Here is a 243793-nt window from a genome sequence, read left to right as displayed (position 1 = left end):
ACAAGAATAAAAAAAAGACTTACAGATGACGCCCTCTACGCCCTCCTGTTACAGAAGATAAGAAGATACCAGATGACTAAGTGCACTGAATGTGATTTTTGTTTTTTGCAAACTCAACAGAAAATATTGTAACTATTATGTAAATGATCAGTTTAAGGCCCCATGCCCACTTCAGTTATATTCTTCAGGGTGCTATCTGTTTTTTTAATGGATAGCATACTGACACATTAATTTATATGGGGCCTGCACACTTCCGTTGTTTTAATGGAACCAGGTGTCCGTTCCGACAAAAATAGGACAGGTCCTACTCCTGTCCGTTTTTGAAAAAACAGTCTCGGCCATTTCAATCATTTGATCCGTTGAAACAACGGACTGCACACGGAAGCCATCCGTGTGCGGTCCGTGTTTCACGGATCCACCATTAGCGGCCGTACGACGACCAACGGAAGTGTGCCTAAGTGCTATAAAAACTCCTCCTATTTTAAAGAGAGAAGTATTGCCGTTTTACTTACATGCAAAGTGACACATAGGTCAACCCCCTGCTTAAGCAAATAAATATACATGAATCTGAAGCAACTGTTTCACCTTTGATTTATCCCCAACAACAGCAACAATAATAATAATAATAATAATTACTATTATTATTATTATTATTATTATTATTATTAATAATAATAATAATTCAATGTAGTAAATTCTGACATCATGCAAAGTGTGAGAATATGACTGCACAGTTCATTCCAATATCACAGTGAGGACATTAAAATACAATATGAATCAGATGCAAATGACAAAAATAAAATAACCTGTTACTTATAACACATAGAGCTTATTTTTAATGTGTAGAATTGCACTTTGATGTGTTTTGCATTTCAGTACACTTTTAAGATCTATTTAGAATGTTCACATCTTATAGTTTTTTCTACCTGAACATCAAAGAGCCATTGTCTGGTTTCTTAGTTATTAGATGACCTGCTTCTGATGCTCAACCTGCTGTCCGTGAGTAGAAGAAACCTTAGAATGAAACTATATACCGCAACATTCCTGAAGTAATTCACCGGGATCAATTCAGCTTGATGGTGGTACTTAAGACAGAGGACTCTCTGTATACACAGGCTAAAGAAATTTAGCAATAGAGAACAAAAAGAAAAGAAAAAAGCTTGAGGGCTGGAGCACTGCACTGAAAAGCAAATAGTCTAAATAGCTACAAGAGATAGCATGGATACTTTAAAACAGGAGAATTATGCTCTTTTACATGATGAATCTGATTTGGAAGAATATGATAAAAGCAAAGCTTCAATAGTCAAGTGTCATGGGTGAGTAATAATAGGTACATATGTTGTAGAGATCAGTTTTCGCTGTAAAAGAGCTGAATCTGTCATTTTGTACAATATGATAGGATATCATGGTGTGTTATTTCTGGAGGATAGATGATAGATAGATAGATAGATAGATAGATAGATAGATAGATAGATAGATAGATAGATAGATAGATAGATAGATAGATAGATAGATAGATAGATAGATAGATAGATAGATAGATAGATAGATAGATAGATAATTATACACATTTTTATGGAAATGTTCTCTATAAACATTGATTCTCCGGAGCTTTATGCAGTTTGAACATGTTGAGCATTGTTGTTTTGCTTTCGACATTAGGTTTTCATTGACATTTTAAATTATGCTAATTATAATTAATATGCTGCATAATAATTATAGAAATCTTTGGTTTATTGAGTAAACAACAATTTACTCTTATTTAATACTCTAAAGTGAATAATCATTTTTATTATGATAGAATATTAAAATATAGCTGAAAAAAGTAATAGATAATTTGAGTGTTTGTGCTTTAACAATGAAAGTAATGTTATTTGTTATTAGTACATAATTGTCATTCATTTCTTTGTAATGTTTACTATTTTATTTGTTTATTTTGCCTGAAAACCCAAACAAGTTCTTTATTTATGTTATGGTTTTAGAACTATAAACTAAATGGTAATGTACTATGTACTACCTACGTCTTTTAAGCAAGATTATGGCAAACTTACCAGCTAAAGTTATATTCACATGTGCGGTTTTTGTAACGGTTTTGCCACATTTCTTATGGTTTGTTTGTTTGTTTGTTTGTTTGTTTGTTTGCTTTAGTTAAAATAAATACATAAAATATGTGGCAAAAATAGTACATTTGAATACAGTCGTGGCCATCTTGAAGTTAAGACTAGAGTCCATCATAAACAGCAACAACCGGGTCTGGTGAAGAAAGTCTGCTACATATTTTAAATACCCTACAGCTTATGATAAATGTATCTAATATTACAGATCATTAAATAATAGGAGCAAGATCTAGGCTAGGTCATACATGAGCTACTAGGCTGGAAGGGTATGTGCAAAGGGGGTGCCAACAAACCACTCTGCTATGGACAGAGTATTTAGATCAAGACTAGGACAATGAACTAAGTATTTGACCCGGGTGAATAAATGCTTATCTATGACTATTGAATGACAAAAAACATTAAGAAAAAATGTGGAGTTAGTTGTTTTAAAACAGCCTGTTTGCCAAACATTAGACTTGTAAACATAATGGATTTCACTTTACAGAACTTCTTATGCAGTTTTAAAGCCACAGTACATTTGCTAATTTCTCGATTCGCTATTAAACATCCCTAAAGAACAACTCGTAAAATAGCTTCTCATAAAGCTCTCATGGTCCTAATGCCTACTGGAGAGGGGAGTGTCTATTTTCTTATAGCAAAACTTGAATCAGTACTTGAATATTTTTTAGCCAACTGTGTAAACACTAAACAGCCATAATATTAAAACCATTGACAGATGAAGTGAATAACATTATATACTTCATTACTACAGGACCTGTCAAGAGGTGGGATATATTAGGCAGCAAGTTAACAGTCAGTTCTCGACGTTGATGTGTTAGAAGCAGGAAAAATGGGCAAGTGTAAGGATCTGAGTGACTTTAAAAAGGGCCAAGTTATAATGGCTAGACGACTGGGTCAGAGCATCTCCAAAACAGCTTGTCTTGTGGGGTATGCAGTTTTTAGAACCTACAAAAAGTGTTCCACGAAAGGATAGCTGGTAAACCGGCGACAGGGTCACGGGCACCTAAGGCTCATTGATGCTCATGGGGAGCGAAGGCTATCCTTTCTGGTTTGATTCCACAGAAGAGTTACTGCAGCAAAAGCTGCTCAAAAGTTAATGCTGACTATGCTAAAAAGTTGTCAGAACACAATGCATCGCAGCTCGCTGTGTAGCCGCAGACTGGTCATTGTGCCCATGCTGAATTCTGTCCACTACCAAAGCTCCTACAAAAGCATGTGAGCATTAGAACTGGACCATGGAGCAATGGATAAAGTGGCAGGTCTGATAAATTTTCTTTTCTTTTACATCATGTGGTCGGCAGGGTAGGTGTGCGTCACTTACTTGGAGAAAAGATGGCACCAGGATGAACTATGGGAAGAAAGCAAGCCAGCATAGGCAGTGTGATACAGTGGACACCTGGTTCTGCTGGGAAACCTGGCAATCATGTGGATGTTACTTTGACACATTCCACCTACTGAAACATTTTTGCCGACCAAGTACACCCCTTCATGGCATTGATAATCCCTAATGTCAGTGGCCTCTTTCAGCAGAATAATGTGCACTGCCGCACTGCAAAAATTGTTCAGGAATGGTTTGTGGAGCATGACAATAAGTTCAAAGTGTAGACTTGGCCTCCAAATTCCCCAGACCTCAATCCAATCAAATATCTGTGAGATGTGCTGAAAAAAATATTCCAATCTATGGAGGCTCCACCTCGCAACTTACAGGACTGTTGCTACATCTTGCTGCATACAAATAACAGAGGACAACTTCAGAGGCCTTATGGAGTCCATGCTTCAATGGAGCAAAACTGCTTTGGGACCCACACAATATAAGGCAGGTAGTTTTAAAGAGTAACTAAACGTTCAACAAACTTCTGATGTGATAGTGACATGACAGAAGTCATGATTGGTGTGGGTCCGAGCACTGAGACCCCCACCAATAGTGTGAGTGCTCAGCCTCTTCGTTTCTGTTAAGCTTTTTTCCTGAAAGCAGATGTAGCAGAGCACGGGCTCATAGACTTTCTATTGAGCGCGTACTCCGATACATTGATTTCCAGAAAAAGCCAAAGAGAAACTAAGCGGCTCAGCGCTCACACAAGCACTTCTGCCGCTTCGTTTTAGCGATTGGTGGGGGTCTCAGTGCTCGGATCCCCACCAATCAAAACTTCTGACATGTCACTCTTTAATGTTATGGCTTATCTGTGTACATCCATTAATTAAATGAGATTTTAGTTGTAAGGTTTGGTTAGCCCTGGAAAAACTTTATTAGTAGTCTCTCCAAAAGTCTTTACTTCGGACACTATTGCCTTAGTATCGCGTGAGCTTATAATTGAATAAAAGAACCAGAATTGAACATTAAACCATTTAGTAATTGTGTCACCAAATAACATATATCAAGCCTTAATGTTACAACGTCTTACACTGGCATCATAATTACAAGCACCAGATGAAGTATTTTAGGGATGAGTGCATTTGCCTTGTGATAAACCTTTCTAACTTGTAGTGCCTGCAGGTTCTCAATGTAATTTCAGAAAAAGTGCTTGATCATTAATCTCCATGCAGGTGGCACTCAATAAACTAAGAGCCATGGAGTGCAACTTTTTAATATCGATTCTCAAGATTATTTTGCTTTGTTTTTCATGGATGCTGAATTTAGAAATGCATAGGAAAAATCAAAAGCAGTTTCTGAAAGAAATTGATTTGAAAAAAGTCTTGTACAATATATATATCAAGTTACCATTCATTTGTCGTTGTCACAAAGCACATGTTAATAAACATTCCAGGAGAGGAAATCATTTAACTATTAATGTTGTAATTTCTATGGATAGTTGTTTAAGGCATTATCCTTTTCAAGCTGAAATGGGTTATTACGTTTTCAGATAATCCCTTCCCAATATGCTTTTTAGCTTATCTAATGGGAGAGGAAGGAAGGGGGGGGGGATAAAATATGGAATAATGACCGTCTTTAGTAAGCATCAGAAGGTATTTTTGCTTTATACAGTACATATCTGAACGTATTGTACATTTTTTAATTTGCATAGGTAAACATTTGACAAAAACCTTAGAATTCCATTATCTTTATAGACGTATTGAGGCCATGTAAATGATATCAGGCATATTTGAGGCAATTTAACAAAGATTTTGCAAATGTTTTTGTCAATTTCAACTTTACAAAACATTCATAACATAGCAGAATTAAGAATTCATAGTGACCAAAGAAAAGAATGGGCACACCCAAATATAATATATTAAAAGCAACAATAAGTCTGTTTAATAAAAAGAAAGCTCATATAAATTAAAACTTCTAAGCACATCATAATAAGATGGCCTCACCCCATGACCTATCAAAAAAATAGGTGTAGGGGAAAAAATATCCTAAAATAATAATATCTGCATTCAAAATTAAATAGCTTTAGTTCATATGCCAAATCCTTCTATGCAAAAGTGTACACATCCCAAATATAAAGTGCACAGTGCTTTACCAATAAATAATTAGTATTAAAAACTATTAGAAATTTATTCAAAAAGAAAAACTGCAAAAACCTACAAAGTAAATGAAAACAATGGGGCAGATTTGTTAATACTGGGGCAGATTTGTTAATACTGGGGCAGATTTACTAATAAACATGTGAAAATAAAAGTCTTTTATTTAGACAGCTTAGAATTAGACTAAATGCGCCAAATTTATCACAGTGGCTCCTGCCGGATGATACATTTTGTACATCTTTAAACACTTCTGTTTAACTTTACCTCTTGGTTTACTTAGTTTAGATATTTTTCCCCAAAATTAGCGCAATTTGGTGCATATTATGTCACACCCATTTTCAACTAAGTCACGCTCTTTGCAGTGTGATTCGCAAAAAGTGTGACTTTTTAAATGTGGAGGACATCACGAGCGCCAGAATTCTTTCTCAATTTGAGCTAGATTTCTGGCACATTTTGATTAGTAAATCTGCCGCAATATAGCATAAAATCAATAAAATTGAATCAGGTAAAATCCTTATATAAGAAATAAGTATGTCTGAGTATGAAAATTGCCTGAAGGATTAAGTGGGAAGCTCAAAGACCAAATGGGGAAAGGAACCCCCCCCCAACAAAAAAGGTTAACCCCTTAAGGCCCGAGCCACTTATTGATGTTTCCTTTTCGTTTTTCACTTCCCGCCTTCTAAGAGCCATAACGTCTTTATTTTTCCATCAATAGGGTGGTGTGAGGGCTTATATTTTGCGGGAGGAGTTGTAGTTTCTACACCGCATTCCAAATTATTATGTAAATGTTATTTTTCGCTGATTTTCCTAAATAGTCGATGCAAATGACAGTCAGTATAATCTTCAAGCCATCAACCGTTGGAGTATAATGCAAATTTTATTGAACAAATCTCCTAATGATAACAGATTTTTTTTTAGAAGTAAAAAACTCAAAATGCACTGTTTCAAATTATTATGCACAACAGAGATCAAAATATTTTAAAGGTTGTAAAGAGAACTAAAATGGTAATTTGTTGAATTTGCAGCATCAGGAGGTCATATTTACAGAAATCAAAAGCTCTTTCAATCAAAAAAAACTTAGCAGGCCAAGTTACATTTTAGCATAGGACCCCTTCTTTGATATCACCTTCACAATTCTTGCATCCATTGAATTTGTGAGTATTTGGACAGTTTCTGCTTGAATATCTTTGCAGGATGTCAGAATAACCTCCCAGAGCTTCTGTTTTGATGTGAACTGCCTCCCACCCTCATAGATATTTTGCTTGAGGATGCTCCAAAGGTTCTCAATAGGGTTGAGGTCAGGGGAACATGGGGACCACACCATGAGTTTCGCTCCTTTTATGCCCATAGCAGCCAATGACACAGAGGTATTCTTTGCAGCATGAGATGGTGCATTACCATGCATGAAGATAATTTTGCTACGGAAGGCACGGTTCTTCTTTTTGCACCACGGAAGAAAGTGGTCAGTCATAAACTCTACGTACTTTGCAGAGGTCATTTTCACACTGTCAGGGACCCTAAAGGGGCCTACCAGCTCTCTCCCTATGATTCCAGCCCAAAACATGGCTCCGCCACCTCCTTGCTGACGTCGCAGCCTTGTTGGGACATGGTGGCCATTCACCAACCATCCACTACTCCATCCATCTGGACCATCCAGGGTTGCACGGCACTCATCAGTAAACAACACAGTTTGAAAATTAGTCTTCATGTATTTCTGAGCCCACTGCAACCGTTTCTGCTTGTGGGCATTGTTTAGGGGTGGCCGAATAATAGCTTTATGCACACTTGCAAATCTCTGGAGGATCCTACACCTTGAGTTTCGCGGGACTCCAGAAGCACCAGCGGCTTCAAATACCTGTTTGCTGCTTTGCAATGGCATTTTAGCAGCTGCTCTCCTAATCTTATTAATTTGTCTGGAGAAACCTTCCTCATTATGCCTTTATCTGAACGAACCCGTCTGTGCTCTGAATCAGCCACAAATCTTTTCACAGTACGATGATCACGCTTACGTTTTCTTGAAATATCCAATGTTTTCATACCTTGTCCAAGATATTGCACTATTTCACGCTTTTCGGCAGCAGAGAGATCATTTTTCTTTCCCATATTGCTTTAAACCTGTGGCCTGCTTAATAATGTGGAACATAGTTTTCCTTTGATTGGGCACACCTGGCAAACTAATTATCACAGGTGTCTGAGATTGATTACAATGATCCAAAGAGCCCTAAGACACAATACCATCCATGAGTTTAATTGAAAAACGAATACTTAAATATTTATGACACTTAAATCCATTGTGCATAATAATTTGGAACACAGTGTATTGGTAGCATTTAAAGTACCATATAATGTACTCGGAAGCTGAAAAAAAACTTATTTGCGGGCTGAAATTGGAAAGAACTGTGATTCCTCCATTATTTTTTGGGTTCCGTTTCTACGTCTTTCACCGTGTGGTAAACACAACAACTTAACTTTATTTTGTGTCTCAATACAATTACAGTGATATCAAATCTATATAGATTTTTTTATGTTTTACTACATTAAAAAAACAAAACTTTTTGTTAAAAAAAAAATTTTTTGTTTCAACATATTCTGAGAGCCATAACTTTTTAATTTTTTTGTGCATTGAGCGGTGTGATAGCTTATTTTTTGCGGGACGAGCTGTCGTTTTATTGGCACCATTTGTTGGTACATATGACTTTTTGATCACTTTTTATGACATTTTTTTTGGGAGCTAATTTGACCAAAAAACTGATTTCCAACTTTTATTATTCACGGCGTTCACCATACTCGTTAAATAACGCTGTATTGTAATGTTTCAGACTCTTACGGATGCAGCAATACCAATTTTGTTAACTTTGTTTATTTTTTACATTACTTTAGAGGAAAAATAGGAAAAGGAGTGTTTTTTGAACTTTTTTTTTTTTTTGCACTACTAAAAACTTTATATCACTTTTTTTACACATTTTATTAGTTCCCCTAGGGGACTTGCACCACCGATCGTTAGATACTAATGTATTGCAGTATATTGTCATTTTTACAGGCATCTGTTAAGCCCTGTCACAGGCAGGGCTTACTAGATGCAGCGTGAAGGCAGCCGACAACCACAGCATATGGAGCGCGCTCAGCGCGTGAACGCGCTCCGAACATCATCCCCCGCAACATGACGTACCTGTGTGTACTGGTGCGTCAAGTGGTTTATGTACCTTGGCATGGTGTAATATGGCAAAGGACAAGACTTTGACCTCAGTGGCTGCAGATTTCCTGCACTATCAAGGTAGGCCTTCGGGTTTTGGACCTTGGGAAGATACAAACAAATATAAATAAGAGGTGGGGATCTCACTGTAACCCTGTTAAGATGCAAGTCGCGATGGATTTATCAATTGTTTTTTAGTTTTGTTTAGATAGATTTTGTATATATGTATTATAGCTATTTGACTTTATATGCTGATATTAATATTTTGGGGTGTAAACTCCTTTGTTCTACTACATGTATTTTTAGGATGCACCATAGGGGGAGACCATCTTATTGTGATAGATTTATGTTCTATTGTTTTTAGCCATTTTTAAATTATGTTGTTATACTAGCTTATTAATCCCTTTAGGACACAGCCTGTCTTGGCCTTGTAGCACAGCCGATTTTTTCAAATCCGACATGTGTCAATTTATGTGGTAATAACTTGGGAATGCTTTTACCTATCGAAGCGATTCTGAGATTGTTTTCTAGTGACATATTGTACTTTATGTTAGTGGAAAAATTTGATCGATAAATTCAATATTTATTAGCGAAAAACACTCAAATTTAGAGGACATTTGCAAAAATGTGCATCTTTCTAAATTTAAATGCATCTGCTTGTAAAACAGATAGTATTACCAAACAAAATAGTCACTAGTTAACATTTCCCATATGTCTACTTTATGTTTGCATCATTTTTTGAACATACTTTTATTTTTCTAGGACATTACAAGGCTTAGAACTTTAACAGCGATTTCTCACATTTTCAAGAAAATTTCAAAAGGCTATTTTTACAGGTACCAGTTTAGTTCTGAAGTAGTTTTGAGGGCCTTATATATTAGAATCCCCCGATAAATCACCCCATTTTAAAAACTGCACCCCTCAAAGTATTCAAAAAAACATTCAAAAAGTTTCTTAACACATTAGGCGTTTCACAAGAAATAAAGCAAAGTAGAGGGGAAATTTACAAATTTCATTATTTTTTTTGCCGTTTTTAGAAATATCCTACACGTGGCCCTAGTGTCCAAATGGACCAAAACACCGGCCTAAGAAGCAAAAGAGCACAGGATTTTGGGGCCTCCTTTTTTTTAGATTATATTTTAGGCACCATATCAGGTTTGAAGAGGTCTTGTGGTGTCTAAACAGTGGAAACTCCTCAAAAGTGACCCCACTTTGGAAACTACACCCCTCAAGGAATTTATCTAGGGGTATAGTTAGCATTTTGACCCCAAAGGTACTTTGCTATATTTATTAGAGTTAGTCTGTGAAAATGAAAATCTACTTTTTTTTCTGAAAAAACATAGAAATTTGTGATATTTACAAGGAATAAAGAATAAAATGCACCCCAACATTTGTAAAGCATCTTCTCCCGATTACGGAAATACCCCATATGTGGTAATAAACTGATGTTTGGACCCAGGTTTTTTGTAGACATTAGTGGAATTAGGCCGTGAAAATGAATATCAACATTTTTGTCCACTAAAATGTTTTCATTTTCACAAGGGATAAAGGAAAAAATTCCGCCCAAAATTTCTAACTCAATCTCTCCCGAGTATGACAATACCCCACATATGGTAATAATTGTTTTTTTATTAGAAATTAATTAACCTTTGCAGAAACTGATCCGTTTCTGCTTTTCCATTTTAGTTTTTCTCGCCCTGCCTTTCAAATGCCATTATTTTTCCATTAAAAGAGCAGTGTGAGGGCTTATTTTTTGCGGGAAGTGTTGTAGTGTCTACTCACACCATTTAAAGTACCATATAATGTACTGGGAAACTGAAAATAAAATTCTTTATTCAACTTTAAATAACTTAACTTTATTCTGCGGGTCAAAACGATTAAGGTGATACCAAATGTTTATAGTTTTTTAATATTTTACTACTTTTACAAAGAAAAAACAATTTGTTAAAAAAAAAATTATGTTGTATTAACACATTCTGAGAGCCATAACCTTTTTATTTTTTGGTGGATTGAGCAGTGTGAGGGCTTATATTTGGCAGGACGAGCTGTAGTTTTTATTGGTACAATTTTTTGGTACATACAACTTTTTGATCACTTTTTATTACATTCTATTTAGAGCTAAGGTGACCAAAAAACTGTGATTTTGGCATTTTAAACTCTTTATTTCTTACGGTGTTCATTATGCGCTATAAATGACAGTTTTACTTTATTCTGTGGGTCGATACAATTACGGCGATACCATATGTACACTACTGTTCAAAAGTTTAGGGTCACTTAGAAATTTCCTTATTTTTGCAAGAAAAGCACAGTTTTTTTCAATGATGATAACATTAAATTAATCAGAAATACACTCTATACATTAATGTGCTAAATGACTATTCTAGCTACAAACGTCTGGTTTTTAATGCAATATTTACATAGGTGTATAGAGACCCATTTCCAGCAACCATCACTCCAGTGTTCTAATGGTACATTGTGTTTGCTAACTGTGTTAGAAGGCTAATGGATGATTAGAAAACACTTGAAAACCCTTGTGCAGTTATGTTAGCACCGCTGTAAACAGTTTTGCTGTTTAGAGGAGCTATAAAACTGACCTTTCTTTGAGCTAGTTGAGAATCTGGAGCATTACATTTGTGGGTTCGATTAAACTCTCAAAATGCCTAGAAAAAGAGAGCTTTCATGTGAAACTCGACAGTCTAATCTTGTCCTTAGAAATTAAGGCTATTCCCTGCGAGAAATTGCCAAGAAACTGAAGATTTCCTACAACGGTGTGTACTACTCCCTTCAGAGGACTGCACACACAGGCTCTAACCAGAGTAGAAAGAGAAGTGGGAGGCCCCGCTGCACAACTGAGCAACAAGACAAGTACATTAGAGTCTCTAGTTTGAGAAATAGACGCCTCTCAGGTCCTCAACTGGCAGCTTCATTAAATAGTACCCGCAAAACACCAGTGTCAACGTCTACAGTGAAGAGGCGACTCCGGGATGCTGGCCTTCAGGGTAGAGTGGCAAAGAAAAAGCCATATCTGAGACTGGCTAATAAAAGGAAAATATTTATATGGGCAAAAGTACACAGACATTGGACAGAGGAAGATTGGAAAAAAGTGTTATGGACAGACGAATCGAAGTTTGAGGTGTTTGGATCACACAGAAGAACATTTGTGAGACGCAGAACAACTGAAAAGATGCTGGAAGAGTGCCTGACGCCATCTGTCAAGCATGGTGGAAGTAATGTGATGATCTGGGGTTGCTTTGGTGCTGGTAAAGTGGCAGATTTGTACAAGGTAAAAGGGATTTTGAATAAGGAAGGCTATCACTCCATTTTGCAACGCCATGCCATACCCTGTGGACAGCGCTTGATTGGAGCCAATTTCATCCTACAACAGGACAATGACCCAAAGCACACCTCCAAATTATGCAAGAACTATTTAGGGAAGAAGCAGGCAGCTGGTATTCTATCTGTAATGGAGTGGCCAGCGCAGTCACCAGATCTCAACCCCATAGAGCTGTTGTGGGAGCCGCTTGACCGTATGGTACGCAAGAAGTGCCCATCAAGCCAATCCAACTTGTGGGAGGGCCTTCTGGAAGCATGGGGTGAAATTTCTCCCAATTACCTCAGCAAATTAACAGCTAGAATGCCAAAGGCCTGCAATGCTGTAATTGCTGCAAATGGAGCATTCTTTGACGAAAGCAAAGTTTGAAGGAGAAAATTATTATTTCAAATAAAAATCATTATTTCTAACCTTGTCAATGTCTTGACTATATTTTCTAGTCATTTTGCAGCTCATTTGATAAATATAAGTGTGAGTTTTCATGGAAAACACAAAATTGTCTGGGTGACCCCAAACTTTTGAACGGTAGTGTATATAGTTTTTTTATGTTTGCAGCGTTTGCACAATAAAATCACTTGTTTATAAAATAATTTATTTTCTGTGTCACCATATTCTGAGAGCCGTAACTTTTTTATTTTTCAATCAGAAAAGCTGTGTAAGGGCTTGTTTTTTGAGGGACGGGTTTTCGTTTTTATTGGTACTATTTTGGGGTACATGTGACTTTTTTTTATCACTTTTTATTCTATATTTTGTGAGGGGTGGTGACCAAAAATAGTGATTCTGGCATTATTTTTAGTTTTATTTTTTTTCAGTGTTCACCGTGCGGGAAAAATAACATTATAGTTTTATATTTTATATATTATATAGTTTGGGTCATTATGAACGCGGTGATACCAAATATGTGTACTGTTTTTTAATGTTTTCATTTTGTTCCTATAATAAAAGACTTATAGGAAAAAAAACTTTTATTTTTACACTTTTGTAAAACATTTTTATTAACTTTTTTAAACTTTTTTTTTTACTTGTACACTTTTTTTTTTTACCTGCAGCTCTGATTGCTGCTAGAATACATTACCTGGTAGTGTAATGTATTACAACTGTCAGTGGGACATCACAGTCACTCTGACAGTAAGTCTACGAGGACCAGCCAGAGGCTGGTCCTCATAGGCTTCCATGCTTTGCAGACCTGGAGGGCGTTGTCTGGCCTCCGGATGCCATCACAAGCATCAGCAACACCCACAATTGCATGGGGCTGCTGATGTGCTACAAACCCCCTAAATGCGGCGATCGCAATCGAGCGCCACATTTAAGGTGTTAATTGCCGAAATCTGCGGCGATCAGCCGCTGATCGGCAACAGTCGGCAACAGTGGAATGTCAGCTGTCCACGACAGCTGACCTCCCGGTTCCCGATGCATACTGTCACCGACAGTGTGCATCGGGAACAACACAGTGACTTCCTGTCGCCGACAGTGTGCACCGGGAACGGCGCAGTAACTGTATGTCCTCGTGCGCTAAGACACTGGCCACCAGGACGTACAGTTGCATTGTATTGTGCGCCTAGGGGTTAAAAAAGATACTTATTTTTATAGCCTTGATTAAAAAGCTCCTACCATTTTGGATGTACAGCATGCAGCACATAATGTTTCCATGGTTACAGACTATAAGCAAACCCTGTGTAGTCTGATTCTGCAGTCATACTCCCTTCAATCTGTTCACTACTTCTTGCTAAAATACATTGGGTTGGTTATCAAGATGTAAGGAGCCGGATAACAATGTGACTGAAGGATCAGACTACAAAGAGTTTGTTTAAAGTCTGTAACCATGGATATACATAGATCTGCCCAGGAGTTGTATACACCAAATATTAGAATATTTTTAATCAACACAATTTGGACATTTGCTTCATTCCTTATATAAAAAAAACATTGGTTTAAGAAAATGTACCTAACTTTTGACCTGGAGTTGTAGAGAAGAAGATTATAATCATATGGCCATCCCTTGTGGGGAGAATCACAACATATAATGCAAAAAATGTGTAAATAGTGGGGGAAAAAAGGTTGTTTATCATCACCTAGCAGTAGCAGCAGCAACATACGTTCTAGGTTAAGCCATCCTGCACACGGACGTAGCCGTAATCACCATCCATGATTATTTAAGGGCATGACCGGCCGTGGATGGCAACAGTCACCTGCTTTTGCGGGCCGTGATCACATTATAAAGTATGGGAGAACGGTCCGTAAAATAAAAAAAATAGGACATGTGCTATTTTTTGCGGATCATTTCTACGGCCCTGACACTTTCCCGTAAATATACGTCCGTGAGCCATAGAAATGAATGGATCGCAGGGGGGTGTGGCTCTCAGTGCGTGAGGTCGACATGTGAGGTCTGAGCTCCTGCTGAACGGCATACTAAGCAGCACCACCCGGCTCGTTAGCCTTTCAGATCTTGCAGATCTCTGCATTGCTTTAGCCCTTTTCCTGCTATCAGACGACCAGAGGGGGAGAGAGACAGCATGGTGAGAGGACGGAAAAGAAAGAGCCCTCTGAAGCTCACAAGCTTCTTTCCAGCTTCAGATTCACTCCAAGATGACGCTGAGACCCGAGGACAGGAAGATAAATCACCTTTTCAAAGGTACCGGAGGACTGTACAAGCAGAGGGGAATCCCCTCTTACCTGAAGCCTTATTGGACCCGGCTCGGAGTCTGACTTTGGGCCCCCCTGCACGTCCAGGATTGTTGGCTGAGAAGAAGTGTGGGACTGCTGCTGCTACTGCTGTCGCACATGGTCGCTCATGTGCTCAGGTATCCTCTGTCTCTGTCTCTGCTTTGCCTATAACTATGGGGGATGATAGTTCAAGCTCTCCTTCCTCCCCATTACAGTATAATCCAGACCCTGGTTCAGATGATCTTGTCACTGTAGCCACTATGAAAAATTTATTGGCAGATCTGCATAAATCACTGCACACTGATCTATTTAAAGCTATGGGGAAACTTCAAACTGAGGTCACTTCAAAAGGAGAACGGACTTCCCATATAGAGTATAAAATGTCTGAGCTTACTACAGCCCATAATAATCTTGTGGATGCATCTACTGCTATGGAAAAGGAACTTGAATTTGTTAAAGCAAAACTTGCTGATATCGAGGTTCGTTCCAGGAGGAACAACCTGAGGTTCAGAGGTATTTCTGAGCAAATTAAGGCAGATCAGTTGGTAGAATTTATGGTGGATTTCTTTAAAAATTTACTACCGCTTGTCTCTCCCACTGATTTAACCATTGATAGAGCTCATCGCTTACCAAAGCCTAAAAGCTTGCCTGCCACAGTTCCGAGGGACGTCATAGTACGTATTCAATTTTTCCATATTAAAGAAAAGTTGGTGGAAGCATCACGCTCTGAACCTACCCTGCCTGCAAAATTCCATCCGATTTCTATATTTGCAGATCTATCTGCAGCTACCTTGGCTAAGAGGAGAGCGTTTGTTCACAGTACTAAGATTCTACGAGATCAAGGTATATCGTACAAATGGGGATTTCTGGTTAAACTTGTCATTTCAAAAAATGGAACAAAAATTGTGGCTACATCTCCAAGGGATGCCGAGCGTCTATGTCAAGAATGGGGGTTAATGAGCAGCCCCGGAACTTCTCCTAAAAGAACTGGGTCGGCTCTTCTTACTTTACCTAAGGAGTGGGACACTGTAGATCGTAATGTCAAGATGACTTCTTGAACCAATGTTGCTTATTCTGAATCATTCTGAATCATATTTGTAGATGTCTGTACGGAAAAGGGTGTTTCAGCTCATCTATTTTTTTTTATTTTTTTTAGATCTGTATAAATCTGTATAAAGGCACGAAGCTAAAAGCCGTGAATGCCATATTATATATTTTTTCTTTCCAGGTATGTTATACTTGGACCCCGCTTTAGAACATAACTCTATATGTAGGGACTCTTGGTGTGGGAACGCCAAGAACCCCGTTTATTATTTATTTATTTTTTCTCTTATTTTGTTATTATTTTTTTATTTATTTTTTCTCTGTTGTTATGTTGTAGTATGTGGTCCTTCTGTTCATGGATAATATTCTATCTTATTTTTGGGAAATGTGTAAACATTGTATATGAAATTAGAACTGGGTCTGCTGTGGAGATTTCTCCTTCTTTAAGAGCTAGGTGCTTAATAAGGGGTAAACAACCCTTCTTTGTTAGGAATGGTTTTCAAAATTGTTTCACATAATGTTAAGGGGTTAAATTCCCCATTTAAACGTTCAAAATTATGGTCTGAGGCCTCACTTTCTCAAGCGGATGTGTTATGTATTCAAGAAACACACCTTAATAAAAAAGACGCCTGCAGCCTTAAACATAAAAAATTTCCACATATATTTTCAGCACCAGCGGTAGGCAAGAAATGTGGGGTCTCTATAGCAATAAGGGACTTGGTTGCATTTCATTTGCAAAATGAAATTGTGGATGAAAATGGTCGTTACGTTTTGTTAAATTGTCTTCTGAACAATATTCAGTACACTATCCTATCGGTATATGCCCCTAATTGTAAACAAGACAGGTTTCTGCGAAAGATGATTAAATTAGCAAATCAATACAAAAAGGGCTCAATGATACTAGTGGGTGACTTTAATTTGACATTATGGCCTACTATGGATTCAACATCTACTATAAAATGTAAGGAACCTACGTCGGCTTTTTCTTTATTACACAAACATGGCCTTTTTGACATTTGGAGAGTGCATCACTATAGTGACCGTGACTACACCTTTTTTTCGAATCCTCATAAAATATACACGAGGATTTACTTTTTTCTTATAAATAGGGATCTTTTAGACCATATCCACTCTGTCTCGATAGGATGTTTAGATTGGTCCGACCATGCCCCAATATCACTGTCTATACAAGAGCAGTTTACTTGGCCGCAGGACTCTGTATGGAGACTAAATAATTTTGTCCTCATCCTAAATATGCCTCTCAATCTAGATCACAGTTAGAAGAATACTTCCTTTATAATGATAATGGTCAAGTCAAAGATACTACTGTGTGGTGTGCCCATAAGGCAACTATTAGAGGCCACTTTATCAAAATAGCCTCACATATTAAAAAATCAACAAAAAATACCGAAAGTCAGCTACTTCTTAGGCTAAGCACTTTACATAGATTAAATAAAAATTCTTACTCAGTAGCACAGGCAGCCGAAATTTCAGAGCTTACTCATCAATTACATGAGCTGAATATTTATAAATATGACTTGCCCTTACGAAAATTAAAAATGACATTCTATTGGAGTGGTAATAAAGCTGGGGCATTATTGGCTAGGCAACTTAAAACAAGGGATGTAAAATCTCGAATCCCCTTTATGTATAATGCGGGAAAAAAACGTATAATGGATCCCAAGGGGATAGCTAACACTTTGGCAGAATATTATGAATCACTTTAGAATTTAAGAAATGACCCTCTTACTGTGCAGCCTCAACTAGATAATATTAAGAGTTTTTTTAGCTCAAATAGATCTCCCTTATATTTCTCAGACCCAATTACAAAGCCTCTCTATACCTATAACGGAGGGAGAGATTCTTAAAGCTATAATGTCACTTAAAGCCCATAAATCCCCTGGGCCTGATGGGCTAACTGGTGAATATTTTAAACTTTATAAAACGATCTTAGCCCCCTATATGGTTAAAACTTTTAATGAGGCAATTAAAAATGAAGCATTTCCCTCTGAAATGTTAAAGACCTGGTGGTCCCCATACCTAAGCCGGGTACACCCTCGGACGTCCCCTCTAATTTTCGACCTATTTCTTTGCTAAATACAGATCTAAAAATGTATGCAAAGATTTTGTCCTGTAGACTGGCAGATATTCTTCCCCAGCTGATCAGTCCTGATCAAGTGGGATTTGTAAAAGGGAGACAAACAGTGGATAGTACCAGACGGTTTATAGATATTATTTCTGAGGTTGAGGTTAGGCGGATGCCTTCTCTGCTTCTTACCTTGGATGCGGAGTAGGCATTCGATCGGGTTCATTGGGGGTACTTAAGGGAGGTATTGGGGAAGTTTGGGATCCGAAATTCTTTTTTATCTGCCATTATGGCCATGTATACCTCTCCCTCGGCTCAGGTTTATAGCACAGGCGCGTTATCAAGTCCCTTTTTTTATAACCAATGGTACAAGACAGGGATGCCCTTTATCGCCCATGATATTTACATTGGCGATGGAGCCCTTTGCTGCGGCGGTCAAAATATCATCCCGTATTAGAGGAGTCTCCATAGGACACACTGAACATCGTATAGGTCTCTTTGCGGATGACGTTATATTGTGTTTGTCCTCTCCTGGAGACACTTTGCCTTATATACTCTGACTCATCCAGGAATTTGGGGAGATCAGTTATTATAAAATCAATACATCAAAATCTTTAATTTTAAACATCGGCATTCCAAAATATACACAGTTGCAATTACAAAAGGAATTTCCCTTTAAATGGGTTGAAGGAACAATTACTTATTTAGGGATTTCTCTTACCTACCCATGTGGTAAGTTGATGTCGGTTAACTATAACACTTTACTGCAGGTTTTGAATAAGGACATCATATCCTACTCTAGATTTCCTTTATCCTGGATGGGCCGTATTGCAGCCTCTAAAATGCTACTTCTCCCAAAAGTGTTGTATTACTTTCGAAACCTCCCAATCCCAATATCTATTCTAAGACGTATTCAAATGGTGTTTACAAGATTCATTTGGAATGGGAAGAAGCCAAGGGTTGCAGCAAAAATACTGCATTTGTCTGTAGCTAAAGGAGGTCTGGGATATCCGAATATTGTTGCTTACTACAATGCGGCTATTCTGGACCAATTAAAACATTGGTGGTTATATGATAAAAATAAGCGCTGGGTGGATTTAGAAGCGCATATATTACACAGTTCAGACTTAAAGGATGTGTTGGGCTCGGTGAGGATGGGGGAACACATATTGGGTAAATCATCCCCTACAATTAAAGCATCTATTCAGATTTGGAAGGGTGTGTCTGAAAATGTCTCTATTCTTCCTCTTAGACGTAGTATGGTTTCCTTAGCTATGGTGCAACGTTGCATACTAATTCAAATTTTTCAGAATGGACTACTAAAGGTATTAGTTCATTGGAATTATTATACGATAACAATTTATTGTTACCCTATTCTATAATCTCTTCTAAATATGATCTAAACCCTAAGGATTTTTATAAATATTTTCAGTTGAGACATTTTCTTTCCACTGTTAAGTTTAAGTCAATGCCCCCACTTCTAATTATGAAAAATATTTTTATAACCCCAAGTTGATAACTAAAGGAATATCTAAAGCCTATGAGGCAATTCATCAGGATGAATCTTCTTTGCCTACCCTTAATTTTATACAAAAATGGGAATTGGAGTTGGGAGGTACATATAGTATTGAACAGTGGGAAGCGGCATTTAAAATCTGTTCTAAGTCTTCCCACAGTGTAAATCATCTAGAAGCCTCTCGAAAATTGCTTTATAGATGGTACATGACTCCATACCGCCTATCCAAAATGTTTCCTATGGTGTCCTATATCTGTTGGCGATGCAACGCTTCTGTTGGCTCATTATTACATATTTGGGGGAGTTGTGATGTCATCGCTCCGTTTTGGGTAGAGATACAACGAATGTTAACCAGCATAATCAGTTTTCCGGTTCCTTGGGGACCAGAAGTAGCACTGCTTTCTTTGAAATTAGAGGATATAGGCATTGAGAATAGTACGGTTATGGTACATATGCTAACTGTAGCGAGAACAAATATTGCTCAGAGATGGAAAAGCGCTTCTATTCCGTCTAAGGTAGAAATCTTGCACAAGGTTCAGTACAATTGTATTATGGAACATTTAATTTCCACAAGATTACATAAGACACAGGAATTTGTTTACAAATGGTCTAAATGGCTTGCTTTTAATGGCTCACAGCTTCGTTTATAGAAAGACCTCATATAAGTGTATTAGGGTTCTTATGTATATTCTAAATCCTAGAGCAGGGACTTTATGTTTGTCTGTATGTTTTTTTTTGTTTTTTTTTTAAATTTTTTTTTGGAAAGGTGTAAAATAGTAAAAATTAAACTTATGGAAGTTCAACTCTGGTTACATTATTAATTAACGACACTATGATTATCTTATTATGTACCCAGTATGTTTCTAATACATGTATGTGTAATCTGACTATTAGATTAACTTTAAATCTTTATGCGTTTTGCTATCTCATAAATTTGTAAAAAAAACATTTCAATATTTCCAATGTTAATGACTTGTTTATTTTTGTATAACTTTGAAAAACCTTTAATAAAAATTGTGTTAAAGAAATGAATGGATCAGTATTTTGATCCGCAATCAGGGTCCGTAATAGCGGATAAAAATTATGGTTGTGTGCATGGGGCCTAAATGTTTGCCTAATGAAAAATGCAAATGTACACACAGTCTAAAGCAGAATGTTTCCTGTCTGACTATTTTAATATAGTTTATTATTTTACTGGACACTTTTTATTAAAGGTCCACACATGACAAGATATCGTTGGGAATAATTTTCCACAGTTAATATTTTTTATCATGTATATTGGTTCACAAGTATTTTCTCATTAGACAGTTGATTAAATGCCACAATCCAGGATGAAACATAGGCCATATTCACACAAACGTGTTATACGTCCGTGTGACAACCGTTAAAACAATGGCCGTCACACGGACCCACGGATGTAGCCATCCTTATCTTGACTCTGATAACTTGCTGCAGCGTGACATCACACAACAAAAGTCATTGAAAAAGAAATATAAAAGATCTTGCCACTGTGTATTTAATGCGTTAAAAGTCAAGAAAATACGGCTACATCTGTATCTAATTCAATGGGGCCGTTCATTGTTTCAACGGACTGTGTGAAGGATCCATGAGAAAATAGATGTCCTATTTTTTCACGCTTCATGCATCCCCCCATAGACTCTAGTCTAAGGGGGATGCGTGGTAACGTGTCCCGCAACGCAGAACACGAATGCACCACGGACGTGAAAAATGAGCATCGCTCGTGTATATCCGGCCTAAATCAACAATGACTGAGAATATTATGTCACACCCGTTTTCAATGAAAATGATTACATGGTTAATGGTTCGGATTCTTAACTTTAATCGTTACACCTATAGCCAGATGAAGTCTTAAATATACATATATATGACATGCACTTCTTTTTCGCGGCCGGTTTTTTACGCGGTCATTTTTCAAAACAGCCCGTCGGAACAAAACGCAGTTTTTCCCATTGAAATCAATGGGCAGATGTTTGGAGGCGTTCTGCTTCCGATTTTTCGTCCATTTTTCATCCGTTTACGGCCCAAAAAAAGGTCGAAAATAAGCCGTGTGAACATACCCTTACAGGTGATTGATCTGCTGCAGAGTGAAAACTATTTCTAATTCACAGGACTGTTCAAATTGGCAAAATCTAGCATCAGACTCAAACAAATAGTTTTGCTGATCCCCTTTCTAACATTCTATACAATGTCTAAAAATCCTGAAACTCATCTAAATAATTCCTACTGCAAAACATGGCAAAAATGAAACTGGGACAACTTTATGCAATCTCAGATATGTACTGTATATCAACAGACGTCGCAGGCGCCAATGACTGAAGTCCAATTCTACATAATCCTCTATAACCATTTCCACTACTTGTGAATGCATTTTATCTGTATTTTATATCATTTTCATTTCCAACTGACTAGCCAAACCAAACATCTAAATGATATTTTATTCATTTTTTATCTGTTTTACCACAGTATATTTTTCATCTCCTGCCAAGGTCAGACATGTAACCCCCATATTGCATTAGATATTTTATTATTGCCATTTTCTATACACTTGTGACCTCTCATTGCATAATGTATGAAATCCAAAAATATTTTCTTTGATGTTCTACCAATTAGATTTTACAGATGCTATACAACAAAAAGGCTTCCTGTAACAGGAAATAGTTATGGTATCTAATTATTTGTAGAATGGACTTCTTCAATAAAATAGGCTTCTGCTTTATAATATTAAGAACAATGTAGGACAATTATGAAGATTTTATTACCTTTTCTTTTTTTTTTTTGTATTTTCTTTCTCTTGTTAAGTTTTAAACAAAAGAATTATTCCAAATTCTCACATGCATTTTATTCTGGAAACAGAACTTTTTTAGGCTGAATGTCTGATCTAAAAGTACCTTTAAATGTCAATATCACAACAGACCTTAAACCATCTAAATATCACATAATGCATTACGCTTTTTGCCATGTTCATTAGGATTTATACATGCATTACTTAATTTAGTCAAGGGAGATTTTATTGATAATGTTCTTTTCCACAATCTGCTGATCTCCCTGAGGCTGATGATTGTGTGATTTGCAAGAATGAAGAGTGAAAAAAGAAGAAGGATTGTAAGAATGTATCAATCCATTACAATAATCTCCTTTTCACTAAGTACACCCCTAGGAATAAATAAATCCATTGAATACTTGAAGAGATATATGCATCTAGCATACACATCAGGAATGGCACAAACAAATAAATGTTGCACAATGTTTTTTAGTAGTAGAAGTCAAAACACTATCAAAATACTAACTTTAGAGTATTTCTCTTTTGGGCTTTTTTTAATTTTATCAAGAAAAATGTGTTCCTGTTTTTCAAATAGTTGGTTAATGCCTTACTATGGGCTTTTTGGGAGAGAAGGCAGAATAGTAACATCCCCCAGCCAGGAGTGTGCTGAGAAGTGGAACATAAGAATAAGTGGCTGATAACCAAGACCATATTACAGAAAATGTAAATGTAGACAAGCCAGTAAGAAAATGTGCCATATTTATCACAGTGGTGCACTCCAGACATGCTAGTCACTTTTCTCTTCCTTATAACACCAATTAGTTGGCTTGGTTTTAACAGTTTTTTTGCAACAATTTTGGTGCATTTTTGGCCCTCAGTTTTGTATTGCCATGCCCCCTTTTCCAGAATATCAGAAAAAAGTGTCTAAAACAGTTAATAAATGTGTCGCACGGCATGTATGCCAGAATTCTGGTGCATTTTAAATAGTAAATCTGCCCCAATATTTTTAAGCATTTTTTAGAATAAATACGTTGGATTAAATATAAGTTCAAAGTCCTGGTATCCCCATAACCATTAAAATCTGTACAATAAATATATAACATTATTCATGTTATGAATCAGTAATGTATTATTAAGCCCAAAATGGTGCCTAAATTACGGATGAAATTGCGGACCCATTAATTTCTATTGGCCAAGGACAAATGTGTGTCCGGGCCGTAGAAATGATCCGTAAATTATAGAATATGTCCTATTCTTGTCCACAATTGTGGATTGGCTACAGATGTGTATCCGTAGCCGTTGGACCCGTATTTGCAGAAGGTAAAGACCCTAAGGCCTCATGCACACGACCGTAGCCATGTGCACGGCCGTGATTTTCGGGTCGGATGGCCGCAGAGTGTCACCCGCGGGCCACCCGCTAATCACGGGCCGTGCACATGGCCGCGTGCATTAATTTCTTTGAGCCTGGACTGCAAAACACGTATTAAGACATGTCCGTTCTTTTTGTGGCCTTAGGCCCCATGCACACAAACGTATTTTTGCGGCCACAATTCACCCGCAAATCTGCGGGTGAATTGCGGCCCCATTCATTTAAATGGGCCCATGCACACGACCGTGGTTTCCACGGTCCGTACATGGCCCAGGAGCCTGGACCGCAAAAAGAACGGACATGTCTTATTACGGCCGTGTTTTGCGATCCAGGCTCATAGAAATTAATGTATGCGGCCAAGTGCACGGCCCGTGATTTGCGGGTGGCCCGCGGGTGACACTCCGCGGCCGTCCGACCTGAAAATCACGGCCATGCACATGGCTACGGTCGTGTGCATGAGGCCTAACAGCCGTGTGCATAAAGCCCTAGAGTGATTTGTCTTGATTTAATATTTGATGCCACCACTGAGATGGAGTACACTTGTCAAAGGGCTATTATTGTTGATGCCCCAGGAGAACAAATGGTTAACATATCTCCACTTGTAATCAGATACACCCACTTTATAGCTTTCAACAATAGACTGGAGGCTATTATATTATCCACTTCTAAAATATCAATGGAAACTATCGTTTCTAAATTCCAATACCATTAAAATAAACCTTTACAGATGTACCTGTTCTCAGTGAGTTCTAAAATACTAAATATTCACAGAAAAAAGTAAGTTACCAATTCTAAAAGTTTTTGTTTCACCTCATATCTTTCCAACATAATCTTCAGTACATTCACTCATTTAGTCAGCTTTCCTACAACTCTCCCTCGACTAGCTCGCCATCCCCAGGAGACTTAGTGCTTTTATTGATAAGTGCTAGAGGTCAAATAATCCAATATTCTATGTTTCTGATAATGCAGCTTTCTTGAGAAATGAAAAATGTTATCCACCAAACTTTCTGTTCCCAATTACTTTTCATCTGAGTTTATCTTTCAGATGAGCAGCTGCTTCTTAAGATAAGTGCTCAAAGCAAATGCTCCTGACGGTGAATGAAAAGATAAAGGAACTATTTGCATCGGGTGATGTGTCTCATTGTTTAATTTACTAGTGTGAAGATATAGGTCCAGATTGTTGATGCACCTTTCATTTCATAACTGATAGAACGGGAAGAAGGATATTCATTCACCTTATCCTAATGGATTACTGTAAATTGCTGTTAATAAAATTATTTTAGAGTTTTATTATCATCTCCCTCCTCGGTCCAGTACAGGTAAACTAATCCTTAAACCAAACCATCATTTGATCTTTGCCCAAGTCAGTCTCGGGTTAATGGCTGGGCAGTTTAGATGATCGATCTGTATGCTTTATCCTTTATGATCATGGAAATGTTATTTCACCTTTGACATATATAAGGTGAATGTTGCTGCAAGAATATCAATGCTCTTGCCCAGAACACAAAAGCGTAGACATATTGCATATAGCATACGTTTACAAGATAAAGACATTGAGCTCATTTACATTTTCAAGTTGAAACTGTAAACAAATATGCAAATCATTTTACCTCCATGTGCAATAATTACTGCACGGTGGGGGCATTTTAACCATATTATACAGGAAAAGTGCCCCATTAAATGTGCAGTCTCTATCATATTAAGCATATTGGTACAAATATCAAGTCCCTATATATTTGTCCTGTGATTTGTCCTTGCACTAAACTACATGAATTTGTTCAGATACTATGGGGGAATTTATTAATTATTTTATGCTGCTCACAGAACTGGGGTGGGGCTTAGTGGAAGAAGCGGAGTCACCCCTATTTGTTAAAATAAAAATCATAAAATAGGACACAATAAAACAATGTAGTCTAAAATCCCAGGTGCAGCAGAAACTTAGAAAAAAATGATCCGGAGTTCCAAATATAAAATATAACTTTTACTATATTTCTTTTAAAATTCAAAATACAAACATACAATTTTTTTTTTCATTTATAGCATCATCAATCATATTCCTGGTGCACCTTATGAATATGTTATTCCTTTCTACACTCTCATATGCCTAGTAAAGCTCAGAGGTGTAAGGGGGAGTTCACACAGAGTTTTTTGACAAGTTTTTTGATCCGGAAACCGCATCAGAAAACAAGCCAAAAAACGGCCGAAAATGCCTCCCATTGATTTCATTGATTTCAATGGGAGGCGGAGGCGTTTTTTTCCAGCGAGCGAAAAACCGGCTCGCGGAAAAAAGAAGGGACATGCTCTATCTTCAGGCATTTACGCCTCTGACCTCCCATTGACATCAATGGGAGGCAGAGAAAGCGTATTTTGCTGCATTTTTTGCCCGCGGCACTCAATGTCCGCGGGCGAAAAACGCCGCAAAAAACGGCATGCACGCAGAGGAAAATCTGCCTCAAAATTCCAAATGGAATTTTGAGGCAGATTTTCCTCCTGCATAAAACTCTGTGTCAACCCAGCCTAATACTACTTTGCTTAAAAAGTAGACAGCATGTTATTCACCCAGTTGTGGGTTGTATAAATATTTTCAATCATTTCAGAGAGAGGGATTCACATACAAGATCCTCATATTATTGCCTATTTTTGCCCATAGATTTTTGAGGGTCCTACCCGTTCAGATGCACGGTACTCTATGGGGGATCAAGGGGCATCTCTCCGTCATTGATTCCTCCCGACGCGTTTCCTCGTGACCGAGCGATTCTCCAGGGAAGATTAGTCAAAGCCAGCTTTGTTCAAATTTCATCTGTGCTGGCAAAGGTTACTTGTTGCTGTCGTTTTCAATGAGAAAAAAGGAAACTTGCAATGGCAAGTAATCGATAGCCCATGCTGTTGCTCTGGCTGGCGCCTATTTCCGGCATCTGACGTCAGTGACAGGGGAAATCCCTGTCCTTTTAAGCCCAGTTACTCCGCCCATCCTTCCTACTGAAATACATCCATGACGTAATTGGTGTGTACAGCTAGGATGGCGGTGATTCACTAACCTCCCGGTGTAACATCCACCGATATAAATACAACGGTGCTGTACACACCCACCTTACCTGCAAACATCTCCTTCATACATCGCCCAGAGATGCACTCGAGACCTCCCCCTCTCAAAAACAGAGACATGTGTGGAAGATGGATCCACAACCGACGACAAACATGTAATAAAACAAAGCAGGATAGACTCAGTCCACATGTAGTAACCCGACTCGAGTTTCGCCCTTACCGCTTGACCTCTGCTTCATCCCTTGATGTACGTATTTACACCACTAAATTCAAAGGTTACTTAAAGGAACAGTGTCATCACAAATTATTTTTTTATATGTTAAAGATGTTAGTGCTTTATTAAAAACGTTTATATTCATTTGTGTGTTTGTGTTTTACTTTTTCTTATTTTTACACTTTTTCTTCTCTATGGGGGCTGCCATTTTTTGTTCCATTTCTGTCTGTGTCGATTAACGACACATACAGACATGGAATACGGCAGCCACAGTCCCATAGGGACTGCGAACGGCTCCCGTCCCATTGACTTCAGTGTACGGCGTCCGTGTGGGAACTGCGCATGCGCCGCTCCCACACAGTCCAATTCGAAATTGGCGCCGTCCGGCGCCATTTTCCTGTGGACCGGAAGTCGCGGCCGGACAGTAATATTACTACTTCCGGTCGCGGCTTCCGGATTTGTGCACTTGGACCAGCGGCAGCAAACGGAGCGGACGGGCCGGAGGGAGCCGCGGCGGCAGGAGCAGGTAAGAGATTTCAATGTATGTTCGTGTTTGTGTGTGTTTACTACTGTATGTAAACCTACTACACTGTGTGTTAGCTCAAAAAATGGCGACACACAGTGTAGGAGGTTACACCGTTCAAACCCCTCGTTTATCCCGGCACTAGCCAGGATAAAGGAGGGGGGGATGCTGAGAGCTCACTAGAGCGAGGGCTTTTAACCCAATGTTGCAATGCTGCAATTTTGGGAATAGCTCCATCTAGTGACCAAAAATGGGTAGTATTATAAATTAGAATTAATTTATAATATTTCCTGACTCTTGAAAAAAATAAAAAAAATTTGAACGATGTTTAATCACCCACACACTAAATGTTTAATTTAAAAAAAAAAAACATGTTTTTCTGGAAACACATTCCCTTTAAAGGTTATAAAATTTGGCCATCAGGACATCTGGAGGACATGTGAATCCTGTCAACCCATCGAGACATGCTATTATCCTGTCATAAAAATAGGATCTTAAGTCACATAATCCTAAAAAAACAATCAGAGACCTGATCGACTTCTCTTCAACTGTTGAAGAACTACAAGATCCATTATAAATATGGAACGCTAGATACAGTCTGTAAAAATATTTTGTTAAATTATTATTGGTAACAACAAAATATGTTTGATATGACAAAACATAATAATCCTTCAATCTTTCATAATAGAACACGATATGTATAATATATACATCAGCTCATGGCCGGTCTTTGCACAGGGCCCATCACTCCAGCATGTGGAAGGGGGCACTGCGCTGGCTCCCTTCCCCTGCTTGTTTCAGAAACGCCCGGGCGCGGCGACTAAGCAATCGGCTTTCCGCCCGGACACTTCTTCACTCAGTGGTGTCACTACCACTGTATCAGCCATAGGAGCTGCTAGCAGCGACACATGAGGGCGGCGGCGCTGCTAGTAGCTGCTGCAGCTGCTTCAGAGGTAGCGACGACACTATAGCAGAACAGGGAGGTATCTCCCTGCTCTGCTATTTACTAGCGCCACTGTAGCTTCCTGAAGGAGCAGAATCCTGTGTAGCTGGGGATTCCGCTCCTGGAGCGCTCCGCTTGATTTCTCTGTCCATATCAGGGGAAACTCCTGAAGCGGAATCCCCGTCCACAGCGTTGCAGACGCTGTGACCGGGGATTCCACTCATTGAGAAGCCAATAATGTCACTGTCCATAAATGGACACAGACGACAGGACGGGATCCCTCTTCAGGAGTTTCCCCTGATGTCGCTGTCCATATATGGACAGAGACATGAAGCGGAGTGCTCCAGGAGCAGAATCCCCGGCCACAGGGGGGATTCCACTCCTTCAGGTAGCTACAGCAGCGCTATCTACATGACTGGGGGGGCTACCTACAAAGGGCTGTGGGCTTTGTGGCCTTACCTACAAGGGGCTGTGGGCTTTGTGGCACTACCAACAAGGGGGCTGTGGACTGTGTGGCACTACCAACAAGTGGGCTGTGTCGCACTACCTACAAGGGGGCTGTGTGGCACTACCTACCAGGGGATTGTGTGGCACTACCTACCAGGAGGCTGTGTGGCACTACCTACCAGGGTGCTGTGTGGCACTACCTACAGGGGGCTGTGTGGCACTATCTACAGGGGGCTGTGTGGCAATATCTAAAAGGGGGCTGTGTGGCACTATCTACAAGGGGGCTGTGTGGCAGTATCTGCAAGGGGGCTGAGTGGCACTATCTACAAGGGGGCTTTGTGGCACTATCTACAAGGGGGCTGTGTGTCTCTATCTACAAGGGGGCTATGTGGCGCTATCTACAAGAGGGCTGTGTGACACTACCTACAAGGGTCTGTGTGCCAATACCTACAAGGGACTGTGAGGCACTAGCTACAAGGGGCTGTGTGGCGTTACCTACAATGGTCTGTGTGGCACTATCTACAGGGGGAATCTGTGAGTGGTGGGCTGATGGACATTTTACTGAGAGTGGGGGCTGATGGTCTTCAAGTGGTTTCCACCTCTGAGCTCCAATTGAAATTAATTGTAGACAGTAAATACCTGCGGCGCTCGTTTGGCGTATGTTTGCCTGCATCTTTTGCATTGGCTTTAAGCTGCCTCGAGTCCAAAAAGGTTGGGAAACTCTATGCTAGGCTATAGGATCACGCCGGCCTATGCAAGGATCCCATCGTGGAGCAGCTCAGTTCATCATGGGAATGGGACCTAGGTAAGTACAATTTTAGTTTTTGTTTTGGGGCACTGTTTACAAGGGGGAGTTGGGGGGGGCTGTACGGCACGATCTACAAGGAGGAGGTGGGGGATTTTGGCACTGTCTACAGGGAGGCTGTATGGCAAAATCTACAGGGGGGCACTATACAGTGAGGGGGCCACTAAGGGGACATTATACTGTGTAGGGGTACTACAGTGGGCATACTACTGTTGGCACAATTAGAGGACAAAATACTTTGTCCTTGAAGGGGTTGTAATAACTTATATTATAAAATATTATTATTATACTGTATGGGAGCACTAAAGGGGCATTATAATTTTTTTATGGGGCATTTTTTTTAATGATGGGAGTGGGGCGCCGAAAGATCATTTCGCACAGGGCGCCATCTATCCTAAGGCTGGCCCTGCATCAGCAAATCAAAGACATATCTCCCCAACAATAGTAGAAAACAAGAGGAGAAGTTCTCCAGCTCACCTGACACGAGAAATTGGTGTCGCTGTCAGCGCCTGGATTTTTTTCGTGTCGGCACATGATGCAGGAACAAATGTAGCAAAAAGGAGGTTGGATCCAGCGCTTTGGTAGAGGTAAAATAGAAAAAGATTTTTCCAAGTTTAATTGAGTTGTATTAAAAAGTCCATTTGTAGTATGGTCCCGGTGTGTGAATAGAGGGAAGGAATGATCCTGTTAGCCTACGCGTTTCGGACGAAGCGACGTCCTTAGACTTGGCTGAAACTCTAAAAAATGTATTACCTAATTTAGACAGTATTTCATTACGATTTAAAGGGAAGCCTTAAAACTGATGACCGCGCTAAATAGGGGAGGGGCATTGTAATGATACCTATTGTCTCAGTCATGAACGATAAATCGCTGTTTAGTTCACCTGGCGCCAAAGTCGCAAGTTACATAGTTACATAGTTAGTACGGTTGAAAAAAGACACGTCCATGAAGTTCAACCAAGGGATGGGCAAAGGGAAGGTAAATATTTCTACACATAGGAGCTAATATATTTTTGTTCTAGGAAATTATATAAGCCTTTTTTAAAGCCATCTACTGTCCCTGCTGTGACCAGCTCCTGCGGTAGACTATTCCATAGATTCACAGTTCTCACAGTAAACAAGGCTTGTCACCTCTGCAGGTTCAACCTTTTTTTCTCCAGACGAAGGGAGTGCCCCTTGTTTTTTGAGGGGGTTTTACATGGACATGGAACAGGATTTCACCATATTTTTTGTATGTGCCATTAATATATTTCTATAAATTAATCATGTCCCCCTTAGTCGTCTTTTTTCAAGGCTAAATAGGTTTAATTCTTTTAATCTTTCCTCATAACTTAGATTCTCCATGCCCCTTATTAGCTTCGTTGTTCTTTTTTGTATTTTTTCCAACTCCAGGGCATCCTTTCTATGAACTGGAGCCCAGAACTGAACTGCATATTCTAGATGAGGCCTCACTAATGCTTTGTAAAGTGGTAATATTCCATCCCTGTCCCGCGAGTCCATGCCTCTTTTAATACACAACATTATCTTGCTGGCCTTTGAAGCAGCTGATTGACATTGCATGGTGTTATTTCATTTATGATTTACAAGTACACCCAGATCCTTCTCAACAAGTGAATCCCCCAGTGTAGCTCCCCCTACGACATATGATGCATGCAGGTTGTTGGTACCCAGATGCATAACTTTACATTTATCTACATTAAACTTAATTTGCCAACTGGATGCCCAAACACTTAGTTTGTTTAAATCCGCTTGCAATTCACGAACATCTTCCATAGACTGTACTATATTACATAGCTTGGTGTCATCTGCAAAAATAGAAATAGTGCTATTAATCCCATCCTCTATATCATTAATAAATAAGTTGAATAATAGTGGTCCCAGCACTGAACCCTGGGGTACACTACTTATAACCGGGGACCATTCAGAGTAGGAATCATTGACCACAACTCTCTGGATATGGTCCTTGAGCCAATTCTCAATCCAATTACAAACTATACTATCTAAACCTATAGTCCTTAATTGACCCATTAGACGTCTATGAGGGACAGTGTCAAATGCCTTTGCAAAGTCCAAAAACACTATATCCACAGCGGCCCCTCTGTCTAGGCTTCTGCTCACCTCTTCATAAAAACATATCAGGTCAGTTTGACAACTTCTGTCCTTAGTAAAACCGTGCTGGCTGTCACTTTTAATACTATTTTTTGTCACATAATCCTGTATATAGTCCCTCAACCCCTCAAACATTTTCCCCACCATGGATGTTAAGCTTACTAGTCTATAATTACCCGGGGAAGACCTAGAGCCCTTTTTGTAAATAGGCACCACATTTGCCCTGCGCCAGTCCCTTGGCACTATACCAGTCACTAGAGAATCTCTGAATATTATGAAGATGGGGACTGAAATAACTGAACTAAGCTCTTTAAGACCTCAAGGGTGTACTCTCTGCTCTGAGCAATGATGTGAAAGTAGAGACTTTCAGTTCTGTCCCTTCCCTTCTATAATGCCTGCATCCTGGGCAAAAATAACACAAATAAGTTTTTTTTAATCTTTTGAGTTATTAGCTCTGAAACAACTTCCCAAAATTTTGGCCTTCATGTTAACAGACTTTTTATAAATAAGCTCTGGATGGTCTGGTAATAGAATAAATAACCAATAAACAAATGGTATTTAACCCCTTAATGAACGGGCCTGTGAAGGTCTTAATGACCAGCTACATTTTTCTGTTTTTACCTCTCTGCATTCCAGCAGCCATAACTTTTTAATTTTTTCATTAACGTGGTCGTATGAGGCCTTGTTTTATGTGGGAGAAATTGTATGTGGTTTTTTTTCATACTTTGGAGGTAGAAAAAAAATATTTTTATGGCGTGAATATAAGAAAAAGCGATACTCAGCGTAGTTTTTCTTGTTTCTTTTTTTTATCCCGTTCACGTTTCACGCTAAATAACCCATTAGAATAATTCTTAAGGTTATTATGGTCGTTTAGATGCCTAATATGTGTAGGTTTTTTGTTTTTATTTTGTGTAGGGGCAATAAAATATATTTTATGCAAAATAATTTTTTTATTGTTACTTGTTTTTAAAATCCCATTAAGGGATAACTTTATTTATCGCTTTATTTTTTACTTGTAATGTATTAGCATACTCTTGTATGCTAATACATTATACTGTGTCACTATGACACAGGCTGCTGTTAGGGCAGCACGTAGTGTGTCCGAACAGCAGGCATACTGAACAGACAGCCCTGGGGTCCTTTGTGGATTCCCCGGTGTTTGATCACGTCACCGGGTTTTCGATGACAAGATCAAAGCGGGGAGTACCCTTTGATCTTGCCGTGGTCACGGTCCGCGGCGATCAAAGGGTTAAACAGCTGGAGTCCGAATGTTTTCCTACCCCAACTGTATTCAGCAGGCTGCTCTGAGATCAGGAGCTGTAAGTTACAGCTCCTGCTTAGAGGATGAGCGCTCACAGGAGCGCTCATCAGCCTCTTCTACAGTGGCACCAAAAGACGTCGCTATAGACTTAGGACATGCACCGCCTGCCGTCAAAAGACGGGTGGCGGGCATTAGGAAGTTAAGAATATCGCATCTAAATGGACATTTTTACTTACTGTATCTCATCGTGAAAGCATACTAGAAGTTTTGATTTTGATCTTCTTCATCTTTTATTACCTTTTTCGTTTTTTGAGTATCCATCCGATTGCTTTGTGCACAAAATTCCCCAAAAACCTCCTTAATCGCTACACTATTGTCATTTTTTTCCATAATCCTACTTTGTGTTATGAAATCTTGCATCCGAGAACAGTTCCTATGCATTCTTTGGAGTTGTCCCCTTGGTACATTCTTAATCCATAATGAATGATGACAGCTAGGTGTATCAAGATTATTGATAGAAATGGTGGACACAGCAATGAATTGTAAATTTGGTTGCTCAGTGCCACACACCGTACATAACATATGCAAGATAATTCCTAAGTGAAGGTAAAGACCGTGTGTATAAAGGGCACAGGCATACCAATATAGATTCAAAAGAAACATACAAAGTTTATTTAGACAATAAGTACAAAGAACACACACATATGAGCTCAAGGCATAAAAACACTTGTCCCTCATGAGGTAATTCAATATGTGGACAACCCCTCTATTCACGAAATACAAGGGATATGTGTAATCTATATACTAACTGCCCAAAGAAATTGATACTAATTAATGGCAGCCTGCATGGGTAAAGATAAATACATCCCTGTTTCAGAAGCGTCCATCTGGTACCCCACGCATATTGCCGCCTCTGCAGCTTTGTCTGGGATCAAAATAGTACTTATGGTCTAAATTTACTTTGTATGTTACTTTTGCATCTATATCAGCTAGTTGTATCAATGTAATTCACTGTATTTTAACGATATATATTGTGCTCCCACAAATATGAACAATTGGAATTTCACTGAAGTGATAAATGAGTAAAATATATAACTTTTATTTCATAGCTATCTAAAAACAAGGGTACAATCACCACTGTGTAAGCCCAACCGTGTATTAAAACCGTATTAAACAAAATACTCCAGTCCTAATTCGTTTGCAAACCCTTTATGACTGGGTATATAAACATAGATATCAAAATTATGGAATCAGTGTTTGAACATTGGTGTAGCAGTGGTTTAGACCCTCGTACACACAGGAGCCTGCGTTAACCGCACCTGAATCTCCAAATGTACAGATGCACAACAATGCCACTGCCCCCTACACAAAATTCCCTCACTTCGCCCGACCCTACGCATTTCTATACTTATCATCAGGGGTCTGTCAGTCTGGCCAGGATGCCAGCGATATCTCTTCAGCAGCAGATATTCTACTGCACAACACGGAAGCATGCACGCATAGATGTCAGCGGCATGCTTCACTCAGGGACTCTGAGTCACTATGAACTGAATACTCCTCCCCCTGGCCTCGGCGGCATACTTCGAACCAGCCAATCACAACAGCCCACCGCATCCGTGACGCTCAACCATGTGTCTCCCGGCCGTCAGCTGACATACCCGGAAGCAACACTGTAAACACCACAGAGCGTGCAGACTAAAGGGGAGGCTGTAGAAGTATCTGTTTACCGCACTGAGCCTATTCCTATTCAAAGATGGAGTATAACAATGTTAGGTTTGCTACATATTGCGGATCAGCTCAAGACCGCAATTGGACTACCACGATAGGAGCACCTACCCTGGAAATACACATTGTATGAATGAAAAAACGATATTAATGTCCACCACACTTAAAACATTAGAACTACTCCTGGACTGAATACAGTTAAATGATATACTGCAAGTAACTGTGCTTGGACTAGAATTAAATTGCCATACCTCTACCTTAGAGGACCGACAAAACCCTGTGAATAGTTTACATTTTATACTAAATAAAACATGTATAGTTGGTTTGTTCGTTTAAACCTTCAGGATGTATGCAGGCCAGTCTATAGATCCATTGGGCCTCTTTATGCTAAATGAGGTTATCCCAATCCCCTCCCCGTTTTGGAGGACATACCAATTCAATTGCCTGAAATTGTAAACATTCTGCCCTGCCTTGATGTTTAGCATGTACATGTTTTGATATGGAAGTATCTCTTAAGTTTGTAACGTCTCCAACATGTTCCCTAATCCGACGCCGAAACTGTCGTATCGTTTTGCCCACATAATTCAGTGGGCACGGACATGTGATTAAATAGACTACACCAGCCGTTTTGCAGTTCACAAAATCTCGGATATCATACTCAACTTTGGTGGTAACACTTTTGAATTTTTTCCCTTTTTGGATAAAATCACAGGCTCTACAGCTACCACATCTGTGTGTGCCCGGTATCTGCCTGTCTAACCAAGTACTCTTTTGGATTAGAGGATCAAAACAACTCTGCATCACCCTGTCCCTGATGTTTTTGCCTCTACGGAACGTGACTGAAGGCCATTGCGTTATCTGATCCACCAGGTCCGCATCAGCACCTAGGATACGCCAGTACCTCTTGAGTATTTCCATGATCTCAGATTGTTTGGAGTCAAAAGTACCTATGAGCCTAGTGACCCTTTCCTCTTTGCGTTGTCTAGGGAATAAAAGACTCTGCCTATCTGCATCCCTTGCCCCCTCATAGGCCTTTCTAATTACCCCCTTGAGGAAGCCTCTCTCCTTCAATCTGTTTGCGAGGTCATGTGCCTGTGACTCAAAGTCGTCCATTGAACTACTACTCTCATAAATTGGCCTCTGGGAATCCCTCGTTTGAGGGGATAAGGGTGACAACTGTTCCATTGAAGGAAACTATTGGTTGCTGTCTCCTTACGGTGTACTTTGGTACGTATTGTGCCTTCCTTAGTTTTGATTATCTTGAGATCTAAAAACGATAATTCTTGATCACTGATTTCACATGTGAACCTAAGCCCCAGGTCGTTTATATTAAGGGCTGCCACAAAGTCATTGAATTCTTCCACTGTGGAATTCCAGAGCAACAACACGTCATCAATATATCTAATCCATATGCCTATTGATGAAGTCCATTTGACAAATTTATCCCCAAAGACAACTGTCTCTTCCCACCAACCAAGAAACAAGTTTGCATAAGTGGGAGCAGTGGGACTCCCCATCGCTGTGCCACGTTGCTGATGGAAAATGCGGTCTTCAAAGATAAAAACATTCTTTTCCAACACAAAGTGTAATAATTGCAAAACAAGCTGATTATGAGCCACATATTGAGTGCCCCTAGATTTTAGAAAATATTCCACTGCTTCACAGCCAAGTCTATGTGGAATGGAGGAGTATAAAGCCTCTACATCCAAACTCGCCAAAAATGTATTTTGTTCCAATGTGATACCCTCAATCTGTTTTAAAACGTCCATAGTATCACGTACATATGATGTGAGACCTAGTACAAACGGAGGCAGTATCTGGTCTATATATGTACTCACATTCTGGGTTAGATTATTTATACCTGATACAATGGGTCTACCACGTAGGGGAGGATAGCCTTTGTGGATTTTTGGCAGGCTGTAAAAACATGCCATAACAGGAAATTGTGGAAATAGAAAGTTGAATTCGCTAGCACTAATCAAAGACCTGCTCTTTGCATCCCGTAGGATACCTAAAAGCTCCTTCTTGAATGCTGCTGTAGGGTTATCTTTTAGAATGGTGTAGCAGTCAGGATTGAGCAAAATGTCCTCACACAATTTCTTGTAGTCTACTCGACTCATAACCACAATGTTCCCACCCTTATCAGATGCTTTTAAAATGATATTTTGTCTTTTTTCCAAAGTGGTAAGAGCTACACGTTCAGACCAAGTTAGATTGTTATCAATGCCCCTCATATCCTGACTCAAAGCTTTGATCTCTTCACCCACCAAATCTACGAACAGATCTACATTAGTAAAATCTCCCAATGGCGGCAACTTCCTACTTCTAGTTTTTAAATTAGTAAAAGGACCCTGTCCTGGGGCTCTACTTGATTCTTCAAGTAACCCTTCCAGGGCTTCTAGAAGCTTCATCAATAGGCATCTGGATTAGATATATTGATGACGTGTTGTTGCTCTGGAATTCCACAGTGGAAGAATTCAATGACTTTGTGGCAGCTCTTAATATAAACGACCTGGGGCTTAGGTTCACATGTGAAATCAGTGATCAAGAATTATCGTTTTTAGATCTCAAGATAATCAAAACTAAGGAAGGCACAATACGTACCAAAGTACACCGTAAGGAGACAGCAACCAATAGTTTCCTTCAATGGAACAGTTGTCACCCTTATCCCCTCAAACGAGGGATTCCCAGAGGCCAATTTATGAGAGTACGTCGAAACTGTAGTTCAATGGACGACTTTGAGTCACAGGCACATGACCTCGCAAACAGATTGAAGGAGAGAGGCTTCCCCAAGGGGGTAATTAGAAAGGCCTATGAGGGGGCAAGGGATGCAGATAGGCAGAGTCTTTTAGTCCCTAGACAACGCAAAGAGGAAAGGGTCACTAGGCTCATAGGTACTTTTGACTCCAAACAATTTGAGATCATGGAAATACTCAAGAGGTACTGGCGTATCCTAGGTGCTGATGCGGACCTGGCGGATCAGATAACGCAATGGCCTTCAGTCACGTTCCGTAGAGGCAAAAACATCAGGGACAGGGTGATGCAGAGTTGTTTTGATCCTCTAATCCAAAAGAGTACTTGGTTAGACAGGCAGATACCGGGCACACACAGATGTGGTAGCTGTAGAGCCTGTGATTTTATCCAAAAAGGGAAAAAATTCAAAAGTGTTACCACCAAAGTTGAGTATGATATCCGAGATTTTGTGAACTGCAAAACGGCTGGTGTAGTCTATTTAATCACATGTCCGTGCCCACTGAATTATGTGGGCAAAACGATACGACAGTTTCGGCGTCGGATTAGGGAACATGTTGGAGACGTTACAAACTTAAGAGATACTTCCATATCAAAACATGTACATGCTAAACATCAAGGCAGGGCAGAATGTTTACAATTTCAGGCAATTGAATTGGTATGTCCTCCAAAACGGGGAGGGGATTGGGATAACCTCATTTTGCATAAAGAGGCCCAATGGATCTATAGACTGGCCTGCGTACATCCTGAAGGTTTAAACGAACAAACCAACTATACATGTTTTATTTAGTATAAAATGTAAACTATTCACAGGGTTTTGTCGGTCCTCTAAGGTAGAGGTATGGCAATTTAATTCTAGTCCAAGCACAGTTACTTGCAGTATATCATTTAACTGTATTCAGTCCAGGAGTGGTTCTAATGTTTTAAGTGTGGTGGACATTAATATCGTTTTTTCATTCATACAATGTGTATTTCCAGGGTAGGTGCTCCTATCGTGGTAGTCCAATTGCGGTCTTGAGCTGATCCGCAATATGTAGCAAACCTAACATTGTTATACTCCATCTTTGAATAGGAATAGGCTCAGTGCGGTAAACAGATACTTCTACAGCCTCCCCTTTAGTCTGCACGCTCTGTGGTGTTTACAGTGTTGCTTCCGGGTATGTCAGCTGACGGCCGGGAGTCACATGGTTGAGCGTCACGGATGCGGTGGGCTGTTGTGATTGGCTCGTTCGAAGTATGCCGCCGAGGCCAGGGGGAGGAGTATTCAGTTCATAGTGACTCAGAGTCCCTGAGTGAAGCATGCCGCTGACATCTATGCGTGCATGCTTCCGTGTTGTGCAGTAGAATATCTGCTGCTGAAGAGATATTGCTGGCATCCTGGCCAGACTGACATACCCCTGATGATAAGTATAGAAACGCGTAGGGTCGGGCGAAGTGAGGGAATTTTGTGTAGGGGGCAGTGGCATTGTTGTGCATCTGTACATTTGGAGATTCAGGTGCGGTTAACGCAGGCTCCTGTGTGTACGATGGTCTAAACCACTGCTACACCAATGTTCAAACACTGATTCCATTATTTTGATATCTATGTTTATATACCCAGTCATAAAGGGTTCGCAAACGAATTAGGACTGGAGTATTTTCTTTAATACGGTTTTAATACACGGTTGGGCTTACACAGTGGTGATTGTACCCCTGTTTTTAGATAGCTATGAAATAAAAGTTATATATTTTACTCATTTATCACTTCAGTGAAATTCTAGTTGTATCAATGTACAAGTTTTTATCTGTGGTCTTGGAAAACATTTTTGTGCAAATTACGCCTCTATCTACAAAATAAATCTAAGAAATGGACCCCCTCAGGGCTAATCTCATTAAAAACAATAATCCAATCGTTTGTATGTAACTAAAAAAATTAACAATTTGCTCTTTAGTGCCCCTCCAAAAAACAAACAGTTGTATATGTAACATCTCTAATATAATAGACCCTTATCTGTCCCTTTATCTTACAGGAATTAAACATTAATGCAGTATACTCTCAATTTGTCATAAATAAATTCACAAAACTGGGGGCGATTTTGTCCCCATCACCTTCCCCTTCAAATGTTAATAAAAACAATCACCAAATTAAAAGTAATTTTGTGTAAACCAAAAATATCTTCTGTGTCATGTTCATTAGTGTGTCACTTTCAAGAAAGATCCTTTGTATTTTTGTGCACTTTAGGTAAACAATACCTTGTTGATATAAGTGGGATTTTTACATTTAAATATTTAAAAATTAAATATATAATTTAAATAATACATGAATAAAGAACATCACAAATTTAAACTTGCACCCAGAAACTGTACTTATTTACTTTTGAGTGACCTATCATTTCAGAGTGACCCATAAGTTTTGTGTAATGCTTTTTTTAAATATATTTATCTGCCTATCTGCCTGTCAAAGGATTAAAACGTGTTCCAAAGAGAACCTATTTATGTATAACAGAAAATATTCTCTGACATTTTATATCATAATAGTGCTAGACTGCAACACAAGACACAACCCATTGACGGGGTGGCAGTTTTTCTAATCTTATATAACCCCTTTACTCCTAATGACAAGGCATTTAAGAAATGTTAGTATTGTATACTACAGTTTATCAAAAATAATAATGTCAACTTTACTAATACAAAACCAAACATTCATTTTTACTGTCTAAAAATCATTTCTGTTTGATGATGATCATTGCCATCTTTATTGAAGTTAAACTGTAATGTTAAACAGGTGTGCCAGACATCAGGCAAACCAAATTGTCACATGTAAAATTGAGTTATTAAAGGGATTATTTGTGCAGAATCGCCAGGTGAAAACCCAGTCACATGATGCAGGAAGCTATGTAGTTTCCTCCTACTTGATGATGCCCAGACACAGCGCCATGTGAATTAAGGCTGCCTCCTCTCTTGTTCAGGTTGGTATGTCATCAATCAGTTGACTGCAAGGGGCTGGCACTGAGACCGCTCCATTCCTATGCCAGCCCCCTGCTTGTTCCTAGCTCTCAGCAAGTTACATACAGAGGTAAGGATTGGGTGGAGAATAGCATGAAGAGAAGAAAGAAAAGTGTGCCAGGATTGGAATGAAGGACTTCCTAATGGCAAACGGTAATTAATATTATAAAAAAAATCAGCCGCAACAGATCAAATTAAATCAGGGATTCTCAAAATTGTATTGTATAAGCCTAGCCTAAAGGTATTCTTGTGGATTTATATAACAGGATTCTATTAATGTCATCTTTCGTCCACTGTTGCAGGAATTCAAGCTTAAGAAGACTGACTACAAATGTGACCTGGGCGCATCCGCAATGGCTGTGTCATACTACATTTATTGCGGTTCTGGTGTTGTCACAAGTGGCGCTGTGTATCTTTGTTCTGACAGAACACATGGATGTAAAAATGTCTAATACAGAACATTCTACAGTACAGAACAATGCCTTAGGGAAGAACAGTAAGCACTCTAATTTATACTATCTAGAATGATATTATGTACCAAGCGCAAAACTAGAATTCATAAGGTCCTATAGCAAAGTCAGCAATGAGCCCTCTGCCTTGTTGACAGCAAATTATACTGTAGTAAAGTACAACATGTCCGTGTGGGCTCCTTTAGCTTCTTGGCCCCATAACAACTGCTATGGCTGCTCTGCTACGGCTGTAGTTAAACCCATGTACTAAATAGAAAAGCTAGGAGAGACAGAAATAATCCAATTCGCCAATTACAAAAAGTAGAAATATGCTAACATTAATAATAATCTTTATTTATATAGCGCCAACATATTACGCAGCACTTTACAATTTAGAATCAGAGACATCTTTTGTTTTTGTTTGTTTTCTTCATACAAAGTTTATATTTTGTTATAATTATTTTTATTGATGTTTTTTTTTATCATGGGGAAGATGTCTCTTCGTCTATTTTAATTAATATTTTACATTTTTGAATTCTTTCACAGTTTTCTTTTATACAGAAAATATATTGATTGATTTTTAATATTTATGAGATTTTTATTTTTTAATTGTATTTATTGGCCACAATCATGTTATCATGTGTACTGAGTAAATCATCCTATAGCATATAGCTTGGTCAACCCATTATTACCTGAATCATTATTACTCACAGTGATCTGTGAATAAATCCTTTCAGTAGACCAATAAATAAGTGAAATAGTGTCTCAGTTGGCTTCCCATAATGATGGATAGCTTCAGGAGAGGCCCTCGCTGATTATAAGCCAATATAAATAACATGATATGTTGTACACAATCAAGCATAAATACAGTATATGAGCTAATCATGAAGTATGTGGGGAGAGTATCAGCCATAATACAGTCATTTCTAAGTTTCGAAGTGTATGAACTATCACTCTAAAATTACATGAATGCTGTAAATGCAACAGTGCTAAGGACCACTAAAACATAAGTTCAAATGATGCTAATATACATTATATATATATATATATATATATATATATATATATACACATGTATTATATGCCACAACTCCTTCATTCTTAATAATTAGAGATGATCGAATTTCCCAAAATTCAATTCAGCTGTAAAATTCAGTCTGAATAAAGTCCCTCAATTGCCCGTAAAATCATGTCTATCTCTCTGATAACTTCTAGGACTGTATCCAATGCCCTCCAAGCTCTTTAACCCCTTAAGGATACGGCCAATTTTGGACTTGAGGACAGAACAATTTTTTTATATTTCCCTCTTTGTATCCCAACACTCATAACTTTTTTATTTTTTGTGCAACGTAGTTGTAATGTCAGGATAGGGAGACAGACAGGTGAGCCCTAATCTACCTGCCACTCAGTTCCTGCCTACTTGCACAGCCCGTCCTAGGCGACGGCGTACAACTGGGCGATGGGCCCTACGCTCAATATGTGCACGACAGACAAACAAGACAAGAGTACACAGAAGCAAGGGAAGTGGGGCAGTTGCCCACGGCAACACCGTGAGCAACAGAGTAGTGGACGAGCCGAGTCAAACCAGGAGTGTACATGGTAACAAATGCAGAGCAGGAGAATAGTCAGTCAAGCCAGGGGTCAATGGTAACAGCAGGAACGGCAGAGCCAGGAAACAAGAGAATCACAGGCAAAGGACAAGAGCAAATGAAGGTATAAGTAGACCAAGGGTGGGAGCTAGAACCATCTGGCCAGGCTGCGATAGGCTCTCCCACTCCTCAGCCTACCAGCCTGAGTGGTAGCAGATCGAGTCACTCTAGCAGACCTAGGAACAGATGAAGACTGATTAACCACGGGCATCGACACAGAAGCTGTGTCAGGCAAATCCTTTACAGTACCCCCCCATTTATGAGGGGCCACTGGACCCTTCCTAGGTGGACCTGGCTTGTTGGGGAATCGAAGATGGAACCTCCTGAGCAATAACCCGGCGTGAAAATCCAGGGCGGGTACCCAAGTCCTCTCCTCAGGCCCGTATCCTCTCCAATGAACCAGGTACTGGAGGGAACCTTGGACCATCCTGCTGTCCACAATCTTGGCCACCTCGAATTCTACCCCTTCAGAGGTGAGAAAAGGAACCGGAGGTTTCCTCGAGGTAGCCAAGGACGGGGAACAGCATTTCAGGAGGGAGGCATGGAACACGTTGTGTATTTGAAGGAGACAGGGTTAAGGACCTCAATGACCTTGTACGGCCCTATATACCGGGGAGCAAATTTTTTTGACGGAACTTTAAGGCGCAAATTTTTTGAAGACAGCCACACCAGATCCACGACCACAAACAAGGGGTTAGCAGAACGTCTTTTTTCTGCCTGAGTCTTTTGTATGATCTGGGACACCTCCAGGTTCCTCTGAACCTGGGCCCAGACTGTGCACAGTTCCAGATGAACGACATCTACCTCGGGATTGTTGGAACCACCAGGTGAAACGGAGGAGAACAGTGGATTAAATCCAAAATTACAGAAAAAGGGGGAGACCCCTGATGAGTTACTGACCCGGTTATTGAGGGAAAATTCGGCGAGGGGAATGAAGGAAACCCAATCATATTGGCAGTCAGAGATAAAACACGTTAAATATTGTTCTAGAGACTGATTAGTCCTCTCAGTTTGGCCATTAGTTTCAGGATGGAAGGCCGAGGAGAAGGACAGATCAATCTCCAACTTCTTACAGAAAGCTCTCCAAAACAATGAAACAAATTGTATCCCTCTGTCAGAAACAATATTGACAGAAACCCCATGGAGATGCAGGATGTGTTTGACAAACAAGGTAGCTAACGTCTTGGCATTGGGTAGTTTCTTGAGGGGCACAAAGTGGCACATCTTACTGAAGCGGTCTACTACAACCCACACCACAGACTTGCCTTGAGATGGAGGCAGATCGGTGATAAAATCCATGGAGATATGGGTCCAAGGTCTCTGGGGAATGGGCAAAGAACATAGTAATTATAACCAATAGTTTCCAGAGGCTAACAAGGTTATTGGGCTAGGTATTGTTCCAAGAAACATCCTCCCATTTTTAGTGTTAAGGCAACTCTATAGTATATATATAGAAGAAAGAGAAAACAGAGTCTTAGAGCCAATATATATCAAAGAGTATCAAAAAAAGTTTCTTTATTCAATATATATAACAACAAACATTTAAAACTGTATATGACAGGAGAAACTCAATGTAATGTCAACACAACGATATATCAGGGAAACCCAGATTATAGGTAGTAAACCATTAACCAATATAAATCTACAGGCAAGAGTATCATTAGTTAGAAAGTGCAGTGCAAGTATTTTGGCTGCTACAGGGCCAAATGATCCTGACAAGAAGCATGAATGTACTAAGAAGATAAAGGTGAGCCATCCCCTGAAACTCCAGGAGTAGGGATGATAATCTTACCCATATAAAGTCTTGATGAGTTCCCTGACGATCGGTGTGTGCGCCCCGACGCGCGTTTCGCGACTATTCGCTTCCCCTTGAGGAAGCGAATAGTCGCGAAACGCGCGTCGGGGCGCACACACACTGTTTGTTGTTATATATATTGAATAAATAAACTTTTTTTGATACTCTTTGATATATATTGGCTCTAAGACTCTGTTTTCTCTTTCTTCCATAAAAGAACATAGTAAGCCCGCTGGTCGGGAACTGGGAGACTTGGACCTAGCACAAATTTCACAAGTGGCGACGTAGGCCTTAACGTCTTTAAGCAACCCAGGCCACCAATAGTTTCTAGAAATTAGGTGCTTGGTACCCAGGATGCCTGGATGGCCAGATAGTGCAGAGTCATGATTCTCCCTGAGTACCCTTAGCAGGAATTGCAGGGGAACAAACAGCTTGTTCTCAGGCAGGTTCTCTGGAGCTGAACCTTGATCAGCCGCAATTTCGGAGACTAAGTCAGAATCAACAGAGGATATGATTATACCTGGGGGCAGAACACAAGCAGGATCCTCCTGGGGAGGAGGGCTGGCCATGAAGCTACGCGACAGTGCATCAGCTTTAATTTTTTTAGACCCAGCCCTATAGGTGACCACAAAGTTGAATCTAGTAAAAAACAACGCCCATCGAGCTTGTCTCGTGTTTAGCCTCTGGGCAGATTCTAGGAAAACCAGATTCTTATGGTTACCTGGTGCCTAGCTCCCTCCAGGAAGTGGCGCCACTCTTCAAATCCCCATTTAATGGCTAAGAGTTTGCGTTTGCCAATGTCATAGTTACTCTCAGTGGGGGAGAACTTCCTGGAGAAGTAGGCACAGGGACGGAGATGGGTGAGAGACCTAGTACCCAGGGACAAGACAGCACCCACTCCCACCTCGGAGGCGTCAACCTCCACGATGAATGGCTCCATCTGGTTAGGGTGAATCAGCACAGGGGCAGAGATAAAGTACCTCTTAAGGACCTCAAAAGCCTGGACCGCCTCCAGAGGCCAGTGGAGGAGATCGGCACCTTTGCGAGTAAGGTCCGTAAGAGGCTTAGCATATTCACTTAGAATTCATTAGGAGTGAGGATTTGACCCAAAAATGGTATCTCCTGCACCCGAAAGACACAGTTTTCGGTTTTAGCAAAGAGTTTGTTTTCCCGAAGGGCCTGGAGCACCTTCCTGACATGCTCAATGTGGGAGGACCAGTCCTTGGAAAACACAAGTATATCATCAAGGAACACTACAAGAAATACCCCCAGGTAGTCTCTTAAAATCTCATTTATGAAATTCTGGAAGACCGTGGGAGCATTACACAACCCAAAGGGCATGGCGACGTATTCGAAATGACCTTCGGGCGTGTTAAACGCAGTCTTCCACTCATCCCCTTCTCTGATTCGGATAAGGTTGTAAGCCCCCCGAAGGTCAAACTTAGAGAACCATTGGGCCCCCTGAACCTGATTGAAGAGATCAGGAATCAGAGGAAGGGGATATTGGTTCCTTACAGTGACCTTATTTAAGTTTTGATAATCTATGCACGGCCTAAGACAACCACCCTTCTTCCCTACGAAGAAGAAGCCAGCACCTACCGGAGAAGTAGAGGGACGAATGTAACCCTTGGCCAGGCTTTCCTGGATATTGTAAAGGATCTGCCAGGCACAGCGGGGTTAACGCCCATAGGTAATCAGTCGGCACCTGAGAGTATGTCTCTGAGACTGACTCCAGCTTCCACCACTCAGGCTGGCAGGCTTAGGAGTGGGAGAGCCTATCGCAGTCTGGCCAGACTCAGCTAGCTCCCGCCCTCTGTCTATTTATACCTGCCTTTCCTGTTCCTCCAGTGCTTGTGATTCTTCTCGTGTGGTTTCCTGGCCCAGCTACAGCTCCTGACTATTTGATCCTGCTCCATTCTGACCCTGGCTTACTGACTCCTCTCCTGCTCTGCGTTTGGTACCTCGTACACTCCTGGTTTGACTCGGCTCGTTCACCTCTCTTGTTGCTCACGGTGTTGCCGTGGGCAACTGCCCCATTTCCCTTAGCTTTGTGTACCCTTGTCTGTTTGTCTCGTGCACTTACTGAGCGTAGGGACCGCCGCCCAGTTGTACCCCGTCGCCTAGGGCGCGTCGTTGCAAGTAGGCAGGGACAGAGTGGCTGGTAGATTAGGGCTCACTTGTCCTTTTCCCTACCCCTATCATTACATAATCACAAGCCCGTTACCTAGTCTACCCTGGTCCCTGTCTCTACTATGGACCCCCTTGAGACCCTGGCTCAGCAAATGCAGGGTCTCTCCCTACAGGTCCAGGCCCTGGCTCAGAGGGTCAACCAGCCTGACACTACCATGGTAGTGCCCCTCACCTCACCCCTTGAACCCCACCTCAAGTTGCCTGACCGGTTCTCAGGGGACCGGAGGACTTTTCTCTCCTTTCGGGAGAGTTGTAGGCTTTACTTTCACTTAAAGCCTCACTCCTCAGGTTCTGAGAGCCAGCAAGTGGGTATAATTATGTCCCGGCTCCAGGAAGGGCCCCAAGAGTGGGCCTTCTCCTTGGCTCCTGACGGCCCTGAACTTTCCTCCGTTGATCGTTTCTTTTCTGCTCTCGGACTCATTTATGACGAGACTGACAGGACTGCCTTTGCCGAGAGTCAGCTAGTGACCTTACGTCAGGGTAAGAGACCTGTTGAGGAGTATTGTTCTGACTTTAGGAAGAGGTGCGTAGCTTCTCGGTGGAATGACCCTGCCTTAAGGTGCCAGTTTAGGTTGGGTCTGTCGAACGCCCTGAAAGACCTGCTAGTTAGCTATCCCTCTTCTGACTCCCTAGACCAGGTTATGGCTATAGCGGTACGACTTGACCGACGTCTCAGGGAACGACAACATGAACGTTTTTGTGTTTTCCCCTCTGACTCCCCCATGATGCCTCCCGAGGTCCCGTTGCTTCGCTCTTCCACGGAAGACTCGGAGGTACCTATGCAACTCGGGGCCTCCGTGTCCCCCCGACAACGTAGAGAGTTCCGCAGGAAGAATGGTCTCTGCTTCTATTGTGGGGATGACAAGCATCAAGTGAACACCTGTCCTAGGCGTAAGAATAAGCAGCCGGAAAACTTCCGCGCCTAAGTGATCATCGGGGAGGTCACTTGGGCGCACAGGTATTTCCCGTAAATATGAAACGTAATAAGATCTTGCTTCCCTTTCAGGTCTCTTTTGGTGGTAGGTCTGCTACCGGCAGTGCCTTCGTGGATTCAGGGTCTTCTACTAATATCATGTCTGTGGAATTTGCTATGTCTCTAGCTATGCCTTTGATTGATTTGCCTAAACCTGTTCCGGTAGTGGGTATCGACTCCACTCCTCTTGCTAATGGTTATTTTACACAGCATACCCCTGTTTTTGAACTCCTTGTTGGCTCCATGCATTTGGAGCAGTGCTCTGTTCTGTTGATGCAGGGATTATTGTCCGATTTGGTTTTAGGCCTTCCCTGGTTGCAGTTGCATAATCCCACGTTTGACTGGAATACTGGGGAGCTTACCAAATGGGGTAATGAATGCTTCACGTCATGTTTTTCTGTTAATTCTATTTCTCCCCCTGAGGTGGTGAACACGCTACCTGAGTTTGTGCAGGACTTCGCTGATGTTTTCTCTAAGGAGGCCTCCGAAGTGTTACCTCCTCATAGAGAATACGATTGCGCTATTGAATTGGTACCAGGAGCTAAGCTCCCTAAGGGTAGGATATATAATCTTTCTTGTCCCGAACGTGAAGCCATGAGAGAGTATATCCAGGAATGCCTGGCCAAGGGTTACATTCGCCCCTCTACTTCTCCGGTAGGTGCTGGCTTCTTCTTCGTAGGGAAGAAGGATGGTGGTCTTAGGCCATGCATTGACTACCATAACTTGAATAAGGTCACTGTAAGGAACCAGTATCCCCTTCCTTTGATTCCTGATGTCTTTAATCAGGTTCAGGGGGCCCAATGGTTCTCTAAGTTTGATCTACGGGGGGCGTATAACCTTATCCGCATCAAAGAGGGGGATGAGTGGAAGACTGCGTTTAACACGCCCGAAGGGCATTTCGAATACCTCGTCATGCCCTTTGGGTTGTGTAATGCTCCTGCGGTCTTCCAGAATTTCATAAATGAAATTTTAAGGGATTACCTGGGGGTTTTTCTTGTAGTGTACCTTGATGACATACTGGTGTTTTCCAAGGACCTGTCCTCCCACATTGAGCATGTCAGGAAGGTGCTCCAGGTCCTTCGGGAAAACAAACTGTTTGCGAAAACCGAAAAATGTGTGTTTGGGGTACAGGAGATACCATTTTTGGGTCAAATCCTCACTCCTCATGAATTCCGCATGGACCCCGCCAAGGTCCAGGCTGTGGCGGAATGCGTCCAACCTGCCTCCCTAAAGGCGTTACAGTGTTTCTTGGGGTTCGCTAATTATTACAGGAGATTTATTGCTAACTTCTCGGTCATCGCTAAGCCTCTTACGGACCTCACTCGCAAAGGTGCTGATCTCCTCCACTAGCCTCCTGAGGCTGTCCAGGCTTTTGAGGTCCTTAAGAAGTGCTTTAACTCGGCCCCGGTGCTGGTTCAGCTCAACCAAATAGAGCCATTTATCGTGGAAGTTGACGCATCCGAGGTGTGAGTGGGGGCTGTCTTGTCCCAGAGTACCAGGTCCCTCACCCATCTCCGTCCCTGTGCCTACTTCTCCAGGAAGTTTTCGCCCACTGAGAGTAACTATGATATTGGCAACCGCGAACTCTTAGCCATTAAATGGGCATTTGAAGAGTGGCGCCACTTCCTGGAGGGGGCTAGGCACCAGGTAACGGTCCTTACCGACCACAAGAATCTGGTTTTCCTAGAATCTGCCCAGAGGCTAAACCCGAGACAAGCTCGATGGGCGCTATTTTTTACCAGATTAAACTTTTTGGTTACCTATAGGGCTGGGTCTAAAAATATTAAGGCCGATGCACTGTCGCGTAGCTTCATGGCCAGCCCCCCTTCGGAGGAAGATCCTGCTTGTATTCTGCCTCCTGGCATAATCATTTCTTCTATTGATTCTGATTTAATCTCAGAAATCGCTGCTGATCAAGGTTCAGCTCCCAGGAACCTTCCTGAGGACAAGCTGTTTGTTCCCCTGCAATTCCGGCTAAGGGTACTTAGGGAAAACCATGACTCCGCACTATCTGGTCATCCAGGCGTCCTGGGTACCAAACACCTCATTGCCAGAAACTATTGGTGGCCTGGGTTGCCTAAAGACGTTAAGGCCTACGTCGCCGCTTGTGAGGTTTGTGCTAGGTCCAAGACTCCCAGGTCCCGACCAGCGGGCTTACTACGTTCTTTGCCCCTTCCCCAGAGACCTTGGACCCATATCTCCATGGATTTTATCACCGATTTGCCTCCATCTCAAGGCAAGTCGGTGGTGTGGGTTGTAGTAGACCGCTTCAGTAAGATGTGCCACTTTGTGCCCCTCAAGAAACTACCCAATGCCAAGACGTTAGCTACCTTGTTTGTAAAACACATCCTGCGTCTCCATGGGGTCCCTGTCAATATTGTTTCTGACAGAGGGGTACAATTTGTTTCATTGTTTTGGAGAGCCTTCTATAAAAAGTTGGAGATTGATCTGTCCTTCTCCTCTGCCTTCCATCCTGAAACTAATGGCCAAACTGAGAGGACTAATCAATCTCTAGAACAATATTTAAGGTGTTTTATCTCTGACTGTCAATATGATTGGGTCTCATTCATTCCCCTCGCCGAATTTTCCCTCAATAACCGGGTCAGTAACTCGTCAGGGGTCTCCCCCTTTTTCTGTAATTTTGGGTTTAATCCACGGTTCTCCTCCGTTTAACCTGGTAGTTCCAACAATCCCGAGGTAGAGGTCGTTCATCGGGAACTGTGCACAGTCTGGGCCCAGGTTCAGAAGAACCTAGAGGCGTCCCAGAGCGTACAAAAAACTCAGGCTGATAGAAGACGTTCTGCTAACCCCTTGTTTATGGTCGGGGATCTGGTGTGGTTATCGTCTAGGAACTTGCGTCTTAAGGTCCCGTCCAAGAAGTTTGCTCCCCGGTTTATTGGACCGTATAAGGTCATTGAAGTCCTCAATCCTGTCTCCTTCCGGCTGGAGTTGCCCCCATCTTTTCGAATACACGACGTGTTTCATGCCTCCCTCCTTAAACGCTGCTCCCCGTCCTTGGCTCCCTCGAGGAGACCTCCTGTTCCCGTTCTCACCCCTGAGGGGGTGGAATTCGAGGTGGCCAAGATTGTGGACAGCAAGATGGTCCAAGGCTCCCTCCAGTACCTGGTCCATTGGAGAGGATACGGGCCTGAGGAGAGGACTTGGGTACCCGCCCGGGACGTTCACGCTGGGGTATTGGTCAGGAAGTTCCACCTTCGTTTCCCCAATAAACCAGGTCCACTTAGAAAGGGTCCGGTGGCCCCTCATAAAAGGGGGGGTACTGTAAAGGATCTGCCAGGCACAGCGGGGTTAACGCCCATAGGTAATCAGTCGGCACCTGAGAGTATGTCTCTGAGACTGACTCCAGCTTCCACCACTCAGGCAGGCAGGCTTACGAGTGGGAGAGCCTATCACAGTCTGGCCAGACTCAGCTAGCTCCCGCCCTCTGTCTATTTATACCTGCCTTTCCTGTTCCTCCAGTGCTTGTGATTCTTCTCGTGTGGTTTCCTGGCCCAGCTACAGCTCCTGACTATTTGATCCTGCTCCATTCTGACCCTGGCTTACTGACTCCTCTCCTGCTCTGCGTTTGGTACCTTGTACACTCCTGGTTTGACTCGGCTCGTTCACCTCTCTTGTTGCTCACGGTGTTGCCGTGGGCAACTGCCCCATTTCCCTTAGCTTTGTGTACCCTTGTCTGTTTGTCTCGTGCACTTACTGAGCGTAGGGACTGCCGCCCAATTGTACCCCGTCGCCTAGGGCGGGTCGTTGCAAGTAGGCAGGGACAAAGTGGCGGGTAGATTAGGGCTCACTTGTCCTTTTCCCTACCCCTATCATTACAGATATATTCTCTCATGGCTTCACGTTCGGGACAAGAGAGATTAAATATCCTATCCTATCCAATCTTGTCAGTCTCGTCATAGGTGAGTCCGAGAGCCGAAAAAAAAAAGGTCAACAGAAGAGAGTTCAGGGGCGTCAGGGGCCAAGAAGAAGGCCCATTCCTGGGGGCTGTCCTGGCGCTGGGACTTAATTATACCCACTTGCTGGCTCTCAGAACCTGAGTAGTGGGGCCTTAAACGGAAATAGAGCCTATAATTTTCCCGAAAGGAGAAAAACGTCTTCCGGTCCCCTGAGAACCGGTCAGGCAACTTGAGGTGGGGTTCAAGAGGTGGGGTGGGGGGACACTACCTGGATCACATCATGCTGTTTGCACCTCTGAGCCAGGTCTTGGACATGTAGGGAGAGAACCTGCATTTGCTGAGCCAGGGCCTCAAGGGGGTCCATAGTGTGTCAGGGACCATTGTAGAAAAGGCATATGGGCCTGTGATTATGTAATGTCAGGATAGGGAGACAGACAGGTGAGCCCTAATCTACCCGCCACTCAGTCCCTGCCTACTTGCACAGCCCGTCCTATGCGACGGCGTACAACTGGGCGACAGTCCCTACGCTCAATATGTGCACGACAGACAAACAAGACAAGGGTACACAAAAGCAAGGGAAGTGGGTCAGTTGCCCACGGCAACACCATGAGCAACAGAATAGTGGACGAGCCGAGTCAAACCAGGAGTGTACGTGGTAACAAATGCAGAGCAGGAGAATAGTCAGCCAAGCCAGGGTCAATATGAAGCAGAGGTCAATGGTAACAGATGGAACAGCAGAGCCAGGAAACAAGAGAATCACAGGCAAAGGACAAGAGCAAATGAAGGTATAAGTAGACCAAGGGAGGGAGCTAGAACCGTCTGGCCAGGCTGCGATAGGCTCTCCCACTCCTCAGCCTACCAGCCTGAGTGGTAGCAGATCGAGTCACTCTAACAGACCTAGGAACAGATGCAGACTGATTAACCACGGGCGTCGAGACAGAAGCTGTGTCAGGCAAATCCTTTACAGTAGTTGTATGAGACTTTGTTTTTTGCATGACGAGTTGTACTTTAAGTAGGCACCATTTTTTGGTACAAATACATTATCGTCTATATACATTTTTATTGTGGCAAAAATGCAGAAAAAAGCAGTTCCGCTGAAGTTTTAATATTTTTTTTTTTTTACTCCATACACCGATCATCATAAATAATGTTATACATTTGGTGTTCAGGTTCTTACGGTCGTGGCGATACCAAATATGTCTATATTATTTCATGTTTTGGGACCTATATTTTAAAAAGTTTATTTATTGTAAAAAATTTGTATTTCTGTGTATTTTTTTTACTTTTTTTATTTAACATGAATTTTTTTTTACATTCATTTAACTTTTTTTTTTTTTAATCCCATAAAGGGATTTTTCATTTTGATTATGATTTTTTAACTGTAATGTACTGGCATATATCTATATGCCAGTACATTAGCCTGTGTGCTGATTGTACACAGGCAGTTGTTAGGGCATACCTCAGTATGCCCTAACAACAGGAAATATGTTCAGACAGCCCTGGGGTCCTTCAATGGACCATGGGCTGTCTGGCCATACAAGTTATGGGCTTTGATCGCATCACAGGGATTTTCTGTGACGCGATCAAAGGGCAGTCCATCCTCCTCTGAACGCTGCGGTCAGCTTTGATCGCGGCATTCAAGGGGTTAATGGCGGGGAGAAGAGACTTCTCTTCTCTCCACCGTTAGAGCGGGGCTACGGCTGTGTATTACAGCCGTTGCCCCGCTCCTGATCACACACGGACACTGGCTGTCACATAGGACGAGAATTTAATGCGCGAAGTACTCGCCCCTCAGGACGAGTATTCTCTTCCCTTGTCGGCAACCAGTCAAGGGGTACCTGTCACATCAGTTTTTTCACCTTACCTGCACAATATGCCATGTACAGTGTAAAGATCATTGTTCCCTATTACTAGTATTCTGAAAGGATGTCCGATACCTTCATTAGTTGATTAAAAAGTTTGTAAATTAAATGTAAGGAATCCGCTGGGCATTTCAGCCTTCAGAGGGGTCCAGCGTATTCACGGGATCTGGCTGCAACGCTGCCACCCTGGAGTTGCCATCAGGATGTACTTATTGAAATGATGCACATGTGTAGTAAAAATGTGTAGAGATGAGAGAATATGCCAAAATTTGTTTTTGGTCCGATTTGGTCGAAACGGCCATCTAATTCAGTCCGAATAAATTTGACGCAAATCAAAAGTGCCCCGACTGCCGTGAAAGCTTGTGTCTAACTCTCTGATGTCTTCTAGAACTGTATCCAAGTAAAATCCAACACATTTCAAGCTCTATTACGCCAAGCCAGCATGTAATGTCAAAGTGACAGCAAGATTAATGGATAGAGGGAGGAACAACCGTAGTACATTTTGGGAAGGCTGCGTGTAAGGCATCATGGGGAAGCCCTCTTGACACAATGTGATCCTTTTTCTAATTTGTAAAATTCTGCAATTTGTTGTCCCCAAACCTCAAAAGTTTTTAAAGTTGCAGAATTTGAAGCTTTTGGGAAAAAATGGACCGAATTCGATTTGTATAGAATCGATTCGCTCATCTCTAGAAATGTGTGCTCCAGCCTGGCTCTAAACACTTACTGTGCTTGATCCTGCTCCGTGCTGCAGGTAGATATATAAGATATTGTGATGAGGGAGGAGTGGTGCTGCATGGGGAGAGGGGAGATCATAATGTCCGGGTGATGAGTCATTCTGTGAGCGGATAGAAAATAGAGTGGGGTTGCCGACACCTGTACTGTCAGGCTATGATCTGCACACATTGGCCAATGTAAGTCACAGTGGAAAATCTGGGTTAAAGCTGAGGTCTCAGACTGAGCTCGATTGTAACATGGCTTTCCAACTGATTGGCAGCATTGACTCATGAGTTGCTATGACTTACATTATAACCACAAAGCTAAGCAGTGGGAAAGGAGTAGCTTGGTGAAGCCATGAAGGCAGCACATATGATTTAATTTCACAGGCGTGGGATTTGTGATTTGTGCGCCACAAATACCAAAAGTTTCGGACTTCGACAGATCCGAAACATTGGGGAAATTCTGACCGAATTAAATTAGTGTAGAATCTATTAGTTCATCTCTATTAATAACTTGGCACCAGAATCTAAGTAATATTTATTATTATAAAGTGAATGTCTACCTTGAAAACTATTTTATATGATCATTTAATTATTCATTTCATATATTTTCTGATACAGAGTTCCAAATCCTTGTATAAATCTAAAAAATAAAACTCTAGCTGCCTGGAGCCACTACTAGGGGGAACTTACTACATACTATTTTACATTAAACTTAAAAAAGCACCCTAGTTAAAACTTTTAACTCACACCAGTTTTAAAATGTGATTAAGTGAAGGCTCGTGAGGTGTATTGGCTTAGCAAACACTTTATAGATTTGCATTGATATACTGACCTCTGGTCCCTAAAGCAGACGCTATAGGATTTGGTTGGTCAGAGTGAGGATCATGTGACCCAAAGGCAGCCCAAAACAAATGGGCTCAAAATGCTGGTAAGCCAATAAACCTCACTACCTTTTACTTAATCACATTTTCAAGCAGAAAGAAGGAAAACATTTTTGCCAGAGTGCTTCTTTAATAATAATACACTGTACAGGAAGCTCCCCTAGTGGTGACTGTGGGACGCCAGAATTTAATGTTTTAACTCTATGATTATTGGAAGAGAAGCAGGGGATTTGGAGATCTGCAACAGAAAAATGGTGTCCCAACCGCTACAAAGATATATTAAATAGAATATTAGAGCTAAAAACAACATTGTGTTATAAGGTGGACATACATTTTAAGTTTTCAACTGTGTATAACTGTGTATATCAGAATTACGTTTTATTCGATTTTGCAGAGAAGAGAGCAATTTCTCCTTGGTTATATGTAAGGTAAACTGCATAGGATTAAACATCCATCTCTCGTGCCTGAACCCAAGATGCTTCATCTGTACAGTTTTGCAACATGTAAGGCTGAACTGGCCAGTGTGAAGAAAAAAAAAAAAGCATAACTGACAATTATGTATGATGTTCTCTTTGAAATGTTTTAGTGGACTGATTTCCATAATTAAAAGATTTAAAATTTGTGGTCCTTGTGTTTTTGTTGGTTTCCTCCGGGTACTCCATATTTCTCCCAAGCCTCAAGAACATACAGATAAGTTAATTGGAATCTTAAGAAATTGGCCACAGTGTGCATATTTGTCTGAGTCTTATTGGGGGTAAGCACTGGTGTATATGTTTACAACTGGGAAAATATTGGCACTGTAAAAGCAAAAGGACATAAATAATTCATACCTGTATATTTTAATATCTTAGGTCTTTACGATACTGACAATGGAAGCAGTCTGAATGGAATTCACATGGTAAGAACAAGGGTTTTCATTAGGGTCAGTGCTTTCAGCCGAGTGTTTTCAGGATTTCTGTTCTTCTACAAATAAAGTAAAGTGAAGGAAGTAGGAGTAGGTGAAATAAGTATATAAAAGTGAATAATGGAGAGAAAGGAAAGGAATGGACCATATAAGAATGAAGGAATGAAATATAACTTTAAAGGAAAGGGAGGGAAGTAGATAAAGGTGACAAAAAGAAGTGAATGATAGAGAGAAAGGGAAGGAATGGCCCATATAGACATGAAGGAATGAAATATAACATTAAAGGAAAGGGAGGGTAATAGGTGAAGATGAAAAAGTTATAGAAGTTAATGATGGGGAGAACGGGAAGGAATGGGCCATAAAGGAATAAAGAGAATGTGAAGGTGGAAAAAAGGATATAGAAGTGAATGATGGGGAGAACGGGAAGGAATGGGCAATAAAGGAATGAAGGGAATATAAAGGTGTTAAAAAAGATATAAAAGTAAATGATAGGGAGAACAGGAAGGAATGGGCCATGGAGGAATGAAAAGAATGTGAAGGTGGGAAAAAAAGATATAGAAGTGTATGATGGCAAGAACAGGAAGGAATGGGACATAAAGGAATAAAGAAAATGTGCAGGTGGAAAAAAGATAAAGAAGTGAATCATGGGGAAAACAGGAAGGAATTATCCATAAAGGATAGAAGGTGAAGGTGAAAAAAAGATATAGAAGTGAATCATGGGGAGAAAGGGAAGGAATGGGCCATAAAAGAATGAAGAGAAGGTGAAAGTTAAAAGAAGATAAGGAAGTTAATCATAGGGCGAAAGGAAAGGAAAGGGCCATAAAGGAGTGAAGAGAATAAAAATGCATGTGGGTGTGAAAGCATTTTGAGAGAAATAAAGAGTTAAATAAGCGAAAACAAGTGACGAAAAAAAGAAAGCATGAGACTAAAGAAAATGAGTGGGTAAATATAAAGATTGTTACAGAGGCTCTGTCACCACATTATAAGTGCCCTATCTTGTACATAATGTGATCTGCGCTGTAATGTAGATTACAGCAGTGTTTTTTATTTAGAAAAACAATCTGTTTTCGCCAAGTTATGACCTATTTTAGCTTTATGCTAATGAGTTTCTCAATGGACAACTGGGCGTGTTTTTACTTTTGACCAAGTGGGCGTTGTGGAGAGTAGTGTATGACGCTGACCAATCAGTAAATAGACATCGCGTCCAACCAGGACGGGATGTCTATTCACAATCCCAACACTTCGGTAACGTTTGTGTGGGACTTACAGCACAGCAAGCGTAATCTCGCGAGATCTCGCTGTAAATGACAGCACAGCGTGATCTCGATGTGCTGTGTGAGTAAGTCACACACAAACGTTACCGAAGTGTCGGGATTGTGAATAGACATCCCGTTCTGGTTGGACGCGATGTCTATCTACTGTCAAGACACTTCAGTAACATTAATGTGTGAGTATGTGACTACACATAGTGAACAACACAGGATCACTATGTGCAGAGTAAATGAATGGAGAGAATTGTATGACGCTGATTGGTCAGCGTCATACACTTCTCTCCACAACGCCCACTTGGTCAAAAGTAAAAACACGCCCAGTTGTCTATTAAGAAAGTCATTAGCATAAATCTAAAATAGGTCATAACTTGGTGAAAATAGATAGTTCTAAATAAAAAACACTGCTGTAATCTACATTACGGCGCCGATCACATTATGTACAATATAGGCCACCTATAATGTGGTGACAGAGCCTCTTTAACAATCACCTTGGATTATTTTTAACATCTAAGATCATAAGTGGGTTACACCATTTTCAACTCAATTATTTTATAGCTCCTTTCTACCTTGATTTGTTTTATTATATGTACATAGAATGATGATCAGAAAATAGAACAGTTACAACCACAATCTCACACCAAGGATGGAAATCTTCTGAAAAGAGTCCATACATTAGAAGTTGTAAGTGTAATATTTCTTGTTCTAACATCCAGCTGTTACATGAAGCTTTGTAGCTTTTTAGTTTTTTTTTGCTTGTATATCATTGTCAGCTCCTGAAGAGGTTGTGTTGGAGGGATTTTTGGGAATTTGTAATTTCCTAAAAAAATTATTTAGGGATGTATCCTTGAAGTCTTTCTATGAACTAAAAGGTAGATGTTATTTTGGCATAAGCTTTTGTGCATTACATCAAGGACACCTGTTTTTTACCGTAGGGAATAGCATAGATGTTTACATTACAGTTTATGCTAAAATATGTATATGCCACATATACTTTTTGATTTAATGACGCTCAGTTGGATGACTTGTGCCAACAAACGCCATATTCTGGCCTTTGCATATGTTTTTGGGCATACTTGTGTACAATTAACTGTATACAATTATTAATTAATGATTAAACGAATAACCAAAACATATACTTTTTTGTGTCAAACATAAACAAACAAATCCCAAAGTTTTGCTATTTCTTTCACATTTAACTTTTTTTTTTCGCATAAAAAAGTATATGTTGCCAAACATGGTATGAACGCGGCATAATACAGGGAGAAATTAACATTTCTACCCATCTCCAGGATCCTTCATGTAGATGGATGATTTTTGTGAAGCCAAACATTTCAAAATGTTGCCATAAAAAAAATAATCTCTGAAAAAATATGAACCTTTCTTTTAGAGTATAAAATCATTGACAAAGACAGTTTCCAGCCAAGGAGAAGACATAAAAGCTCTACTGGCCCAGCAAAAGGCTGATGGAATAAAGGTATATACCGTCCTCCCTCGAATAAAATATGTACATATAAGATAGTTATTGTTTGTACTAGATTTAAATCAAATAGTGAAATCAAATCATTGTTAAAGGGGTTTTCTAACAGTGCGAGTCCGGCTTCTCTAGCAACAGCTATTAGCTGTTATCGCGAGGTGAAGCTGTTTCTGGTCATAAATTTGCCATACAGCAGCTGCTACAGGGGGAATGTAGCAATACATGCTGGCCATTCAAGTAAAGACTGACCTTGTAATGCATGGACGGGAGAGGTCTGCATGTGCAGTTCTCCATTCTGCCTCATAGGGGGGATCCCCAGCTGTAGATTAAAAGTAGTTCAGATAGGTTAGGTCTAACCTGTATATTTTGGGTCTGTTTGCTTACTTCTGCTGGTTTCTGTAAATGTATATCTTCTCTATCCGTGTTTCCTAAGGCCCCATGCACACAAACGTAAAAACGCCCGTGATTACGGGCCGTAATTACGGCCCGTAATTACGGGCTCATAGACTTCTATTGGCCACTGGTACCTTCCCGTTTGCTTACGGGAAGGTGCCCGGGCCGTTGAAAAATATGGAACATGTCCTATTTCAGGCCATAATTACGGCACGGGTAGGCCCATAGAAGTCTATAGGGCTCCCGTAATTACGGGTGGCCACGTGTGTGCCCCCGTAATTATGGGAGCGTTGCTAGGCGACGTCAGGGGATAGTCACTGTCCAGGGTGCTGAAAGAATTAACTGATCGGCAGTAACTCTTTCAGCACCTGGGACAGTGACTACCGCTGGAGTTAATAGTATTAAAAGTTAACTTACCCAGAACTCCCTGCTTCTTCCTCCAGTCTGACCTCCCGGGGTGACGTTTCATCCCATATGACCGCTGCAGCCAATCACAGGCCAATCACAGGCTGCAGCAGTCACATGGACTGCCGCATCATCCAGGGAGGTCGGACTGGATGTCAAAAGAGGGACGCGTCAGCAAGACAACAGCCGGGGTACGTATGAACTTCTTTCACTTTCAATCGCTGAGGAAACTCTGCCCGAACGGGCTGCCCCTTCTCTCTATCCAGCACTGATAGAGAGAAGAGGCTGCCGATTAGTGCAGAGAAAACGAGTCCGTAAATACTGGTGGAATACGGGTCGAAGGACCCGTATTTACGCCAATATTTATGGAAAAAAAAAAATACATTTGTGTGCATGGGGCCTAAGGGGATGTGCTCTTCCTGGTGTATAAGCTGTGCGGGATGAATCCACCTCTTGCTATACTTCCCCTCATGCTATTTCATTGAGTTGGGCCCCATGCACACGACCGTATTTTTTCCCTCCTGTAAACACTGGCCGTGAATACGGGTCCGTTGTCACACATTTGGAACCCGTATTTAACCTGTATTTACGGACCCGTGCCCATAAATACGGGTCCGTTGTCATCCGTATTCCACCCGTATTTACGGACCCGCAAGAAAAGAGGGCTGGAAATGCTGTCACATGATCGCTCAGACGCCATTTTCTCTGCTTCTTTTTTTTCAAAAATTGAAATCCCCTGACTTTTTGAAATCCCCCTTGATTTTTTGAAGATTGAGGATTTTTTCTGAGCATTTACAGAGAACCTGCAGGCAGTGAAAGGGGAACTACAGGCTGCTGAGAAACTTCTCCTTGATAAGATATATTACAAAGTTTCATGTATTCACCTGTACTACTAATTTTTGCCAAACGATAATTATTCGATCAGTTTATTTTCAGATTAACCATCTTAAAAACAATGAAATCTTCAATATATTTTAACTTCTAGGTAAACAATAATTCTGTCTCTAAATGTACTCATGGGGGGATTATGAAGCAGCAGAATTGGGTGATTTGGGTATCAGATTCCCAGCTCTCTATGCATATGCTTTTCGGTTAAAGGCTAATGTAAGCAAATCATCAGTTTATCTTTATAGATGACAATAAACAAAGTTAGTTTCTATTTAGCAGAATTGTGGAAATATAGCATAAAATAGAATTATATAACAACATCCATAATGTGAAACTGCTGCATTTCATTCTCAGCTTTCAAAGGGTCAACTTCATTTGCAGATGAGCATTGTAATTTATACAGTAATTTGTATTTTATTACCTTTTATTACATTTTTCACAGTATGAGAAAGCACTGGAACGACAGTTCAACAATATGACCACAGCACTGAACAGCCTTCAAAATCGCCTGGAGGAGGTCAGTACAATTTTCCGTGCATTTTCAATTAATTTAATGGAAATTACATGCTTTTTACTGAAATTGTAATACAGTCTACAATGGGTCTACAAAAGCAGAAAATAGCTAGTGTCTTGTAATAAATACTTCCCATTAGAATTCCAATTGTTAGAAGACGTTCTATTCTAGCAATGGTACATAATGGAACTAATTCAACCCTCCATGATCTTTTTTTCTAAATGAGAGGTGGTCTCAAAGTGTAAGATTATGACTTAAAATTATTAAAACTTTTTGAAGTTTAAACCTTATCACCCATGATGAAGTAACAATACCTTCCTTTGTAGAACAGAAATGATCTAACAATGTAAGAGTATAAGGACATTGTTGAACATTCTCCTTGGCTACATTATTGGTTAACCTAGGCAAAACCTGTGATGTCGGATATTCAAGTTGATATAAGGCTATGGATTTTTTTTCTGTGTCTTTTTTTTTAGTCAGGGATGACTATGATCGACCTGTAATCTTCATGTATGTTTCCCAACGGACAGCGTATACATTATATCTCCACTTTTCTCTACTTATTGTGCTACATTATGTTTTCTTTACTATTCGATACATTATCTTATTACAATAAAAATAATTTTAACCATTAGAAATGCTTTCAAATACCATTATTATTGTAATTGTTCAACGTTCCACACATCTTTATAACAATGTGCCCACATAGCAACCTGTTCCCATATAGTATTGCTGCATAAAATTGAAGGCACACAATATAATGCCCATACATTAGTGCATGGTCAGTTATTCATACCCTGAAAATAGAGCCCACTTTGTAATGAAACTTTCACAGAAGTGCCCACAGTTATGCCCACACAGGAACAGTGTCCACAAAGTACTGATGTTCACACAATTCTACCCAAATATTGTATAAATGATGCCCATAGAGTAGAATTAGATTTTTGTGTGGTGCTCACATAGCATTAAAATCCAAACTGTGTAGCCCACATACATGTATTTCATGAATAGCAATGATCCCATACAGCAGTAATTGCACACCCGGGTAATCGATGCAGAGCAATGATGCCTATACAGTAGTGCCTCCACAGCAATGACTGCAATACAGCAATGCCTACATAAGTCGCCAGAATAGAGGGAGAGCAAAAGAGGAAAATTCCCCAGGGCCTTCAACATCTGGAGGCCTTGTGGTCTTCTCAATGTGTTGGTCTTTTGAAGAGCTTTCACTGTATGTCTTTACAAATTCTATTTTTTATTGAATCTTCAATATGAAATCCACAAATCAATTCTTCCATCTCTAGTTATCACATTTAGAGAGAAGATTGAGTCGTGTTTTCTTTGGCTGGTTAGACAGCAATGCACAGCTGGGTGAAATGGACTAGCCAACTGTGCACAAATTCAAAGTCCGCAGTCCATATAAAATAGTATACTTTTGGCCAGTGTCCATGAAGTATGGAATAAAAATGATGTGCACATGATTTTTTTTTTTTTTTTTTTTTTAGAAGCTTGTTTTGGGGAAAACGAAGTCAACTTTGTAGTACCCTGTCATTTTCTTTTCAAAATAGGGGGGGAGAAAAGGGCACTATGCTATAATTTAATAGGAACTATACTTGGTATTATATCTGGTACTACATTTTATGGGCACTATTAATAGCAATACATCAGTCAAGCAAAAATGCATATGGAGTTGACTTTACCCTGTTAGGGTATGTTCACATGCAGTAACCAAAAACGTCTGAAAATACGGAGCTGTTTTTAAGGGAAAACAGCTCCTGATTTTCCGGCCTTTTTTTAGCAACTTTGGTTTTTCGCTGCATATTTTACGGACGTTATTGGAGCTGTTTTTCAATGGAGTCAATGAAAAACGGCTCCAAAAATGTCCCAAGAAGTGACATGCACTTCTTTTTTGCGGGCATCTTTTTACGCGCCGTATTTTGACAGCGACGCGTAAAATTACACCTCGTGGGAACAGAACACCGTAAAACCCATTGAAAGCAATGGGTAGATGTTTGTAGGCGTGATGGAGACGTTTTTTCAGGCGTAATTAAAGGCGTACAACGCCTAAATTACGTCGGAAAACACTGTGTGTGAACATACCCTAATTATGACTGTATTGATCATTATTTTCCAATACACAGTTATTGTTTATAATGTGTTCTGAATTATAGACAAATACAACAGAATATCTATTATACATTTTTGGTTTTCTAATAATTTGGTATCTTTTTTCTGCACAGTCTCATGTTTAGAAGAACCAATCACTGCAGGTGTTTTAATAAACTACTGAAGAAAGGAAGATTTTTCTCACAGCACAAATTCACATTTAATGGGCAAAGAGTGCTGACACCTATATTTTGGCTTGATAGTGTTTTGCTGGACAGAAAATTTGAGTGTTTATAAAATTATCACAAAATAATGATCTGTACCTGTTTTGGGCCAGATTCACATTAACAAATTTATTGTATTGCCCTAGGAAGTGTCTATTCTATTACAAACTTAGAACCCATTTGGGGTGTAACAGCCACTACAGTTGTAGCACGTGAGTGGGTGACCCGAGAAGGGATGGGAAAGGGGAAAGGTGTAGGCCGACAAATTGGCAGCCGGCTCGGCTCTCGGTGTGGATCACGATGGCTAATAGGCCTTCCCTTTCTCTCAGGGCCTGCTCACAGCTAGTGATGAGGGGGTTTGCACTGGTTAATGAGGATGGCAGTCCCTATAAATCCCCCGGACACTCCCTGTTTCTGCTTCTGTCCTGATGGTGTTTTGGGGTGTCCTTGATGTTATGGGTGCAAAATAAGACAGGAGGCTGCAGAGTGGCGGTTAAACAGGCTTGCCTGCGGCAAAATTTTACTTAAAGAAGCACTCCACTTTATTTTTTTATTGCACCCTCCATTTGTACATTGGTATTTCAGTGGGGTGCTGTGTGCAGAAATACTTACCAATCCCCGCATCTTGTCTTTTTCTGGATCAGTGCTGCTCACGTGATCTTCAATCTGACTTGACTGGAGTCACTGTGCTTTTGAATAAACGGAAACTCAAGCTCTCAATGCATTCCTATGGGACCCAGAATGAGGTTCCATAGCAATGCATTAAAAGCCTGACTTCCGGTTTTCTGAAAAGCAACGATTCCAGACCAGGTCATAATGAAGATCACGTGAGCGGCGCTGGACCTGAAAAAGACAAGATGCGGGGATCGGTAAGTATTTCTACACACAGCACCCCACTGAAACACCAATGTACAAGTGGAGTGCTTCTTTAAATTTTCCATATAAAATGGCGGGTTCATTCTTCCATATGATATGGAGGCACATTTCTTACAAATAACTCAATCCTTGTAATACAATGAAGCGCCAGATGCAGGAGCGGGGGGCCCTCTCTCTCTCTGCTTTCCTTGTGGCTTTCTACTCTTGTCAATTCAGTGGAACGATAAGATATCTGTCCATAAATGTAGCTTTCTGCTTCTATGTAAAGGCTCTCAGCCTGTCAGTAAGGGTAGTAAAGTATATATAAGTAGGATGAGACTCACCAACGTATATGATGATATTGTTCACAGTCAGTGGCGTAGCTATAGGGGTCGCAGCGGTCGCAGTTGCGACCGGGCCCCTAAGCCTGGGGGGCCCACGGGGCCCCCGCTGCCACACAGCAACATAACATGCATTTTCTGTGCCGTGGAGCTGACACTTCCTGGTTACGGTCACATGGTTTACTTAGTGTACCATGTGACAGTGACGTCACGTGAGGGGTGTTCCAGCCAGCGTGAAAGAGGACTACAGGTATGCTGCAGAGTCTGTACTGTACTGTAATGTAATGTATTGTGTTGCGTTGTAATGTATTGTATTGTAATGTATTGTAATGTACTGTATTGTGTTGTGTTGTATTGTATTGGGTTGTCTTGCAATGTATTGTGTTGTATTGTGCTGTCTCTGTTTGTGGTGGAGAGGGGGGGCGTTAAATTATAGCCCCCATTCCTCTCTCCACTGCAAACTGCACAACACAATACATAACAAACTGTGGGTCGCGTCCCCCTGGGGGGTCGTGTGAAGACCTCCGGGGGGTCGCGAGTCACTAACTGAGGTCTCGGTTCTATTCAATGCCGGAGCAAGGAGCTGATGGCTGACCCCTTGCTCCAGCATTCACTGTGCCCTGAGCGGCTTGATACAGGCAGGCGGGATGTAGCAACATCTTCGTGGCTGTCTGCGCCGAGTCACTCATAGCACACACCAGAGGAGGCGAAGGATCCTCCACCTGGCGAGGGAACAGGGATAGGTAAGTAATGTATGTTTATGTTATTTATGTTATTTTTCTATTATTCACATATGGGGGCATTATACTGTGCGGGGGGGGGCATTATACTGAATGGGTGGCTGATATGGCGGGGGGCATTATACTGCATGGGGGCCTGATATGGGGGCCATTATACTGTATGGTGGACATTATACTGTATGGGGAGCTGATATGGGGGGCATTATACTGTATGGGGAGCTGATATGGGGGCATTATACTGTATGGGGGAGCTGACATGGGGGGCATTATACTGTATGGGGAGCTGATATGGGGGCATTATACTGTATGGGGGAGCTGATATGGGGGGCATTATACTGTATGGGGAGCTGATATGGAGGGGCATTATACTGTATGAGGAGCTGCTATGGGGGCATTATACTGTATGGGGGCTGATATGGAGGGGCATTATACTGTATGGGGAGCTCATATGGGGCATTATCCTGTATGGGAAGCTCATATGAGGGGCATTATTCTTTATGGGAAGCTCATATGGGGGACATTATACTGTATAGGGAGCGGATATGGGGGGCATTATACTGTATGGGGAGCTGATATGGGGGGCAATACTGTATGGGGGCAGCTATGTGGGGCATTATACTGTGGGGGCTGATATTGGGAGCATTATACGGTATGGGGCCGTTATTGGGGGACATTATACTGTATGGGGCAGTTATGGAGGCATTATACTGTGTGGGGGCAGCTATGGGAGCATTATACTGTGTGGGGGCCTTATACTATGGGGCTGTTGGGCAAGGCGGATAGGGCATAGGCACGCACAGCGGTCTGGTGATCATGGTGCTGGGGAGGGGTAGGGGGGCCCAAGCTGAATTTTTGCACCCGGGCCCATGAGCCTTTAGCTACACCCCTGTTCACAGTCCACAGAATGGATTCCTGTTACTCTTAGTATATTTCAGAAGATTTCCTTCTCTTAACTCCTTCCCGACATCCACCGTATATATATGGCGCTGTTGGGCAGGGCTTCCCGCAAAGTGCAGTACCATTACGTTGCAGTGATAGTGCGGGCTCAGGAGCCAGGACCGGAGGTAGCATCCAATCCGGCCGATTAACCCCTCAGATGCTGCGTTCAATAGAGATCGCAGCATGTGAGGAGATTTTAGCCACCGGCACCCCAGCAACGTGATCCCTGGGTTGCCGGTGGCTGAAAAGGCGATCAGAGGCCTAATACCTCCCGGTCTGCCAGCAATGGAAGCCTCCTATACCCCGCTAGGCGGCGGGGCCTAGAAGGCTTCCGGTATCATCGGCAAGATGGCGCCAGATCAGCTTCCGGCTCAGAGGCTGAGCCGGCATCATCAGCAGTGGGTGTCCGCTGTATGTTACAGCGGACACCCCAATGTATCGGCAGGAAGCGGAGCTAGCTTCGATTACTGCCATTAACCCCTTCGATGCAGCGATCCAATGCGATCCCTGCATCAAAGTGGTTTGTAGCAAATCGGCAGCCTGCCATGCGATAGCAAGGCTGCCAACTGCTACTATGGCAACAGGAGGCCTAACAATGGCCTCCTGTCTGCCATTACGGAAGCCGATTAGCACCCGACCGGAGCCGGAGCCTGATCGGCTTGCTGTCAGTGAATAACTGACACTTCTAATACATTGCACTACATAGGTATGTATTAGAACATCAATCAAACAGTTGGACCTTCAAGTCCCCTAGTGGGACTAAAGAAAAGTGTAAAAAAAAGTAAAAATAAAAGTTGTAAAAAAGAAAATAAAAGTTTCAAGTAATAACATAAAGCACGATCGCCCTTTTTCCCTTATCAAGTCATTTATTATTGAAAAAAATAATAAAGCCATACATATTTGGTATCGCCGCATCCGTAACGACCTGAACTATAAAAATATTCTGTTATTTGTCCTCCGCAGTGAACAGCGTAAAAAAACAACCTAAAAAATAATGGTAGAATTGTTGTTTTTTTTGTCTTTGTCTTCCAAAAATTTTAATAAAAAGTGATCAAAAAGTCGCATTTATCCAAAAATGGTACCTATACTATAGCTATACAACTATAGCTTGTCTCGCAAAAAAACAAGCCCTCATACAGCTCCGTCGACTAAAAAATTAAAAAGTTATGGCTCTTACAACTTGGCAACATTCTTTTTACAAAAGTAATTTTATTGTGCAAAAAGTTGTAAAACATAAAAAACTTATATTTATTAGGTATCGCCGGAATCGTACTGACCCGCAGAATGAAGAGAACATGTAATTTATAATGTGAGGTGAACGCTGTATAAAAAAAACGATGGCAGAATTGCTGTTTTTTTATTACCTTGACTCCCAAAAAAAGGATAACAAGTGATCAAAAAGTCGCATTTACCCCAAATTGGTAGAAGGTATCGCCTGGACAAGAATGCTTAAAAAATATTTTTATTTTTATTAACTCTTTAAAATGGGCTACTCAATCCAATAATTTCTATAGATACCAGGCTAACAAGGTAGGTAAGACTAGATAAGGGTGCCAATATATTTGTTTAAATTGTAATGAAACTACTCCCAATATCTAGTAAAAACATATCAATTCTGTCCCCATCTGGACTAAATAGCAAAGTGTGCATTCCCACGGAGTAAAGATCTGATACCTAGCAGCAAAGTGTGTGTGTGAACACTCAGTAATAAAAACGCAGCACCTGCGACAGTGTGCATTCACACGAAATGAGCCACAGCACCTAAATTCCCTGTGCATTAACACCCATGACAAACAGTGCAGCACCTCGAGCAGTATTGTGCATTCACACTAGCAAGGGACTGTACAGGGTGGGCCATTTATATGGATACACCTAAATAAAATGGGAATGGTTGGTGATATTAACTTCCTGTTTGTGGCACATTAGTATATGGGAGGGGGGAAACTTTTCAAGCTGGGTGTTGACTATGGCGGCCATTTTTAAGTCGGCCATTTTGTATCCAACTTTAGTTTTTTCAATGGGAAGAGACCCATGTGACACATCAAACTTATCGAGAATTTCACAAGAAAAACAATGGTGTGCTTGGTTTTAACATTACTTTATTCTTTCATGAGTTATTTACAAGTTTCTGACCACTTATAAAATGTGTTCAAAGTGCTGCCCATTGTGTTGAATTGTCAATGCAACCCTCTTCTCCCACTCTTCACACACTGATAGCAACACTGCAGAAGAAATGCCTCCTGATCTGACCCCCTTAGACTTTTATCTTTGGGGTCATCTGAAGGCAATTGTCTATGCTGTGAAGATACGAGATGTGCAGCAACTGAAACTACGGATACTGGAAGCCTGTGCTAGCATTTCTTCTGCGGTGTTGCTATCAGTGTGTGAAGAGTGGGAGAAGAGGGTTGCATTGACAATCCAACACAATGGGCAGCACTTTGAACACATTTTATAAGTGGTCAGAAACTTGTAAATAACTCATGAAAGAATAAAGTAACGTTAAAACCAAGTACACCATTGTTTTTCTTGTGAAATTCTCGATAAGTTTGATGTGTCACATGACCCTCTTCCCATTGAAAAAACTAAAGTTGGATACAAAATGGCCGACTTCAAAATGGCCGCCATGGTCAACACCCAGCTTGAAAAGTTTCCCCCCTCCCATATACTAATGTGCCACAAACATGAAGTTAATATCACCAACCATTCCCATTTTGTTTAGGTGTATCCATATAAATGGCCCACCCTGTATATTTAAACAAACGTGTGCATTCACACTGGATGAATATAGTATACCAAGTGTGCATTCACACCAACTAAATAAGGTATATTATGTGTGCATTCACACTAGCAAGCGACTGTATATTTAAACAAACGTGTGCATTCACACTAGATGAATATAATATACCAAGTGTGCATTCACACCAACTAAATAAGGTATATTATGTGTGCATTCACACTAGTCAGAAATATCTACAACACGGAGTACTTGTTATCGCTGAGATGAGCATCAGCACATGCAGATAGTGTGCATTCACACTCCTCAATTCAGCGTAACACCAATATTGATAGTGTGCATTTACACCAAATAAATATTGTCCACCTGATAACAAGAGTGTGCATTCATACTGAACAAAGATTGAACGCCTAACGCGTTTCCACGTCCTTGTTTTATTTAGAACGTTTCTTCAGAGGCATGTATATTGAGAAGGGCAGAGTAGCACATCAGTTTTTTGTGCAGTATTGTGCAGTATCCCAAAATGGTACCAACAATAACTACAGCTCATCCCGCAAAAAAACAGCCCTCATACCACTACGTCTATGAAAAAATAAAATTAGTTAAGGCTCCAATAAGTCAGGAAATAAAAATATGCAGTTGTGCAGGCCCGAGGGGAACATTTCTTCTGTTTCAAGTGGCGATTTATCAAGGCCCTATAATTAGGAAACCAGGAAGGGGAGGACTCAAACAGATTTGGGTCCTCTCTCATTCCAGGAAAACAGAACTCTGAAATGCCTGAGAGATCTCAACTCAGAACTTCCTACCCAGCATACCAGCTTATCTGAAAACTTTAAGACAAAAAACCCAAACTTCTATCCTATTGCATCACAAACTGATTCAATGGACAGATTCCAGTGGGCGATCGAAAGAGATTTAGAGCTTCTGGCCAACTCTTCTGGATCTCCAAGAAGTGAACACAATTTGTCCATACAATGCAAGACTGCCATAAAGTCCTTACAAAGTAACAAGGACATTACCATAAAAATGTCAGACAAAGGGGGTAGTATCACTGTTATGAACACAGCGGTTTATAGAACACAAATCTTAAATCTATTGGCAGACACAGACACATACAAACATCTAGAACGAAATCCACTAATTATTTTCCAAAAAAATCTAAAAAAAACTCCTAGATGATGGCATAATGGAAGGGTTACTAACTAAAAAACAATCAGATTACATCCTTGTCGAATTTCCCATCACACCAATAATGCATGCTCTACCCAAAACCCACAAAGGAATTAATACCCCACCCATGAGACCCCTTACACAGAGGTTATTAGAATGGTTGGACTCCCTCCTACAGCCTCTTGTATTAAGAACTCCCAGCTATTTGAGTGATACCAGAGAGGTTTTACGCTCCTATCATGACAAAATATGGCATACAGGCAAATATTCTTGGTTAAGTTGTGATGTAATTTCTCTTTACACAAGTATCCCCCACGATGTAGCATTTCAAGCTTTACGTTACCATCTAACGACATATAGTACATCTTGTCAAGAACTGCAATCATATATATTAGAAGTCCTAACATTCCTCATGTCAAATAATTACTTGCAATTTGATGGCCAATTCTATTTGCAAGTCAAGGGAGTTTCAATGGGAGCTAAATTCTCACCCTTATTAGCCAACTTAGTAATGTCATGGTGGGAAGAATTTACTATCTTTTCTATGAATAACATGTTTGGAACTTCCATCAATGGGTATGGTAGATACATCGACGATCTCCTATTCATCTGGGAAGGTGATGTGTGTGCCATTCCACAGTATCTCAATGACAATACATTGAATCTCAGATTTACTCATTCTCATACCTTTCGGTTCCTGGATCTGGAAATTACGGGTACAGAGGGCATACCAATTTGCTCCAAAACGTACCGTAAACCCATTTTGGGTAATACTATTTTACATGCTACAAGTAGCCACTCCAGACAAACAATCTCATCTATCCCAGTCGGGGAAATGCACAGGCCAAAAGAAATTGTAGTACTGATAATAATAATAACAACGTAGCAGAACAAAAGCTTAACTGTAACAGACTTCGCAAAAGGGGATTTCCCGATTAGTCCCTAAAAAGAGCGACTTCAATAGTCTCAAATAAACCCCCATGATCTTCTCCTTTTTAAAACCAAACCTCCAATTAGTCAAGATCAACAGAAACCAACTTTGACCTTACAATATAGTAATCAGTTTAACGAGATTAAGAAGATCATCTTGAAAGATTTACCTATTCTAATGGAGGATGATTTACTGGAAAACATTCTTAGGAATGGCTGTCTTATAGTACCACCATTGGGTGATTCATTGTCCCCTTCTTTGTTTTCTTCTAATGAAACCAAACTAACATGGCTCCATCACAAGGGCTTTTACAGATGTGGTTCCAACCCATGTAAGATTTGCCTGTATGCCAAACCCACTAAAGTTTTTCGTGGACTCAGATGAAATTAAAACATTTTCAATACAAACATATTTCAACTGTAATAGTGTGACAGTGATTTACATCATCGAATGCACTATGTGCAATCTACTTTATATAGGGTGCAGCAGCAGGAAATCCAAAACGAGAATTTTAGAACACCTTGGTTACAATATAAATCAGCATCTCACAAATATCTCTAATGCTGCCAAACACTTCATAATACAACACAACAGATCAGTCTCTACATTCAAATGTATGCAATAGAGGGAGTCACCACTCCAATACGGGGAGGTGACATTAAACATAAAATCCTAGCAAGAGAAGCATACTGGATCTTTACATTAAAAAACAGATTTCCCAGGGGCCTTAATCTTAGAAAGGAACTTATATTCCATTATTAACCATAGGATCAAAGTCATTTAGACCATAAGAAATTATTCATGAGAATATTTCATCAATTAACGTCTTATACTTGTTTATACATTATATGAAACCAACCCAACCATCGAATAAAAGATAGGGTCTTTCAAGGTCAAACTAAAAAGGCAACCATCATCCTTTCATTATTATATTTTTTCAGTTTCACTATTCCTGATAACAATGTTCACTTATACATTAAGTCTATGCATACATCTACTCTGTACCCCTGTCTTGCCATCACTATTCCAAAATGTATTAACCCTGCAATTGCAATCGCAGGGTGCCGATGGCTCCTATGGCAGCCAGGGGCCTGACAAAGGCCCCCAAGTCTGCCTGTAGTGGATGCCTGTAAGACCATGCCTGAGGCATGACCTACCAGGTGCCTGTAAGTATTACACTGACAGGCAATATTATGCTGCAATACAGAATTATTGCAGTGTATTATAAGAGCGATCAGAAGATCGCATAGTGAAGTCCCCTAGTGGGACTAATAATAAAATTACCAAAAAGTTTAATAAAGTTAATAATAAATAAATAAAAATCCCAAATAATAAAAATGAAAAACCAACTTTTTCCCTTATAAAATACTTTAATATGAAAAAATGTTAAAACATTATACATATTTGGTATCACCGCGTCCATAACGACCCCACGTATAAAGCTGTTACGTTATTTAACCAGCACGGTGAATACCGTGAAAAATACAATAAAAAACAAATACAGAATTGCTGTTTTCTGTTTATCCTGGCATCAAGAAAATTTGATAAAAAGTGATCAAAAAGTCGGATGTACTCCAAACTGCATCGGTGGAAAAATAAAAAAATTACGGCTCTTAAAACATGGCGACACAAAAACAAATAATTTTGAAAAAAAACGTGTTTTACTGTGTAAAAGTAGTAAAACGAAAAAAATCTATATAAATTTGGTATCACCACAATCATAATGACCCACTGAAGTTATTATGTTATTTACACCACACAGTAAATGGCGTAAATCTAAGACTTTTATGGGTTTTTTTTCCATTACCCCCCTAATAAAGTTAATAAAAGTTAATGAATAAATTATATGTCCCCCAAAATGGTGCTATTAAAAAACACAACTTGTCCCGCAAAAAAACAAGACCTTATACAGCTATGTCGATGCAAAAAGAAAAATGTTATAGCTCTTGGAATGCGACGATGGAAAAACGTAAAAAATTGCTTGGTCATCAAGGTTTAACTGGTTCCCGACCGCTGGCTGTGTTCTTAAAACCTGCGCCATAGACTTTTTACGGCTCGGGTTTTAACTTGCTGCCCGAGCGATTGGGCAGCTGAATGTCGGGTCTCCGGCTGTCAGTGACTGCCGGGGACCCTGAGGAGAGGATAGAAGCAGCTTTCGCTGCTTCTGTCGTCTCCAATCACTTGTACACAGCACTCAATGAACGCTGTGTATAGGAATAGAGGCAGCGGCCGCGCCACTGTCTCTATTGGTCCTGGTGTTCATGTGACTGGTCACATGATCGCCGGGTGCCGTTACTGACAGACTGCTGCTGGGTCTTACTAGACCCAGCACAGCCCTATTAATTAGTGACAATCGTCACTATGAGAGGGCTAATTTCCGCTGTATCTGGGGCTGCTGTGCAGCTCCAGTTACAGTGGAAAAGATGGTGTTAAAGAAAGAAAAAAATTATATAAAGTTCCCCAAAGGTCTTTTATGACCTATGAGGGACAGACCATAGTAATAAAAAAATAAAAGTAAAGTGCAAAAAAATTAATAATAAATACACATAAAATACCCACCCCAAAAAAAAACGTTCCCCCCGCCAATCATTGTTTTAACGCTAGCGCTGACCCAATTACCCTAATATAGATATGCAATTTATTAGAATGTACGGTAGACAATGACGATCACAAATAAAAGGTCTATTTTAGGGTAAAACTATGTTATTAACAAAAAAAATAGCTGAAAAGTAAAAAAGCTTATATTTTTACTATTATTTTCAAACTTTTAGAATAAAAATTCTAAAACAGCAAAAATGATGTGTACAAAAACAATTAAAAAAAGAAACCGCAATTGTCTACGGAAAAAAACGTCGCAAAAATCACATCGTTAGCCCAACAAATAAAAAAGTTATAGCCGTTTAACTAACACGTGCTAAAAAGGGCTAAACGGTGTCTGGTCCTGAAGGCTCAAAATAGCCCGGTCCTGAACTGGTTAAAATAGGCTTGTCACTAAGGTGTTAAATGCTCTCCTATGCTGGGACAAGTAATGTAGATGCAAAATGCTACCACAGGGTGGCAGCATATGACCATGATTACAATTTTCTGGGCTCTTATTAAATGTACAAATGTTGCAGCGCAAAATTTGCTTTTTAACTGTTTCTTGGGTGCATCGTGATAACTTTCTGAATTAAAAAATATTAGCTGCAGTCCTATGGAAAACCCCTGAACACATCAATCTATTAAGATGGACATCTCTTTTGGTTTTTAAACATTTGGAAATTGGTTACACATTGTCAGCTTTTTTCTTCTTTCTTTCTTTGGTTAAAGCCCAAATGATTAATGTTTTCGTTTTTTATTGTTGGTTCTGAGTGATGTATTCAATAAAATCCCTGTCTTCTTTATTTCTTCTCTTCACAGGGTTTGGACCTAAGCTTTTCTCAAATATCACAGCTCAGGGATGATGTCTACTTTATTGAGAATGCTTTAAACCGAACAAAGCAAGAGCATTTAGGAGAAAATGAAACAGCCGTGAAATCAACAAAGATTGGAAGCGCAGTTCTGTCAATGACTGCGCCTCAGACTCATGCACCACTGAGTAAGTAGTCTTCTGTGATCTAATATTTTTATATCTCAGAGCACATTATAGAGAAATAAAGTATGGTAAGTGCATTAAATGTACACAGAAGCGTAACTTGAAGCTGATAGTCCCCAATATCTGTAAAATGGCCTCCCATCTACCATGTGCAATAAATAACACAGGTGTCACCTCATGTGGCAAATGGGGCGTTTGGGCCCCATCAGGCATCAGGGCCCAGGTGCACTCCCTAGAGCTACACCCCCGAATGAACAAAATACTACTGAAGTTTTTATTCTAATGGATAATTTGTGGTAGAACTATAAGTGGTCTTATGGAGACACCCAACCAATTCTAGAAATGACTTGCAAATGTTTCTGCTACGTGTGAGCAAGTGACCCAAACGAATACCTAAAGAGATGTACAGTAGCAAATAAATATACAGTACAGATAGATAGATAGATAGATAGATAGATAGATAGATAGATAGATAGATAGATAGATAGATAGATAGATAGATAGATAGATGATAGATAGATAGATAGATAGATAGATAGATAGATAGATAGATAGATAGATAGATAGATAGATAGATAGATAGATAGATATGAGATAGATAGATAGATATGAGATAGATAGATAGATAGATAGATAGATAGATAGATAGATAGATAGATAGATAGATAGATAGATAGATAGATAGATAGATAGATAGATAGATAGATAGATAGATAGATAGATAGATAGATAGATAGATATGAGATAGATAGATATGAGATAGATAGATAGATAGATAGATAGATAGATAGATAGATAGATAGATAGATAGATAGATAGATAGATAGATAGATAGATGATAGATAGATAGATAGATAGATAGATAGATAGATAGATAGATAGATAGATAGATAGATGATAGATAGATAGATAGATAGATAGATAGATAGATAGATAGATAGATAGATAGACAGACAGACAGACAGACAGACAGACAGACAGACAGACAGACAGACAGATAGATAGATAGATAGATAGATAGATAGATAGATAGTGTAATGTCCGTGGCTGCGGGCTGTCAGCTCTGTCCCCCCCCTGACAGCCGCAGCCACGCGTCGGCAAGTGCTGGCCCCAGCCTCCTCCTCAGGAAACGCCAGCGCTCACGTCCAATCACCTCAGCCGGATCCCATAGGGTGCGCGCGCACCCTCGTGCCCACTCTTAAAGGGGCAGCGCACGCACCGGACCTTGTTGATGAAATTTGACCCGTGAGTACCCTGGACTATAAGAGTGGTCCAGCTCCCTAGTTTTATGCCTGAGCATTGTTGTGTTCCCTAGTTTGTCTATGTGATGGCCTCCTAGTGTGTTTCCTGTTCCTGCACCTGTTCCAGTTCCTGTACCTGTTCCAGTTCCTGTTCCTGTTCCTGTTCCTTGCACTTCCATACCATCCTGGTCGAGCACTGTGCTGTGCCAAAGTCGTGTCAGTCGGGTCGTCTGACCTTCTTCAACTCGCATGACGTCTACCTGCTGCCTAGTCCAAGCCAAGCCTGCCCTGCTGCTGTCTGAGCTGCCACAGCTACCTATACGAACTATAGACTTTCACCTTCTCCCTGTTGGCCAGCTGCCTTACCGCCAAGGCGGTACGGCCCAGTGGGCCCACAGACCCTTTGTGACAGATAGATAGATAGATAGATAGATAGATAGATAGATAGATAGATAGATAGATAGATAGATAGATAGATAGATAGATAGATAGATAGATAGATAGATAGATAGATAGATAGATAGAGAGATAGAGAGATAGATAGATAGATAGATAGATAGATAGATAGATAGATAGATAGATAGATAGATAGATAGATAGATATCCAAAAAACAGGCAGCACACCTTAGTTTAAAGTGAAAAAAGAGGGTACTTTATTGCCCCATGTGCGACGTTTCAGCTCTATCCACTAGAGTCTTTCTCAAGCAAAAGACATGTGAACACACAGCAGTATAAAATAAGGTGCCAATCAGCAAATACAAAATCAGTAATCAAGTACATACAGTGTCAAAATACAAAGGTAGTTTAGAGAATTGCATTGTGTTAGATTCATGTAAAAAAAACAGCATAGATACAGTAGTGACTATACAGCATTGAGTGTAACTGTATTCAAAATAAGTGCAATATAGTGTAAAGTATCAATGAATATTGATGCACACACCTGTGTAATTGTAAAAAACCAAAAGAGGGCATAAGTTTAAAAACAATATCACCTGAGGAGACATGATCACCAAACCGCAATGGCGACGTCCACGGAGAGCTACTGCGCATGCGCAGAAGTATAGCTAAGTACTACGGTGTCCCGGATGTGAAGCGCGAATTCGCGCATGCGTACTGTGAATCTGAATAATGCGGTCGCCATCTTGGATAATGGCAAAAAGGGGGAAGAGCACTGGCGCAGCGTTGTGCCAGCGCACGAATGTTATAAAATGATTGTAATAGCAATCTATGAATGCATACTAGCTGAGCATAGCCTCAAGATGGCAGGCACCGGAGCGTATATATATCACTAGGACCCAGACACTAAGCGGCTGCAGTCTAGTGAAGGGGGGATCACACTCTTTTTAGAATAAGGGGACGGGAGGAGGTAGTTTGTCCACTGTCAGCAGTCATCAACCACCCACCAAGGGATAGCAGTGGCACTTGTATACGTGGATACCACACATACGTGTCTTAGTGCACTCCCAAACATCCCTAAGGCAACGATAAGTATGTATGAAGGACAATACTAGTGAGCACCTATGTCATAATGGGTTCAAGCAATAGGAAGATATGCATGCCTATAACCAACTCATAACTTAGGTATAGATGGCATCCAAATAATTTCAAAATGAGTACAATAAAACACAATCGCAGGGTGACCCGCCATACAGAAGATACAAAGCGGTGATTCAATGAGTCCACAGGGATGATATCCAGGTAGATGTAACCTCATCTATAATAAAGAAAGAATAATTAGTATCAAATAAGTGAAGTTCAGTTATCAAGTCAAATATACGGAAAATGATGTCAAATCGTACCACCGATGAGAATCAGTGCCTAGGGGATCTACACTAATCCACCCAATGCAAAGTCCACGTTCAAGCCTTTTGGTTTAACACTGTCGAGCCTCCCTATCCATTGTAACTCCCTTAGTTTCAGGAGCTTAGTCCTGTCACCACTCCTTCTGAGTGGAGGGATATGATCTATAATCCAGAATCTCAGTTGTTGTTCAGTGTGTCCAGAGTCAGAAAAATGTTTAGATACAGGAAGATCCAGTTTTTTCTTCCTAATAGTGTACCTATGCTGATTGAGTCTAGTTTTAAAGAGGCTCTGTCACCAGATTTTGCAGCCCCTATCTGCTATTGCAGCAGATCGGCGCTGCAATGTAGATTACAGTAACGTTTTTATTTTTAAAAAACGAGCATTTTTGGCCAAGTTATAACCATTTTCGTATTTATGCAAATGAGGCTTGCAAAAGTACAACTGGGCGTGTTGAAAAGTAAAAGTACAACTGGGCGTGTATTATGTGCGTACATCGGGGCGTGTTTACTACTTTTACTAGCTGGGCGTTGTGTATAGAAGTGTCATCCACTTCTCTTCACAACGCCCAGCTTCTGGCAGTGCAGACACAGCCGTGTTCTCCAGAGATCACGCTGTGACGTCACTCACAGGTCCTGCATCGTGTCGGCACCAGAGGCTACAGATGATTCTGCAGCAGCATCGGCGTTTGCAGGTAAGTCGATGTAGCTACTTACCTGCAAATGCTGATGCTGCTGCAGAATCAACTGTAGCCTCTGGTGCCGACACGATGCAGGACCTGTGAGTGACGTCACAGATCTGCACTGCCAGAAGCTGGGCGTTCTGAAGAGAAGTGGATGATACTTCTCATCAGAAAGCCCAGCTAGTAAAAGTAGTAAACACGCCCCGATGTACGCACATAATACACGCCCACTTGTACTTTTGCAAGCCTCATTTGCATAAATACGAAAATGGTCATAACCAAAAATGCTCGTTTTTAAAAAATAAAAAACGTTACTGTAATCTACATTGCAGCGCCTATCTGCTGCAATAGCAGATAGGGGCTGCAAAATCTGGTGACAGAGCCTCTTTAAGATCCAAAGTGGTTTCGCCTACATTAAGGAATTTGCAGGGGCATTGGAGAACATAGATCACAAAGTCACTATTGCATGTGAGGTAGTGTCTAATCTGGAACAATCTTCCTGTAGTGGGGTGCTCCAAGATGGATCCCTTATGCATCAAGTTGCAATTAACACAACTTAAACACGGAAAGCAGCCAACTTTGGGTTTAGTCAGATACATTTGCTTCATTATTTAAATCGGACCGGTGTCAGCTCTGACTAGTTTGTCCTTAACCCCTTTAGGACGCAGCCTGTTTTGGCCTTGTGGCACAGCCGATTTTTTCAAATCTGACATGTGTTACTTTATGTGGTAATAACTCCTGAATGCTTTTACCTATCCAAGCGATTCTGAGATTGTTTTCTCATGACATATTGTACTTTATGATAGTGGAAAAGTTTGGTTGATAAATTAAATATTTATTCGTGAAAAACACCAAAATTTAGAGAAAATTTGCAAAAATTAGCATTTTTCTAAATTTAAATGTATCTGATTGTAAAACCGATAGTAATACACACAAAATAGTCACTAGTTACCATTTCCCATATGTGTACTTTATATTTGCATCGTTTTTTTAACATTCTTTTACTTTTCTAGGACATTACAAGGCTTAGAACTTTAGCAGCAATTTCTCACATTTTCAAGAAAATTTCAAAAGGCTATTTTTACAGGGGCCAGTTCAGTTCTGAAGTGGTTTTGAGGGCCTTATATATTAGAATACCCCAATAAAGTACCCCATTTTAAAAACTGCAACCCTCAAAGTATCGAAAACAGCATTCAGAAAGTATTTTAACCCTTTAGGCGTTTCACAGGAAATAAAGCAAAGTAGAGGGGTCATTTAGAAATTTCTCTTTTTTTTGCCGAAATTCATTTGTAATAAAAAGAATTGTGTGACACAGAAGGTTTTACCAGAGAAATACAACTCAATATTTATTGCCCAGGTCCTGCAGTTTTTAGGAATATCCCACATGTGGCCCTAGTGTCCTAATGGACCGAAACACCTGCCTCAGAAGCAAAGGAGCACCTAGTGGATTTTGGGGCCTGCTTATTTTTAGATTATATTTTAGGCACCATGTCGAGTTTGAAGAGGTCTTGTGGTGCCAAAACAGTGGAAACTCCCCAAACGTGACCCCATTTTGGAAACTAGGCCCCTCAAGGAATTTATCTAGGGGTATAGTGAGCACTTTGACCACACAGGTATTTTGCTATATTTATTAGAGTTAGTCTGTGAAAATGAAAATCTAAATTTTTTCTGAAATAACATAGACATTTTTAATATTTACAAGGAATAAAGAAGAAAATTCACCCCAACATTTGTAAAGCATCTTCTCCCGATTACGGAAATACCCCATATGTGGTAATAAACTGCTGTTTGGACCCACGATAGCGCTCAGAAGGGAGGGAGCGCCATTTGGATTTTGGAGCACAGATTTTGCTGGATTGATTTTCAGTGCCATGTCGCGATTGCAACCCCTTGGAGGGAACAAAATAGTGGAAACACCCCAAAAGTGACCCCATTTTGGAAACTAGACCCCTCAAGGAATTTTTCTAGGGGTTTAGTAAGCATTTATAACACACAGATATTTTGCAGAATTTAGTAGAATTAGGCCGTTAAAATGAATATAAACATTTTTGGCCACTAAAATGTTGAATTTTTTCATTTTCACAAGGGATAAAGGAGAAAAAGTCGCCCTAAATTTGTAACGCAATCTCTCCCGAGTATGAAAATACCTCACATGTGGTAATAATTTATTTTTTTAATAGAAATTAGTTAACCTTTGCAGGACTGATCCTTTTTTGCTTTTCCATTTTAGTTTTTCACTCCACGCCTTCCAAACGCCATAACTTTTTTATTTTTCCATGAATTGAGCAGTGTGAGGGCTTATTTTTGGCAGGACAAGCTGTAGTTTTTATTGGTACCATTTTTTGGTAGATGCAAATTTTTGATCACTTTTTATTACATTTTATTTATAGCTTTGGTGGGCAAAAACAGTGATTTTGGCGTTTTAAATTCTTTATTTCTTACGGCGTTCATAATGCGCTATAAATGACAATTTTAGCGTTTGCACAATAAAAACACTTCTTTAGAAAATAATTTATTTTCTGTGTCACCATATTCTGAGAGCTTAACTTTTTATTTTTCAGTCAAAAAAAGTGGTGTAAAGGCTTGTTTTTTGCAGGACGGGTTGTAGTTTTTATTGGTACTATTTTCGGGTACATGCGACTATTTGATCACTTTTTATTCTATATTTTGGGATGGGTGGTGACCAAAAAATAGTGATTCTGGCATTGTTTTTAGTTTTGGTTTTTTTGCGGCGTTCACCGTGCGGTAAAAATAACATTATAGTTTTAAAGATTGGGTCGTTACGAACGCGGTGATACCAAATATGTGTACTGTACTTGTATGTACTTGATTACTGATTTTGTATTTGCTGATTGGCACCTTGTTTTATACTGCTGTGTGTTCACATGTCTTTTGCTTGAGAAAGGCTCTAGTGGATAGAGCTGAAACGTCGCACATGGTGCAATAAAGTACCCTCTTTTTTCACTTTAAACTATGGTGTGCTGCCTGTTTTTTGGATTTCTGTACAGCTGGGAACTTGGTCTGCTCCCAAGGGCTTGCACCCACATCTCTAATCCGGTGCTGCTGGACTTTTCGTATAGATAGATAGATAGATAGATAGATAGATAGATAGATAGATAGATAGATAGATAGATAGATAGATAGATAGATAGATAGATAGATAGATAGATAGATAGATAGATAGATAGATCGATCGATCGATCGATCGATCGATCGATAGATAGATAGATAGATAGATAGATGATAGAAGCTTTGCGCTCCAATATTTTATTTTACAGTATGGTTTCTACATGGTAGACATTTGTGGCTGAGTAAATGTGTTGATCATATATGAATTACCTTTCCCTACATAGTTGTCAGGTTCACATAGTCATATGACAGTTAAATTCCTTTTTCCCTTTTCTATTGTACAGTTGTCAACCCATTATCTACTGGTAACCTACTGCACAAAGGGGTCATAAGATGCCGTACAGATGTGTCTACCATTAGCTTTGCTTGAATTTGGGTAAAGGGGTTGTTCAGTTTGGGGGCTGTTTTTTATGCTGACGACCTATCCACAAGTTAGGTCATCAGTATATGACTGGTGGGGGTCCGACACCCAGACCTTGCGTCGATCAGCTGTTCTGGCTGCCTGTGTGCACCAGAAGGTATTCAGGGGTTAGTGCCGGAAACAGAAGGCTCCAACCACTGTATAGCAGCAGTCTGAGTTACTGCAGCTCTGCTCCTATTCACTTGAATAGGAGCAGAGCTGCAGCACAGCCGCTATACCGTGCTCAGAGCCTTCTGTGTCCGGCACCGACCATTGCATATCTTCCGGCACCAAAAGACAGCCGGAACAGCTGATCTGTGGAGGTCCGGGTGTCGGATAGGTCATCAATATAAAAAAACAGCCCCCCAAACTGGACAACCCCTTGAAGGACTTTAAAGTGTAGCTAAACGGTTGACAAACTTCTGACATGTCAAAGTGGCATGCCAGAAGTTTGGATTGGTGGGGATGCGAGCACTGAGACCCCCACCAATCGCTAGAACGAAGCAGCTGATTTGCTCGTGTGAGCGCTCAGCCGCTTCGTGTCTGTTCGTCTTTTTCCGGAAATAAATGCATCAGTGTATGGACTCCGTATTAGAAAGTCTATGAGCCCGTACTCCGATACATCGGCTTTCCTGAAAAAGCCGAACAGACACGAAGCGGCTGAGCGCTCACACGAGTGCTTCAGCTGCTTCGTTTTAGCAATTGGTGGGGCTCTCAGTGCTCGGACCCCCACCAATCCAAACTTCTGACATGTCACTTTGAGATGTCAGAAGTTTGTCAAACGTTTAGCTACACTTTAATTTATCATAAAAATAATTCAATACAATTTTGCAACATGCTAGTAAAACCCTTGACGGGCTGCAATTCACATCACAACCACTTGGTGGCCACACAGATGCATATAGCGTAGACATCTCGTGACAGAGTATTGCAAAATCATGGTTTTTTTTCAAAGCTGGTCATCTCGCGATACACATTTCAGGATATTTTGAGATAAGAGTAATGCACACATCCATCGGCCATTGTATGACCGCTAATGACGGATCCGTGAAACACGGACCGCACACGGATGGCTTCCATGTGCAGTCTGTTGTTTGACAGACCAAAACAATGAAAAGGCCAAGACTGTTCCATCTAAAATGGACAGGAGTAGGACCTGTCCTATTTTTGACGGAATGTCCGCACGGATCCGTTAAAACAGTGGAAGTGTGCATGGCCCCATTGAAATGAATGTGTCAGGGTGCTATCCGTTTAAAAAATGGATAGCACCTTGAAGAAAAAAACTGAAGTGGGCATGAGGCCTAAGGAATGACACATCTGTAACGTCTGGAGTTGTTCTTTAAGGTTTTCCATATTAAATGACTGTTATGGTTTTCAAGGCACCTTTCCCATTGAACCACGATGCATCAACTCATAACTCTCCCCCAGCCATATTACTACTTAATCCAAGTACCATACCAGGCTGCTACGGGGCCCGCAGCATGAAGGGGCCCGTGCCACACGCCGGCACGGGCCCCCCATGGCCGGAGGCTCCGCTAGCAGCCGCTATGGCTGCTACAGTGTGACGCAACTGAAGAGGTTGTTCCTACAAAAGACATGCATCCCCTATCCACAGGTTAGGGGATGCATGTGTGATCGCTGGCAGCGATAAGGAGAACGGGGGACCGAAAGTCCCCCGAAGTTCTCCATGACAGACCTCGGACTTCCGGGGTCTGTCTGCAGCTTCATAGAAATGAATTGTGCACTGGTCGCGCTTGTGCGCATGCGTGACCAGCGCACCTTGTATTTTTATTGAACTGCGCAGACTCCGGAAGTCCGAGGTTTGTCATGGAGAACTTGGGGGGACTTTCGGTCCCCCGTTCTCCTTATCGCTGCCAGCGATCACACATGTATCCCCTATCCTGTGGATAGGGGATTTATCTCTTTTGTAGGACAAACTATAGGCAGTTTTTTTGGGGCTATATGGCGTTATCTACAGGGGGGTCAGTATGGCGTTTTCTACAGGGGGGGTCTGTATGGCGTTATCTACAGGGGGGTCTGTATGGCGTTATCTACAGGGGGGCTGTATGGCATTAGCTACAGGGGGCTGTATGGCGTTATCTACAGGGAGGAATGGGGCTGTAAGACGTTATCTACAGGGGGCTGTGTATGGTGCTATCTATAGGGGGCTCTGTGTGGAGGAATCTATAGGGAGGCACTATCTACAAGGAGGGGGGTGTGTAATACCCAGCGGAGGGGGGCCCCAGTCAAAAGTTTGCTATGGGGCCCAGTCTTTCCTAGTTACGCCCCTGTAACAGAGATGTATGTGAGTAGTTATGTAACAATAGAAATTTGGCAGGGAGACTGGATGCATCTGTCTTATTCTTTTTTTTGCCAGACTACCCCTTATTATTTGCTAGCTAGGGCCTGTTTGAGTCTTCACATCACTGTCAGCACCAGTTGTGTGCTCTGCAGTTCTTGTCATGTGCCATCAACACTTATGTTTTTTAAATATCTCCTTCGCCACACTGTGCACCAATTGAGACAATTCAGCCCTGAAAGCCAAGAAAAATGTTTAAAAAATAGGCCATTACATGACTAAAGTATTGGTGACCACATACTGAATGCCAGTTATAGGCCCCTTTGTTATCTACTGCTAAATGTATATAGATGTATTTTAGTACAGATTGGGCACTATGTCGCACAATTTTAATACAGTAGTCATCCAGATGCTCCATGTTTTCTACTGGGGAATATACTACATCCTTGCTCTTTTTAAATATAGCCTGCTGCCATGTAGTTGTATTGTTTAGGCCCCCTTTACATCACGTTTTAGCCTTCCATCAGAGGTAAACATCAGAATGACTCCTTGCATATACCTCCAATAGCAGGCCAAAACGTTTCTCAATTTAGGCATGCAGTGGAATACGTCACCCGGGGACTGGCCCTGGGAAAACTCCTGAAGTCAATGTCTATATTTGGACAGTGGCATCAGAAACTTCCTCAGGGCCGGAGTCCCTGGGTAGAGAATCTTGTAGCGCTCTGCCCGGGAACTCCGGTGCTGTGGAAGCTCCGGACGTATATGGAAAGGGATGTCAAGAGCTTTTCAATGCCTAAATTCCTGGCCAAAACATCACAAGCATACCTCCCAACCGTCCCGATTCCGATTCAGTTCCTCCCTGCTGTTCTGCCATCCCGGCCGGTCTTCAAAATATCCCGCTGGGCGCTGCATCAAAACAGCTGATCACTGCTGACTGCAGCAGCGATCAGAAGAAGGCAGGAGTCTTGCGGCGGTGTTCTTACTGGGATAGATGCCGGCCCGGGAGTGGACCAGTCCAGTCACCTGACCTGTCATCTGACCTGTCATCTGACCTGTCATCTGACCTCACCGGTAAGGTGACTGGACTCGTCCACTCCCGGGCTGGCATCGACACCAGTGATAACGCCGCTGCAAGACTCCTGCCTTCTTCTGACGGTGAGTGAAAGCAGAGTGCATGTGAGGAGGAGGAGGAGCGGGGGATTGGGGATTCTGCTACAGGAGAAGTGAGTGACTATACTGTCCATATATGGACACAGCAACATCACTTATTTCTGAAGCAGAATCACCGACCCTATGGCCGGGAATTCCGCTACAGTAGAAGTGAGTGACTACACTGTCCATATATATGGATACAGTAACGTCACTCACTTCTGAAGCGGAATCCCCGACCCTGTGGCCGGGGATTCCGCTACAGAAGAAGTGAGTGACGAAACTGTCCATATATGGACACTGTGACGTCACTCACTTCTGAAGCAGAATCCCCGACCCTGTGGCCGGGAATTCCTCTCCAGGAAAAGTCAGTGACTACACTGTCCATATATGGACATTGAAGTCAGTGACTTCTCCTGGAAGGGGGGGCATGGGTGCAACCTACAGGGGTCTGTGTGGCATTACCTACAGGGAACTTGGTGGCATTACATACAGGGAGCTGGGTGGCATTACCTACAGGGGGCTGGGTGGTATTACCTGCAGGGGGCTGGGTGGCATGACATACAGGGGGCTGGGTGGCATTACATACATGGGGCTGGGTGGCATTACCTGCCGGGGGCTGGGTGGCATTACCTGAAGAGGGCTGGGTGGCATTGCCTGCAGAGGGCTGGGTGGCATTACATACAGGAAGCTGGGTGGCATTTCCTGCCGGGGGCTGGGTGGCATTACCTGCAGAAGGCTGGGTGGCATTACCTGCAGAGGGCTGGTTGGCATTACATACAGGGGGCTGGGTGGCATTACCTGCCGGGTGCTGGGTGGCATTACCTGATGAGGGCTGGGTGGCATTACCTGCAGAGGGCTGGGTGGCATTACATACAGGGGGCTGGGGGGGCATTACCTGCCAGGGGCTGGGTGCCATTACCTGCAGAGGGCTGGGTGGCATTACTTTCAGAGGGCTGGGAGGCATTACCTGCCAGGGGCTGGGTGGCATTACCTGCAGAGGGCTGGGTGGCATTACCTGCAGGGGGCTGGGTGGCATTACCTTCAGGGGCTGGGTTGCATTACATACAGGGGGCTGGGTGGCATTACCTGCAGGGGGCTGGGTGGCATTACCTGCAGGGGGCAGGGTGGCATTACTTGCAGAGGGCTGGGTGGCATTACCTGCCAGGGGCTGGGTGGCATTACCTGCAGAGGGCTGGGTGGCATTACCTGCAGGGGGCTGGGTGGCATTACCTTCAGGAGCTGGGTGGCATTACATACAGGGGGCTGGGTGGCATTACCTGCAGGGGGCTGGGTGGCATTACTTGTAGGGGGCTGGGTGGCATTACCTACAGGGGGCTGGGTGGCATTACCTACAGGGGGCTGGGTGGCATTACCTACAGGGGGCTGGGTGGCATTACCTACCAGAGGGGCTGTGGCATTATCTACAGAGGGAAGTGTGAGGCAACAAATTTAAATGAAATTCATCCGATTTTAAAAAGGACAGGGAAAAAAACCGAAGGCAAAACGGGTCAAAATCGGCCGTTAAAAACAGCAACACGGCCCGGAACGGAATCGGAACGGATGCAAGACGGGCAGGAAAAATGGCCCAAAACGGCCATTTTTATCGGCCGACACTCGGACCCTGTCGTGTGAATAAGGTCTAAGGGGCTGTGTGTTGCACTACCTACAGGGGGCTGTGTCTGGAGCTATCTACAGGGGGGCTGTATCTGGCGCTATGTACAGGGGGGCTGTGTCTGGAGCTATCTACAGGGGGCTGTGTCTGGAGCTATCTACAGGAGGGCTGTGTGTGGAGCTATCTACAGGGGGGCTTGGCGCTATCTACAGGGGGGCTGTGTCTGGAGCTATGTACAGGGGGGCTGTGTGTGGAGCTATCTACAGGGGGGCTGTATCTGGAACTATCTACAGGGGGCTGTGTGTGGAGCTATCTACAGGGGGGCTATGTGTGGCACTTTGTACAGGGGGCTGTATCTGGAGCTATCTACAGCGGGGCTGTATCTGGAGCTATCTACAGGGCGGCTGTATCTGGAACTATCTACAGGGGGGCTGTGTCTGGCGCTATATACAGGGGGGTTGTGTGTGGAGCAATCTACAGGGAGGCTGTGTGTGGCGCTATGTACAGGGGGGCTGCATCTGGCGCTATGTATAGGGGGGCTGTATCTGGAGCTATCTACAGGGGGGCTGTGTGTGGAGCGATCTACAGGGGGGCTCTGGTGGATGATTTTTCCATTGACCGGTAGCAGAGTTACACAACTGGAAAAAAAAAATCCCCATCATGTAACTCTGCTACCTGTCAATTGAAAAGTCATCCACCACAGGGTCTCCCTCTTGACTTTCATTGTTCTCAGCCTTTTGGTTTGTCCTGCAGCAGCTGCTGCCGTGATGAGCAAATGTTATACCCAAGATAGGAAAAGTAACATAAAGACTATATAACCGGATCCATAATATCTGTGATATCCAGACAGTCTAGAGATCCGCAGTGAGAATGTGCGCGTGTTATTTGCAGAAGGATCTGGCCGCGATTTGATGTGTTTATGCCGGATATTGGGCGTGGTTAGGGGCGTGGCTTAAAATGTCTCTCTTTTCCGAATTCAAAAGTTGGGAGGTATGTCACAAGTGTTCTGGCCGGGGACTCCAGTCCTGGGGAAGCCCTTGATGTCACTGTCAATATATATATATAGAGTGATGTCAGGAGATTTGCGATGCCTGAGCCTTGGCAACACTCTGGCCAGGGTTTCCGGCCCTGGGGAATTTCTTGACATCACTGTACATATATGGACATTGATGTCAAGAGCTCTACAATGCCGTAGTCCCCAACTGAAGCATTGGCAACTCTCTGGCCAGGGATTCCACACCTTGAGAAGCCCCTGATGTCACTATTCCTATAGGGTCAAAGTCCACAAACATAGTGCTTGCGGTTCTCTGTCACTCCGGCATTGAGAAGCTTTAGACATCACTGTTCATATATGGACAGTGATGTCGGGAGCTTCCTGACATATATGTTTAATGTATACGTGGAATGGATGCCATATCTGTGGCATCTGTCACCCATATTCTCCCATGTTAATAAAACTTATATCGCGCTGTATACTTTTTTTGCGAGATACCACAGGATGGAAAGGAGTATTCTACTAAACTATTCTATCCTTTTAAAAATAAGGAATACTGACGTATAACAGTCCAACAAAGATCAAAAGAACACTCTTTTGGTCTCCGTCGGGCTAATAGAGCCCTATGAACAATGGGAACTTTACTGACGCACACGACAAAACCTAGGGCAGGAACGCAATGGGAAGGGGGACACTGGTCAGATACGGGGCAAAGTTTCTCGTTTATGACCATCTTAAGAAAACACTAGGCCCCGGAAATGTCTGTCTGAATATGTGTGCTAGATGGACTTCAGCAGTGAAATATTCTAAATATCAGACTGTACATTAGCATCACATGATGAGATCACCTCCTACCAAGCATGTGATCTTCTGTGAGGTATTCTATTCTTTTCAGATTATAGTGCCCTCTGACATAATTTTATGCTAAGCCGTTGTATCTAGTTACTATGCAGCATTTATGAGTATGCCATAAAAAGTAACACCCTGCATTTTCTTACAGCAACATTTGTCCCGAATGCAGAAGTGCTGGATAGTCTGCAAACTGGTATGTTTGGAATACTAATATGTAAACTACACAACAATGTATTATTATTATTATTATTATTATTATTATTATTAATTATTAATTATAATAATAATAATCTTTTTTTTTTCTTGTTAAAAGGTCAGAAAATCCCTTGAAGGACAAAACATTTATTCAATACTTTCTTTTAGAAGTAGGCATTCTAAAGACTTCTTGATATTCCCAGAGAGTTTTTGTATTGTGGGTGGTTACAATGGAAATACCAGTGACCAGTTCTGAACTTTCCTGCACATAATTACTATTAGATCACAGCATTTAACAGGACCTTATAAACAAGCTCCTGTTATATTCCGATCTAAGTACAACTAACTGGGATCATTTGTTGAGCTGATCCATTACTGAGCTGATCCTCTGCCTTCCTATTAGCCGGTTGTCAAATACTAAAATCTTGTTGTCTACTCTAATCACAAACTAATATCGACTTACGTTACAGTTTTTTGTTTTCGATAATCTGCAGGTCCTTCATAAGAATGTTTAGCATTTTATTCATTGAAAAACCTACCTATATCCTGTCTTTTGTAGCTCCACACCTTATGCCTAGTCAAACTCTCCCTACCACTAAACTAATCCTTCCTCTGATACAGAGATAGCAGTCGGGAAACTTCCAGTGGTACGTTTGATATTTTAGTACCGGGGTGGTCGTACGTGTGCTGGAGTACTTTTATGGAACTTAAATTTTTGGACACCAGCAATTCTTTTCAGAAAAGGACTATGGATGAAATTCCCTACCTCATGTGCCATATTTATGAATAGGAAAAGTAATTTCCTGATAAATTAGACATGGTTAACAGCAAATAACCATCACAAGTAAGGTTCTGTCCACATCTGCGTTGAGCTTTCCGTCAGAACGGGACCCTGAACAGACACAAACTGACAGGAACCAGAGGTTTCCGTTTCCATCACCATTGATTTCAACTGTGGCGGATTTGGTGCCCGTGTTTTCCGTTTGTGTCTGTTGTGAACCGGACCCTAGTCGACTACGCTATTGCTTCCCGCCAAAACGACGGGTCCGGTGCACAACAGACACAAGAGGAAACCACGGGCATCGGATCCGTCATCATTGAAATCAAATCTCTGGTTTACGTTCGTGTCAGTTTGTGTCTGTTCAGGGTCCCGTTCTGACGGAAAGCTCCGACGGAACGTCAGAACGGGACCCCAACGCAGATGTAAGCAGAGCCTAAATCATTCAAAGCTAGACCTTTGTAAGCATATATCACATCGCCTTCCTGTACCATTTGACTGAGTTCAAATCTGAAAATCTGAATGAAATGACATGTTTTTAAGCTTGACTCACTATGGTATGTGACTAGTGTTGTTTGCTATCGCCATATTTGTAATGTTTTTGAGTAATAAAGTGTTGTGTTATTTTGCATAAAAATTATGTCATCATCATAAATCATACACAAAAATCTTGTGTGATATATATTGCAGAAACTATTCAGAATATAAAGAGCACAGTTCCGGCTCTTTCAAAAGAAAAGGAAGGTTATATAGATCAGCATCACATACCCTTGTCTTTCCTGAAAACCCGAGCAGGTAAGGGACCTGTTACTTATTACTGTATCTTCATTATTTGGTTTGCTGATTAGTGCAATAAAACACAGCAGGATAACCATGAGAGTATCACATATACAAATTCTTTCTTTTGTGCTTCTGTATATGAGATGTTATAAAAAAAAAAAGTGGAAAGACATAAAAACATTTAGGGGAAGATTCAAAACTGTCTCACACAGTGGTGTAACTTTAGGGGTCGCAGCGGTCGCAATTGTGACCGGGCCCCGAAGCCAGGGGGGCCCGTGGTCCCCCGCACCACATCAATGAAAAGTTACTATAGTAACTGGGGCCTAGGTAATAAACCACACAGGCCCCCGTTGCTATAGTAGCTGACAGCACTTACATTCTGTCACGTTGGGTACGTGGACCCACTGGGCTGTACCGCCTTAACGATATGGCAGCTGGCCAACAGGACACAGATCACAGTCTATAGTTCGTATAGGTGTACCTGTGGTAGCTCAGACAGTAGCAGGACAGGCTCGGCTGGGACTAGGCAGCAGGCAGGCACCAGGCGTGGTGTAGCAGGACCGGCGTGGTACTCAGCGCAGCATGACTCCAACTCAATACGGCACTTGGACCAGGATAGCACAGGATACAGGTTACAGGTAGCAGGAACGGGAAACACTGGGAACTGGAAAACACTTAGGAGACCATTTGAGAAATTTTGGGAGTGGGGCCCAAGAAGAATCTTTGCATCGGGGCCCATGAGCCTTTAGCTACGCCCCTGGTCTCACAGAAGACTGCCTTTACTGCCCAGAGCAACCGATCATAGTTCTGCTTTTATTTCTTATTGTGCTCTTAAAAAATGAAAGCTGTGCTGTGATTGGTTGCTATGGGCAACAAAGACAGTGTTTCTATTAGACACTTTTCATGAATTTCCCCCATGGTGTTTGTGATAAGACACTACTTTAGATTAAGGGAACACTCCAGGTAAAATCTGATACAGTGAGTATACACCTGGTTTTAGCATAAACTGCACCACTAAAATGTTAAAAGTAAGGACATGTGACATTAAAGCTTCCAAATTTGAAACTTTTCTTGTGGCTCGCCAAATTGACAAGTGATGAGAAAAGTGGGCGTGGTCTCCAAGAGAGATAAAGGCCCACATTTACTAATGCTTGCTAAAAGTTAGTCAGCATAAACTTAGACCAAGCAAGCGCAAAATGCGCCAAATTTATCACTTTTTTTTTAAGCCAGATCAGTTCTCACACCCCAGGTTTGGAACACTTTTTAAGTGTCTAGTCAGGAGCAAACATCAAAATTTCACCAAACTGCACCAATTGCATGTTATGAGACTTTCTAACCCGACACCGTAATAAATCTGTCCCATAGTTTAAGCTAGATTTATTATTTTGAATAGGAGGAAATGTCACAAATTATGTAGCAAATCTACACCTGCTCATCACCGGTGTAGATTTAATTTCCTTGCTGTCAGTTTAAAATGCACCAAATGTATTAAAAGGCATGCGTCATTTAAAGGTAATGTTGTGTCGCTAGAATTTTTTTTTTTAGTTAAACAGTTAGTGTATAAATGATTAAACATTGTTCTAATTTTTTAAATTTTTTCAGGAGTCAGGAAATATTATAAATCAGATTCTAATTTATAACATTTCCCAGTGCTGGTCACTAGATGGAGCAATTCCCAAAATTGCAGCATTGGCATGTGGTAAAGCAACCACATTGCTTTATGCTGCAAATTTTGAGAATACACACTCGCTCTAGTGAGCTCACAGAATCCCCCCTCCTTTATCCTGGCTAGTGCCAGGAGAAAGGAGGGGATTGAACTGTCAAACCTCCTACACTGTGTGTCGCCATTTTTTGAGCTAACACACAGTGTAGTAGGTTTACATACAGTAGTAATCACACACTAAAACACGTACATACACAGACCTAACTTACCTTCTCCTGCCGCCGCCGCTCCCTCCGGTCCGTCCGCTCCCTCCGCTCCTCGTGCTTGCTTCAGAACACAGTCCGGAAGCCGCGACCGGAAGTAGTAATCTTACTGTCCGGCCGCGGCTTCCGGTCCACAAGAAAATGGCGCTGGACGTCGCTCGGCCGAAGACCTTCAATTTGGACTGTGTGGGAGCGGCGCATGCGCCGTTCCCACACAGACGGCGTACAGCATAATGGATTGAACGGGCCCCGTTCGCATTCACTATGGGGCTGTATGTGCCGTTTTACATGTCTGTATGTGTCTTTATTCGACACATACAGAGATGGAAAAAAAAATGGCAGCCCCCATAGACAAGAAAAAGTAAAAAAATAAAAAAAAAGTAAAACACAGACACACAAATAAATAAAACATTTTTTAATAAAACACTAAAAGCAAATTGATATAAAAAAAAAAAATTTCGCGACACTCGTCCTTTAACCCTTTTAACCCAAGATCAATTGACAAACAATTATAACCTGAATTATAAAATATAAAAATCATATTGTTCCCCCATACCATCTAGTCAGAGCTCTAATCCTTATATTCTAGCCACAGCAAGTGTTTAAAGTCATAATGTATTACATGCATCCTTCGCCGTGAAAGGGTTAATAAATTTGGCACTAATTACTCTTACCGCTTCCTTTACTGCAATTGTGGGAAAGTGTATCATGTCTAGTAAAAGGATTGACATGGCAGTGACCAACACAGGGATTATTCCTGGGATTAAAGCGTAACTACATTTTCATCAAACTTTTGATGTGTCATAGAGACATATCAAAAGTTTGGATCGATGGGGTCCGGGTGCTGAGACCCCCACCCTTGCTGAAACAACGGTGCAACCAGCGATCAGCGTTCCCTTTCAGTCAAGCTGAAGACGGCTCAAATAGACGTTCTATGAGAGCTGTCTTCAGACTGACAGGGAACGCTGATCACAGCCGAAGGGGCAAAGAGCTCAGCTGATCGCTTCTGCACCTTCGTTTCAGCAATGGTGGCGGTCTCAGCACCTAGACCCCCACCGATCTAAACTTTTGATGTGTCTTTATGACATCAAAAGTTTGATGAAAGTCTAGTTCCTATTTAAATCCCTCTGTCATGCACTTCATCTTCAGGCCCAGCACTAGGGATAACACAGTGTATCAGTTCAGAGTGTTCTTTTAACCATATATAAATGAAATAGTAAAACATTTTTAATTAATTAGGAATTATGTTACTATACCAGACTACACTTAAAGGGGTATTTCAAGAATTATCATTTATCACCTATCCACAGGGGATTAGTGGCAGCTGACACAAGCTTCAGTCAGGAGTTAGCACTCAGGCCTCATACAAGCAACTCATTGCACTTTTCTAAACATCATGTTACTCATGTGGAATATATCATTTTAACAGTATTGTTAGTACTAAAAATGGCTATTCAATGGTATAAATAACATTTGAGGAACTTTAATGCTCCATCTTGATCCATCAAAAATATACTACAAAGAACAATTTTCTTACCAATGACTATGTTTTAATTTCCTTAAAACCTCTCTTTGTTCAGACTTTCAGGTATTTTTTTATGGAGCAGACAAAGATGCAGATGGATATCTAACTTTTGAAGAGATAAAGAATGTTCTTGGAGAAGAGTCTCCAAGTGAAGAGTTGCTAGAACACTTAGACGATGACCAAGATACAATGTATTCTTACACAGAACTCATGAAAACATTCCTTCCAAAAGGTAAATATTCAATATTAAAGGGAACATTTTTGAACATCTTCCTTAGTCACAGTATAATGGAAAGTTTCTTCTTCAACTTTCTATGAGCACATTCTTATTTACATCTAGAGGCTGAAACCCTATACACTTCTCGACCAATGTATTCAGGGAAATTTTTCTCCTGCCCTGAGAAGTGTTGGTAAAATGTATCAGCATGTAGTCCAGGCTGTTTAGATGTCAGTGGATTTCTTAGGCTTTGTTCCCATTCAAGATATAAATAGTTTTTTTTCCATTCTGTCTTAGGCCTCATGCACACGACCGTAAAAACACCCGTTATTGCGGGTCGTTATTACGACCCGCAATAACGTGCTCATAGGCTTCTGTTAGCCACGGGTACCTTCCCGTTTGCTCACGGGAAGGTACCCGTGCCGTTAAAAAAGATAGAACATGCCCTATTTCATGCCGTAATAACGGCACGGGCATCCCATAGAAGTCTATGGGGCTCCCGTAATCATGGGTGGCTGCGTGTGTTCACCCGTGATTACGGGAGCGTTGCGAGGTGAGGCGAGGTCAGGGGACTACCCGGTCTGCAGGCCACAGCCCAGTGGCGTAACTACCGCCGGGACTACAATGAAAACTATGGCAGAGCGGGAAGGTATCTCCCCGCTCTGCCATAAACAAGACATGTATCCCCTATCCTGTAAAAAATAAAAATAAAAGACGTTCATACTTACCGACAACTTCCTGCTTCCTCCAGTCCGGTCTCCCGCCCGTTGCCTTGGTGACGCGTCCCTCTCGACATCCGGGCCGACGTCCTGGATGACGTTTCAGGCCATGTGACCGCTGCAGCCAATCACAGGTCAATCACAGGCTGCAGCGGTCACATGGACTGCCGCGTCATCCAGGGATGTCGGGCTGGATGTGAAGAGAGGGACGCGTCACCAAGACAACGGCCGGGTAAGTATGAATTTCTTTAACTTTTATTACAGAAAAGGCTGTCCCTTCTCTCTATCCTGCACTGATAGAGAGAAGGGGCTGCCGATTAGTGCAGTGCTATTTTGCTGCCAAAAACGTGCTCGTAAATACGGGTGGAATACGTGTGACACCGGACCCATATTTACGAGCACGGGTTCGTAAATACTGGTGCAAAACGGGTGGAATACGTGTGACACCGGACCCGTATTTACGCCAGTATTTACGGGTGTGAAAAAATACGGTCGTGTGCATGAGGCCTTAGGAGCAGAAAAACGGATCACATGACGGACACCAATGTCACCTCCTATCAACTTTAAGGGGGTATGTTGGGTTTCTGCATGGAGTCCATCATTAGAAATAGTCATATTGTTTCTCAGTTTTAACAGAATCTGCGACAGAGTCACTTAACATTGGATACAATTGTAGTAAAATTTCAGATGAGGTTTGTCCAAATTTTTAGCCTCTGAATGTAAATAAGTATATTCCAATTCACTGACAGCAAACAGACGTTTAAAATGGTGAAAAACTAAAACACAAAATATATTAGGGAATTTCAGAACTATCCCAGATTATTTTTGTGCTTAGCCTAGCAATAAGGTTAATGAGGCCTTTGATGACAATGCTGGATCTCCATGTGTCTGTGTGATCTGCTCTTGTCACTCAAGGCGGGTCACCTACTCATACTAAATAGTGGAAGAGAACGATGGAGAAAAAGTAAAAGGGAACCGTAATGATTATAAATAAATGTGTGGCAAACTAGGCAAAGGATGGGGGGTATTTTTTTCCTATATTTTAGAATGTTACATAATTTATAATATATAACACAAAATATAACTTTAATTAAAGTAAAATATTAAAAACCTTCCTGCAGAATCTATCCCTTATCCAGGAATTAAAGAGGTTGTTTGATTTAGAAAACTCATTTGTAGCCACTCTCCCAACAGTAGAGAGTGGCTACAAATTGCTATCCAAAAAATGTATACAAAAAGCCCATTATTCCACTTAAGCTACTGTATATAATGCTTAATTTCCACTGTGGTGGTGCTGCAGGGAAAATTAAAATGTATTGCTAGTTCCCCTGTAGATTACAGCTCATTGCTGGGGGTACTGGCTACAGGATACCGTGTGTTCAGCTCATCATCTGGCAAAAAAAGTTATTCAATTATTTCAATACATTTTTGGAACTAAATGGTGAGCAGACAGGAAGTGATTGTATTCTCTGATTTATTTTTTTGAATCCCCCTCTACAAAATGAGAAGCGACATGCTAAAGCCACCATTACTGTATTTATCCCAAATTCTATTTGTTGAGGGAGATAAATATAATCTACCTACTGTGTAGTATAATAATGTGTTATTGAAAATTTTTTCATTCCAGATTAACACCATTGTTGGGATGGCAGAATAAAGAGAAGAAAGGATATTCCTGATTTGAATGGACCAATATAACAAACTATACAGGGTCGTCCAAAATATTGTAAACAAATATTTTATTTCTGTATGACACAAACAAAATGTATTGTTTTGTTCTAAACTTCTGAAACAATGTTAATTTCCACTTTAGTTGTTTCAGCTTTACAATGTACAATAGACATTAGGACGGTCAAGTCGGCACTTTTTCTAGAATGAGATTACAAGTAATTATGATATTTTGTCCTTTTAACAATTTTAATTAAAATGTGAAGTTTGTGATATTTTCCTCGCCTAATGCTTTTTGTATTTTAATTATCTTAGACATGGAGTGTAGAGTGGTTAGCACAAATCCATTTGAAATTGAACACAAACATTTGGTTAATATTGTTTAGTTTTGCGGTAATGCCATAAAAAAATCATTAATCCTATAGCTGTTGCAATAATACAGTCATTTACTACTTTGTACATAAAGAGGATCTATCATTGGTTTCCCTTTATAAGTAAACATACTACATTATTTTCATACCTTTTTCTACAGGGCTTAGAAACAAACTTCTATTTAGGCTAAGAGTCCAAACAGTTGCATATTACAGAGCCATGGACACTTCGTGTGACATTGTGTAGTGCTTTTATGTGACACTTTATACTTCCTTAGAAGCAATGCATCTAAGGGAGAATACCTTCGTAATATGGCATGTGATGGATTTTTTTTCTCTGTGTGCCTCCATTACGTATAGTATGGGCTCATAGATTTCATGGATTTGTAACATGTTGTGCGCATGAGGACTTATGAAAATCACCCAGTCAGGGGTTTCAGAAGCCAAGGAGTCCCAGCCCTATTTCTGCTATATAGCATATTAGCCAGTCACATGACATATAGGATGATGTGGTGGACTCGGCTTGTCCAAAAATTTACTAATATATCACAGTGGGCTTGTCTGTAAGCCTTAGAGAACATACTTATGATATGCTATTAAGGCATAATTTCTAAAATATTTTACGGTTTCAATCTACACAATAATTTGCGTTATCTTGCAAATACAGATTTTGCGTAATTTCGTGTAACATTTTCCATATACAGTGTTTTAAAAATGTCCCTAGTTGCCCTTGGAAACAGACAATGACTTAGCTGTGCTTTGCTGTCAGACATATAACCCAACAGCTTGGCTCTAACTTTATAACTGTCATCATGATAAGCCATGACTAAGGACCTAGCGAAGGTCTGAAACGCGTAGGCTACCGCCTATCCTCTCCTTCTCTCTGCACTCTGGACTATACCTACCGGTCACTTAATTTTTGTTCGTAGCCCCTGTGCTTCGATTTTAACCAAGATCAATTAAACTTGGAAATTTGATTTCCGTTTTAACAAAACTACACTCTCAGCGCTGGTTCCAACTCCCCTGGTTCTGGTGTCATCATTGGTGCACGATGTGTCAAGAAAAGTATTTATAAGGTTACTCAACATTTTATGTCGTTTTAATTAGGCAATGTTGGCAAATTTTGTTCAAAAGCAGAATTTTTCTTTCAATGTTTTTATGTCTTTTGCTATGTTTTTGTCATAAGGATAAACTAGTGGTAGATCTTCTTTAGACAAGTGGCATTTTGCTGCTAGTTCTCGAATATGTTTAATCTCTTTTAATTTCCCTTTCTAAACGGTGTCTCAGTATCATGCAGATGTTGTATGTAGACATCTGTACTAACAAGTGAAATGATGTAGACTTCCTATATCGCTAATACGCCTATTAATTCAATGCTACAATGTAGCCTCTGTGCTTAGGGTTACACAATGTTCTTTTATGATCACAAGTGTTTCATTCAGCAGTGGTGCATGCATTACATTCAATGAACCGCTGTACTGAAACATTCAGGCTGCTCTAAAAATAAATGTTGCTTTTTGTTTGCAATGTGAAGACCAGTGCTGTCCATATACAGGACATTAAAGACATTGATGCTGCGTATATTGTCTACTGACATGAGTCCACGCATGCATTCAGACTTAGGACATTAAGTTAAACCATTCTATTTTTTTCACTTTTCTCAGTGCTAAAATAATGTTCATTTGCACACAAAAAAATGATCTCCACCAATCATTGCTTTCTAAATAGTATTTTGCTTGTTTTTGCTACCGTAAGACATTAGTTAATTTGTATCAAACCTCAGAGCTCCTGGTGGAGTATGTTGTAGAAAAATCAATAATGTTAATAAATACAGCACTGTTCACTATGTACATATACCTTACATGTACCTTTTGTGTGATATTTAAAGAATACTATCACGAAAAGATAGCGTTCCCCACAATGACTTTCCAACTTTGCTCAGTCTCCTTTACAAGACTTGTCAGGAATTATGAAATCATGAACCGAGCATAGTATGGGTTTCGGTTGGTTCCTATATATGATAGCAAAGTGCACGGTACTATATGGGCGGGTTCACACATGGCGGAATTCCACTTAAATTCCGCTGCGGACACTCCGCAGCGTTAATCCGCAGCGGAGCCGTTTCTCCATTGACTTTCACTTTAATTTAGCAGTGTTCGTTTACACGATGCGTACAATTCCGCTGCGGAGCATAGGCTGCGGAGCGGAATTTGGTGTCCGCAGCATGCTCTGTCTGTTGCGGAGCAGTGGCGGACTCATGGCGGAATTTCTCCATTGACTTCAATGGAGATTCTAAGTTCCGCAATGAAGTCCGCAGCTGTCATGCACATGTCATGTGTGCTGCGGATGCGTCTTGCTTTTTTAACTTGACATTTCTTCATTCTGGCTGGACCTAGGTATTTCTAGGTCTACAGCCAGACTGAGGAAGTCAATGGGGCTCCCGTAATGACGGGAGCGTTGCTAGGAGACGTCTGTAAATAGTCACTGTCCAGGGTGCTGAAAGAGTTAAGCGATCGGCAGTAACTGTTTCTGCACCCGGGACAGTGACTACCGATCCCAATATACATGTATCTGTAAAAAAACATATAAGTTCATACTTACCGAGAACTCCCTTCGTCTGTCTCCAGTCCGGCCTCCCAGGATGACGTTTCAGTGTAAGTGACGGCTGCAGCCAATCACAGGCCAAGCACAGGCTGCAGCGGTCACATGGACTGGCGCGTCATCCAGGGAGGTCGGGCTGGATGCCGAAAGAGGGACGCGTCACCAAGACAACGGCCGGTAAGTATGAAAATCGTTTACTTTCACTAGGGAAAGTGCTGTCCCTTCTCTCTATCCTGCACTGATAGGGAGAAGGGAAGCACTTTTCCCGCAGTCTGCAGCAGCTAGTCCGCATCAATGTACTGCACATTTTGTGCAGATCCGCTGCAGAATCTGCAACGCAGATTCTGTGCGGCATCGATGCGGACAGTTGCGGAGGAATTCCGCCATGTGTGGTCATGCCCTAACTCAGACAGTGATTTATAGTAGAAAATAGGCAATGGGCCACAACACACAAGCAGATAAAGCTAATTTATGGCTGTTTGTCATGAAAAACTGCAAATTTGTATACTTGAACCATTCTAGGAAAAAAGTCCACGGGAAAATATAATATACATATATATATATATATATATATATATATATATATATATATATATATATATATTGATCAATAATCCATACTCATTAAACACCTTTATTCATATATTCTTGAGATTTGATGAATCACAATGTTCTGAAGGTTGCGCCATTTTTATAAAATTCACCTAATTGTGTTCGTTTATGCATCAGAGTATGAAACAATCTGGTCTTGTTATATACAAATTATCGATTGGTCACAAATAAACGCACAATATAATATCTCCACATCAATAAGTTAAATTTGACTCAAAGTGGGCCTGTTAGATTATCTCCCAAAATTATATTTGCTTTGTATAGAAGTAGAGTAAAACACTTTTCTCAGAGAAACGCAGGGATCAAGAACAACTTATAAACTTTCCACCATACACATGAGTTCCTTTCTAGGTAGAAAAGATTATCTGGATGACACCAATATTCTCAAGACCTATTTCTCTTCCCCACTTATTTTTGACTTTGTATACACGGCATGATCTTCTAACAGGTCCACTTTACATGCGCGTGTCATTTTTTTAATAAGTTTTCTTTTAAAAAAGTTAAATATTTTAAGACCCATATACAATTAAACTATCAAATATCAAATAGCAAAATATTAAAAATATTGTATTATTGGTTTCACAACTTTACAAGTGCTGTATGAGATTTAAAAAAGCACTTTTTTTCCGGAACGGTGCCATTTTTGTCCATGGACTTTGTGTGGTATTGCAGCTTAGCGCCATTTTACTGAGTGAGGCTGAGCTACAATACCAGACAGCCTAGGGACAAGAGTGACATTGTTTCTAGAAAAAAATTACCATGTTTTGATAAAGCCAGACTCATACACTTCATAAATATATATAGAGTATTTCCCATTGCCCTTCTATTTACTCAGTTGAATACATTTCATACATGACCCTCACCCCTTGTCTTATGTTACATATATTCTTTTTGTACCAAGACAATATAAAATGACCAACCTACATAGGACACCTTTCCATGTCCTTGTTCAGACTGTTGATTTTGTTGTAATGTCAAGAATAGAATGACAAATCACATGGTTAAACATACATAAACTGAGGTAGCAATTTACATAAGTGATACAGTCTTGCTTTTCCGACAGAACATACTGCTACACATCAATGACTTGTACAACAAATAGCTACATGTCAAAATATCAAATTGGACATGTAAAATTTGTCATCGGCACATCACTACATGAGCAGACATCTTGCCATCTTTGCAGAGAATGAAAGACTGTATACACCATTCATTATCATTTTACCTAATACCTACATACAATTTACCATTTTAAGTTCCCCTCTAGATTCTCTCTTTGATAGAGGACAATGGGAAAAAGATATATACACACAGGGATATCATAGATTGGTATCCAGTAACAGTGCTTAGGCCCTCATAGCTGCTATCCCCCTTCAGGACATAGGGTAAGAGGAATATGTTCTACATTTAAGACCTATACATACACTTCACTTTTAGACTAGTTCACACTAGTGTTAAAATGTAAATTATTGTAACATGTGTCTACATACGTCATCTATCCCTTCTATCATAAGGACAATGTGAAAATCAAATAGCAACTCACTAAAAAGAGAGCTTTTCGTTCTTTTCTCCCTTCTCTTCCTTTTCTTCTTTTTTTACTTTGTTTCTGCCCTGGGGGTTAATGGGGTTGGGTTTAAGGGCAATATATGGGGACATGTTTATGCTACTCTAATGTACGACAATAAGAACTCATGTTATTTTGTTATATTAATAAAATTGTTAAAATTTGAAAAAACAAAAACAAAACAGAGCTCAACATATTTTTCCTTTAGTGCACATGCACATAGGATCAGAATGTATCATTTGAAGCTCCTAGGCTCTAATGTAAAATCTTTTCTAGGCCCCCAAACTATTAGGTGCCATTTATAGTATTAGTATTACCTCCTATGTGTTAGATGGGCCACTGGGCCCATCTGCCACCAGGTCCCGGGTGCAAATGCATCCCATATAGATACGCCCCTAAATTGGATCATTGATTTGTTTTTGCGTATTGATCTCTATTCTGTCAGGTCAAACAAAACAGACAGAAGGACTTAAATGAATACAACTGTATTATTGTATTCTAGGTTGTGTTGTATATAGACAGTGGAAGAGGTCTCTTGTTCATCTTCATGGGTAAAGAACACAAAGAATGCAGGAATGCGCACCAACTACATTCTTGTCAGTCCTTCTATATTTGATCTGCACTATCCCATAGACAATAATTAACTTTCTCCCATGACATTTATATCTACTATGCAAAGAGACAGAGACCTGAGAGCAGTGCGGCGCATATATAGCATGGTAATGCTAGGAAAAAAGAATATCAATTACTTAGTGCTACAGGTCTGCATAAATGTAATTTATTTTTCCTCTCTGGTTATTAAGAATAAGGACTTCTCACATGCTTAACTGTATTAGTTAAATCTGTATGAGGCCCCATGCACGTGACCGTGCCCGTAATCACGGTCCATAATTACGGGTACGGGCGGCCGCTGTTTGCCACGGACAGCCACCCGCATATAAAGTATGGGAGTATGGTCTGTAAAAAGCTAAAAATAGGACCTCTTCTATCCTTTGCTGAGCCTTTCTATTGCACGGACACCTTCCCGTCAATTTACGGGAAGGTGTCCGTGGTCAATAGAAGTGAATTGGTGTGCAATTACGGATGAATTCTATGGTCATGTGCATGGGGCCTAAGACATATGGATCATTTTCTTAGGAAATTATTTCTTATGTGATTTATTTCCCAAATTTTGGGTTTAGGACATTATAGATGTAAAAAAATGCCTACTTTTTTACTATATGTGTAATCTATTAATTTAAAAAAAACATGAAAGCAATAAAAAGGAATACAAATGTAGCTATATCACAACTAACATATAAACTCACATGCATATTTTTTATAAATAGTGGTTTAGACCCAAGTAAATATAATTAAATTGATATACTATACATGGGCAATGTATTAAAAAGGAGATAAGCACATCCACAGAGTATTACGAAAAGGTAAATCAGTCACACAGTTCTTGTAATTCTAGTTGTGAAATATTGTGGATGTGTTAGTTGAACATAATGTTTTTGTAAAGTTCTGACGTGAAAAAATTGAGAGATAGATTGATGAGATTGATTGTTTAGAAGTGTTAGTCTGGATTAAACTTCAAGTCGTTCAGTGCTTGGAAAGGCTGAAGCCCATTGACTACGAATGAAGGAAATAACCGTGGAATAAATAATGATTGAAATGAATGGCCATTGGTGTCTTGCTGAGGCCTACTATACAGGTATGTTGCCATTGATGCAGTGAAGACTCCAATAGTACTGACAAAAGTTAGAATCCATGTTACATTGTTTTTATTACATTAGGCCTGTGCGGATTTATTTCAGCTTCTCTTTATGCTTGATATGCCCATTCTTCTTGTATTTTCCATTGGCTAAACCATTATGGTAGAATCCATTGACGGTACTATGGTCTGTAATTTTGCTCTTCTGCAAGTATTTCCTGATTTTTGAAAGAACACACCACACTAAAATAACAGCAATCACTGTGAGTAATACAATATCAATCAAGAAGTACTGAACAAAAGAGATGTCATAGGTAGCAGCACGAAGATGCTCAGCCCCATTGTGTCGAAGGACGTAATCAATCCAAAAAGCAGCCCTGGTGACAGGATGACCTGGCTGATCCTTGTGAATTTTAGATAGCTTCTGTGCTTGCTGTCGATAACTGTGATTTAAGAAACAAAAACATAACTTTAATAACATAAAATAATTGGATGCAACATAAATTAGATCAGTTGTCTGCAGATGATATGAGCAAGGCCGCAGTTATGTGTCACCATAAAGCATACCATACACCTGTTGGTCAAAATTGGAATATACAGAATCGAAGTAATAGCGATAGCTCCCTTCCATAACATTTCCAAAATACCATCCTTATTCGAGGGGTGTGGGTGGAGAAACTCCAAATTATTCCTTTATTTCCCTGAGGTCAACTATGCACATAGAACCACTGCTGTACAGCCTTTAAGTGAATCATTTATGCCAACTGGCATCAGCTGTTTCAAGCTTGATTAGCCGGAAATCGAGATTTGTCAGAAACCTATCACCCCCAGACCTCTCCATTATCCTGTAATGTTTATTGAGCAGAGGAAAAAGTGACCACAGATACAGTATTTCTGATGCCTCTTACATTTATGAGGGAATAAGTCAAAATTCTACCTGCCAGCTGCCCCAGAATGTCCCAGAAAAATGGGAGACCTGGAATCCCAGAAGAGCTGTCAGGTCATGGTGCTGCAGGAATCTACCAGTGCCCCGGGCACAACAGATTGCTGCTATATTGGCACCAGGTATGATTCCAGACTCAGCCCTGGCTTCTGGACGTTTTCTGGGTGGCCGCAGTGGTAAGAACGTTCTCTGAGACCAAGTAGTCATGCGCCACACAGCATGATTTTATTCTGAGGTATGAATCATTTTGAGGTCTGATTCCGAGGTAGGAATCTTTTTGTAGTCTGAGGCCCCATGTACACGACCGTAAAAATCGTCCTTAATTGTGGACCGTGATTACGGTCCGCAGTTACGGACACATTCACTTCTATTGTCCACGGACACCTTCCCATTTATTTACAGGAAGGTGTCCGGGCCGCAGAATTGTACCGCAAAAGACAGGACATAACCTATCTTTTGCTTTTTACGGTCCGTGCTCCCGTCTGCGGCCGGCCGTGCCTGCAATCGCAGCCCGTGATTACGGGCACGGCCGTGTGCATGGGGCCTTAGCCTGGAGTCGGAAACAGTTTGTGGTCTGAGTCTTAGGTCCAAAACACTTTGGTCTCTGAGTCTGAGCTCTAAAACACTTTGGAATTTAGGTCTTGATACTCAAACCCTTTGGGGTTTAAGCCTGGGTTCTGAAAAAGTTTGTTGTCTGAGCCTGGGGTTCTGAAACACTTTGGGGTCTGGGAAGCACTGCGCATGGTTTGTCGGTGTGGTCTATACAGAGGGGCAGGGCAAATGTGAAAAGATTTTTCACGCCACCATATGTGCACCCAACATGTACTCTCTATAATAACGCCTTTTAAAACTTACAATTATGATCAAAATCCAATCTGTGAGAGCTTTGTTTAACCTTGTTTAACACCTTTTAATAAACATTAGGAATGTTCTGTTAAATTTTCTATTTACGCCTGCAATGAACAGATAAACATTTGAGCTACTAATTTGAGCCTTTTTTAACCTTTGTCTTTGATAAATGAGGCTGAGCATACTTTTACAGCTTGACCATATCCATTTTATTCGCCTGTCTTCTTTTTTTGGAGTGAAGATAAATTTCAAATTTTTTTCCACAATTTTAGATGCAACTTTTTAACTTCAGCAATTTCCGCCCAGGCCAGGCATAAACTGAATAATACATGTGAGCCAGTGATTTGAAATATTTCAGATGTAAATTGGTGTTTGCTGTAAAGTTGTATCCTGTTCCAACTGTGGGGTCACATGAATAGCTCTAAATTTTTATTGCCAAGTTTATTTTATCTGGAGATGAGATTTACTTACCAAGGCAATACTACACCTTGAAAGTAAAGACTAGCATATATGATTTTGGCATCAAGTACAGGATGTGTTACCTTGGATTATGGATAACATCTGAGAGGGATTTGTATAGACTATCTTCTGTCATGTGACTCCAGTCCAGACGGATTCCCATGCCTTTAGCCTGCACTCTGGTCATAGTATCATAATGGTCTCCAAACAAAGGGATTCCGACTACCGGCACCCCATGGTACATGGCTTCAAAAATACCATTCAGTCCTCCATGGCTAAGGAAGGTCTTAATTTTTGGATTTCCTAAAAGAAAATGTCATGAAACAATGTTATGTAATAGAACTTGTCTGTATTAATATTTTACAGTTATGACACACCTATAAATGTAGATTTTTGCTTTTTTATACCATTTACTGTCAAGAGAATGCTGGTAAAATTGCAAAGGAAACGTGATACACTATTTTCTAAAGTTTATTATTAGTAAATTAGTAAATTAAGAATGATTAGAAGAATGTTTATGTATAAACAACGAGGCATAAAACCAGCATTAACAATAAAAAAGACCATCAGCTTGACTTGTGGGGATCTGTCAGTGTTAGAGCAGCAAAGGAACTTATTTTAAGGGTCTATTTACATGCTGTGTTCATATTATGGTTCCCCTCAGTGAGAATGAGAGTGACGTGGCCATAGCATGCCGACGTCAATCCAGAGCAAGGAGGCAGAGTTGAGCAGGCTACAATGGTGAGAACATGCTGGGAAATAGACTGCCCGAGTGACACTTGCGGAGTCAGTTGCATATGGTAATAACGTTGGATATATATGGACAAACAAGGCAATACAAGAAAACTAAAGAATGTGGGCACATACTTTTACAAGACCTACCAAACGCTGGGACCTGTTTTGGAGGAAAATAGTAGCGGATAGGTTCCCTTTAAAATTGCCCATTAATATGGTCTCTGCTTTTGCTAAAGTGCTTAAAATACAGAGTCCACAAACCACCCAGCTCAGCTACATACATTCACTGAGATGCAATACCAGACACAACCTCTGGCACTGTTTTTCAACCCTTCCCAACGTCCCACTGTCTTTTGACGGCGGGCAGTGCAGGTCCAGATTCTACAGCCACATCTTTAGGCGTCGCTGTAGAAAAGCCTTATGAGTGCTCCAGTAAGCACTCATCCTGTAAGCCCTTAACGATATGCCACATACATGTATGTGGCAGCCATTAAGGGGAAGTATGGAGCAATGGGCAGAATCAAAGATCACTTTGATTCTGTAGGTTTAACACTTTAGGTTATGAGGTCAATCGCAACTGCGGCATCTAAAGTGTTAGCATGATGGGGCTACCACGTGCAATTGCCCACCCGGGACCCGATCACAGGGTGTGGATGGTCATCGTGACAGATCCTGGGGGCCTAATGATGGAGACTTCCTGTCCTAATGCGGTTAGATGACTGCAATTATGACAAAATAGTACATTATTTTGCGGGAAGGGGTTAAATTGATATATTTAGATATAATGTGCTTTTAAAATGTTTGCTGAAACCTAGCCACTTGCACATTCTTTCTCAGATTACTGGTAAATAATAATTCTAAGTTCTGTTATTTTGTGATAAGTAATGTAATAATGTTTTCTCACCAAGTAAGTCATTCTGAGGTAGCCATTCCACCAGTTTTGTGTTGTTGCCTAAATTCTTAGGCTTGGGTCCTGTAAACCTATAGAATAATAATATTTATAGTAATGATAAAAAAACAATGATACATTGTAGATCTGCTGAGTAAATGCAAAGTCCTCTACTGAAACATGCATATAGTAAAACAATATTGCAGGCCCAGCTATCATTAATGTCACATTATTGATTTCCATTATGTACATGAAAGCTATTTGCACGAAAAATGTAATCAGCATGATTCTATGGACATAAAGCTGTCACCTGACAATACTGTTAGCACTGAAACTGGACATTGCATCAACACTAAATCACCACTAATAATAATAGTGCATCAGCAGTAGCTGCACTAATCTCTCATATAGTTTTCTACAATGTATCAGTCTGAAATTCAGGCTGTTTAGCTCACATAGTCTGAATACAATTGTATTTACTGCTCAACTGAGAGTTGTAGTGGTTTTCAGCCTATGAATGTAAACAAGTAAACACATATCTTGAAAATGGGGAAGAGTAAGGCTTCGTTCACATCTCTGTCAGGGCTCCGTTCAGCCGTTCCGTCTGAGCTTTCCGTCAGGGGAACCCAAGAACGGAACCCTGACTGAAACAAACGGAAAGCATAGGTTTCTGTTTGCATCACCATTGATTTCAATGGTGACGGATTCTATGCAAATGGTTTATGTTTGTCACCGTTGTGCAAGAGTTCCGTCGTTTTGATGGAATCAATACCGTAGTCGACTGCGCTATTCATTCCGTCAAAACGACGGAACCCTTGCACAATGTTAAGAAACAGAAACCATTTGCACCGGGTCCGTCACCATTGAAATCAATGGTAATGCAAACGGAAACCTATGGTTTCCGTTTGTTTCAGTCCGGGTTCCGTTCATGGGTTCCCATAATGGAAAGCTCTGACGGAACACCTGAACGGAGTCCTGACGCAGATGTGAACGAAGCCTAAGGCCCTGTTCACACGGAGAAACATGCAGGCAGAAATTCCTTCAGGAATTTTGAGGCACATTTCTACCTGCCTGCAACTTCTTGCTGCTATTTTCGTTTTTCGCCTGCGGCCATTGAGGGCAAAAAGTGCCGCAAATAACGATTTCTCTACCTCCCATTGATTTCAATAGGAGGTCAGAGGCGGAACCGTGCCAAGAAAGAACATGCCACGTTTTTCCCCACGCGAGCGGCTCAAAGCCACGGAAAAAAAAACGCCTCCGCCTTCAATTGAAATCAATGAGAGCCAGATTCTACCATTTTTGGCACGGATTCCAAAGTAGTTTCCACGTCAAAATCAGTGCCAAAAAAACTCTGTGGGAACTTTAAGCTATTGTATATTTGTTGTAGAACTTAAAATTATACAGTGATTGAACATTATTTATCTAAAACTGGAAATACACTTAATAAACTGTATATAAAGGGGTTGGCCACTTTCTAATGAAATGTGTAAAATGCCCTAAGTTGCTGTGGCACAAAAATGCCCTAAGTTGCTGTGGATCTGCAACGGAGGCCCCTAATTGAGCCCCCAACGCAGATGTGAACGAAGCCTTAGGGTGTCTTACAAATTTCATTAGAAAGTGGCCAACCCCTTTAAGAGGCATAATGGACCAATGTGCAACACAGAAGAAATCCATTGCCAATACCTGCATCTCCATATATCAATAATAGCCTTTCTGAATATTGTTCATTTAGGAACATTGGTCCTTACTCCTTATTCTTAAAAAAAGTGTAACTGTCGCCCATAGTAACCAATCAGATTCCAGCTTTTATTTATTCAGATGCGTTTTAAAAGTGAAAAAAGTGTGATCTGATTGGCTGCTATGGACATTAGTGTCCTATTTTGTGGGCACATAATTACATCTTACCTCCAAAGTACTTTCTGTCGCAATTTGGCAAGAGCTCCTGCCAGTTTCTCAGCTATATCTTCAGATAAATATTTTACTCCAGCCCCAAATGAGACCAATACAAAGCCATGTTCATCAATATTGTCCACCCAGGTTTGAAAATCCTTAAAGAAAAATATTACCCAAAAAAATCATCAATATAATTTTGTAACATTTTGTTAAGTATTGTGTTTTTTACAGCAAGGTGCATGTGGTGTGTGAGTGATACATGCAGTGTGTAAATGAGCATATTCTCTCTGCAGCATTGCAGAATATGGTGCAGTATAAGTTATGTGGAAAAATATATAAATCTCACACACGAGCAGTATTTATGGATTTTGGGCTACCCCTTCACATTTATTACAGTTAATAAGAACAGTCGAGGAAATGACTAATCATGCTCATCCCAATACCTGAGTCAGTGAACCTGGTGAGCAAGCTGTTCCGGTGGAAAAATCAATATGACTACACTCGGCCTGTGCACACATTATTGTTTAAGTAAGCGTTTTTGCTGTAAATAATTAAAAATAGTTTCAAGCGATTGTCTAATTACGATAATCCCTGTCCATAGTCCTTATTATGAAAAAGGGATGTCAAAAAGGGCAGCCTTCTGCTCTTTATTAGTCAGAGTGGAAAGTCACAGGGGAAATGTTCTGGCTGGCCACTGTTTTCCTGGAAAACTTAACTGTTTTAAATGAAAAGGGATGTATCCAGCATTCATAGTGATAAAACATCTAGTTTATTCGGTCATGTTTAAAACAGATTAAAATAATGAGAAGATGGTGACGCGTTTCAAACCACTAGGGCTCTTAATCGTAGCTACGAATGCATTGGCATTTTTTTTATGTCAGTCTACGTCAAAGAGGTAGTTGGACATAATTTACGCACGGCACGCCTCATAATACATTTTTACCTGTCTAACAGTCAGGAAATGAAATCTACCACCTATTCTACTTAATAAATCTGGCCTAAACTACGTCGCCTTTCCAAATTTTGTAAACCACGATAAACGTCACAAAAATTGGTGCATTCACTCTTGTTGTAAGCCACTTCAGGCCTGCATCCTATGTGGCACTCGCACCCCAGCACAGGCCAGCATATTGCAGTAATGTCATTGCACCTGTACAATGCCTCTCACGATGCAGGCTACAGGCCGGAAGAGACTGAGCTGCTCCGTTCTACATAGGAATGGGGTTAGGTGAGTATTCATTTTTTTAGTTTTACTGTGGTGCATACTTTTAGGGCACTATTACTATATGGGACAATTGCACTAAAAGGGGTACGTTTACTTTGTGGAGGGCACTAAGTGGGCACTATTACTGTGTGATGCCACTTAGAGGGCACTAATGGTATGTGGGAAACAAGGACGGGCACATTACTGTGTGGGAAACTATTACCATCTGGGGCACTATCGGTTTCGCAAGATTATTTTTGGGGTAACTAAAGTTATGACACCATTATTTCTGAAATACATTATTTAGAGACACTTTACTTCACAGCAGATAGAGTAATGTGGGCACCTGGGGCAATAGAAGGAAGTGTAATGGTGGAAGCACCAGTATGGTACTTTTACAGGGGCGACATAATGGGAAGTTCGAGAGGGTGGGGAATAGGTGCGGTGGGTGCTGGAAAAGCGAGGAGAAATATACTTCTGGGGAGAAAACTGCAGAAACGAGTAGTGGACAAGAAGTCGCCATGGAGGTCTAGATCAGATGGAAAAGAAAAGGGAAGAGAATTACTCCATTGAAGATGTCACCTGTGAGTCACCAAACGTCATTGTTTATCATGCCTCTGAATGCGTCTGATCAGTAATGTAGTAATTTGTATGGTCTATTGCATGATGGCAGTTGCCAGTTTTTTTTTTGTATTTATTTATAGAATAGAAGATCAAACAATCTTCTAATATAAATTTTTTTTAAATTCTGCTTACATACATTTCTTATAGTTCATGAGGCCCCTGTCACAGTAGAATGGCATAGCCCACAGATTAGTTGTATGTAATGCATTCACAGGCTAAATGAATAGGGCTAAACATGGCACCAGTCATGTGACCCCCCATCCTCACACATCATGTGACCCCTAACATTCAGTAAGAGTAAGAAATAGGGTTACATGACAGACATGTGTTGGGAAAGCATAGAATAGGACTAATAGTAAAATAACTACTTCACTGTGTGTGTATTTAACGTCTCTCTAGAAGATTTATAAAATGTCTGCCTGTCTCTAGGTGATGTTGTCATGTCGTTAATAAAGTTAAAGGGGTTGTCTACGACCGGACAACTGATGACCTAGCCACAGGATGCAGTAGTTGAAGCCAGAATCAGATGACTCCGACCACTGCATAGCGGCCATTCTGCAGAACTACAGCTCTGCTCCTATTCAAGTGAATGCTTCCGGCTCCAATTCTGTTTCCGGCTCCAACTACTGCATACCATTCAAGACATCCAGCGCCTGGAGGCAGCCGGAACAGCTGATTGGTGCAGGGTCAGGGTGTCGAACCCGCACTGATCATGTACTGATGACTTATCCTGCGGATAGGTCATTAGTTGTTTGATCGTGTACAACCCCTTTAACTGTTAAAAATAACAAAACACACAGAGGAAACAGGGAGAATAATGTGATGCTCCTGCACAGACACTGACAGACCTGATAAGATTCTGCTGGAGGTAGAAATACTATTTTCTCCTCTTTAGTTCATTCAGTTATCCTATGGATGCATTACTATGGACTAATCGGTGGGCTATACCATTTTTTTCCCTTTTTATACAGGCCACTGCACTGCTATAAGAAAGGTAAATGAGCAGAATTTCTATTATACAATGCATTTGGAAAGTCTTCAGACCCCTTAATTTTTTTCACATTTTGTTATATTGAGGCCTTGTGCTAAAATAAAAAAATATTCACGTTTTTCCCCATCATTCTGCACTCAATACTCCATAATGACAAAGTGAAAAACAGAATGTCAGTAATCTTTGCTAACTTTTTTAGATTGAAAAACTAAAATATTGCATTGACATAAGTATTCAGACGCTTTACTCAGTACTTAGTTGAAACACCTTTGGCAGCGATAACAACCTCCAGTCTTCTTGTGTATAATGCCACAAGGTCTGCACACCTGGATTTGGGGATTTTCTGCCATTCTTCTCTGCAGATGCTCTCACCTATGTCAGGTTGGATGGGGACCGTCAATGGACAACCATTTTAAGGTCTCTTCAGAGATGTTCGATTGGGTTCAAGTCAGTGCTCTGGCTGGTCCACTCAAGGACATTCACAGAGTTGTCTCTAAACCACTCCTGTGTTGTCTTGGCTGTGTGCTTAGGGTCATTGTCATGTTGAAAGGCGAACCTTCAGCCCAGTCTGAGGTCCAGAGCACTCTGGAATAGGTCTTCAACCAGTCTCCCTGTCCCAGCCGCTGAAAAACACCCCCAAAGCATGATACTGCCACCACCATGATTCACTGTAGGGATGGTATTGGGCAGGTGAAGAGCAGTGCTTCGTTTCCTCCAGACATGACGCAAAGCGTCTGAATACTTATGTCCATGCGAAATTTGAGTTTTTAATTTTTACTAAATTTGCAAAAAATGCTAAAATTCTGTTTTTACTTTGTCATTATGGAGTATTTAGTGCAGAATGATGGGGAAAAACGTGATTTTTTTATTTTTTACACAAGGCCTCAACAAAACAAAATGTGAAAAAACTGAAAGGATCTGAACATTTTCCGAATGGATTGTATGTATATTAGAAAACGATATGATTTTCTATTCCTTTAAATAAATGAATAAAAATAAATAAAAAGCGGGCAACACTGGATTCTCATAGTTTGTCTGTACTTTAAACTTTTGTATTAGGGGTTGCAGCACGCACGGCATGCCACAAAGTTCTCCTGCACCTAACTAAAAAGGCAGCACATGTTTATGGAACTGAATGTACACATATACAGTAGGTTTGTAAGTGAAGTATGAGTGTAACGTGATGTATGAATCCATAGTGTGGCAAGTCAGTTGAAATGTTAGCCTTGGGGAAGTTTGGATAATGTACATGAAATTAATCTTAACCCCCCACACACATGTGCAGTATATATTTGACTCCCAAGTAGAGAAGCTGTTGTTAAATGTGTTAGGGTATGTTCACACGCTTACCAAAAAACGTCTGAAAATACGGAGCTGTTTTCAAAGGAAAACAGCTCCTGATTTTCAGACGTTTTTTAAGCAAACTTGTGTTTTTTGTTGCGTTTTTTACAGAGGTTTTCGGAGCTGTTTTTCTATAGAGTCAATGAAAAACGGCTCCAAAAATTGCTCAAGTAGTGAAAAAGTGGTCTGTTTACGGCCCGAAAAATGGCCGATAATAAGCCGTGTGCACATACCCTCAATCTCATACCTGACTAATGAGAAGGCGGGGTATTATCTGTTATTGACAGCATATCCATTCCAGAGTACACAGCCTAAAGGGGCTTTTAGACGAGTCAATTCTCGTTGAATAATCGTTCGATTCAGCAAAAATGATCAATCAGGGTTTAAACACTGCAAGTGATCGAACGATTAACGATATATCCTTCGTATATCGACGATCGCATAGTTTTGAATGAGAGAAATATTATTGTTCATCGTCACTAAATGCGCAAGTTTAAACAGGTATCATTTGTCTTCCAACGAGAAAGCATGTGCAAATGCACAAAAAGTGGCCAGACAAGCAACCTAAATACCGTTCACAATAGCGACTATTTCAACGATAATAGATGCAATTAAATAACGATCGTTTGCTACGGAATGACTCGCTAACGAATCGCTAATTGTTCGATCTTTACAATTTCTTGGCTCGTCTAAAAAGCCCTTAAGCTGGTCATACACATAAGACAATGAACAAAATATCCCACCAGCAATGGTGGTGGGGAGAGTGCTAAACTGGATGATCAGGGAGTCACTTTTAAAAAGAAACTGAAACCCTGGAGCTGATGAAAAATATCCATACACATGTAGCTTTGCCGACCACTGCCAATATTTTCCAACCTGGACGACCACATTTCCAGCAGACAGGAGCCCGCCGTCGGCCATTTCGACTAACTTTTATCTAATGTGTATGGCCAGCTTTGGGGTATGCTCACACGCTGTGTTTTCAGGCGTATACCCCTTATAAAATGGTAGCTGAACGCCTCTAAACATCTGCCCATTGAATTCAATGGGAAAAACAGCGTTTCGTTCAGACGGGGCGTTTTTTTACGCCACCGTTTAAAAAAAATGGCCCGTAACAAAATGCCCCGTAAAGTGAAGGAGCATGACACTTCTTGAGCCACTTTTGGAGCTGCTTTTCATTGTGTCAATGGAAAAAAAACTCCAAAAACATCTAGAAAAAACGCCTCAAAAAACGTCTTCAGCTTAAAAAAAGGCTGAAAAACAGAGTCTGTTTCCTCTGAAAACAGCTCTGTAATTTTCAGCCGTTTTTTACTTTGCGTGTGAACATACGGATGTAGCCATCTTTAACTTGATTCTGATAACTTGCTGCAGCGCGATATCACACAACAAAAGCCATTCAAAAGTCATTGAAAAAGTCAAGATAAGGGATCTAGCCATTGTTTATCTAATGCGTTAAAATTCAAGATAAAGACGGCTACATCTGTACCCTGAGAGGAAACACTGGCTCCAACTGTTAAGAAATGAATCAACACAGAATGTTGGACCTGACTGACTGACTGATAAAAGTTGGAGATTCACTGTAAGTGTAAATTACAAGAGGCATGTGTGTAATGATATCCTATTATACATTAGATTCCTGGAACCTATATGAATATAATATACACTGTGCCATTTACCAATCAGGAGAGTAGGACCAGGATCACACACAGTTTTGATGCAGTCTTTGGTGCAGTGTTTTGCTATTTATTTTTAGCCAAAGCAAGAAGTGGATTAGAAAAGAAAGGAAAAGTACAAAGAAAAGACTGATGCATCTCCTTACTGTTGAGTCCACTCCTGTGTTTGTCTCAAAAAGGTGAGCCAAAAACTGCACTAAAAACTGTGTGTGTGTGTGTGATCCTGGCCTAAAAGGATTTGTCATATTATATCTGTCATATATGTGGGACAGAAATCCACATTTTATATACAGTATGTATAAATAATGTAGTCTACAAAAAAATAATAATTGTCAACAAATGACAAGATGTAATAACTCAGCCTGACAGCAGTTCTTGATCTTTGGAGCGGTTTATGGTAGACCTCTAGTCTAGTTTGAAGATTTCTGTTTAACACCATCTGCCACAAGTACTTCTTCTTGTCATATGTAAGACATGTGTTTTAAAACACCGGTTATGTAAAAGATGTATTGTTAATCTTTGATTTAAATGTCATCATTGTACATGCATGCAAGGTGAAGCTATGTGCACATGGGAGCCTCATTTCATAAAGGGGGTACATTTGCCACTTCCTTCTTTCGTCCTTTATTGAACATGATTTTGGGATACGGATAGAATTGCTAAGGTGTTCACTCACAAAGGGTGTAACTATAGTAGATACAAAGGTTACAGTCATACATGTGAGGACACCTGTACTATAATCGGTATGTGCTAGTTGAAGACCCTGGTAGAGATTTTGCATTGGAGCCAAGGAACTTCAAGTCGCACCTCTGTCACTCACTATTTTATTAATGGCCTCTCACCTGCTTTAATAGTATCCACAAACATCAGAGATACTAAACATGAAGCCTCCGCTACAACATTCTCCCTGCTTGATGGGTGGTGGGTCAGTTCGTCTGAAGACGTTGCGGCGCATGATGTCACTCCTCCTAAGGGTATGTTCACACGATGAGAGGCATTTACGTGTGAAAAGACAGACTGTTAACAGCTGCCTCGTTTCACACGTAAATGCTCCTCCTCGCATTTTGCGAGACGCTCGTAAATCTTGAGCTGTGCTTCATTGAGTTCAATGAAGAACAGCTCAAATTACATGGCAAAGAAGTGCCCTGCACTTCTTTGCCGAGGCAGTCCATTTACGCGTCGTCGTTTGACAGCTGTCAAACGACAACGCGTAAGTTACAGGTCGTCTGCACAATACGTCGGCAAACCCATTCAAATGAATGGGCAGATGTTTGCCGACGTATTGTAGCCCTATTTTCAGGCGTAAAACGAGGCATAATACGCCTCGTTTACGCCTGAAAATAGGTCATGTGAACCCAGCCTAACCCTTATTTCCTTGGCAACATGGTTTATCGCGCTGGCACTGTGTAGTTAAATGTACAGAATGGGGATGATGCCCACACCATAAATATATTAGAGCTGCAACGGCTGGAATTGTAGATTACTACAATCCCGGCCATTCAACTCCTCAGATGCTGCGGTCAATAGCTATTGATCAGGGCATCTAAGTGGTTAGGCAGAAGGAGCGAGCTCTGTATATCAACCCATCGGCACCCTGCGATACTATCGCGGGGTGCCGATGGGTTTCCCGGGGGCCCTCTGTGTGTGTCTATTAGGCCCTGGCAGGGCCTAATAGGATGCTTGCCAGTTTTACACTGACAGGCATTAGGCACTGCAATACAGAAGTATTACAATGTACTATTGAAGCAATTGCATGTCTAACACCCCTAGAGAGACTAAACAAAAAGTAAAAACAAGTATAAAAAAAATTGTTTAGAAAAAGAATGCAAAGGAAAACCCAAAAAACCTTTCCTCCCATTACCCCATTACAAAATGCTTTATCAAGGGAAAAATTCAAATGTTAAGGAAAGTACACATGACGCATCACGGCTACAGTAATGACCAGTCCTATAAAACGTTAGCGTTACTTATCCTTCACGGTGAATGAGTTAGGGCATGACCACACATGGCGGAATTCCTCCGCAACTGTCCGCATCAATGCCGCACAGAATCTGCGTTGCAGATTCTGCAGCGGATCTGCACAAAATGTGCAGAAAATTGATGCGGACTGGCCGCTGCGGACTGCAGGAAAAGTGCTTCTCTTCTCCCTATTCAGTGCAGGATAGAGAGAAGGGACAGCACTTTCCCTAGTGAAAGTCAAAGAAATTCATACTTACCGGCCGTTGTCTTGGTGACGCGTCCCTCTTTCGGCATCCGGCCCGACCTCCCTGGATGACGCTCCAGTCCATGTGACCGCTGCAGCCTGTGCTTGGCCTGTGATTGGCTGCAGCCGTCACTTACACTGAAACGTCATCCTGGGAGGCCGGACTGGAGACAGACGCAGGGAGTTCTCGGTAAGTATGAACTTATATTTTTTTTTACAGATACATGTATATTGAGATCGGTAGTCACTGTCCCGGGTGCAGAAACAGTTACTGCTGATCGCGTAACTCTTTCAGCACCCTGGACAGTGACTATTTACAGACGTCTCCTAGCAACGCTCCCGTCATTACGGGAGCCCCATTGACTTCCTCAGTCTGGCTGTAGACCTAGAAATACATAGGTCCAGCCAGAATGAAGAAATGTCATGGTAGTAAAAACAATACGCTCCGCAGCACACATAAGATCTGCGGACTTCATTGCGGAATTTTGACTCTCCATTGAAGTCAATGGAGAAATTCCGCCATGAGTCCGCAACCAGTCCGCCACTGCTCCGCAACAGACAGAGCATGCTGCGGACACCAAATTCCGCTCCGCAGCCTATGCTCCGCAGCGGAATTGTACGCATCGTGTAAACGAACACTGCTAAATTAAAGTGAAAGTCAATGGAGAAACGGCTCCGCTGCGGATTAACGCTGCGGAGTGTCCGCAGCGGAATTTAAGTGAAATTCCGCCATGTGTGAACCCGCCCTTAGAATTGCTTTTTCTTAATCATCCCTTCCCCAAAAAATACAATTTTAGCAATAAGTCGTATGTAGTGCACAATGGTACCAATGAAAACTATTATTGTTGCAGACATTTCTGTGACTGAAAATCAGTTCCATTCATCTGTATAAGTTTTTTCTGCAGCAAGCATAAAATCTGCAACAAAATCTGCCGCGTGTGTAGTAGGCCTTTGAATTGGCTTTCGTCTTGACTCCACTTGGTCTGATTTAACCATGTTCTAATACAATAAAGAATATGTTTTATTAGATTATTAAAATAAAACTATATATATACATATGTATATATGTATATATATATATATATATATATATATATATATATATATATAACATCCGTGTGATGCGCAGGAAATCACGCGCAGCACACGGACCCATTGATTTCAATGGGGCCGTTCACACATGTAGGAGTTTTCACGCAGCGTGTGTCTGTTGCGTAAAACTCACTGCATGTCCTATATTGGTGCGTTTTTCACGCACCTAGTCACCCATTGAAGTCAATGGATGCGTGAAAATCCGTGTGCGGTGCGTGATTTGCACCTCAATACAATTAAAAATAATAAAAAAAAAAAAAGATGTGCTTTGCGAGTGCGTGAATAACGCATACAGACTGATGCATAACGGACCAGATTCACGCACGTTTTTCACGCGCGTGAATCTGATACGCTCCTGTGTGTGTAGCCTCAATCAGCTTGGACCCGTAGAGACATGAACTCCACAAGACAGCTGAAGGTGTTCTGTGGTATTTGGCACCAAGACGTTAGAAGCAGATCCTTTAAGTATTTTAAATTGCGAAGTCCAGTTATGTAACCAGCATTTTGTCAAAGTCGCTCAGATTCTTACACTTGCCCATCTTTCCTGCTTCCAACACATCAACTTCAAGAACTGACTGTTCACTTGCTGCCAAGATATCCCACCCCATTACCGGTGCCGTTGTGATAAGACAATCAATGGTATTCATTTCACCTGTCAGTGGCTTCAACGTTATGGTAGAACAATATATATGAGCTATATACTGTATATGACAGTGCAGCATGATACATGTGAAGAACTATAAACTGCATTCAGTAAATATAAAACCGTCCAGACTATGTTTATTTTGGAACACTAATTTGGTGCTTTTCACAATTAAAACTATAAATTGCTATAATGTGCAAATCCATCATTTATACCCAAAGACAAACTGACAGCAGTTTTCTTATCTATTTGCCATCAGCCAAGTAGAAGAGGAAGTCATGAAAGACACAATTCAAAACAAGAAGGGACTGATTCATGGCACTGTGTGCTCTTTGTTTGAGAGTCCGAATCTTCACTTGGCTATTCTATGCAGACTTTGGTACTTTAATGTACAGCTGCAGTTTCTGAGCGAGGCTACAGCTGGTACGAACCAGTACAGGGTTACACTGAAAAATACTAAATGGAAAACAGGGTGCATTAAAAAGAGACTTAAACACATGGGAATCATAAATGGTCATAAGATGACTGAACATGTTGCTAAAGTTTTCTATGGGTATCCCAATAGAAACATAACCATCGTCAGTTGTGCCCGTTTTGCTGGTTGCTTAATGGTGTTCATGGGAATTGTTTTATCAATGTCATTGAAAACGTAATATTTAGTTAGCTTTAAAGGGGTTTGCCCATTAGGGACATTTATGACCAGGGGTGTAGCTAGAGCAGACATGGGCAAACTACGGCCCGCGGGCCACATACGGCCCGTTAGGCTTTTTAATCCGGCCCGCCGAACTTGTCCAAATTATAGTAAAAACCTCCTTTTTTTTCCCCTTTCCCTGCAATGCCCACGTTTTCCCAATAGATGGCGCACTCAAAACACATTGACCGTTGTTAATGTGGCGCGTATTTCTCTTTATTTCACTTTAACAAAATACTTCTTCACTGAAGTCCGATCAACGGCTGTATGTGTAGGTGCTATGAGGTTTGCACACACTACATTTAATGCTTTAGTATATCCGGCCCAAACACTCCCTCCAAATGCTCCTGGCCCGGCCCCTCTGTCAAATTTTAGAACCCATTGTGGCCCGCGAGTCAAAAAGTTTGCCCACCCCTGAGCTAGAGGCTCATGGGCCCCGATGCAAAAATTCTTACTGGGCCCCCCCCCCGCAAACTTCTCATGGCCGACGGTCCGCTTTCAGCTGCATCGCTGGGTCTCCTAAGTGACCCAACAATGCAGCACTAGCAGCCGGGGCGTCACTAAGGCTGGGTTCACACACACTATTTACGGACGTAATTCGGGCGTTTTAGCATTGAATTACGTCCGAAAATGCGGCTCAAAAGCGTCGGCAAACATCTGCCCATTCATTTGAATGGGTCTTACGATGTTCTGTGCCGACGGTCATTTTTTTTACGAGCCGCTGTCAAAAGGCGGCGCGTAAAAAAGTGCCTGTCACTTCTTCAGACGTAAATGGAGCCGTTTTCCATGGACTCCATGGAAAACCAGCTTCAATTACGTCCGTAATGGACGCAGCAAAAGACGCCTGCACATGCCATTACGGCTGAAATTACGGTGCTGTTTTCTCCTGAAAACAGCACAGTAATTTCAGCCGTAACGGACGCTGCCGTGTGAACATACCCTCAGGGCTTAAAATGTCCGGGAAATAGCCCCAATACATATGTGTCCGCCCCCAAAAAAAGTGTGTATATGAGACAGCATAGCATATCTATAGAACTACGACCCTATAAACTATGGATAGGATTAGATACAGTGGCTGAGCAGATAGTATCACACATGATAGGATTAGATACAGTGGCTCAGAAGGCAGTATCACACATGATAGGATTAGATACACAGCTCAGCAGACAGTATCACACATGATAGGATTAGATACAGTGGCTCAGCAGACAGTACCACACATGATAGGATTAGATACAGTGGCTCAGCAGACAGTACCACACATGATAGGATTAGATACAGTGGCTCAGCAGACAGTATCACACATGATAGGATTAGATACAGTGGCTCAGCAGACAGTACCACACATGATAGGATTAGATACAGTGGCTCAGCAGACAGTATCACACATGATCGGATTAGATATAGGGCCCAGCAGACAGTATCATACATGATTGGATTAGATACACAGCTCAGCAGACTGTATCACACATGATAGGATTAGATACAGGGCCCAGCTCGTTGACATTGCGGCTCCAGCGCTGGACCCAGGATAGGTAAGAATAATAATTTTGCTTCTTTATGTGTTACTGATTATTTTTGTGTGTTTGTGTTTTTTTTACAGGTTCGGTTGTTGGACTTCGGATACGAGAACTTCAATGACGGCGTTTTTTTTATTCTCAATAAAATGGTTAATGAGGGTTGTGTTTTTTATTTCAATAAAATATTTTTTTCTATGTGCTTGTATCTTTTTAAACTTTATTATCACCGCCTTAGTAATGGCCTATGGCTGATTGACAACCTCCATTACTAAGGCGAGGCTTAATGTTAGCCGGTGCAGAGGCTACACTAACCCCCATTATTACCCCGGTACCAACCGCCACCAGGGGTACTGGGAAGAGCCGGGTACAAACCAGTACCCGACCATCTGTAGTGACGGGCAGGCACCGGGGTGGCCGCAGGCTGGTAGTATTAGGCTGGGGAAGGCCAAAAACAGTGGCCCTTCCCACCCTTGTAATGCTGCCTGCTGCTGCTGTGTTGTATCTGGCTGGTTATGAAAATTGGGGGGGACCCGAAATCGTTCTTTCCAATTATTATTTTTTTTTTGTTTTTTTTAAATGACGTGGGGTCCCCCCCATTTTTCATAACCAGCCAGATACAATAAAGCAGCAGCAGGCAGCATTACCAGGATGGGAAGGGCCACTGTTTTTGGCCTTTCCCCTCCTGATAATACCAGCCTGCGGCCACCCTAGTGGCCGACCATCACTACAGATGGTCAGGTACTGGATCGTACCCGGCTCTTCCCAGCACCCCTGGTGGCGGTGGGTACCGTGGTAATAAAGGGGGTTAGTGTACGCCTCTGCATCAGCTAACACTAAGCCCCGCCTTAGCAATGGATGCTGTCAATCAGCCGGCGGCCATTACTAAGGCGGTAGTAATATAGTTTAAAAAAAAACCACAAAGACATAGAAAAAATATTTTATTGAAATAAAAAAAAAACCCACACAACCCTCATTAACCATTTTATTAATAAAAAAAAAAGCCGTCATCGAAGTAGTCCTGGAATCCGCCGTAGTCCAACGACCGAACCTGTAAGAAAACACACAAAATATGATTAGTAACACATGTGTTAGGGTATGTGCACACACACTAATTACGTCCGTAATTGACGGACGTATTTCGGCCGCAAGTACCGGACCGAACACAGTGCAGGGAGCCGGGCTCCTAGCGTCGTACTTATGTACGACGCTAGGAGTCCCTGCCTCGCTGCCGGACAACTGTCCTGTACTGAAAACATGTTTACAGTATGGGACAGTTGTCCTGCAGCGAGCCAGGGACTCCTACCATCGTACATAAGTATGATGCTAGGAGCCCGGCTCCCTGCACTGTGTTCGGTCCTTTACTTGCGGCCGAAATACGTCCGTCAATTACGGAAGTAATTAGTGTCTGTGCACATACCCTAAGGCTTAGATACAGGGCCCATGTGTGATACTGTCTGTGGGACCCTGTATCTAAGCCTACCACAAGGTAGGCTTAGATACAGGGTCTAGCAGACAGTAATCTTATACAGTATAAGATTACTGTGTGCTGGGGCCCTGTATCTAAACCTACAGTGTGGTAGGCTTAGATACAGGGCCCAGCAGACAGGATCACGCATGGGCCATGTATCTAAGCCTACCATGTGATTAGCTTAGATACAGGGCCCAGCAGACAGGATCACACAATCTGTGATCCTGTCTCATGGGCCCCCTAAGCCTGATACATCGTAGGCTTAGGGGTTGTGCAGTCCCTAAACATTGATGGCGTATCCACAGGATAGGCCATCAATAGCTGATGTGTCGCCCGGGACCCGCAAATCAGCTGTTTTGAAGGGGCCGCAGCACTCGTACGAGAGCTGCTTCCCCTTCATTTCACTACTCGCTCACACTGTGAATCGCCGACACCGATTCACAGTGTGACCGGAATGAAGTGACAGGAATGAAGGGGAGCAGCTCTCGTACGAGTGCTGCGGCCCCTTCAAAACAGCTGATTGGCGGGTCCCGGGAGTCGGACCCCGCCAGTCAGGGCTAACCTTACCTTCCTCTTCGGCCGCGGCGGGAGTTCTGTAGTCTCGATGCTGTGCGCGGCTGCATAGCGCTGTGACGTCATGCGCTGCGCACAGCGCTTGACGTCAGGACCTCAGCTGCGATCCGGAACCAGGAAGGTAAGTAAAGTATGTTACTATAGTAACAGGGGCCCGCGGCCCGAGTTACTATAGTAACTTTTTATTGATGTGGTGCGGGGGGCCGTGGGCCCCCCTGGCTTCTGGGCTTGGTCGCAATTGCGACCGCTGCGACCCCTATAGCTACGCCAGTGTTTATGACATAACCACAGGATATGCCATAAATATCAGATAGAGGCAGTTCCCAACTGTGGGACCTGCACCTATCTCTAGAACGGGGCCCCCTAAACCCCTACCTTTCTCAGTTCCCGATGCCTCCCGGCCACTTCGTCATTTCCGACCATGTATTCAGGAAAACAGCGTAGCTCACTGAGCTACGCTGTTTCTGTAACTCCCATAGAAGTAAATGGCAGTTACGGAAGCAGGTGGGACGTGCTTCTATCTGACTTTTGTGGCATATCCTGCGGATATGCCATAAATGTCCCTGATGGGCAAACCTAATAGTATGTCACTGGAGGAACGGCCATTTCGGCCATCTTCCCGACACATACAGGAGCTATGGCAGCTGCTGTCTCGTACAGCAGTTGCCGCAGCTTCTACAGCGGGGACTGATCGCTGTGTTCCCGCTGATTAACCCCTTAAAAGCCGCGTTCAATAGCGATCGCGGCTTTTTAGGGGTTAAACCACCATCGACGGCCCGCTACATGATAGCGGGCAGCGATGGTTGCTGTGGCAACCAGACGCCTAACAATGGCTTCCGGCTATGCCATCTACGGAAGCCTAGTGGGTCTTGACAAAGTCAGGACCCACTGTGCTTGCTGTCAGTGAGTAGCTGACAGCCCTAATACACTGCACTACGCATGTTGTGCAGTGTGTTAGAATTGCGATCAGGGCCTCCTGCCCTCAAGTCCCCTAGTGGGACAAAGTAATAAAGTAAAAAAAAAGATGTGTAAAAATAAGAAAAAATAAAGTTTTAAAAGTAATAAAAGTAAAAATCCCCCTTTTTCCCTTATCAGTCCTTTATTATTAATAAAAATAAATAAACAAATAAACTATACATAATTGGTATCGCCGCGTCCGTAATGGCCTGAACTACAACATTTTTTCGTTATTTATCCTGCTCGGTGAATGCCATAGAAGAAAATAATAATAAACCATACCAGAATCACAATTGTTTGGTCACTTCACCTCCCAAAAAATGAAATAAAAAAGAGATCAAAAAGTCGGATGTACCTAAAAATGGTACTGATTAAAACTACAGTTCGTTACGCAAAAAACAAGTCCTCATACGGCTTTCTTGATGGAAAAATAAAAAAGTTATGGCTCTTAGAATAAGGTAACACAAAAAGTAAATGATTTTTTACAAAAAGTATTTTATTGTGCAAACGCCATGACATAAAAAAAACTATAAACATCTGGTATCGCCGTAATCGTATCGCCCGCAGAATAAAGTGAATATGTCATTTATAGCACACGGTGAACGCTGTAAAAAAATAGAATAAAAAACAATAGTAGAATTGCTGTTTTTTAGTCCCCACGCCTCTTAAAAATAGAATAAAAACTGATTAAAAAGTCGCATGCACCCCATGAAAACTACAATGATTTCCTCAAGGGGTCTAGTTTCCAAAATGGGGTCACTTTTCGGGGGTTTCCACTGTTTTGGCACCACAAGACCTCTTCAAACCGGACATGGTGCCTAACAAAAAGGAGGCCTCAAAATCCTCTAGGTGCTCCTTTGCTTCCGAGGCCGGTGCTTCAGTCCATTACTACACTAGGGCCACATGTGGGATATTTCTCAAAACTGCAGAATCTAGGTAATAAGTATTAAGTTGCGTTTCTCTGGTAAAAACTTCTGTTTTACAGAAAAAAAATGAATAAAAAGGATTTTCTGCCCAAAAAAATTAATATGTAAATTTCACCTCTACTTTGCTCTAAATTCCTGTGAAACACCTAAAGGGTTAATAAACTTTCTAAATGCTGTTTTCAAAACTTTGAGGGGTCTAGTTTCTAAAATGGGGTGTTTATGGGGGTTTCTAATATATAGGCCTCTCAAAGCAACTTCAGAACTGAAATGGAACCTAAAAAAAGAAAAGGAGGCAATACTTCGCTTCTTCCATTATACTGATAATGAGAGGCGCCCACCCCGAGATGACCCCAATTTTGACCGTTTGTATAAACGGAGACCGCTATTAGACCATTCCAGTGCCCGGTTTTCCCAAGCACACACCCCCGAGACGTGTATTTCTGTTGATAAGTCCCTGGTACATTTTAAAGGGAGTCTTCAATTCCACCAGTACCTGCCGAGTAAGAGGGCAAGGTATGGCGTGAAAATGTATAAGCTGTGTGAGAGTGCACCAGGGTATATGTACAAATTTAGGATATATGAAGGGAAGGACAGCAGTATTCAGCCCCCAGAATACCCCGACCCCTGACTGGGAGTTATGCAAAAATTGTGTGGGATTTGGTGCACCCACTGCTGGACCAGGGTTACCACCTCTACATGGATAATTTTTATAGAGTGTCCCACTCCTTAAGTGCCTCGTTTCCAGAAGTACTGCAGCATGCGGCACTGCTAGAAGAAATCTGAGAGGCCTCCCTATAACTCTGCTTGGGCAAACAAGAAGGGGTGGGAGCAGGGCACATTCTAGCAGCAACATATTGTGTGTCAAGTACAAGGACAAGAGAGATGTCCTTGTATTGACAACAATACATGGCCACACCAGTACCCATGTACCCCTACGAGGTACCAGTACAGAGACCCCCAAACCAGACTGCATCTTGGACTACAATAGGTACATGGTAGGGGTGGACTTGTCAGATCAAGTCCTGAAGCCCTACAGCGCCATGCGGTGTGGTATAAGAAGCTGGCCGTGCACATCATACAGATGGCATTGTACAATGTGTACATGCTATGTCGATGTGCAGGCCAGACGGGAACTTTCCTGGAATTTCAAGAGGTGGTTATCAAGAACCTAATCTTTAGGGACCAAGAAGGGGGGGCACCCAGGACTTCTGGAGGCGATGCCATCGTACCAGGGCGATACTTTCCAGGAGAATTTCCCCAAACTGGCAAGAAGGGAAAATGTCAAAAGAGGTGCAAAGTCTGAAATAAGAGGGGGATAAGGTATGACACAATATATCAATGTGACACGTGTCCTGAAAAACCAGGGCTCTGTATGAAAGTGTTTTAAAATTTATCATACATCCCTTGATTTTTAATCTACCCCAGTTTTACTTACCCTGATTCATTCGGCACAGCTTATCCCCCTCATCTTTCCCTTCTGAGCCCTGCCGTGTGCCCAGGCAGCTAATAACAGTCACATGTAGGGTATTGCCGTACCCGGGAGAACCCACATTACAGTTTATGGGGTAAATGTCTCTGGTCAAAATGTTGACTACACCTCTAGATGAATGCCTTAAGGGGTGTAGTTTTAAAAATGGGGTCAATGCATTCACGACTTAGCACCAGAAAATCCCCAGTAGGCCAAATGGTGGTCCTTCCCTTCTAAGCCCTGTTGTGTGCGTAGGCAGCAGATAACAGCCACATGTAGGGTATTTCCGTATCCAGGTGAACCCACATTACAATTTATAGGATGTATGTCTCCGGTGGCACATGCTGGGCACAATATATTGGACACTGAAATGGCATACATATATAGAAAATTGCAAATCTCACACTGCACCATCTGCTGCGCATTACCTTTTAGACAATACCTGTGGGGTCAAAATGCTCACTACACCTCTAGATGAATGCCTTAAGGGGTGTAAATTTTAAAATGGGGCCGCTTCTTGGGGGTTTCCATTGTTTTGATACCTCTGGGGCTCCGCAAATGCAACATTGAACCCAAAAATAAATCCAGCTAAATCTGGACTCCAAAAAACACATTGCCCTCCCATGGGCCAAAACGGCAGTTTATCACCACGAGTGGAGTATTGCCACACTCAGGACAAATTGGGCAACAAATTAGGGTATTTTATTTCTTGTGAAAATAAGACATTTTGAGCCAAAACTACATATTATTGGAAAAAATGAAATTTTTTTTTTAATTCACAGCCCAATTCAAATAAGTTCTCTGAAAAAACTGTGGGGTCTAAATGGTCACAACACCCATAAATGAATTCCTTAAGGGGTGTAGTTTTAAAAATGTGGCCACTTCTGGTGGGTTTCCATTGCTTTGATACCTCTGGGACTCTGCAAATGCGATATGGCACCCGAAAACCAATCCAGTAAAATCTGCAATCCAAAGAACACAAATCGCTCCTTCCCTTCTGAGGCCTCCCATGGGCCCAAACGGCAGTTTATCACCACAATATTGCCGCAATCGGGAGAAATTGGGCAACAAAATGGGGTATTTTGTTCCCTGTGAAAAGAAGACATTTTGATCAAAAATGACATTGTAATCATGATTACAGTATGGGACAGTTGTCCTGCAGCGAGGCGAGGTACATCACTATGATGCTAGGAGCCCGGCTCCCTGCACTGTGTTCGGTCCGGGTCTTCCGGCCGAAATACGTTCCGTACATTACGGACGCAACATGGTCGTGTGAACCCAGCCTTAGATACAGTGGCTCAGCAGACAGTATCACACATGATCGGATTAGATATAGGGCCCAGCAGACAGTATCACACCAGATACGATTAGATACAGGGCCAAGCAGACAGTATCACACATGATTGGATTAGATACACAGCTCAGCAGACAGTATCACACATGATATGATTAGATACAGGGCCCAGCTCGCTGACATTGCGGCTCCAGCGCTGGACCCAGGATAGGTAAGAACAATCATTTTGCTTCTTTATGTGTTACTGATTATTTTTGTGTGTTTTTGTTTTTTTTACAGGTTCGATTGTTGGACTTCGGATTCGAGAACTTCAATGACGGCGTCTTTTTTATTCTCAATAAAATGGTTAATGAGGGTTGTGTTTTTTTATTTCAATAAAATATTTTTTCTATGTGCTTGTATCTTTTTAAACTTTATTATCACCGCCTTAGTAATGGCCGCTGACTTATTGACAACCTCCATTACTAAGGCGGGGCTTAATGTTAGCCGGTGCAGAGGCTACACTAACCCCCATTATTACCCCGGTACCCACCGCCACCAGTAGTACTGGGAAGAGCCGGGAACGAACCAGTACCCGACCATCTGTAGTGACGGGCAGGCACCGGGGTGGCCGCAGGCTGGTAGTATTAGGCTGGGGAAGGCCAAAAACAGTGGCCCTTCCCACCCTTGTAATGCTGCCTGCTGCTGCTGTGTTGTATCTGGCTGGTTATGAAAATTGCGGGGGACCCCACATCATTCTTTCCAATAATTTTATTTTATTTTTATTTTTTTAAATGACGTGGGGTCCCCCCCATTTTTCATAACCAGCCAGATACAATAAAGCAGCAGCAGCCTAGCATTACCAGGGTGGGAAGGGCCACTGTTTTTCGCCTTTCCCCTCCTGATAATACCAGCCTGCAGCCACCCCCGTGGCCGACCATCACTACAGATGGTCAGGTACTGGATCGTACCCGGCTCTTCCCAGCACCCCTAGTGTCGGTGGGTACCGGGGTAATAAAGGGGGTTACTGTTGGCCTCTGCATCGGCTAACACTAAGCCCCACCTTAGCAATGGATGCTGTCAATCAGCCGGCGGCCATTACTAAGGCGGTAGTAATATAGTTTAAAAAAAAAACACAAAGACATAGAAAAAATATTTTATTGAAATAAAAAAAAAACCCACACAACCCTCATTAACCATTTTATTGATAATTAAAAAAAAGCCGTGATCGAAGTAGTCCTGGAATCCGACGTAGTCCAACGACCGAACCTGTAAGAAAACACACAAAAAATGATTAGTAACACGTGTGTTAGGCTTAGATACAGGGCCCATGTGTGATACTGTCTGCTGGGCCCTGTATCTAAGCCAATCACATGGTAGGCTTAGATACATGGCCCATGTGTGATCCTGTCTGATGGGCCCTGTATATAAGCCTACCACAATGTAGGCTTAGATACAGGGTCCAGCAGACAGTAATCTTATACAGTATAAGATTACTGTGTGCTGGGGCCCTGTATCTAAACCTACACGATGCAGGACCTGTGAGTGACGTCACAGCGTGATCTCTCGAGAACACGCTGTGTCTGCACTGCCAGAAGCTGGGCGTTCTGAAGAGAAGTGGATGATACTTCTCTTCAGAGCGCCCAGCTAGTAAAAGTATTAAAAACGCCCCGATGTACGCACATTATACACGCCCACTTGGACTTTTACTTTTAAACACACCCACTTGGACTTTTGCAAGCCTCATTTGCATAACTACAAAAATGGTCATAACTTGACCAAAAATGCTCGTTTTTTAAAAATAAAAACGTTACTGTAATCTACATTGCAGCGCCTATCTGCTGCAATAGCAGATAGGGGCTGCAAAATCTGGTGACAGAGCCTCTCTAAGGTCCAAACTAGGCTGCGTCCTTAAGGGGGTTACAGCATGCACCTCTGTGACAGATTCTCTATAAAGGTTAACTAAACATTCAACAAACCTCTGATATAGTGATCATAGTGACACGTCAGAAGTATTTATTGGTGGGGGTCCGAGCACTGAGACCCCATCCAATCGTTAAAACGAAGAGGCAGAAGCGCACGTGTGAGCGCTCAGCTGCTTCGTTTCTGTTCGGCTTTTTCCGGAAAGCAGATGTAATGGAGTACTGGCTCTCAGACTTTCTATTGAGCCTGTACTCCGTTACATTGATTTCTGGAAAAAGCCAAACAGAAACTAAGCGGCTGAGCGCTCACACGAGCGTTTCTTCTGCTTCGTATTAGCGATTGGTGGGGGTCTCAGTGCTCGGACCCCCACCAATCAAACCTTCTGACCTGTCACTATGTGGATAGGGGATACATCTCTTTTGTAGGACAAATTATAGGCCATTTTTTTTGGGGGGGAGGGCTATATGGCGTTATCTACAGGGGGGAGTAGTCTGTATGGTGTTATCTACAGGGGTGTCTGTATGGCATTATCTACAGGGGGGTTCTGTATGGTGTTATCTACAGGAGGGGGTTTGTATGGCATTATCTACAGGGGGGGGTCTGTATGGTGTTATCTACAAAGGGGACTCTGTATGGGGTTATCTACAAGGGGGTCTGTATGGCGTTATCTACAGGGGGGACTCTGTATGGCGTTATCTACAGGGGGGTCTATATGGCGTTATCTACAGGGGTGTCTGTATGGCGTTATCTACAGGGGGGTCTGTATGGCCTTATCTACAGGGGGGCTGTATGGCGTTATCTACAGGGGTGTCTGTATGGCGTTATCTACACGGGGGACTCTGTATGGCGTTATCTACAGGGGGGTCTGTATGGCGTTATCTACAGGGGTGTCTGTATGGCGTTATCTACAGGGGGCTGTATGGCGTTATCTACAGGGGGCTGTATGGCGTTATCTACAGGGGGCTGTGTATGGTGCTATCTATAGAGGGCGCTGTGTGGTGGAATCCAAAGGGAGGCACTATCTACAAGGGGGGGTTGTGTGATACCCAGCGGAGGGGGGCCCCAGTCTTTCCTAGTTACTCCCCTGCTTGATCTCGCTGGCCTACGCAAGGGTCCCATTGGAGGCTGTGGAGCTGCTCCGTCCATCGCGGGAAAAGAGCTAGGTAAATAAAAGGGGGTGGCACTATCTACAAGGGAGAGAGCTTTATGGCACTATCTACAAGGGGGTGTGGCACTATCTACAATCCCCCCATGGCCGGAGGCTACGCTAGCAGCTGCTATGGCTGCTACAGCGCGACGCCACTGAAGGGGTTGTTGGTACAAAAGACATGCATCCTCTATTTACAGGATAGGGGATACATGTGGGATCGCTGGGACGCACCAGCGATAAGGAGAACGGGGGACCGAAAGTCCCCCGAAGTTCTCCATGACAAACCTCGGACTTCCGGGGTCTGTCTGCAGCTCCATAGAAATTACTTACGCACCGGTCGCACTTGTGCGCATGCGTGACCAGCGCTCCTTTCATTTTTATTGAACTGCGCAGACGCCGGAAGTCCGAGGTTTGTCATGGAGAACTTCGGGGGACTTTCGGTTCCCCGTCCTCTTTATCGCTGCCAGCGATCACACATGTATCCCCTATCCTGTGGATAGGGGATACATCTCTTTTATAGGACAAACTATAGGTCGTTTTTTTTTTTTGCGGGGGGGCTATATGGCGTTATCTACAGGGGGTAGTCTGTATGGCATTATCTACAGGGGGGTCTGTATGGCGTTATCTACAGGGGGGAGTCTGTATGGCGTTATCTACAGAGGGGTCTGTATGGCGTTATCTACAGGGGGGTTCTGTATGTTGTTATCTACAGGAGGGGGTCTGTATGGCGTTATCTACAGAGGGGGTCTGTATGGCGTTATCTACAGGGGGGACTCTGTATGGCGTTATCTACTGTGGGGACTCTGTATGGCGTTATATACAGGGGGGTCTGTATGGCGTTATCTACAGGGGGAGTCTGAATGGCGTTATCTACAGGGGGGACGCTGTATGGCGTTATATACAGGGGGGTCTCTATGGCATTATCTACAGGGGGTGTCTGTATGGCATTATCTACAGTGGGGGTCTGTATGGCATTATCTACAGGGGGCTGTATGGCGTTATCCACAGGGGGTCTGTATGGCGTTATCTACAGGGGAGTCTGTATGGCGTTATCTACAGGGGGTGTCTGTATGGCGCTATCTACAGGGGGGCTGTATGGCATTATCTACAGGGGGGATTTGGGGTTGTATGGCGTTATCTACAGGGGGGGCTGTATGGCGTTATCTACAGGGGGCTGTATGGTGTTATCTACAGGGGGGCTGTATGGCGTTATCTACAGGGGGGCTGTATGGTGTTATCTATATTGGGGCTGTATGGCATTATCTACAGCGGCTGTATGGCGTTATCTACAGGGGGCTGTGTATGGCAGGGGGCGCTGTGTGGTGGAATCTATAGGGAGGCACTATCTACAAGGGGGGGGTTGTGTGATACCCAGCGGAGGGTGGCACCAGTCAAAAGTTTGCTATAGGGCCCAGTCTTTCCTAGTTACGCCCCTGCTTGATCTCGCTGGCCTACGCAATTGGAGGCTGTGGAGCTCCTCCGTCCATCGCGGGAACAGGGCTAGGTAAATAAAAGGGGGGTGGCACTATCTACAAGGGAGAGGGCTTTATGGCACTATCTACAAGGGGGACTGTGTGGCACTATCTACAAGGGGGTGTGGCACTATCTGCAAGAGGGAGGGTTGTGTGGCTCTCTCTACAAGAGGGGGGCTGTGTAGCACTATCTACAGGTGGTGGCTGTGTGGCGCTATCGACAAGGAGGGGCTGTGTGTGGCGTTATCTACAAGGGGGTGGTTGCCTGTGGCACTATCTACAGGGGCCTGTTTATGGCACTATCTACAGGGAGCTGTGTGTGGCGCTATCTACAGGGGACGCTGTGGCACTATCTACAAGTGGATGCTGTGGCATAATCTACAGCGAGAAACCAACATGTCTGTGTTTCAAATTCTGCAGAGACGACTCCTGACTGGAATAAGTAGTCTGGGCCAGATGGAGATAAAAAGGGAAAGAAACAAGAACCTAAAAATCTGAGTCTGACACACCAAAACTTTAAAAAGGTATAAATTTATTGATGTCAATAAGACAAAAAACAAGTTAAAATAGAGTTGATTACCACAGTACAGATGGACACCAAACAGTGATACACAAAAGATGGGGCTGTATACTTGAGAAGGCAATGAATGTGAAGTAGGTTACAGCATGCAAACTTAATGTACATATATAGGGCCACAAAATGCCAAAGAAAATATGCTCCCGACTATTACATAAAACCATGCATAGGAGGTATTGCTACAGCAGCCTATCAGTCAAGGAAATTATATATATATATGTATATGGCGTTGTCCAAAGATCCTGCCGAAACACATGTCGGGGTGTGATGCCAGATAGCGTTTCTTACATGATGGGTAAGTTTCTCCATTGCACCTTGCAGATACAATTATAGGTATTTCATACCTATATCTTTGGACAACGCCATATACAAGTTTGTTGTTTTATTGTCATCAATAAATTTATACCTTTTTAAAGTTTTGGTGCGTCAGTGTAATGATGGGGGTAGGGAAACAGACAAGTGAGCCCTAATCTACCCGCCACTCAGTCCGTGCCTACTTGCAATGACCCACCCTAGGCGACGGGGTACAACTGGGCGACGGTCCCTACGCTCAGTAAGTGCACGACAGACAAGGGTACACAGAAGCTAAGGGAAAAGGGGCAGTTGCCCACGGCAACACCGTGAGCAACAAGAGTGGTGAACGAGCCGAGTCAAACCAGGAGTGTACGAGGTACCAAACGCAGAGCAGGAGAGTAGTGAACAAGCCGAGTCAAACCAGGATTGTACGAGCTACCAAACGCAGAGCAGGAGAGTAGTCAGTAAGCCAGGGTCAATATGGAGCAGTGTCAAATAGTTCAGAAGCTGCAGCAGGGCCAGGAAACCAAACGAGAAGAATCACAAGCAAGGAGGAACAGGAAAGGCAGGTATAAATAGACAGAGGGCGGGAGCTAGCTCCGTCTGGCCAGGCTGTGATAGGCTCTCCCACTCCTAAGCCTGCCATCCTGAGTGGTGGAAGATGGAGTCAGTCTCACAGACATAGAAGCAGGTGCAGACTGATTACCTATGGGAATTGACACAGAAGCTGTGCCTGGCAGATCCTTTACAGTACCCCCCCTTTTATGAGGGGCCACCGGACCCTTTCTAGGTGGACCTGGTTTATTGGGGAAACGAAGGTGGAACCTCCTGACCAAAACCCCAGCGTGAACATCCCGGCGGGTACCCAAGTCCTCTCCTCAGGCCCGTATCCTCTCCAATGGACCAGGTACTGGAGGGAGCCTTGGACCATCTTGCTGTCCACAATCTTGGCCACCTCGAATTCCACCCCCTCAGGGGTGAGAACGGGGACAGGAGGTTTCCTCGAGGGAGCCAAGGACGGGGAGCAGCGTTTAAGGAGGGAGGCATGAAACACGTCGTGTACTCGAAAAGATGGGGGCAACTCCAGTCAGAAGGAGACAGGATTGAGGACTTCAATGACCTTGTACGGCCCTATAAACCGGGGAGCAAACTTCTTGGACGGGACCTTAAAGAGGCTCTGTCACCAGATTTTGCAACCCCTATCTGCTATTGCAGCAGATAGGCGCTGCAATGTAGATTACAGTAACGTTTTTATTTTTAAAAAACGAGCATTTTTGGCCAAGTTATGACCATTTTTGTATTTATGCAAATGAGGCTTGCAAAAGTACAACTGGGCGTGTTGAAAAGTAAAAGTACAACTGGGCGTGTATTATGTGCGTACATCGGGGCGTGTTTACTACTTTTACTAGCTGGGCGTTCTGACGAGAAGAATCATCCACTTCTCTTCAGAACGCCCAGCTTCTGGCAGTGCAGATCTGTGACGTCACTCACAGGTCCTGCATCGTGTCGGCCACATCGGCACCAGAGGCTACAGTTGATTCTGCAGCAGCATCAGCGTTTGCAGGTAAGTAGCTACATCGATTTACCTGCAAACGCCGATGCTGCTGCAGAATCATCTGTAGCCTCTGGTGCCGATGTGTCCTTGCTCGTCTGACACGATGCAGGACCTGGGGAAGTGACGTCACAGCGTGATCTCTCGAGAACACGGCTGTGTCTGCACTGCCAGAAGATGGGCGTTCTGAAGAGAAGTGGATGATACTTCTCGTCAGAAAGCCCAGCTAGTAAAAGTAGTAAACACGCCCAGATGTACACACATAATAAACGCCCAGTTGTACTTTTACTTTTCAACACGCCCAGTTGTACTTTTGCAAACCTCATTTGCATAAATACAAAAATGGTCATAACTTGGCCAAAAATGCTCGTTTTTTAAAAATAAAAATGTTACTGTAATCTACATTGCAGCGCCTATCTGCTGCAATAGCAGATAGGGGTTGCAAAATCTGGTGACAGAGCCTCTTTAAGGCGCAAGTTCTTTGACGATAGCCACACCAGATCCCCGACCATAAGGGGTTAGCAGAACGTCTTCTATCTGCCTGAGTTTTTTGTATGCTCTGGGACGCCTCTAGGTTCTTCTGAACCTGGGCCCAGACTGTGCACAGTTCCCGATGAACGACCTCTACCTCGGGATTGTTGGAACTACCAGGTGAAACGGAGGAGAACCGTGGATTAAACCCAAAATTACAGAAAAAGGGGGAGACCCCTGACGAGTTACTGACCCGGTTATTAAGGGAAAATTCGGCGAGGGGAATGAATGAGACCCAATCATATTGACAGTCAGAGATAAAACACCTTAAATATTGTTCTAGAGACTGATTAGTCCTCTCAGTTTGGACATTAGTTTCAGGATGGAAGGCAGAGGAGAAGGACAGATCAATCTCCAACTTTTTACAGAAGGCTCTCCAAAACAATGAAACAAATTGTACCCCTCTGTCAGAAACAATATTGACAGGGACCCCATGGAGACGCAGGATGTGTTTGACAAACAAGGTAGCTAGCGTCTTAGCATTTAGGTAGTTTCTTGAGGGGCACAAAGTGGCACATCTTACTGAAGCGGTCTACTACAACCCACACCACCGACTTGCCTTGAGATGGAGGAAAATCGGTGATAAAATCCATGGAGATATGGGTCCAAGGTCTCTGGGGAATGGGCAAAGAACGTAGTAAGCCCGCTGGTCGGGACCTGGGAGTCTTGGACCTAGCACAAACCTCACAAGTGGCGACGTAGGCCTTAACGTCTTTAGGCAACCCAGGCCACCAATAGTTTCTGGCAATGAGGTGCTTGGTACCCAGGATGCCTAGATGACCAGATAGTGCGGAGTCATGATTTTCCCTAAGTACCCTTAGCCGGAATTGCAGGGGAACAAACAGCTTGTTCTCAGGAAGGTTCCCGGGAGCTGAACCTTGATCAGCCACAATTTCAGAGACTAAATCAGAATCAATAGAGGAAATGATTATACCTGGAGGCAAAATACAAGCAGGATCTTCCTCCGAAGGAGGGCTGGCCATGAAGCTACGGGACAGTGCATCAGCCTTAATATTTTTAGACCCAGCCCTATAGGTAACCAAAAAGTTGAATCTGGTAAAAAATAACGCCCATCGAGCTTGTCTCGGGTTTAGCCTCCGGGCAGATTCTAGGAAAACCAGATTCTTGTTGTCGGTAAGGACCGTTACCTGGTGCCTAGCCCCCTCCAGGAAGTGGCTCCACACTTCAAATGCCCATTTAATGGCTAAGAGTTTGCGGTTGCCAATATCATAGTCACTCTCAGTGGGCGAAAACTTCCTGGAGAAGTAGGCACAGGGACGGAGATGGGTGAGGGACCTGGTACCCTGGGACAAGACAGCCCCCACTCCCACCTCGGATGCGTCAACCTCCACGATAAATGGCTCCATTTGGTTGGGCTGAAACAGCACCGGGGCCGAGATAAAGCACTTCTTAAGGACCTCAAAAGCCTGGACAGCCTCAGAAGGCCAGTGGAGGAGATCAGCACCTTTGCGAGTGAGGTCCGTAAGAAGCTTAGCGATGACCGAGAAGTTAGCAATAAATCTTCTGTAATAATTAGCGAACTCCAAGAAGCACTGTAACACCTTCAGGGAGGCAGGTTGGACCCATCAGCCTGGACCTTGGCGGGGTCCATGCGGAATTCATGAGGAGTGAGGATTTGACCCAAAAATGGTATCTCCTGCACCCCAAACACATATTTTTCGGTCTTCGCAAACAGTTTGTTTTCCCGAAGGACCTAGAGCACCTTCCTGACATGCTCAATGTGAGAGGACCAGTCCTTGGAAAACACAAGTATGTCATCAATGTACACTACAAGAAATACCCACAGGTAATCTCTTAAAATCTCATTTATGAAATTCTGGAAGACAGCGGGAGCATTACACAACCCAAAGGGCATGACGAGGTATTCGAAATGACCTTCGGCCGTGTAAAATGCAGTCTTCCACTCATCCCCCTCTTTGATGCGGATAAGGTTATACGCCCCCCGTAGATCAAACTTAGAGAACCATTGGGCCCCCTGAACCTGATTAAAGAGATCAGGAATCAAAGGAAGGGGATACTGGTTCCTTACAGTGACCTTATTCAAGTTACGGTAGTCAATGCATGGCCTAAGACCACCATCCTTCTTCCCTACGAAGAAGAAGCCAGCACCTACCGGAGAAGTAGAGGGGCGAATGTAACCCTTGGCCAGGCATTCCTGGATATACTCTCTCATGGCTTCACGTTCGGGGCAAGAGAGATTACATATCCTACCCTTAGGGAGCTTAGCTCCTGGTACCAAATCGATAGCGCAATCGTATTCTCTATGAGGAGGTAACACTTCGGAGGCCTCCTTAGAGAAAACATCAGCGAAGTCCTGAACAAACTAAGGTAGTGTGCTCACCTCCTCAGGGGGAGAAATATAATTAACAGAAAAACATGACGTCAAGCATTCATTACCCCATTTGGTAAGCTCCCCAGTATTCCAGTCAAACGTCGGATTATGCAACTGCAACCAGGGAAGGCCTAAAACCAAATCGGACGATAATCCCTGCATCAACAGTACAGAGCACTGCTCCAAATGCATGGAGCCAACAAGGAGTTCAAAAACAGGGGTATGCTGTGTAAAATAACCATTAGCGAGAGGAGTGGAGTCGATACCCACTACCGGGACAGGTTTAGGCAAATCAATCAAAGGCATAGCTAGAGACATAGCAAATTCCACAGACATGATATTAGCAGAAGACCCTGAATCCACGAAGGCACTGCCGGTAGCAGACCTACCACCAAAAGAGACCTGAAAGGGAAGCAAGATTTTATTACGTTTCATATTTACGGGAAATACCTGTGCGCCCAAGTGACCTCCCCGATGATCACTTAGTTGCGGAAGTTTTCCGGCTGCTTATTCTTACGCCTAGGACAGGTGTTCACTTGATGCTTGTCATCCCCACAATAGAAGCAGAGACCATTCTTCCTGCGGAACTCTCTACGTTGTCGGGGGGACACGGAGGCCCCGAGTTGCATAGGTACCTCCGAGTCTTCCGTGGAAGAGCAAAGCAACGGGACCTCGGGAGGCATCATGGGGGAGTCAGAGGGGAAAACACAAAAACGTTCAAGTTGTCGTTCCCTGAGACGTCGGTCAAGTCGTACCGCTAAAGCCATAACCTGGTCTAGGGAGTCAGAAGAGGGATAGCTAACTAGCAGGTCTTTCAGGGCGTTCGACAGACCCAACCTAAACTGGCACCTTAAGGCAGGGTCATTCCACCGAGAAGCTACGCACCACTTCCTAAAGTCAGAACAATACTCCTCAACAGGTCTCTTACCCTGACGTAAGGTCACCAGCTGACTCTCGGCAAAGGCAGTCCTGTCAGTCTCGTCATAAATGAGTCCAAGAGCAGAAAAGAAAAGATCAACGGAGGAAAGTTCAGGGGCGCAGGAGCAAAGGAGAAGGCCCATTCTTGGGGCCCTTCCTGGAGCCGGGACATAATTATACCCACCCGCTGGCTCTCAGAACCTGAGGAGTGAGGCTTTAAGCGAAAATAGAGCCTACAACTCTCCCGAAAGGAGAGAAAAGTCTTCCGGTCCCCTGAGAACCGGTCAGGCAACTTGAGGTGGGGTTCAAGAGGTGAGGGGCACTACCATGGTAGCGTCAGGCTGGTTGACCCTCTGAGCCAGGGCCTTGACCTGTAGGGAGAGACCCTGCATTTGCTGAGCCAGGGTCTCAAGGGTGTCCATAGTAGTGTGAGGGACCAGGGTAGACTAGGTATATGGGCTTGTGATTATGTAATGATGGGGGTATGGAAACAGACAAGCATAACTTTGTTACTCTTTTCTACATTCTTCTTGCCTTCTCTTTTTTCTACTATCTCTTTTGCGGTTAATGAACCACATTCCTTTGCCTGTCTCTTTTTTTTTTTTTTTTAAACACATTAAACATACTGTTCTATATTTAACACCGTCCTGAGAATGAAACCTTATTCTCGATGTTTCTGAACACAAAACACAATTATAACTGACTGTCTGTCTCTGTCGTCTTAATGGTATCAAACTATACCCTGCGACCAATTAAATTATTACACTTATACCTGTCGTCTTAATGGTATCAAACTATACCCTGCGACTAATTGAATTATTATACCTGTCGTCTTAATGGTATCAAACTATACCCTGCGACTAATTGAATTATTACACTTATACTTATCACCTATGCCGGCGAGACGCGACTATCTATACTATGATCCTTGGAGCCACACAGCGGGTTAACTCTCTGTCGCTGAGAGTGTGGCCGGGATCGACTCCAAATACCTCGGTATCTTATCACCTGCTCACTCTCCCACACGGATAAGAGCCAATATTCATAAACATGAACTTAACCTTACCGTGTTTTATTTGAAGCTGATCAGACTTCCTGGGAGCGTGGCTGGCGATTCGATGTTGAGGCGTCTGGGGGTCGTCGATCACGGACACGGCTTATCCCTCGAGTGTGGCCCCACGTTGGGCGCCAAATGTTCAGGTACTAATCAGTCTCAACCGGCAGGGATAATACGCTGAGTTCGTACGAAAGGAATCACACCACACAGAGTCTGGTACAAAGCTCCTTACCCAGCATCAGGAGAGGCTTCACTGCTTTATTACACACATTTGTTCTATATCTCCTTTCTCCTGGGGGTGGGTACATGTTATCACACTTTTATAAAAGCACGTATCACTGTAAGCCTCTTGTTACTTGTGTCATCCTTGGATAGGTTCACCCTTATCTGGTCCTTTAGATATGTCTTCATAGTTCATAGTTTGTTCATACCAGGAAGTGACTTGTTATTTTATTAGTGCGTAGTCCCTGTTCAGGGGCCATCTTGCCACGTATACTTATCTAATCCTACTATTGCTTCATCACAATTATGTACACAACTCTATAGTCTATATTTTATTAAAGAAAGAAAATTATTATAAACATTAACTTCTGTCCACTCCATCCTTCACAAATCTACCCACCACTCAGTCCCTGCCTACTTGCAACGACCCGCCCTAGGCGACGGGGTACAACTGGGCGACGGTCCCTACGCTCAGTAAGTGCACGACAGACAAACAGACAAGGGTACACAGAAGCTAAGGGAAACGGGGCAGTTGCCCACAGCAACGCCGTGAGCAACAAGAGTGGTGAACGAGCCGAGTCAAACCAGGAGTGTACGAGGTACCAAACGCAGAGCAGGAGAGTAGTGAACAAGCCGAGTCAAACCAGGAGTGTACGAGGTACCAAACGTAGAGCAGGAGAGCAGTCAGTAAGCCAGGGCCAATATGGAGCAGGGTCAAATAGTTCAGAAGCTGCAGCAGGGCCAGGAAACCAACCGAGAAGAATCACAAGCAAGGAGGAACAGGAAAGGCAGGTATAAATAGACAGAGGGCAGGAGCTAGCTCCGTCTGGCCAGGCTGTGATAGGCTCTCCCACTCCTAAGCCTGCCATCCTGAGTGGTGGAAGATGGAGTCAGTCTCACAGACATAGAAGCAGGTGCAGACTGATTACCTATGCGCATTGACACAGAAGCTGTGCCTGGCAGATCCTTTACAGTCAGACTCAGATTTTTAGGTTGTTGTTCTCATCAGCGGGTTTCTACACCGTTACCACCATGTACATTATGGGCCCATGTGGCTCTCCCCCCCAAAATGTTATAAAGTGATTACTTGGATTTATTCTCATCATATGGGTAAGGGGATTTTGGTTGTTCTCCACATACTATAATATAAAAAGGGAAAGTGAACGACTAATCAGAGGAAACATCACCTGTGAGTCACTGGATATAAATGCGCTCTAATCACTTATATGGTTTGCAGAGCTCCTGTTTATAACTGGCATCTACCACTATACGGTCACTATTTGGTGGTAATATTAGTCTTTGTATAGCGGATTTTGTTCGGTAGCAGTATGGGGGTATTATTCAGTCTTTATGTGGTTTTAGTGTGGCCGATGAACAGAGGATGTGGCTGCCGGTGTTTGGGTAGAGAGGCAGCCACATCTTCTGCTTGGCAGTCTGAAGTACTGTACTCAGCCTGCCCTGACTTTCCTACACCGCTGTATAGGGAGAAAAGACTTGCTAACAGTAGTAGTAGTCAGCAAGTGTTCTCTCCCAGGGCTAGGACAGGCAAGGTACCTCAGGCTGTGTATAGTAAAACAGACTTTGCTAAGCAGAGGATGTGGCTGCCGGTGTTGATGAAGAAAGGCAGCCACATCCTCTGCTTAGAAGAGTATTTACACAGCATTTAAATAATACAGTCATACAGTTTCCATGTAATACCACTATACAAGGGCCAATATTACCACTATACAGTGACCATATAATGGTAAATGCCAGTTCTACACAGGCGGTCTGCAGTCCGTATAAGTGAATGCAGTACAGTCAAATCCAGTGACTCACAGGTGACATTTTCTCTGATTGGAGTCACTTTACTTCGCCATTTGCCACAGACTGCCAGAACGACTCATCTACTACTTTGCTGCCACGACATCTTTGGCTCCTCACTTTTCCAGTACCTTTCCCACCTATTCCCTTCCGTCTACACAAACTACACTTCTCATCCTGCTGCCAATTTAACTGAACCATCCTGCTAATTCCCCCATTAATGTGCCTGCTGCTGCCCCAGGTTCCCAATAATTATAGATACCCTCCAAAAAATAGTGCCAAACAAATGGTGGCCCAGACCTCAATTGTGCCTCACACAATAATAGTACCCTCCTTTGTGCCCGACACAGTAATAGTGCCTCTTTTTGCGCCCCACACAGTAATTGTGCCCAGTGTTCTCTATAAGGTGTGTGGTGGCATGGCCGCACACCTTACACAGTCCGCCTGCTCACTAAAATTTAAAGCCCGTGCACTGTCACGGGCGGCAGGCAGATGCAGTGGCGTCGCTAGTACAAGAGGGGGCTCCGATGCTAGCGACAACATGTTTTCTTGTCTCTTTACTATGATCTACGTGTGATTGTTTATGTAAATGTTGAAACATATGGAATATCTACTATAGAATTAGGAATCTGATGTAATCTATACTAGAGCTAATTTATATTTCCCTCGTCCTACGCCCGACTGTCCCTACAAACTGAAAAGTATGGAGTAATCTTACAGTAAAGTAAAACTACGGGATTTCTTGAAATCCAACCATAAAAACCACCATACTCCGGATAAACTATATTAACTATGTGTAAAGCTTTTTCCTATTTTGTTGCGAACTATTATTAGTGCACAAGTATAAATGTGGGCTGCAAACGACTAATGAAACCACTTATGCATTACCTGTTTAATGGCCATGAAGAGGTTAATTTTTCCTCCATGGCCACACACAATTCCAACACCTGATCTATAAATCAAACCTACCATACTAGGAGAGTAGCTTTGACTAAGAACTGAGAAGTTCGAAACGCGTTGGCGTTCTCTGCCCGGGATTTTCATTATTTGTTTTATCATTATTTGATACCAATAAAGCAGCATTGTAACTCATCGTGTGCCAGACCCATTTCTATATTTCTTGGATCCTTTCCTACCTCCAACGTAGGTCTCTTGTCCGAGCACCGATCAACAACAGAATGTGGTGTCTCTACTTTGCATCAGTGGTGAGCGGACCAACATTTTTTCTTGTGTTTATCAACACAGTAAAAGTGCCCCCTTAGGCTATATTCACACGAAAGGAAAAAAAAGGCCATTAAAACTGATCAACTGTCAGTTTTTCATGGCCATTTTGCATCAGTGTGTCTCCAAATTTTCATCCATTTCCAGTCTGTTTGTATATTTTTAATGGCCGTTTGTCATCCATTTGCCATCCGTTTTTTATGGCCGTTAAAAAAACTGATTGATTTAATTTGTTGGGTTTTATTGTCCAAACCCCCTAAAAACACCACAGTTCACATGTAGATAGTGCTGCAATGACCCTGTAGATAGTGCCACAGTGCCCACTCTAGATAGTGCCCACATAGCACCACAGTGCCCACTGCAGATAGGGCCACAGTGCCAACATATAAAGTGACATAGTGCCATAGTGCCCACATATAAAGTGCCAGTGCCCTCATAGTACCACAGTACCCATGTAGATAGCACAACAGGGTCCCCTGTAGATAGTCACACCCCCATATAATGCCACAGTGCCCATGCAGATAGTGCCACTCCCCTGTAGATAGCGCCAAACCCCCCTTTGCAGACAGAACCACCACCTGTAGATAGCACCACCCCCACTGTAGATAGTACCGCCCACACTGTAGTTAGCACCCCCGATTGTAGAAAGCACTCCCCTTGTAAATGACACCCCCACATGTAGATAGCACCCCCTGTATAGAGCGGCACCCCTGTAGATAGTGGCACTGTAGCTCCCTGTAGGAACGGAATCCCTCTGGCTGGGGATTTCACTCCTTGAGGGAGCCCCTGATGTCTCTGTCCATATATGGATAGTGATGCCAGGGGCTTCTCCAGTAGCAGAATCCCCTGGCCAGAGTGTCGGCCGGGAATTCCGCTCTGGCAGGGTATTCCAGAGGTAGCCACTGATGTCACTGTCCATATATGGACAGTAACGCCAGGGGCTTCTCCAGTAGCGGAATCCCCTGGCCAGAGCCTCGGCCAGGGATTCCGCTCTGGCTGGGGATTCCAGAGGTAGCCACTGACGTCACTGTCCATATATGGACAGTAACGCCTGGGGCTTCTCCATTAGTGGAATCCCCTGGCCAGAGCCTCGGCCGGGGATTCCGCTCTGGCAGGGGATTCCAGAGGTAGCCACTGATGTCACTGTCCATATATGGACAGTAACGCCAGGGGCTCCTCCAGTAGTGGAATCCCCTGGCCGGGGCATCGACCAGGGATTCCGCTCCTTCAAGGAGCTACACTGGCGCTATCTGGAGGGGGGGAGTGCCATCTACGGGTGCCGCTATCTATAGGGGGATGTTATCTACAGGGGGGCATCAGAGGGAGATAGGAGTCCCCGGCCAGAGATCTCGCGATGCTCTGGCCAGAGACTCCACAGTTGAAAGCCCGACATCACTGTCCATATATGGATAGTAATGTCAAGGGCTTCCCGGGACTCAGCACTGAAAGTAGCGCTGTGTGCGGGGAATCCTCTGCCTGGTTTAGCTTTTACCGGCCGTTACAAGGATTGATTCATAAAAAACGGCCGGTAAAAACTGATCCAGTGACTTCTGTGGGAGCCGTGGGGCCGTCAAAACGGCCAAAATTAGGACATGTTCTATTTTTTGACGGCCAGTTTTCATGGGCCGCTAAAAAATGGCCGTGTGAATACACCCATAGAACTTCATTGTTCTGAAAAATGTGTACGGCCTTTTTTCACTGTTGTGTGAATGTAGCATTAGAGTCATTCTCACACTAATAGTGCCCCCATACTGCCTGTACACAGTAATAGTGCCCCCTTAGGGGGCACTTTTACTGAGTAGGTCAACTGAGTGCCCTTCTCACAGGGATAGTGGCCCTAACTGCCCATAAATAGTAATAGCGCCTTATCGCACTAACAGTTCCCCCTTACTGTCTGCATAGTAATAGTGGCCCTTTAGTGCTCCACACGCGGTAAAAATCCCCCCCCCAGTGTCACCCCCCAGAAAATTTGTCCCCCTAGTGCCCCCACACAGTAAAAGTACCCACTGAAAATAATAAACTTGATACTCACCTAATCCTGTTTCCATGACAAAGGGAGCAGCTCAGGCTACAGGCCTCTTCTGCCCTATGGCCTGTGCTGTCAGCGGCACATCGCAGATGGGTATGATGATGTCACTGCATCACGCCTGCATCGAGTTCCTGGTTCCTGTCAGTACATTGTGAGGCAGGAAGTTGACGGCTTCCTGCTCCACCATAATGTTTAACTGTAGCCACATCCTTAGCATACACTTAAAAGGAGCACAAATGGGCAGTTTTAACTGTGTAACACCCTGCCTGTGTGTACGTCCTTGCCATGCACTGTAGGACTGATTATGAGAGCTAGGTATTTACCAATTAATTTAGACACTGATTAACAAAATGATGGCTCTGCAATGGAACTATTTTGTATAATTGGTTAAGAAATTCCAGCTTCATAGACCTCTATGATAATTAAGATAGAGAGGAGTGGGAGATTGTGTTTCATATTCAAACCTGAATTAAGGTGCCCACTGAAATATCGAGGTTCGGACAATTTTCCTCTTTTGTGTATGGCCACCCTTATGCTTAAACGGGGTTTCCCATCTCAGACATTTATGGCATATCCACAGGATATGCCATAGGATATTCCATAATATGCCATAAAAATCCGATAGATGCAGGTCCCACCTCTGGGACCCGCACCTATCTCTAGAACAGGGCCCCCTAAACCCCGTTCTAGGTTACTGGGCTTCCGCTGCCTCCAGGCCACATCCTGGTTAGGTGGTCGGGAGTTACGGAAACAGCTAAGCTCACTGGGCTATGGTGTTTCCATAACTTCCATAGAAGTGAATAGGAGTTACGGAAACACCGTAGCTACAGAGTTCCAGAAACAGCGTGCGGAGCCGAGTAAGCTAGAACAGGGTTTAGGGAGCCCCGTTCTAGAGATAGGTATGGGTCCCAGAGGTGGGACCCGCATCTATCGGACATATCCACAGGTTAGGGTGAAAACCCTTTTAAATAAGTCTCACAATGAACTGTAGTTAATAGCATCATACATCTTCTTTATATAAAATATTACATGTCTGACACTTTAAATCCCACACTTTTTAAAAGCCTTTTGTCTATTTCTTTTCATGTACATAGGTCAGTAATGATTGCATCTGTTATCTGAGAAATTAATTAATCAATAATGGTACAAATGTCCTGGGTAGCTCTGCCTGCGTACTGATGCTAAATACTTGACCTTTTGGAGAAAGACTACAGAAGTCTGTAAAATAAAAAAATAAAACACACACATATATACACCAATCAGCCATAATATTACAATTATTTACTCAATATTGTGTATGTCCTCCTTCCTCATACCACCAAAACAGCTCTGACCCATCATGGTATCAACTCCACAAGACCTCTGAAGGACTGAAGGTGTCCTGTGGTATCTGGTACCTAGACATTAGTAGCGGATTCTTTAAAGGGGTTTTCCCATGAGAGACATTTATGGCATATCCACAGTATATGTCATAAATGTCAGATAGATGCGGGTCCCACCTCTGGGACCCGCACCTATCTAAAGAACGGGTCCCCCTAAACCACGTTCTAGCTTTGTCTGATCTCACTGACTCCTGGCCACTTACTGAATATATGGTCGGGAGTTACGTAAACAGCGTAACTCGCTGAGCTACGCTGTTTCCGTAACTTCCATAGTAGTGAAAGGCAGTTACGGAAACAGCGTAACAATCAAGCTACGCTGTTTCCGTAACTACCATTCAGTTCAATGGGACTTACGAAAACAGCGTGACTCAGCGAGCTATGCTGTTTACGTAACTCCCGACGATATAACTTTTTTCATGGTCGGAATTCACCTCATTCAGCCGCAACACAGAGCGGCTAAACGGGGTTTAGGAGCATGTTCTCGAGATAGCTGCGGGTCCTAGAGGTGGGACCAGCAACTATCTGACATTTATGACATATCCTGCGGATATGTCATAAATGTCCCTCATTGGAAAACCCCTTTAAGTCTTGTAAGTTGTGAGGTAGGGCCCTTCATGGATTAGATGTATTTTTCCAGCAGATCACACAGACGCTCGATCAGACTGACATATGTGGAATTTGGAGGCCAAGTCAACACCTTGACCTTCCTCAAACCATTCCTGAACAATTTTTACCGTGTGACAGGGCACATTATCCTGCTGAAAGAGACACTGCCATTAGGGATTACCCATAGCTCCCAACCGTCCCGGATCCGGCGGGTCAGCCCCGGTTTCTCACCGATGTCCCGCCGTCCCAGGCGGTCTGCAAAATGTCCCGCTGGGCGCTGCAGCTGTATCAAAACAGCTGATCACTGCTAACATGCGCCCTCCATGCCAGACGACTGCAGCAGCTATCACCATCAGAAGAAGGCAGGAGTCTTGCGGTGGTGTTCTGACTGGGATCGATGCCGGCCCGGGAGTGGACCAGTCCAATGGACTGGTCCACTCCCGGGCCGGCATCAACACCAGCGAGAACACCGCTGCAAGACCTCCTGCCTTCTTCTGACGGTGAGTGACGTCAAAGCAGAGCAGGGAGTGGCAGCAGTAGGCTACCTCTGCCGCTCTCTGCTCTGGCTGCATTGTGGAACAAAGTATAAGGGGGTTGTATGGCACTATGTACAAGGGGAAAGGGGGTTGTGTGCCACTATGTACAAGGGGGAAGGGTGGTTGTGTGGCACTATGTACAAGGGGGAGGGGGTTGTGTGGCGCTATGTACAAAAGGGGGCTGTGTGTGGAGCTATCTAAAGGGGGCTGTGTGTGGAGCTATCTACAGGGGGGCTGTGTGTGGAGCTATCTACAGGGAGAGCTGTGTGTGGCGCTATGTACAGGGGGGCTGCGTGTGGAGCTATCTACAGGGGGGCTGTGTGTGGCGCTATGTACAGGGGGCTGTGTGTGGAGCGATCTACACGGGGGCTCTGGTGGATGATATTTCCATTGACCTGTAGCAGAGTTACACAACTGGAAAAAAAAATCCCCATCATGTAACTCTGCTACCTGTCAATTGAAAAGTCATCAACCACAGGGTCTCCCTCTTGACTTTCATTGTTCTCAGCCTTTTGGTTTGTCCTGCAGCTGCTGCTGCCGTGATGAGCAAATGTTATACCTAAGTTAGGAAAAGTAACATAAAGACGATATAACCTGATCCATAATATTGGTGATATCCATCGTTTTTTTTTTGTAAGTCTAGAGATCCGCAGTGAGAATATGCACTTGTTATTTGAAGAAGGATCTGGCCGTGATTTGATGTGTTTATGCGGGATATTAGTCGTGGTTAGGGGCGTGGCTTAAAAATGTCCCTCTTTTCCTAATTCAAATGTTGGGAGGTATGGATTACCGTTGCCATGATGGTGTACTTGGGCTGCAACAATGTTTACTTAGGTGGTACGCATCAAAGTAACATGCACATTAATGCCGGGACCCAAGGTTTCCCAGCAGAACATTGCCCAAAACATCACACTGCCTTCACTGAATGCACATGCACCTGGCCATCCACATGATGTAACTGAAAAAGGGATTCATTAGACCAGGCCACCTTCTTCCAATGATCCATGGTCCAGTTCAGATGCTCACAAGCCCATTGTAGGTGCTCTGTCATTGTACAGAGGTCAGCATGGGTACTCTGACCGGTCTGTGACTACACAGCGCCAAATGCACTAAACTGAGATACACTGTGAGTTCTGACACTTTTCTATCATAGCCAGCATTACCTTTTTCAGCAATTTCTGCTATAGTAGCTCTTCAGTGGGATTGGACCAGACGGGTTACTCTTTGCTCCCTACCATGAATCACCAGTTGTCTTTCCTTGGACCACTTTTAATAGGTACTTATCACTGCATGCAAAGAAAACTCCATAATAGTTCCCATTTTGGAGATGCTCTGACACAGTTCCCTGTTTCAAAGTCGCTCAGATCCTTACACTTGACCATTTTACCAGCTACTAACACATCAACATTCAAGACTGACTGTTCACTTGCTGCCTAATATATCCCACCCCTTGTCATGTGTATTAAATAATTAATGCTATTCACGTCAACATATTGCTCATGTAAGTATAATTAAATCAATACAGATATAATTAAAACACTTGAGGGGGTTGCCCATTTTGGGGGCTGTTTTTTTATACTGATCACTTATCCTCTGAATAGGTCATAAGTATATGACTGGATCAGTTGCTCCGGCTGCCTTCGGGCACCAGAAGCTATGCAGGGGTTGGTGCCGGAAGCAGAAGGCTCCAACCACTGTATAGCAGCCATGATGGGTTACTTTAGCTCTGCACCTATTCACTTGAATAGGAGCAGAGCTGCAGTATTACTACAAGACTGATTGTTTCAAGAACATGCAAAAAATCCTGCAGACTAACAAATGTGGGAGGTTTATCTTCTGCTTATTTTTATTATTCATTTCTAGGTTTCATGTTCCTTTAACCCCTTCAGGACTGAGCCTGTTTTGGCCTTGTGGACGCAGCCGATTTTTTCAAATCTGACATGTGTTACTTTATGTGGTAATAACTTGGGAATGCTTATACCTATCCAAGCGATTCTGAGATTGCTTTCTCGTGACATATTGTACTTAATGTTAGGGGAAAAATGTGATCAATAAGTTCAGTATTTGTTTGTAAAAAACACCAAACTTTAGAGAAAATTGGCAAAAATTAGCATTTTTCTAAATTTAAATTTATCTGCTTGTAAAACAGATAGCAATACCACACAAAATGGTTACTAGTTAACATTTGCCACATGTCTACTTTATGTTGGCATTGTTTTTTGAAAATCCTTTTTTTTTCTAGGACGTTACAAGGCTTAGAACTTTATATAAGTACGTACTCACAAGTCAGAATCACTGGCTAGGTGCCACCAACACAATGTCAAAGCACCTCCAAAGTATATGTACAACATAGCATAACTCCAATAAATCTTGAGTGAAAAAATGAGGACAAGGAGTCACAGCGCCACAAATAATAGAAATAAGTACCAAATTTTATTCAATACAAATTCATACACAACACAAATAATTAAAAACAATGCGAGGATCTAAAATACCATATAAGTGTGGACCATTCAAAGATGATGATGTTGCCATGAGTATGCTGTATTAAGCACACAATTGAACATGTGTGCACCAGGCAGTAAGAAAACTTAGGTCAATGATGTATCATCGTAGTGTCTCACTTATGCTATAGAAATGTATAGTTCATATAGGAAAAATTAAGTGCCAAAAAGGTCCTACTATCATCAGTGAGAAGTAAGAGAGACACTACGAAAAAACATCACACCGAACATAAGCTACTACCTTAAATATAAATGAGTCAAGGAGAAGAAGTATCCTGGCATGTTCTGTGATGTAAATCAAAAATCTGCCTGGAATGACAGATATCTTAGTAGGAAAAAGTCTTACCCATGGAGGTGGAGAAGGTAAAGTGGTCCACAGAGTATAGCCTGGTGTAATGGCGCCCCGACGCGCGTTTCGCTGATGTAGCTTCCTCAGGGGGTATTAAAGAAGCTCTGTCACCAGATTTTGCAACCCCTATCTCCTATTGCAGCAGATCGGCGCTGCAATGGAGATAAGAGTAAAGTTTTTATTTTTTTTTAAAACGAGCATTTTTGGCCAAGTTTTTATATTTATGTAAATGAGGCTTTCTAAAGTACAACTGGGCGTGTTTAAAGTAAAAGTACAACTGGGCGTGTATTGTGTTCGTTACATCGGGGCGTTTTTACTTCTTTTACTAGCTGGGCGTTGTGTATAGAAGTATCATCCACTTCTCTACACAACGCCCAGCTTCTGGCAGTGCACAGACACAGCGTGTTCTCGAGAGATCACGCTGTGACGTCACTCACTTCCTGCCCCAGGTCCTGCATCGTGTCGGACGAGCGAGGACACATCGGCACCAGAGGCTAAAGTTGATTCTGCAGCAGCATCAGCGTTTGCAGGTAAGTAGCTACATCGACTTACCTGCAAACGCCGATGCTGCTGCAGAATCAAATGTAGCCTCTGGTGCCGATGTGTCCTCGCTGGTCCGACACGATGCAGGACCTGTGGGAGGAAGTGAGTGACGTCACAGCGTGATCTCTTGAGAACACGATGTGTCTGTGCACTGCCAGAAGCTGGGCGTTGTGTAGAGAAGTGGATGATACTTCTTTACACAACGCCCAGCTAGTAAAAGAAGTAAAAACGCCCCGATCTAACGAACACAATACACGCCCAGTTGTACTTTTACTTTAAACATGCCCAGTTGTACTTTAGAAAGCCTCATTTACATAAATATAAAAATGGTCATAACTTGGCCAAAAATGCTCGTTTAAAAAAACAAAAAAAAACGTTACTCTTATCTCCATTGCAGCGCCGATCTGCTGCAATAGGAGATAGGGGTTGCAAAATCTGGTGACAGAGCCTCTTTAACACTTCTTCTCCTTGACTCATTTATATTTAAGGTAGTAGCTTATGTTCGGTGTGATGTTTTTTCCTAGCAATTTCTCCTGATTACAGCAATACCCCACATATGGCGGGGCTCAGAAGGGAAGGAGCGCTATTTGGCTTTTGGAGCTCAAGTTTGCTGGATTGGTTTTCAGATGTCATGTTGCATTTGCAAAGCCCCTGAGGGACCAAATCAGTGGACACCCCCCAGAAGTGACCCCTTTTGGGAAACTACAGCCCTAAAAAGAATTTATTTAGGGGTATAGTGAACATTTTTATCCCATAGGTTTTTTGCTGAATTTAGTAGAATTAGGCCGTGAAAACGGCGTTCACCGTGCACTATAAATGACATACCTAATTCATTCTGCGGGTCGATGCGATTACAGCGATACCATATGTATATAGGTTTTTTATATTTTACGGTGTTTGCACGATAAAATCACGGTTTTAAAAAAATGATTTTATTTTTGTATCGCCATATTCTAAGAGCCACAACTTTTTTATTTTTCCATCAAGAAAGCTGTGTGAGGGCTTGTTTTTTGCGGCACAAATTGTAGTTTTTATTGGTACCATTTTTGAGTACATACTACTTTTTGATCCCTATTTATTAATTTTTTTGGGAGCTGAAGTGACAAAAAATAGCGATTCTGGTATTGTTTTTTTATTATTTTTTTTCTGGCAGTCACCGTGCGGGATAAATTACATCATATTTTTATAGTTCAAGCCGTTACAGACGCGGCGATACCAATTATGCATAGTTTATTAATTTTATTTTTTTCTAATAATAAAGTACTTTATAAGGGAAAAAGGGCGATATATTTTAATTTTATTATTTTGAAATGTTATTTTATTTTTTTTACACTGGGTTTCGCCCCATTGATACCCCAGAGGAAGCCGGAAGGGTGAAACCCATGGTCGGGCGAGAGTGTTTGGTGTGCCGCCTAGAAATTGTAAAGATTTTTACTTACCTTGATGCTTTTATTTCTTGTTACTTCTGTGAGTATGGATTAAACTGGGCGTGGAGTAATCTTTTTTCAGAGGGTGTTGCACTATGTGTCTTCCTTTTTCCATCTATTAGAGACATAAGGTCCTTTTCCTACCAGGAGTTCTTTGAATGTGGAGAGAGACGATAGGGAGCTCGGTGGAACTACAAGGATAAGAATTACCATCCACACCCTCATTGAATTGCGGATTGTCCACTGCATTTTTCTGGGAGAGAGTGCCCATACTGAATGATATTGGACTGTTACCAATGCCGTCTGAGCGGTAAACTTAACTATACTTTATATATGTCATATAGGGTATTTGTTGAATCATACCCAATTTAGTTTTACCTGCTCCGGTCTGAGAGATATATTGTGGGTATTTGAGCCAGGAGAAACTACCATTATATTAATACTTATGTATTGCAGGGTATTATACCTGTCAGTTTCACACTGACAGGAGGCATATTAGATCCTCCCTATGGCAGGACCTAATCGCTTTCCATAGATGGCAGACCAGAAGCCTTTGTTAGGCTTCGGGTTAGCATAGCAACAATCAGTCCCCGCAATCGCGTAGCGGGGTGCCGATATTGTTGTAACAACTTAAATGCGGCGGTCGCTATTGACTGCCACATTTAAGGGGTTAATCGATTCAGGTCACCGCTGTGATCCGACCTGATGTTTTCCCTCAGTACTAGGGCTGCTAGTAGCAGTCTGTACTGGGAAATGCCGGGCTGCGGGGACCGCCTGTGTGCTCTGTTAGGAGCACATGTAGATTAACGGGCTGCAGGCACAAGGACCAGCTCTGCAGCCCGTTAATCTACGTGGAGTGGTCGGGAAGGGGTTAATTGGAAACAAATCATTGACATTGACATTTCAGTACTATGTATGTATGTATGGTATCTGCAATTTACACAGATAAAGTACATGGTTGTATAATTCCGATGGCCCCATATTGTACCTCAATATCCCTCCGACTCCATATGGGATCCATGAGAAAATAAATTGTGTCATGTTCCATCGCATGCTGTATTTCCAAGTCACTGCCATTTTTCTTATGGGTTAAAAGAACACACAGCTATTACATAAGACGGCAGCTATTATATCCGCTATTCCATAATAAAACAGCGATGTTATCAACAATAATATAAGCTGGTGTATCAGACACACATGATATAACTGCCATTACATTAGATACTGAAAACCTAAATATTAGAAGAGACTAAACATATAATTTTATTGTGGGAAAGAATCAATAAATTCATTGTGTCTCCCCTTAGTTTAATAAGTGCGCAAAGACTATCTTGTTGTGTATTTCTACTCAATCAATATTTTTTTTCTTTTGAGGATTTCTATGGCTTCAAAATCTTTCTCACTCTTTATAGATATACAATTATTTCAGTAGACAGTATATCACTTAAATGCTTTAGGCATGATGCCAGAGATACTCCTATGCCCTGATGTAAACCCTCCCCCAACCATCACACAGCATTTGTAATATGTTTGTCCTCTTTAAGGGTAAGGCCACACGGAGCAGCCCTAACACGGTCGCGACTCGACCAACAACCGCGCCGGCACCATGTTCGGCGCGGCTGTCAAATACTCTGTTAATGGCCTGGCATTATTGCTGGTAAAACAGCCCTTTACGTGCAAAATCGTGCGGCCATAATGGGTGTATTAATTAATGGCCGCAAGATTTTTCAGATAAAGGGATGTTTTACCCGCATTAACGCGCGGCCATTAACAGGGCTTTTGACAGCCGCGCCGTACAAGGTGCCGGTGCGGCTGTTTGCCGCATTGCGACTGTGTCAAGTCCACTCCGAGTGGCCTTACCCTTATGGCAAAAGGGAATCTTGGGCCTCCTCAGGCGTCAGGGTCTGTAGTGTGCACAGTACACAGTGTAACAAGGTACTGGAGCATGTGCATGCAGCTGGGTATTTTTTGACCTTTTTTTTGTGATGTAGGTTCCATCAATGGTGCTAAGCTTTCCACTAAGCCCATTTATGGTTCTGCTATAAACATTTGATTGATGGTAGTCTAATTACTAGAACACTCACCAATGCCAATGGCCTCCATTATAGTGCGCAGGAGATACAGAAACTGTGCACGCTCGTTTGTTAGTTTTTATATCTCCCATAGGCAGGGCCGCATCTACCATGAGGCCAGAGTTGAGCCTCTGGCTTCAGGCGGCACACTGCAGGGTCTCAGAGGGGGCGGCATTACAGAGCTGCTGGCCGACTTTACACCACTTATTAGCAGCTGCAAGATGTGCTGCCGCCTTAAGAAAACATCCCTCCTGTGCCACCTTAATACCCCCCCACTTCCCCCGCTGCTCTCCACTCTCCTGTCCCTATTATAATATGATCCTGCTTAGTGTCGGGACGGAGAGTGCAGCGTGCAACGTGTCTGCACTGCACTGCACTGCTGCCGGCATGAAGAGGCTCAGGGGAAATTCTGCCATGGACTCACCACCTCTTCCTGATTTTCTCTGGAGTCTCCCTGCATGGCGACAGAAGATCCATATAGACAGCAGCCTGCACAAAAGGTAAGTGTAATGTGTATGTGTAGTGTGTACTGTATTTGTAATGTATTTGTGTATGTATATATACATATATATATATATATATATATACATATATATGTGAGGATGTAATGTCTGTACTGTATGTGTAGTCTGTACTGTATGTGTAATGTATGTACTATATGTGTGTCTAGTGTGTGTGTGTGTATATATATATATCATATATACACACATGAGTATGTAATGTACGTACTGTGTGTGTGTGTGTGTGTGTGTGTGTGTGTCTGTGTGTGTGTGTGTGTGTGTGTGTGTGTGTATATATGACCGTTTTTTTCTCAGTTGTAATTTATCCGCATATTTGCAGATCCATTCATTTCTATGGCCCTATGCACACGACCGTGGTTTACACTGATCCGTATGGGGGCTGCAAATCTGGACCGCAAAAACTCAAGACAAGTAATGTTACGGTCCGGATTTGCCAATAATGGTGAATTGTTGTGGATCCGTGAATCCTAATGATACACCAATGCACAACTAACCAGTGCGGTCGTGTGCATGAGGCCATAGTGTGTGTGTGTGTGTGTGTGTGTGTGCGTGCGTGTGCGCGTGTGTGTGTGTGTGTGTGTAAGTGTGTGTGTGTGTGTGTGTGCGTGCGTGCGTGTAACGTATAAATGTACCTATATGTGTGTGTGCGCAATATATATATATATATATATATATATATATATATATATATAAAATACAAATGTCAGCAGCACAGCCTTGTAAATCGTACGTGGGTGCCGACCTGCCCAGGTCAGGGCTAACAGACCAGCTGTAGTAGAATCCAAAAATCAGGCAGCACTCCAAAATATAAGCAAGGTAGAAAAAGGTGCTTTGGAGTGCTGCCTGATTTTTGGATTATATATATATATATATATATATATATATATATACACACACGCACACACGAAAGCCAATAAGAAACTAAGCGGCACAACGCTCACCTGTGCACTTTTGCTGTTTCGTTTTAGCGATCTGGGAGTGCTAAGTGCTCAGACCCCCAATGATCAAAACCGCATCGGAAAACGCGCCAAAAAATATCTAAATTGATTTCAATGGGAGGCGGAGGCGTTTTTTTCCCGCGAGCGGAAAAACCGTCTCGCGGGAAAAATCAGCGGCATGCCCTATCTTTGGGCGTTTACATCTCTTTCCTCCCATTGATATCAATTGGGGTCAGAGAAAGTGTATTTCGCTGTGTTTTTGCCTGTTTCGCTCAATGGGCATGAGCGAAAAGCGCGGTAAACGGCGTGCAGGCAGATCAAAATCTGCCTCAAAATTCCAGAATTTTCTGCCTGCAAGAAACTCCGGGTGAACATACCCTTAAGGAACGTTTTTTTGTATTTTTTTTGTGTTTTAAGTTATGAGCCAATTTTTTCTAACTATTTTAATGTTCCCTAATGTAACTGTATTTTTTCATATATTTGTACTAATAAAGATGGGGGCAGCCATCTTTATTAGCATCTGTATATATGTTTCTGCATGACACATACACAGGTTCTATATGGCGCACTCAGGGCATTGGGTCGGCTCCCATCCCTACTTTCCTATCTCCTGCTGGAGCCATTTTAGCTTTGAACTGTGCTCTGCGGCATGTACGGTTCACAGGGACCCACAGCAACCCACGCTTCTAGGGGGAAGACGGGGGCCATTTTATCTAAGAGCGACAGCCACTGCAGTCATCGCAGGAGTTGTCTGTCAATTGAAATGAATTGCCAGGCCCTGCCTGCTGTGAATGCAGGACCGCCCGTCAATTAATTTGAATTGCCGCCTCCTCCTGCCCCACACTCTTACCTAACACTTCACTGTGACTGCTAGTAACCCCGGTCCCGTAGCTAATACAGGGACTCTTCTGTCACTTTAGGAGTCCCTGCATTAGCATTTTTCTGGTGCACGGGACCTCCCAGATGCGTCAGAATTATTAATAACGATTAATATTTCTACCAGATCTCTAGGTCCCGGGCGCCACAATAGGAACTACAGTTCATTGACTTCTAGTTTTTCAGGGGAGAATACAGAAGACTGCAGTAGGTGAGTAGAAATATTTTTATTTTTCATACTGGTGGTTTTGTTTTGCGGGTTCCGCTGGACCATTTCAACAACGTTGTAGATTCGTTGGATTACTTTGATGATCTACATTTTTTTAAATAAAATGGTCAGAGGGTTATTTGAGGGAGTTTTTATTTCAATTAAAAAAATAGTATGTCTTTTTTTTTATACTTTATTACCGTCTTCGTAATAGCCGCTGTCTGACAGCATCCATTACTAAGGCTGGGGCTTACTGTTAACCAGTAAAAAGGCTAACACCAACCTCCCATTATGACCCCAGTACCCACCGCTATCAGGGGTACTAGGAAGAGCCAGGTACGATCCAAGACCCGACCATCTGAAGGGATGACGGTGCCCGGCCGTCACTTCAGATGTTCAGGTATTGGATCGTAACCGGCTCTTCCCGGTACCCCTGGCGGCGTTGGGTACCGGGGTAATAATGGGACACATGGACATAAGAAACATTTTTTAATTGAAATAAAAACTCCCTCACACAACCCGCTTTCACCATTTTATTAAAAAAACAAAAACATAGATCATCAAAGTAGTCAAATAAATCTACGGCGTAGTCCAAACGGTCCATTGGAACCAACCGGCCCAAAAAAAAGTATGAAAAATAAAAAAATATACACTTTCCTTCTCCCCTGCAATGCACTAGAATCTAGAGGTAAAAAAAAAATAATAATTCCCCTTCAGACTCTGCTATCTGTCAACTGAAAAGTCTTTCGCCAGAGGGAACATTTTTTCCACATGGCAGAGTACCAGGTCCCAGGCTCGGGTGAAGCTTTCTTTTACTCCACCATTGGGAAACATTTTTTCCTCTGGTGGAAGATTTTTCCATTGACATGTAGCAGTTCTATAGTGGTGGTGTTAGGGAGGACAAACTCAGCAATTGCACAATGCCCCCAAAATGGGCCGCTACTCTTGGGAAAGTGCTGTGTGCTTGCCTCCAGGCTAAAATGTGCCAGCCAGCCCTGGGCCGTTGACTCCCTGCCCCACCGTTTTCTCTCGTAGACCACAGCCTGGTTTAGGCCTGCGGTCTACAACAGTCCAAGAGCACGCTATTGACGTCAGCGGCCTAGCGCGATTACGTCACTGCATCATGCCATCCGCGCTGGGCCGCTGAACTCAGCAGAAAGTCAGAACGTCCGGCTGTGGTTACTTGGATAGATTTGTGGGGGGGGCACCTTTCTATAGTTCGCCTCAGGCAGCAAGGGGGCTAGATTCACCCCTGCCCATAGGTTGTCATAGACGGTGACCATGCGTGAGCAAACCACCTTTCTGCTGCAAACTAGAAGTAACAGCAGATTGAATGTAATATGTGGTCCTTGGATGGAGTCAAACGAGGCATGTTCTAAATTACACAAAAAAAAAACCTCTTATTTAGAAAAGACTAACTCATGCTTGAAGACAGTATATCAAGCGTAAAACATAACAAATCACTTTACAGGACTGGACAGATACAGTCTTTTATTACGACACATCCGATTCAGGAACATGAAAAAAAGACACATAAAAGAAAAACTCGATGAAAGTGGAAGCTCTAAATCTGATGGTGTATTCACACATAAAAACGCAATTCATGGCTAAATTACACACTGTTGGTAAAGTGTTTCACCTGTAAAAACCGTGCAGCCAAAAACTGCATCGAGACAAATAGGGAAATTCGCTGTAAAAACGCCCATGGTTTTGCCGTGTGTTTTGTGACTGTGTGGCACTCTGCTGTTACATAAGAAAACACCCTAACCCACTTCCCACAGCTGAATCTCTTTCCAATGAATTCATGGTAAGTAAAATGGAATGTGAAATTATATATATATGCTGCTTTGTTATTGCCTGCGGTTCAATTATAAGCTGAACATACTTTACGTATCTTTACGAGAATGTGTCTAGTTAAACATTTCCCTTTGTATGAGATCTGCTCTTCACATAACAAAAAAAAAAATACATCAGGTAAACCAAAGGTGACTGGATTACAAAGTGCATTTCAATAATAGAATTTAATTATTCAGTGTTTGGTCATTTGATAATTGAAAACTTTCCTGACGCCCCATAATTTCAGCATGGGTATAACTTTACTGGATTTTGTACCAACTTATAAATAATGCCGCTGAAAAAGCCAGGCAGAACAATAGTGAGCACTACAAAATGTCTGTATAATAAAGTGTAAATGTGCATTCATGTACAACAACACGTTGCAATAAAGTTGTGGCAAAGGTATACTCATGTAAACCTGAATGTGACAACAGATTCATTTAGAAAAATAAGTAAGGCCTGATTTGCATCGCGTTTTAGCCCTAAGTTGAGTGTACAACGGGAAAGCTCCCGAGGTCCACGCCTAACGTGTCTATGGGGCTCCATTAGCATGACAGAAGCCAAAAGAGTGGCTTGTATATGTCGGTATAGCTTTTGTTTTGAGGATGGAGTAATGTAGTAGACTACGCTATCAGGGGCGTAGCTAAAGGCTCATGAGCCCTGATGCAAAGGTTCTTCTTGGGCCCCCCCCAAACTTCTCATGGCCAATGGCCTACAGCTTTCAGCTACATCGCTGGGTCTCCTAAGTGACCCAACAATGCAGCACTAGCAGCCAGGGGCGTCACTAAGGTCTTAAAACATCAGGGGAAATATGTGTCTCCCCAAAAAAAATGTGTGCGTGTATGCATATGTGTGTATATATGTGTATGTATATATAGGTGGCATTAGTGTTGCAGGGTGCTGTCGCCATTTTTTATATCTGCTGTATATCTGCAGTCATAGGTGTTCTTGCACCTGCGTATTTTGTATCATTTAGTTGGAATGTGCTGTTCAATTTTTGTTGTGTTTATGGTATCCATATATGTGGGGTTAGTGACTGCCTCCACTTGTTGTTCTTGCACTCCTCCCACTCTGCCCTGGGTGATTTTAATCAGTTCAATGCTGGATCCTACCATCCCCAGGTATATATGTAGGCTTAGTCCCAGTTCTGGGTGTATGTGCAGCGTAGGTTCCCACCTTACAGAGGTCGCCTTGTCGTGGCATGTGGGCTAACACTTTTTGATCAAAATGTGCACTAAGAACCTCCCTATTTGTTGGTAGATTTAGCTTTAGTGCATATCTATTTATATTTAGTGGTTTAGGTGGCATTAGTGTTGCAGGGTGCTGTCGCCATTTTTTATATCTGCTGTATATCTGCAGTCATAGGTGTTCTTGCACCTGCGTATTTTGTATCATTTAGTTGGAATGTGCTGTTCAATTTTTGTTGTGTTTATGGTATCCATATATGTGGAGTTAGTGACTGCCTCCACTTGTTGTTCTTGCACTCCTCCCACTCTGCCCTGGGTGATTTTAATCAGTTCAATGCTGGATCCTACCATCCCCAGGTATATATGTAGGCTTAGTCCCAGTTCTGGGTGTATGTGCAGCGTAGGTTCCCACCTTACAGAGGTCGCCTTGTCGTGGCAGGTGGGCTAACACTTTTTGATCAAAATGTGCACTAAGAACCTCCCTATTTGTAGGTAGATTTAGCTTTAGTGCATATCTATTTATATTTAGTGGTTTAGGTGGCATTAGTGTTGCAGGGTGCTGTCGCAATTTTTTATATCTACTGTATATCTGCAGTCATAGGTGTTCTTGCACCTGCGTATTTTGTATCATTTAGTTGGAATGTGCTGTTCAATTTTTGTTGTGTTTATGGTATCCATATATGTGGGGTTAGTGACTGCCTCCACTTGTTGTTCTTGCACTCCTCCCACTCTGCCCTGGGTGATTTTAATCAGTTCAATGCTGGATCCTACCATCCCCAGGTATATATGTAGGCTTAGTCCCAGTTCTGGGTGTATGTGCAGCGTAGGTTCCCACCTTACAGAGGTCACCTTGTCGTGGCAGGTGGGCTAACACTTTTTGATCAAAATGTGCACTAAGAACCTCCCTATTTGTAGGTAGATTTAGCTTTAGTGCATATCTATTTATATTTAGTGGTTTAGGTGGCATTAGTGTTGCAGGGTGCTGTCGCCATTTTTTATATCTGCTATATATATATATATATATATATATATATATATATATATATATATGAGACAGAATATCTATAGCACTACGACCCTATAGCTATTATTAGGATTACATACAGTGGCTCAGTGGACAGATTCACACATGATAGGATTAGATACAGTGGCTCAGCAGACAGTATCACACATGGTAGGATTACATATAGGGCCCAGCTCGCTGACATTGCGGCTCCAGCGCTGGACCCAGGAAAGGTAAGAATAATAATTGTTTTGCTTTTTTATGTGTTACTAATTATTTTTGTGTTTGTGTTTTATTACAAGTTCGGTTGTTGGACTACTTCAGATTCGAGGACTACGAGGAATAAAATGGTTAATGAGGGTTGTGTGTGGGATTTTTATTTCAATAAAATATATTTTCTATGTCTTTGTATTTTTTTTAAACTTTATTACTACCTCCTTATTAATAGCTGCTGGCTGATTGACAACGTCCATTACTAAAGTGGGCTTAGTGTTAGACATGAAGAGACATAAAAATCCCCCACACAACCCTCCTTAACAATTTTATTGAGAATAAAAAAAAAAAGTCCTCGAATCTGATGTAGTCCAACGACCGAACCTGTAAAAAGAAACAAAGACAAAAAAAAAAAAACATTAGTAAGGGCCTGTTCACATCACTGCAGCTCTTCCATTGAGGGGTTCCGTCTGAGGTTTCCGTCGGGTAACCCCTCAATAGAAAGGCAAACCGAAACCTCAGCTTCCGTTTCCCTCACCATTGATCTCAATAGTGACGGAAAAGTTGCTAAAGGTTTCCGTTGTGGCAGGGTTCTGTTGTTTTGAATTGTCGACTGCGCTATTGATTCCGCCAAAACAACGGAACCTGTTCACAACAGTGACAAACGGAAACCATTAGCAAAGTTTCCGTCACCATTGAGATCAATGGTTATGCAAACGAATGCTAAGGTTTACGTTTGCCTTTCCCTTGAGGGTTAGCCCGATGGAAACCTCAGACGGAACCCCTTAACGGAAGGGCAATGCTGATGTGAACAGGGCCTTAGATACACTGCCCATGTGCAGGTGTGATACTGTTTGTTGGACCCTGTATCTAAGCCTAAGGTGGGCTTAGATACAGAGTCCAGCAGACAGTAATCTTATACAGTATAAAATTACTGTCTGCTGGGCCCCTGTATCTAAGCCTAACACATGGTAGGCTTTAAAGGGGTTGTCCAGTCCCTAAACATTGATGGCCTATCCTCAGGATAGGACATCAATAGCTGATGGGTTGGGGGCTGACCCCTGGGACCCCCGCCAATCAGCTGTTTTTAAGGGGGTGAAGCGCTCGTACAAGCGCTGCTTCCCCTTTATTTCCCTTACTTCCTCACACTGTGAATTGCTGACACGTTCGTGTCAGCGATTCACAGTGTCACAAACTGACCGGAATGAGGGGAAAGTAGCGCTCGTACGAGCACTGCACCCCCTTCAAAAGAGCTAATTGGCGGGGGTGCCAGGAGTTGGAACCCGACCCATCACCTTCAGCAGACAGTAATATTAAACTTACTCTACTTTTCGGCCGCAGCGGAGGTCCTGACTCCATCCAGGGTCGGGATGTTGTGCGCATAGCGTTGTGACGTCAGAACCTCCACTGCGCTTCGGAAAGAGGGGAGCTTCCCCAGGCACAGCACTGCAAGTTGCGCTCTGCCTGTGGAGTTCGTGGGACGTATCCACTATATGCCTATACGGTGGGATACTACACTACCTCCCGTTGGAGGTATATGTTGGGACTTCTCCCAGTGTACACCTCTTTTGCCTTCCTACATTTTTTACATTCTAGAAAATAAGTTTCTGTAAAAGAGATTTCTCTGAAAGGTTAAGACATGACATAGAGGATTAGATGAGTGTGTAGAACATGACACCTGCTTAGATGTTACATCACCAAGTGCAAAGTTAGGGAGGGAACGTCTCTTGGGCATCAGTTAGGGTAGTATCTATGAAAGGCAAGGGGTAAGGTAAGGTTTTTGTTGGCTATATTATGCATAGTGTAATACTGCAATATTTATTTAGTGTAATATAAATAAATGGTTCAAATTATTATTTTTATATTTGAAAATTCACACATGATGACAATTACTGATAATAATATAACAATAGCAAGACTAATGACGATGGTTTAAGACAATGAATGATCTGAGCAAAGTAACTTTTCATGTGTAAAAGAAGAAGTGAATCTTGACCCTTATCACTATTTAGTGTTTTTAAATGTACATATGTCCAAACATTCTATACTGATTAACTTCTTAATATATATTTATTGAATTGAGATGATAACAATCTGCTACCACTAGGGGGAGCTTAGGAGCTTACTGCATACTGTTTTATTATTGGGTTTAATGTATAAACAGTATGCAGTAAGCTCCTGTGCTCCCCCTAGTGGTAGCCTGAATTTTATAATTTAACTGTACATCTATGCGGGGGATTTGGACCACTATATCAGATATAATAAAGCTCTGGCCACTACAAAGATATTTTTAAAAAAATCATCTGCAAGGAATATTGAACCTAAAAACAATATGGTGTTGAAAAGCACATCAGATGGATAACCAATTAGTTGTGTGACAGTAATTGTGGCTGATAGCTTTAGAAACACATGTCCACGAACAGACAAACATCACCAGTTTGAAATATGAAATTCCTGTACGTGATGTTTTTTTAGCATCCATTTAGTCACAAACCCAACAAGAAAGGTTAAAGTTTTGGACCATTAGGTGGCATATACCATATTTTAAAAAAAAAATAATTCCTGCTGCCACTCTGATAGAGGACGTGACCACTCTGGCAGACACTTAGAATGGAATTTTATCTTTCAACTGACAATCCCATCTATGAGAAGGCTTACACAATTACAGTAGAGAACACTTTTTGCAATAGAAAAACAAATCCTAATGAGGAGACAGGTATCTCCGTAGGTGTGTGCAACAATGTAAACCGAGCAATACAAACATTTCCTCTTGGTTCAATCTCCACAAACAATTTACGAACATGTTGGGAAACTAGAAAGACAGGTTGAGGATGTGACATGTTCTCATGTGTCATCTCTTTTCGCTTCATGTGTGGGTGTTATTGTGGTGTCAGAATGATAATAAAAGAGCAGTGATATAAATGTGTTCTGCGGATTTCTTATACAGAGTGGTTTTATATGGGTACAGTTGTTTCTTAAACACATAGATAACTACTGCACCAATATTTCTAATTACATTTACACATTCCAGCACTCCTGGAAACATTGCTCCTTGATAGTACAGGAATGCGGACTGGCACCTGAGGCTTCTGTAATGGAAAAGCACAAACAGTGAATGGTAAATGCCGTACTTTAATGGCTGTTAGAACCATGGTGAATATTATGATCTTATATGTGTGCTTTACGTATGGTGGCTGCCAACTACAACCGACAGTCCTTAAGGCAACTAACTTCCAAAGCTGAAATTCCCTTTCATTTTTGGGATTTTTACACAAGACTACAGGAAATGTAAGGGCCTGTTCACATCAGCATTCTTGTTCCGTTCAACCTTTCCGTCAGAGGAACCGATGAACGCACAGCTGAATGGAAACTATTGCTTCCGTTTGCATTACCATTGATTTCAAACGTAATGCTTTTCAGTGTTTCAGTGTCTCAGTGTGTTTCCGTTCCATAAACAACAAATCAAAGAAGCATTAGCTTGGTATATGAAAATTTGAGCATGGTTTCATCTTATTTGGGTGTTCCTCTATTTATAAATATAGATGAATATAAATTAGAAAGATAGATAGATAGATAGATAGATAGCTAGATAGATAGATAGATAGATAGATAGATAGATAGATAGATAGATAGATAGATAGATAGATAGATAGATAGATAGATAAATAGATAGATAGATAGATAGATCTGTGTAACATGATGTATATCATGATGCTCAAAGAGAAAAGAAAGCGTTGAATGGCAAATTTCACTCTACTGGGTGGGGCGGCAGCACAGAGAACAAATTGCCCATTATTGTATTACTAACAGTCACTGGAATCCTGGTTGTTATTTACGCAGCCTGTATTCTCTCTATTACTACAGCGGATTTGGTTCCATTATAGGATTACTCAAACTCATAATAACAGCTCCATTAGTAGAAATCTAATAGGAAATGTTATAGATTCACCAAAATTCCTCCATTGGGGTTAGCATATTGATGTAAATTTTGCACAAGATTACTGAAAAAAAAATCCTCAGTCTGTAATTGAAATTATACTCTTCTTGATGCCCTGTCATTGTATTTTCATGTTAGAGGCAAATCAATATTCAGAAACAACCTACAAGCGCAAAAGCGCAGGGGACATAGCATCCCAATAGAATATGAAAATAACTACCACGGATAGTAAAAAATATACAACTTTATTAGTACATAACAATACATGGTATTACGATAATAGATACAATAAGAATAAGGCGGATCATATAGCAAGAGGAGTAGCAATAAGGTAAAGATGACAGCATACCATGAGGAACAAAAGAGACAACCAAACTCGAAAAACGTCTCAGGTCGCAGGTGAAACGTGCGTCGAGGCGTCGTTTTGTGACATCTCTTCACGTCCCCTGCTTTCATCATGTCTACAGGTATCGTGTTTCTTTCACCAATTTTATTTGGTATTTATCTGTAAACGTTGGTCTGCATATGCGTTGTGTATCCTAAGCAGATTTTTTGCTACGTATACTTTACAACGGGCAGTATTTCTTTAACGTATATAGTCATATATTTATCCTCTTTGACACTTCACTATACTTGTACTCATGGCATGTTAGTATTGGGACGTTTTTGGAGTTTGGTTGTCTCTTTTGTTCCTCATGGTATGCTGTCATCTTTACCTTATTGCTACTCCTCTTGCTATATGATCCGCCTTATTCTTATTGTATCTATTATCGTAATACCATGTATTGTTATGTACTAATACAGTTGTATATTTTTTACTATCCATGGTAGTTATTTTCATATTCTATTGGGATGCTATGTCCCCTGCGCTTTTGCGCTTGTAGGTTGTTTCTGAGTTTGATTGGGGACACCCCCCCTTTTTTCGCTTTACTCTGTTTTGAGGTTTGCTGTAGGTTTGCAAATCAATATTCACCCAAATATTGTATTTTAATTTGACATTTATTTTTATTATTCAACAGTAAAAACATATGGATATCATATTACCGATATACACATATTTTATATAAAAGTTATAATATGTCCTATGTTATAAGCTACTGCAGTTATAGGAGTATTTGCCCCTCACTGTCACTCCTGTCAAACCTTTAGGCCTCATTTACACGAGCGTATTATACGCGCGTGCGACGCGCGTGCTTTTCACGCGTGTCGTACGCACCTATAATAGTCTATGGGGCTGTTTAGACGATGCGTGAATTTTGCGCTGCGTGAGTGCGTTGCGTAAAACTCACGACATGTTCTATATTCTTGCGTTTTTCACGCAACACGCACCCATTGACTTCAATGGGTGCGTGAAAACAACGCATGCCACACTGACGGTCCTGCGTTGCATGCGCGAAAATCACGCAAGAGCTGTCAAAAGGATGAATGTAAACAGAAAAGCACCACGTGCTTTTCTGGTTACAAACATCCAAACGGAGTGTCAAATTAGAGATGAGCGCACCGAACTTCACCGGGTTCGGCCGAACTCGTTTTAACCGAACCCGGCAAAAAATGTTCGGGTACGCGACGTCAGGAGACAGTCACTGCCCACGGTGCTCAAAGACTTAAACTGTTTCAGCACCATGGACAGTGACTTTCGATCACAATATACATATACGTGTAAAAAAAAACAGAAGTTCTGACTTACCGATAAGTCCCGGCTCCTTCCTCCAGTCCGACCTCCCGGGATGACAATTCAGGCCAAGTGACAGCTGCAGCCAATCACAGGCCAAGCACAGGCTGCAGCCAATCACAGGCTGCAGCGGTCTCATGGCCTGCCGCGTCATCCTGGGAGGTGGGGCCGGATGACAAGAGAGGGACGCGTCACCAAGGCAACGGCCGGGAGACCGGACTGGAGGAAGCAGGCAGTTCATGGTAAGTGTGAACATCTTTTTTTATTCACAGGTTGGTGTATATTGTGCTTGGCATTCACTGTCGAGGGTGCTGAAAGAGTTACTGCCGATCAGTTAGCTCTTTCAGCACCTTGGACAGTGACGGGCGTCGACTACCTCATCTCTATGATGGCGGCTGCGCGAAAATCACGCAGCCGCGCATCATACACGGATGACACACGGAGCTGTCAATTGCCTTTTGCGCACGCAAAACGCAGCGTTTTTTTGCGCGCGCAAAACGCACACGCTCGTGTAAATGAGGCCTAAGTTTGGATTCACACGTGGCGTACTATTTGATGAATTTAGGTTGTAGAATCCGCACCGAACATCCACAACAAAGTGCAGTACAATGTTAGTGAATGTGGTTTTCACAAACCCCCTGCACTCACAGCGAAAAAAATCAGCTGTGTATTCTAGGCGTGCTGCAGATTTTCAAATACGCAGCATGCCCTATCTGTTGCCAATCAGTGCACAGGATATTCACAGCGGATTTCATTCATTGTAATGCAATAAATTAAAATCTGCGGCATACTTGTGCATTAAAATCGACAACGAAATACATTAGTATGTCACTGCCGATTTTTATGCAATGTGTGAACCTAGCCTTAAGCAATATCAAGAAACAGGTGATATTTCAACACATCTTTGCTTGAGACTAGATAACTACCACAAGGGCATATTCACACACAGCTGATTTGTTACCAAAATTTCCACATTAATCTGAATGGAGATTGCAGAAATCTATGTACTCCATTCAGATGTATGGAACATATTTTCAGTTGCAGAAATTCCTGCAAAGAATCTACTTCATGTGAATATACCCTGAAGGTATTAGTTGAGTCTCCAGCAAAGGCTTGTTGCAGTATCACCAATTTCTCAACATTGCTTAAACTTTATTAGCATGAGACAATACAATTAAGTGTTAGCGTTCATTATGGAATATAATTATGACACCAAATGACTCATTTATGTCCTTAGGCCCGTTTATTTCTACAAATTCTCTCCTGGATAGACTTGAATTATATTAATTCAATGGCTATAGAGGTTGCAGCGGTCGCAGTTGTCCCCGGGTCCTCAAGACAGCGGCGCCCATGGCCCCCCGCACCACATCTGTTAACAAAATTACTGGGACGTGTGTAGTTTCCATTGGGTGACACTACAAAAAACTCTGTTACTGCAGTCACTTCTCGAAATACTTATCCTCCTTGTTCCTGAGTCGTTCCTCCTCGTGTTTGGGAGCAGAAATGGATCCTCCCACTAGTTAGTTGCAGGACGTTGCATGGGCATCGCAAACAACATCTTGACACTTATCGACATTAGGACCCAGTGCTGCGCCCAAAGCCGAAGAGGACCTGACACAAGAGAGAGGAAGGGAAATATCGAAAGAAGTTACGGAGTCTGTGCAGGATCCTAGGACGGGACAACAGTATCTTCCAGATGATGAGACTGTCTTATCCCACATCATCGCCATTACTGTTATGACAAGCTATTTCTTTCACATGCGACACCTATGCAGGATTGGTTGTGGAGGGGAGATATATTTCTCCAAGATTCAGTTTCTGCATTAAGTATCAAGCAAGACTTTCTTACCTGCTAGGTATTTAAATAACGGACAAGGTGGATACTTAAGAAAGGTTAGGAGGGCAATTCTTTCTTTACATGGGGGGCACAGAAAGTCTGTTTGTGAGAGAATCAAATGTGAGTAAAAGGTTACTAGAAGTAGTTTTTGAAAGCTGGAAGGGAGAAGCCCTCCAGCTATTAGTAAGTGACACTTATTATATAGCTGCCGGTCAGTCAAAGGGTTTCATTTTGTTGCAATCTTATCAATAAACTTGTCAGCATACACGTATTCTTTGCTGTTGGCCTGGTTTGAATGAAGCAGAAACATGTGCTTTGACCCAAGTAAATTTTACTATACATTATATATATATATATATATATATATATATATATATATATATATACTATACGCCATTGTTTTATGGATATAACATGTCTGTGTGCGTGAGCCTTTAGTCATGTAGTGCATACAAAAATATATACAGGGTGAGATTTTAGTTTTGTCATAGGTGGTGACTGAACTTTTAGCTAGACCTGTGTTCTAATTCCTACCAGGGGTGTCACCCAGTGATCTTCTATAAAGAATGCTTAGTTCAGAGCATACTATTTTGTTTAAATACTATGTGAAAAATTTTGCATTAAATGCATATTTAGAAATATATCAATTACAATTTGGAATATACCAATTTAATAGTAAATTGATATGCAATTACCACACCATAAGGTGAGCATAAACATTGTTCTTTAGAAATAATTAATAATTAAATAAAATGATTTGCAGACATTCCACAATATGCATAATTACAATGTAAAAACAGAGATGACTGTTGGCCTCAGTTTGGGAAATATGAAGGACATGTGTAGGATGTCTTGAACCACAAATGTATTATGTATCAGCCATTCTGAGCCAGTGAATGCCTAATGTGGAGTTTCTCTAGTAGACTAAATAAGTCTAAAGCTGGCCATAAACATGAGGGAAAATACTTCTGAATACCCCAATATCGTCAGGATCAGTCGACTGTCCCCAGGCAGCAGATGTTGGAGAAAAAGCGATCTGTAGGATTTCAACATGCCGATCTTTTCTTTCTGTGATACGTAAGCCACTGCCAGAGGCTCGGCTAAGCTGCATGTTTATGGTGGAGTTATAAGAAATAGTTGTCCACCGAGAGCTACTTTATGTGTAAGGCCAGCTTATTAAGACTACCTACCTGCTTATCAATATTATCAATATTACATGACAGTTTAGTTTATTATAGTTTTGTTTTAGAGAAATCATGCACTGTTTCCCTGGTGAGCTTTTGCTGTGCTTGTGCTTGGACTCAGCATAAAATCAGAGAACATAGAGCTTTCGTGTAATGCATGATGAGTGGAAGCCTGAGACACTGATATGACACGAGGTGGATCTCAGACTACCTTACACGCACTAATGGAGCTATAAAGCAGCTGAGTAGTAAATTCTGAAGAAAATAAACCACATGTAAACCTTATGGGGCAGTGTTTAGTCAACAAATGGAATTATGCTTTAATGTACAGTCTAACATTATTAGGACTGGTAGGAAATATCATTTTCATGCAGGAATTAAAAATACAATGTAGCAGTAATAAACTCAAAACTCTTACCTCTGGTAATGGGTTGGCTGGCTGGGTTAGAATTCCTCCTACATAGACAACATGTGGAAGAGTAGGCCTTGGAAATTCCAGTGCAACATCAGTGCAAAGCAACCAAATAGAGGATCCTTGAATTAGTTCGTACATGGATCTTGCTGGCAAAATGTTGTACTTCCTCATTATTCTATCATATTTTGGTAGGACAATAAAATTGATTCCAAATCGAGAGACTAAATAAACAATTGAGTTTTTAATTCTGTCTAGTAAGTTCATGCGGTCTGTGAGAAGTGAGTTAAATTCTGGGACATATGATAAGGGTGCAGGGGCACCAACCTCAACTGGGAACCAAAGTCCAGTAGAAAACACAGCATATTTAACATCCAAAATATTGGCTATGACAAGTCCACACATTTCATTTGGATCAACAATAACCATGTCATAGTTTTCGTTCTTTAGACGTTGCATTAGGTCTTGGTTACCCACCATAATGTTACAATTACTGGAATAGTGATCAAGAATGTCAAACATTTCTAGTGCTGTGAACTTTCCAGAGAATATATTCTTCATCTTGGACTGCAAAAATTCATCAGATGTGGTACTATTAAAGATTCCTGGATAGCGCTGAATTTGGTAATGACTTGATGGTGGAATCTCCCTTCCTTCCGAAATCAAAAAGGCAGTTTCATGACCTTTGTCATGTAGAGCAGTGGCCACAGTTTTGAATATGTACAGGTGACTTTCAAACATTATTGGCGGGACAATGATAATTTTGGCAGCCTTTGTTATTCCAAGAGTGAGCCACAAGAGTAGAGTAATAGATGCAGGCTTCATGGCTGTTGTCAGAAAAGAGAGATAATTTTGAAGAAAAATTAATAAAATGGAAAGTAAGAAAAAAAGATAAGAAAATATTGTAAGAACAATATTAATAATAATAATAATAATAATAATAATAATAATAATAATAATAATGTAAACTTATTATTGCTTTATCTTTTGTACAGATGGAAGTTTTACAGAGAATTGCTGAGCTTAAATTAGTAAAACACAGTACAGTCAATATACCTAGCGCTAGGAAAATTCTTGTTAATTTATCTTGCAAGAGAAAAAAATTCTTGGTAGTAAACAAAGCTCTGTTCTTTCCACTAGAAGAATATAAAGTACAGCATTGCCTTTTATTTGCACGTCATCATACCCCCCAACATTGGAACCCCAACAGAAATGTTGAAGGACATCATTATAAGTCAATGGAATCCATCAAAATTTGTTGAAATTCATTCAAGAGCAAGTTTGTCATAGCTACAATGAGCAAAATGAAAAATGAACAATGGGGCGCATTAAGTGTATGCCAATATAAAGTATTGGATGTTCTATCTGTTATCTAATTCCTATTCGGTCAGTCATTATACTGGTCAACTGTTTATTCCTTTGTAAGTTTCCTTTCATTTATTCGTCTACACGCAGCTCAAAATCAGGGTTGTAGCTATTAGGGTGCAGAGGTAGCAATGTCCCCCGGTCCATAGTGCCTGACATAGCCCAAAGGTTCCTCAGTCACATAGTGCAACATGTTCCAATTTTCTTGCCATTATAAAGAAACGGAAACTTTAATGAAAATAACTAACACAAGTGTGAACATAGCCATGGGGCATTAAAATAGCGGTTAAGTTAAAGGGCTTGAAGGGGTTGTCCAGAATTAGAAAAAAACATACATGCTTTCTTGCAAAAACAGTGCCACAAATGTTCACTTCAATGGAGCTGAGCTGCAATATCAAACATAACCCATGGCACTGGAAGAAAGTAGCAATATTTTTCTAATCCTGGACAACCCTTTTAAATGTATAAATTCTAAATATAATTTACATAGTAAGATAGAAACAAACAATGTTTATCAATCCAATCAACAATAAATTATTATAAAAACATAAAAAAACTGAAATCTGTATAAAATGACAAAGAGTAACCCAGATTGATCATGGTAAGCATCCAAAATTATACGTAATAGATAAGTTTGCACTAAAAATGTATTAAAAGAGTTACAATTACAATATATACATAAAAGCTAGTGTCGACATAAAGCCTGTTCTTCAAAGTATTGTGGGACAGTGACAGGTAAAGTCATTGAGGGAAGGTACATTTCCCCCAGAATCCTGTTGTATGTGTCTGGGTCTCCAGGGAATGTTTTGTTTCAGGGTATGTTCACACGCTTAGCAAAAAACGTCTGAAAATACGGAGCTGTTTTCAAGGGAAAACATCTCCTGATTTTCAGACGTTTTTTTATTTAAACTCACGTTTTTCGCTGCGTTTTTTTACAGCCGTTTTTGGAGCTGTTTTTCTATGCAGTCAATGAAAATACGGCACCAAAAACGGCTCAAGAAGTGACATGCACTTCTTTTTATGAGGCATTTTTTACGCGGCTGTTTTTCAAAATGGCCGCGTAGAAAAACGCCCCGTCAGAACAGAACGCCGTTTTTCCCATTAACATCAATGGGCAGATATTTGGAGGCGTTCTGCTTCCGATTTTTGGGCCGTTTTTCATCCGTTTACGCCCCGAAAAACAGCCGAAAATAAGCCGTGTGAACATACCCTAAAATGAAAAGACTTCTCAAAGCTGGCTGGTTGGGAAAGGACCTGAAGTTGGACTGGAGAAGCGAAGAGTGGATTGCCAAACCACTAGTCCATCTCTGTCATTAGGATTAGACTGCTGGTCAATTAGCTGCACCTGTAGACTGTGCATAAGAGTCTTGAGGAAATGAGAAAAAATTTGTATGCTTCTGTATATCTAGACGACATTATCATCTTTAGTTATGACTGGGAAAGCCACTTACCAAAAGTACAAGCAGTACTAAATTCCCACAGAGAAGCAGGGTTAAGAGCAAACCCCAAAAAGTGTTCTTTAGGCCTTGATCTAGAGAGGAGAACAAAAAACACGGCGCCACATGGTGCAGGTCACACGGTGTATAGAGAAAGCAGAATAGGTGGTATGAACTCACCTATGACAGTTGTGCTATAGCAGGCACAACACTGGTACACGCAATGGTTATGTGATGCAGCTGCAGCTAGGTTCAAAAGCTAATCCGCTGGAAAGGAGATCGCTTAAAGTAACAGATAAAGGAATAGAAAAAATTGGAACCACAATAAAGCGCTGCTAACATCAGGATGGAGTAGTGGAGAATTTCTGTTTAAAAATCCATTTATTGATAAGGACTACGCGTTTCAACGCCGCACCCGCGTCTTCATCATGTCAACATAGCAACACCAATCGGCTGTCAGCCGAACTATGGTGGCTCATGAGGAAGGAGATGCAGAGACTGAAGGAAACGGCGTTCGTGCATTCCTATCAGCATCGGAAACAGAGCAACATCAGGTAAGTAAACACACTTAGATGTAGCAGAGAGCAGATTGTGAGACCTACTGGGTGTGGTGAGAGCAATTAAAACGGAGTAGCCGTAAGGAGTGGGTAATACAACCAACTGCCCTTGACTGACACTCTTTTAACTATGGTTTGATTACTTTTAATACTTCTTATCATCTTTTTAATTTTTGATCGGTAAATTGCATTTGCTATGTGTGAATCCAAATGTCTTTTGATTCCAGTTGTAATAATCAATTATTCCATCGGTCATGTTTTACTATTTTGGTTGTATTACCCAATCCTTACGGCTACTCTGTTTCTATCTATCTATCTATCTCTCATTTATATTGATATATAGTACAGTTTTAGGCTGGGGCTACACGACGACTTTGGCCGTGACACAGGTCGCACGGCCAAAGATTACTATGTTCCACAGCCTACATGTTAAGTATTGACAGTGAATGTGGGTGCAGTTATTTTACTTGCGATGTAGGCTACTGGACAAAGCGATTTTTGGCCATGGGACCTGTGTCGTGGACAAAGTCGTTGTGTAGCTCCAGCCTATAACTCTACTATATATCAATATAAATAAGGTAGATAGATAGAGGGGGCAAGCAAAGGGCCATGTGGCCGGCACCCTGATGGCAGTACCACTAGTACTGCCCTGATGGCGGCCCTGGTTTCAGGTTGGTTAAAGACCACTCTCCGCTTACATGCATGTGTCAAGCTAAAGAGAGAAACACAAGAGTCACACGGTGGTTTCTTACTTTACAAAAATTCAAACTTAGTGTGGAACAAAGAGCAGGAAAGCTGCAGGGTAATGCTGCCACTTTGTCAAGAGCACACTGCCTTGTAGCTAAATGTGTCCGACCCCACAGGCTCGAACAGAGGGGGAGGGTATGTGAGACAGTGACATGTAAAGTCATTGAGGGAAGGTTCCCCTTGAATCCTGTTCTATGTGTCTGGGTCCCCAGGGAATGTTTAGTTTAAAATTTGCTGTGTTACTTTCTCTGGCTCGCTTGCCTCGCTCCACGGACGCTAAACTCCTCACATTATTCACAAACGATCAGTGGTTTGAAAAATGAATACAAGCATTGGATGGGCGTATATATATATATTATAACATGGCATATACGCCAATACTTTTAAAATTCCAGCGTGACTAACGACCAGCTTTAAATAGAACTAAGAACGCTGGCAACATCAAACCAATTGCAACATATTGCACCAACAATGTTGGCTTCATCGGGGGGCTGTCATACTTGATAGAAAAGTCAATTTATGTTGTGGGAATACAGCATGTTATGGTTATAGCAACTAACACTATAGCAGAAGCATCTTATCACTGTAGTATGCATTTCTTATGATTTACCTTGTTTCCATCTTCATACAAGTTCAGCTTATTTGCCAGCTTGTGCAATAATATCTTGCCTTGATGATTTAGTCAGACTGTTTTACTGAAATCCAGCCACAAGCAGGCAATTGTACATAATCTGTAGTGTGGAGATGGTCTCCACCAGCAGATTTCTGCTGGTAAGCAAGCGCCGATCGATGTTATCGCACGTCAGTCAGCACTCGTTTAGCTCCATTTACATGGAGCAATCATTGTACTGTATGGGGACAAATGAGATCATATGACCCCGGACAATTAGTATAAATGTCGGTAGCAGATCCCTGTTTACAAGGGGAGATGTGCTGCTGGCAACAATGATTTTCCGTGCCCCGTAAAAGATGCGATCAGCCGACATAGGAGCGTTTGTTCATTTGTCGTCTTATCAATGTGCCCATTTACACTGGCTGATGATCGGAAATGAGTGTTCCGTTTCCCCGATCGGCTCATGAAGAAGGGCCTTTAAACTGCTACTGGTTGTTTGGGGGAGCCCATCACAGACTGATAAAAAGTCTCTGAGGGAAGAGTGTCCCCCTTTAGCTAGCCAGAGATAATAGCTTCTGTTATGTTAACTCTCTTGGCACTAATGCTTCTGACATGCTTCTGGTTATGGAATGTAAGTTGTAAAGACTTAAACACAGTATTGGTGGTCAGTGACTTAATGGGAAAAAACGCAGAACTAATGGCAGAACAGTTCTTCAGTTAACTCATTGGTTTCAGGGGTTAATACTAGATACAGCAGCACTGAGCTGTCACCGATCACATCTAAGTTCATAAATTAGATGTGATCGATAACAGGTGGACACTGAACCTGTCAGTTCCGATGACCTGACGAATACAGGTTTCAATGCTAGATACAGCTGCTCTGTATGCAGGATACAAAGCAGCTGTATACTCAAAAAGTAAAAATAATTTTTAATAAAAAGTCATTAGAAAGTTGCACCAAACACATTGACACATATTTTTATTTAAAAAATAAAAAAGAAGAAGCTTTCAAAGGTGGACATGGCCTTTAAGATGAGTTATGTAGGGAATGTGCAATATCACCAGATCATATCCCCCGGTTTTAGCGTACAACCGGGCCCAGGTATGTAATAGCTGAAAATATTTTTATGCTTCATTAGTTTTTTATAATTTGGCTTCAATTGTACAATTATTGTCCTCCACATATTAAAAAATTTTACTGAAGTGACCTTTCCCAGGAAAATAAAATGTAAAAAGACTGCTCGGCATATGGACAGCATGGGGCACACTTATTAAACAAAATCCCTTTTGTCAGCAGTTTTTGTCAACAGAATTGGGTAACTTGTTACATGATATGAACCAATTGATAAAAATGCTGCATAGTAATGCAGCTGGTGTCACACTGCGGCGTGTGGCTATTCCGCAATTAGCCTGCAGCTAATCCGACTTCACAGCAAGTCCTGGATGACAGTATCAAGGCTAACCTAAACTAATTCATTGATAGCATAAATCCCTCAACTACCTACAACGTCACGACATGCGTTTCGCGGAGTGAATCTCGGCTTCTTCTAGGCTAGATTTAATCCGACTTCGCTGTGAAGTCGGATTAGCTACAGTCTAATAGCAGAACCGCCACACGCCGCACTGTAACACCACCAAACTCAATCCGTCCTGTTTGACAGATCTGTTAACTGCAGCCGCCTCTGCTTAAGCGGCACCTGACACTTCATAATACATGTTACTGCGATCCCGTGAATCACAATTAATACGGGGTATGTTGAGTTAATGCCTTCTCTCTGGCGATCTATATGAATTATAGCACTGTATTGAATGCCAATATCTTAACATCACACTAACAAATGATGCTGATATATCAATGTAAAGAGAGGTAATTAATATCTAGACGAGTTAACTACAGTCAAAATTCACTCTGCTTTGCATCTAGATTTGGCAAGTAATAACCAGCTAACTAATTATGTGTGAAAAATAAAACACCATTTGAAGCCTTAACATTAGATTGGTTTATAACTGGGGACATCCAATTTACCAATCCTGATGGTAACAACATTACCCAACCTCTACCCACATTTTAATATATGTGTATGCTCTTAAATATATTTAATAAAAGTGAATTTTTATTTGTTACACCAATTTTCCGCTTCTCCCCATTTCCCTTTGGACTCAATACAATTTATTGGTGGTGTACACCTTGTGTAACAGTTTACAACATAACTATTGCAAGTATCTTTATTATACTAATCTAATAGTACACCTCACATAGATCAATTTTGTAATATACTTTCTGTTAAAATTGACTTGATTTATCCAAGCAAATTTTGTGTAAAATTACTGCCACTAGGCATCTCCCTTCCTGTAATCTGCTGTCCACAGCCTGTTGTCAAGCAAAGTCTGCCCTTGGTTAGGCTAAGTTTACACTACCATTAGTATACGTTTACGTCTCTTCCATCAGAAGAGAGGTAAAAAAAAATTACGGAAATTTTTTTTCTCCAGACTGCACTTTTGCTTCCGTCAAAACAGAACCGTTGCTTTCCGTTTAATCTTTTGATCCTCTCTTCCTCTGACAGAAGAGAGGTAAACATATACTAATGGTAGTGTGAAGGAAGCCTTACAAATGGGCTGCAGAAGATGGGGGTGTGTCTCTTCATTGTCTTGCTATACAAGTCATGAAGAAGGGACAGAGAGCAGGAGCAGAGTGAAAAAGACACAGATAGATGCTGCAGCAGCTTCCTGGTAAGTTATATCTCACCACATTTCTGGATTCTCAGCTACACTGGTCTGTACTTCTGTATAATCTGCTCCATTCTGCTGCAGTTTCTATATATGTGATAAAGATAAGAGAGCAGGATTCTCCTCTGTGTCCAGTGCATAGAAGACATGATAGCCGTCAGGCTCTGTCGAGTAGCAAAACTGCTAAAAAATGACATCTACTAATCATACAGTATACTAGCCAAAAATAGTTTAACCAGTTCAGGAGACGGGCTATTTTGAGCCTTCAGGGCCAGACACCGTTTAGTCATTTTTAGCACGCGTTAGTTAAATGGCTATAACTTTTTTATTTGTTGGGCTAGCGACGTGATTTTTGCAATATTTTTTCCATAGACAATGTAGGTTTCTTTTTTTTTATCATTTTATACACATCCTTTTTGCTATTTTAGAATTGTTATTCTTAAAGTTTAAAAATAATAGTAAAAAAATAAGCTTTTTTACTTTTCAGCTATTTTTTTTTGGTAATAACATACACTACCGTTCAAAAGTTTAGGGTCACTGAGAAATGTCCTTATTTTTGCAAGAAAAGCACAGTTTTTTTCAATGAAGATAACATTAAATTAATCAGAAATACAGTCTATACATTGTTAATGTGCTAAATGACTATTCTAGCTGCAAACGTCTGGTTTTTAATGCAATATCTACATAGGTGTATAGAGGCCCATTTCCAGCAACTATCACTCCAGTGTTCTAATGGTACATTGTGTTTGCTAACTTTGTTAGAAGACTAATGGATGATTAGAAAACACTTGAAAACCCTTGTGCAATTATGTTAGCACCGCTGTAAACAGTTTTGCTGTTTAGAGGAGCTATAAAACTGACCTTCCTTTGAGCTAGTTGAGAATCTGGAGCATTACATTTGTGGGTTTGATTAAACTCTGAAAAATCGCTAGAAAAAGAGAGCTTTCATGTGAAACTCGACAGTCTATTCTTTTTCTTAGAAATGAAGGCTATTCCATGCGAGAAATTGCCAAGAAACTGAAGATTTCCTACAACGGTGTGTACTACTCCCTTCAGAGGACAGCACAAACAGGCTCTAACCAGAGTAGAAAGAGAAGTGGGAGGCCCCGCTGCACAACTGAGCAACAAGACAAGTACATTAGAGTCTCTAGTTTGAGAAATAGATGCCTCACAGGTCCTCAACTGGCAGCTTCATAGTACCCGCAAAACGCCAGTGTCAACGTCTACAGTGAAGAGGTGACTCCGGGATGCTGGCCTTCAGGGCTGAGTGGCAAAGAAAAAGCCATATCTGAGCCTGTCTAATAAAAGGAAAAGATTAATATGGGCAAAAGCACACAGACATTGGACAGAGGAAGATTGGAAAAAAGTGTTATGGACAGACGAATCGAAGTTTGAGGTGTTTGGATCACACAGAAGAAAATTTGTGAGACACAGAACAACTGAAAAGATGCTGGAAGAGTGCCTGACGCCATCTGTCAAGCATGGTGGAGGTAATGTGATGGTCTGGGGTTGCTTTGGTGCTGGTAAAGTGGGAGATTTGTACAAGGTAAAAGGGATTTTGAATAAGGAAGGCTATCACTCCATTTTGCAACGCCATGCCATACCCTGTGGACAGCGCTTGATTGGAGCCAATTTCATCCTACAACAGGACAATGACCCAAAGCACACCTCCACATTATGCAAGAACTATTTAGGTAAGAAGCAGGCAGCTGGTATTCTATCTGTAATGGAGTGGCCAGCGCAGTCACCAGATCTCAACCCCATAGAGCTGTTGTGGGAGCAGCTTGACCGTATGGTACGCAAGAAGTGCCCATCATGCCAATCCAACTTGTGGGAGAGGCTTCCGGAAGCATGGGGTGAAATTTCTCCAGATTACCTCCGAAAATTAACAGCTAGAATGCCAAAGGTCTGCAATGCTGTAATTGCTGCAAATGGAGCATTCTTTGACGAAAGCAAAGTTTGAAGGAGAAAATTATTATTTCAAATAAAAATCATTATTTCTAACCTTGTTAATGTCTTGACTACATTTTCTACTCATTTTGCAACTCATTTGATAAATATAAGTGTGAGTTTTCATGGAAAACACAAAATTGTCTGGGTGACCCCAAACTTTTGAACGGTAGTGTAGTTCTACCCTAAAATAGACCTTTTATTTGTGATCGTCATTGTCTACCATAAATGTTAATATATTACATGTCTATATTAGGGTAATTGGGTCCGGGCTAGCGTTACGACAATGATTGGCGTGGGAATTTTTTTTTTTGGGGTGGGTATTTTATGTGTATTTATTAAAAAAAAATCTGCACTTTACTTTACTTTTATTTTTTTATTACTATGGTCTGTCCCTCAAAGGTCAAAAAAGACCTTTGGGGAACTTTATATTATTTTTTTCTTTCTTTTACACCATCTTTTTCCACTGTAACTGGGGAAATCAGCCCTCTCATAGTGACGATTGTCACTAATAGGGCTGTGCTGAGTCTAGTAAGACCCAGCAGCAGTCTGCCAATAACGGCACCCGGCGATCATGTGACCAGTCACATGAACACCGGGACCAATAGAGACAGCGGCCGCTGCCTCTATTCCTATACACAGCGTTCATTGAGTGCTGTGTACAAGTGATCAGAGAAGACAGAAGCAGCGAAAGCTGCTTCTATCCTCTCCTCAGGGTCCCCGGCAGTCACTGACAGCCGCAGACCCAACATTCAGCTGCCCGATTGCTCGGGCAGCAATTTAAAACCCGAGCCGTAAAAAGTCTATGGCGCGGGTTTTAACTGGTTCCCGACCGCTGGCTGTGTTTTTATGGCCAGCGGTCAGGGTCCTTAAAAGGCGAGCCATAGACTTTTTACGGCTCGGGTTTTGACTTGCTGCCCGTGCGATCGGGCAGCTGAATGACGGGTCTCCGACTGTCAGTGACCCTGTCATCTCTGATGACTTGTACACAGCAAAATGACCGAAAGAACACCGTCCCCACTGTCTAGCATGGAGGTGGAAACATTATGTTTTGGGGGTGTTTCTCTGCTAAGGGCACAGGACTACTTCACTGCATCAATGGTAGAATGGATGGAGCCATGTACCGTCAAATCCTGAGTGACAACCTCCTTCCCTCCACCAGGACATTAAAAATGGCTCGTGGCTGGGTCTTCCAGCACGACAATGACCCGAAACATACAGCCAAGGCAACAAAGGAGTGGCTCAAAAAGAAGCACATTAAGGTCATGGAGTGGCCTAGCCAGTCTCCAGACCTTAATCCCATCGAAAACTTATGGAGGGAGCTGAAGCGACAGCCTCGAAATCTTAATGATTTACAGATGATCTGCAAAGAGGAGTGGGCCAAAATTCCATCTAACATGTGTGCAAACCTCATCATCAACTACAAAAACGTCTGACTGCTGTGCTTGCCAACAAGGGTTTTGCCACCAAGTATTAAGTCTTGTTTGCCAAAGGGATCAAATACTTATTTCTCTGTGCACAATGCAAATAAATATATATAATTTTGACTATGTAATTTTCAGTTTTTTTTTTTTAGATAATCTATCTCTCACTGGTAAAATTAACCTAACCTAAAAATTCTAGACTGTTCATGTCTTTGACAGTGGGCAAACTTACAAAATCAGCAAGGGATGAAATACTTATTTCCTTCACTGTATATAGTGACATGTGACAGATCATGTGACACTTTGATTGCACACAGAGGGACCTTCTATAACTAGTTGTGTTTCTGAAGTTAATTTGTTTGACCCGACCTTGCCCGTAATCACGGCCCGCGATCGCTTAGATTGCTGCATTTTCGTGCCATGCTCCCATACAGAGTATGGGAGCACGGCCCGTAAAAAACTAAAAGTAGGACATGCTCCATAATTCCCAGCACGGAAAGGTATCTGCGGCCAATAGTACCAGGTGGGTCCGTAATTGCAGACTGTATTACGGTCTGCAATTATGGAGATTTTTTTACGGTCGTGTGCATGGGGCCTCAAAGCATAAATACATATGCACTCATAAATTTTCAGTTTTTACTTTTTTTTGTTGTTGCTTTAAACAAGGTTTTTTTTTTATTATTCACTGTAACAATTTGGACTATTTTGTCACGTCCATTACAAAGAAATCTAATTTAAATTACATATTAATTCCAGGTTGCAATGCAACAAAAGAGGAAAAACACTGAGAGGGTGAATAATTTTGCACTATAGTCCTAAAGATGGAATCAAATCCAATCCCACAAAAGCAGGGAATTCTTCAGAGAAACTCTATGTAATGTGATGACACATAGGACCAATACAAAAGTAATGTCTATGTCAGTGGCGTAGCTATAGGGGTCGCAGCGGTCGCAATTGCGACCGGGCCCACAAAGCCAGGGAGGCCTACTGCCCCCCGCACCACATCAATAAAAAGTTACTATAGCAACTCAGGCCGCGGACCCCTGTTACTATAGTAACTGACAGTACTTACCTTCCTGGTTCCAGAGCGCAGCAGAGGACCTGACGTCACAGCGCTGTGCGCAGCACATGACGTCACAACGTTATGCGCCGCGCACAACATCGTGATCCTGGATAGAGTCAGGACAGAACTTCCGCCGCGGTTGAAGAGGAGGGTAAGATTAATATCCCTGTCTGCTGAAGCTGATGTGTCGGGGTCTGAGTCCCGGGAGCCGGCCAATCAGCTGTTTTGAAGGGGCCGCAGCACTCGTATGAGAGCTGCTTCCCCTTCATTCCGGTCACTTCATTCCGGTCACTTGCTCACACTGTGAATCCGTGTTGGCAATTCACAGTGTGAGCGAGTAAGGGAAATTAAGGGGAAGCAGCTCTCATAAGGACCCCGGGAGTCGGACCCCGACACATCAGCTATTGATGGCCTATCCTGAGGATAGGCCATAAATGTTTAGGGACTGGACAACCCCTTTAAGCCTACGATGTTGCAGGCTTAGAGGGCCCATGAGACAGGATCACAGATTGTGTGATGCTGTCTGCTGGGCCCTGTATCTAAGCCAATCACATGGTAGGCTTAGATACATGGCCCATGTGTGATCCTGTCTAATGGCCCCTGTATTTAAGCTTACCACACTGTAGGTTTAGATACAGGGCCCCAGCACACAGTAATCTTATACTGTATAAGATTACTGTCTGCTGGAACCTGTATCTAAGCCTACAAACAGTATCATACATGGGCCCTGTATCTTAGCCTAACACATGTATTACTAATCGTTTTTTGTGTGTTTTCTTACAGGTTCAGTCATTGGACTACGTCTTATTCCAGGACTACTTCGATAATGGCTTTTTTTATTATCAATAAAATGGTTAATGAGGGTTGTGTGTTTTTATTTTTTATTTTAATCAAATATTTTTTCTATTTCTTTGTGTTTTTTTTAAAACTATATTACTACCACCTTAGTAATGACCGATGGCTGATTGACAGCGTCCATTTCTAAGGCGGGGCTTAGTGTTAGCCGGTGCAGAGGCGAACACTAACCCCCATTATTACGCCGGTACCCACCGCCACCAGGGGTGCTGGGAAGAGCCAGGTACGATCCAGTACCCGACCTTCTGTAGTGGCGGTTAGGCATCGGGGTGGCCGCAGGTTGCTATTATCAGGCTGGGAAAGGCCAGAAACAGCGCCCCTTCCCATCCTGGTAATGCTGCGTGCTGCTGCTTTATTGTATCTGGCTGGTTATGAAAAATGGGGGGGATCCCACGTCATTTAAAAAAAATAAAATATAAAATTATTGGAAAGAACGATGTGGGGTCCCCTCCAATTTTCATAACCAGCCAGATACAACACAGCAGCAGCAGGCAGCATTACCAGGGTGGCAAGGGCCACTGTTTTTGGCATTCCCCAGCCTAATATTACCAGCCTGCGGCCGCCTCGGTGCCTTGCCGTCACTACAGATGGTCGGGTACTGCTTCGTACCCGGCACTTCCCAGCACCCCTGGTGGCGGTGGGTACAGGGGTAATAATGGGGGTTAGTGTTGGCCTATGAACCTGCTAACATTAAGCCCTGCCTTAGTATTGGAGGTTGTCAATCAGCCAGTGGCCATTACTAAGGCGGTAATAATAAAGTTTAAAAAAAATACAAGCACTTAGAAAAAATATTTTATTGAAATAAAAAAACACAACCCCATTAACAATTTTATTGAGAATAAAAAAACACTGTCATTGAAGTCGTCCTTGAATCCGAAGTAGTCCAACAACCGAACTTGTAATAAAACACAAACAAACAAAAATTATTAGTAACACATAAAAAAGCAAAACAATTATTATTCTTACCTTTCCTGGGTCCAGCGCTGGAGCCGCAATGTCAGCGAGCTGAGCCCTATATCTAATCCTATCATGTGTGATACTGTCGGCTGAGCTGTGTATCTAATCCTATCATGTGCGATACTGTCTGCTGGGCCCTATATCTAATCCAATCATGTGTGATGCTGTCTGTTGAGCCACTGTATCTAATCCTATCATGTGTGATACTGTCTGCTGGGCTTTATATATAATTATATCATGTGTGATACTGTGTGCTGAGCTACTGTGTCTAATCTCATCATGTGTGATACTGTCTGCTGGGCCCTATCTCTAATCCTATCATGTGTAATATTGACTGCTGAGCCACTGTATCTAAGGGTATGTGCACACGAGAACTGGCTTTTACGTCTGAAAAGACAGACTGTTTTCAGGAGAAAACAGCTGCGTCGTTTCAGACGTAAATGCTCCTCCTCACATTATGCGAGGCGTCTTTGGCGGCCGAACATTTGAGCTGCTCTTCATTGAATTCAATGAAGAACAGCTCAAATTACGTTTCAAAGAAGTGTCCTGCAGTTCTTTGACGAGGCAGTCATTTTACGCGTCGTCGTTTGACAGCTGTCAAACGACGACGCGTAAATTACTGGTCGTTGGCACAGTACGTCGGCAAACCCATTCAAATTGATGGGCAGATGTTTGCCGACGTATTGTAGCCGTATTTTCAGGCGTAAAGCGAGGCATAATACGCCTCGTTTACGCCTGAAAACAGGTCTAGTGAACCCAGCCTAATCCTATAATGTGTGATACTGTCTGCTGGGCCCTATCTCCAATCCTATCATGTGTAATACTGACTGCTGAGCCACTGTATCTAATCCTATCATGTGTGATACTCTCTGCTGGGCCCTATCTGTAATCCTATCATGTGTAATACTGACTGCTGAGCCACTGTATCTAATCCTATAATTTGTGATACTGTCTGCTAAACTGTGTATCTAATCCTATCATTTGTGATACTGTCTGCTGGGCCTTATATCTAATCCTATCATGTGTGATACTGACTGCTGAGCCACTGTATCTAATCCTATCATGTGTGATACTATCTGCTTGGCTACTGTATCTAATCTTATCATGTGTGATACTGTCTGCTGAGCCGCTGTATCTAATCCTATCCATAGTTTATAGGGTCGTAGTGCTATAGATAGGTTGTCTCCTATACACACATACAATTTTTTTGGGCGGACACATATGTATTGGGGCTATTTCCCCTGACCTTTTAAGTCCTTAGTGACGCCCCTGGCTGCTAGTGCTGCATTGTTGGGTCACTTAGGATACCATGAGAAGTTTGCGAGGGGTGGGGGGTGGGGGGGCAGCCAATAAGAACTTTTTTGGTTGGATAAACAAACAGTAAAACATTGGAAACATCCTGTTGTATATTGTAGTTAATGAAGCTGAGGAAAGACACTTAGGGTGGACTCACGCCTGGCATAATTTTATGCCACAGATTTGGCTGCAGCGAATCTGCAGCAATGTCTGCATGTTTTACATGTGAATTTTATTGCGGATTTGCTGCGGACTGCTGCACATTTTGACAATATCTGATTTCACCCTTTGCTATGCAAAGGGTGAAATCAAAAGCATTCCGCAGCTAATCCATATCAAATTTGCAACAAAATTTGCATGGTTTTTTTTGGACGGATTCGCTGCTGCCAAATCCATGACGTAAAATTACACCACATGTGGCTACACCCTAACTGTTTTGATGCAACAAAGGAGTTTAATCATGGGAAGGTAAAAATGTTGCGGAATGTGTTTCATGTTTCATCATATTCCATTAATATCTCAGAGGTATGAAGCCCTAGGACTTGCTCTCACTAAATTTACTAATGTGTCTGAGCATACATTTAAGATTGGTATGTAATAAACATATAATATTGTCTTTGTATTGAAGTTCACCAACACCTTACCTCTTAACATATATTTTCCTAACTAATTGCTAAGTTTATACAGAGTTACCTAGTTACCTCTCAGACAAAAGATTTGTGTCCCTTTGCGACTTTTCTTGGCACTTGCCAGTTTTCAAGTGTCAAATAAAGTGGTCAGGGGTAACCAAGAGGGGCATGGCCAACAACTTTCTGGCATATTATTACTAAAGACAGAAAACGGCGTAAATTTTAGTGCAAATCTACACCTGCTCATAGATTTAATTGTTTTTGTCTTTAGGACAGTCCAAGATACGCCAAGTTTATTAAGAGATTTTAACATATTACTTCAACGAACTTTAGTTTAAGACTACCGTATATATGCCAGTCTTAATAAATCTTCTCATTGGAAGATATTATTTTGGGAAAATGTTGTTTATTGGTAAAGTGAGTGATAGGGTTTAGTACAATCGAAATAAAATATTAACCTGTTATGTTTTTAAAAGTACATATTACAACATTCATGCAACAAATAATAAGCTATGGAAATTAAGGTGCTGGTTGCAAACAGGTTATTAGCATATAAAACTATAAAAACATAATTTATGTTCTATTTATTCACCCCATGACTGAGCACGTACCCTGCTTCAATATGACTAGACAGTAAAAGTTATTAAATATGAATTGTGTGTTCCAAATAACTCAGCTCAATAAGGGAGAAAAAAATGAATAATCGGTAATAGTTATCAAATCTAAATTCCGGGGGTGTTGCTAGTGTCTAAAAAAAATCAGAAGCACAAGCCCCAAGTCCTATGCCTTGCCACCCCCCCTCGCAAATATATATATATATATATATATATATATATATATATATATTTATATATATATATAAAGCGAAGGCAACTTTTATAAGACTATACACCGGCTCAACAATAAACCGCCCATGGATATTACTTTATAATGAGTATTTTAGTATTACGTCTATTACTTCCCCCAACGAAGAGTCATCTTTGCATTTTCCTGTCTAGACATCTTTAGCTACTGGTTTTTAGGGCACCCTCCCCACCTATACCCCACAGTCTACACAAACTTCTCATTCTGCTGCCCCTTTAACCGTACTGTCCTGCTGCTATCATCATTACTGTGATTGCTGCTAACCCAGGTGCACATATTACTGTACCTGCTGTTTTGTAAAGTTTCCCTAAATACTGTACTTCAGAAACAATGGTGTCATACCTATGGTTACCCAAAACATAAAAGTGCCAAACAGACTAATATTTGTGCCCCACACAGTAATATTGCCCTATTAGTGGCAACAACACAGTGATGGTACCCCATTGTGCCCCAACCCAGTAATAGTACGTCTATTTGTGCCCATACACAGTAATAAAGCCACCAACACAGTAATAGTGACCTTTTAGTGCCCCTTCACAGTAACAATGCTCCCTTATCCCCCTTACTTAGTGATAGTTCCCTCCACTTAATAAAAGTGCCCCCTTAGTGCCCTCTACTTTGTAAAAGTGCCTCCTTAGTGTTCTACACACAGTAATAGTGCCCCCTAAGAAAGTCTCAACACAGTAAATATGTCCCATTAGTAACACTGCCCCTCACATATCAGAACCAAGACCTTTAAATTCAGACCTCAGATCTGAGGGTAAAAAAAAGACTTCTTATACTCACGCTCCTTGTTCCCTGATCCTCTCCTGCTCCAGACGCCAACCGCTGAAAAAAATGGATCCTGGCACGATGTTGTATGCATCCTGTTGCTGGGCAGCTTCATGACAGTGTGTTGGGCGTGTGCTTGGAGCAAAAGAGGCTCTGGAGGCAGGGAGGGGTTGCAGCAGTGGTCACCGTTACTGGGACTAATCATGGTCCGAGCCTGCACCACTGTATTCAACTGTATCTGAGTCCCTAAAACATGAACAAAGTTAAAAGTAGCACATGCCCCCACCTAGTGACACCCCTGTCCAGGGTGCAGGGTGCCTCCAGTAAGAGCCACCTTCTAGCCCAAAACAGGGCACCCCTGCAAACACCAGGAGAACATACAAACTCCAAGCAGATGTTGTCTGGGGTGGATTCAAACCTAGGACACAACGTTGCAAAGAAATAGTGCCAACCAGCGAACCACCATGCTAAATCTGGACAAGCCCCAAACATATAGTTGTCCTTAGTATTTGTCCTTAGTATTTACAGGCTAGCTAAAAGTCTTGCTATTTAAAAAAAAACAAAAAAACAATGCATATATGATTGTGTGCGATTTTAAACTGACCTACACTTCTGCAAAAAAATTATCCTCTAAAAACAAAGATCAGGGTGGGGAAAAATGACTAATGTATCCATCTTTTGATTCCAAGCACTCTACCATAGCTTGAAAGTCTACAGTTACTAAAATGTGAGACTGTCCTTTGTGTAGAACAATGAAGAAGCCCTGACATGGGTTCACCCATTCCCCGATTTATGTGTGACATAATGCTTTGTATATAAGTTCTAATATAATTCCCTTTTTACCATGTCCTTTAACCCCTTCCCTCTTTGACCACTTTTGACCTTCCTGACAGAGCCTCATTTTTCAAATCTGACATGTTTCAATTTATGTGGTAATAACTTCGGAATGCTTTAATCTATCCAAGCGATTCTGAGACTGTTTTCTCGTGACAGATTGGACTTTATGTTACTGGCAAAATTTGCTTGATACATTCAGTATTTAATTGTGAAAAACACCAAAATGTAGCCAAAAATTTCAAAAATGTGCATTTTTGTACATTTTAAATGTATTTACTTGTAAGACAGGCAGTTATACCACACAAAATAGTCACTAATTAACATTCCATATATGTCTACATTAGATTGACATCGTTTTTTTGAACATCCGTTTATTTTTCTAGGATGTTACAAGGCTTAGAACTTTAGCTGCAATTTCTCACATTTTCAAGAAAATTTCATAAGGCTATTTTTACAGGGGCCAGTTCAGTTGGCTGTTACAGCCTTATATATTAGAAACCCCCAATAAGTCACCCCATTTTAAAAACGTCACCCCTCAAAGTATTCAAAACAGCATTTAGAAAGTTTCTTAACCCTTTAGACGTTTCACAGGAATTAAACCAAAGTAGAGGTGCAATTTACAAATTTCATTTTTTGTTGTTTTAGAAATAAATTTTTAATCCATTTTTGTAACACAAAGTTTTACCAGAGAAACGCAACTCAATAGTTATTGCCCAGGTTCTGCAGTTTTAGGAAATATCCCACATGTGGCCCTAGTCTGCTAATGAACTGAAGCACAGGCCTCAGAAGCAAAGGAGTACCCAGTGGATTTTGGGGCCTCCTTTTTATTAGAATATATTTTAGGCACCATCTCAGGTTTGAAGGGCTCTTGCGGTGCCAAAACAGTGGAAATCCCCCAAAAGTTACCCCATTTTGGAAACCACACCCCTTAAGGAAATTATATAGGGGTATAGTTAGCATTTTCACCCTACTGGTTTATTGCAGAAATTATTGGAAGTAGGCCGTGAAAATGAAAATCTACATTCTTTCAAAGAAAATGTAGGTTTAGCTAATTTTTTCTAATTTCCACAAGGGCTAAAGGAGAAAATGCACCACAAGATTTGTAAAGCAATTTCTCCATAGTAAAACAATACTCCACATGTGATCATAAATGGCTGTTTGCACACACGGCAGGGCTTAGAAGTAAAAGAGCACCATTTAGCAGGAATGGTTTGTGTCGGCCATGTCGCATTTGCAAAGCCCCTGAGGGACCAAAACAGTGAAAATGCCCAAAAAGTGACTCCATTTAGGAAACTACACCCCTTGAGGAATTTATCTAGGGGTGTAGTGAGCATTTTGACCCCACAGGTGTTTCATAGAATTTATTAGAATTTGGCAGTGAAAGTAAAAACAATCCTTTTTCTTCAATTAGACGTAGCTTTAGCGCAACATTTTTCATTTTCTCAAAAAATAAAGGAGAAAAAGAACTTCAACAATTGTAAAGCAATTTCTCCCGAGTACGACAATACCCCATATGTGGTCATAAACAAATTTTTGGGCACACGGCAGGGCTCAGAAGGGAAGGAGCGCCATTTGGCTTTCAGAGTACAGATTTTGCTGGATTGGTATCTGGTCGCTATGTAGCATTTGCAAAAACCCCTGTCGGACCAAAACAGTGGAAACCCCCCAAAAGTGACACCATTTTGGAAACTACACCCCTCAAGGTATTCACCTAGGGGTGTAGTGAGCATGTTAACCCCGCAGGTGTTTTGCATAAATTAGTGTGCACTCGATATTGCAGAGTGAAAATGGGATTTTTCAATAGATATGGTAATATGTGGTGCCCAGCTTGTGCCACCATAACAAGACAGCTCCCTAATTATTATGCTGTGTTTCCCGGCTTTAGAATCACCCTAGATGGAGTACTAATCTTTTGCCTGGACATTCGACAGGGCAAAGGAGTGAAAGAGTACCATGTAAAATTGAGACCTAATTTGGCGACATATAAAGTATTGGTTCACAATTGCAGGGCTCTGATGTAAAGTAATAAAATAAACCCCTGAGAAGTGACCCCATTTTAGAAACTACACCCCTCAAGGCATGTATTAAGGGGTGTAGTGAGCCTTTTCACCCCACAGGTCTTTTCCATAAATGAATGCGCTGCGGATGGTGCAAAGTAAAAATGACAATTTTTCCCCAGATATGCCAATTCAGTGGCAAATATGTCGTGCCCAGCTTATGCCACTGGAGAGACACACCCCAAAAATTGTTAAACGGGTTCTTCCGGGTATGGCGGTGCCATTGATGTGGAAGTAAACTGCTGTTTGGGCAGACTGTATGGCTCAGATGGGTGGGAGCGCCATTTGGCTTTTGAAGAATAGATTTTGCTTGGTAGTAGTTTTGTGTGGGTATTGCTGGTGTTTCTGTTTATAATGTGGTGGCATATGTAAGCTGGGCAGAGTATATCAGGGGCATAGTCAGGTGATATAATAATGGGGTAAACAATAAAATAATCCATAGCTGTGTGTTACGCTGTGGAGCAATCCTTTATGCACAGACCAGTGTCGCACTCATAAATGTTCTTCCTTATCCCCCTTTTGGTCCACAATCCACACCTTTGCAGTTTGGGGAATTTTGCTGGGAAGTGTTGTCCTAGTATAATACGGGCACCCTCGCTTCTAGCAGATATGTTTGGCCGCTCCCCTTCCTGGTTCCCTAATTTTAGAGCCCCGATAAATCGCCTCTTGAAACAGACGAAATATTCTCCTCTGATCTGCACAACCGCATATTTTTATTCCCTGACTTATTGGAGCCTTAACTCATTTTATTTTTTCATAGACGTAGTGGTATGAGGGCTGTTTTTTTTTTGCAGGACGAGCTGTAGTTATTATTGGTACTATTTTGGGGTACATGCGACTTTTTGATCACTTTTTATCCTATTTTTTTAAATGCAAGGTGACCAAAAAACAGCAATTCTGCCATAGTTTTTTTAGGGTGTTTTTATACAGCGTTCACTATGCGTTATAAATTACATGTTAACTTTATTCTGCGGGTCAGTAAGATTCCGGCAATACCTAATTTATAGTACTTTTTAATGTTTTACAACTTTTTGCACAATAGAATTACTTTTGTAAAAAGAATGTATTTTTTTTGTCGCCAAGTTGTGATAACCATAACTTTTTAATTTTTTCATCGACGGAGCTGTATTGGGGCTTGTTTTTTGTGAGACGAGCTATATATAGTCTTTATAGGTGCCATTTTTGGATACATGCGACTTTTTGATCACTTTTTATTTCAATTTTTGTAGGGCAAAGTGACCAAAAAACAGAAATTCTGGCATAGTTTTTTTATGTTTTTTTTTACTCCGTTCACCGCGTGGAATAAATAACATAATATTTTTATAGTTTAGGATGTTACGGTCTCGGCAACACCAAATATGTATGGTTTATTTATTTTTTTCAATACTAAAGGACTTGATAAGGAAAAAGGGTGATTGTGTTTTATTTTATTACTTGAAACATTTATTATATTTTATACAACTTTTTTTAACTTTTTTTTTTTAACTTTTTTTTACACTTTTCTTTAGTCCCACTAAGGGACTTGAAGGTCCAACTGTCAGATTTTTTTTTCTAATACATTGCGCTACCTATGCAGTACAATGTAATCTGTCAGTCATTCACTGAAAGCAAGCCGATTAGGCTTCGCCTCCGGGGCGGGACCTAATCGGCTTCCGTAATGCCAGACAGGAGGCCATTGTTAGTTCTCCTGTTGCCATAATAGCAGTCAGCATTTGTGCGATTGCAGGGCACAGCTACCGATCTGCTAACAACCACAAAGATGCAGCGATCGCATCCGATAGCTGCATCTGAGGGGTTAATGGCAGGGATCGGAGCTAGCTCTGGTTCCTGCCGTTACAGGTGGATGTCAGCTGTAACATACAGCTGACATCCACCGCTGATGACAACGGCTCATCTCCTGAGCCGGCACCATCTTGATGGCAGCTACGGAAGCATTTCAGGCCCCGCATCCGGGCGGGGGCTGAAAGTTTTCCGTGCTAGGTACACCAGGAGGCCACTGTTAGGCCTCCAGTTTCCATTGCAGCCACCGACACCCCGATGATTTCATTAAGCTTCAAACACGTTAAATGCAGCGATCGCTTTTGATGGCTGCATTTAAGGGGTTAATGGCGGGGATCGAAGATAACTTCGGTCCCCGGTATTACAGCAGGATGTCAGCTGTAAGATACAGGGGATGATGGCACCAACTCAGCTTCTCAGCCGGTGCCATGCATTTTTTGCAAGTATACGACATTTTGCGGGAAGCACTGGCTTTCCATGACGTATACTTATGACAAATGTTGGGAAGGGGTTAATATGTGTCATCATAAACCTCCCCCTAGAATTCAAAGGCCTCATGCACACATCCGTCGGCCGTTGTATGGCCGCTAATGACGGATCCGTGAAACACGGACCGCACACGGATAGCTTTCGTGTGCAGTCCGTTGTTTCACGGACCAAATCAATGAAAAGGTCGAGACTGTTCCGTCAAAAATGGACAGGAGCAGGACCTCTCCAATTTTTGACGGAATGGCCGCACAGTTCCGTTAAAACAACGGAAGTGTGCCTGGCCCCATTGAAATGAATGTGTCAGGGTGCTATCCGTTAAAACAACGGATAGCACCCTTAAAGGGGTTTTCCGGAAACCAATTAATCCAATCCTTTTAAACTAAACATGTCAAACCTAAGATTTTTGCAATGTACTTGCGTTTGAAAAGATGTTCCTAGCGGCGTATCTCATCTTCTATCACGTGATGCCTCGCTAACCCGAAATCGCCTCAGCCCCGTCCATGAGCTCGAAGTTCCGTTTTCCGGCAGTCTGAGTGTACGGTCACGTCATAAATGATGTAACTGTGCACTGTGTTAATGGGTTGTACCATGTTCTCTTACTCCTATTCAGAGCATGCGTGGTTGATACACACTTAGTGTCCAACACGCATGCCCTATTCCAGGGTTCAGCAACCTCCGGCACCCGGCACGCTGTCCCTGTGTTCAGCGCCATTTTATGTTGCGGCGCTGAAGACAGGGAGAGACTCTAGGGCAGAGCGGGGAGGCAAAGGGGCAGAGCGACACAGTGGCAGAGCGGGGAGACACTCTGGCATGCTCTCTCTGTGTTCAGCGCCGTTGTATGCTGCGGCGCTGAACACAGAGAGACAGGGGCAGAGCGGAGAGGCACAGTGACAGAGCGAAGTGACACATTTGCATGCTCTCCCCGTGTTCAGCGCCGTTGAATGCTGCGGCGCTGAACACAGGGAGATACTCTGGGGCAGAGCAGGTAGACAAAGTGGCAGAGCGACACAGTGGTAGAGCGAGTAGAGACTCTGGCATGCTCTCCCTGTGTTCAGCGCCGTTGTATGCTGCGGCGCTGAACACAGGGAGAGACTCGGGGGCAGAGCGACACCGTGGCAGAGCAGGGAGACACTCTGGCATGCTCTCCGTGTTCAGCGCTGTTGTATGCTGCGGCGCTGAACACAGGGGGAGACACATGATCTTCAGTGGGGAGGAAACAGGCGCTTTGATCCATGGGATTTGTAGTCTTTATTCACAACATGAAACGGCCGGTCACAGCAAAATGCGATGTAAACAAACTAGAAAATATCCTCAAGGAGAGAAGAATGAAGAAATTGAGCCATAAAAACAGGTGGCAGAACATAGGTTGAACAGAAGTAACAGATATAAATGTTTATTAAATTAAAAAAACCATGTCGGAAAACCCCTTTAAGAAAAAAACTGAAGTGGGTATGAGGCCAAAGGCTCTCCTTTTCAAAAATCCCAACATAGCTATGTATACAAAGCTATGAACCTGACTCTGTGTTGCATACACGGATTCTGGAGCACAGTGAAGTTTTCATGTTTGGTTCAAGGTTCCTTCTTGTATAGTTATTAAAATGGGAATTTAATTCAATCGTATTTGATAAATGGGGACACTGGCCAATTTATTGTACAAGTTATTTTTTCATAAATTAGGAGCAGTGATTAAAAAAAAGTAAAGAATATAGAGATCTATAATACATTTGAATTCCTTGAAAGCACCAGGTAAAATTACCAACAACACTTTCACTAAATATTAGGCCTGTAAATACAGGAGAGCCATAGTACGGATCTTCTCGGTGTGCCGTCATTCCATGGTCCGTTCTGCCTTAGAAGCAATATTTCTAAGGTAGAATAGCTCCATACATAAGGCATCCAATGGAGTACTTTTTGTCAAATTCCTACAGAATCCTTAGACCTTCTTATGAAATTGGGGCTTACTGAGGTACAGCAAGGCCCTATGCACCTCTATGGGAGCACTGTTATGGCTTTGTATAAAATTTGGCCATAATATGACTGTGTGCATGAGGCCTTAGGGTATGTTCACACACTGTGATTGAGGCGTATTTCGGGGCATAAATGCCTTGAAATACGCCTGAATAAACGGTAGCTAAACGCCTACAAACATCTGCCCATTGAATTTAATGGGAAAAACTGTGTTTCTTTCTGACAGGGCTTTTTTTTTTTACTCTGCCGTTTTAGAAAACGGCATGTAAAAAAACGCCACATAAAAAGCAGAGGCATGTCACATCTTGAGAAGTTTTTGGAGCTGTTTTTCGTTGTGCCAATAGAAAAACAGCTCCAAAAACGTCTAGAAAAAACACCTCAAAAAACAGCTTAAAAAAAAGCTGAAAATAAGAGGCTGTTTTCTCTGAATATAGCTCCATCATTTTCAGCTGTTTTTGACTTTGCGTGTGAACATACCCTTAGGGTCAGTTCATACGTTGCATAAATACTGTGGATTTTCTGTAACGGAATTCATTGCAGATAATCTGCCGCAAATACAGTAGCAGCAAAGTGGATGAGATAAAACAAATCTCATCCACACGCTGCATAAATACTGAGCGGAGAAACTGCTCAGAAGTTGACCTCAGGTGTGGAATTTTATTCCGCAGCATGTCAATTGTATTTGAGTAAACGCTGCTTTTCTGTTGTGGGCAAATAGCAGTTGTTGCATTTTTTGTGACAGGTTCGCAGCGATTCCGCCAGAAATAAAAACGCAACTCAGATAAAAAAAAAATCTCATACTTACCCAGAAGACTGTGTTCCTCCCTCAATCGCGGCCTCTGGGATGACGTTTCAAAGGCACATAAAGGCACATAAAAGCTCCGTGTGTCATCAGCGTATGATGCGCAGCTGTGAGATTTTTGCGCAGCTGCCATCATTATGACACTCCGTTTGGATGTTTGTAAACAGAAAAGCACGTGGTGCTTTTCTGTTTACATTCAGAGTTTGACAGCTGTTGCGCGAATCACGCTGTTCGCACGGAAGTGCTTCCATGTGACTTGCGTGATTTTCACGCACCCATTGACTTCAATGAGTGCGTGATGCGCGAACAGCGCACAAATATAGGACATGTCGTGAGTTTTTTTCAGCGGACTCACGCTGAACAAAACTCACGGACTGTCTGCATGTCCCCATAGACTTACATAGGTCGGTACGACACGCGTGAAAAGCACGCGCGTCGCACGGACGTATATCACGCTCATGTAAACGAGGCCTTAAACTCTAAGCCCTTAAACTGCAGCCAATCATAGGCTGCAGCAATCTCCTGGGATGGAACGTCATCCCAGGAGGCCTGCTAGCAGGCCGGCTAAGTGCTGCGAGTTTCCTCAGCGGACAGCGGCGAAAAACTGCACCACAGTTTGGTGCCGTTTTTCGCCCGGAATTCCCTGCGGTGCACAGGGCGTAGACGCTGAGTGCTATTATGTAGCGTATCCGCCCTGTGTGAACTCAGCCTTAGTGTATATTCACGCAAGTAGGTTTTGATCAGGTTATTTTATGTCGTTTCTGAACACCAAGTGTGATTCATAAAAGGAGAGAAAGTATAAAGGACAGTGATAAGCAGAGAGGGGAGTGGTTTGATATCCCATGGGTAAAGTAAATCATTGTTGCATTAAGCTTTATTATTAATTTGGCTGATCTACTAGATAATATAACTGAGCAATAGGATAGGCCTCTCAGCATTGTTGACTCTAAACTACAGATGATAAAAAAGGAACTTATTCAACACAGACTAGAGCTTGATTATTTTACAGCTACCCAAGACAGGTTAGTACTGTGGTAGGCACACCTAGTTGTAATTTCATTTCTGATGACTGAAAAAAAAGAGGCCTAAACTTGTAGGTGTGGAACAGAGCAAGAATACTTACCAAATGGTGATGAGTTCCCGGGAGATAAAAAGGCCAGACACAATGGGAGGGACTGATAAGTAGAGAGGCAAAATAGTCTGATATCTGTGTCGAACCTATCAGAACATACAAGTTATTGGTCAAGAAATTGAAAGCATACCTATATTTTCAGGTGACTTTTCAGAATAAGCTGTCATGTGTGTGTACATAAGGAATAACACTATTTCTGATCATTATATGACTTGTATATTATTATTTTTTTAGCAGCTTTCCTCTGCAGGCTTTCTCTCTAATTCTCAGTTGTCTCTGAGCTAGTGGGCTGAGTGTCATACACTCACACAGAGAAGAGGAGAATCCTGCTCTCCTATCTCTATTTATCAAATATATGTAGTATGTAGAAGCAGAAGCAGCATGGAGTATATTGTACAGCAGTAATGAGCAGTGTAGCAGAGAATCCAGCACTGGGGTGATATATAAATCTTAACAGATGCTGCTGCACGTCTATGTGTGTCTTTCTTACTCTGCTCCCCCTCCCCTCTACATACTTATATGGGCAGCATGTATGTGTCTCTCTTTCTTTCTCTTACTCTCCTCTTGCTGCCCCTCCCCTCTTCCAAGACTTCTATGGGCAGCATATGTGTCTTTTTCTCCCTGTTATCTTTTCCTGATCCCCGTCCATTGAAGAAAATTGGCATAGTCTGTGTTTCTCTCCTCCTGCTCCCTCCTCCCCTCTTCATAGACTTCTATGAGCAGGCAGTGAAGATACAGCTCCCTCTTCATGCAATCTATTTCCTCCTCTTCCTGCAGTCTATTTCCTCTGCTCTTTCACTAGGGATGGATTTTGCTTGACAAGAGGGGGTGGACCGCAGACTAAAGGAAGGGCGACACCTAGTGGCAGTAACTTCACACAGAAATTGTATGGATTAAACAACTACATTTTAACAGTAATTCAATTACAAAGTTGATATTTGTCAAGTATATGATTAGATTAGCATTGTTTTAAAAGTAAGTGTCCATTTAAACATGTCATATTAATACAGTTCCATATTATATTTTAGATAACAATATGAACATTACTTAACCTTAAAATTGCTAAAATTAGCTGATGCATCCAAATCAGCATGTAAGGGCCTGTTCACATCACTGTCGGGCCTGTTAACATCACTGTCGGGCCTGTTCACATCAGTGTCGGGCTTCTTTCAATCGGTTCCGTTTGACCTCTGCTTTTTTTTGCGGAAACAATAGCGTAATCGACTACGCTATTGTTTCCACGAAAAGAAACCTGAAATTTTACGGAACGGAAACAAATGGAAACCAACTCCAACGGAAGCATTACCATTGAAATCAATGGTAATGCAAACAGAATCTATAGTTTCTGTTTGGCTTTTCGTTTATCGGTTCCTCCAACTGAAAGGTTGAACGGAATCGATGAATGGAAGTCCGACGCTGATGTGAACAGGCCCTAACTTCTTTATGTTATGAAACTTTAATTATCTTTCAAAGCATGAAATATAGAAGAGTGTTTTTACAAAATTGCTTATATTTTAAAAATCTTCTGTGGTATAACTCCCTTCCTCTCTCCTCTAAGCTGTCTCCTGTGATGTCACTGTGACCTCTTGTCTGGTCAAACCAATTATAAATCATTAGTAATTAGTTGACACCTCTTATCCTGTTTTATGTATCAAAACCAATGGCCTAGAGCCCAAGTTTATGGTATAAAAAAATTGACTACCACACAACCTTGTCACTTGCCATATACCTTGCTTGTGATCCTTCAATGCATTGTTGATCAGTAAATTATTCATATATAGCAATAAATCTGTCGTCTCTTGTTCCTGTTTGGAGTCTCAATGTTTAAACAGATTCTACTTCTCCGATTTGAATTACTTTATTTAAATCCTGGTTTTGGCTTCAAAACTGCTTAAAAAAAGCTCAACTAAACCTGATCAAATCATGCACATGTTAATTCACCCTTTGGAATACTGTAATTGTTAGCTCTTCAATTGTTATTCCTCTTCAATTAATTCTTAATGTACAAATTTTATCAAAAAACAGGATCATGGTCATGTAAACTTTCACACCTTACTTTTGTTTTATGTTATGATCTGATTTACCAGTCACATGCACTTTTCCCTACAAGTTGTTTTTAACTCTTTCCTTCTAGATAACACTTTTTAGAGGGAACACTGGTCACGTGTTAATGATAAAGTAACATTGCAAGGTTGCCTTTGCCATTCAATAGACATCAGGGGGTTACCTTCAATCCAAAAGTGACAAATTCAAAATGATAGAAATTAATATATAAAGAGCTGTGGACATCTTAATACTTTAACTTGACAAAAAGTGTCCTTGTGTTTTCAAGCTGCTATCACATCCTTTAATTCTACAGTGATATTCCTGTGCAGAATAAATACCCAAGCAAAAATCAACAGAAAAGTCGAAAGTCAACAGACTCAACACAGTAAAAAATAAGTCAAAGATCATTGATAAGAATGGCACAGTGCAGCACTAGCATTAATGATTGTAGTTGGTCAACCACCAAATAAAGTTACACCAAGGTATTAGTCTCCTTGACTTTGTTTTGAATAGATAAAGGAACACATCTTTCACTTTACAATATGAAAGCACCTGAATTTATTCTTATATTTGCGTGCTCCTAATTACCATTCAGGAGTGGTTGCATAATTGCAAAGTCACACAGTTCCATTATGCGTCATCAGTTTGGAAAAGTGCCACTCTGCCACCTAGAAAATGGATCTTATCATATAATGAGCTTCTTTTAGAATAGCTCATGAAGTATTCAATTCTTTCCAAAGTTTATTTTGTCTTAGATCTGTGTTTCCCCACTGGGATTCTGTACAGGGGTTGCCCAGAAGACGGCAACAGCAAGATATTTCAGATAATGCCACAGTGCCCTCTGTAGATAATGCCACAGTGCCCTCTGTAGATAGTGCCACACACACACACACACACACACACACACACACACACACACCTGTAGATAGCTCCATTGGGGCTCCCTCTATGAGTGGAATCCCCAGCCAGAGCATTGCCGACGCTTAGGTCGGAGATTCCTCTGCTGGAGGAGCCCCTGACATTATTTTCCATAGACAAGGGCAACCCCAGAACCGGAGTCCCAGAGACGAGCACTAGTAAAGGCTCTGCTCCGGAACTCTGGGAAAGCCCCTGACATCACTGTGCATATATGTCAGGGGATTCAGTGATGTCAGGGGCTTCCCCAGCCGTAGTCCCGGAGCAGAACTGCTTCTAGCACTCTAACTGGGACTTCAGCTCTACTCCTGACATCACTGTCCATATATGGACATTGACGTCAAGGGCTTCCTCAGAGCAGGAGTCCCAGAGCAGAGCGCTAGAATAAGCTCAACTCTGGGACTCTGGCTCGGGGGAAGCCCCTAACAATGTATCATTGTCCATATATGGGAGAGGTGAGCGGGATGTCAGGGGCAACACCGGAGCCTGAGTCCCGGGCAGAGCACTACTATCGCTCTGCCTGGGACTCCAGCTCTGCTCCTGACATCACTGCCCATATATGGACAGTGATGTCATAGGCAACCCCAGAGTCGGAGTCCCAGGCAGAGCGCTCCAGCTCTGCTCCTGACATCACTATCCATATATGGATAGTGATGTCAGGGGCTTCCTCAGACCAGGAGTCCCGGAGCAGAGTTCTAGTATAATCTCTGCTCTGGGACTCCAGCTCGGGGGAAGCCCCTGACATCACTGTCCATATATGGACAGTGATGTCAGGGGCGTCGTCATTCACCGGCGCACTCCTCCTTCAGCCTGCTCTCTCCTCTCCCGAGGGAGCTACAGTGCCCCACGGGCCACAGATGAGAGCCTCAGGGGCCGCATGTGGCCTGCAGGCGGCGCGTTTGAGACCCCTGCTCTTAACCAATAGTAGCGCACAGAATGAAATTAGTTCTAATGCTTTTAGGGCTACTTATAAAGAATGAGACAAAAATGTTGGTTAAAAAAGTTTTTTTTGTCCCGGTTTATATCCTCTTCCGTCATTTCTAGCCATTTTTATTAAAAGCATGTAGAGATGGTAGCAAAGAAATCAATAGACAATGTTATGGCTGCATCCTAAATTGCTGCCTCCTGCTCCATCCTACACACTTACCTGTCCCTGGCATCTTCTGGCTCACAGCGATATCGCTCATCTCCCCCTGGACCACGCTGCTTGGTCTCCCCATTGTTGCTCACCTACACCTCTGTTGTGCACTAGAGTGTGCTGACTGGTGCCAATCCCCTCTGCTTTCCTAGGTACAAAAGGTGCCCAATCCCTATGAGCAGTGACTGAGAAATTTGGTTAATTAGTAGTTAGTTTCCCTGATTGATTACCTTTTGTATTACCATTGCCAACGCTGCTTGAACTTTGACCATGTCTTGTCTACTGCCTGCTCCGACCATCTGCCCGTCTCTCATTACGACCGAACTCTGCCTTGACTCTGGCTCATCCAACCGCCTACCGTCTGCCCTAACCTCTGTTAGTTTTGACCGTGCACTTGCCTACTGTTTTTGCTACATGCACTGTTAGCCATTGCCAGCAGAGATTACTCTGGGGTTAGCTACCTGGGGATCCCTAGCAGCCAAGTCCACATCTCCCTATGGAGTTTAAATGGTGAATACATGTGGATCCCTTAGACTCTGCTCCCTGATTTAGCCCCACTCTAAATCCGTTTGCAACATAGTTGGTTCACACTACCCTCCATATGCCTTGTGAAGGACATGAATGTCAATATTCTTAGCTAATACTGTTGAGTCATATCCTATAATACAAAATAGGAGAGGACACATTTGAAAAGAAAATTCAGTAAAATTATTAATTTAATTAAGTTAAATTACGTTTTATCCCAGGAGACTCCTGCAGCCTGTTATTTGACGTCATCCAGGCCGGCCTCCTGGGAGGATATTTCATCCCATGTGATCGCCGCTACAGCCTGTGATTGACTGCAGAGGTCACATGGGATGAAAAGTCATCCCAGGAGCCTGACCTGGAGGAAGAAACAGACTTCTGGGTAAGTATAAGATTTTTTTATTTTTCTGAGATGCTTTTTTTTGCAGCGGAATCGGAGCATTTCCACCGCAATAAACGCAGCAACTGCTATTTGTAGCGGGTTTTACCTCCCCATTGAATTCAATGGAGAAAACCCACAACAAATAAGCAGCGTTTATGCAAATACAATTTACATGCTGTGGAATAAAATTCTGCACCGCATGTCAATTTCTGAGCTTTTTTTCCGCTCAGTATTTACGCAGCGTGTGGATGAGATTTGTTCTATCTCATCCACTTTGCTGCTACTGTATAAGGGCTTGTCCACACACAACAGAATTGCTGTAGAAAATTTCTGTAGCAATTCCGTTGAAAGTCAAGGGCTTTCCTCGGTGGCAAAAACAAACCTTTTCCTGTGGTTTTCGCGGCACAAAATGGTGCGTAAATTGCTGAGTTTTTCCTAAAGTTAGGAGATGGAGACATCTCCTCTGAAAAACGCAGCAATTCTGCACACTTTCCGTAGGAGGAATTGACATGCTGCGGTCCGAAAAATACACACCGCAGGTCAATTTCGGCTCGGAAATTTTACGCAGCATGTGGATGATATTTGTTAAATCTCATTCACTATGCTGCTACTATATTCTGCTGCGTTTTTCCCAGACTAAATTGCAGCCGAAAAAACCGCGGCAATTCCGTAGCATGTGGACGAGCCCTTATGCTGCAGATTTTCCGCAACAAAGTCTGCTGCGGAAAATCCGCAGTATGTACTGTACGCAACGTGTGAACTGACCCCAACAGTTAGTCATACACAGCATTTACATAAAAAAAAAGTTTTCAATAATACAGCAATCATTCCATGTCCATTAATCATTCCATGTCTATTTTAATGTAGAGGTCTCTACAATAAAATTATGTTGAGAAAGAACCAAAAATGTTTGGGCAAATGCCAATTATTTGATCTGTTATTGTATTCCACAAAAGTCACTTCTCTATTTTTATCTACATTATTAGTAATAATAATAATAATAATAACAATTATTATAATTATAAAAGTCTCATAAGCAAAATGATCACATATAGTTAGTTACAGTATGTACCACAGAAGAAACTACATGTTAAAAAAGGGGTTATGGAGCACTATCATAATATGTACACATTGGATTTACACACTGGAAATACCAATTTATTATCTTAAAAGCTGAGTTCGATAAGTACAGAGGGCATATCATGGAACATTTACCACTCAGATCAATCACCTCGACAGTAATATAAACGTCCTAGCTCTGCTATGGGTGTGCCTATAATAAGGTGATGCAAAGCATCGGTATCTAGGAGATTTTGTAGGCAGAAAATGGTAATAGCTACGATATTACTATCCTGTTACAGAGAAATAACAATACTACTGTATTTTTCATATGCAAACCATATACACATGTTTTGTATGTTCGCATGAGAAGGAGAAGCTTGTAATTTCTTTATTGCTTTAGGCTGGGCAAGACAAATATAGACACATAGCTCGGACAGAAACCGAATTATCTAAACTTTCATCAGATTGGGGGAGAAAGCGACACCTGTACACAGTGGTGTAACTACCGCTGTAGCAGCCATAGCGTCTGCCTCGGGGCCCGTGGCACGAGGGGTCCTGTGCTGGCCACCGTCACAGTCCCCCCCCATACCCAGTGGCGCTGCTAGCAGCCGCTATGACTGTTACAGCGGTAGCGATGCCACATTCAACAGTATCTGCGTCCTTTGGACGCAGATACTATTGAACACTATGGCAGAGCAGGGAGGTAGCTCCCTACTCTGCCATTTACTAGGCTACAGGCCACATTATGATGTTGTCACTGGATCACACTGGCCTACGCAAGGATCCCGTCAGCGTTGATTCGCTCCGTTCGTTGCGGGTAACGGGCCTAGGTGAGAATTACGTTTTTTAGTTTTATATATTTGGGGGTCACTATATGGCGCTATCTACATGAGGGGGGGTCGCTATATGGTGCTATGTACAAGAGGGGGGGTCGCTATATTGCGATATGTACCCGAGGGGGGGTTGCTATATGGCTCTATGTACAGGAGGGGGGCTGTATGGCGCAATCTACAGGGGAAGCTGTATGGCACTATCTACAGGGGGAGCTGTATGGCAATATCTACAAGTGGGGTGTGACACTGTCTACAGGGGGTGCTGTATAGTACTGTCTACTGGGGGGCTGTATAGCACTGTCCACAGGGGGGCTGTATAGCGCTGTCTACAGGGGGGCCTGTATAGCACTGTCTACAGGGGGCACTACGTACAGAGGGCACTATCTACAAGGGGGGCTGTGTGGGGCACCTAGGGGAGGGGGGCCCAGTCAAAAGTTTGCTATGGGGCCCAGTCTTTTCTAGTTACGCCCCTGCCTGTACACCTAGAAGACTGGCTAGAGTATGCCACTAAATTTCACTCACTAAGCATTGTATGCAAAACAATTTACAGTTTACAGAATAAATCTAGTACATGTCGTTATAACATATCATTATGAATTAATAATCAGGCTGCATAAGTAATTTCTCTCAGAACCATATCGGGTTTAGGAGCAGTGGATTTCTTTGATCCTGCCTACTGAACATTGTGCTTTTTGTGCAATAGTTCTAAAGTCACAATGACCACAGCTATACAGTGCATGGTGTTTAAGTGCCGCTCTTACACAATGAATGCAAAAATTCTTAACATTGCTGCAGTTAGTTATGTTCTCTGATATACACATCAGATGAGATGAGATCAGTGAGGCTCTGCAATATTTCACTTTACTTTATGAGGGTGGAGTATTATCTAAATTCTAATCCATTAGAATTAATACACTTAGATTAAAATCTTGCAATGCGTTGTGTTAGATACAGGTCTAACTACTCAAACTATTAACTTTACACTAAGTTGATTCTGACTATGGGTAAAACTCAATGATGAAGTTAAAAGCAGGTGCTCAGGTAAGGAGAGGCAATAATCCCTCCTGACCCCATATATGACATTCAGCATTATTATATTATGATACTTCATTAAAATAGTGACTGGCTTGCACAACCCCTTTTTAGATTAAAGATTCATAAAAACCATGAGGGGACGATGCTTAACACCTAAGGAACCTTTATGCAATTTCAAATTTGCCATGCATCAGCGCTACAAGGAAAATAAAGCATTAAAATGTGCCCACTAAAATAAATGGTGTAGGCTGTACTCCAGAGCCACAATATGACCTAGCTAAAAATGGGAACCCAACTCCTAGACTTTTGGTCTAATACCTCATAATATAAATAGTACCTCATAGTAAAAACCGGACAAACTCTTGTAAATCTCTCCATATTTCTCATTAAAAATACTGTAACAAATGCACAAAATATAGGCGGATGGGGGTCTTACTTGTTATGATTGATCTATGTCGTGTAAAGTTCTTAGGAATAAAGTTTCCACAGGTAATGGGATCAGAAAGTAGAGGAGTCCTGAAGTGTCCTTGCAGAGGGTGCCCACTGAATGACTGAGATCAAGGTGACAATAAGGCTGCGGGTAAAGCTCCTCCTTCCACTATATTGTGCAAGATAATGAAGTCACAAGGCAGGTGTTCAGTGCTGTCCAGGTGGAGATCCTAGCATGATGCCCCAGTATGTCTCTGCTGTGCCTGCGTGATGTTGTCTGTCTGTGCCTGACAGTGGGTGTGATGCTGATAATCACTGGCTGTGCCCTCCCTCTCTCAGGCTTTTGTGCCCTTTTTAACTTTTCCAGATTTAACTCCTCCTTTCCTCAAACCTGCTCTACAGACACATTCTCATTGAAACTCTGTGATACGCTTATACTAGAATTTAAACCAAAAAAACCTGTCTTGTTGGAAAGTATTAGGTGGGGCTAGTACAAGTATATAACAATAACATGTAGCGTGTTTTACAGTAAAACAATACAGTATTTACTGATGTTCGTAGGAAGACTTGAATACAATAAACATGCAGTATTGATTTTCAAGGTGACACCTAGCTATATAAGTGGAGAGTACATTTTCTAAAAGTAAGAAAGAAAATAATTTTTAAGATATTAAATATTTTATTATGTTCAGTTGGATTGATCAGAGCACAACGAAAGTGCAATGTGATAAGTAAAGGAGATTGTGAATTTATATATTTTATGTGAAAATAAGACGTTAAACAATATCACATCTATTTACTGTCTTTTTTAATACAACACAACAGGAGTATACAGGCAATCGGAGGGTGTGAGCTCACAGATATTTAATGGAATACAATACTGGAAAGATATGCATTATCATCAACTCATTTTATTCATGGTATGTCACAATTTTATTGTAATGATGGGGGTGGGGAGACAGACAAGTGAGCCCTAATCTACCCGCCACTCAGTCCCTGCCTACTTGCAACGACCCGCCCTAGGCGACGGGGTACAACTGGGCGACGGTCCCTACGCTCAATAAGTGCACGACAGACAAACAGACAAGGGTACACAGAGCTAGGGGGAGAAAGGGGCAGTTGCCCACGGCAACACCGTGAGCAACAAGAGAAGTGAACAAGCCGAGTCAAACCAGGAGAGTACGAGGTGCCAAACGCAGAGCAGAAGAGTAGTGAACAAGCCGAGTCAAACCAGGAGTGTACGAGGTACCAAACGCAGAGCAGAAGAGTAGTCAGTAAGCCAGGGTCAGTATGAAGCAAGGACAATAGTACAAGAAGCTGCAGCAGGGCCAGGAAACCAAACGAGAAGAATCACAAGCAAAGGAGGAACAGGAAAGGCAGGTATAAATAGACAGAGGGCGGGAGCTAGCTCCGTCTGGCCAGGCTGTGATAGGCTCTCCCACTCCTAATCCTGCCACTCTGAGTGGTGGAAGATGGAGTCAGTCTCACAGACATAGAAGCAGGTGCAGACTGATTATCTATGGGCGTTAACCCCGAAGCTGTGCCTGGCAGATCCTTTACATTTATATAATGAATTGGATGTATTTTACTCTAGAATTTATGTACAGCTAGTTGTGTCCTTAACCCCGGAGGCCGGATTCACACGAGCGTGTTCGGTCCGTGATATACGGTCCGCATGTCGGCCACATTTCCCGGACTGAACACACTGCAGGGAGCCGAGCTCCTAGCATCATAGTTATCTATGACGCTAGGAGTTCCTGCCTCGCTGCAGGAAAACTGTCCTGTACATTAATTATGTTTTCAGTAGGGGACAGTAGTTCCACGGGGAGGCAGGGACACCTAGCGTCATACATAACTATGACGCTAGGAGCCCAGCTCCCTGCAGTGTGTTCAGTCCGGGAAATGCGTCAGACATGCGTACTGTATATCATGGACCAAACACACTCGTGTGAATCCGGCCTTAAGGACACGAGCAATCTTCGTTTTTAATTTTCGTGTTTTGCTCTTTCCTCCCCACCTTCCAAAAGCCATAACTTTTAAATTTTTCCTCGACATCAACGTATGAGGGCTTATTTTTTGCAGGATAAGTTGTAGTTTTTTTATGTCACCATTACATGTACCACATAATGTACTAGGAAACCGAGCTCAGCTCGTGAGCCCACTCCATACTAGCCCTTAACGGCTGTAACATACATGTACGTGGCATGTTGTTAAGGGGTTAAGGGGTTAAGGACGCAGCCCCTTTTTCAAACTTGGCTTGTGTAAAAAATCACCACACCTCATAGTTACATAGTTACATAGTTTGTACGGTTGAAAAAAGACACATGTCCATCAAGTTCAACCAAGGGATGGGAAAGGGGAAGGTAAAAATTTCTACACATAGGTGCTAATATTTTTTTGTTCTAGGAAATTATCTAAGCCTTTTTTAAAGCCATCTACTGTCCCTGCTGTGACCAGCTCCTGCCGTAGACTATTCCATAAATTCACCGTTCTCACAGTAAAGAAGGCTTGTCGCCTCTGCAGTTTGAACCTTTCTTTTTCCAGACGGAGGGAGTGCCCCCTTGTTTTTTGAGGAGGTTTTACATGGAACAGGATTTCACCATATTTTTTGTATGGGCCATTCATATATTTATATAAGTTAATCATGTTCCTCCCCCTTAGTCGTCTTTTTTCAAGGCTAAATAGGTTTAGTTCTTTTAATCTTTCCTCATAACTTAGATTCTCCATGCCCCTTATTAGCTTCGTTGCTTTTCTTTGTATTTTTTCCAACTCCAGGGCATTCTTTCTATGAACTGGAGGACAGAACTGAACTGCATATTCTAGATGAGGCCTCACTAATTCTTTGTAAAGTGGTAATATTACATCCCTGTCCCGCGAGTCCATGCCTCTTTTAATACACGACAATATCTGGCTGGCCTTTGAAACAGCTGATTGACATTGCATGCTGTTATTTAGTTTATGATTTATAAGTACACCCAGATCCTTTTCAACAAGTGACTCCCCCAGTGTAGTGCCCCCTAGGACATATGATGCCTGCAGGTTGTTCGTACCCAGGTGCATAACTTTACATTTATCTACATTAAACTTCATCTGCCAAGTGGACGCCCAAACACTCAGTTTGTTTAAATCCACTTGCAATTCACGAACATCTTCCATAGTCTGAACTATATTACATAGCTTGGTGTCATCTGCAAAAATAGAAATAGTGCTATTAATCCCAGCACTGAACCCTGTGGTGCACCACTTATAACCGGGGACGATTCAGAGTAGGAATCATTGACCACAACTCTCTGGATACGGTCCTTGAGCCAATTCTCAATCCAATTACAAACTATACTTTCTAAACCTATAGTCCTTAATTTACCCATTAGACGTCTATGGGGGACAGTGTCAAATGCCTTTGCAAAGTCCAAAAACACTATATCCACAGCGGCCCCTCTGTCTAGGCTTCTGCTCAACTCTTCATAAAAAGAAATCAGGTTGGTTTGACAGCTTCTGTCCTTAATAAACCGTGCTGGCTGTCACTTATGATACTATTTATTGTCACATAATTCTGTATATAGTCCCTCAATAGCCCCTCAAACATTTTCCCCACAATGGATGTTAAGATTACTGGTCTATAATTACCCGGCGAAGACCTAGAGCCCTTTTTGAAAATAGGCACCACATTTGCCCTGCGCCAGGCCCTTGGCACCATACCAGTCACGAGAGAATCTCTAAATATTATGAAGAGGGGGACGGAAATAACTGAACTAAGCTCCTTAAGAACTCTAGGGTGTGACCCATCTGGTCCCGGGGCCTTGTGTACATTTATTTTATTTAATTTAGCCTGCACCATATCTACATTCATCCAATTCAGTATATCAGCTGATATATTAACAGCACTGGCATCAGCTACATCAGCTGCTCTTTCTTCTGTTGTATATGCAGAGCTGAAAACCCATTTAGTAACTCTACCTTCTCTTGATCCCCTGTGACTAGCTCCCCATTACCACTATCTAGGGGTCCTACATGTTCAGACCTTGGCTTTTTTGCATTTATATACTTGAATAATATTTTGGGATTTGTTTTACTATCCTTGGCCACCTGCCTTTCATTTTGTATTTTTGCTGATTTTATTATCTTTTTACAGATTTTATTAAGCTCTTTATATTTTAAATGCCCTTTTTTTTGTCATGTATTGCCCTTTTTACAGAAGGTGTAAGCCACCTCAAAGTGTTCAAAACATGTTTTAGTATGTTTATTAACCCTACTGGTGTTTAGCAGGAATGAAAGCAATGCAGAGAGGAAGTATTACATTTTAATATTTTTTTTTCCTGTAACAAAGCATCTGTCAATAGAGAAACACAACAGAAATGGGGGGGGGGGGAATATGTCAACAGGTTTATGCCAGTTTTCTGGTGTGAAAAAAGTCCCAGATTTTAGCACATGACTCGCTACTTCCCGAAATAGTCGAGAGAAGGGGCGGGTATAGTCATCAAAACTGTCGTAAGTTATCCTGCAAATCTACACCTGCTCATAGTAGGTGTAGTTTATTAAAGATGCATCAAGTATATTAAGAGGTGTGCACCTCTTAATATATTTGACTCATTTTCCGCCAACATCAATCCAAGGAGTCTTATTCTAAAGCATTAGCCTTTTCATGGCGTATTGGAATAAGCTCGGCACAACTGCCTGATGACAGCTGAGCTCCTGCTCCAATAGCCAAGATCGTAGTTACCTCTGATCTTGGCCATTTAACCCATTAGATGTCGCAGTCAATAGCAACCGCAGCATCTAAGTGGTTTACAAAGAGAGGGGGCTCCCTTTGTCACCCATCGGTGGCAAATGTGATCGCTTGTTGCTGATAGGTTGCCATGGCAGTTAGGGGCCTAACAAAGGCCCACATGCCTGCCATGGCTGTATGCTTATTAAACCGTGACAGAGGTATGGCCTAATAGACTGCCTGTCAAGTAATGCTGTGGTATACTGAACATACCAAAGATTTATATCAGCAATCAAAGCATCACTAAAAAAATAATGAATTGATATCAAATTAAGTTGATAAAAGAAAACTGTGCACACTGAAAAAAATAGTAAAAAAATAATAAAACCATTTTTCCATAAAAAGTGGTTTTATTTTGTCAAAGTGTCGCCATTATGGAAACTACACCCTGACTGCAATTATCCAAGGGTGTAGTTATCATTTTTGACCCCACAGGTGTTTTCCAAGATAGGGCAGAGTGATAATTGCAATTTTTCCACATATATTTCATTTTAGTGGCCAACCCACAATTTCGTATGCAAAGTCTCCCGGTACAGCAATACCTCATATTTTATAATCTGCTGCCTGGGCAAAGAGCAACTCAGAAGGAAAAGATTGACTTTGGCTTACTGTAAAATAGATTTTGCTGGAATGGTTTTCGGACGCCATGTCGCATTTTCAGAATACCTGAGGTACCATTACAGTTGAAACATCCAAAAAGTGACCACATTTCGGAAAGGCATACAACTAGTGATGTAGTGAGCATTTTGACCCCACAGGTATTTGTCAAATAATAATGTGCAGAGGATGGTGCAGAGGGAAAATTGCAACTGTTCCATTTCAGTGTCCAATATTTAGTAAGCAGCCTGTGCCAATGGAGACATCCGCCTCACAATTAGTTACTTAGGTTACCCTAGGTACTGAAATGTGACTGTAATCTGCTGCCTCAACAGATGGTAGGGCACGGAAGGAAAGGAGTGCCTTGAGCCTACTGGAGCACAAATTTTGCTGGAATGGTTTTCATGCATAATGTCGTGTTTCCACAGCCACTGAGGTACCAGAATAGTTGAAACCTCCGAGAAGTGACCCGATATTAGGAACTACAACCCAATTAATCTAGGCGTGTAGTGAGAATTTTGACTTTACATAAATTATTGCGCAGTGAAGAGTACAAATTTTAATTATTCCACAAACACTATATGGACTAAGATATTGGGACACACCTCTTAATCATTGAATTCAAGTGTTTTATTCATTCTTATTACCTCAGGTGTATAAAATCCAGCACCTAGCCATGCAGTCGCCTTTGCAACCATTTGTGAAAAAATAGGTCATTCTAAAAAGCTCACTGAATTCGAACGTGGTACTGTAATAGGATGACACCATTGCAACAGGTCAGTTTGTGAAATTTCTTCCCTCCTAGATATTCCATGATCATCTGTGAGTGGTATAATTGCAAAGTGGAAACATTAAGGAACTACAGCAACTCAGCTACAAAGTGGGAGACCACGTTAAGTTATAGAGCGGGTCGCCAAATGCTGAGGCGCATAGTACATAAAAGTCGTCAACGCTCTGCTGACTCAATAATTGCAGTTTCAAATCTCTTCTGGCATTTACATCCGCAGAAAAACTGTGCACCGGGAGCTTCATGGAATGGCTTTCCATGGCCGAGCAGCTGCATGCAAGCCGTTCAAAATCATGCACAATGCCAACCGTCGGATGGGGTGGTGTAAAGCACGCCGCCACTGGAGTAGTGGAAATGGAGTTATGGGGATGTTTTTAAGGGGTTGGCATATGCCACTTAGATCCAGTAAAGGGAAATCTTAATGCCTCAGCATACCCAGATATTTTAGACCATTAAATTCTTCCAACTTTGTGGGAACAGTCTGGGGAAGGGCTTTTGATGTTCCGGCATGACTGTGCCCCAGTGCGCAAAGCAACGTCCATAAAGACATGGTTTGGTGAGTTTATTGTTGAAGAACTTCTCTGGCCCGCGCAGATTGCGGACCTCAACTTCATTGAACACCTTTGGGATGAACTAGAATGGAACTTGAACGGAGATTTGCGAGCCAGGTCTTCTGATCCAACATCAGAGTTTGATGCTCTTCAGAAAGAATTTGCAAAAATTTCGACAGACATACTCCAGAATCTTGTAGAAAGCCTTCCCAAAAGAGTGGAGGCTATTTTAGCGGCAAAGGGGTACAAATATTATATTAATACCTATGGAAAAGGAATGGGATGTCAAAAAAAGCTTTTATAGGTGTAATGTGTAGGTGTCCTAATACTTTTGTGCATAAAGTGTATGTGCCATTTAGTGCTCAAAATATTGTCCCAAGTTTGTGCCACTGGAGGCACCCACCCCACAAATTGTAGCGCAGGTTCCCCATGGTACCACAAACCCCGATATGTGGCCGTAATTTGCTGCCTGATCACACGGCAGAGCTCAGAAGGGAAGGGCAGGGCCTTGGGCCTGAAACAATTCTCCCCTTCTGTCTAATATACCACCTTAGGAGAGGCTCAGATGTGTGGGCCTAGTGGTGTAGCTATAGGGGTCGCAGCGGTCGCAATTACGACCGGGCCCAGAAGCCAGGGGGGCCCGCAGCCCCCCGCACCAAATCAATGAAAAGTTACTATAGTAACCGGGGCCTATGTAACAAGCTACACAGGCCCCTGTTACTATAGTAACTGACAGTACTTACCCCTCCTCTTCCTGGAGTGCATCGGAGGTTCTGACGTCACAACGCTGTGCGCAGCGCATAACATCCCGACACTTGATGGAGTGAGGACCTGCGGCTGAAGAGGAGGTAAGTTTAATTTTAGTGTCTTGCTGATTGGTTGGGGTCAGACCCCCACCAATCAGCTGTTTTGAAGGGGTTGCAGCCACTCGTGCGAGCGCTACTTCCCTTTCATTCCGGTCACTTTCACACACTGAATAGCCGACAGGGACGTGTCAGCAATTCACAGTGTGAGCAAGTGAGGGAAATGAAGGGGAAGCAGCACTCGTACGAGCGGCTTCAACCCCTTCAAAACAGCTGATTGGCGGGGGTCCCGGGTGTCTGACCCCAACCCATCAGCAATTGATGGCCTATACTGAAGATAGGCCATCAATGTTTAGGGACTGGACAACCTTTAAGCCTGTGTTAGGCTTAGATACAGGGCCCCAGCTTATACTGCATAAGAATACTGTCTGCTGGACCCTGTATCTAAGCCTACAGTAGGCTTAGATACAGGGTTCAACAAACAGTATCACACATGCACATGGGCCCTGTTCACATCACCGCTGCCCTTCCGAGAGGTTCCTTCTGGTTAACCCCTTAACGTAAAGGCAAACGGAAACCTTAGCTTCCGTTTGCATCACCATTGATCTCAATGTTGATGGAAACTTTGCTAATGGTTTCCGTTTGTCCCCGTTGTGAACGGGTTCCGTTGTTTTGGCGGAATCAATAGCGCAGTCAACAATGCAAAACAACGGAACCCTGCCACAACGGTGAGAAACGGAAATCTTTAGCAACGTTTCCGTCATCATTGAGATCAATACTGAGGGAAACTGAAGCGGAGGTTTCAGTTTGCCTTTCTGTTGAGGACTTAATCTGACGGAACCCATCAACAGAAGGGCAGCGGTGATGTGAACAGGCCCTTACTAATGTTTGTTTTTTTTGTGTTTTTTTACATGTTCGGTTGTTGGACTACGTCGGATTCAAGGACTACTTCGATTAGTGCTTTTTTATTCACAATAAAATGGTTAATGAGGGTTGTGTGGGTGTTTTATTGCAATAAATCTATTTTTTCTATGTCTTTGTATGTTTTTTTTAAACTTTATCGCTGCCAACTTACTAATGGCCGCTGACAGATTGACAGCGTCCATTACTAAGGTGGGGCTTAGTGTTAGCCGGTGAAAAGGCTAACACTAAGCCCCATTATTACCCTGGTACCCACCGCCACCAGGGGTGCCAGGAAGAGCCAGGTATGATACAGTACCCGATAATCTGTAGTGATGGTCGGATACTGGGATGACCGCAGGCTGGTATTATTAGGCTGGGAAAGGCCAAAAACAGTGGCCCTTCCCACCCTGGTAATGCTAGCCTGCTGCTGCTGTGTTGTATCTGGCTGGTTATGAAAAATGGGGGGGATTTTTTTTTTTTATAAATAATTGGACAGCAAGATGTTGGGTTCCCCCATTTTTATAACCAGCCAGATACAACATAGCAGCAGCAGCCTAGCATTACCAGGGTGGGAAGGGTCACAGTTTTTGGGCTTTCCCAGCCTAATAATACAAGACTGCGGCCGCCCCAGTGCCCCTCTGTCACTACAGATGGTCGGGTGCTAGATCATACCCGGCTCTAACTGGTAACGCTGGGTACCAGGGTAATAATGGGGATTAGTGTTAACCTCTTCATGTCTAATATAAAGTCCCCCCCTTAGTAATGGGCGTTGTGAATCAGCCAGCGACAATTACTAGGGAGGTAGTTATAAAGTTTAAACAAATACAGAGACATAGATAAAATATTTTATTGAAATAAAAATTCCACACAACACTCGTTATGCATTTTAGTGAGAATAAAAAAAACACAGTTATCGAAGTAGTCCTCGAATCTGAAGTAGTCCAACAACCGAACTTGTAAAAGAACAAACACACAAAAATAATTAGTATCACATCAAAAAGGAAAATAATTATTATTCTTACCTTTCCTGGGTCCTGTGCAGGATCTGCAATGTCAGCAAGCTGGGCCCTATATCTAATCGAATCATGTGTGATACTGTCTGCTGAGCCACTGTATCTAATCCTATCATGTTTTATACTGTCTGCTGGGCCCTATATCTAATCCAATCATGTGTGATACTGTCTGCTGGGCCCTATATTTAATCCAATCATGTGTGATACTGTCTGCTGAGCCACTGTATCTAATCCCATCATGTATGATACTGTCTGCTGGGCCCTATATCTAATCCTATCATGTGTGATACTGTCTGCTGAGCCACTGTATCTAATCCCATCATGTGTGATACTGTCTGCTGGGCCCTATATCTAATCCAATCATGTGTGATACTGTCTACTGAGCCACTGTATCTAATCCCATCATGTATGATACTGTCTGCTGGGCCCTATATCTAATCCTATCATGTGTGATACTGTCTGCTGAGCCACTGTATCTAATCCCATCATGTGTGATACTGTCTGCTAGGCCCTATATCTAATCCTATCATGTGTGATACTGTCTGCTGAGCCACTGTATCTAATCCCATCATGTGTGATACTGTCTGCTGGGCCCTATATCTAATCCTATCATGTGTGATACTGTCTGCTGAGCCACTGTATCTAATCCCATCATGTGTGATACTGTCTGCTGAGCCACTGTATCTATAGTAACTGACAGTACTTACCCCTCCTCTTCCTGGAGTGCATCGGAGGTTCTGACGTCACAACGCTGTGCGCAGCGCATAACATCCCGACACTTGATGGAGTGAGGACCTGCGGCTGAAGAGGAGGTAAGTTTAATTTTAGTGTCTTGCTGATTGGTTGGGGTCAGACCCCCACCAATCAGCTGTTTTGAAGGGGTTGCAGCCACTCGTGCGAGCGCTACTTCCCTTTCATTCCGGTCACTTTCACACACTGAATAGCCGACAGGGACGTGTCAGCAATTCACAGTGTGAGCAAGTGAGGGAAATGAAGGGGAAGCAGCACTCGTACGAGCGGCTTCAACCCCTTCAAAACAGCTGATTGGCGGGGGTCCCGGGTGTCTGACCCCAACCCATCAGCAATTGATGGCCTATACTGAAGATAGGCCATCAATGTTTAGGGACTGGACAACCTTTAAGCCTGTGTTAGGCTTAGATACAGGGCCCCAGCTTATACTGCATAAGAATACTGTCTGCTGGACCCTGTATCTAAGCCTACAGTAGGCTTAGATACAGGGTTCAACAAACAGTATCACACATGCACATGGGCCCTGTTCACATCACCGCTGCCCTTCCGAGAGGTTCCTTCTGGTTAACCCCTTAACGTAAAGGCAAACGGAAACCTTAGCTTCCGTTTGCATCACCATTGATCTCAATGTTGATGGAAACTTTGCTAATGGTTTCCGTTTGTCCCCGTTGTGAACGGGTTCCGTTGTTTTGGCGGAATCAATAGCGCAGTCAACAATGCAAAACAACGGAACCCTGCCACAACGGTGAGAAACGGAAATCTTTAGCAACGTTTCCGTCATCATTGAGATCAATACTGAGGGAAACTGAAGCGGAGGTTTCAGTTTGCCTTTCTGTTGAGGACTTAATCTGACGGAACCCATCAACAGAAGGGCAGCGGTGATGTGAACAGGCCCTTACTAATGTTTGTTTTTTTTGTGTTTTTTTACATGTTCGGTTGTTGGACTACGTCGGATTCAAGGACTACTTCGATTAGTGCTTTTTTATTCACAATAAAATGGTTAATGAGGGTTGTGTGGGTGTTTTATTGCAATAAATCTATTTTTTCTATGTCTTTGTATGTTTTTTTTAAACTTTATCGCTGCCAACTTACTAATGGCCGCTGACAGATTGACAGCGTCCATTACTAAGGTGGGGCTTAGTGTTAGCCGGTGAAAAGGCTAACACTAAGCCCCATTATTACCCTGGTACCCACCGCCACCAGGGGTGCCAGGAAGAGCCAGGTATGATACAGTACCCGATAATCTGTAGTGATGGTCGGATACTGGGATGACCGCAGGCTGGTATTATTAGGCTGGGAAAGGCCAAAAACAGTGGCCCTTCCCACCCTGGTAATGCTAGCCTGCTGCTGCTGTGTTGTATCTGGCTGGTTATGAAAAATGGGGGGGATTTTTTTTTTTTATAAATAATTGGACAGCAAGATGTTGGGTTCCCCCATTTTTATAACCAGCCAGATACAACATAGCAGCAGCAGCCTAGCATTACCAGGGTGGGAAGGGTCACAGTTTTTGGGCTTTCCCAGCCTAATAATACAAGACTGCGGCCGCCCCAGTGCCCCTCTGTCACTACAGATGGTCGGGTGCTAGATCATACCCGGCTCTAACTGGTAACGCTGGGTACCAGGGTAATAATGGGGATTAGTGTTAACCTCTTCATGTCTAATATAAAGTCCCCCCCTTAGTAATGGGCGTTGTGAATCAGCCAGCGACAATTACTAGGGAGGTAGTTATAAAGTTTAAACAAATACAGAGACATAGATAAAATATTTTATTGAAATAAAAATTCCACACAACACTCGTTATGCATTTTAGTGAGAATAAAAAAAACACAGTTATCGAAGTAGTCCTCGAATCTGAAGTAGTCCAACAACCGAACTTGTAAAAGAACAAACACACAAAAATAATTAGTATCACATCAAAAAGGAAAATAATTATTATTCTTACCTTTCCTGGGTCCTGTGCAGGATCTGCAATGTCAGCAAGCTGGGCCCTATATCTAATCGAATCATGTGTGATACTGTCTGCTGAGCCACTGTATCTAATCCTATCATGTTTTATACTGTCTGCTGGGCCCTATATCTAATCCAATCATGTGTGATACTGTCTGCTGGGCCCTATATTTAATCCAATCATGTGTGATACTGTCTGCTGAGCCACTGTATCTAATCCCATCATGTATGATACTGTCTGCTGGGCCCTATATCTAATCCTATCATGTGTGATACTGTCTGCTGAGCCACTGTATCTAATCCCATCATGTGTGATACTGTCTGCTGGGCCCTATATCTAATCCAATCATGTGTGATACTGTCTACTGAGCCACTGTATCTAATCCCATCATGTATGATACTGTCTGCTGGGCCCTATATCTAATCCTATCATGTGTGATACTGTCTGCTGAGCCACTGTATCTAATCCCATCATGTGTGATACTGTCTGCTAGGCCCTATATCTAATCCTATCATGTGTGATACTGTCTGCTGAGCCACTGTATCTAATCCCATCATGTGTGATACTGTCTGCTGGGCCCTATATCTAATCCTATCATGTGTGATACTGTCTGCTGAGCCACTGTATCTAATCCCATCATGTGTGATACTGTCTGCTGAGCCACTGTATCTAATCCTATCATGTGTGATACTGTCTGCTGGGCCCTATCTCTAATCCCATCATGTGTGATACTGTCTGCTGGGCACTATATCTAATCCAATCATGTGTGATACTGTCTGCTGAGCCCTGTATCTAATCCAATCATGTGTGATACTGTCTGCTGGGCCCTATATCTAATCCTATCATGTGTGATACTGTCTGCTGGGCCATATATCTAATCCAATCATGTGTGATACTGTCTGCTGAGCCACTGTTTCTAATCCCATCATGTGTGATACTGTCTGCTGGGCCCTATATCTAATCCTAGCATGTGTGATACTGTCTGTTGAGCTGTGTATCTAATCCTATCATGTGTGATACTGTCTGCTGAGCCACTGTGTCTAATCCTATCATGTGTGATACTGTCTGCTGAGCCACTGTATCTAATCCTATCATGTGTGATATTGTCTGCTGGGCCCTATATCTAATCCTATAATATGTGATACTGTCTGTTGAGCTGTGTATCTAATCCTATCATGTGTGATACTGTCTGCTGAGCCACTGTGTCTAATCCTATCATGTGTGATACTGTCTGCTGAGCCGCTGTATCTTATCCTATCATGTGTGATACTGTCTGCTGAGCCACTGTATCTAATCCTATCATGTGTGATACTGTCTGCTGGGCCCTATCTCTAATCATCATGTGTGATACTGTCTGCTGGGCCCTATATCTAATCCAATCATGTGTGATACTGTCTGCTGAGCCCTGTATCTAATCCAATCATGTGTGATACTGTCTGCTGGGCCCTATATCTAATCCTATCATGTGTGATACTGTCTGCTGGGCCATATATCTAATCCAATCATGTGTGATACTGTCTGCTGAGCCACTGTTTCTAATCCCATCATTTGTGATATTGTCTGCTGGGCCCTATATCTACTCCTATCATGTGTGATACTGTCTGTTGAGCTGTGTATCTAATCCTATCATGTGTGATACTGTCTGCTGAGCCACTGTGTCTAATCCTATCATGTGTGATACTGTCTGCTGAGCCGCTATATCTTATCCTATCATGTGTGATACTGTCTGCTGAGCCGCTGTGTCTAATCCTATCATGTACGATACTGTTTGTTGAGCCACTGTATCTAATCCTATCATGTGTGATACTGTCTGCTGAGCCACTGTGTCTAATCCTATCATGTGTGATACTGTCTACTGAGCCACTGTGTCTAATCCTATCATGTGTGATACTGTCTACTGAGCCACTGTGTCTAATCCTATCATGTGTGATACTGCCTTCTGAGCCACTGTATCTAATCCTATCATGTGTGATACTGTTTGTTGAGCCACTGTATCTAATCCTATAATGTCTGATACTGTCTGCTGAGCCGCTGTATCTAATCTTATCCATAGCTTTAGGGTCGTAGTGCTATAGATATGCTGTCTGATATATATATATATATATATATATATATATGTATATATATATATATATATATATATATATATATATATATATGTGTATATATATATATATATATATATATATATATGCACATATTCTGGGGGGGGGCACTTTTTTTTTGGGGGGGCACATATGTATTGGGGCTATTCCCCCTGATGTTTTAAGTCCTTAGTGACGCCCCTGGCTGCTAATGCTGCATTGTTGGGTCACTTAGGAGACCTAGCGATGCAGTTGAAAACTGCGGGCCATCGGCTCTGAGAAGTTTTGGGGGGGGCCCAAGAAAAACCTTTGCATCGGGGCCCATGAGCCTTTAGCTACGCCCCTGTGTGGGCCCCAGTGGCATGAAAAGGGGAGCGGATTTTAGCCAACGGGGGCGGGGCCCCCACGGAACAACAGATTTATCCGAATTTACGAAAGGATCTGGCTTAAATTATGTAGCAAATCCAGACCTTCTAGTAGCAGGCCTAGATTTGCATTTTTGTTGCACGGACAGCCATAGATGCGGCAAATATATTAGGAGGTGTGTATCTTTTAATATATTTGGCACATTTTCCTCCAAACGTGGGGTTTGACACGTCATTCTTAATATAAAGTATTTCCCCCAGTTTGTAATAAAAATTATACTGTGGAATTTCTAAACTGTGGCTTGCCTCAAAATCCAAGCTTTTCTGCTATGTGCAAGGGATTTTTATAAAATACCATTCACTCTAATGAAATGTACTCTAGCATCCTAAGTTGTTTTTTTGTTGTTGTTGGATTGCACTGTGAAACGAGTCTTAGGCCAGGATCCTACACTCAGATTTGATGCAGTTTTTGGTTCAGTTTTTAAAAGGAGATGCACCAGTCTTTTCTTTATACCTTTCCTTCCTTTTAGATCAACTTCCGGCTTCGGCTCAAAAAAAAACTTAAAATCCACAGCAAATACAGTAGGATGAGATAAAACAAATGTCATACACCTGCTGCGTGAATACAGAGCAGAAAAAATGCTCAGAAATTGACCTGCGGTGCAGAATTTTATTCTGCAACATGTCAATTGTATTTGCGTAAACGCTGCTTATTTGTTGCGGGTTTTCCCCATTGAATTCAATGAGGAGGTGAAACCCACAACAAATAGCAGATGTTGTGTTTTTTTGCGACGGGTTCGCAAAAAAAACGCAACTCAGAAAAAAATTATCTCATACTTACCCAGAAGTCTGTGTTCCTCCTTCCAGCGCGGCCTCCTGAGATGACGTTTTATTTCATTTGACCGCTGCAGCCAATCACGGGCTGTAGGAGCGGTTACATGGGATGGAACATCCCAGGGGGCCGGCTAGTTTTTTTGCAGAGGTCATTTTTTTGCAGAGGTCATTCCGTGCGAAACACTGCAACACAGTTTGGTGCAGTTTTTCTGCCGGAATTCCCTGCGGTGCACAGGGCGGATACGCTGCGTGCTTTTATGCAGCATATCCGCCCCATGTGAACTCAGGCTTAAGCTGTCATTTCAATGACTATAAATAAAGCCCAAGGGCTATCATTGCAGATGGCTGGCATAAATCTGGATTCTGCATGTTTCTCACATGGACAATTATATGTTGCCAGCTCCAGAGTTGGATAAGGTAAAAATCACCTGACAATAAAACTGTCAATGTTGTTAATCAACAGGCTTATGACTCCATCTCCTACCAGTCTAGCTGTTAGGTATTTAGGAGATTCAAAATAAAATCAACAGTGTGTAACTGCCGGGGTATATAGGGATTTCCCCATAAACAAAAAAACAGAGGGCATTGATTGGCCTCCTGGACACCCTTGGAACAAATCCAATAACCACACAAACAGACAGACCGTCACTTTATGCCCGGCAGCACCGAGTACTTTTTATAGTATAATTTATTTTTTTCTTTATTAGGGCTTAAGCCTTGTGGCTTGTGCCCCTAATCCTTTAAGATTGTAGCAATCTCCCTGAAACACATAATTGATATTTGGTAACTGTTACTGATCAGTCATATTGAGTAGTGTGCTGGGCTAAATAGTTGTTCTAATAACCTGTTTGCAACCAGCATCACAATTTCATATCTTTTTTTTTTCATGAACGTGCAGAAATAATGCAGTACCTTACTTACCATAGTCACCTATTTGCATAACCACACCCTATATTTTCATGACCACACCCATAAATATTGCACAAACCCGACAGCTCCCCAGCTTACTATCTCTTTAGAAATTATATCACTAGCATACCTCACAACTTGCCCAGATTCAGCGTGACAGTCCGGGATTCCGGGCGGTGTCCCGCTGTCCCTGCTTCAGTATTAGTACATAGGATTCCCCGGGCACAGCGCAAATTTAAACGCTGATCCCGAGGAAGCCCTTGATGCCACTGTCCATATATAGACAGTGATGTCAGTGGCTCCTCCAGGAGCGGAATTACCTGCTAGAGCATTGCCTACGCTCTGGCTGGGAATTCCGCTCCTAGAGGGAACCCCTGACATCACTGTTCACATATGTACAGTGACGTCAGGGGCTCCTCCTGAAGTGGAATCCCCGGCCACAGCGTGGCCGATGCTCTGGCTGGGGATTTCATCCGAGGGAGTCCCAATGGCTCTGTCTACAGCGGGGTAGCGCTATCTACAGGAAGGTGGCACTATCTTCATGGGTGTGGGGCACTATCTTCATGGGGTGTGGCACTATCTTCAAGGGAGGTGTGGCACTATCTACAGGGGACACTGTGGCACTATATACATGGGCACTGGCACTAGGAGCACCTAAGGGGACATTATACTGTATGGGGCAGCTAAGGTGGCATTATGCTGTATGGGGGCACCTATGGGGCATTATACTGTATAAGGACAGCTAAGGGGACATTATACTGTATAGTTCAGCTAAGAGGACATTATACTGTATGGGGGCCACTATGGGGGCGTTATACTGTAAGGAGGAAGCTATAGGGGCATTATACTGTATGGGGCAGCTGTGGAGGCATTATACTGTATAATGGCAGCTAGGGGGGCATTATAGTGTATGGTGGCAGCTAAGGGGTCATTATACTGTATGGGGGAAGCTATAGGGGCATTATAATGTATGGGGGAATCTATAAGCGCATTGTACTATATGAAGCAGCTATGTAAGCATTATACTGTAAGTGGCAGATATGGGGCATTATACTGTATGGGGCAGCTGTGGAGACATTGTGCTGCATGGGGCAGCTGTGGAGACATTGTGCTGTATGGGGCAGCTATGGGGGTAATATGCTGCATGGCGCATTCTGTATGGGCATTATACTGTATGGGGGCATCTCTGTGGGCATTATACTCTATTTGGGCATCTGTTTTGGCTTTATACTGTATGGTCTATGTTTTTTGCTCTGTAAAGTTTCCAAAATGGGGTATTTTATGGGGTGTTTCTTTTGTTTTGGTATCACAAGACCTCTTCAAACCTGACATGGTCCCCTAAATTATAATCTAATAAAAAGAAGGCCCCCAAATCCTCTAGGTGCTCCTTTGCTTCTGAGGCCTGTGCTTTAGTGCATTAGCACACTAAGGCAACGTGTGGGATATTTCTAAAATCTGCAGAATCTGGGCAATAAATATTGAGTTGTGTTTCTCTCCTAAATCTTTCTGTGTTACAGAAAAAAGATGAATTAGAAATGAATTTCTGCAAAAAAAAATTAAATCTGTAAATTTCACCTCCATTTTCTAAATGCTGTTTTGAATACTTTTAGGGGTGCCGATTAAAATGGGGTGGTTTGTGGGGGTTTGTATTTTATAGGCCCCTCAGAGCCACTTCAGAACTGAACTGGTCCCTGAAAAAGTAGCCTTTTGAAATTTTCTTGAAAATGTGAGAAATTTCTGCTAAAGTTCTAAGCCATGTAACGTTCTAGAACAATAAAAGAATGTTCAAAAAACGATACCAATCTAAAGTAGACATATGGGAAATGTTAATTAGCAACTATTTTGTGTGCCATTACAATTTTTTTTACAAGCAGATACATTAAAATTGATAAAAATGCAAATTTTTCAATTTTTTGCAAAATTTTGGTGTTTTTCACAATTAAATGCTGAATGTATTGACCAACTTTTACCAGTAACACAAAGTCCAATGTGTCACGAGAAAACAGTCTCAGAATCGCTTGGATAGGTAAAAGCATAAAGTGAGATTTGAAAAATAAGACTCTGTCAGGAAGGTCAAAAGTGGATGCAGCGGGAAGAGGTTAAAGGGGTTTTCCAGCCTGTAAAAATGTGTGGCCTATCCAAAGTATAGCCCATCAATAGCTAATGAGTCTGGCTCCGACTCCCGGGACCCTCGCTGATCAGTTGTTATGAAGGGGGTGCTTTGTCGACGATTCAGGGAGCAAGTAGAAATTAAGGGGAAGCAGCGCTCGTACGAGCGCTGCACCCCCTTCAAAACAGCTGATCGGTGGGGGTCCCGGGAGTAGGAACCAGAGCCATCAGCTATTTGTTGGCTATCTTGAGGATAGGCCATCAATTTTTACTTTCTGGAAAATCCCTTTATGGCTGGGTTCTTACGTCGTGATTTAAATGCAAATTGGAGCACAACCGTGCAATTTTGGTGCGATTTTCGGAAGATCAACGCAAAATGACGCCTGCTGGATTCAGACACAGCATTTTTGTGCATTCTTCGTGTTTTTTTACGCGTTTTTAAGTATTGCTAGATGTTTCATTAAACCCTTCCTGACATTTATCGTATGGATACGTCATGGAAAGCTAGTGATTCCCGCATTTTGTCGCATCCATACGCCAAATGCTTGGCAACGGCTCAGAAGCAGAGTCGGTGCCAGTGATATCTTGCAGCTGACATCCGGCTGTAATTGCGGGGACCGAAATTAGCTTCGATCCCCGCCATTAACACCTTAAATGCAGCGCTAAAACGCGATCGCTGTATTTAAGGTGTTTGCAGCTCACCAGAACCCCAACAATGAAATTGCCAGGGTTCCGGCGGCTGCATTGGCAACCGAAGGCCTAATACTGGCCTCCCGGTCTGCTTAGCACGGAAGCCGTTCAGGGCCCGCCCGGCGGCGGAGCCTTAACTGCTTCCGTAGCCGCCGGCAAGATTGCGCCGGCTCAGGAGCTGAGGCGGTGTCATCAGCGGTGGATGTCAGCTGTATGTTACAGCTGACATCAACCTGTAACGGTAGGGAACCAGAGCTAGCTCCGATCCCTGCCATTAACCCCTTAGATGTAGCGATCGAAAGCTTGCAGATTGCCAGCCCTGACATGCAATCAGGGCTGCCGATGCTGCTAGGGCAACAGGAGACACAATGGCCTCCTGCTCTGCCACTACGGAAGCCGATAAGTACCCACCAGGAGGCGAAGCTTAATCGGCTTGCTGTCAGTGAATAACTGACAGATCTAATAAATTGCACTACGTAGGTAGTGCAATGTATATAAAAAAAAAACAACAGACAGTTGGACCTTCAAGTGCCCAAGTCGAACTTGAGAAAGTGTAAAAAAAAAAAGTATAAAAAAAGTGTAAAAAAATGTGAAAAGTTTGAAAACATAATAAAAGTTTCAAGTAATAAAATAAAACACAATCGCCCTGTTCCCTGATCAAGTCCTTTATTATTGGAAAAAAACCATAATAAACCATACATATTTGGTATCGCCGTGACCGTAACAGCCTGAGCTATAAAAATATATTATTTATTGCACGCGGTGAACAGCGTAAAAAAACCCGTAATAAACTATACCACAATTTACGTTTCCAAAAATGGTACCTATAAAAACTATAGCTCGTGTCGCGAAAAACAAACCCTCATACAACTCCGTCGACTAAAAAGTTATGGTTCTCACAACTTGGCGACAGAAAAAATACATTCTTTTTACAAAAGTAACTTTATTGTGCAAAACGTTGTAAAACATAAAAAAGTGCTAGAAATTAGGTATCGCCGGAATCGGACTGTCCAGCAGAATAAAGTTAACATGTAATTTATAACGCATGGTGAACGCTGTTTGCAATTTTTTTAAAACAACTATGCCAGAATTGCGGTTTTTTGGTTACCTGGCCTCCCAAAAAAATAGGATAAAAACTGATCAAAAAGTTGCATGTACACAAAAATGGTACCAATAATAACTACAGCTCGTCCCGCAAAAAAACAGCCCTCATATCACTACGCCTATGAAAAAATTAAATTGGTTCAGCCTCCAATAAGTCAGGAAATAAAAAATATGCAGTTGTGCATGTCCGAGGGGAACATTTCTTCTATTTCAAAAGGTGATTTATCAAGGCCCTAAAATTAGGGAACCAGGAAGGGGAGGGCTCAAACATATCTGCTAGAAGCGAGGGCGCCCATATTATACCGGGACAACACTTTCCTAGCAAAATTCCCCAAACTTCCACTAAAGGAAGAATACAAACCAAACGGGTGAGTGCCGTAATTTAATCTCTCACTACATGCTGTATGTCAGGCTCAGCTCAGGAGCCGGAAGTCAATAAAAGCGCCGCACGTCAACGGGGCTGGGAGAGGGGGGGGGCGGAGACAAATACTGTCTCAGATTGTGACCACCAGGCAGCCCTAGCTCTGCACAGAATGTCCTGATGCTGGACGTTGTGTGCACCGCAGCGCCTGGGCCGCCCACCTTTTACAATGCTCAGACACTGGCCAGGACACGGTGTGCCCGGCCAGGTGGAGAAAAGATATGTACACAATGAATGTGAGCAGAGCGCAGAGGAGGGATGGGCAGGCCAGGCAGCTCATTATATCTTATAAATGTGCGGCCTCCGTGTGAACATGGCCTAAAGGAAAGGCTTGCATGTCTGCAACGTGTTGTTTGGATGCATGATAGACTTTAAGCTATGAAAATACCTTCTGTTTTGGGAACGGCATACCTGTTTTGCAGTGCTAAAGGACAGAAGGTGTTGGTTTATTTAACCCATTAAGGACGCAGCCTGGTTTAGTACTTAATGGTGAAGTAATTTTTTCATTATTTCATTGTTGCATTTCAAGAGCCATACATTTTTTATTTTTCCGTTGATGTAGCCATTTTGATATGTTTCGTTTTTATGGCGTTCATTGTGCAGTATAAATGATATGATAACAATAAATATAACTGTCTGTTTAGGCATCCGCTCAATCTGTTGGATACACAATAAACAATATTTGTTGTCACAAACTGTAAATAGTTTGTACTATGTTCTCTTTATGATAGTTTCATCAAATTTGATACAAACTATAAGAAAGAGGACATAGTAGAGACTAGTGTTAAACTGACAGGCAGCCTATTAGGCCCTGTCTCTGTTACTAGGTTGCCCTACAGTACAGACCTGGGGGCCATTGTTAGGCCCCTGGCTATAATAGCAACTCATTGGCAACCTACAATTGTGTCGTGGGAAATCTGATGGGGTGACAGGTGAAGCCCCCTCTCTCTGTCTCAGCATTGGCCATAGCATTTAAGGGGTTAAACGGCTGGATTCCAAATTATCTCAAAGTCCGTCAGTTAGAGTGGCGCACCCGCAAGAGATGCCACATAATAGTATGTCAATTCGCGGGAAGCGCATAGTTCTCACAATGTACTTTTAGGTGGGAAGGGGTTAAACGAGAATCACAGATTGACCAAATTAAGGTTATTTATTATATAATGAAAAGTTATACAATTTTCCAGTATACTTTCTGTGTCAATTCCTCGTGATTTTCAAGATCTTTTTGCAGTCATTCAGCGGCGAAGTTGTAGGGCATGACCACACATGGCGGAATTCCTCCGCAACTGTCCGCATCAATGCCGCACCTAATCCGGGTTGCGGATTACGGCTGCGGATCTGCACAAAATGTGTAGAAAATTGATGCGGACTAGCTGCTGCGGACTGCGGGAAAAGTGCTTCCCTTCTCCCTATCAGTGCAGGATAGAGAGAAGGGACAGCACTTTCCCTAGTGATAGTAAAAGAAATTCATACTTACCGCCCGTTGTCTTTATGACGCGTCCCTCCTTCGGCATCCAGCCCGACCTCCCTGGATGACGCGCCAGTCCATGTGACCGCTGCAGCCTGTGCTTGGCCTGTGATTGGCTGCAGCCGTCACTTACACTGAAACGTCATCCTGGGAGGCCGGACTGGAGACAGAAACAGGGAGTTCTCGGTAAGTACGAACTTCATTTTTTTTTACAGATACATGTATATTGGGATCGGTAGTCACTGTCCCGGGTGCAGAAACAGTTACTGCCGATCGCTTAACTCTTTCAGCACCCTGGACAGTGACTATTTACTGACGTCTCCTAGCAACGCTCCCGTCATTACGGGAGCCCCATTGACTTCCTCAGTCTGGCTGTAGACCTAGAAATACATAGGTCCAGCCAGAATGAAGAAATGTCAAGTTAAAAAAGCAAGACGCATCCGCAGCACACATAACATGTGCATGACAGCTGCGGACTTCATTGCGGAACTTTGAATCTCCATTGAAGTCAATGGAGAAATTCCGCCATGAGTCCGCCACTGCTCCGCAACAGACAGAGCATGCTGCGGACACCAAATTCCGCTCCGCAGCCTATGCTCCGCAGCGGAATTGTACGCATCGTGTAAACGAACACTGCTAAATTAAAGTGAAAGTCAATGGAGAAACGGCTCCGCTGCGGAATAACGCTGCGGAGTGTCCGCAGCGGAATTTAAGTGAAATTCCGCCATGTGTGAACCCGCCCGTAGTAGGGTGCAGAGGTAGCAGTAGCTAGCGTGCCCTTGTGCCTGAGGGGCCCAAAAGAAGATTCCAATAATATATATGGCATATGATAGGTGACAGCCCTTGTTACAGATTTTGCATCGGAGCTCAGGAGCTTCACGTTACGCCTCTGCAGTCATTCTATAGGATCCTTTTATGTTTACTTACAGTGAATAAGAATTTGTCCTGCTCATGTGATGATTACTCAGGTGCTCAGCTCTTTAGAATTACAGTTCAGTTATCAAAACTATTATTGTAATGAACCCTGCGCTATGTGATCATCACATGTCCAGAACAGCGGTTTATCACCTGGTAGTAAAAGGTTCCTATTAAATTGATTTACAGATGTAGCAATTCCTATCGTGACTTTAACCCCTTAACAATGAGGGACAGATGTACAGTGTATATAAAAAAAAAGTCTACACACCCCTGTTAAAATGCCAGGTTTTTGTCAATTTACAAACTCAGTCCAAGATTTCAGACATTTTTCCACCTTTAATGTGACCCATAATCTGTACAATTGTATTGAAAAACAAATTAAAATATTTTAGGATGGAAAAATAAAAAAGAAAGAACAAAAATAATTTGGTTGCATAAATATGCACACCCTCTTATTATTGGGGATGTGGTTGTGTTCAGAATTAGCCAATCACATTTAAACTCATGTTAAATAGTAGTCAGTACACAAGTGCCATTATTTAAAGTGATTGTGAGTAACCCCATATAAAGTTCAGCTGTACTATTAGGATTTTCCTGACATTTTCTTTGTTGCATGTGACAGCAGAAGCCATGATCCGTATAGAGCGTACAACACATCAAAGGGATCTGATTGTTGAAAGGCATCAGTCAGGAAAAGGGTCCAAAGACCTTCCAAGGCATTAGGTATACCATGGAACACAGTGAAGACGGTCATCAAAAAGTGGATTACATTTAGCACAACAGTGACATTACCAAGAACTGGACATCCCTTAAAACTTGATGAAAAGACAAGACAAAAATAGGTCCGGGAGGCTACAACGAGGCCTACAGCAACATTAAAGAAGTTGCAGGACTTTATGGCAGGTACTGGTTGTGTAGTGCATGTGACACTACGCATTCCCGTATTCCCATATTCTTCATATGTCTGGGCTGTGGGGTAGGGTGGCAAGATGGAAGCCTTTTCTAACAAAGAAAAACATCCAAGCCCGGCTATGTTTTGCATAGACCTAAATCAAGTCTGCCAAAACCATGTGGGAAACGTTTTATGGTCTGATGAGACCAAGGTTGAACTTTTTGGCCATAATTCCAAAAGGTATGTTTGGCGCTAAGCCAACACTGCACATCGTCAATAGAACACCATACCCACAATGAAGCATGGTGGAGGCAGCATTATGCTTTGGGACTGTTTTTCTGCAGCTGGAACTGGGGCTTTAGTCAAGGTGGAGGGAATTATCAACAGTTCCAAATATCAGTCAATATGCTAAAAAGCTGAAGATGAAGAGGAATTTCACCTTTCAGCACGACAATAACCCAAAGCATACCTCCAAATCAACAAAAGAATGGCTTCACCAAAAGAGGATCAAAGTTTTGGAATGGCCCAGCCAGAACCCAGACCTGAATCCTATTGAAAATCTGTGGGGTGACATGAGGAGCGCTTTTGCAAGAAAGAGTGGGCAATATTTGCCAAGTCAAGATGTGCCATGCTGATAGACTTCTACCCAAAAATACTGAATGCTATCATAAAGTAAAAGGTTAATTCAACAAAGTATTAGTTTAAGGGTGTGCATATTTATGCAACCACATTATTATTGTTCTTTATTTTTATTTTTCCACCCTAAAAGATTTCAGTTTATTTTTCAAATTGTACAGATTACGGGTCACATTAAAGGTGGAAAAAGTTCTGAACTTATCAATCTTGGAGTGATTTTGTAACATGACAAAAACCTGGCATTGTAAGAGGGATGTGTAGACATTTTATATCCACTGTATCCGTCACAAGCAGGTGCTTGTTCCAGATTATCATGGATATATCCATCACTCGGATCTCGTGGGTACTGACACTGTACCCACGAGATTAGCGGCAGGAGAATGGCTGTTATACACAGCCTGGCTCTTGCCGCAACTGCCGGAATTGAAAAGAGCTCGGTAGAAGCGGGCGTCAATAGCGACCGCAGTATCTGAGGTGTTTGACAGAGGGAGGGACGCCAGATGCCGATGGGTTACCATGGCAGCCGGGTGTCTAACAAAGGCCCCAGGTCTGCCATCAGTTACTGCCTATTAAGCCATGCCAGGTCACTAGTTATCTTCCATCACGGCCGTTAGAGCGAGATGTCAGTTGTAATACAGAGCAGACACATGAACATGTATATGATGGTGCGTTAAGGGGCTAAGGAACATTGCTGGTTCTATATGCAGTTCAGGACCCCGCTAATATAATTGGTCACTAACTCAGGTGTAACTTGAAGGTCCTAGGCCCCAGTGCAAAATCTATAACAGTGGCACGTGCCTAGCATCTGCGGTTAAAAATACTTTCTTTCCTTTCTTTTAACAAGTGTTTTTGGTGGCGTTTTTCCTATTACATTTGTAACATGCATTTTTTCCAGGAAAACTTCAGAAAATTGCCATACCTAGAGCATGCTCCGTTTTGAAAATACTCCACTGACCCGAAAAAAAGTCTGAAAAATGACGCAAGCAAAAAAGTCAGTTTCCTAGTGAAGAGCTTGTAGGCTAATGTCCTATCTAGTTGTGCATATTTCGTATCATTATCTACTATATAAAATTAGTACTTGTCAGCAAATAATAAAATCATATATAGTAAGGGGTCATGCTCACCAATTTAATTTCTTCTCTGTGCTATCCGTTTTTATTAAACGCATAACACACTGACCCATTCATTTCTATGGGGTCATGTACACATGTGTTTCTTTTTTGCAGATCCATGTGCTGATCAACAAAACTCAGGTGCTATCCCTGTCAGACCATTCTAATCAATGGTCCATTAAAAAAACTGACCTCACACAGAACCCATCTGTATGTGGTCTATTTTTTGCAGATCCGTTTTTTTGCGGCCGTATAAAAGAACAAGGATGTGTGCATGTGCCCTGAAAGTTATGTTCTAGCATCTGACTCACTTGACAGTGAACATGTTGCCTTAAGTAAAACGTTTCATTTTTTTTTAATGAATACTGACGCTCATCCTGTAATTATTGCTTATGGCATTTGTGTGCGATGCTTTCAATTTAAAAATTCTGCCAGATAGAATATTCAGCAATTATTTATTCCATAACACAATCCTGGCAATATGCTGTGTTTCTGTGGTGAAGGTTTTGACAGCATGGAAATCATCCTTTGCTTTTGTCATGGTATTTAATAAACAAATGGCCAGATTTAAAGGTGTATTCCCATCTTAGACATTTCTGACATTATCATATCCACAGGATATGACAGAAATGTCTGATAGATTGGCTCACCTCTAGGACCTGCACCTATATCCAGAATGGAGGTCCCCCGACCTTGTCCCGTCTAAGTCGCTGCATCCAGACGTAGAATCAATGTATAATAAAGGTGGTCGTGATTTATGGAAAAAGTTGAGCTCACTGTGCTCGGCTCTTTCCATAATCCACATAGAAGTAAATAGGAGTTACCAAAAGCCAAGCTCATTGTGCGCAGAGCTCCCATGCTGAAGATCTGATGTTCTGATGTCATAAGAAAATCAATAAACCTGCAAAGTGGCTTTATTAATGGTGCTCCAGTCACAGCAGAGGAACCCCAGATGTCAGTGACAATTGGCAGCTGGGACCAAGCAGGGCAGTGCCCTTGAAACAAGCTTGCCAACGTCTTTTTTTGTTTTTTCAAACCAAATTTTTACTGAGAAACTAAATATATGTCTATAGCTCAGAAAAGTGATTCAACCACATTGGTAGCATTTGCTATTAACTGTAAAATGATGATAATTATTATAATTGCAATGAAAATAACCCGCACAAGCCCCTCTCCTAGCTTCATAATAATCACAGATGCATCTTTTTTTTTTTTTACATAAACTGGTCAAAACTCTTATTTTTGTCTGTAAATGTCTGGAAAGTTGGCATCCATGCCTTGGTTCCAAAACAGCAAATAATTTGCTGCAATACTGCAAATGCCTTATTATCTGCAACCTTTAGCTCCTGTGAAACTACAAGTACCAGTATATCATAAAAGTTTCAGATGTCTTGGCATCCTGGAGTTTCACACCAGTTGAAAAACAATAGGTCGTATATAAATAATGCACGTGAGCATTAAAAGCATACATTTAATAATGTATATAGCTCCCTATGGCTACACAGCAGATAGCCATGGAGGACAATGTAGCTAATGATCATAGGTGGATATATTATAGGTGCAACCTGTGCGGCTGCACAGGTGCCGAGTAGGCAGGGGGTTCCCTGGCAACTTGAAAAGCATCTCTCGAAGGTCTATTAGAATTCATGTAAAGAAGTGAGCTAATGAATATCATGGGTTACATTTACTGGAGAATTGTTAGAGATACATTAAGGGGGTACTGTATGGTGAGCTATTGGAAAGGAAGAGGCCCATATATGAGTTTTTGTATGGAGGCCCTCCATGGAGACTGTTTGATTTCACACCTGCATTGATGACATAATTGAAGGAGCAAGTAACTGCATGCAAATTGGCACACTGGTTAGCACGGTTACTTTACTCAACTGGAGCCCTGAATTCAAATCCGAACAAGGCCAACTGTAATGGCTGCTCCCCCACTACAGTCCAGCCAAATACTCTCCTCTCCGCTGTCCTGCCTGATGCTGCTTCTCCGGTCCCCCCAGCTCACGGCCTTTCCTGACACTGCTCTTCCCCTATTCTCCTGACTGCTGCTAGTATCAGCGCAGTGACTCCACCTACCTTAAAGGGCCAGCACACACAAATTTAAACAGTTTTCCCAGGGTACATAAGGTACCCTGCCCCTTTGTTCTAACTCTGAGCAATTGGGTCCTCATTATTTAAGGGATATTTGCATGTACTAGCAGCACAAATTCATTAAATGGTCAATAACTTTTCCAAAAACTTTGCATAAATCAATTGTACAAGCAAATATAATAAACATGTAATATATCATATTAGAAAAAAATTATCTTTCTCCACTTATCAGACTCTACCCTCCTAACTGTTCAATCACTATGAATTTACTGCTAAATTATCTGCTAAATTATCACGTTAAGATCAGACGGACTATCAGTTCATAAAGGTTTAGGTTACAGCTGCCCATAAAAGTCTAAGGAGAGGGGAGGGGGAGTAAAGAGCAGGAGCAGAGTGAGAAAGAGACAAAGAGAGAGACACACACAGAGACACTGCTGCAGCTTGTAGTAAGTTTTCTATTTCTCACCAGTGCTGGATTCAAAGCTACAATGCTCACTCTACTGTATGATGTTGTTCATGTTGCTACTGCTTCTAAGAGTGTGCTACGAAGAGATGGGGCAGCAGGATGTTCTCTTCCCTATTTGTGCAATGTATAGAAGACATGATAGCAGTTAGGCTCCACCCACTAGCTAGGAAAACTGAAAGTTAGATATATATCCTGCAGAGATGAAAACTTCTAAAATAAGTTGGATACAATTTATATAATGGACAGAAATAGCGCTATTTCTCATGTACACACACATGATAGCTTATTCTGTAAAGTCACCTGAAAGGTTAGGTATGCTGTAATAAAGACACGAATACCAAGCCTGTTAAGTGAAATGGGAGTGGCCACAGCTTTATTTTGTTAATTTTAAAACCAAGAAAAAAACAGGTCTTACTATTTGTCACGTTGGGTGCGTGGACCCACTGGGCTGTACCGCCTTAATGGTATGGCAGCTGGCCAACAGGACACAGGTCAAAGTCTATAGTTCAAATAGGTAAACCTGTGTAACTTCAGACAGTAGCAAGACAGGCTCGGATGGGACTTTGGCAGCAGGCAGACACCAGGTGTGCTGTAACAGGACAGGCATAGTACTCAGCGCAACACGGCTCCAACTCTATACGGCACTTGGTTCTGGATAGCCCGGGACACAGGATACAGGTAGCAGGAACGGGAACACTGTGAACTAGGAAACACTAAGGGACCATTTGCAGATCCGAACTTAGGTAAACAACAACAATGCTCAGGCAATGCAGGAAGGGACAGGGCCGTTCTTATAGTCCAGGGTGCTCATGGGCTAAATTGGTTCTTTAATTCAGGTGCACGCGCTGGCCCTTTAAGAGCAAGCACGAGCATGCGCACACACCCTACAGGGTGAGGAGGAGATGCGGGCCAGCGCTCAATGATCCATGGCTGCGGCCATCAGCAGGTGAGTAAACCTGATGGCCCGCGGCCATGGGCATTATAGTATCCCCCCTCTTACACCCCTTCCTCTTGGGGCCAGAGCGAGAGAGAAAATTCTTCAGTAGGGTAGGAGCATTGAGGTTCTCTTCTGGCTCCCAGGACCTCTCTTTAGGACCAAACCCCCTCCAATCCACCAAATAAAAGGTTCTTCCACCCACTCTCTTGTTGTCCAGGATCTACTTAATCTCAAATGTATCTGATAAACCGCTGGGAGCCACTGCAGGACTAGGAATCTTGGAGTAGTGGTTCAGGACCACAGGCTTCAGAAGGGAGACATGGAAGGAGTTGGGGATCTTGAAGGAAGGAGGCAGCCAAAGCTTGTAGGAGACAGGGTTGATCTGTTGCAAGATCTCGAAGGGTCCGAGGAACCTGGGAGCAAACTTGTATGATGGCACCCTCAGCCGGATATTTCCGGAGGACAACCAGACCTTGGTACCTGGAGAAAACTGGGGAGGTTCTCTTCTCCTTGTGTCTGCCTTACATTTCATGCAGTCCACCGCCAGCAGAATGGAGGATTGGGTCTTATGCCAGATCCGCAGGAAGTCCCTAAAAGCAGAATCAGCTCTGGGCGCTTTGGACATAACGGACACGAGGAGAGGACTTCGTGGGTGTTGGCCGTAGACTATAAAGAACAGTGTGTTTCTTGAGGACTCGCTAGTATGATTATTATACGAGAACTCGGCCCAAAGAAGAAGCTGCACCCAGTCATCATGCTGCTTGGAGATGAAGTGTTATAGGTAGTTCTCTATGATTTGATTTATCCTCTCGAATTGACCATTGGACTGAGGATGGTAGTCTGAGGAAAAGTCCAACTTTACATTGAGGAGTTTACAGAGGGCTCTCCAGAACCTTGAGGTGAACTGAACCCCCCGATCAGACACAATATGCTGAGGCAAGCCATGCAGGCGGAAGATGTGTTGGCTATAGTGTGCAGCCAGTTGAGAAGCAAAAGGTAGATCGGTCAGTGGAACGAAGTGTGCCATCTTCTAAAATTTGTCCACCACCACACAGACCGTACTGCATCCCGCAGAGGGAGGCAGGTCCGTAACAAAGTCCATTGATATATGCTACCAGGGAGCATCGGGCACATGCAGCGGCTGGACAAGGCCAGCAGGTTTGGAGTGAGCAACCTTGTTAGCTGCGCACACCGAGCAGGATGAAACAAAGTCCAAGATGTCTTTGGGCAGCATGGGCCACCAGAAATGATGGGTAATCAGGTCTCGGGTCTTACGGGTACCCGCGTGACCTGCCAGTCTGGAGCTGTGTCCCCAGCGGAGGATTCTCCCTCTTTCTGCCAGGTGCACAAAAGTCCTCCCCGGAGGGATTGAGCGAGACAATGCAAGACGGGTCAAGAATACTTTGTGGAGACTCCATGGTGTCCTCTGTCTTAAACGACCTGGACAAGGCATCGGCCCTCACATTCTTGTCGGCCGGACAGAAGTGGAGCTCGAACTGGAACCGGGCAAAGAACAGCGACCACCTGGCCTGACGAGGGTTCAGCCGTTGGGGAGTCTGGAGATAGGTAAGATTCTTGTGGTCAGTGAATATCAAGATAGGATGAACTGCGCCCTCTAGTAGATGTCTCTACTCCTCCAGAGCCAATTTGATGGCCAGTAACTCCTGATCCCCAATCGAGTAGTTGCGTTCTGCGGAAGAGAAGAGTCTAGAGTAATAGCCACATACCATTGTCTTGCCCTTGGAACAGCACTGGAATAGGAGTGCGCCAGCACAAACAGAGGAGGCGTCCAGCTCCAACAAAAACTGTCAAGATACATCTGGATGATGGAGGATAGAGGCTGACGTGAAGGCACTCTTCAGGCTATTAAATGCGGATTCCGCTTCTGGAGTCCACACCTTGGCGTTCATGCCTTTCTTGGTGAGGGTGGAGATAGGAGATGTCAGTGAGGAGAAGTTTGGAATGAACTGTCTGTAGAAATTGGCGAATCCCAGGAAACGCTGTATGGACCTCAAGCCTTGAGGACGTGGCCATTCCAGGACGGCCTTTACCTTGTCAGGATCCATCTTGAGGTCTTGATCCGAGATGATGTAGCCCAGGAAGGGTAGAGCATTTCTCTCAAACACGCACTTCTCCAACTTGGCATACAGGCGATTCTCCCTTAATTTCAGCAAAACTTGATGGACATGTTTCTGATGAGTCATCGGATAGACCACAACACAAACATAGAGGTCACGGAAGATGTCATTAACGAACTCCTATAAGACCACGGGAGCCTTACACAGGCCAAAGGGCATTACTAAATATTCATAGTGTCCGTCACGGGTGTTAAATGCCGTCTTCCATTCGTCACCCCGGCGAATCCGGATTAGGTTATAAGCCCCCTGCAGGTCTATCTTAGAAAAAATTGTGGCTCCTCATATGCGGTCATACAGTTCTGAAATCAATGGCAATGGATATCTATTTTTTACCGTGATCTGGTTGAGACCCCGGTAGTCGATGCAGGGTCGCAGAGAACTATCCTTTTTCTTGATGAAGAAAAACCCGGCTCCTGCCGGGGAGGAGGACTTCCGTATGAAGCCCCACTCCAGATTCTCCTTAACATACATGGACTGAGTCTCTGGCAAGGAGAGAGGCTATACCCTACCACGGGAAAGAGATGCACCAGGAGTCAGCTCGATAGGACAGTCATACGCCCGGTGTGGGGGCAGCGTCTCCGTCTCCTTCTTGCTGAGGACATCCGAGAATGTAGAATAATGACAAGGCAATCCTGCCAAGGACTGAGGCAGAGGAGGGTGGGCCGGATGAATCCGCACCAGGCAGCGGTTGAGACACTCGGGACCCCACTGGAGGACCTCTCCAGAATTCCAGTCCAGGACTGGGGCATGTAGTCGGAGCCAGGGCAGGCCCAGCAGCACAAGGTTGATGGCCTTAGGCAGGACAAAGAATGAGATGAGCTCGGAATGAAGGGCTCCTACTTGGAGCTTCAGTGGCTTGGTCACAGCTACAACCGGGTCTGGCAGAGGTAGTCCATTCACCGATGCAACCATCAAAGGCCTCTCCAGAGGGGTTGTGGGTAACTGGAGAAGATCCACCAGGTCTCTCCGAATGAAGTTAGCTACGGATCCAGAGTCCAGATAAGCAGAGACCTGGTGCCTTTTTTCGCCGGACACTATGGTCACTGGAATGGACAATTTAGAAGAAAGTCCTTCTTCACCCAGGGTTGTCTCTCCAACCAACCCTAGTCTCTGGGGCTTTTGGGGGCACAGACACACAAGATGGCCTCCGAGGCCGCAATACAGACAGAGTCCCGAAGTGCGTCTGCGTTGTCTCTCCTGGGTAGACAGCATGAAATGGTCCATCCACAAAGACTCCTTTGAAGGAACAGCTGATGAGGAAAGCAGGGGTTGTTGCAAAGTAGGAGCCGGGCTAGGGGGTCCTTCCTCCCGACGGGCCTCTTGGAACTGTTCTCGGATAATTATGTCAATCCGGGCGGCCAGAAGGATGAGGTCATCCAGGGTGGATGGCAGATCTCGGGCGGCAAATTCGTCCTTAATCTCAAGGGATAGTCCCTGCCAGAATGTAGCCACCAAGGCCTCTTTGTTCCACAATAACTCTCCCACCAGGGTGCGGAAGTGGATGGCGTACTCGCCCTCAGAAGTGTCTCCCTCGCGAAGGTTCAGCAAGGAGGCAGCTGCCGACGAGACTCGTCCAGGCTCCTCAAAGACCGTGCAAATTCATTTAGTCAGCGCATAGGGATCCTGCTAGATCAGTATGTGCTGTCTTATACTGACACATTAACGATACTGAAGTGTTTAGACAGTGAATAGACATTCCTTCCAGCCAGGACGGGTTTGTCTATTCACAATACCTACACTACGCTAACGTTTCTGTGGTATTTACAGCAGAGCAAGCGTAATCTCGCTGTAACCTGTCATTTACAGCGTGATCTCACGAAATTACGCTTTCTCTGCTGTAAGTACCACAGAAACGTTCCCGTAGTGTAGGTATTGTGAATAGACAAACCCGTCCTGGCTGGAAGGAATGTCTATTCCCTGTCTAAACACTTCAGTATCGTTAATGTGTCTGTATAAGACAGCACATACTGATCTAGCAGGATCCCTATGCGCTGACTAAATGAATGGAGAAAAGTGCATGACGCTGATTGGTCAGCGTCACACACTCCTCTGTACAACGCCCACTTGGTCTAAAGTAAAAACACGCCCAGTTGGGCATTAAGAAAGTCATTAGCATACATCTAAAATCGCTCCTAACGTGGTTAAAATAGATTGTTTTTCTAAATAAAAAGCACTGCTGTCACCTACATTATAGCGCCGATCTCCTTATGTAGGAGATAGGGCGCTTGTAATGTGGTGACAGAGCCTCTTTAAGGAGAATGGAAAAACGCAGGGGAGGGATCTCACCACTATGAGTCAGTTGTATTCTTTGATCGCTTCTATTAGCCAAACGGCACAATATTCTTTTTTGTACCGTTTTCAATATGGGAGAACAGAGCTGTCCCTGTAATTTGCTGCCCTTCCATAGGATAGCATCGTCTGAAAACAGATCCCTTTTAACAGTGGGAACAATCTAAAGATACTGTTCACGAATACAACTTTTGAAGTGCTACTCAGCTTGTACATACATAAAAATCAGAAGATGAGCTATTCGTTAAGTCCCTGTATAGGATTGATTAGATCTCTTGTATAAAATGTGATGCAGCCAGTCTACTATCATCAGCATTGTGATAAATACAAGCCAGCAAGGAAACATGATCTAGATAACGATCAATGCTGACATGAATATTTCAGCAAAGGCTAAAATGTTTCAATTAAGTAAAAGTGAATACTCTTAGTAGTTACTACTGAGTTTTCATTCCTAAATTTATATGTGATGTATAAGAATTCCATATAGATATTTGGGAATACAGTTATAGCTACCATGAACATCAATGTGTCACACATTTCCTGATGGCTAATATGCACTTCATACAGTTCTGTAATAAGAAAGACTGTCCGTAGCACAAATAGTTAACAACTGTGGCTGCTATCTCTATTATGGGGCACTGATGCATTTGTGCAAAAGGAGGGGAAAAAGATATTCAGCAAAATCCTCTGTTTGCTACATTTGTCTGTCCCTGGTTCCCTGGTAGATCACTAAGCTCAAGCTCCACATAAAGTAGATCCCATACTGCAAAAGTTTGTTCACTCTTGATATAGGTCTTATGAGGCATGTTTTATACAGAGAGTGAGCCAATGTTTGAACTGTAGTGTTAAACAACAAAAAAGTATATAGTACGAGCTATCAATATGATCAGTGTACACAAATTGATATTTAAAGACAAGGTGGCAAACTTGATACATCCATTAAACCCTGACTATTTATAATAGATAATAATCTGCCACCTTATATATGAGCATTCGCTCATTCGACTAAAGTTCTGCTAAATACCACCACAAAAAATTATTACATATACAGGTTTTTTTTTTACCAACCCAGAGTCAGGGCATGTGTCAAAAGAATACTCTATTATAACATCTGATCACTCAACAAGTGACTATTTGTACCATTGTAAGAATATGGGGATAATCCCCATCCCTGAGTGGATCAGAAGTGGTGCTGTATTTATGTTTCATGTTATTCCAGAATGGGGTGTACTTTTTTTGCACTGTCTCTCTTTAAATGTGTGCTACACAGCCTTTCCCTCCCCAGGAGTGTCGATCCCAGGACATGGTGTTTTGTGATGTCCTAATGTATTATTTGTATTGGCATGTTCAGGCAATGTTGGCTGGCTACTGTTGCTTTAAAGTATTTGGCGCAGAGAGAAATGACCCTGACTTTATAATAGTTGGGAGGATTGCTGTCATGGGAGTATGATATCAGCGTGACTAACACATAAAACGTGACTTTTCCCGTGGGGGGAACAGGGTTCTGTACGCGGGCAAAGCCCTTAGAGTAAGCAGCTTAAGTGTAAGGCCCTGAGAGTCAGTGGGTCCAAAAGCATTTGGCGTGTGACAGGCAGGAGTTTCCCAGGGTTTGAGACAGTGTGATTAACCGGTGAATGGGCAGGTGCCAGCCAGTAAGCCAGCAAGCAGTAGAGGTTTAGTGGAGGGCCTGAGTTTGAAGAGGATGTCCCCTGTATCAGGGAGGAGTGCACGTGACTCAGACCTACTGAGTGGCGAGCCAGCCTTCACTGCCTGCCTGAACCACAAGTTTGTAATGTTGCTAAAAGAGAGTGTATTGAGAAGTGTTTTGTTTTACCTGATGTGGTCGCGTGTGAGTCAACAAACTGAATAAAATATTTTATTTTGCCATCACTCCTGGTTTCCTTACCACCTTTACCACAACTATCCTGCACATTGGCCTTACACCATCCGGGCCTAGATTACACCATAAAGGTCAGATTATTGCCCGAAAAACCCAACATGAGGCATCAAGTTTGCAAAAGATTTTTGGTCAGTAATTGGACTCTTTCGTGAAAGAACATGACCAATTCGTGATCTAACATTTATCTGATTTCTTTGGGCATTTTAAGGATGTTTGATGTCTGAGATTAGAAAATAATCCGCTCTTGTCTGTAAACTGTGTCTAGTATTGCCGCTCAACCCTATTCACTTGAATGGGGCTGAGTTACACTACAAGACACAGCCTATGGACAAGAGTGGTGATGTTTTTGTAAAACAAAGTTTTTTACTAATCTCATATAACCCTTTTAGTCTACTTACTTTCTGTTCATGCCTTCATCAAGGCTCTATGGTAATTACAACAGCATCTAGTGCAACAAGGCATAGAGCTCGTTGCCAACAGCCCCACATATCTTTAGACGGTTCTCATGGTAATGATTCTGCTTTTCTTAGGCCCCATTTAACATAGAACTAATAATTGAATACCTGTCATGTCATTCCCAGTGCATAGTCCTTACTGCATAGAGCCATCTTCTTGCTTGCTAAATAAAAACCTACTAAATCATTGGTTTTAAAGCTTCCCTTACTAGACCTGCGACTAGCATGCAGCAACATTGTAATTATAAGTCATTAAACTGTAAAATTAGAGAAATGGAAAAATAAAAAAACATGGTAAATAAGCATAATAAACAGGGTTTCACACTGGTGTTCTTTCTTATCTTTTATATGGTAAAAAGGAGTTATACCCAAAATGTAAAAATGTCGGTATATTAGTAAATCAGAAGTAATGAAAATGGAAGCTATGGTTTACGTTTGGCTTTCTGTTCCTCTTACGTATTGGATGAACGGGAAACACATATGGAACCCGACACTGATGTGAACGAGGCCTAAACTGTCATTTTTGCACCACTGACAATTTGCAGAGAAGCTAATTTGAAAAAATGGTGGCAGCAGCAAAACCAAAAATGGCTGTAATCTCAGTAAGCAAATAAAAAAAAACATAATTACCAAATTGGCTATTGCTTTTAATTCTTATTTACAAATATAGGGCCAGTTGTATGTTTTGGGTGGATATCCTCTTTAATAAATGATGAACATATTCTGCTTACAGAAAAATTCTACGGACACGTTTAGTTAATCTTTCTTAGATGTATCAAAGCCTGAGGCAAACATGCAAGTTCACTGTATCAATTTTCTTTATGTTTTTTTTATATAAATATAATTTGTCAAAATGACAGACATGAAGGTATTCTCTGATGCAGGGGTGGACATACCATATGTGCTACATGTGCAGCTGCACAGTGACCCAGCAGATAAGGGGGACCTCTGCTACCCCAAAACAGCTAGCAGGATCCTAGTGTCTATTAGATTGCTTGTAAGGGATTGAACTAATGGATTTCATAGCTCAGAATTATTGCGGGATTGTTGGAGAGACATAAGAGGGGTTCTCAATGATTTGAGAGCAAGGGGCCCATAAACTGTTCTTGCACAGGGGGCCTCTACTGCCTTTGTCCATTGCTGCTCTTTGTACGGTATGCAACTTCATGAAATTATTTGAACAAGTTCAGAATTGACAATAAGCAATCCTAAACGATTTGTGAAACCAACTGAAAACAGTAAATAGGAAAGAAGCAAAATTTTAACATGAAGAAAATAGCAATTACTGTACTTGAAATATACACTAACGTTCAAAAGTTTGGGGTCACCCAGACAATTTTGTGTTTTCCATGAAAAATCACACTTATATTTATCAAATGAGTTGCAAAATGCCTAGAAAATATAGTCAAGACATTGACAAGATTAGAAATAATGATTTTTATTTTAAGTAATAATTTTCTCCTTCAAACTTTGCTTTCGTCTTGGAATGCTCCATTTGCAGCAATTCCAGCATTGCAGACCTTTGGCATTCTAGCTGTTAATTTGCTGAGGTAATCGGGAGAAATTTCACCCCATGCTTCCAGAAGCCCCTCCCACAATTTGGATTGGCTTGATGGGCACTTCTTGCGTACCATACGGTCAAGCTGCTCCCACAACAGCTCTATGGGGTTGAGATCTGGTGACTGCGCTGGCCACTCCATTACAGATAGAATACCAGCTGCCGGCTTCTTCCCTAAATAGTTCTTGCATAATTTGGAGGTGTGCTTTGGGTCATTGTCCTGTTGTAGGATGAAATTGGCTCCAATCAAGCACTGTCCACAGGGTATGGCAGGGCATTGCAAAATGGAGTAATAGCCTTCCTTATTCAAAATCCCTTTTATCTTGTACAAATCTCCCACTTTACCAGCACCAAAGCAACCCCAGACCATCACATTACCTCCACCACGCTTGACAGATGGCGTCAGGCACTCTTCCAGCATCTTTTCAGTTGTTCTGCGTCTCACAAATGTTCTTCTGTGTGATCCAAACACCTCAAACTTCGATTTGTCTGTCCATAACACTTTTTTCCAATCTTCCTCTGTCCAATATCTGTGTGCTTTTGCCCATATTAATCTGTTCCTTTTATTAGCCAATCTCAGATATGGCTTTTTCTTTGCCACTCTGCCCTGAAGGCCAGCATCCCGGAGTCGCCTCTTCACTGTAGACGTTGACACTGGCGTTTTGCGGGTACTATTTAATGAAGCTGCCAGTTGAGGACCTGTAAGGCGTCTATTTCTCAAACTAGAGACTCTAATGTACTTGTCTTGTTGCTCAGTTGTGCAGCGGGGCCTCCCACTTCTCTTTCTACTCTGGTTAGAGCCTGTGTGTGTGCTGTTCTCTGAAGGGAGTAGTACACACCGTTGTAGGAAATCTTCAGTTTCTTGGCAATTTCTCGCATGGAATAGTCTTCATTTCTAAGAACAAGAATAGACTGTCGAGTTTCACATGAAAGCTCTCTTTTTCTAGCCATTTTGAGAATTTAATCGAACCCACAAATGTAATGCTCCAGATTCTCAACTATCTCAAAGGAAGGTCAGTTTTATAGCTCCTCTAAACAGCAAAACTGTTTACAGCGGTGCTAACATAATTGCACAAGGGTTTTCAAGTGTTTTCTAATCATCCATTAGCCTTCTAACACAGTTAGCAAACACAATGTACCATTAGAACACTGGAGTGATGGTTGCTGGAAATGGGCCTCTATAAACCTATGTAGATATTGCATTAAAAAACAGACGTTTGCAGCTAGAATAGTCATTTAGCACATTAACAATGTATAGAGTGTATTTCTGATTAATTTAATGTTATCTTCATTGAAAAAAACTGTGCTTTTCTTTCAAAAATAAGGAAATTTCTAAGTGACCCTAAACTTTTAAACGGTAGTGTACATAATATATTAAAGGGGTTTCCCACAATTAACATTTATCACCTATCCACAGAATAGGTTAATAAATGTACAAGGGTGAGTCAAAAATTATCTGCACTCTGGTTATATTAAAATTTCTGTTGGCCACACTGTCTTATCAGCGCTTTCCGTACGACTGGCTCCGCAGTCACTGCTGTGCAAGTTTGAACGTGTTATGTCTGTTTATTTGTGACTGCAGTGCGAGAAACAATGGCTGCCCCACAAGAAGAGCAGCGTGAAGTGATTTGTTTTTTGTGGTCTGAGGGTGTGTCTGGTGCCAATATTTATCAGAGACTTAGTGCACAGTATGAAAAAAGTGCTTTGTCATGAAGAAGTGTGTATGGATGGATAGAGAAGTTCAAGGAAGGTCTCACAATTGTCAGCCA

General features: G+C 42.2%; 2 protein-coding genes across 3 annotated transcripts; one reads left to right on the top strand and one right to left on the bottom strand.

Annotated features, from left to right (window-relative positions):
- The first annotated feature begins 1006 nt into the window (after positions 1-1006).
- LOC142756971 (EF-hand calcium-binding domain-containing protein 14-like) lies at positions 1007-97244 on the top strand. The gene is made up of 11 exons (XM_075860583.1): positions 1007-1316; positions 40680-40873; positions 55664-55710; positions 57582-57668; positions 58375-58461; positions 60590-60664; positions 74098-74275; positions 88582-88626; positions 90097-90201; positions 93693-93869; positions 96201-97244. The coding sequence occupies exons 1-11, from the start codon at positions 1219-1221 to the stop codon at positions 96203-96205; spliced, it is 1098 nt and encodes a 365-aa protein (XP_075716698.1). The 5' UTR covers positions 1007-1218; the 3' UTR covers positions 96206-97244.
- Positions 97245-99833: 2589 nt separating this feature from the next.
- UGT8 (UDP glycosyltransferase 8) lies at positions 99834-204842 on the bottom strand. 2 transcript variants are annotated; one of them, XM_075860582.1, is made up of 7 exons: positions 204536-204842; positions 172662-172741; positions 169852-170672; positions 108866-109008; positions 106976-107052; positions 105420-105639; positions 99834-103528 (listed from the first exon to the last, which is right to left on the bottom strand). In XM_075860582.1, exons 3-7 carry the CDS (start codon positions 170668-170670, stop codon positions 103180-103182), a joined length of 1608 nt encoding a protein of 535 aa, XP_075716697.1. In that variant the 5' UTR covers positions 170671-170672; positions 172662-172741; positions 204536-204842; the 3' UTR covers positions 99834-103179. The 2 variants fall into 2 exon arrangements, with proteins under 2 accessions (XP_075716697.1, XP_075716696.1); XM_075860581.1 differs by lacking the exon at positions 172662-172741.
- Between the last annotated feature and the right edge of the window lie 38951 nt (positions 204843-243793).

This window comes from Rhinoderma darwinii, chromosome 1, assembly GCF_050947455.1.
Source record: "Rhinoderma darwinii isolate aRhiDar2 chromosome 1, aRhiDar2.hap1, whole genome shotgun sequence".
In the NCBI taxonomy this organism is placed as follows: Eukaryota; Metazoa; Chordata; class Amphibia; order Anura; family Rhinodermatidae; genus Rhinoderma; species Rhinoderma darwinii.
This window is presented reverse-complemented; position numbering and strand designations above follow the sequence as displayed.

Bases quoted from the DNA above. Each gene is read 5' to 3' on its own strand.
- UGT8 (XM_075860582.1), bottom strand. From the start codon at position 170,670: ATGAAGCCTGCATCTATTACTCTACTCTTGTGGCTCACTCTTGGAATA. The intron at 109,009-169,851 runs GTAAGAGTTTTG...TTTTTCTTTAAG, and splicing joins CAGCCAACCCATTACCAGAG to GATTTTCAAACCTGGGTGGA. The intron at 103,529-105,419 runs GTAACACATCCT...CTTAAATCACAG, and splicing joins GATGTTATCCATAATCCAAG to TTATCGACAGCAAGCACAGA.
- LOC142756971 (XM_075860583.1), top strand. From the start codon at position 1,219: ATGGATACTTTAAAACAGGAGAATTATGCTCTTTTACATGATGAATCT. The intron at 1,317-40,679 runs GTGAGTAATAAT...CCACTGTTGCAG, and splicing joins TCAATAGTCAAGTGTCATGG to GAATTCAAGCTTAAGAAGAC. The intron at 57,669-58,374 runs GTAAGTGTAATA...CCTTTCTTTTAG, and splicing joins GAGTCCATACATTAGAAGTT to AGTATAAAATCATTGACAAA.